General features: G+C 49.2%; 7 protein-coding genes, 1 non-coding gene and 1 pseudogene across 24 annotated transcripts; 5 read left to right on the forward strand and 4 right to left on the reverse strand.

The window, feature by feature from the left end:
- The first annotated feature begins 5,416 nt into the window (after positions 1-5,416).
- On the forward strand, positions 5,417-121,110 carry EFNA3 (ephrin A3). 6 transcript variants are annotated; one of them, XM_061606845.1, is made up of 7 exons: positions 5,417-5,532; positions 10,426-10,562; positions 17,092-17,159; positions 112,354-112,643; positions 116,580-116,645; positions 119,287-119,364; positions 119,733-121,102. In XM_061606845.1, exons 2-7 carry the CDS (start codon positions 10,512-10,514, stop codon positions 119,852-119,854), a joined length of 675 nt encoding a protein of 224 aa, XP_061462829.1. In that variant the 5' UTR covers positions 5,417-5,532; positions 10,426-10,511; the 3' UTR covers positions 119,855-121,102. The 6 variants fall into 6 exon arrangements, with proteins under 6 accessions (XP_061462829.1, XP_061462832.1, XP_061462833.1 ...); XM_061606848.1 differs by having other exon boundaries at positions 17,092-17,155; positions 119,733-121,101; XM_061606846.1 differs by lacking the exon at positions 5,417-5,532 and adding an exon at positions 5,534-5,621.
- DPM3 (dolichyl-phosphate mannosyltransferase subunit 3, regulatory) lies at positions 117,935-191,196 on the reverse strand. 10 transcript variants are annotated; one of them, XR_009760097.1, is made up of 9 exons: positions 191,008-191,192; positions 174,858-174,962; positions 172,907-172,997; positions 125,610-125,669; positions 124,551-124,735; positions 122,145-122,275; positions 119,805-119,929; positions 118,538-118,649; positions 117,935-118,417 (listed from the first exon to the last, which is right to left on the reverse strand). XR_009760097.1 is itself a non-coding variant. In XM_061606852.1 (7 exons), exons 3-7 carry the CDS (start codon positions 172,968-172,970, stop codon positions 119,851-119,853), a joined length of 420 nt encoding a protein of 139 aa, XP_061462836.1. In that variant the 5' UTR covers positions 172,971-172,997; positions 174,858-174,962; positions 191,008-191,196; the 3' UTR covers positions 119,760-119,850. The 10 variants fall into 10 exon arrangements, 2 of the variants coding, with proteins under 2 accessions (XP_061462836.1, XP_061462837.1); XR_009760099.1 differs by lacking the exons at positions 172,907-172,997; positions 174,858-174,962; positions 191,008-191,192 and adding an exon at positions 131,671-131,852 and having other exon boundaries at positions 117,938-118,417; XR_009760094.1 differs by lacking the exons at positions 172,907-172,997; positions 174,858-174,962; positions 191,008-191,192 and adding an exon at positions 133,460-133,644 and having other exon boundaries at positions 117,939-118,417.
- EFNA1 (ephrin A1) lies at positions 138,897-153,092 on the forward strand. Its single transcript, XM_061606323.1, has 5 exons — positions 138,897-139,236; positions 147,951-148,246; positions 148,481-148,546; positions 149,979-150,029; positions 151,905-153,092. The coding sequence occupies exons 1-5, from the start codon at positions 139,133-139,135 to the stop codon at positions 152,018-152,020; spliced, it is 633 nt and encodes a 210-aa protein (XP_061462307.1). The 5' UTR covers positions 138,897-139,132; the 3' UTR covers positions 152,021-153,092.
- On the forward strand, positions 170,340-184,956 carry SLC50A1 (solute carrier family 50 member 1). Its single transcript, XM_061606850.1, has 6 exons — positions 170,340-170,559; positions 171,873-171,950; positions 174,039-174,162; positions 177,261-177,422; positions 182,557-182,676; positions 183,824-184,956. The coding sequence occupies exons 1-6, from the start codon at positions 170,486-170,488 to the stop codon at positions 183,923-183,925; spliced, it is 660 nt and encodes a 219-aa protein (XP_061462834.1). The 5' UTR covers positions 170,340-170,485; the 3' UTR covers positions 183,926-184,956.
- An 11,205-nt stretch (positions 191,197-202,401) lies between the features above and the next one.
- On the forward strand, positions 202,402-202,519 carry LOC133375261 (5S ribosomal RNA; annotated as a pseudogene).
- A 5,031-nt stretch (positions 202,520-207,550) lies between these two features.
- KRTCAP2 (keratinocyte associated protein 2) lies at positions 207,551-216,294 on the reverse strand. 3 transcript variants are annotated; one of them, XM_061606459.1, is made up of 5 exons: positions 216,137-216,294; positions 213,036-213,190; positions 210,516-210,579; positions 210,266-210,332; positions 207,551-209,217 (listed from the first exon to the last, which is right to left on the reverse strand). In XM_061606459.1, exons 1-5 carry the CDS (start codon positions 216,285-216,287, stop codon positions 209,097-209,099), a joined length of 558 nt encoding a protein of 185 aa, XP_061462443.1. In that variant the 5' UTR covers positions 216,288-216,294; the 3' UTR covers positions 207,551-209,096. The 3 variants fall into 3 exon arrangements, with proteins under 3 accessions (XP_061462443.1, XP_061462441.1, XP_061462442.1); XM_061606457.1 differs by having other exon boundaries at positions 216,059-216,294; XM_061606458.1 differs by having other exon boundaries at positions 216,043-216,235.
- Positions 216,295-219,636: 3,342 nt separating this feature from the next.
- TRIM46 (tripartite motif containing 46) lies at positions 219,637-238,677 on the forward strand. The gene is made up of 10 exons (XM_061606455.1): positions 219,637-219,780; positions 222,954-223,209; positions 224,402-224,748; positions 225,250-225,393; positions 227,663-227,758; positions 229,838-230,091; positions 231,463-231,584; positions 234,155-234,454; positions 235,908-236,205; positions 237,148-238,677. The coding sequence occupies exons 1-10, from the start codon at positions 219,718-219,720 to the stop codon at positions 237,521-237,523; spliced, it is 2,256 nt and encodes a 751-aa protein (XP_061462439.1). The 5' UTR covers positions 219,637-219,717; the 3' UTR covers positions 237,524-238,677.
- Positions 238,678-252,295: 13,618 nt separating this feature from the next.
- MUC1 (mucin 1, cell surface associated) lies at positions 252,296-262,950 on the reverse strand. The gene is made up of 6 exons (XM_061605968.1): positions 262,724-262,950; positions 261,282-261,355; positions 259,667-259,812; positions 257,904-258,022; positions 256,140-256,286; positions 252,296-253,941 (listed from the first exon to the last, which is right to left on the reverse strand). The coding sequence occupies exons 1-6, from the start codon at positions 262,748-262,750 to the stop codon at positions 253,873-253,875; spliced, it is 582 nt and encodes a 193-aa protein (XP_061461952.1). The 5' UTR covers positions 262,751-262,950; the 3' UTR covers positions 252,296-253,872.
- Positions 262,951-280,706: 17,756 nt separating this feature from the next.
- On the reverse strand, positions 280,707-280,780 carry TRNAA-GGC (transfer RNA alanine (anticodon GGC)). Its single transcript has one exon. It is a non-coding gene; the product is annotated as a tRNA-Ala (tRNA).
- Between the last annotated feature and the right edge of the window lie 2,628 nt (positions 280,781-283,408).

Consider the following 283,408-nt stretch of genomic DNA (forward strand, 5'->3'; position numbering starts at 1 on the left):
TCCCCTTCTGCTTCCATTGCTGCCCCTTTCCTTCCTCCATGGCACCAGTGGGCAGAGCTTGGAAAAGTTACTTTTTTTGAACTACAACTCCCATCAGCCCCAGCCAGCATGGCCACTGGATTGGGCTGATGGGAGTTGTAGTTCAAAAAAGTAACTTTTCCAAGCTCTGCCAGTGGGTGAAATCAGTGCTCAGATCAACGGTAGCGGGGAGTTTAAGAGGGCTCTTAATGAAATTCACAAGCCTGAAATGCAGCCAGGTCGCTCTTCCCCCCCCAAAATCCTCCCCACTCCCACCCAGTAACCTTAAAAGATAAAAGTAATGAAGAGGGTTATCTGAAGGGGGCCAGGACCCTCTGTAGTCAGAGCATGGGGTGAGAAGGTGTGGCCATAGCTCAGTGGCAGAGGATCTGCTCTGCGTGCAAAAGTCCCCCGGTTCAATCCCTGGTGTCTCCAGATAGGGCTGGGAGAGACCCCCTGCCTGAAACTCTCAAGCTGCCGCCAGCCAGTGTGGATAATACTGAACTAGATGGACCAGGAGCCTGACTCTGAAAAAGGCAGCTTCCTCTGTTTCTATTTAGAATCAGCTCCTGGTTCAGAACCATGAGGATTAGGATCTTTATTTTTGGGGAAGGGTCATTGCTCAGGGATGGAACATTTGGGTTCAATCCCTGGCATCTCTAAAGGGCTGAGAATGACTCCCTGCTGGAAACTGAGCTGCTGCCAAGCAGTGTAAATACTGAGCTAGGTGGACCAATGGTCTGACTCGGTATAAGGCAGCTTCCTATGCTCCTAAGTGGCGATAGTGAGTGCAGATGGTGTGTGCAAAGGGCTACCTTTGTCCCATCAACCATTTCAGGGGGTCCTGCTCGAGCAAGGGTTCCCAAACTGCGGTGCATGGAACACCTGTGGTCTGCAAACTTCATTCAGCTGGTCTGCGGCAGCTGTGCATTGGATATTCATATTGATCTTTAATTGTAATTACATTGCTGCTTTTATTATATTGCATTTTGTGTTACAATATGAATAATATGGAAAGCAAGGAAGCAATAGAAATACAGTTAAAATGCATGCAGCACTGAGCACAGTCCCTTGCAACTTCTACAGCAGGCAGAGAAATCATTTCAGTGACCTGCCGAGACCCTCCACAGTTTTCAAGTGGTTCGTAGGGGAAAAAAAAAAAAGTTGGGAACCACTGTGCTAGAATATGTCTTCTTCCCCCAGCAAGTGCCAATGATGCAGGCTCCAGAGGTCAGGCCCGGAGCTCCATGCGGGGTAGAGAAGAGAAGGTAGATTATAGCTCTTTGCCGATTGTGTTTTGCTTCCCTTTTGTTCTCTCTCTTCCCACTTCCCCCTCAGCCAACACTCTGTACCATGACCTTCCAAGCGGGTAGGATTAATTGCAGTATTTGATATTGAGATGTCAGGAAATGTCACGATGGAAGTTTTAATTACGGATCGCCTGCCTGCAATTAGCATAGACACTGCAGCAGCAAGCCAGGCCTGGTGTGGGGATGCCGGTGGCGTGACAACGGCTGACCCACCCCAGCCATGCCAGCCCATGCACCACCTCGCAGGATGAGCAGTGCAGCTACAGCAAGATGACCCAGCTTCTTTTGGGTGTGGGGAAACCCGCTCTGTGGAAGTATGAACTCTGGACAAGGGCTCCCCACCTCAAGCGGCAGATTTTGAACCTAGCTGCAGAGTGGAAGGCAGACAGGTCTGACCCACGGGTCCCGATTAGTCAGGAACATCTGTGCAAATCCCATTTGATATGAACATGTGCTGAACTGTATGCTGGCACAAAGGCTGATACCAGGTTAGGAATTCTGCATCTTGAGAATTGTGTGTGTGTGTTTTAAAGAGAGCAAGTTACTAATCCTTAATGTTGTGAAGATTTGCTTATGGGCAAAACTCAGTTAAACCCTCGAAAGCTAGAGCTGAACAATATTTTAAACTGATCAGGGACACAGGGCCCTGTGTGGCTCAACTTGACGATGTTTGGTTTTCCAGAGGAAGGGTTGAACAAGATTTCAGATTGATCAGGGGCACCGGGCTCTGTGCAGCCCAAGGGGGTCCGGGGCTTCAGTGATCTGTGTAGTCCTATGCCTCCCCCCACAGCAAGCAAAACCAGTATGTATTAAGAGAGGTTGTGCTCGAACCTGCATAATTTATATACAGGTTGCATAATCCAACTTTTTCTCTCTGCACAGTTTTGCCCCCCAGAATGTTAATAATTTACTTAATCCCGTTAGCGTGTATCTTGGTACCAATATTCGTCTCGGCAACCTCTAACAAAGGTGATTCTACCACTTCCCAGATAGCACATTAATTCTATTGCTGATGAGCTCTCTTCAGGAAGTTTCTTGTAATATTTAACCGGGATCGATCTTCCAAGTGCTTTGTGTCTGCTGATCCTCAATTGGATTGCAGAGGTGTGTGTGTGTGTTGGAATTACTGTTTGCGCCCACGCTTAAAACAAAAGCGGCATGCCGCCAACCGCATTCGCCGACTCTCGCCGCAGACGACCGTGATCCCCCTCCCACATTTGTTGGATTTATCCCCACCCACCCCCAGCACCTTCGGTGCAGCGTGGTATAACTCTGCCTGACGTTAATGGCCCCAGCGCCATTGCTGCCCCTAAACGAGGCAATTAGACGCCCCCGCCGCAAATCAAGGCTGGAGAATTAGTGCCAGCCGTAAACCGTGGCAGGTGGCGCTCGTAGGAGCCCGGGCGACTGCCGGCAGAACCTTGCAAATCAACTGGGGGAGGGGAGCTGCATCATAGTAGTGAAAGTGTGTGGGGGGGTACAGATTTGTATGTGCAGGTGGTGGGTGGTTTTTTCTACATACCGCTGATCAGAGAATCTCCATAAACCTGCTTCTTAGGGAAAAGATCAAGGAATGACTAGAGACAGGTCCATGTTCATCCTCTAGGGGGCGGTAGGTGCTACAGTAATGCTTGCAACCCCGTTCAGTGTAGTGGGGTCCCTGTGCAAGCGAATGTACCCATGGATTGATTGCCCTGGGTTTCATGCGATGCCCTCACACGGCTACCATTTGTTCCGCCAGGACTTGCACCAAACAACATCCTGGTGGATTGTGGCCCATCTTAAATCCGCTGGCATGTATGTGGAGAGGGCAGTTCTGTTTGAATTTTCTGCCTCGCTTGCACAAGCATCTTGAGCTAGCAAGGTAGCTTTAAATGTTTTGCAGGCAACCCTCTGTCTTGACTCTGCCCCTGGATGTAGTTGCCGATGCTGCCTTGGCCCACTGGCCCTCTCTTCAACCCGATCGGTTGGGCCTGCAGTGGAGCGTGGCAGCCTAAGCATCTGATGCATGCTCCGGGGGGGGGGGCGCAGTAGCGGGGAGGGAGGAGAAGTCGGGCGTGCAGCTGTACAGCAGCCAAGGCCTGCCACGGCATGTTGATTTCACGGCCCTTTATGTACAAATGCAGCTTGATTTCCTCTGATCCCACTCCAAGCGTCTCGGAGGTGCTTGACTGCTGCGGCTAGTCATGCCTGTTCCCAGCTGCCCTTCTGCCTTAGGAAGATGCAACAGGTAACACCAGGCCAGGATCTTGCTTTGCCGCCCGTCTGTCCAGTGATATCCTGCCCATCAAAGAGGCACTTGCAGAATCCACTTCTCCAGCTGGGCTGCAGAGAGGATGGCACAAATGAGGAATCATAGAATCGTAGAGTTGGAAGGGGCCTATAAGGCCATCTAGTCCAACCCCCTGCTCAGTGCAGGAATCCAAATCAAAGCATCCCCCACAGATGGCTGCCCAGCTGCCTCTTGCAGGCCTCCAGTGTCAGAGAGCCAGCTACCAGAGGAAGGGCCATAGCTCGGTGGTAGAGCATCTGCCTTGGATGCAGAAGGCCCCACATCCAATCTCCAGGTAGGGCTGGGGAAGACCTCCTGCCTGAAACCTTGGAGAGGCGCTGCCAGGCAGTGTAGTCGATACTAAGCTCCATGAACCAATGCTCTGACTCTATACCTGTTCCATGTTCAAATGAGTTCATTGTGGTGGTGGGCAAGAGGTCAGAAAGGCATCCCTATGTTTTCCTCCTGGCTGGATAAGCCCGGATGTTCCTCCTGTGTGGCCCTATCTCTGCTTGCAATAGGCAAGCACTGGGAAACATGCACATCTTGCTGGGCTGCAACTTCCATCATCTCTATTCATTGGCCATGCCTGCTAGGGATGATGGGGATTGGAGTCCAGCAGCAGCAGTGGGAGGACCCCACAGGTGCACCATCCCTGCAGCAAGGGGGTAATATACTAGAGCATATGGGCGGGGCCTCTCCTGACCCCCCCCAAGTGGGCGGGGCCTCTCCCTTTCTCTCTCTGCTACCCCTTGGCCCAAACACCACAACAAGGCTTTTCTTTCAAATAACAGAAAGATTTATTCAGGAAAGCTCAATCCAGGTATAGCTGAAGGTTCGGCCGCATTGGGGTCGCAAATCAAGAGTGGGGACTGTATACTAAGCCAGCAGATTCAACCTGGGACCTTCTGCGTGGAAATTGGATGCTCTCCTACCAAGTCAAGGGCTTCCCCCTCTTCCTGTATCACCCAGCCAAGGGATACCTCTCCAGATCTTTCACATTTGATGCACCGTTTAAAATGAAAAATCCACACACACATTTGCACATTCCCATCCTAAAAGGTAAGCGTGATGTGTGGTCCAAATATTCTGCAACTCATTGTCCGCTATCAAATAGGTTACCAACCAAATGGTCCTTCCAAGCAGACCCCCCCCAACCCCAACCCCCCACCTTGCCTTTGTCCTAAGAGGCAACCTTATGTGCAGGGATTACGACTAGGTGAAGTTGTGTGTGGTTTGCAGAGATCCATTCCGTTCCTGCGCTTCAAATTGCTGCTAAAGGCACAGCCACAGAGGGCTGGCTTGAAAAAAGAAACAGCTGGCCACGCTGCGCTTCGGAGTTTCCCAAGGCCGGAACAGTTTGGTTTACAGCACTGAGCTGATTCTAGGAAAATCCTAGAATTGTGGAGTTGGAAGGGGCCTATAAGGCCATCGACTCCAGCCCTCCTGCTCAGTGCAGGAATCCAACTTGAAGCATACCCAAGGAAGACTTGGTATCAAACCCAAAGGAGGGGTTGAATGGGTAGCCCACCTCCAGAGCTTGGAAAAGTTACTTTTTTTGAACTACAACTCCCACAAGCCCCAGCCAGCATGGCCACCGGGTTGGGCTGATGGGAATTGTCGTTCAGAAAAAGTAACTTCCGAGCTCTGCAATTCAGCCACCAATTTCCAACTCCTTAGTGCCACCACTGGTCAGAAAAGGGAAGAGCAAGCAATTTAAGCCAGATGGCCCAGAGTTCTGTTCCTAGATGTCAGGTGACCAAGGATGGCCAATCCCATGACACCAGCTGCTATAAAGTTCCAGGGCTTGCAGCTGACCTCTAGTCTGAGCTGGTGGTCAAAGAAGGTTGCTAAGAAAGTGTCTAAGACTGGGCTTCTTCGAACTTCTGCCTGTCCTGTCCCAGCCTGCCGTATACTTTAGCAGCAGAAACGGTACCATTCCCTTCCCTTCTTGTCTGTGTTTTGGTCTTTCCTGAGATTCCTTGAAGCCTCTCCAGATGGTGCAACCTGGTTCTGCTCAGGTAGTGAGCCCCTACCAGTGTGTCTGGCCAAACTTGAGACTCCCTGGGGTTGGCCCTGATAGCAGGGGAGGAGCTTGTGGCAGGGGTGGAGCCTGCCAGACTTGGGGGTGGAGCTCACAGCGAAAGCTTTCAAGCCAAGCAACAGGCTTGGCTTGAAACATGCTGGGAAAAACAGAAGAGAGTAGAAAAAGAGGAAGGCCAAACAAGAGATGGGTTGATTCCATAAAGGAAGCCACAGGTCTGAACTTACAAGATCTGGACAGGGTGGTTTATAACACATGCTCTTGGAGGTCACTGATTCATTAAGTTGTAATTGACTTGAGGGCACATAACAACAACAAACAGGCTTGACATTCAGGCCAGGGAGGGGAAAATCTGTCAATGTCTGTTTCAGTATTTCCTGCTCTCAAATTCAGTTCTCCACATTTCTGTATCTATGCGTGTGAAAATTCATCCACATTTTAGTGTTCATTTCTCCCATTACTTGCAATTTTGTGTACAGTTTTACCTCATATGCTCATTTTTGCAAGCAATTTTCTCTAATAATGCACTTTTGTGTGCTCCCGTCACCTGTGCATACATTCTTTGTAAAGCACACTTTCCCCCAACATTTACTTTTCTGGCGATTGGTTTGTTTGTCTGGAGGACTGCCTTGCAAAATTTGGACCAGTGCAGATTTCAAAACCAGGGGTTTTGTTCACATCCTGTTTCAGGAAGTGTGAATTAGATTTACGTTAAAATGTGAACTAAATCGAATTTCTCCTCCGTCTCTAATTCTGGCCCCTGTTTGAGACAAAAAGCTTGACAGTCAATTTCTGAGAATTAACAGTCCATTCTGTTTTGAGGATGATGACTGGGTGGGCGTTGGTTTGGGAGGAAGCCTCTCTTACAAAACGATGGTGCGAGATTCAGAACAGACAAAAGGGCTCCTTCACACGGCACGTCGTTCTGCTGTGGAATCTGCTGCTGCAGACTGATGGCCACCAACTTGGGTGCCTTTAGAAGAGGGTTAGATAAATGCACGGAGGAGGAGAAGGCTATCAATGGCTGCTGGCCATGTCGGTCATGTTCACCTCCCTCTGTCGGAGGCGGGATGTCTCTGAATCCCATTTGCTGAGAATCACGAGTGGAGAAAGTTGCTGTTGCGCTCAGGTCCTGCTTGCCGGCTTCCCATTGAGGCATCTGGCTGGCCACTGTGAGAACAGGAGGCTAGCCTAAATGGGCCACTGGCCTGATCCAGCAGCCAGGCTCTTACAATCGTAGGTGATGTAGTCGTACAATCTGCAGCTGCAGAGTTTTGAGGCCATTCTGCCACTGCCCTTCCCTCGAAAAGAAGCAGGCGACTTGCAAACCTTTGCCCTTGACGGCTGAGATGAACAGTGCAAGCGGCTGACGGCTGCATCACTGGGGCAGTACACCTCCCTCCAGGCCTGCCCCCTGAGATCATTCCCGAGCAAGGCCGCCCGAGTCTGAAGCCAGGGCTGCCCCGGTGTGCTTTGCACGCTTGCGCATGACGCACCACAGCCTGGCAGTTGTGAACATCCTGTGGATAAACAGCAGCAGGCAGGTTGTGCGCCCTGCCCAGTGGTAGAGCACCCCTTTTGCATGCAGAAGGTCCTGGGTTCAAAAGATGTCCCTGCCCGAAACCCCTGGAGAGCTGCTACCAGTCAGTGCTGACAATACACAGTTGGATGGACAAGTAGTCTGACCCGGTACAAGGCAACTTCCAATGTTCCTATTTAAGTCGGCCCTTTATCCAAAAGCATGAGGACTGGAATCTTATTTTATTTTGAGGGGGCAGGCTGTAACTCAGTGGCAGAGCGTCTGCCTTGCCTGTGAAAGGCCCCCGGCTCGATCCCTGGCATCTCCAGGTAGGGCTGGGAGAGACATCCCTGCCTGAAAGCCTTGGGGAGCTGCTGCCAGTCAGTGTAGACAATATTGAGCTAGATGGACCAAGGGCCAGACTTGGCATGTGGCGGCTTCCTGTGCATGAACGCAAAAAAAAAAAAAGCCGCTTACACAATTTTCTCTCAAGCTGTTTCTCCGTATCCCAAGAGCTCCTAGCCACTGCTGCCTTCCACTGCAGCGAGCGAGTCACGTCCGAGGAGAGTTTTTATGGTTTTGCCTGCAAGCTGCGCAGCCGAGCTGACGTAGGCCCCAGCAGCAGCGCCTCCTCCCTCTTCCCCAGAGCCCCCTAAACCAGGTTGCTGGCTGGCTTGTTTCCTTTTTTGCCAGGTGAAATTCGCCAGCCTCCGCGGAAGAAAAAGAAGGATCCCTTGTCAGGAACTGGTGCAGGGTTTTTTAAGATGGGACGACGGAGAGGGAAAAAAATTCAACCCTGATTTATTTGTTTATTATTGTAGAATCGTAGACTAGTAGAGTTGGAAGGGGCCTATAAGGCCGTTCAGTCCGACCCCCTGTTTATTAATTAATTAAATTTTTAGCCCATCCTTTCTCCCAAAAGGAGCCCAGGGCAGCAAACAAACGACAGAACACTAAAAACATCTATGAAACATCTTCAAAACAAAACATCTTTTAAAAAAAGCCTTCAAAACATTTTTGAAAATTTTTTAAAAAGCAATTCCAGCACAGATGCAGACTGGGATAAGGTCTCTACTTAAAAGGCTTGTTGAAAGAGGAAGGTCTTCAGCCACTGCCGAAAAGACAACAGACGGCACCTTTTTGAAAAGTTTATTTTAAGGCTTTGAAAACACAAGCCATAGAGGTGGGGTGGAGAAGCATTTTTCAGCCCAAGGGCCGCACTCCCTTCTGGATGGCTGCCTGGGGGCCATGTGACAGTGGTGGGCGAGCCAAAGGTAAAAGTGGGCGGAGCAGCGATGGTCAATTTTACCTTTTTTATGTTAGGCTCCTTTACACACATCCCTCTCTATACTCCCATCTCGGCAAGCAAGAGGCATTGGAGATCAGGAACACATTTCAGCCAGGCAGAAGCAACGAGGGTGCAGAAAAGAGGCCAGTGAGGGGTTTGGCCTGGGGACCAGATAGGCATTTGGCCCCTAGGGCAAAGGTTCCCCACTGCTTTCATAGAGCAGGGCACAGTTTCTAAAATACGGCAAGCAGGGTCTTGAGTCTGCCTAGGAGTTGCATCCTGTTGGCTGAAAATTCCAGATGGGTAGCTCATTTGCAGTTGTCTCAAAGGCAAATAGAATAGCACTCTGCCCATGTTCAGGACGCCCTCCCAAGCTGGACCAATTGAAGCCAGGTCTGGGAGGCAATCTTATGCTTTGGACCTGAGCCTCGACATTGAAAAGTAGGGTTGGGGGCTTCACACAGGTCAGCCCTGTTTCCACAAGATTCAGCTTTGCAGGATCGTGTCCAACTATGTTCTACTCAAGAGTAGAAATGGGCGCACCTAAGTTAGTCGTGCCCATTCACTTCAGTGGGTCTACTGTGAGTAGGATGACTATGACCCATAGTACTTTTGCTTGTGATAAGATGGAGAGTTTTATTAGTTGGTGAAAGGGATGGGTGAGAATTGCGATTCAGTCCACATTTCAAGCAGAATTTATCAAATCCGCAATGTCTGAAACAATATGAGAACTGAAACACAGCTATCCTTCGAAATTAGCATTTATTAGAATTTTGGGATGCAGTTCGCCAACAACACTGACAAAAATGCACACATTAAGGGAAAGGGTGCATAAAAATGAATATATGAGTGAAAATGACATGCAAAAAGGCATGAACTGATGAGAAATGGCTTGCAGAAACGTGTACTTTTGTCAAATCTGCCTAAAAAATGTGTTTGGAGAAATTTGCACGAAAATGGTGGGGAATTGTCATGAGGATTTTTTTTTTAAACTAAATTTGCAGATCGCTGTAGAAATGTAGAGAACTGAATTTAACATTAGGAAAGTGAGAAACTGAGAGAACTGAAATGGACAGATCTCTCCATCCCTAGTTGGTGATCCTACCCGTTGCATCCTTTATGTTTAAGTGGTGAGGTTCACCTGTGGCATTCCTGCCTTGACATGCAGCTCTGAAAGCAGGCTCGCACACAGCTTTGGGGCCCGTGCAGCCAACCACGGCATGCCGGCCATGGATCATGCCTTTTCAGTGGCTGGGCAACCCCCCCCCCCGAGACTTGCTGTTACAAATAGCAAACTAGGAGAATTATGTTAGCACAAATGTGGCTCCTAAGTGATCTTTGTCTTGGGTGTGCCACAGCTGTGAGCCCCTGGCATTTAAAGGGCCTCCCCAGGCTGAAGTTCAACTGGTGCAACCTGTACCTGCAGAAATGAGGGTGTCCATCCCTGTTGAATCACTTTGTGTATCGTGCAGGGGTGGGGAACCATAGGCCAGGAGTGGCCCTCCAGGCAACTGTATCCGGCCCTTGGGAGCCTCCCCAGGCCGCATCCTTCCTTGGCCTTGCTTCACATTCTCCTTGAATGTTTTTGCCTGGCTGGAAGGCGCCCTTGAAGACTGATCATGCCTCTTGCTTGCTTGGATTGACATGAGTCAAAATCTCTGATTTTTGCATGGCTGAAATGTATCCTACTGAACAAAGGCAGAGTCACTGCCGTTGCCCCGCCCACTACTGTTGCCCCACCCATTTTGCCTCTGGCCCCGCCCACTGTTTGCATGCGGCCCCTGAAGGTTGTCCGAGGAAGAAATTTGGGCTAGGTGGGGGGTCAGTATCTCTCTCTACAATTAGGCGAGCTTCACCTGTTGAATCCCTGCCTGACATGCAACTGTTAAAAAGGGCTAGGAAGATAAAAAGGGAGCAAACCTTTCTCTCTCTCTCTCTTTCTCTCTCCACCTCCCCTCCTCTTCCTTCCCTCAGCGGCTGCAGATGAGAAATGGCCTCAATAAAAGCTAATTGACGGTGGCTCCTGGCAAATCGAATTCTTCGGCCCCTGAATCGGGAAGATGGCCGCTTGCCCCAGCAGCCTGCAGCCACCCAAATTGAATCTATTAAAGGTAAATTACGCCATGATGCTCCTTCCCCCCCCCAAGAAAAATCCCTCCCCTTCGTCTCTCCGCCTTTTCTGTGCCTCGGGGCTTCCTCTTAATGCTACCCTGGGGAGATGTCTGGCCCAGAATCTGTAAATGAGACAGCGAAAGGAAAGACAGTTCCTCTCTCTGGAAGGGGTGTACTTGCCCAGACAAAGAGCTGCCTGTGCTGAAGCAGCCAGCCAGATGCCTCTGGGCATGAAGGCAGCAGCTGGGTTGATTCCCTCGTCTCCTGCTGCTTGCACTTCAAGGGTAGACTGCTTCTCCATATGGAGGTTCCATTTAGCGATCGTGACTAAAGAGCCATGGAGAGAAAGGAAGGAGAACGTTGCTAAGCGGGGCACAAATGCAACATCCCCCCGGTGCTAGTACTTCAAGGATAGACTGCTTCTCCATATTGAGGTTCCAATTCCCAGTCGCAACTAAATAGCCTTTGGGGGGGAGAACATTCCTAAGCGGGATGCGAAAGCAACATCCCCTCATTGCTAGTACTTGAGGGTAGACTCCTTCTGTATCTGGAGGCTCTATTTAGTGATCGGAAATAAATCACCACTGAGAGAGAGGGATGTTCCTAAGCAGAACACAAAAACAACTTTGCCGTTCTTGCTGGCATCTGCCGTATAGAGGAACTGCTCCTATCCATGGAGGTTTAGCTTCCAAGCCTTTATAGCCGTCAGTGGATTTATTTATTTATTAATACTGTTTTGCTTTGTTTTTAATTTATGTATTTATTTGACTCCGTTTAAGAATTGCTTCCCCTGAAATATCTTGAAGCGATTTCACAGTAGAGACATCAACAACGAAAACAATTGCAAACATTTCTGTATATCAAAGCAATTCAAAACGGTGTTTGGCTGTAAAACTCTGGTTTCGTTTCCGGTGCAGATCTGGCCCTGCCATTTTGCGCAACAGTCGCTGGGCGGTGTATACGACAGAAGGAAAGAAAGGCAAAATTTAAGGCAATCTTTGAAACTGCTTTTGCACTAAAAACCTTCCTAAGTAACATGAGCACAGCATTTTAAGTTGAGACCTGTCCCAGTCTGCATCTGTGTCGGAATTGTTTAATATTTTTTTTAATAATGTATTTAACCCTTTTTTAAAGTTGTTTTTTTAAAAATGTTTTTAATGCTGTCTTGTTTTAACGTATTTTAAGATCTGTTTCTATGATGCTTTAAAGTGTTTTAGTGCTTTGTTTGCCACCCTGGGCTCTTGCTGGGAGGATGGGCGGGATGCTAATTAAATAAATAAATAAATAAATATCATTGAACTGTGGGATGTACTCCTGTGAGAGGCACTGGTGGCCACCGAGTTGGATGGCTTTAAAAAGAGGATTAGACAAATTCATGGAGAATTAAGCTGTCGATGGCTACTAGTCATGATGGCTATGTTCCCCCTCCACTGTTGGAAACAGTGCGCCTCTGAATACAAGTTGCTTGGAATCACAAGTGGGAGAGTTGCTGTTGCGTTCGGGCCCTGCTTTTAGACTTTCCTTTGGGGCATTTACCTGGCCGTTGTGAGAAAAGGATGCTGGATTAGATAGGCCTTGGGTGTCATGCGTAAAGCCGATGTCGCCTCTCACGCCTCTCCGCTTCTAAAAACTAGCTGAAAGAGATGCATTTCCCCTGTCGCAGGAATGGATACACTGTAGAGGCAAGGCACATCTCAGTGGGAAGATCATTCTGCAGCCATAGAGCCACCACCAAAGAGGCTCTTCCAAGGGCTCCTGCACTATGCACCTCATTCAGAGATACGGATGGGGAACAAATCCGATTCAGTTCACGTTGACAACTGAACCTGCCTCCACCACAATTTCTGAAACAAGACACAGCCATCCTTTGGGATTTGCATTCCTCTGAATTGTGCAGTGCTGTTCCTCAGCCAACATAGCCCCATGGAATTCAACAGGACCTATTTCTGGGTAGGCAGGGGACTGTACTCATAACAGACCCATTCAAATGAACAGGCCTAAGTTAGTTGCGCGTCCGTTAATTTCAGTGAATCCTCTCTGAGTTTGACTAACAGATACAGTGCAATCCATGGTTAGATTGGGCTGTTAGTCTCTGATTCTTTACATTTTTTATTTTTGGAGGGGGCCTCAAAGCTAGTAGCTGATTGCCACCAGATCTTGCAGCTGTAAGTTCCATAGGTTGATTAAGAGTTGTGTGAAAATACGATGTCTTTAACAGTTGTCTCCAGCAACCTGAATCAATCAGCATGAAAGGGGAGCATGTTAGCTACTGAGAAGAGTCTTCTAACAAGCTTCCTTGTCCTTCCCTGCTGATCAGAGCCAGTCAGAGTGAAACAGGTGTGTCAGCCACTGAGAAGACTCTTCTCAGTAGCTAACACTCTCCTGTTTTGTGCTTATTGGCTCCTAGGGATGTCTGTTGTTGTGGGAGAAGGTGTTAGCAAGGATCTCGTGCTCAAACTGGCGGCAAAATAAGGGGGGCATGGCTGTGACTAACAGGAAGGGACCCCGCACTTCTGAATTCGCCACAACATTATTGTCTCACCCACTGGGCCAAAAAGATTCCCTACCACTGCATCAGAACGTCTGACATGGGGCCCTGCCCTCTAGGCCCCTGTCAATCCCAGAGGACCAATGCCAGCGCAATACCCTCTGTGCACATTTATGTCAGCGTATCACCAGGCTCTCTTCATATCTGTGTCAGCAAACGCGCCCACCTCTTCTCCCCCACCCAGTTCCACCCAGCTCCTGACAGCTCCGTTAATCTCTCTCATTTTCTCTGGCCGCTGGGAGGCTCTGACATTTGTAAGGCATTAGGCCTGGCTGTGCATCTTCCTCGGCCCGGCTGCGCTGTGCTAACTTGCCCCATCTCCGCTCCCTCATTAGAGCGGCCCGCTGGGGCTAATCGCTACATCATGCTCAAATCAGTGGCACAGGGTGCACTGGCTGCGAAGGAGGAGAGGATTTGTGCACAAAATGGGCAGCGCATGAATTGTTTTATCCTTGCAAGCCCCTTTGCCTCTGGCATCGCCATTCCGCCAGGGTCCGTTGAAGATTTCTGTAGGCCTTTGGAAGGGCAGCACCCCTGTCACTGCAAGTTCTCGCTGCTCAGATAGACTGCTCCTGCCCAAAGCTGGTGAGCAAAAAATAAGATAAAATGCCAACTGGCTCTTATTGCATCTCTCCAATTCTTCCTTGCTCGCTTTCTCCTCAGTTCAGCACTACTCAAATGCACTTTGCTGTGTGGAGCCAGGAATTAGGTGCACCAGTCCCCACCCCTCCAATCAGTCAAGACCTACTGCTAGGAGTGGAGGAGAAACCTGATTCGGTTTGCCCTTGAAGCTGAATCTATCAAATGTATACTTTCCGAGACAATGTGAGAAGCGAAACATGGCTAGCCTTTGAAGTTCACACCTATCCGAATGCTGCAATGCAGTTCTCCAGCCAAACAACATTTGCAAAAATATATCAGGGCGAAATGTGCATCCAGATGAGTACGTTGGTGAAAATGACATGCAAAAGCGCATTCTGCTAGGAGAAAAGACTTGCAAAAGATTTTCATGAGGATAAAAAAAGATGGCGGCAGAAATGCGGAGAACTGCCTTTTGGATTGGACAAATGAGAGATTGAAACTGACATACCCTTCCGCACCTACCTACTGCCCTGACTAAGCCTCTGACTTCAGATGCCTGATGTTTGACGTCTGTCATCTTGACGTCATGCTTCACCATTTTGTGCTTCGGCAGATGGGAGGGGATGTTGCGCTCTGTGCCGAGGTGACGCTGGATGCAGCGCGAGATTCAGGCTGGATACCAAACGGAATGAGGCAAGAGAGGGTATTTATCAGGCCGAACGCAGTGCCTCCAGCTGTGCTCTGCAACCACAAAGCTCCTGTGTTGCTTCAGGGGAACAAAGCGGGCCTCAGCCCTGTAGAGTAGCAGCCCAGGCACCTCCTAATTTTGAGCCGTGCTTTGCTTAAGAGGGGCCCAGCCAGCGGAGGCTGATCTGTTAGGACACCTGACCTCAGGGGTTTATGTTCTGACTTGTTCCTTCCAGGGTTTACCCCTGAAACTTTTGTATTGCCATTGCTTGCTCTGAAATGCAAGGGAAGCAACCATACATCTCTGAGCATGCACAGAGTAGTTCTCCCCCCTCCTCCCCACTGATTATCACTGCCAATCCTCCTATACCTGGGATTAAGGGGAAGGATTCTGAAGCCAGAAGTATTTGGGGCAGATTGCACTATCCAAGTCTCTTGAGTTTCTTGTGTGCCAAATCTGGCATCCCAGACCCAGATTTTGAGGCTGGAATCCGATGTTTAACTAGGGATTCAAGGCATCCCTTTTCTCTTTTTCCTTCCAACCCCAGCGCAGCTTCAGATTCTGCAATTTCTACGCTGGATTGACAAGGGCTCTTTGCACCCTTTCCGGCTCTGCACTGGAAGAGGTTTTGGGCCTCCAGATCGATATTTTATTTATTCTCTGCTTTCCAGCCAAGATTGGTTCCCAAAGCAACTTAGAACCATTAAAATCCAATATTAGAGATTTCTGGTAAGGACCAGAAGGAACTCGATAGGGTGTGCGCGTGGGCTGATGGACGGTAAAGATGCTGATCCACAGTTAACGTTTCTTCCACTGATTTACGGAGTTTTCTGGCAGCTGCACATATAGCTGCTCAGGTTCCAGGCTGTTCCTTCAAAAGGAAGGAAGCAGAAGGCATTGCAGGGTGGGCTTTGAGAGCTGGCTTACAGGGGACAGCTTTAAATTTCGGGAGAGCCTGCCTGAGTTCTGCACATTTCACTATGCGGTGGGGGACGGAAGAAGGCGTCGTTTCCCATTCTGCCCTCTCTTCGTCGCCCGCAGCACCGTTTCAGTTCTGCCGCAGTTCGCCAAGGACTCCACAATTCGTCTCCCTTTCCACTGGGGCGAAATGATGCAACTTAGGTTGTTAATGACGTACGTTACATCACTTAGGTTGCCGTGACGTTATTCCAGCCCATCCATTTCAGTGCAAAGGAAATTCAATGCAGATGGCAGTGGGGGACGGAATGTAATTGATTATGTATTGTTTGCGGACTGAAAGCAACAACAGCAGTGAACGCCGATCATATTTGCTGGGTCGATTTCTGTTCCGTACATGGGGCAAATAAGCAAACATCTGCAATTTCTGTTCCCGTGTCTGTTTTTGTCGACATCCCTACTATGAAGCAGTCGGCCCATGAATTAAGAGCTCAGCAGGAGCCTAAATGATTCAGATCAGGGGCCCATCTAGTCCAGCATCCTGTTCTCACAGAGGCCAACCAGACAGTGGAGGCTGGTGATTCCCATGTCAGCGGGGCAGTGAATCCGCTCTGGGTTTTACTCTGGACTTTCAAAGAGCTGCAACCAGATGCCTATGGGAAGCCCACAAGCAGAACAGCAAGAGCGCTCTCCCCTCCTGCGCTTTCCAGTAACTAGTGTTTGGAAGAATACTACTTCGACTACGTATGTTGGTTATTTATTTATTAGATTTATATCCTGTCCTTCTTCCCAGTAGGAGCCCAGGGCGGCAAACAAAAGCAGTAAAAACACTCTAAAACATCACAAAAACAGACTTTAGCTATATATTCCAACAAAACGTACTTAAAAACGTATTAAAACAAAACATCTTTTAAAACGTTTTTTTTAAACTCTTTAAAAAGCTATTCCAACACAGATACAAACTGGGATAAGGTCTCTCCTTAAAAGGCTCAAGTGGCAGCCGTTGTGGCTAGTAGTCACTGATAGCCTTTTCCTCCATGCATTTGTCTAGTCCTCTTAAAGCGCTCTAAGGTGTCGGCCGTCACTGCCTCCTGTGGGAACGAATGCCATCTTTGAACTATGCGCTGCATGAAAAAGTCCTCCCTTTGGTCTGTCCTGACTCTTCCAACATTCAGCTTCACTGGAGGTCCCCACGCTCTAGTGTTACGAGAGAGGGAGAAAAGTTTTTCTCTATCCACATTCTCCATGCCATGCCTAATTTTGTACGCTTCTGTCATGTCAATTCCTAAAGGCAACTTGGCGTGATACGCTTCGTCGAGAAGCCTCTGGCTTCTGCAACTGTGCTTTTCCCAACCGCATGTCATTGCACTCTCAACCCCCATTGGCCCTAGCTAGCATGGCCAAAGGTCTGCAATCGATGGGAAAACATCTGGGGGCAGGTTGGAGAACTGGTGCATCACAAGGCAAATATTCTGAGCTACAAGCGAGGCGTTCTCTCTTTTGTGCTTGTCTGTGTTATTATCTCAGGAGATGGGCGATATTATCTCTCGGCCTCAGTCCTCCTATCTGCAGTATGGGGATAATCCTATTGACCAACTTTTGTATATCTCTTTGTATGTTTCTCATTTCTTTTTGCAAGAAAATAACAATACTGTCCTACCTTACAGGGTTCTTATCAGGATAACAACAAGGCAATGCACATGAAGCACTTTGAACGCTCAAAAGCCCAATAGTAATGTTTTGTTTTATGCCATTATTTAGCTCTGAGTGTCATGTTTGTGTTTTTCTTCAGGTATTGGTCGAAGCCTGCCCCCAACATCTGTCTGCTCACGACTTGCGATGGAGACACATAACAGGTAGGTAGGTGCACCTTACGGCTATGTTCTCCAGCTCTCCGACACTGGAGGCATTCAAGAGGCAGCTGGACATCCATCTGTCGGGAATGCTTTGATTTGGATTCCTGCATTGTGCAGGGGGTTGGACTCGATGGCCTTATAGGCCCCTTCCAACTCTACTATTCTATGATTCTATGTGGGTTGCTCCACCTAAGGTTGACCATTGTTTTCACTGGCTCCGCTCTTCTGCTTTTAAACCCAAATGCTAAAACCTACAATTGCTGCTGTTGTTTTTTATACCAGCTCAGCTCTTCTGCTTTTAAACCAGTCCTGTAAATAAGCCTAGAAAAGTTGCTAGTCCACAGTTTTCCTGTCTAGCCCCTAGAGATCTGATCCTTAGCTAGTCCAAGCCAGTCACACTGAGCTGCCCACACTGTTTATTAAATCTAAGCTGTACATTCTTTAATGTTGCAAGGCAGAGTTTTATTTTGAGGCGTTTTCTTGTTTCTTTTGCTGACTTTTATTGTTGGTTTTTAATTATTATTGCGTTTGGAATATATTGTTGTAACCTGCCCAGGGAATGCTTATTGATGGGTGGATACATAAATCTAAAATGACAATGCTAATGACCATAATCAGCTGAAGCTTCATCCTGCTGGGTATTTCCAAGCCAGGAGCAGCCTGGAGTAGAGAGGATGTTTATTATGATAATGGGTTGTATCCCATGTTAGTCCTATTCAGAGCAGACGCATTGAAATTCATCAGCATGACTAACTTAAGTCCTCTGATTTCAATGGGTCTTCTCTAAGTAGAGCTTAATGTATTTATGTACTTGTTTATTATTGCATTTATATCCTTCCTTTCCTCCAAGGAGCTCATGGTGGTGTAGGGGTGTTGATCCTCACAACAACCCTGCGAGGTCGGTTAGGCTGAGAGGCAGTGACTGGCCCCCAAGGTCACCCAGTGAGCTTCATGGCTGAGTGGAGATCTGAACCCTGGTCTCCCAGGTCCTAATCCGACGCTCTAACCGCCTTGCCACACTGGCAAAGGGTTCAGTGACGTGTGGGATGCCACATCATCATTTTCATCATCCAGTGAAGTGCCACCATGATATATTATTTCCAAGCCATCAAAAGCCTGGAAGTGGATATTTAAATAATGGTAATGGGTTGCATCCAATGTTAGTCCTAGTCAGAGGAGGCCCATTGAAATTCATCAACATGACTGACTTGGTTCCATTAGTTTCAGTGGGTCTCCTCTAAGTAGCGCTGAGTTGCATACCACCTAATGATGATGATAATAATCGATAAACAGCCAAAACTTGGGCGGCTGTAAAAGAAGGTGAGACAAATTCATGACGGATCACGGTATCAGAGGCTACTAGCCACAATGGCTAGTCGGAGGCAGCGTGCTTCCAAATACCAGTTGCTGGGAGTCGCAGGAGGGGAGAGTCGCTGTTGCGCTCTGGTCCTGTTTACGGGCTTCCCATTGGGGTGTCTGGTTGGCCACTATGAGGATGGGACGCTGGATTAGATGGGCCACTGGCCTGATCCAGCAGCCGGCCACTTCTTAGGTGCTGACGTTCTTAGCCTCACCCTGCTCTGTCTTTCCAAAGCCTGGCGTAGGTATTGAAAAGCTCAGATCTGCAAGGAGTGAATGTGCTGCAGTGTGCAAGCACAGCTTCGACTGTGCTATATTATACTGCCCTGTCCAAGGGTGCGTGGCCCCTGCCCTCGGCCGCTTGACCTTTAACCTTTGCCCCTCCCCTTGTTGCACCAAATGGCACCTGGCCCACCTCCACGCGCTTTGCCTTGACCTAGAAAGAGCAGGCCGCTTTGGTACATCATGATGCGACTGCCAGGGAGGGGTGCTGAGTCAGCCAGATCTTGCTCTGGCGGCGGCTTGAGTTCAGCTCGCTGCTCCCTGTGCGCTGGGGTGTGGGGGGGAAGGCAGAGAGAGAAAGAGGGATGAATTAAAGTCAGTGTTGTTGAAGTTCTGTGCTGGCATAACAGCAAAAGTACATGGATATAAGAAGAGGGTTCTTTTCTTTTACTGTTTTGGTTTTTTGTGACTGTAAGGATGACTGCTAGAGGCTTTAAAAGGGGGATTGCACAGATTTGTGGAGAAGGACGAGAGCTCTATGGGGGAGCCTCCACGTTCAGGTGCAGTCTACCGTCTGAAGAGCAGGTGGTGGGGTCCCGAAGCCTGTCTCCAGGGAAGGGCATTAGCTCAGTGGCAGAGCATCTGCTTTGCTCGAAGAAGGACAGCCATCTGTCGGGAATGCTTTGATTTGGATTCCTGCACTGAGCAGGGGGCTGGACTTCATGGCCTTGTAGGCCCCTTCCAACTCTATTATTCTATGATTCTAAGGTTGCCGGTTCAATCCCCAGTGGCATCTCCAGGTAGGGTTGGGAGAGATTGCCTGCCTGAAATCCTGGAGAGCCGCAGCCCATCTGTATATTGTTATTTATCATTATTATTTATTAAATTTATATCCCGCCTTTCCTCTTGAATGAGCTTATGGGGGCAAACAAAACGATTTCACGACGACAAAAAATGAATCCTAAAAACAATTCAAAACATTCTGAAAAAGCACTTGCAGATCAAACATTCTTCTGTCCACTGACATACGGTTTCAGGGCATTTTTAAAGGGATTGTTACTGGGCGTCCATTGTTTTATTCAGATGGCGGCACGCGGACGCCTCTGTACCTTGTACAAGCCCTGACATTTGGATTGAAGTGAAAAAGCGAGTGAATGCAGCCTTGCAAATGCGTTGACACAAGTTACCAGCCTAGCAAAAATCTCACCAGTCTGCCCACCCACCAGTAAATACATGAATTAAACAGCAGATTAAAATTAAAAACCGCTGCTTAAGATCCACACCCTTCTGCAGCTGCATTCGTTTACCAAAAAATGAACATACAGAAAACCAGACATCACAGTGTACAGGGAGAGAGATTCTGTTAAGTCTTTTTTCAGAAAGCCTGGTGGTTTGTAATGACCCTAAGAATGATTGTGTATGGTGCCCCTGGGTTCTACCGTTTCTGTTCAATTTCACTAAAATTCCGTACCTGTAGCCAGTGGCTTCCAATCTGAATTTGTGTTCAGCAAAAGAATTCTACATGTCTGTCCGTTTGTGTCCACTGGGTGTCCAAAAGGTAGGACTGGGTGGCTGTTTGGACACCCAGCTATTACTTACACAAATTATTTGTGGGTAGTCACGATCAGTCGCCTTCAGCCATCAGTCGCCTTCAGCCATCAGTCTCCTTCAGCCAAACTCTGAGCTGGTTGGGGCAACCGTTTGCCTCAGTGAGAGGCAGATTCCTGTGCTTCTCCTTTCTGCTTGGGGATTGCGCTTGGTATTAGAGCGGTACGACAATGGGACCAATGGCCTAGGGAGGTGGTGGGCTCTCCAGCGCTGGAGGCCTTCAAGAGGCAGCTGGACAGCCCCCTGTTGGGGATGCTTTGATTTGGATTCCTGCATTGAGCAGGGGGTTGGACTAGATGGCCTTACAGGCCCCTTCCAACCCTACGATTGTGTAGGTGAATTCATGGAGGCTACGTTTGTGTCCATCCCGTTTACTTTGCATCTTGTGTGCTGCCACTACAAGTTTGAGAAGTGATGTACACACGACGTTAGCTACAATCCATTTCTGTCCTGTTGTTTCTTGTGAAGTAGTATGTTTTGATGCTTTTTCCGCAAGCTGGCTTCAATCTGAATTGAGAAAAATAACAACATTATTATTAACTGAATTTGTTAGTTGCTTGTTACCGGAAGGTATCCAAGTGACTTGCAACACTGTTGCAAACAAAAGTAAATATACCATACCATGAAAGCAAAATAATAGAACAGCCACCACCATCCCCGTGCAGCCACAGAAAGCGTTGGCAGCAGACTAATACAAACCACATTAGTTTACCAAATGCCTGGAGAAAAAGATAAGTCTTTACCTGGTGCCAGAAAGGTGTCAATGGAGGCGCCAGGCGAACCTCACTGGGGAGCGCATTCGACAGATGGGAAGCCACAACTGAGAAGGCCCTTTTCCTTGTCACCCCCCCTCCCAGCCTCCCTCGGGGGGACGGACCTGGAGAAGGGCCTTGGAAGATCTAAACGTCCGGGTAAGTTCCTATTGGGAGAGGCCTTGCAGAAGATATTGTTGCGTTTTAAGCTGGTGGTGTGGACATAGCCTAACTTTGGCAATGGCTATAAGCCACAACAACTACTTGGAAACTCCACATACTGGGGGCAGTCTACCCCTGAATGCTACTATAAAATACGATGACTGCCACAGGTTTTAAATGGGGATTGCACAAATTTGTGGATAGGAGAAGAGCTCTATGGGAAGCTAGAGTTGACCTTCCATGTTCAGGTGCAATCTACCTTTCGGATAGCACGTGGGTGGGCGCCAAGAGGCTGCCTTCTCAGCGCTTAAAAAAAAGAGAGATAGAGACGATCGAAGACAGAATTGCGGGGGCTAGGTCTGGCAACGGCCGCAATCCACAGTAGCTGTTTGGAACCTCCATATGCAAGGCCACTCTACCTCTGACTGTCAGCGGCTGGCAACAGGCAGCAAGGGGGAAGGACTTATGGCCTTCATGTACCTCCTACATGGCACCTGGCTGGGCACTGGCAAAACAGGATGCTGAAATAGAGTTTTTTTGGTCTGATCCTAGCAAAACTGTCCTCCTAGGTCTGTGATACGGTTTCCGGACAATTGGTGACTGGTTTTGGTTCCTTCTCTTAAGCGCTGGGCATGCACAGGCTCACGAAACAATGGCTTTCTTTTCTAACGCACCGACATAATGACCAGCAGAAGTGATCTTTTGTCCCACAGATCCTTCCCATCTCACTGTCATCTGTCCCTGAGTCCACAAATGTCATTTTTTGACCCCCTTTCAACTCTTTTCTGGGACGGGAGGAAGGGGGACACAACCCACACCCTTTAGTGTTTGGCGCAAGGCCGGACATGGTTGTCGAGGCTCATTTTCCGCCAGCCCCCTGAGGCTCTTTGCCCACGGGCCCGGAACCAGCCTCACTGACAAATGCTTAATGCCGCGTGTCGGGGGGCTTTTTTTCCCACCAATACACCGCGAGACAAGAGCTGGCAGCCGAACAAGAGGCTGCCGGCTGCTCCGGAGCGACAGGGCGACCCTGACGGGCACGGGGCTTAGTCGCTCCAGGGGGTCTTGGCAGGAGCGGGCCCGCGGCCTCTTTGTAGGGAGGGCTGGGCGGGCTTCCTCAAAGGCTGGGCCTTCAATAGATGAAGAGGGGAGCTGGGGGCAGGCAAGGGGGGAGGACAGACGTGAGAACATATGAAGAGCCCCACTGGATCAGGCCAGAGGCCCCTCTCGTCTGGCACTTTATTCTCTCAGTGGCCAACCAGATGCCTTTGGGAAGCCGCACTCCGGGCCAGAACGCCATGGCAGTTCTCCCCACTTGTGGCTCCCGCCAACAGGCCTTCCGAGGAGTACAGCCTTTGACAGTGGAGGGAGAACGTAGACATCATGGCTAGCAAGTGTGTAGTCGTCCAAGGTTATGGGGGGGTCATAGACCCATTACTTTTTTGGGAGCCAGGTCCCTGAGTACGAGCCAATCCTCATTGAAGGGGAGCGTATTAGCCACTGAGAAGAGTCATCCTGTCGTTCTGATTGGAGCCAATCAGAGTGAAAGGAGGTGAGCCAGCCACTGAGAAGACTCTTCTCAGTAGCAGACTCACAGGCTCCCCTTTCCCACTGATTGTCTCCTAGGGATGTCTGTTGCAGTAGAGGGTGGACTCTGAGATGATAGGAGAGCAAGGGAGTCAGAAGTGGAAAGGGGGCATGGTGTGACTATTGTGACTATTGTGCACTTCTGAATTTGCCAACACACTACTGATGGCTAGTAGCCATTTATCGCCTTATCCATTTATTTGATGAAGGCACCTTCTCTGTTATCTTTTTGGCACCTACTGAAGACCTTCCTCTTTCAACAAGCCTTTTAAGTAGAGACCTTATCCCAGTCTGCATCTGTGCTGGAATGGCTTTTTAAGGTCTTTTAAAAACTTTTTTTTAAAAGATGCTTTTAAAATGTTGTGTTTTAATATGTTTTGAAAGATGTTTTGTTCGTTTTAATAGGTTTGAAAGCCTTTTGTTTTTAAGACATGTTAGAGCATGTTTAGTGTTTTTGTTTGTCCCCCCTGAGCAACTTTAGGGAGGAAGGGTGGGATATAAATGTAATAAATAAACAAACAAACAAATAAATACATATATACATACTGCCTCTGGTGGTGGAAGGAGAGCAGAGCATTGTGGCTAGTAGCCATTTATAGCCTTTTCCTCCATGGATTTAGGAAACGGACCTTTAGTGTGGTGGCACAGACCCTTTAGAATTCCCTCCCCTTCAATATTAGACAGGCACCGTCTCTGTTATCTTTTTGGTGCTTACTGAACACCTTCCTCTTTCAACAAGCCTTTTGAGTAGAGACCTTATCGCAGTATGTGCCTGTGTTGGAATCGCTTTTTGAGATGTTTTTAAAGCTTTTTTTTTTTAATTAAAGCTTTTTTTAAAAAAACATGTTTTTAAGGATGTTTTAAAGTGTTTTTAGCGCTTTCGTTTGCCGCCCTGGGCTCCTGCTGGGAGGAAGGGTGGGATATAATGAAATAAATAAATAGGCCCTTTCAAGCCTTCCAAGCTGGTGGCCATCGCTCCCTCTTGTGGGAGCAAACTCCATTGTTAGTCCTTTCTTTTTTGTGTCCTGAATCTTCCAATGTTTGGCTTCTCTGAGCAGCCCAGAATCTGAGATGATGTATGGAGAAAGAGGCCAGGGAAAGGTTTTCCTCATCTCTTGCTTAATACTAGAATTTGGGGCAGTCGCTTGATGAAAACTGATTTGGCAGTTGATTCCGGACAGAAACCCGCATAAAACCAGCTGGCTCTTTGCACGATGCGGAATAAACCTATGGAACCTGCCACCACAGGATGCAGGGACAGCCGCTGGACTGTCTTGAAAGGGGATTAGATAATTATGGAAGAGGAGGAAAGAAAGGTCTATGCATTAATGGAACCTTGGAGGGGGCATGCAGAGAAGGACCTCAGATGACAAACGCAAGGCCTGGGTTGGTTTAGGTGGATCTTGAGGCATTGTAGTCGTGAACCACATAAAGATTTATAGGTCAAAACCAGCACTTTGAATTTGGCCCGGGAACTAACTGGTAGCCAAGGCAGCCATGCCAAAATTGGTGTTCTGTGTTCTGATTGTCTTGGCCCGGCCAGTAATCTGGCAGCTGAATTCTGCAGCAGCTGCAGTTTTCGAACCATCTTCAAAGGCAGCCCCATGTATAACAAATTGCAGTAATCTAACTAAGAGGTTACCAGAGTGTAGACAATAAAAATGTGAGGCTATCCCTGTCCAGATAAGGACATATTCTATGTATGATTCCATTTGAAAGAGTCATGGCTTCCCACAAAGAATCCTGGGAAGGGTGGTTTGCGAGGGGTGCTGAGAGTTGTTAAGAGACTCCGATTTTCCTCACAGAGCTACCGTTCCCTGAGTGGTTTCACAGTTCAATCCCTCTTCCCAGAGAACTCTGGGAATTGTAGCTCTGTGAGAGGAATGGGAAGTCTCCTAACAATTCTCGGCGCCCTGAACAAACTTCCCAGGATGCTTCCCATGACTATTTAAGATGGGATCGTTGTGGAATAAATGTGTGGCGTGAATGTGTGTTGCCCTGATCGAACTGAGCCGGGAGGCGGGTGATGGGGTCAAAGTGAGTTGTCTCTGCCTGTCCGTGACTCTGGCTTCACTTACTGATCGGGATGCCTGCCTTCCGCTAAAATCCGGTACCGCTAATGTGGAAACAGGACCGAAAATGTGTTACCCGGAACGGATGGCCTGTTGGTGCACAAAATGCTCCCCTGTTTCCCCAGCACGTTTCTGTCTGGCCTCCCCCACCCTGCTTCCTGTCTCCGTGCGCTAAGCCTGATGGACGGTAATCCTGATGCTCTGCCTGGCCGGACGTGCCCGGCCGTCCACAGTGGCTGTAGCCGCATCCAGCCGCATCTTCTGCCACTCGCATGCTAAACCCTTTCATTGCTCCCAAGGGGAAGACAAAAATCTCTGTGGCGCTTTAGAGGCTGCCTGGTTTATTGCGGTGTGCTGCCTTCGTAGGCAAAAGGGTTTGTTGTTTTTTTGTTAGAGGCGTGAAATGGCCTGTATGAGGAAGGCGATTCAGCAGAAATTGGCCTCTCTCTCTCTCTCTCTCTCTCTCTCTCTCTCTCTCTCTCTCTCTCTCTCTCTCTCTCTCTCTCTCTCTCTCCAAAACCAACACTAGCTTTTCAATGTTTTGCCAGCCTGGTTTTCAAAGCGACCTCACCCCACCCTCCCTGCTGACAGCTCTCCCTGAAGTGAATTTTGGACGCTTACTTTCCTGAATTGTTGCAGCAGAGAGGATCCTAGCGAGAGGATGGGGAGACGGGTTCCTTGTAGGTTAATTCATTCGTGGTCGGTTCACTCGGGGGACTCGCTTCCGCAAGGTGTAGGGCAGAGCTTGGGAAAGTTACTTTTTTTGAACTACAACTCCCATCAGCCCAATCCAGTAGCCATGCTGGCTGGGACTGATGGGAGTTCTAGTTCAAAAAAGTAACTTTCCCGAGCTCTGGTGTAGGGTTGGTGATGAAAAGGCGGTTAGACGACTTTGCGGCGGAGAGTAGGTCTCCCAACGGCTATTGGCTACGATAGATCCATAGAACGGGGTGGGAGAACGTCAGGCCCCAAGGGCCAAATGCGGACCTCCAAGCCATCTGGCCCGTGGGACTCTCCCTGCACCACATCTCCCCAGCCACACCTTCACAGGCCACGCCCCTCACCAGCCTTGCTTCCCATCCCCGTGAGTGTTGATGCCTACCTGGTATATGTCCTTGAGTTCCAATGACGCCTCTTGCTTTCCTGCGTGGAGGGGTGTGTGTGTGTGGGGGGGGGCAAGTGCATATGTGCACGAGTGTAGAAACTAGCTTACGATACAAAGGTAAAATTCACATTCCTTGCCCCCACCCACTTTTACCTCTGGCCCCACCCACCAGTACCATGTGGCCCTCGGAAGATTGCGCAGGAGGGGGTGCGGCCCTTGGGCTGGAAAAAGTTCCCCTTCCCTGAAGTATGGGGTCTTTGTTCTCATAATCGCCTTATTGAATAAGCAACTGACTGCCCCCTCTCTCAGTTGTGAGCATAGATCAGGCTGGAAAGGTTTCTGGTAGCTGAGTGGAGCAATCCCAGAGGGGCCCCTTGCCTGTGTACAGTATGAACAGCATCCTTGTTCGCTTCTGCCTGCCCTGGATTTACTTGCAATTGATTTCCTTGGTGAACTCTCCTTACACCAACTTATTATCTAGTATTTTCAGAAAGGACGGACATTTCTCTCTCTATCCAGAAGATTCGTAATTTTTATAAAGCCTTGGGCATGCGCGTGCCATAGCTGTGCTTGTGTAGTGCGATCGATATGCATTGTGCTTTTGCAGAGCAGCAGATGTGGAGAAACAGGTTCCTGCCCCAAGGATCTTACAGTATAAAAAGTCAACCCTGAAAGCGAGGCAGAAGCTAGGGGCCGAAGATGGTGAGGATATACGGCAGGAACGGCAGACTTTTGTACCTTTCACCGGGGTGTGCTAGGGATGGAAAGATCTGTGAATCTTGGTTCTGTCAGTTTTCTAATCTTAAATTCGGTTCTCCACATTCCTGCAGCAATTTGATATATTTTTTAAAAATGCTCATGAAAATTCTCCAGCATTTTAGGGCGAGTTTCTCATAATAAATTCATTTTTATATGCAGTTTGACTAATGTGCACATTTTTACAAGCAATTTGTCCTAATATTATGTATTTTTGTATGTCATTTTCACCAGTCTATTCATTTTGTGCACACTTTCCCCTCATAGATGCATTTTTGTAAACATCGCTCAGTTGAGGAACTACATCGCAAAACTCAGATTAAGTGCGAATTTTGAAGGATTGGCTGTGTTTTGGATCTCATATTGTTTTGGAAAGTGCGCATCTGATAGATTCAGCTTGAAATGCAAAAGGAATCGCATTCCTTCCCCATCAGTTGAGGGCTAAATGAGCAAAACATTCAAAGCAGGGTTGGTGAAGGGCGTGGCCTGGAGAGAGGGGGTGTGGCCAAGGAAAATCTCGAGGGCCAGAGAGAGAAGGCCGGAGAGCCTCATGGGGGCCTGAGGTTCACCACCCCTGAGATATATGATCTTTTTAAATAGGGGCTTTGGATTAATTGGAACTCATCCCATTAGTGCAATCTTCTTGGCAGCTGGAGTCCCTGACTCACATTTTGAACGGCCGGCATCTTAGTTCTTTCCTTGCCCCCTTTCCAAATCGCACATGTTGACCAGCCCGCACATGTTGCAGAGCGGAAGCAAAGGGCAGACATGGCCTGGAGGAAGAAGCAGTCTTCAAAGGACTTCGCCCAGGGCTGCAGATGAGAAGTGGACAGCTACAGACCTGTGTGGGGTAAAGGGAATAGAAAGCAGGGGGGGAAGTTCTAGAAGAGTCCAAAGAGCCAGCGAGGGAGCAGCCTGCAAAGGGAGTGTGCAGGAGCCCAATTTTGCATCAAAAGACAAGGCCTCTGCCTTTTGCCTGGAGCCCCTGCTTTCAGAAACCATCCCACTTCACCCTTAAAAACTTGCCAACACATCGCAGGCGATTTCTCTGTCTGCCTTTCAAGTGAAGCGACTTGGGTTATTGTCAGAAGGCAAGGATAGCGGTGATAGTGGAACAGGAAAACGTTTGCCTTATTTTATTATAAAACATTTAGTTCACAACTCAAGACTTTTAGGGATGTTTCAGCAGAGGTTCCTGTTTCTGGGCCCTCGTAGAGGCTGACAGTGTATGTGGTTAAGGGGCTCAAGTTGCAGGAAGCCAGATTTCGACTGGACATCAGGAAAAACTTCCTGTTAGAGCCATACGACAATGGAACCAATGACCTAGAGAGGCAGTGGGCTCTCCGACGCTGGAGGCATTCAAGAGGCAGCTGGACAGGTATCTGTCGGGAATGCTTTGATGTGGATTCCTGCATTGAGCAGGGGGTTGGACTTGATGGCCTTATAGGCCCCTTCCAACTCTACTATTCTATGATTCCGTGGTCTGAGGATGGGCAAGAATTTCAATTCAGTTCACATTTCGAGCCAAATTTATCAAATGCAGACTTTCTGAAACAGTGTGAGAGAACTGAAACTCAACCGTCCTTTGAAAGGCACACGTATTTGAATTTTGCGATGCAGTTGGCCAACCAAGCCGCGTTTACAAAAATACATCTGTTAGGGGAACGTGTGCATCAACATAAACATAGGAGTGAAAATACTATGCAAAAGTGAATTATTATGATGAGAAGTGACTTGCAAAAACTGTATATGTGAGTCAAAACTCCCTCCAAAATGTGTTTATTTGGAGAAATTCACACTAAAATGTTGGAGAATTTTTGTGAGGATTTTTTTAAAAAATCACTAATTGTTGCAGAAATGTGGAGAACTGAAGACTGGAAAAATGAGAGACTGAGAAACCAGAAATGGACAAATCTTTCCATCCCTGGGCTCCATCTACATATTTAAAGCACTATTATACCATTTTAAACAGTCATGGCTTCCTTCCTTCCCAAAGTATCCTGGGAACTGTAGTTTGCGAAGGATGCTGTTGTTAGGAGGGGAAGAGGGATTTCCTAACACCTCTCAGCACCCTTAACAAGCTACAGTTCCCAGGATTCTTTGGGAGAAGCCATGACTGCTCAAGCAGTGTCAATGTCCTTTAAATGTATGGTGTGGATGTGACCTCTGTCTTGTTGAGCTGTTGGGGGGGAGGGTCAGCCCCCTTTTAGGATAATAGAGATAGTTTTGTAGTTCTACAAATCTCTAAACTTGCTGAAACCTCTCCCTCTTGTGGGTGGCTGGTGCCACAATTATAATTTATGTACCGCTGTTTCCCCGTAGACCTCAGGCCAGGTTTTGACACAAAATCCAATCAGCCAAACATTAAGATCAGATAAAAACCATCCATTAACTTGCACTATGGTGTAAGCAGTATTATGCATCAAATTCCTGATGAAACATGCTTATTTGCAGTTGCCACCTAAAACCTAAGGGAATTTGTTGCTAGCAACGGGCAAATATATCAGTTCTGGTTTCCCTCTGTTCGTTGTTTTTCCAGTCTTAAGTCCAGTCCTCCACATTTCCATGTCTGTTTGCGATTAAAACAACAATGAGAAAGTTCTCATGAATATTCATCAGCCTTTTAGTGGAAATTTTTGAATGCACATCTTTTTGCAAAGCAATTTCCCTCATAAAATGTGTTTGTGCTGTTTTCACTGATATATGAATTTTTATGCACACTTTTCTATAATATATGCATTTTTGTCAACATTACTTGGCACATTGCAAAATTTTGAAAAATGCGAATTTCAAAGGATAGCTGTGATTTGATTCTCATTGTTTCGGAAACTGTGAATTAGGTAAGTTTGCATTTGAATGTGACCTGAATCAATTATCTTCCCTATCCCTCATTGCTGCCAACTGGATTTTCCTAGGGGAATGCATACCATAAGCAGGCTGCAATAGTTGTCCAGATAATGCTTTAAATGGGGAGTGCAGTCCTTTTGTTTTAGTCCAAGGGCCACATTGCCAACCCTCTGGGGTCCGTATACAATAAAGCAGGTGGAACTAAAGCTATTTCACCAGGCTCCCACATTACCTTCGAACGTATATATTTAAAAACAAAACGAAATGATCATTCTGAAATTGAATTGGATCTGAAAGGCGTATTAATGCATGTGATTAACTCTGCCAAGCTCCATCTATGTTTGACAGAAGGTTTCAATGATATTTATATATCAGTGCTATCAGCCTATACCTACCTCGCAGGGTTGTTGTGAGGATCAACTGGGAGGGGGAGAACAATGTATGCCGCCTTGAGCTCCTTGGAGGAAAGGTGGGATATAAATGTGAGAAATAAATCGATCAAATATAAATGGTGTTTGACAGAGTAAACTAAGGGGCCCTGACCAGAAAAAAAATCCCGTCTAAAATTTCAGTGGTGTGGGGGGAAACAGAGAAAGGGAAAAGGAAGGGTAGCAGGTGATCAGTATAATAATTGTACCTGGCATTTATTAGGGGTTGCTGTGGATTCTGTTCTTTTAATCCTTACAATGACCATGTAAGGTAGGTCAGTGTTATCCCCCATATTAGCTTCCTATCGGTCTATCAAGATATCCAGTATTGTTCACACTGACTGGCAGCAGTTCCCTCCAGGCTTTCAGTGAGGGAGGCCTTTCCCATCCCTGCCTGGAGATGCCATGGGTTGGACTTGAGGTCTTCTGCATTCAGTGCAGATCCTCTACCACTGGACTACCATCCCTGGTCCAGCAGGGCCCTTCTTGTGTTTGTATGTTCTTTTCTGCAACCCTTTCCCCTCAATATAAAGTAAGATCCTAGTCCTCATGGTTTGGAATAAAGGGCTGGTTTAAAGAGAGATGGCGGGGATTGAACCCGGCACCTTTGGCATCAAAGTATGTGCCCAGCCTGGGACGGCACCTTGCCAGAGGGCCCCTAAAATCTGCCACCAACTTTGTGCTTGACCCCACTGATCTGCAGCCTGCTCACCGTTTTGAACAGCTGATTCAGAGAGAGAGAGAGAGAGTGTGGCTTGTCTGGAAATGGACTGCCTTCAAGTCGATCCCGACTTACGGCTACCCTATGAATAGGGATTTCATGGTGAGCGGAATCCAGAGAGGGTTTCCCATTGCCTCCCTCTGAGGCTAGTCCTCCCCTGCTGGCTAGGGCCTGCTCAGCTGCACAAGCCAGCCCCTTCCTCATCTGCAAGTGCCAGCTGGGGGGCAACCGGGCTCCTTGGGACTATGCAGCTTGCCCATGGCTGCACAGGTGGCAGGGCACGTGACCCCTGAGCCACTCACCGTGGGGTGATCTTTAGCTGGCCCTTGACACCCAGGAGACACGAGCGGGGATTTGAACTCACAGACTCTGGACTCCCAGCCAGGCTCTCCTCCCCACTGTGCTATACCAGCTTCCTGGCTTGTCTAAGAGCACCTAATAAATTTGGGTCAGCATCGAGATTCAGACTGGGGCCTTCCTGTTGTGAAGCTGAGCTACTTAGTTAATCCACTACTCCAGCCTTTAACAGGCCCAACTTCCTTTTCTTCCAAGGGACAAAAACTGGATAATTATATCAGGGGGAACAGAAAATGAGCCCATTCAGAAATGCTTTTAAAAGAAAAATCTGCTTGTGTAATTTAGCTGCGGGGAAAAAAGAGAAGCCAACTTTTTTTGTAATGTTTTTATTTCAGGCCCTCCACTCCCCGACCCCACGCCACAAGCCGTGGAAGGGGGAAGGAAGGAAGGGGTCTCCTGAGACTCTCGCCTTGCCCACCCACCCAACCTCCCCTCCCTGGGTTTAATTGGCTTTAATCACAGCCGTGTCACTGGGGTGAGTAATCGCAGGGTAATTACCCACTGGCAACAGGACAATCTGTGAATAAGCCCCTCAAAGCAGAGCCTGCCTCGCAGGGGATTAGGGAAATTAATTACTTGGATCCAAGGATAGCAGGGGGTTAACCCCTTCCCTGGCACAACTTCTGCCTGCCTCCCTAAGCCACCTGGTATGGTTCCTGTATACCTTTAAGCAGGAAGAAATCCAACAGGTGCTGCTCTGAGCGCAACTAGGGAAAAGCTGCCTAGGGTGGTTTTTATCCCTTAAGGGCATTCATTTCCAACTCGGTGCCCTCCAGACCTGGACTCCCAAGTCCTGTCAGTCGCAGCCAGCATGGCCAATGGCCAGCTATGATGGCTATTGGAGTTAGAGTCCAGCAATTTTTTTACCTTGAACAGGTAGGTCCAAACCTGGGGCGGGGAGGGGTTAGGAAACTGTTTTCAGCCCAAGGGCCAGATTCAAACCTGAACAACCTTCCAGGGTCTGCATTCCAATGTTTGGCTGCGTGGAAGTTGGCAGAGTATTTTCAAGTGCATTTTACCTATTTTGGGTGGTGTTTCAGTGTTACTCCTATTCTGTCTAAACAGACCACATTCACACTGTGCATTTATCCCACTGTTATTCCACTTGAAACAGTCATGACTTCCCCTAAAGAATGCAGAGAAGTGTAGTTTGTTCAGGGTGCAAAGAACTGTTTGGGGAGCCCTGCTCCCCTCATAGAGCTACAATCTCCAGAGCTTCCTGGGAAGAGGGATTGATTGTGAGCCACCCTGGGAACTGTTGCTTTGTGAAGAGAACCGGGGTCTCCTCACAACTCTCAGCGCCCTTCCCAAACCACCCTTCCCAGCATCCTTTGGGAGAAGCCATGACTCTTTCAATAAATGTGTGGTGCGAATGTGGTGAAGACTGCATGCTTTGCGTGGAAGTATGTTTTTAAGGACGTTTTGTTGTAATATATTTTAAAGTCTGTTTTAGAGTGTTTTTAGTGCATTTGACACCCTGGGCTTCTACTGGGAGGAAGGGCGGGATGTAAATCTAATAAATAAAACAAATAATGATAAAATAAATAAATGCCTGGCCCTTCTGCCGTGGAATGGATCCTGGATCGCTGCTGCCAGCCAGCGCTGACAATACTAGGTCACAGCATGAGGCTGCTTCCAATATGGGAAGTATGACAAGCTGACTTTCTGTTTTGAAGTTTCCGGGTGCTGGATGTAGCCTTTGGAGCTCCGTCAGCAGCTGCTTCCACTTTGCCCCCAACACAGGCCTGCCCGTCACTCAGGCGCCCCCCCCCCTTCGGGTCCTGCCACGTTCATTGATCTGAGCCCGTTTCATCACCTTGGCCAGAGGCAGCTGGTAAAGAGGTTGATTTTGTAGTGAGATGGGGCTTTGGCCATGGGTCATCCAACCTCTCTTCCTGGCTTGTGTGTGCCTGTGTGGGTGTATTTTGGCTGAGGATGCCCAAGTGAGGCGGGGAGGGCTTTGGCACTCAGGAGGCTGCCTTCTACCAGATCAGATTATTTTCTCTGTCTAGCTCAGGAGGAGGGAATGTTTTTTCTGCCTGAGGGCCGCATTCCCTCCTGGGCAGTCGTGCAGTGGCAAATTCAGAAGTGCAGGGTCCCTTCATGTTAGTCACAGCCAGGCCCCCTCCCTTCCCTTTTTGCTGCGGGGTTGAGCATGAGATCCTTATAAATGCATTTCCCACAACTGACGTCCCTAGGAGCCAGTAAGCAGGAAAGAGGAGAGTGTTAGCCACCGAGAAGAGTCTTCTCCGTGGCTGACTCACCTCCTTTCGCTCTGATTGCCTCCAATCATCAGGAAAGGACAAGGAAGCATGTTAGAAGACTCTTCTCAGTGGCTAACACACTCACTTTTCATGCTGGAGACGTTGGGACCCTGCTGGGACCCTGCTCCCAAAAAAGTAAAGGGTCTCAGACCCCCCAAGCCCCTGGATAACTACATCTCTGCTCCTCGGCAACTTTCCGAGGGCTGCATGCCAGTGGTGGGCAGGGCCAGTGGCAAAAATGTGAATTTAACTTTTGTACAGTAGGGTAGTTTCTGCACACAACCTCTGATCTTCCATCCAGATGAGTGAAAAACACTCCAGGAGGGTGTGAGGGGGAATGGGCTGGGGAGAGATCCAAGGGCAAGGTAAAGAGGGTGGAGGGCCATATTTGGCCCACAGACCTAAGGTCCCCCACCCTTGATCTACCCCGTTGTCCCCCATCAGTGGTGCTGACTCTCCAGGGCCTATATAGGAATGTAGCAAGCTGCCTTCTGTTGTTATGATTATTATTACATTTACATCCCACTTTTCTTCTAAGGGGCTCAAGGCGTACACGGTTCTCCCCCTCCTCATTTTATCCTCATGACAACCCTGTGAGGTAGGTTAGGCGAAGAGAGTGAGTGAGTGACTGGGCCACTGGCCCAAGGTCACCCACTGAGCTTCATGTCTGAGTGGGGATTTGACCCCTGGTCTCCTAGGGCCTAGTCCAAGACTCTAACCACTTCATCTAGCTCAGTATTGTCTACACTGACTGGCAGCAGCTCTGCGGAGTTTCAGACAAGAGGTTTCTCTCAGCCCTACCTGGAGGTGCCGGAACATTGAACCCGGGACCTTCTGCATGCAAGGCAGATGCTGTACCACTGAGCTATGGCCCTTCCCTATAATGGGGATGACCTGGGAGACCAGGGTTCGAATCCCCATGGAGCCACGAAGCACACTGGGTGACCTTGGGCCAGTCACTGCCTCTCAGCCTCAGAGGGAGGCAGTGGTAAACCCCCTCTGAATACCGCTTACCATGAAAACCCTATTCAGAGGGTCACTGTAAGTCGGGATCGACTTGAAGGCTGCCCATTTCCATTTTTTTCAATATCAGTGGGTCTACTCTGAGTTGTGATCTTTGACAACACCACACAATGCACACTCTCAGTCACTCCTCAGCCAGGTCCGGCAAGCGCAAGACCAGACGCTTTAACAGCAAGAAACAGGATCGATGGTGTGAATAATTTAGTGGGGGCTGTTGGGGAGTGGGGGGGCACAGGGATGGACATATCCCAGTGACAGATTCACAAGCCCCGAAGGGGCCGGGTCAGCAGCCCATTTATGGCGCTCATCCCCCACCCCACCCCAAGTATGCTGACATTGAAACGCAGACGGTTAGAATCACGGCTGGCCCACATCCTCTCTGTGTTTACCCCAAAGTAACGGCTGGCCCTCGTTTATTAAATTATTTATTTAGTGAATGAAATGGCTCTGACCTGCCCGTCCTTACCCCCCAAAAAGCGTAGGGCAGCAAATGACGAAAGAACTAAACAATACAATTAATTTTTTAAAAATCTAAAAAAGTGCATTAGTGGTGGATTGATGCTGGACCGTCCACGCACCATTCCTCTTTATTAGTTGGTCTGCGCGGCTTCCCCAGAGTGAATTGCATTATTTTCACGTGGGGAAGGGGCGCTCTTGCGTTGTAGCACTAGAAAAGTCGGGTGACGCCCCTTCCCCGAACGATGATGGTATTAAAAGTTACAAGCTTTCAGCCGAAAGTTATGGGATAAGCACAGTTAGAAACGATGGAGTCTGTCTGCCCCGGAACTTTTGCAGGCACAATCAGTACTGAAAGCATGCCTTGCTACCATCATGAGCATGCATTGTCACGAATGCGCAATGAAAAGGATGTCTGGAGTGGCCCAAACATGCCAGGAACAGTAGATTTCAACCATTCAAAGCTGTGGGTGAGCCACACCCAGCGGCGGAACCACCACCACCAGGGCCTAAAATGTAAAAGGTATCTTAAGTTGGTTAATCATAAATGCTTTGGGTCTGTTCAGTATAGGGTTGCCACAGTCAGAAGCATCCCAAATCCTGGGATTTCAGGGGTGGGCCCTAGTGATGTCATGGTGCGGGCTCTAGTGATATCACAGGGCAGGCCCTGGAACCGGATTCATCCCATGGGGGGGATGAGGGATGAGGTTCTTTCATCGAATGCAGCCGACTCTGAAGCCGGGGTGTGTTTCGAGGGGCCTAAATCTTTCCAGGGAAGGGAGATTGCAGCCCATTGTCGCCCCCCCCCCCGGCTGACCAGAAACCGGAGATTGGGGTGCCTCCCCTCAGAGATGATCCCTCCAAACTGGAGTCTCAACGGTAGTTAAGTAGCTGATTAAATGTGCGTCTGAAGGGGAGGGGAATAGCTTTTTTAAAAGAGAAAAAGCACGCTGGTTTCTTCATTTTAATAATGTTTTTAACCCTTTTTTAAAAGATGTTTTTAAAGCTTTTTTTAAAAAAATGTTTTTAACGTTTTGTTTTAATGTATTTTAAGGTCTGTTTTTATGATGTTTTAAAGTGTTTTTAGCGCTTCTGTTTGCCGTCCTGGGCTCCTGCTGGGAGGAAGGGTGGGATATAAATCAAATAATAAATAAATAAAAATTTAAGAACGTAAGAAGAGCCCAGCTGGATCAGGCCAGTGGCGCATCTAGTCCAATGTCCTATTCCCACGGCACAGAACCTTTCCAAGATCCCAGCAGGCATCCTCTCTGAAGAGGCTTTCTCTGTTGCATACGAGGGAATGATGCCTCTTTTAAGATGGTGCTTACCGGCTGGATTCCCCCCTCCCCCAAACAGTTGGATTCAAAATTAATTTAAGAAACAAACAAATCTGCCTGAGGAGTATCTTTTGGGCTGATACATATTGTTTTTGTTTTGAAAAAACTAACAAACCAAGCCTTGAGATCAGTGGGCCCTTCCACACTATCCCTGTTTGTGGGTGGGATTCAATCACATACCATCAAATTCAATTAACAGTTGATTTGGTGCTGTCGCGCAACAAGCCCGCTTCCCCCAAACCCAGATTTTTCGCGTAAAGGAAAATGGTGGAAAGTGTGGGATGATATTTGCTGAATGTCGCAGAAGCAATCAGAAGGCTGGACTCGCTGGCCTGATCCAGCAGGCTCTTATGGGCAAGGGAGGGCTCTTGCCCTTACGCCGTGCCTGTGAGCTTCCTGCAGGAATCTGATTGGCCACTGCGGAAACAGGATGCTGGAGTAGGTGGGCCATTGGCCTAATCCAGCTGTAGAGGTTAGAGGCACCTTCTGCTGCTGGCAGGGAAAGTGAACAGAGGCAGGAGCTCTTCTGGCTGTTTGCCTTGGATTTCGTGGCCCTCTGCGTCGGAGAAGAATTTGCATGGCAGAGGAGAAGAAAGGGAGGGTCATCAGTAGCAACACTGAAGGTTGGAAGAGCATGTCGCAGAGCCAAAGACGAGCCTAGCTGGGTCAGGCTGAAAGGCCTCTCTAGTCCAGCATCCTGTTCTCACAGTGGCCAGGCAGATTCCTCAAGGAAGCCCACAGGCAGGGCGTGAAGGCAAGAGCCCTCCCGCCCTCATAAGAATATAAAAGGAGCCATGCTGGATCAGGCCAGTGACCCATCTAGCCCAATATCCTGTTTCCCAGATGCCTCTTGGGAAGCCCACAAGCGGCGCACAACTGCGGCAGCCCCTCGCCTGCTTCTCTGCCCCTACAACTGGTACTCACTGGTAGACTGCCTCTGAACCTGTAGGTTCCATTCCATTCCCCTCCTCAGGGAAACGAAGCCGGCACCTCGTTTGCCTTCCCCCACCCCACCCCAAGGCCCCAACATTTCTCTTGAGAGGCCAAAATCTGCGGCTTCCCCACCCCCTACACCGTCCTCTGCCCCAGAACTCCAGCTTGCTACCATTTCAAACGTCGGGCATACACCTCAGTTTCCAGCGATGGAGGCTTTGCAAGCGCAGCCCAGAGCCCAGTGGAGCCATATTTCAACATTACCGTAGCACAGCGCCAGGCGCTCATCCGTTCCCATCCCCGATTATTTATTGCCTCATTTTCTCCTTGGCGCCGCCGGCTGCTGAGGGAGCGAAGCAGCCTCTCCCCGCCCCCCTGCCCGTCCCCCACTCTCTCTCCCCATGGCCCCTGAAATTGCTAGGTGGAAAGAACTGGAGGAAGCAGGGTGTGGGGAGGAGGCGGCAGCAGGGCAAAGGAGGTTGTCAAGGGGGCCTTGTTTTATTTTGGGGCAATGGCGATGCTGCATGAGGCTCTGGTTAAGGCAATTGGGCATGCGACCTGTCTCTGCCTGGCTGGGGAAGATCGTGATGGAGCTAGGGACGGGTGAGAATTTCGATTCAGTTTGCATTTCCAGTTCACATTTATCAAATTCGCAATTTCCACAACAATATGACAACCGAAATGCAGCCGTCCTTTGAAATTCTCATTTATTAGAATTTGGGGATGCAGTTGGCCTACTAAACGATGTTTACAAAAATGCATCCATTAGGAGAAAGATGAATACGTGAGTGAAGATACCATGCAAAAAGGCACGAGGTGATGAGCAACAGCTTGCAAAAATTGCACCTTTGTCAAAACTGCCTACAAAAATGTGTTTATTTGGAGAAACTCGCAGTAAAATGGTGGAGAATTGTCATGAGGATTTAAACAAAAAAATTCACAGATCGCTGTAGAAATGTAGAGAACTGAACATTGGGAAAGCTAGACGCAGAGAACCGAAACAGACGACTCTTCCCATCCCTAGATGTAGGGCTGGAACCTATCGAGGGCTAAGGATGAGCAGATATACGTAAGCTTCCTTTGGGTGAGCCCACATGTGCAGGGGATTGTCCCGCCTGCCTGCGCTTTCTGACGGGACTGGGGTTGCCAAATGACTGCGAAAAAACCGGTCTGGCCTGCTCCTGTGGCTTTCAACAACAGCTAGGTGAGCAGAACCAAGCAAGTGACAAAACCGGAACGCTGTCGCTTTTGAAGGTCTGCGGATTAACCTGGGGTTAAAGTCCTCCTCCCACGATGCCTCTGCAGCAGTGCACAGCAGTGGCCGGTCTGTAAGGGTGAATGGGGCACTGCCCCAACAACTTGGGTCTGCCCTCAGCCGGCCCCCACCTGCCCTGCCCTCTGACAGCACGGGCGATGGAGCCCAATGGCATCTGGAGGGCTGTAGGCTCTTCACCACTGAGTCCTGCTGAATCTGATTGGACTGGTAGATGACTCTTGTTTCAATCCTAGCAATGGGGCAATGTCCTCCATTTTGCCTGGGGAGTACCTTAGGAGGTGCCAAGGAAGCTAGCTCAGGGGATTCGGGGTGAGGGGAAGAGAAGGAGGGGTAAACTGCTCCCACCCCCTGGCATCCGCCTCCTCGGGCAGTTGCCTCCTTCTGCCTAATGGCAGGGCCAGCCCTGCAACCTCTGCACTGGGACAAGAGATTCCCAGGATTCTTTTGCGGGGATGTCACGTGCTTTAAAAGTGGTGTGTGTGTGTGTAATTTCATTCATGCAATATCTTGCCGAGAACGAGCATCTCTGGACACAGGCCATCACAAACAGTCGATGCACTTTGCCATGTTCTTTGCAACCTGGTGGCACTCTATGTTCTTTCCGTGCACACCCACGCCCTTCCCTCCCATAGGCATCACAGGTGCCAGAAGTGGAGGGCCCCAGAGCCAGCCAAGCTATTTGCTATCCAAGTGATTCCCAACCAGCAGGACCAACAGGTATCTGTGTCCCCTCCTCCCAATCTCTCTCCTGTCTGTTTACCTCCTGCTGCCGGCAGCTCTGTCTGGGATCAGAGCCCTCGGTGCTAATTAGTCTGTGATTAATTGTGGCGGGGCCAGGATATTGATGGTGCCTTTCATTCCCCAATCGGATCCGCGGCGCTTAACGGACTAAAGAAGGAGACTCGGCGACTGAAGGACGCCCCATCCGCAGACCCGTTAGGCTTCCTTTCCTTAATCTGTCGACCGCGCATTCTCCAAACAGGTGCTAAGCCGGCCTGGGATCAGCTCGGGTGACCACTTGCGCATCACCAAAGGAAGAAGGTGCCGATTTGCCTTTGCCAATTTTGTATATATGGATGCACATTCAGAAACAGCAGGTGACAGGATTATTTGCCTACACGAAGGATGTTGGAGCAATTCAATTCAGTTTGGACGTAAAGTGAAATTACACTTTCCGAAACAACGTGGGAAGCGAAACGAAGCCATCCTTCGAAATTTGCACTTTTCCACATTTTGCGATGCGGGTCTCCAACCAAGAAAACTTTACAAAAAATGAACCTAGTAGGGGAAAGTGTGCACAGAATGAATATATTGGTGGAAGACGACATACAAAGATGCATTGTATTAGGACAACTTGCTTGCAAACATTGTGTACGCTCGGTCACAACTATACAAAAAAATGTATTTATTAGGAGAAATTCACACTAAAATGCAGAAGAATTTTCATGAGGATTTTTTTTTTTTTTTTGGAAAATAGCAAACTGCTGCAGAAATGTAGAGAACCAAATTTAAGATTAGCATAATGAGAAAGAGGGAGAACCGGAACTGACAGGTCTTTCCATCCTTGGTCTACACTGACTGGCAACAGCTCTCTATTCTGTACATGGAAATGCTGGGGATTGAGCTGGGACCATCTTCATGGAAATCAGATGCTCTACCCACTGAGCTATGGGTCTTGCCGTCATCTGATCCAATATCCAGCTGAGCCACTCACACTTAAGTCCATTGGATTGTAGGCAACTAAGTCAGGGTAGACCCATTGAAATCACTGAGCCTTAGTCATACCTATGAACCTCAGCGGACCTGCACTGAGAAGGACTAGGGTTGAATGTGGGGGTGTTGTTGTTCAGGGCCTGGGTTTTTTTAGACCCCTTACTTTTTGCTGAGCAGGGTCCTTACACCTCCAGCATCCTACGAACCAATCAGCATGAAAGGGGAGTATGTAAACCACTGAGAAGAGTCTTCTAACATGCTTCCTTGCCCTTTCCTGCTGATTGGAGCCAATCAGAGTGAAAGGAGGTGAGTCAGCCACTGAGAAGACTCTTCTCAGTAGCGAACACTCTCCCCTTGCATGCTGATTGGCTCCTAGGGCTGTCTGTTGTTGTGGGAGAAGGCATTAACAATGTCCAATGAAGCTGAAATGTCAGAAGATTCAGGACGGGCAGAAAAAAGGGCTTCTTCACACAGTGCATAGATAAAACCATGGGATTGGCTCCTTCAAGAGGCAATGAGGGCCACCAACTTGGATGGCTTTAAAAGAGGGCAGAAGAGAGTCAAATTTATGGAAGATCGGGATGGGGTAGAATTTCAATCCAGTTCGCATTTCAAGCTAAATCTATCAACTCTGCACTTTCCGAAACAATATGAGAGCCGAAAGGCAGCCGTCCTTCGAAATTCGCACTCATTTGAATTTTGCGATCTGGTTCGCCAACCAATGTTTACAAAAATGCATATATCAGGGGAAAGTATGCCTAAAAATAAATGTACGCGTGAGAATAAAATTTCTCATCATATAATGGCTTACAAAAATGTGTACATGAGTCAAAACCCACTACAAAAAATGTGTTATTTATGATAAATTCACACTATAACGCTGGAGAATTTTCTTGAGGATCTTTTTGTTAAAAAAATTGCAAATTGCTGCAGAAATGTGGAGAACTGAATTTAAGACTGGAAAGTTGAGAACCTGAGAACCACAATGGACAGATCTTTCCATCCCTAACGGAAGGTAAGGCTATCGGTGGCTGCTAGCTGCGATGGCTAGGATCTACCTCCACTGTCAGAAGCAGTAACCCTCTGAATCCCAGTTGCTGGCAGTAGCAGTGGGGGGAGTTGCTCTTGCGCTCCGGTCCTGCTTGTGGGCTTCCCATTGGGGCTTCTGGTTGGCCACTGTGAGAACAGGAGGCTGGACTCGATGGTCCAGTAGACTCTTACGTTCTTCACACCAGGAAAAACGCTTCAGCAGGGGAAAAGCTCAGTGGTAGAGCATCTGTCCTGCATGCAGAAGCTCCGGGGTTCCATCCCTGGCATCTCCAGGTAGGGCTGGGAATGCCCCTCACCTGAAACCCTGGAGAGCCGCTGCCTGTCAGTGTAGACACTACTGAGCTAAACACACCAAGTCAAACCATTAGCCATAGATAGGTTCCTATCTATCCCAAAGATGTACACCCTTGCCTCAATTTCCCTTGCCTCCATCAGAAATGCCCCCCACCTGCAACCCTGGCGAGGTGCTACAAGACATTCTTCTTAGGCTTCTGTCGCGTTTGTCCCTCTGCCAAGAAATCTGCACCGTGTCAGTGTTGTCTCCCTGTTTTTACTTTTTCGTGGTTGTGCTGCCTTTAAGTTCCTTGATGGCTTCCTTGGCAATTTGGGAAACTGAAATGGAAGGGGAGGGTGTGTGCCGGGAAGGCAGGTGCAGATTTTTGGGGGGGGGGGGAAGGGGGAGGTTTAATGCACATGAAAGCTTCCTGGGAGCTCGGATTCGTTCTTTCCTTTCTGAACCTCCGAGTTGAGCAACCGGATGGTGCAACAGTGCCCTGAAGCTGCCCACTGACTCATTCCAGTGGCAACTGTTGTAATTTGGCCCTGAGGGGCTAAGGTTGGTTCATTCGTTTCAATGGGTCTGCTCTGGAATACAGTCTCTTGTATATATGTGTCTGTGCATTATTATTTTTGTAGTCCTGCCAAACCAAGGAAGCTAAACAAAACCAAGGCCATTGCGTGTCCCCATCAATCCCTGGATGTAAACAGTTGCATGCATGATGTGTTTATGTCGTGCTCCTCTCTCTTCCGTTGTTGTGGAAGGGCTGTCGCGTGAGGGCGGAGCGTCTGCTTGGCATGGCAGAAGCCCCAGGAAGGGCTGAGAGGAGACTCCCTGCTTGAAACCCGGAGCACCAGTGCCAGTCAGCGTAGACACGAGACTGAGCTAGGTGGGCCAAGGGGCTGACTCAGTAGAAGGCGGTGTCTCATGAGGACTAGCATCTTTGCGTTTAGGGGAAGGGCCATACGTCAAGCGGCAGAGCACTTGCTTTGCATGCAGCAGGCCCCAGGTTCAGTCCCTGATGGCATCTCCAGATAGGGCTGGGAGTGTCCCCTTCCTGAAACCCTGCAAAGACGCTGCCAGTCAGTGTGGACACTACCGCTTTAGATGGGCCAAGGACTTGACTCAGCAGGGGGCAGCTTCCTATGAAGCCAAGGAACGGATGTTGTTCCCAGACCAGACCCAGACCTGCTTACCTTTCTTTCTTTAAGCTTAGCTTAGCTTGATCAGTAAGGTGCAATGGTTAGAGCCTTGGACTAGGACCTGGGAGACCAGGGTTCAGATCCCCCACTCAGCCATGAAGCTTGCTGGGTGACCTTGGGCCAGTCGCAGCCTCTCAGTTTAACCTACCTCACAGGGTTGTTGTGAGGGTAAAATGGAGAGGGAGAAGAACCATGTGTGCCACCTAGAGCTCCTTGGAGGAAAGGTGGGATATAATAACAACAACGACAATCATAATAGCAGCTTTAGCAAGGCGGTGGCCTCCTGTGCCTTCAGACCATAACTTGGGACACAGCTCAAGAATTTAGCTGTCCTGGGGCTAAAAGCAGGGTTGCAGTCGTCCAGGGTCTTGGTGGGGTCTTAGACCCCTTACTTTTTTGGGAGCAGGGTCACTATGTCTCCAGCATTCTATAAGCCAATCAGGATGAAAAGGGCTTGTGTTAGCCATTGAGAAGAGTCTTCTAACATGCTTGTCCTTTCCTGCTGATTGGACCCAATCAGAGTGAAAGCAGGTGTGTCAGCTACTGAGAAGGCTCTCCTTTTTTGTGTGTGCTTATTGGCTCCTCAGGAGGTCTGTCCTTGTGGGAGAAGTCGGGAACAAGGATCTCATGCTCAACCCCACAGCAAAGAAAGGAGGAAGGGCTTGGCTGTGACTAACATGAAGGGACCCGGCACTTCGGAATTTGCCACGGTGCTGCTAGCTAGGAGATGAAGCTCAGGGCGGCTGGGCTGAACTCTACCAGCCCCTCCAGGTGGGGGCTGCCCAAGCACAACCTATGCAAAGCCCCTGCGGGGTTGCTCATCTTTTAGCGGGATGGGCAGCACTCGTCCTCATCAATGTGGTTTTGGGCAAATGTTTTGTCCACTGCTGCGTCTTGATCAGTGTTTCACATTTTCCGGTTTTAATTGTTTTATCTGGGGTCGTTTTATTTTGTTAAGTTGCTTTGAGGCTTTTTCTTTGGCTTAAAGCAACTAACAAATCCTAGTATTGTTGTTGTTGTTGTTATTGATAGCTGGTATAGCACAGTGGGGAGGAGAACCTGGTTGGGAGTCCAAAGGCTGTGAGTTCAAATCCCCGCTCGTGCCTCCTGGGCGCCAAGGGCCAGCTAAAGATCACCCCACGGTGAGTGGCTCAGGGGTGACGTGCCCTGCCACCTGTGCAGCCGTGGGCAACCTGCAGAGCCCCAAGGAGCCCAGTTGCCCCCCAGCTGGCAGTTGCGGACAAGGAAGGGGCAGGCTTGTGCAGTTGTGGCAAGCTGAGCCAGCTGGGGAGGACTAGCCTCAGAGGGGGGCCATGGGAAACCCCCTCTGAAGACCGCTTACCATGAACACCATAAGTCGGATCGACATTATTGTTATTATTATTATTATTATTACTATTCAGCCTCCCCAACTTTCCACATGCGGAAAACATCTCTGCTCCCCTTCTGACTGTATGGAAACTTGGCTTGTGCACCAGGCGAAGCAGGCCAGAGGTCAGCTCCCTTAGGCAGCCGGCAGGGAGGCTTGCCAGCCGGCTCTGTGCCGCCGCTGGCAGTCTCGCCGCTCCCTCCAGAGCCCCGCGGTTTCACCAGGGCTGCGTCTCCATCTCTCTTTACACCTTGCTTGGCATTTCCTTGGATCTCTTCCTCTTGTGCCGCCAGCTTGGCAGAGGCCAAGAGCAGCAAGGGGTTAAGGTGCACAGGAGGATGTGCCACGTCCCGGAGACAGGCAACTGGGGAGGGAGGTTTTTATCGCCTTCCTTCCCTGACTGTGGATTTTTCAGAGGCCGGGCAGGTTTGGCTGCAAGAATTCTAGGCTAGGTGGACCCATCAAGGATGACGGCAGGGCTGAGGAACATCTGTCAGCCCGAGGGCCGCATTCCCTTACGGACAAACCTTCTGGGTGCCACTTGCCAGTGATGGGCAGGGCTAGAGGCCAACAGTGGGCGGAGCAACAAATGCCAATTTTTCCTTTGTACAGTAGGCGAGTTTCTGCACACTCTCAACACACCCCTCTCTGACCTCCATCCAAGCAAGCAAGCGAGAGGCGTTATCTAGAAATCAAGGGCACATTCCAGGGGTGAGGGGTGTGGCTTGGCTATGCTCCGCTTCCATAGTCGGAGGTGGTATGCTTCCAAATACCAGTTGCTGCAAAGCGTAGGAGGGGAGAGTGCTCTTGCACTCAGGTCCTGCTTGCGGGTTTCCCCTAATGGGCCTCTGGTTGGCCACTGTGAGAACAGGAGGCGGGACTAGACAGGCTGCTGGCCTGATCCAGCAGGTTTTTCTGATGTTTCTATGTGCTCCTGTTCCAAGGGCCCACCATCCCTGGATTAGAACCAGCACTGGTGTAGCGGTTAGAGCAGCCTTTCCCAACCAGTGTGCCTCCAGATGATGTTGGACCACAACTCCCATCAGCCTCAGCCAGCATTGCCAGTGGCCAGGAAAGATGGGAATTGTGGTCCAACAACATCTGGAGGCACACTGGCTGGGAAAGGCTGGGTTAGAGTGTTGGACTAGGTAGGACCGGAGAGACCAGAGTTTGAACCCCCCACGCAGCCATGAATCTTGTTGGCCGACCCTGGGCCAGGCGCAGGCTCTCCGCCTCACTTAACCTCACAGGGTTGTGGTGAGGATCAAATGGAGAGGGAGGAGAACCCCATATGACACTTTGAGCTCCTTGCAGGAAAGGAAGGATGTAAATGTAATAACACGTAATGGAATTGCTTTTTGAGATTTTTAAAAGATCTTTTGTTTTAGTATGTTTTTAAAGATCTTTTGTTTTAATATATTTTAAACATATCTTTTAAAAGATGTTTTAGAGTGTTTTTAGTGTTTTTGTTTGCCGTCCTGGACTCCTGCTGGGAGAAAGGGCGGGATCTATCTATCTATCTATCTATCTATCTATCTATCTATCTATCTATCTATCTATCTATCTATCTATCTATCTATCTATCTATCTATCTATCTATCTATCTATCTATCTATCTATCTATCTATCTATCTATCAAATGTAAATAGACAAAGGTACAGTTATATGGCAGCCGTGTGGAACCTCCATGGAGACCTCTCTGAGTACCACATGCAAAGGACAAGCAATATGCACAATAATTATACCTGCTACCATTTAAAGACAGTCCTTCCTCTTACCCCACCACCACCACTAAGGACCCTGGTTTTGGAGTTGCGCCTGGAACGGGAAGGAGTCAGATCCCATTGAAATGCAGATTCTGGGGATTGCTTGGCTATTGAAATCCAGCCTTGGCCCCTAGGAGGGATGTTTAATCCACTGCCACCCGCTGCGTTCCTTAATCCCTTTTGAGATGCGGGTCTTCTAGGGACTCTGGAAGGAGAGGGGCAAAGCCGCTGCCCCCCCAGGACTCTCTGACTAATACAGAGTCTATATCCATGTTCCTCCCTCCCTCTGTTGAATTTCCATCAGCATCTGAATGGTATCAGAGGAGGATGGGGGGGGGAGAGAGAGGGAGCTCTTCCACATAGAGCGTAGGAAGGTGCCTCATCCTGAGTCAGACCACTGATTCATCTAGCTCAGCATATATTGTCAGCACTGACCGGCAGCAGCTGAAGAGGGTTTCATGCAGGGGCCCAGCTCTACCTGGAGATGCCAAGGATCAAAGCTGGGACCCGGCGCATGGAGTCGAAAAGAAAAAAGTCAAGGGTGCCCCAATACATTCAAACGATACGATGTGAAATCTCCAAATGTGGCTAAAAGGCTAAGATGAAAGTATTTGTTATGGAATAAAGACGTGAAACCCGATCATTCGAAAACATAACGTAAACACCCACAAATGGCAGAACATGAACTTAACACACGCGCATATATACATGATGGTATCTTTATGTATTACATTTGTTTAAACCAACGGGTTCCAGATCTTGATACTGATTACTGAAAATGGTTTTAGGTACCAGTCTCTTTTAGATAGCTGGGTAGTTTTATATGATCTTTACAAAACAGTTTCTGGAACAAACTGGGAGGAAGGGCAGGATAGAAATCTAATACATAAATAAATAAAACAAAACTGGTGACCTCAAGCAGAAAGGATTCTGAAATTAAGCAAAGCACCAGAGAAGGCTAAGAAGCCGAAATGCATTTGGCACGCATCTCTCCAGAAAACCCACCGAAGGACAACCCTACTTGGTCACGTCAGCCACGTAAATAACATCAACTCTTTGTTTGGCCGTGTGCACAAATATTAGAACTTTTTTGGTGCTATATGCAAGTCTTGTCCACATTTGATCCGTGCATGAATCAGTTCGTCATATGTTTAGAGTTTCTCCTGCTTTGTGTTACGTTATATACTATATCGCGTTTTGCCATTTGTGGATTTTTGTGTTATATGGATTTGAACGATGGGGTTTTACTTCTTTTCTCCATAACAATTATTCACATTGGAGCATTTTAGCCACATTTGCCGATTTCACCTAGTAGTTGTTATATGCCACCTGGATTTTTTGTATCTCTTTATATGTAATAAAGCCTTTAAGCGGTTTACAAAGCCGAGAAGGCATTCAAACGATCATTAAAAGACCATTAAAAACAGGCATTTAAACAATGGTTCAGAAGATCTTTAAAATCAACAGTCAGCTAAGAAAAACCACAAATGTGAACCATCTCTGTGCCTTGGTAGGCTTACCTTAACAAAAATGTTTTAGGCAGGCCCCTGAAAGAGTACAGCGGAGGCGTCTGCCTGATGTCAATAGGGAGGGAGTTCCAAAGTGTGGGTGGTGCCACATTAAAGAGGGACTTCTTATAAGTGTGGAATGAGTATTATGTGGCACCCCTAGCAGTGCCAGTTCCGCAGATCAAAGCAGTCGAGGGGGCACATATGAGTTAAGGTGTTCTTGCACTCTGGTCCTGCTTGCGGGCTTCCCCCAGGCACCTGGTTGGCCACTGTGAGAACAGGATGCTGGACTAGATGGGCCACTGGCCTGATCCAGCAGGCTCTTCTTATGTTCTTAATTAAACTGGTCCCAAACTGTTGAGGGCTTTGTATACCATCAGTAACACTTTGAACAGCCGGGTTATGAATCGGCAGCCGGTGCAGATCTCTGAGCGAAGGTTTCATATGCTGACAGGGCCTCAGCATTCGGCGCTGACTGCAGCTTCCAAAATTCTCTTGGCTCCGCCCATGACCCACAGAGATCCCGCTCTGGCTCTGCCACAGCCAATCATATTCCACCATGCTCGGCTCCTGAGTCTCCAAGCTGGACTCTCCCTGACTCTACCGGCCGAGGTTGCAGAGCAGGACGGGGCTGTGGTTGGTTTGTTGTTAAATCAAAAGGTGGCATTCCCTACCCGCAGGTTTCCATGAAACCCTTGTCACATCCTGGCCACAAGTCGCCCACGACGAACGCGCATGCAGCTCTCTTCGGAGTCCTCTGGTGCCCAGGTGTGCATGCTTCCAGAGGAAGCTGATCCATTGCTGCCCTGGGATCCAACTGCGAGGAAGGGCAGGATATAAATCTAATAAATAGATAGGTAAATAAAATAAATAAGGGCAAACGGAACATCACCCCACCAAGCCCAGTCTGCTCTCAGCCAACCTACCTCCTTACTCACAACCACCCTTGGGGGTGGCATTGCCTGTCGGCTTTTTCGTTTCAGCGCTGCCCTTGTAGAACTCAGCAGGGAGGAGGATGGGGACGGAACTAGAATGAGTTGGCTCCGCCTGTCTATTGGCTCTGGCTCCACCTACTGTTGGGCTCCCTGCCTTCCGCCCCACCAGTCCCGACAGACACCAGCCGCCACCATGTGTCCCCCCACCGGCCACACCTTTTACACACCCTTTCCGCCGGGCGACCACTGCAGACAGAGGCAGGATGCATTCAGGGAAGTGGGCTGGGGTTGGGGGGAAATGAGGTTCAGCCTGGCCTACCTAGTTGTTATGATCTTGCGGCTCTCAGTATTTAACCTTTTCTTTCTGTTTGGTTAAGAGGAAACGATAGAACGATTGGAAAAACTAAAATCATGATTTCATACACATTTCCACCACCACCACCCCCAAAAATCCTGGAAACTCTGGTTAGTGAAGGGTGCTGGGAATTGTAGCTCTTTGAACGGAAAACTACAGTTCCCAGGATTTTTTGCCGGTGGGGTTGGGTGGGATGCGCTTCAAATGTATGGTTATGTACGCAGCCTTTATTTTAACCAGAATGATAGGAGTATTTAGAAAATTTATTTTTAAAAAAATTCTTTTAAATGAAAAAGACATACATGCCACATTAAAGAGATGAGGAGAGGCTCCAGTTTCTTGCTTCTGTGACTCGCTTCCTTGTGGTCACGGTGCTTAACTCTGACTGATGGCTTGCAAGGAGCCGCAATTTGATGGAAAGGTGTCGGTGCCACATTTGGGGAGGGGCCGTAGTAGAATCATAGAATCATAGAATAGTAGAGTTGGAAGGGGCCTCTAAGGCCATCAAGTCCAACCCCCTTCTTAATGCAGGAATCCAAATCAAAGCATCCGGGTGTAGCATTTGCTTCGCCTGCAGACGACCCCAAGTTCAGTCTTTGGCATCTCCAGGTTGGAGCTGCCAAGGAGAGACAACCCCCCCCCTGAAACCCTAAGGAGCTGCTGCCAGTCAGTGTAGTCAGCACTGAGCTAGATGGGCCAATGGTCTGATTCAGTATCAAAGGCAGCTCCCTATGTCCCGATATCATCTGGGGCATGTGTTTTGCGTGGGTCTCCCTTCCTCCTTGAGTAGATTTCCACCATCAGGACCCAGAGGGCTGATGGTTTCATGCCAACCTCTTGCCAAGGCCTCTTTCCCCGCGACACTCCTGCCTGCTCCTCGCCAGCCCGCTCCGTGTTTATTTATTTAATGAATAATTTATCCCGCTCTCTGCTCAGCAATCTCCATTATCACGCCCCACTCCCCCCCCCTCTCTCTCTCTCCCCCCGTCACCCGCTCCAGCTGCAACGCGCCCCCCCCTTTGCTCCTGCCTGCACGGCCCTGTGCAATGATTTATTGAACACTGTCTATGCACTACGCTAAGAACTGTTCTGTCACAGGAAGGCGCGGTTAAATATTAACCAGGGCAGGAGGAGGCAATTCACACACATACACAAACACACCGGAGGCCTCCCTTCTATGCCCCTTGCAAATGAGCCCTCTGGAGGGTTCCCCGGCCCTGATGGAGTGGGTTCCAAATCCAGGATCTGGGGGCCACCTTGCAGGGGGAAAATCCAGCCCAGCCTTGGCACATTTTCACTCTCTTGGCTTGTGCGGACCTGAGAGATAGGGGCGGAGGGACAGAGGGCAGGTTTGTGTGTCAATGTGAGGGTTGCCGACTAGGTAGGCTTTTACTGGCCCTAGCCAGAATTTCATTGCCCTGGCTCTTGGCCATGGAGAGTTGAGTGTTTAGTCTTTCCCAATTTCTTCCTTGTATTTCTATCCCGCTGTTCATCCAAGGAGGCGGTCAGGACAGTGCGTGTGGGGGTAGTCTGAGTGAGAAAATAAGAGTGAGAGAGAGCGAGAGAGCACCAAGGTGCTTCACTAATATCCTATTTTACAGTTGAGGAACACTGAAATTCAGAGGCTGCATACACACCATACATTTAAAGCATGTTTAAAGCACACAACTTCCCCCAAAGAATCCCAGGAACCATAGTGTGTTAAGGGTGCTAGGAATTGTAGCTTCGAGAGGGGTTAACAACATATTCTTTAGGGGGAAGTCGCATGCTTTCAATGTGCTTTAAAGTCGTGCCATTTGTACGCAGCCTCGAGATAGGCTGGCTTGCGGGAGTTTTTAACCAGGGCAGGATTTGAACGCAGGCCCACCCTAATCTTTCCATCTCGTCTAGGGAGCCGGCCCTTCTCTTTTATTTTGGCAGAAGTGCCATATGCCCAGCTCCTCCTGCTGTAGTCTCCTGGTCCTCAGTGTGGTCTCTCTGCCTTCTGGCTCTCTGGGTGAACTCTCCTGAGGGCTGGCAGCTTGGCACCTAAAAATTTTGTTGTTGTTGTTGTTGTAGTAAACCTGGCGTTCTCCCAGAGCCGGCAAGTGGGAACGGAGCCTCCTCCTGCCGCCGGCCCGGGGAAATGAGTCAGAACCGCGAAAGCGACAAACAACCACCCCCTCGCGCTCAGCCGAGCCAAATCTGAGTGACGGTGCTCGCTCCCAGTGGGCCAGCAGAGGAGCAGGCATGGGTTGTTCCCCGCCCTCGGGCCTGGCAAGGAAGGGAAGGCATTTTGACTTGCTGGCATCGGGAATCTGCATGCGCCTCCCCTGCAATGCCGGCGCTAGGCACCCTGGACGGAATAGATGTGGGTCCCAAAGGCAGGGGAAATGGCACTGGTGTCCGTGCGTGCCTTGTGTGAGGGACACTGAGTCGTGAATAGCTCTTTGGTCGAGCCTTGCATGCAGAAGGTCCCAGGTTCAACCCGCAGGGGCGTCTCCAGGTAGCCACTGCCTTTCAGTGCAGACAATTCTGAACTAGACGGGCCCAGGATCTGGCTTCCTGGGTCCCTGTGTTCTGCCTTATACCCTGGGTCCATCTAGTGCAGCACTGTCTGCACTGACCGGCAGCAGCTCTCCAGGGTTTCAGACCGGGGGGGGACATTCCCAACTCTCCTTGGGGATGCACAGCATGCTTTCACGGATGGAAAACGCACAAACACACACACCCTCCGCTTGCCGCAGAGACGCACGCTCCGGCACCGCTACGCAGATGGGGAACGTGAGGCCCGGCATGGCGCCTGCGGGCCCAAAAATGTACTTCCCCCTGTGGAGATATTTGAACCTGGGACCTTACGCATGCAAGGCAGGTGCTTTGCCACTGCACCAGGGCCTTTCCCCACAAGTCAGGCCATTATACCAGCTGCTGGAAGCCACAGGAAGGGAGCGTTGCTGTGGCACTCGGGTCCTGCATGCGGGCTCCCCATTGGGGCGCCTGATTGGCCAATGTGGGCACAAGAGGCTGGACTAGATGGCCGCTGGCCTGATCCAGCAGCCGGGCTCTCCTTATGTTCTTATGGTCCACCTAGCTCAGTAATGTCTACACTGACAGGCAGCGGCTCTCCAAGGGTTTCGGGCGGCGCGTGTGTCTCTCCCAGTCCTGCCTGGGGATGCCGTTGGGGATTGAACCCAGGTCCTTTTGCATGGGAAACAGGTGCTCTGCTGTTAAGCTATGGCCCTTCCTTAGACATGTTCATGGGGTAGAGTGCATTTTGGGGCCTGCAGGCGCCTTGTCAGGCCTTGCGTTCCCCATCTGCACTGGAATGTGCGTCTCTACGGCAAGCGGAGGGAGGGTGTTTGTGTGTTTTCCATCCACAAAAGCACGCTGTGTAGGGGGAGTTATTTCCATACATCTGCGCATGAGGGGGGGGAAAAAGAGAGATTCCCACTCCTGCACAAGGGTGGCACAGAGTGGCAGAAGGTGGTGGCTGGCACAACATGGCAGACAGAAAGCCAACACATTTGCAGTTCCCTGCCACAAAGCATCAGCTGTGTAACCTGTTCCCCTCTCTCTCTCTCCCCCCTTCTCTCCCCGGCTGCCTGCAACGAACTCATCCACTGTCGTTGGCACTGCCCGTTCTTGCTGTCGGCACTGGTTGTGCCGTCAACCTGCCACGGTTCCTGACGGCTGCGCTGTGGGCGGGAGAGCAGGGGGGGGGGAGGTTCTGCAGGCAGCTTGCCTCAATCTTCTCTCTGGTGAGAAGCCAAAAGGAGCGATGCCAGCTTAGCCACTGTTGGAGCGCCCGTCAGTCACATTGCTCGGCTGCGCGGCGTCGGTAAACGATGTACCCTGGCGGGCACACTGAGCAAAAGAGAACGTTCTGTGTCCACCTGCAAGCGTGCCTTCCAGAGAAGGACAACCGGTGGTGCTGGTGGTGTGCATGTGTGTACAGTAGACATGGGGCCATTAGGGACAGCGAGAAATTCAACTCAGTTTGCGTTTAAAGCGGAATTGATCATATCCGCACTTTCCAAAACAATTTGAGAACCGAAACACAGCCATCCTTTGAAATTTGGGCTTATCCGAATTTTGCAATTCGGTTTGCCAACCCAGCATTGTTTACAAAAGTACATATATTAGGGGAAAGTGGGCCTAAAAAGGAATATATTGGCAAAATTAAGATACAAAAATGCATTATATTAGGAGAAACTACTTGCAAACAAATGTGTGCCTTAGTCAAAGCTGCACAGAATCATAGAACAGGAGAGTTGGAAGGGACCTGTAAGACCATCAAGTCCAACCCCTTGCTCAGTGCAGGAATCCAAATCCCAAAATACAAAAATGAATTTGTTAGGAGGAATGTGCACTGAAATGTTGAAGAATTTTCATGAGGATTTTTTTTAAAATACAAATTGCTACAGAAATGTGGAGAGCCGAATTTTAAGATTGGGAAAAAAAGAGAAGCGGACAGAGCCGAAATTGACAGATCTTTCCGTCCCTAGTGTACTGTCACACAGGAAGATGCATAAAGGGGGCTTGTTTTGTGCAAACATTGGTAATGCCCTTCTAGCTGCTACAGGACCATGTGCCCCCCTTTCTGGATCCAAAGCAAGGGAACCCTTCACTCCTCCATCCCAGTGTTCTGCTCTGTGGATACAGCCGTGGCTGGCTCCGTTCCACAATCCTGCCCTGCAAGGGCCAATGTCATGCCCTACATTTTTGACAGTTAGGTGTAAAAATGTCCCATTTCCTCAGTTTTCTAGTTAGTATTATTTATTAGATTTATTAGTCACTTGTTACCTAAAGGTCTCCAAGCGACTTACAACATAGTTAAAAACAAAAAGTAAATATACCATACTATAAAAACAACATAATAACACAACAACCGCCACGGGAAACTTTGGCAGCACATTAATACAGACAACATCAGCTCAGTCTATCAAATGCCTGGGGGGGGAAAGGTAAGTCTTTACCTGGCGCTGAAAAGGTGTCAATGAAGGCGCTGGGCGGGCCTTAATTGAGCCGCAACCAAAAAGGCCCTCTCCCTTGTCACCCCCCCTCCCAGCCTTCCTCGGGGGGGGGCTGGAGAAAGGCCTCAGAAGAAGATCTATGGGTCTGGGTAGATTCCTTTCGGGAGAGAAGTTGCAGAACATATTGGGGTCCTGAGTTGTAAAAGAGCCTTATAGGTCAAAACCAGCACTTTGAATTGAGCTCGGAAGTGTACACACACTGCTGTATGTGGGTCTGAAAGCAGAGAGTCTGAAAGCACTTTAACCACTTGGGGGTTACAGGTCTCTCCCCCCCCTCCATTTTTTAGGGAGAAACTTAACAAATGTGTCCCACTCCTAGCGATCAGGAGGTCTTGAAATGGATGTGTGCCAATTTGTAGCTTTGACATCCCTCAGCCGTTCCGTGTATGCCTGTTTTGGGGAAGATGCATATAAACAGCCTGTTTTCAGACTGTCCTGCCCTAATAGCTATAGTCTCGGACTATCTGTTTACCAAGATTCAGCTTTCTAGGTAATTTTGGAAGCTCTCTAATAATTGTGATGTTCCAAGGGTCTGTTTTTTCCTACTTCAGATCTATTACAGAAGAGAGTGCCTGACCTTCCAGTGTGGTATAGTGGCTAGAGTGCCAGGCTGACACTGGGAAGACCCAGGTTCGAATCCCCACTTTGCCATGTGAAGTTCCTCTTAGGCCAGTCACTGTCTCTCACCCTAATTTACCCCACAGGCCATGCTGCACAGATGAAACCATTCAGTGTGTGTTAAAAAAAATGGCACAGGTGTTGTTGGACTCCCAGCTCTCATCACCCTCAGCCAGCATGGCCAGCGGTCAGAGAACTAGGATCCAGCAACATCCGGAGGGCCACAGCTTCCCCACCCCTGTCCTAGATGCATGTCCTAACCTATCAGGGATCACATATTAAATGCACTCATGTAGGTGTAAAGCAGGGATGGGGAGCCCATTGCCCTGCCCACGTTTTGGCCATCAGGGCCAACGGTCAGGGATGATGGGAGCTGGAATCCAGAAACATCTGGAGGCCATCAGGTTTGCCATACCTTCTTTAAACGTCAGCACCTGATGGGTTAATGGCCAGCTTCCTCCATTGCACACACACACACAGCCTCTGGGACCTGCTCTTCTCTCCTTGCCCGCTCCCCCACACCTTTCAACCCCTCCTCTTCCTCCCCCACCCTGCCCACTTCAACCATCAGCCCAGTCGTTCAGAGCTTGTTTTTTCCATGTTGCATTTTCTACACTTCACTTCCTCAGATGAATAATTAATTGAAGCTTTTTTTGGTCTTTCGGCGTTTGTTTCACCAGCCTCCTCCCTTCCCATGACTCCCCCCCAATTCCCAGCTGGGGCTACTGACATGCATCTAAACAGCATCTCCACTCCTCCCCCCATTTTCAACCATGCACATTAGACGCACACTCTCTCTCACACACACACACATGCACACGTTACATCCACCTTCCTGCAGGCTGGCAGCAGAGGTGAGCAATCCTTCCCCAGATCAGTGGGTGGGTGGGTGCCCACGCATTTTGCCACACAGTAGCTGTAAGCCAGGCGTGGGGAACCTGTGACCCTCCAGATGTGGATGGACTCCCACTCCAATCAGCCCATCACACAGCACAGCCAGTGGTCGGGGATGATGGGAGCTGAAGTCGAGCAACTTCTGGAGGGACACAGGTTCCCCACCCCTGTCCTAGACACTGCATTTATTATGTGGTCCCTGATTGGCTGGGACATGTCTCTAGGACAGAGGTGGGGAAACCTGTGGCTCTCAAGATGTTGCTGGACTCCAGCTCTCATCAGCCTCAGCTGGAATGGCCACTGGGATGATGGAAGTTGCACACCAAGAGCCTCTGGAGGGCCACAGGTTCCTTACCCGTGTCCTAGACACATGTCCCAGCCAATTTGGGACCACATATTAAGTACACTTTCAGGGCTGTAAAGCAGAGATGGGGAGACCATGGCCCTCTATATGTTGCTGGCCTCCAACTCCCTTCAGCCCCAGCCAGTGTGGCCAGTGGTTAGGGATGAAGGGAGCTGGAGTCCAGCAATATCTGGAGTGCCACAGCCCTTGCTCTAATCCGAGGAGGGCATTTAAGGAGGGTGGAGGACTCTTGTGTGTTTCAGCATTCAGGCGATTATGCTTCTAGAGCACATTTATCGGTCCAGAGCGATGATTATCTTCAGAACAAAGAAGGCCTGCGAACCTTGGGATCCATCTGGAGCTGAATGCAGCCCCCCCCCTCACCCTCAGCCATGGATCGTGGCACTGCTGGGTGCTGGACAGCAACACCCTCCCATTTTTCAGGCCCACCTCCATATTTATAAATCCCCCCTCATCATATGCCTGAAAGTTATAAAGCCGACAGGGAGGGGTGGGAAGGCACTTGGATGGTAACTGTTTGGCAGGGAGCTTTGACAGTGAGGAGGGATGGAAAGACCTGTCTGGTCCGGTTCTCTCAGTTTATAATTTTTCCAGTTCTCCATATTTCTGCAGCAATTTGTGATTTTTTTAAAAAAAAATCCTCATGAAATTTCTCCAGCCTTTTAGGGTGAATTCATCAGGAGAAATTCACTCTAAAACGCTGGAGAAATTTCATGAGGATTAAAAAAAAAATAATCACAAAAAACACATGTTTGTAGGCAGTTTTGAATTTATTATTATTATTATTATTATTATTATTAATTAAGCTTATAAACCGCCTGACTAGCAATAGCTCTCTGGGCGGTGAACAAAGTACAGTAAAATCATAACACAATACCACAGGACATAAAAACAATCAAAAATCAATTACAACAATTTGTATAAATTTATGTTAAACTAAATTAAAATGCTTCGGTGAAAAGAAAGGTTTTCACTTGGCGCCGAAAAGAAAACAGCATCGGCACCAAGCGCACCTCCACGGGGAGACTGTTCCACAATTTGGGGGCCACCACCGAGAAGGCCCTAGATCTTGTCACCACCCTCCAGGCCTCCCTATGAGTCAGGGCCCGGAGGAGGGCCTTCGTTGTGGAACGTAGTGTACGGGCCAGTTCATATTGGGAGAGGCATTCCAACAGGTATCGTGGCCCTGCGCCGTATAAGGCTTTATAGGTTAATACCAACACTTTGAATCTAGCCCGGAAGCTTATTGGCAGCCAGTGCAAGCGAGCCAGAACAGGTGTTATGTGCTCGGACCGCTTGGTCCTGGTTAGCAGTCTGGCTGCCGCATTTTGCACTAGCTGTAGCTTCCGAACAGTCTTCAAAGGTAGCCCTACGTAGAGCGCATTGCAGTAGTCTAAGCGTGAGGTTACTAGAGCATGTACCACATTTTCTGCACGCAATTTCTCATCCTATAAAATGCATTTTTGAATGTTATTTTCAGTCGCATGTTCATGTTTATGCACACTTTTCGCTAATATGTGCATTCTTTGTAAACGTTGGTTGGTAAACTGCATCACAAAATTTGGATAAGGGTGAATATCAAAAGATGGCTGCGTTTCGGTTCTCATACTGTTTCGGAAAGTGCAAATTTGGTAGATTTGGCTTGAAATGCGAACGGAATGGAATTTCTCACAATGGTGGACAGAGGTGGTGGCGTGGAAATCAATCCCTGTGTGGTGGGAAAAGCAGCAGCTGCAGCAGGAAGCTGTTGGGTGGGCCGCAAAAAAGAGCAACGAGGGCCATATATGGCCTGCAGGTTACTCGCATGTGTTAGTGACCAGAGGTGGGGAACCATTGGCCCTCCAGATGTTCACACAAACTCCCAAGTGTCTAAAAGAGCGCCTTCCCCAGTATCAACCCTCTCAGACCCTACGATGAGTAGGCAAGGACTTGGTGGTGGTGGTGCCGTTGGGGTTGGCCCGGCTGGCGCTGACCCTTGACATGGCCTTTTCAGTGGTGGCTCCCCGTTTGTGGAATGCCCTCTGCAGTGGGGTGCTTCTGTCTCCATCACTATTGGCTTTCCAGAGAAAGTTGGAAACATTCCTGTTTACCCCAAGGCGTCTGGTGGCTGAAGGGGACTGTTCTGTTCCTGGCAACCTGGAGATCACTGGATGGAAGAATGCTTTCGAACTGAAACTGTTTTATTTATTTATTATTTGATTTATACCCCGCCCTTCCTCCCAGCAGGAGCCCAGGGCGGCAAACAGAAACACTAAAAACACTTTAAAACATCATAAAAACAGACCTTAAAATACATTAAAACAAAACAACGTTAAAAACATTTAAAAAAACATATTTTAAAAAAGGGTTAAAGATATTAAAAGTCATATTAAAAGCAATTCTAACACAGACACAGACTGGGATAGGTCTCAACTTAAGAGGCTTGTTATTAGACTGGTTTTAACTGGTTTTAGAATACTTTTCTGTTGTTGGCGCTGTTGTATTGTTTTGTTATGTTTACTGCCCTGGACTCCTTTGGGAGGAAAGGCAGGATAAAATTTTAATTAATAATAATAATAATAATAATAATAATAATAATCCCTAGCTACTGGCCATGCTTGCATGGAGGCTGATGGGAGTTGTAGTTCAGCAACATCTGGAGGGCCAAGGTTCCTTGTCCATGTTATAGACAATTAAACGGACCTATGCATGAAGCCTTTGGGTGGCTGTCTTGATCTGTGCAGAGAACATTGCCACAGGTGTTTCTGAGGCAGCTGGAAAAAGCAACCACAGTCACCTTCCCTTGCTGGCTTGCACGCCTGTTCTCTCACTGCTCAATACACATTAAAGCTCGATATACATTAATGGCACTACATATTACTAGCAGCCTCATACGCGGCATTGCTCAGGAATTCTAAGAAACCAAAATATCGGCGCCGTGTTTAATTCAGTGGTTAAAATCAGTGCCGCTTTCAAAGGTTCATTCCACCATCTTGATTCAAAATGGCATCCAGTTGTGTCCAAAAGTAGACCGAAACCTGCTCCTTCATCTCAGGAACCGTCATGCAAAATTTGGGGTGATACCTTTAACTGGTGTCCAGATGAATAGCAAGCAAAACAGAGCAAGGGGACATGGAGGCTTTGGAGTCAGCTTCAGAAAGAATATGCAATTATTTCTCTTACACATCCTTAGGGTTGGTTTCTTGTTGTAGGGCACAGGGTCTAGGGCAGTGGATGCCAACACGTTAGGCCTGTGGGCACATTTGGATTTTTGATTGAGTGCTGTGGGTGCCAGCCCCTCTGGTCGCTTCTCTCCCCCCTCCTCCCAGATCAGGCCCCCCAAGTCAGAAAGCGCACACATACACATATTTCCCTTCCTCAGAGGATCTTGGGAAAGGGTCAAATTCAGAGGATTGATCTGAGCTTTCAAAAGCACGTAGAGCTGAAAGAGGAACGCGCCACTCTTCGTCAGCTAGGAATGGAAAAATCTGTCAATTTATGTTCTCTCCATTCCTCATTATTCTAGCCTTAAATCCAGTTCTCCACAGTTCTGCAGCAATTTGCAGATTTTTTTTAAAATCCTCATGAAAATTCTTCAGCATTTTAGTGTGAATTTCTCCTAACAACATCATTTCTTTTGTAGGGAGTTTTGAGCCATGTACGCATTTTTGCAAGCCATCATCATATAATACATTTTTGCAAGTTGTATATTCATTTTTTAATGCACACTCTCCCCTAACACCTGCATTTTTGCAAACATGGTTTGGTCGGGGAACTGCATGGCGAAATTCAAATAAGTGTGAATTTCGAAGGATGGCTGTGTTTCACTTCTCATATCGTTTCGGGAAGTGTGAATTTGATAAATTCTGCTTGAAATGCAAACCGAATCGAAAGTTGCGCCTACCTTCAGCTCTTTGTGCTTTTCAAGGAAGAAAAAGGCAGCCACCACCTCACAACCAAGAGGGTAGCGAGGGTGGTGGTGGTTCAAAGGTTTTATGGGTGCCCGGAGAAGACTTCAAGGGCACCATTGTGCCCATGGACATCATGTTGGTGACCCCTCTGATACCTGATCCCCCCCCTTTTAAAAAAAACCCTGGAAATATTTAGGATTGACATGGTGAGCAAGAGTGCTGTGTCACAGCTATATCCCTCCCCTCCCCTGAGTCATATTCTGATGTGCTTTTTAAAAAAAGACAGAGCCGAGGATGAATTGATAATGTCCCAAGAAGTGGCAGGCAATAGTGGTCTGACAGAGACAGGGTCAGCGTCCCCACAGCTGAGGGTTCTCAAAGGCAGATCGCAGGTTCTTTCACTCAATGTAATAGCTCCCTAATACACCCCTCGACTTACTCCCATTTAAGTTAATGGCCATCATTCATTCACGGGGCTGTGGGGGTGGGATAAAGCACTACAGATCATGCATGGGGACCCTGTGGCCCTCTGGATGGCGCTGAACTACAACTCCCATCGTCCCTTGCCAGGGGCCACACTTGCTGGGGCTGATGGGAGTTGTAGTTCAGCCAAATCTGGAGCGCCAAAGGTTCCGCACTGTCTGGCAATGTTACTGGCTGGCCAGGGCTGGGGGGGGGGGAGAACCTGCCCTCCATCTCCTCCCCACTGAGTGACCACCTGATCCTTAACCGATAGGAGTTCTCAGGGCAAGGCAACCTTGGGTCCTTACGGTGTAAAAACACTTCCTTCCTCCTCCTCCTTTCACTCATACACACCTCACCCTTCTTAGCGAGATAAGGGCATGTGCGAGAGGCCGTGATCATTCCCGACAGAGAGGAAACTCATTCCAAGGTGGCTACTCATCCCAGCAAACCTGGCCTGGCGTCTTCCAACCAGGAAGGAGAGGATTTAATATTAAGGAAGTTGCCTGTATAAGCAAAGAAGCCAGGGGCACCTTTGGACCGGGATGGGGAACCTCAGGGACGTGGGCCAAAGGTGGCCCTCCCTCTCAGTTTGACACTCGGAACTCTCCCCTGACCACACCCTCCACTGGTGCCCTGCTGTGCACCCTGAGTGTTTCGTTTTTCGCTGGCTGGCATTTCAACTCTGATGATCCTGCCTCTTGCTTTGTAAGGATGTAGGATAGAGAAAGGCATGTGCGAGTGTTCATAGAAGCTAGCCTACGGTGCAAAGGTGACATTTACATTTGTTGCTCTGCCCACCACTGGCAGGTGGCCCTCGGAAGGTTGCCCAGAACAGAATGTGGCCCTTGCACCGCAAAAAGGTGCTCCCCCTTGTTTTAGACAAACTGCTATCAGAGGGTGAGTCTGGGGCTGTTTGGTGTGGACCTGGGTTGGGGGAAACCTGTGGGCCACCAGACTTCTGATTCCCAGCAACCAGCATGACCAATGGTCAGCAATGATGGGCAGTAGTGTAGTGGCAAAGTGCAGGGTCCTTTCACAATAGTCACAGCACGCCCCCCACTCCACAGCCACACCCTTGTACAATCATGCCCCCTTCTACGATTGTACAATGAGCTTTCAGTCTCTTACTTTGTTCAGAGTGCTTTCCCTTAATGATGCATTGCAACTATCAATGCAGTTGTCCATGTGTTGCCTTTTAGCAAGATCTACTATTTTCCGTTCATGTACATGGGCAAATGCATTAAGATGCTGTCAGGTCAGGAACTTCCTTTCCTGAGTTTCCCTTCTTGGTTGTCTTGCTAAGACTCAGAGTAACTGCATTTGGGCAGACCTTGTGAGTTTCAGGAGGAAACTTAAACATGGAAATTCCTGATCCTAACGTAAAAGTGTTGGCTGCGCAACACACACTCTTTGGAATATTCATATGTAGTTCACCTTACTGTGCATGACACATATAAAGAAAACAGCAAAAGCTGAAGTACTACGACTTCCACAGACTTTCTCCCCCTGCCTTTGAACATACTTTTTCTTTCTTTCTGTCCTCCTCCCCTACTATTCCTGGCTTTGAACTGGAACAAAAGCACACATCTTCCCCCTCCCTGCCTTTTTTGCTTCTGGGTTGAGAATTAGATGCTTGATAACACCTTCTCCCACAACAATAGATGTCCCTAGGAGCCAATCAGCATGAAAGAGGCGTGTGTTCGCTACTGAAAAGAGTCTTCTCAGTAGCTGACTCACCTCCTTTCACTCTGATTGGAAAAGACGTTGGAAACATAGGGACTGCTCCCAAAAAAGTAAGGGGTCTAAGACCCCCTCTGGGACCCTGGATGACTATGTCCCTGAGATGGGAATTGGAGTTCAGCAACTCCAGAAGGCCACAATATTTTCCCATCCCAGGTGTAGATTATTGATGGAGCTACAGTGAGGACAGGGTAAGTGGAAAGGACGAAGGGAGGTGAAATGACCTGGGAATTAAGAATGGGATGGGATTTAGGATACAGGATTCCTGTGTTCATTGTGTGAATGTTGGGAAGGTAGGAACAAGGACTCCCTAGTACCAAAACCAGTGTTTAAATCCACAGCAAGCAAAAATGATAAATGCTCAGGCTCCTGGCCTGCCTCTGATGTGAAGTCCTGAATCCTGACCGCCTGGGGTTACTCAGCAGGGAAAGAACCACTCCGTACATGCTCAGAGTTGTCACTGGGTTCTTAAGGAGACTTAAGAAAGCAGCATAGCTCAGGGGCAGAGCCTCTGCTTTGCATGTTACTCAGAGCCGCACCCCGTTTTTTGCTGCTGAGTTGAAAATGAGATCCTTGTTAATGCCTTCTCCCACAACAACAGACATCCCTAGGAGCCAATAGGTATGAAAGGGGAGAGCTACTGAGAAGAGACTTCTCGGTGGATGACTCACCTCCTTTCACTCTGATTGGCTCCAAACAGCAGGAAAAGGACAAGGAAGCATGGTAGAAGACTCTTCTCAGTGGCTAACACATTCCCTTTTCATGGTGATTGGCTCGTAGGATGCTAGAGACATAGGGACTCCACTGGGACCCTGCTCCCAAAAAAGTAAGGGGTCTAAGACCCCCCCGAGACCCTGGACAACTATACCCCTGGTCAACAGCAGGGTGTAGGGCGAGCTGGACTTTTGGCCTGGTCTGGCAGGGCTGTTCTGATATAAACCTGAGATGGCTGAGATTCAAATGGAGTGGGTTCCTCCTGAGTCTTTTCCATCACGACAAGGTGTGGTCCTCCAGATGGTGTTGGATTGCTAACTGCCAGCAGCCAGCATGGTCAATGCTGAGAGCTGATGGGAGCTCTAGTCCAACATCAAGAGGACAACAGGGTCTCCATCCCTGACTTACTGCCTGGAAAATACTCTAGGGCAGGGAAAGGGGCCCTCCAGATATTGCTGGACTACAACTTCAGTTACCCCCTAGACAGCACAGCCAGTGTCAGGGATGATGGGAAGTGTAGTCCGGCAACATCTGGAAGGCCACAGTTTCCCTCTCCCTGGCCTACACCAATCATGTCCCAACCTATCAGGAACCCTGTGTTAAATGCACTTACAGAGGTGTAAAGCAGGGAAGGGGAGCTCATGGCCCTCCAGATGTTTGTTGGGCTACAACTCCCATCAGCCTCTGCAGCCAGCATGGCCAATGGTGAGGGATGATGGGAGCTGTACTCCAGCAAACATCTAGAGGGCTACAGGTTTCCCCTACCACTGCTCAAGGAAGCGGCCAGGTCTCCAACACAAGGCAAGCCGTTTTCATGTCCCGGTTGTTTCCCAAACGGGAGGGAAGGGTGCTCTGTCTGTGGCACGGTTCCTTCTCTGTCCCTGGCCAGAATTCACACCTTGGCCTGGGGCCCTGGGCAACATTCCTGACGCACCTGAGCGCAGCCTCGGCCACATCCCGACATGTTCAGGCAAAGGCAGGGCCCCGCCAGCTGGTGCTCTCTCCCTTTTGGGTGGCAGGTGTTGCCTGCCTTCCTGCTTTACCGGCTCAGTACTTCTGGGATCTCAGGAGCCCAAGGGGTGGTGCAGCAAGGCCCAGACACACTCGCAGAGGGTCCCAGGTTCGGCCCTCAAGATGCCCATTCTGGGACACCTCTCGCTCTTTGGAAGCGGCACTTTCTGATCTTGGATGGGTGGATGCTTTCGGGAGGCTGGCTGTGGAAGGGTGAAAGACGCTCTGTGCAGCCTCAGAGGCACTCTTCTCCTTTTGCCTTCTTCCCTTCACAGGTTTCCCTCCAGTTGTTGAAACTGGTTCTGGGGGCTGAGTTTTTGCTCATGAAGGATGAAACCCACTCCCTAGATCTGATTAAGGGAAGGAGAGTGTGTGTATGGGGAGAGAGGAGATGAAAGACAACCTATATCTGTCTTCCAGATGTTTGCCATCTGGTAGTAATTATTTCCTAAACTGTATAGAGCTTGCCGGCCCGAGGGAGGCCTCCTCGATCTACCCTGGAGGCGGTTGCCCCGTAACCCGTCTTTCCTTCCACATCCCAGATGTTCGGCACCCAGCTGCAGTGGCTGAGCCTGATAAGGCCCTCTGCCCATGCTCAGGCAGGCCTGTGCTGCTTCCCGCATACTGCTCTGCAGCTCTGTGGCATTGAAAAGCAGGCTTTCCAGCCTCGAGGAGGCAAAGGCACTCTGCACGCCCTCAGGAGCCCTCTCCCTCCAGTCGTCGCCTTCCCGTGGTTCCGGGGAATTTAAAGCAGCCTGGGCACCAGTGAAAGTGGAGTTCTTAAACATCCTCACCGCCACCCCCTCTGGGCTGCCCAGGAGGAAGCCTCTACGATTGTCCTGAGGCATCCTGCGCTCTGCTCATGCTGGGGGGGGGGGCGCTGAGAGCCCCATCTTCCACAGGATTCAAAACAGCTGGGCACCAAACTCATCCTTTATACCTCAAGGGGAGGAGGACGGGAAGATAGGTGGGTGGGGGCTCTCCACCGACGGGAGAGATTTGGGGAGGGGGGGTCCTACACAGGGGCGGGGCGTAGTAGCCAGCCGCGGCCACGCCTCCCTCTCTTACCCCCCCCGTCTCTAATCAAGCAAAAGGGCGCACCCCAAGAATGGAGAGGCGCAGAGCGCGCAGCAGCGTGGGGAGCCCGTGGGAAATGGCGGGGACGCGCGTCGCGGGGAGCGCGCAAGGGGGCGGTCCCGGAGCCGGAGGCGCGCGAGGAGGAGGAGGAGGGCGGAGCCTCGGCGGCGCTGGGGGCTCCGGCGGCGAGGCGGAGGCGGAGGACAACGACGGCGGCTCCGCTCGCCTTTAGAGCTCGCTCGCCGCCTCTCGCGCTCTCGCTCTCCATTCTGGGCTCGGCGCCGCGCTCCTCCGGCCGGCGGGATGGCCGCGCTCCTGCCGCCGCCGCCGCCGCCGCGGCTCCTCCTCTGCCTGCCGCTCCTCTGCCTGCTCTGCCACGGCCCCGCCGGCAGCCTCGGCAACCGGCACGCGGTGCATTGGAACAGCTCCAACCCGCAGTGAGTACCGGCCCGGGCGGCAGAGAAGCGGGATCGTGGGGGAAGGGGGCAGCTCAAGGAGAAAAGCGACCGGGGGGGGGTTGTGCGCGCCGATGATCCGCGGATTTGGGAAGCGGGGGGGAGGGAGAGGGTCGGACGGGTGAGGAGGGAGAGGGGGCGCGCGCGTGCGTAGCGCCTTGTGGGGCTGTCTGGAAAGGAGGGGGAGGGGCGGGCGCGAGCCGGCGGATGGGGCGAGGGCACGTGCGGCGGCGGGGGATCGGGGCCCGCGGCTCGCACCTCACGACGGTGGAGTGGAATAAGATGCGAGGGGGGGTTGTCTGGTTTTTGTCTGTGCGTCTCGGGGGAGGGAACCTGCATACCACCGAGCTTCCTTTCCCCACCCTCCGTCCTTCCTGATCCCCCCTTCTCTTCCAGTCTGGCGGCTGTCTGGGACTGGGACCCCCGTCTCTTCCCCTTCCCCCCCCCAAACAAAGCCCCTCCCCGTCCCCGTCTCACCTAGTCCCTCGAGTTTCTGGGATTTCTGCCCTGCCCTGCTTCTTCACCCCCCATCCCCTAAATCCAGGCATCGTGGCCTCCATAGTGCCAGAGGTGCGCGTGTGTGGGGTTTTAAGGGGGGGAGGGCGCGGCGTCGCTGTCTGCGCTTTCCAGGCGAGTTTATGTGCTTTACGGGGCCAACTGAAGCGTTACCTTTGGCCGTCGATTTTTGTTTTTAAAGGACCATTCCGCCTTAGTTCAGATTTTTTGGTGAGGGGCGCGCGACCAGAAGACCCGTCCTGGAGGGCAACAGCTCTTCCCTTATGTGTGATGGACGCGGTGCCCTTTGCCATCCCGTGGGCACCGCTGCTGGGGTGGCACGCACTCTTCGCGGCAGGGGGGGGGAAACACACTCTCTCCCCTTCCCCGCAATTAGAGCTCGGCGTGCCAGCTGCCCTGGGACTCCCCATGCCCGGCCTGGATCTGGAGTGTGGCGTGACCTATATATTGGTGCCTAGGCGTGACTCTGGATGTCAGATCCTTGGCACGGTGGGGCGAGCTGCGAGACTGGCGCACACTCCACACGCGCGCTCCTCACCGTGGGTGCACCAGCGACGCGCTGCCCGCCTCCCATCCCCAGAGCACCCCGTGGCTCGTGCCCGGGCCTCCGGTGGGAACTGGGTGAGGCCCCCCTCCCCCCCTCCCCCTTCTGCCTTGCCTTGCCTTGCCTTGCCTTGCCTTCCATTAACTGGTTGCCACTTACCAAGAGGGAAGCGGGCTGTGGGGTGTTTATTGCAAAGCGAGCCGGCGAGGTGCCAAGGGAGAATCTGTCTTTCTTGAACACTCATGCAGGGACTTGGCGGGTGTGCGGAGGGGGGGGGGATGAACGAACGGAAGCTGTCTGATTGATGCCTGATCATTTATTTATTTATTTATTTATTTATTTCCTTTCCCTTTTTGCCCACCCTTGTGGTCCCAGGCTGCCTTTTCTTGCTTCTGGTCCCCGGGCTCAGTATTGTCAACACTGACCGGCAGCAGGTTCCAGGCAGGGAGTTTCTCCCCAGCCCTACCTAGAGACGCCAGGGGATTGAACTGGGGTGGGGGAGGGCCTTCTGCATGCAAGGCGGGTGCTCTTTGCCCCTGAGCTTGGGCCCCCCCTCCCGCCATTCACCTGCCACCTTTTTGCCCCAAAGGGACTGCCTCCCTTAGCTTTCCGGCTGGACCCTTCTTTTGTGCGTTCACTCGAAGGAAGACTTGGCTCTGTGCGTGTGAGAATGTGCATCGAAGAGGTCCGGGTGGTGGTGGTAACCTCGTGACTTCACCCCTTTTTGGGGAGAGGTGATGGCTGGCAGCTGTTCTATATCCACTTGCTTTGAAAGCTGGAGGGTTTATTTGGGGGTAGGGAGGAATAGCATGTCTGATTCTTAGTTTTGGGGGGAGGATTTGAAAGATATTTATCGGACCTCCTCTCTCAATTCTCTTTTGTTTTAGAAGTGCAGTTTACGGTAATATTTGGCCTGATTCCTTTGACCGCAGGGCTCCATGTAAACACGCTGACTATAAGGGGGGGGGGAGAGGAGGGAATTGTACAGATCCACCACCCACTGCTTGCTTAATATGAGTCAATCTCTCAGTTGGAGCTGCTTCCGTAAGCCTGGCTGTTTGTATTTTGGTGTGTGTGTGTTACAATTGGCCTATGCCTTTTTTTTTTTTTTTTAATCATTCATGTGTGGTCCCTTTGGATTCCTGGTGACCGACAACCTCTCTGGTTTGGCGGCTGGCTGATGAACGACAAAGCCGTCTGGCTTCTTTCTCCGTGCCTGGGGAGGCTGTGCCAGCGCTGCGTGGCAGCTTGTTGCGTGATGGGAATCTGTGGCATGGGATGTGGCTCTCTGCTGTGCAGGAAGCCGACCCACACACACCCCCTTTTTATTTGTATGGGTCCCAGGCTGCTGTGATGAGACTGTTGTCGCTCTGAGATCTGAGCCATGGTGCCGATTACCACACAGCCTGCGCCAAGGCTCCGTGGCGCATAGCACCGCGTGGCTTTAGCCTGTGCCACAGGGGGCTTGGTTGTATTAACTTCCCCCTTTGAAAATGTGTTTCGCCAGGTGGGATGGGACATGGCCTTGTTGCCTGTCTTGTTCCTCTGCATGATTCTCCCCAGCCTTTTTTTTTTAAATGAGTGGGGCTGAGCAGAGCCCCAGTGAGGCAGATCAATGGGGGCGTGGACAGTGCCCGTGTATTGCATCTCTAATGGTTCACCCGTGGCATGCAGGGAAGGAAGGGACAGGGTTACCAAGCCATCAGGGGGGGCAGGGTGCCCGTGGAAGAGCGTGGTGCTCAGGGTCCCAAGGGGTGGCGGTGATGTGGCTCGGGGACAGAGTGACCCCCGGGGGGGTGCTCCCTTGCTGTGGACCACTTGGGACAGTGCCTGCTTCCCGCTCTGTTGGCGCCACTCTGCGTTCACGGCTTCCATTTTCTCTGGGCCTTGGCCATTCACCAAAGGTGGGAGGGACAAATTGAGTGGGAATCCATGTGTGTGCTTGGCTGTCTGTAAATTTCTCCGCATCCCCCTCCCTGTGTCTGTCTGTCCGTCCGTCCTGGCGCGTCTGGGTCTCACGCCCTCCGTTCGTTCCCTCTCCTGTGCCTCTTTTCTGTGCGTCGAGGGAGAACTGCCTCCATTGAGAATGTCTTCTGAGGCGGAAGCTCAGGCCCCATAAATTGCGCCTCTGAATTGGGCGCTGGCGGGCGCCACACAATGGCAGAGCAGCAGAGGCTGGTCCCTTTGCTGTGGGACCACCCCGCTCAGCCACCCTTCCCCTGGCCAAAGATTTCTAACCTGGCCTGACTTTAGTGGCTGGTGCGTGTGTGTGTGGTACAGGGGTGGGAGTGGAAGCGAGGAGATGGTTGCTAAGGAGCTGCGTCAAGGGCTCAGGTAGAACTGCTCTGCAGAGCCTGACCCACAATGCATTGGGCTACCTTGGCGGTGGTGGACACAACCGGCCTAACTAACCTGGCCAAAGCCTGGCCGGGCTTATTTCTTGTGAAGGCTCTGTACCCAAGCACCCCGAATTGAACATTTTCCTCACTACCGTAGTTGCCTACCACCTCTTTTTTGGGGGGGAGGGGATCTACCTTCCTAGTGATTTGGCTGCTGTTTTTGTTGGGGCGCAGGGAGAGATTTCGGTGGGGCTCACCCTGCTTGGATCCTTCCTTCACCTCCTCCTCCTCCTCTTTCACCACCAGCACCACCAACCATGGCATAGGTGCTAGGCCCCCGTCTTTGTGGTGAGCCATAGCGTGTCTGGGGGTGGGTTGTCCCTGCCGCAGAGCCGGGTTGCCGGCGCGTCGGGGATATTTATGGCGAAGCAGTGCGGCAGTGTTGCCTTCACTGCAGCCGCGCGGCGTACCCTTGCGGGCTGGGGTTTTGGGGATAAATTATGGGCGGAATGGGTCTTTGTGGGCCCGGTCACCGGGTGTCAAGACAAGCTGTAAACAAGACTCGATGAGACACCTGTCCTCTTCCTCCTGAGGCGAGGCTGCTGTTGAGACATTTTGACCTGCTGGCGGTAAAAGATGCGGCTGAACCCCCTCGCCTTTGGGTGCCAGGCATCAGGAATGTGCCCCTTCCTGGGATGAAGATGAGATGCCCCCTGGCTCCCTCGTCTACCTCCCGAGAGCTGGTTGCTTCTCCTCTTCCCCTAGAGATATTTTAGGGAGCCTTTCTTCCCTTCTGCATGAATCTTATTTGTGTTTCTGACTGTCTAGTTTTCCTGTCTCTTGTTCAGGCTACTATGGGAGAAGGTTGCTTTCTGCTCAGGATCTGGGAGCAAATCAGCTTTTGGATCTCTGCCCTGTTTCTCCTCCTCCATGCAGCACCTTACGCCCATGCACGGAATGTGCCCCAGTGGTCTACCTCTACCTGCTTTGGCTTGTCTGTGTCACTCCTCACAACCACGGTTCCTGAAAACCTGCAACGGGATGGAGACTTTGGCTGTGTGCACACTGTATATACAAAGCACTGTCTTTCGGCCTGGGGTCGCCAGATGTTGTCAGACTACAACTCCCATCCTCCTCAGCCAGCTTGGCCAATTTGCAAGGGTTGATGGGAGTTGTAGTCAGATGACAGCTGGCGACCCCACATTGAAGAGCAGCGATTTAAAGCACGGTCCTCCCCTCCCTGCAAAAGAAGCCCTGGGGAGCTGTAGCTTACCCCTCGCTGAGCTACAATTCCCAGCACCCTTAACCAACCACAGTTCCCAGGATTCTTAGAGGAGGGGAGATGCTTTAAACGTAGCCTGTGTTGCCTCCATTGCCAGTTTGTTCTGCCGCCTGTCCCGTTGCCTTTTGGTAACTGGCACGGCTTCCGCATGTTTCCCATCAGCATTTCTGGGTGCTCGTGGCTCTTTAATTGGGTGGAGAGTCCAGAAAGAGCCACCGTGTTATGTTTTTTAGGTACTCGGGTAAACCGTGGCCTAGGATTTTCCAAGCTCTGACCCTCATCGTCCCTGCCCCCCTCCGATTCAGCCCCCCTCCAAATATTGCATCGGTGACAGGACTGATGCCCTCTGCACGCCTTTTTCTGGGTGTCCATCCGTACCACCCCTTATGCCTATTTCAAGATGGTGGTGGTGGTATGGTTGCTGTTGCCAATATTTGTGCAGCAGTTGTATCCTCCGCCATCTAAAATCTCTGTGGTCCATGTCCCTCTCTGCCTTTCTAAGCAGGTTCTTGTGTCACGCTGGTATGTGCGTGTTTTCTTTTTTCCGGACAAGGGCGGATGTGACTGGGGTACCGATGAGCACTCAAGCTGCTGATTGGTCCAGGATAGGGATGGAAGGATCTGTCCATTTTGGTTCTTTCTGTTCCTGTTTTTTTCTGGTCTTAAGTTCAGTTCTGCACACTTCTGCAGAAATTTGTGATTTTTTTTAAAAAAACCACAAAAAAGTGAGCATTTTGGTGCAAATTAATACATTTTTGCATGCAGTTTTCGCTAATGTACACATTTTTGTCCTGCAATGCATTTTTGTAGGTTATGTTCCCTAACATATTCCTTTTTAAGCACATTTCCTTGTAAGATATGCATTTTTGTAAATATGGCTTGGTTGGAGAACTGCATTGCAAAATTCAGATAAGTGCAGAGTTCGAAGGAGGGCCGTGTTTCGCTTCTGATGTTGTTTGGAAAATGTGAATTTGATGATGCGAGCTAAATCGAGTTTCTTCCTCATCCCTAGTGCAGGGTGGGTGGAAGAGAAGTTGGGAGGTGGTCTTTAGAGGGTCCTGCGTACAAAAGGTCCATACATTTCTCGGCCTTGTTTCTCGGTCTTGAGACACTTCTGACAAGGATGAAACACACATACACCTTTTAAATTGAAGGTTAATTGGGACAAAAGAGCTTGAACACTATCCTCTACTTTCAGAGCACTAGACTAGAAACCTTCAGATAAATAAATAAAATGTCAGTGTGTCTTTTTAAAAAAAAATAGCTAGTAGGAAGTTGAAGGGCTTCTTCCTACCATTTTTTAAAGAGACACTGACATTTTATTTATTTATTTGAAGGTTTTTTGTCCTCATGCTGTGAATGCAAAGGACAGTATTAAAAACATGAATAGTTGGGTGGGGGAAATCTCCACGATTTTAACAGAAGAGAGAAGAATACCGATTCTGTTACATTTTAGAGGGTATGACATGATCAGAAGTCAGCATACGTATTTTAGGGGTGGGAGGTGGGGAACACACTCAAACGCTTTTGGGGCCACTATGAAATATTTTGGTTTTTCAGCCCTGTAGAGAAGGGGTAGGGAATCTGGCCCTACAGATGCCTGTGGACTACAACTCCCATCATCTCTGACCACTGGCTGTGCTGGCCAGAGCTGCTGTGGTTTGGAAGGCTACTGGTTCCCTGACTCTGGTTTCCCATCCCTGGCGTAGAGGATTTTTTTTGGGGGGGGGGGAGAAATCCTGTATTCCTAGGACTGATTCACAGGATACCTTCCTACTGCGAAGAGATTTCTGTGCGCGTAACCTGCAAAAAGATTGTGGCACACGTTGTTCTCACGAGTGGGATTGCATGGCTTCTTAGCACGTGACTGTGTGGCGCAGGGCGTGCCATTTCGGACAAGGAAGGGCCACATAGCTCTGTGGGTAGAGCACCTGCCTTGCATGCAGAAGGCCCCGGGTTCAATCCCCAATGGCATCTCCATGGAGCCGCCACTGCCCTGGTATACGCCACACTGAGCTAGTCCAACCGGTGGCCTGACTCAGTCTCTAAGGCCATTTCCTGCGCTTCTCACAAAAGCGGATGGCTGTAGCATCTGCGTTGCACACAGGAAGCTGTCTTATATCGAATCACACCAATGGTCTGACCAGTTCAGCATTGCCTGCACTGGCTGGCCACGGCTCCCTAGAATCTTCTTTTAAAGCCATCGCTTGCTTCCAAAGGACAGCCCTGCTGGATTGGGGTGGGGGGGTCTTCTGCTCCATTCTGCTGACTGGGGCCTACTCTGACAGCATCACTGCTCAGCTTACCGGGAAACAGAAGGATGGACTCGGTGGACCTTTGGACCAACCCAGCGAGGCTCTCTTTGCTAAATGCTAAAGCGCATTTGCTCCAGGGCGCATCTTCTTTTGGAACCGGCGCACAGAGCAATATGGTAATATGTAATGCCAGCAACAGCCACTCTTAATCAGCTTGCAAGTCCCGTGGGAATGCACTTATTTATTTTCTGTAGATGATCTTTTTCCCTGTTGCTAAGGACACTTTTTTAAAAAAATGCCTAGTTGTCGTTGAGGTGACAAACCTGTGCCTTGCCTTGCTTCCAGACTGCAAGTGAGCATTCATGCGACTGGGTGCTCCTCTGTGCTGATGACGACAACAAAACAAAGCGTTCCTGGCACATAGAAAGCTAGAGTGTCAGGGAGACAAGTGCTAGCTTGGCTTTCCCCCCTGACACAAGGCCAGTGTCATACTGCATTGGCCATATTTGTCATAGAGGAGCATGGAATCTGGGGGCCTGTCCCTCTCACGCTTGCAAGCGTAAGGGGAGGGCTTCTTAAAGGGTCTGCAAGAGTAAAAATCTAGGGATGAGGAGTGTAGCGTGTGGAATGCTCATGTTATCATTGCGGAAGTGTTCGTAAAGCAGGAATGGAGACCCTGTGGCCCTCCAGACATTGCTGGACTCCAGCTCCCTTCATCCCTGACCATTGGTCATGCTGGCTGGGAGGCTGCTGAGAGTTGGAGTCCAGCAACATCTAGAGGGCCATGGGCTCCCCATCCCTGCTTTACACCCCTCTAAGTGCATTTAATAGGTGAACTCTGATAGGTTGGGACATGTGTCTAGGATGGGGTTGGGAACCCGTGGCCCTCCAGGTGTTGACACCCCCAACTCCCGTCATAGCTGCCTATTGGCCATCCTGGCTGGGGCCATGGGAGTTGGATTCCACAACATCTGGAGGGCCCAGGCTCCCCATGTTTGCTTTACACCTCTGTAAGTGCATTTAATAACCTGATAGGCTGGGACATGTCAAAGACACAGGGTCCAACCCCATCTGGAGGGCCGTAAGTTTATTTTTATTTTATTTATTACATTTATATCCCACTTTTCCTGCAAGGAGCTGACGGCGGCGTACATGGTTCCCCTCTCCATTTTATCCTCACAACGTCCCTGAGAGGTAGATTAGGCTGGGAATAGCGACTGGCCAATGGTCACCCCATCGCTCCATGACTGAGTGGGGATTTGAACCCGGGTCTCCCAGATTCTAGTCCGACGCTCTTAACTACTACACCACACCGGTTCCTCCATCTCTGGTGTAATGCAAAAGGTTATTTTTAAAGAAAAACATGTTCCCTGTGAATGTGATCTCCCAGTTTCGTAGCGATTCAGGAGATGAACTGATTCCAACATTTTTTGGGGGGGAATATGTGCTAGGCTAGAAGGCTTTTTCTATCTGATGTGTCAGGATATCGCAGGCCAGGATTTTGTTTGTTGGCAGCGGAGGAGATGTCAGGGAAGCTGTTTTTGCTGTGCCCTCTGAGACGCTCAGCACCCGGGAGGAGCTGCTGCCTTGGTTTCCCCCAGGATCACTCTTAGGGCCAGTTTAAACTTGATTGCCTCCTTGCAAGCACGGCTGAAAAGCTTTTGCCACATCAATGCTCCATGCGGTAGCAGGGATGTCGAATGTCAATGCTTGAATTATTGGTGGAGGTTGCTCAGAAAGGTGCCTTAATGAAACTAGGAAGCCGCCCTATCTTGCGTGATTGATCTCTCTAGCCTTGTATGGCGCGCTCTCATTGGCAGCTGCTGTCAGGATCCCAAGTAGCGAAGACGGTCTCCTAGCAAGAGCCACCTGATCCTTTTAACTCTGGTGTGGGGAACCTTTGGCCCTCCGGATGTTGCTGGACTATAGCTCCCGTCATCCCTTGCCGTTGGATCATGCTTGCTGGGGCTGATGGGGGCTATAGTTCAGCAACGTCTGGAGGGCTGCGGGAATGTGGGTTTTCAGTGGTGGCGTTGGGAGGTGAACCTCCGCCTGTTCTGCACGCCAAGCAGGTCCTGTGCCATTAGGCTGTTGGCCTTCCCCAGTCCACAGACTCCACCCAAATTTTAGCCAAACATGCCCCTCCCAGAGCCTTCTAAAACAGGAGCCTGTTCTGAAGGTAAGGGGACTGGGGTCCCTCAACCCCCCTAATATTTCATGCACTCCCCACATGCATCTATGCAAATTCAAGTAACAAAAGGGGGGGGGTCCACAGTTCAGCGGCAGAGCATACGCTTCACACTGCGGAAGGCACAGGTGTCTGGAGATAGTCACCGTTGGTGACCAGGGATTTTAATTCTGGCGACCAGCAAGGGAAAAACTTCTGGGACCTATGAAGGTAAGAGTCACATATATGGCTCTGCCCACTTTTGCATCTGGTCCTGCCCATCAGTGGCATGCAGCCCTCTGGGAGTTTGCCCCCAAGGGGGTGTGGCCGTCAGTTTAACCCTTATTTTAGATCTGCAGCCCCCCATCATCCCTGAGTATTGGCCATGCTGGCAGGGGCTGATGGGAGATGGAGTCCAGCAACATTTGGAGGGCCACACCCGATTTAGATTATGGCTACCACCCTACCAGGGAGCACCAGGTGAGGAAGCACTCAGTAGTGCTCCCCTGGGGTGGGTGGCATCATATTAAGAACAAGCAACTTTGTCTGCCCTGAACACAACTTTTTAAGAGCTGCAAATGTCCATCATGCAAAAGGAGAAGCCTCTGAATTGAGAGAGCCAGTGTGGCGAAGAGTGTCGGACTAGGACCTGGGATACCTGGGTTCGACCACGATGCTGACTGGATGGCCTTGGGCCAGTCGCTGCCTCTCAGCCTAACCTACCTCACAGGGTTGTTGTGAGGATAAAACGGAGAGGGGGAGAGCTATTTACGCCACCTTTGAGCTGCTTGCCGGAAAGGCGGGATATAAATGTAATAACAAACAAACTAACATGCATGCAGGCTAGGACAGATGGTGGTAACTTGAGGTATTTGAGGATTACAGTGCAAATCCAGGCAGAGGGGAATTTATTCCAAGGGGAATTGGTGGAGGCACAGCTTTTTTTGGTGATTATTATTATCATTATTTATTATATTTATATCCCACCCTTCTTCCCAGTTGAAGCAATGCAGGAAAGGATTCAGTGCATCTTTAAATTATAATGATCTGCTTTATTTAATGTTTTCAATGGACAAGGCTAACTTAGATCCATTCATTTCAACAGGTCTACTCTGAGTAGAACTAACATGGGATGTAACTTTAGATCTGTTATTTAGCCAAGTTATATGTGTGTTTGTGTATATGTAAATATATTTTTATACTCTGATTTGACAAAATCAGCTTAAAAGCCCTCCAAAGTGCTATAAAAGCAAAACTACATAAGAACAGTTGCAAAATGTGCAATGGATCGGCAGTGGAGCATAAGAACGTTGTTGGCAGCGATGTAAAACCGTCAAAAAGACAAATCGCCCTTTGCCAACTTCATTCGTAATGGGTGCCAGTCGCAGATGCAATGTTCGGCCAGGTTTCAAGTTTGCTAAACGCAAGTAAAATGACCGTGCTAAATTAGAACGCTCCCTAGGGTGGGGGGATGGGGACCCTGTGGCCCTCCAGAGGTTGCTGAACTACAATTCCCATCTGCCCCGGCCACTGGCTGAGCTTGCTGGTGCTGATGGGAGTTGTCATTCAGCAACCTCTCTACAATCACCGCAGGCTCCCCATTGGAGCCCTAGGGCATCAGCATTTTTTTCCCCCAATGCAAAACTGTAAGCGCTCCAATGAAAATTTATTTATTAATTTATTTATTCTTTGATTTACATGCCGCTCCCGGCAGGAGCCCAGGGCGGCAAACAAAAACACTAAACACTTTGAAACATCATAAAAACAAACTTTAAAAAAAACACATTAAACCTAAACATCTTTAAAAACGTTTCTTAAAAAAAGCTTTCAAAACATCTTCTAAGATTAAAAACGTTTTTAAAAGAAGGTTTTAAGAACTTATTGAAAAGCAATTCCAACAAAATGACCCTGTTTGAGTTAGCCTGGTTTGTCTAAGAAAACGTTCCAGAATTTTTTTCCTAATTCAAAAATCTAGGGCCACATCACTGTTGCAACTATCTTGCAGATATTCTCTCTCTCTCTCTCTCTCTCTCTCTCTCTCTCTCTCTCTCTCTCTCTGTTGGCACATCTGTGCTTTCACCATCCTACTTAACCGCTCCTGAGAGTCTTCTCTGGGTGCGCCTAGCTGTTCCTTTCACAAGAACAGGGAGCAGGGAAGAGGTGGCTGTGGGTGGCAGGTTGAGCTGGGCGTGTGCGGTTTTGCCAGTGGCTGCGTGGGTAACATTCCTGAATGGAGAGATGCCTCTTTTTTCCCCCTCCCCTCCCCCACCCCTGGTGTCATGGCAGACAATTACCGGAAGGGGACACTGAGGCCCTTCTGCCTGTCCTCTGCCATCACGACCCAATCGCCATTCAGAAAAGCCCTGGCTGCTGGATCAGGCTGAAGAAGGGGCCATCGAGTCCAGCATCCTGTTGGCCAATCAGATTCCTTCAGGAAGCCCATTGGCAGGGCACGAATGAAAGAGCCCTCCCTCGCTCATACGGACATAACAGCCCAGCTCCCGGTTCAGGCCAGGGGCCCATCTAGTCTGACCTTTTGTTCTCACAGTGACCAACCAGATGCCCCCAATGAGAAGCCCACAAGCAGGACCCGAGCGTGCCGCAGCAAGACTCCGCGCTTGGGATTCTCCAGCCACCGGGATTCAGAGGCATCCTGTCTCCAACAGTGGGCTAGTAGCCGCTGAAAGCCTTATTATCATCTATAAATTTGTCTTATCCTCTTTTAAAGCCCTCCGTTAGTGGCCATCACTGCATCTTATGGGAGTGAATTCTGTAGTTTAACCATGTGCTGTGTGGAAATTGACTGCTCCTAATCATCTCTTCAGTCTTGGCTCAGAGTCCTGCAGGTTAATAGAACATTGGTTCAGGCTGTTTCTCCATCCAGCCCAAGATGGTGTACTCGTGACCAGCAGTAACTCCCAGAGTCTCCAGCCAAGAAGGTTCTTTTGATCGCTTCGCTGCCCGATTCTTGTAACTGGAGATGTTGGGGGGTCGAACCTGGGACCTTCTGTGCACACGGGAAAGCTAGGAAGCTGCCTTACGCCAAGTCAAACAGTCTAGCTCACTATGGCCCACACTGACTGGCAGTGGCTGTCCAGGGTTTCGAGCGGGGGGACATTCCCAGCCCTGCCTCAGAGATGTCTGGGGCTGAACAGCCACACAGGTGTTGTCGTCTTGCGAACCTGTCAATAAAACCGTTTAACAACAACAAAAGCTGCATTCTAAAAATGGTTTCTGATAAAAACATCCACCCAGTGATCTCTGGGTTGCCAGGAACAGCGTCTTTCAGCCCTCAGATTCCCGGGTAAACAGGAATGTTTTTGGATTTTCTTGGACTCCCATCTCCCTGCAGGCCCTGTCATTTTTGAGGGTCCGTGGGGTGAGGAAAGTGAGGGGCGAAGTCACATTGCACAAACATCAACCCTTGCGCTGATGGGACGGTTACTCAGCACAGCCTTGGATAGAAGCCACACCTGTTGGTTGGTAACCTCCTTGGAACATGATGCCCGGAACTGGATACAGTATTCCAGATGCAACAGTCTCTGCCTACTCTGCTCTAATTCTGCCCTGATCCCCACCTCGCCCAATGTAGAGACAGTGCAGATTTGCCTGCCTGTTGTATCTCTGCAAGAGGCTCTGTTCTGGGCCAGCCTTCTTCCAGCAGGAGCGACAGGCAGCCTCGTCCTAGGGCATGTCATCCAACTTGTGACCTGATTTGCGCCCAAGGCAGCGCTGCAGCATGGTGGCATCTGGTTGGAAGGAAGCAGAAATGGTCCTCCGTGAACCGTACAGAGCGGCGGTTGGCACTTACTTTGTGGGTGGGTCCTTTAGAGCTCGCGGGAGCCTTTAAATAATTTTTTGGTGTGTTGATCGCATGGCACTAATGTGCCCCAAAAGCACACTTTGAAAATCATTGCTTCAGGGCTTTAGCAAAAGCAACCGACAAGAGGCTGTGGCATCTTAAAAGCTAAGCACATTTTGCTGTGGTGCGCGCTTTCATGGGCTGGTGTCCGTGCCGTGAGGTGGCTGCAGTGCTATTCTCCTTTTGTGCGGGTGTCTATTTTGCACGTATGTTTCCCCAAGAATGCCACATTCCAGCTCCGTTTTGTTACAGCAGTGTCACCGTCCGTGCTCAGTCTTAAATGCAGGCTTGTTCCTTTGCTTCGATTTGCCCAAAGGGGTTTCTGCTGTGGAACGCAAGCAAAACAACCAGTCACTTGGATGTTTTAGACTTGCCTGGCTTCCTCTCTGCTAAGGTGCTTGCCACGAATGCAGTTGAAAGCAGGGTGATGGGAATCTGTGCCCAGTCCCCGAGTATCAACTTGCTTTTTGTTTCAGTAACTCGCAAATGGCAGGCCAGGAGAACTCTTAGTGGCCTAAAGAGAAAGTAAGCCTGTCTGCTTTGTCTCTGCATGATGTACTGTTCTGGATTGCCTCTTTTCCTGTCCACCTCTGTTGGAGGTGGGAGTAGAGATGTGAAGGCCCAGAAAAAAACTGGAAGAATTCAGGAGGGAAAAACGTTTTTTTTGGAGGGGGGGATGGGAAACGGTGGAGGTTCTATTTTTTTCCCCAAAAAAATCAATTTCCCCCAGGCCTTCGCATCTCTAGGTGGGAGAGGCTACCATATCTCTGCACTGAACTGGATGTGGTAGGATCATCCTGTCCCTCTTTCTATGCCAGGGAGGGGGGAAGCTGCAGGCCATCCGGAAGTTGATGGACTCCCAATTCCCATGAGCCCTGGCCAGCATGGCCAATGGTCAGGGATGATGGGAGTTGTAGTTCAACAGTTGTTCTTTGACTCCAACTCCCATCAGCCCAAGTCATGGCCAAGGTTGGGGGTGATGGGAGCTGTAGTCCTAACAACGTCGGGAGGGCCAGAAGTTCCCCATTCCTTTATGCAGAGGTGCGACAGCCCCCAAGCGAGGGTGACTGTCATGTCTCTGCTAGAGTCACTGCTCTGGACTCACTTCCTTCCGTTCAGAACAATGACTTATGCAGGAGGCCGGGGGGGGGGCTTCTCCCAGTGGGGGCCATTTTTGCCTCTGCATGATCTAAAAATGATTTCTTAGACAAATTCCTGGAGGATCAGGCCATCAGTGACTACTTGCAATGATGGCTACGCTCTCCCTCCACCGTCGGAGGCAGTATACTTTGGAGTACCCATTGCTGGGAACCGCAGGAGGGGAGAGCTGCTGTTGCACTCAGATCCGGCTTGCAGGCTTCCCATAAGCACCTGGTTGGCCACTGTGAGAACATGGGCCAGATGTAGGAATTGATGGGCCTATAGCCTGATCCAGCAGCCGGGCTCTTTGTACGTTCTGATGCGTTCGAGTTCAGTTTGGAGAAAGGACCGTCCCTTCGCTTTGGGAAGTCAGAGTCAGTCAGCATGGGAAGCTACCTTATCCTGAGTCAGACCATTGGTCCATCCAGCTCAAGACTGTCTGCTCTGACTGGCAGCAGCTCTTTAGGGTTTTGGGGGGGGCTTCCCCGTCCGACCTGGAATGCCGGGAATTGAACCTGGGACCTTCCGCATGAGAAGCAGCTGCACTCCCACTGAGCTAATCGCCTTCCCCTCAAATGGTTGCTGACATCATTATATTGCTAATTTGTTTGTATGTTTATTCGTTGCTTGACACTCGAAGGTGCCTGAGCGACTTACACGATGTGAACACAAAAACGAATAAAGCTATAACAAGTTAAGACAGCTGATGGTAAGACGGCTGCGGCCGTTTCTGGACCGGGATAGCCCGACCACTGCTGTCCATGCACTGGCAACCTCCAGGCTGGATTACTGTAATGCGCTCTATGTGGGGCTGCCCTTGAGGTTGGTCCGGAAGCTGAAGCTGGTGTGGCGGCACGACTGCTCCCTGGAGCAAGGGTTTCGCCAACATGTCACCCCGCTGCTGAAAGAATTTGCACCGGCTGCCCAGTAGCTTCCAGGCCAGGCTCAAGGTTCTAGGTTTGGTGTACAAATTCCTATACAGCTTGGGACCAGGATACCTGAAAGATTGTCTTACCTCTTATATACCCAGTTGATCACTGCGCTCTGCAGGTGAGGGCCTCCTGCAGATACCATCTGATCAGGAGATCTGTTCAGCACAACATAGGAAGCGGGCCTTTAGTGTGGTGGCACCGACCCTCTGGAATTCCATCCCCTTCAATATTAGACAGGCGCCACCTCTGTTATATTTTCGGTGCCTCCTGAAGACCTTCCTCTTTCAAGAAGCCTTTTAAGTAGAGACCTTATCCCAGTCTGCGTCTGTGCTGGAACGGCTTTTTAAGATGCTCTTAAAGCTTTTTTAAAAAGATGTTTGTAAAGATGTCTTAATATATTTTAATCTCTGTTTTCATGATGTTTTAGTGTTTCAGTGTGCTTGTTTGCCGCCCTCAGCTCCTACTGGGAGGAAGGGCGGGATATAAATTTAACTAACTAATTAATTAACATTAACAACAACTATAAACAATGAAACAACAGCAGTCAGTTACTTCGCCATTGGTCTGTGAGCCTTCCCAAACAGGAACTAGGCCCATCTCAGTACTGTCTGTACTGACCGGCAGCACCTTCCAGGGGACATTCCCAGCCCTACCTGGCAGTGCCACTGGGGATCGAACCTGAGTCCTTCTGCATGCGAAGCAGATGTTCCGCTGCTGAGCTGCGGTCCTTCCGTAGGACGGTGTGACATGTTGGGGGTTCAAGTCGCGCGTTTGCTGCTGTGTGAACAGGGCCCTTCCACCCATTTGTACCTGTTTAAAGAGGGTTTAACACATCGTAAAATCCCCCATTTTAATACCAGTTCAGGGAGCCTGGCCCTTTTCACAACAAGGAGGGGTGGACGCCAAGGGCAGGAAGGGGGGGCTCCCATTTATTTTTTATTTTTTAGGTGGGAGGTGGCAGTGGCTGGCAGGAGATCACAGAGGTGCACTTTTAATACACAGAAGCTCCAGCAAGCAGCGAAGTGAACAGCACTCGATCTGGATCTGCAAGGGAATGGAGGGCAGCCTTAATCCAGATTAACCCCAGGATGGAGATTAAAGGGTTCCCCCCCCTTGCAGTCATCTTAATCCTGTTAAGCAAAGCCGCTCCCCCCCTTTTCTCCTCCTCCTCCTTTCTTTAAATTCATTTTTTCAGTCTCTCTCTCTCTCTGTTCAGCCGACCCAGCCGGGCTCTGGAATCTTGAGACGGGCTCTGAAAAAATCGTAAGATTTCTTAAGAAGAAAATTAATCAGTCGCAGGGACGGTGTGTGAGAGGCAGCATTGTTAAAAGTACCGTAGGGCTCTCTCCGTGCTGGCTGGGATCGATTGTAATCCACAAAGCCTGGAACTTTTTTATTTTTGTAAATTTTTTTTTGAGTAGGTTTAAAAAAAGAGAAGCAGGATCAGTGAACACACACCAACACCTGAAGAGTTTCGTTAGGACTGCTGCCCCAATCTACAATGTTTTCTGTGGTGAGGAGGGTGTAAAATGAAGGGATATTGTTGTGTGCGTTTCCTTTGTGAATTGCCCCTTTTAATGGATGCCACTGATCCTGCCTGATATTGACGGGGAGAGGACATTACTCCAAGATTAGAGTGCATGTTTTGCATGTAGAAGCTCCTGAGTTCAATTTCTGGGAGCAGAGAGAGGAGCTGTTATAGTGGGCCTGGAAAACAGACCTTGAGAGAGCTGCTGCCAGTCAGCGAAGACAGTATTGGGCTAAATGGACCAATAATCTGACTCGGTAGAAGCCAGCTTCTTATCTTCTCATACAATCCCGTATGTCGGGGTGGGGAACCTTTTTCAGCTCAGAGGCCACATGCCCTCATGTGCAACCTCCTGGGGGCCACGTGCCAGTAGTGGGTGGAGCCAGAGGGAAAAGATGCGGCTCCATCCCAGCAGTGCAAAACCCAGAGGTTTTTATAAACCCAGGGATGCAAGTGACGTGATCAAATGTGGAAGGGTGCATTCCAGCCAGGCAGAAGTACTGAAGGCAGTGGCGGGTAGTGGCTCCATGTCAGTGGGGCTTTGGAATCCACTCCGGGGTTTAGTCCAAACGGTCAAAGAGCTGTCCAAGGTGCTGAAAACACCACTGATGAGAAGAGCTCAGAACAGAGCCGGTGAAGGTTGGGTTGGGGGCTGAGAGAGAGGGCTAGAAGGCTGTATTTGGCCCGCTGGCTGGAGATGCCTAACTCTTCCTGTAATTTTGAGAACCTGATTTATGTTTTAAAGCAAATTTCTATATTTCTTACATTTACATCCCGCCTTTTCCACCAAGGAGCTCAAGGTGGTCTGTGCATGATTCTCCCCCTCCCCATTTTGTCCTCACAACATCCCTGTGAGGTAGGTGAATGAAATGAAAGGATTTTTAAAAACCCAAAAGAGCACCCTAGATTTTGTAAAGGGAACACAATGTGTTTGAAAAGCCTGCGTAGTGTTGACTTCCCCCCTCCCTTTAAAACAAAGATAATTGTTTTTCTCATGCATGATTGGCTCTTGTGGATTTTTTCTTTCTTACATTATTTTCTTTCCCTCCCTTTAGCGGATCGACACAGCTACCTCGGTTCGATCTGCCAAAGGGGAAGGGAAAAAGCCTCAGATCTTGATACATAACAGATGGATTTGTAAGAAGCTTGAAATAACAACCACCCTGCCTTGCAGTCTCTGTCGGGCGAACCAAATTGATTCAGGTCAATCTCTTTGGGTGTGTCCCAAATTGGTTTCCTCAGGTTGGAGCAAGGGGACTTTTGGCTCTCCAGATGTTGCTGGACGCCAGCTCCCATCAGCCCCAGCCAACATGGCCAATCGTCGGACATGGTGGGAGCAATGGTCTATCAACACATGGAGGGCCGCCAACTCCTCATCTCTGATCCAGATCTAACGCACCTCTTTGCCTTTCTGGACAGGGAGTGAGGAGTGAGGACTAGCAGCATAGCATGTATTTGACGGCGGCGGCGGTGGTGGGTAATTGCTGTGTATTTGGCCTAGAGTAACTCAAGAGCAAGGAGGTCTGTGTTCAAATTTCCACTAAGTCTTAAAGCAAGGTGAGAAGTTGCATCCTTCCAATCTCTGTCTTCTGCATAGATAGAGGTACAGAAGAGGAGCCCCAGCTTTGTTTATTTGTGACATTTATGTACTCTACCTTTTCTGTAAGGAGCTCAAGGCATCTGTACATCATTTTTCCCTCTCCCTGTTTTAACCCTCGCAACAACCCTGCGATGTAGGTTCAACTGAGACACGGGGGCTGGCCCAAGGTCCCCCAGTGAGCCTCTTGGTTCAAAGTCCCAAAGCCTTGGAACAATTCAAGGGACGTCTGGAGAGGGGTGGGAAGTTCCAAGACTTTAGGAGATTCCCCTCCCACACCAAGCCTGCGGTGGGTGGTGAAGTGTGTCCTTTTCAGTTCAGAGACCAAACCCGCTGTGCGCGTTGCCGGTGAAACAGCATCTGCTCCCTGCGGTCAGAGAGGACAGCGGCGTCATCTGCAAAAAAAAAGGGGGGAGCTTGCCTCTTTGCGTTTATGTCAGCAACGCTCAAATCTACCTTGTCAGACCGATTAAGCATCTTTGAAAGGAACTCTGGTCCCCATCCAGCAAAGGGAACTGCTTCTGGTGGTGGCAAAGGTGCGGCGTGACTGGGAAGTGGAGGATTCTGGGTGAATCTGTGGGGCTTGAGCCAAGGGTTATAAATGGAACAGGTTGGCATAGAAAGTCTTCCAAGTCAGGGTGGATGGATACATCTGCGAAGGACATTGTTGCGGTGTTCATAATTCCACTTGCGTTTGAGGAACTTTTATGCTCTGATGCCCCAGAACAGACAAACAGCAAGGATCTTTGGGAAAGGCAGTGGAATAAAAGAGATGTGTGCAAGCTTTTCTTTCTTTTTAAAGCCAGTTCTTTTTTGGGAGGATATTCGGTGGGTGGATTTTATTCATGCTCAGCCTGGTTGATGATGATGATGATCTAGTAATAATAATAATAATAATACTTTTGGGTAAAAAATGAGGCGTTGGTAGCGAGAAATTCAATTCAGTTCACACTTCAAGCCGAACCTATCAAATTTGCGCCTTCCAAAACAATACGAGAACTGAACCCACAGCCGATCCTTCCACATTCACACTTATTTGAATTTTGCGATGCAGTTTGCCGACCAACCAATGTTTGCAGAAATGCCCGTGTTTGGGGAAAGTGTGCATTAAAATGAATATATGCATGAAAATAACATGCAAAAAGGCACTATATGATGAGAAGTGGCTTGCAAAAAATGTGTGCAAGAGTCACACCTGCCTACAAAAATAAGTTTGTTAGGAGAAATTTGCACTAAAGTCCTGGAGAATTTTCATGAGGATTTAAAAAAAAAACCATCACAAATTGCTGCAGGAATCGGGAACTGAATTTAAGACAGGAAAAAGGAGAAACGGAGAGAATTGAAATGGATGAATCTTTCCATCCCTAGTGCTGTGAGTACCAGCACAAAATGGTTACCATGGGAAGCGCAGAAAGAGGTGCCCAGACTCAGTGCCGTTTAGTGTCATCACAAAACCCCCCCTCTGATTATTATTATTATTAATGATTAGTCACTTTTAAAAAAAGGTCTCAGCACAAGAAGATAAAATGCAGCATATAAAAACAATCAAAACGAGAACATTTAAAACAGGGTATAATACAAAATACTTAAAATGCTCTTCCAGTGATGTAATGAGAGGGACAAGTCCTACCCGTTTCATTTACAAATGAGCACCACCCTAGAGACCAGCTTAGTTACCACAGGCCTGAGTGAATGAAAACGTCTTCGCTTGGCGCTTAAAAGATGGATGATGATGCATCTCCCTGGGAAGAGCATTCTACAGGCGAGGGGGCCACCACTGACGAGGCCCATTCTCATGTGCCCACCTTGGGTGCAGAAGGGCCTCTGATGAAGACCACAACATCCGGACCGCTCCGTATGGGAATAGATGGTCCTCAATGGCAGAACAGTCGGAGGATAACAATGTGTATGTTACAACGGCTGTGAAGGCGGATGAAGGCTGCAGCAGATAAAGGACTTCCACTCGTCGTGGTACCCATGCCATTGGATCAAAGCCTTTTTCTGTCAACACTGTGTGTTGATCGTGGTGCGCCGATCTCCCCACATAAAACAAATTCACGCACAGGAATCTTCCATAACAAAAGTCCCATGGCGATCAGTGAATGACAACAGGGGCAGGACTGTGAAATCCAGAAGCCCCTAGTCATGAACTGGTACATCGGCGGTGGATACAGATTCAGAAGGATCCATTGTTAAAGACTTTAGAATCATAGAATCATAGAGACTTCCGGGAAGGGTGACTTCGCTTGTGCCTGCTTTTGAGATGGGCTCCCGCCTCAAAAGAAGCTTATTCAGATATAAATCAGTCAGAACATTTTTTTTTTTGACTGATGAAATTTCTCCCGGGCAGGGAGAAACATAGAGATCAACCTCAAAAGCCTGTTTTTGTTGGGAGGACTGGATTTCATTAATTTATGAGAAAAGGTCCAGCCAGCAATGCTGGATGGACTTCCGAACAAGCTCTATCTGATTAATGCGATACGTTTATCTTTTCTTCAAAGAGAAAACGGACTAACAGGCAAGCACCCTTCTTTCTATTATTTTTTTTACTTGGTTTAAATTTTTGCAGCAAAAAGAGATTTGTCAAATGAATCAGCTTTAAAGAACTTCTGGGTGAGCTATAACTCTTCTCTGTTATTCACGAAATTAACAGCTTATCTGTTTCTATTGCAAAAAGCTGTCCTGGAAGTGCATTCTAAAGATATAAACAGAAGAGGGATTTCTATTCTGAGGAACATTATATTGTCTGGGACTATTCTCTTTTTGGTCTATTTTATTTTGACGAATCTGCTTCTTCACGACGCCACTAACTGTTTTGATGCTGGGAACTAAATTTGTTTTGTATTCTTGAACATAGAGAGATAAGGCAGGCTGCTCTGTTTATACTGTGATGTCATCAAGCCTGGAATATTAACCCAATTGTTGCTGAAATAAGAAGTGGTTCTTCTTTATTTTTGTTTTGTTTTGTTTTCGTGGTTTTAAAAATGGCAATCAAGAAAGTGGCTGAGAATCTGGAAGTAATTATGTTTCAGAAAATAATGGATGAGATTGAGATAACGAAACAAACCCTGCGACAGGGCAGTAAGGAGCTGAAAATTGAACTGAGCAAAATGACGCAGGAGCTTAAAGAAATAGGGGATCCTGTGAGAGAGGAGAATGAGATCAGAGATGAGAAAAGAAAAAATAAAGGGAAGATACAAGCCCTGGAGATTGGAACAAATGTGGAATTGGAAAAAGATCTGGAGTTTATGGATATTAGAAATAAAATCTACTGTTTGGAATTTAACGTTATCTCTGAAGAAATTAATGAAGATATTAGAGATAAAGTTATCAATGGCTTGGATAATCTTCTGGACTGGAATGACGTGATGGAGCTTGATATAGAGAAAATCTATGGAATTAACTGCAGCCATGTGACAATGGAAAAACTCTCAAGAGATGAGCCAGTGCATTTTGTAAAAAAGAAGAACACAGATATGACTTTACAACAATATTTCAGCAACTTATTCAGAATTGATGGCAAGAAAATATTTGGGAGAGAGGAAATTCCCATCAGACTCTTATTATATGACTATGGCTATGACAGCAAGATTATTATGGAATACTGATAATGGAAGATTGGACACTGAAATTACTGGACTTAACAGGACTATGGAAGATGGAAGATGGAATTAATATGGATAATGGAATAATGGCTATTGAAATTATTGGACCTAACAGATTTTGATGAGATGGATTAATCGATATGTTTATTTGGACTATGGTTATGACAATAAGATTATTATTATTATTAACGAGATGGATTAATCGACATGTTTATTTGGAGAAAAATTGATAGATATATTTCTTAAAGAATTGAAACCTCTCTTTGACTTTTTGTGGAAAGAATAAAGTAATGTTTATGAGATTTGATGATTAATTAAGATAACTACTGGAGGAAAGTGATTTTATAATATAATTTAAGAGACAGGATTGTTATATATTGTAGACCTATAACTGATTTGATCTGTGACAAATGGGAAGTCAACATTTTATTTTTTTGTTTAATCATTTTTGTTTTGTTTTGTTTTTTGTCTTCGAATGTTTTATGATTTTGTTTTGTATGTTTTATGAAAATTTGAATAAAAATTATTGTAAAAAAAAAAAAAATCATAGAATCATAGAGTTGGAAGGGGCCTTGTAGGCCATCGAGTGCAACCCCCTGCTCACAGCAGGAAATCCACAGCTAGGGCATCTCCCGCAGATAGCTGTCAATTTTGGAAGACAATCTTACTCGGTCACGAGTGATCGCCAAGAAGAAGGGATGGTCCCTGAGATACTGAGCCATACAAGGCTTTATAAATCAAAACCAGCAGTTTGATTGGAGCCCAGAAACTAATCAGGAACCAGCCAGAATTGGTGTACTATGCTCAGACCCTTCCGGTCCAAATTGATAATTCAGCTACTAAATTCTGCCCAGCTAGTTTCCGAACTGTCTTCAAAGGCGGCCCTGTGTAGAATGTGTTGCAGTAATCGAATTCCCGGAGCATCAGCAACCATTTGTGTATATTTGGAATCGAGGAGGTAATGACAGGTGCCAAATTGGATGGCTTTAAAACAGGATGAGACAAATTTCTGGAGGAGAAGGCGCTCCGTGGCTGCTAGCTAGGATAGCTGTGAACACTCCCTCCACTTTCGGAATACCAGTTGCCAGGCGTCGCAAGCAGAGAGAGTTGCTGATGCACTCGGGTCCCGCTTGCTGGCTTCCCTTTGGGGTATCCGGTTGAGCGACGCAAGAACCGGATGCTGGACTAGAGCTCTTTTTGTGCCAACTAAAGAGAGCCTCCATGCTCAGAAGTAGTTTACCTCTGAATAATGCCAGGGGCAGGGGGAGGAGTTTGCCATGCCTGTTACTCCCAGTTACTGGGAATCACAAACGGGGACGGCATTGTTGTCCTCAAGTCCCGCATTCAGGCTTCCCAGAGACATCTGGTTGGCCATGGGGAGAGCAGGGGGTTGTATTTAGTGCTCACCCTACTAAGAGTAGACCCACTGAAGTTAATAGATACGACTCGTTTACAATCATAGAATCGTAGAGTTGGAAGGGGCCTATAAGGCCATGGAGTCCAACCCCTGCTCAATGCAGGAATCCAACTCAAAGCATCCCCGACCGGTGGCTGTCCAGCTGCCTCTTGAATGCCTCCAGTGTTGGAGAGCCCACCACCTTCCTAGGTCATGGGTCCCATTGTTGTACCGCTCTAACAGGAGGTTTTTCCTAATGTTCAGTGGAAAGATTCATTCAGTGGGCCTACTCTGAGTAGAACTTAGCTGAATACAACCCAGGATGCTGGGCTGTCAGATGGGCCTGAGCCAGCAGACCTGAAACAGCAGGGCTCTCATGTCATAAGAGACGGTGAGGGAGGGCTGCTGATTTCACGCCCCGCTTATAGGAATCTGGAGGAATCTGGTGCTTGCAAGAACTGGATTCTGGACTGTGATGGGCCTTTGGCCTGATCCAGCAGGCCTGTTATGATGTTCCCAGCAGTTGTTGCCACACCCTACCTTTCCAGCGCCTCTCCCACCCCACCTCTTCTCCCCAGGAGTGCCCTGCGTCAGAGTGGGAGAGCACGAGGCCTCCGCTCTGTTCCACCACAGCGCAGGGCGATTGGAGACCCAGCAGTGGCTGCTGCCCACCCGCTGCTGCTGCCACCTCCACGCCTCCCTGGTGTTTCCACTTCCAAGACGTCTCTTATCTGTTTGAGCTCCGCGACAGCATCTTCCGAGGCCGTGAGCTGTTGAGTTTGAGCACCCTTCAAAGCGGCAGCCTCTTTGCTCTGGCGGCTGCGTCCTCCTCTTTTGTGTGCCTGGAACAGCTGACTGGTTGCTGACTCGCTCTCTGGGCAGGCGAGAGCCGCGGCCCTGCAGCTTCCACTGACGCTGGGCAGGGAGGTCAGAAGCGCATGGGCTTCATCTGGGGCGGCGGAAACTGGAGCCTCTAGAATTCAGTCTGGGAAAGAGATAAAGCCTCGGCAGGCCCTTCAGGGCTGTGTCTAAGTGCTTGGCAGAGAAGGCTCCAGGTTCAATCCTCGGCATCTCCAGATAGGGCTGGGAAAGACGCCTGCCTGAAGTCCGACTGTCAGTCCGTGCAGGCATTACTGAGCTAGTTAGACCAATGCTTTCATTCAGTATAAACCAGCTTCCTACGTTCATATTTAAGATCAGCCATTTGTTCAGAACCATGAGGACTAGGACCCCTTATTTCTAGGGGGAAGGCCATAGCTCTGTGGTGCTGTTGCCTCATGGCTGAATAGCCGCTGCCAGCCTGTGCTGGCTAGTTAGGGGGAGCCTCGCTCCAAGCCAAGAAACAGCTTTTGCACTCCTCCCTCAGCACCGGCACCTGACCTCAGGACATGTGAAGCAGCAGTATATCAAAGGCCTCATCTGATCATGTGCAGAATGCTTTTCTTTTACCCCGGAGAAAAGTGCCACCAGTCTGTGCTGTGCAAAGAGGGAGGACAGGGCTCCCAGCTTTGAAGGTGTGGCCTCCCAGCATCCGCCTTGGGGAATCCTGAAACCTGATGACTAAGGAGAGTGCCTTCTGGGTCTGTGCAGAGTGTTTTTTGGTTTACTCATCTGTTCTTAACAAATCCCTGAGCGTGACCCTTTTCCTTCCTGAATTTTTACATCACAGAATGTGTCGCTTGTCCCTTTGGCTACCCTTTTGGGAGACACATGGTTGTGGTGGTGGACTGGGATGTAAGGTTGAATCCATGTCACAGCTTTTGAATCTGTGTTTTGCGACCACTGTTTAGCCCTGGTCATATGGAACAGTAAAGATGTAGCCCTGAGCATGTCCAAACTGCTTTCTCTTTCATACTAGAACAGGAACAATTTTATTTATTTCTTATTTTATTTATACCCCTTCCTTCCTTCCAGCAGGAGCCCAGAGCGGCCCTGAGCATGTGCAAAGTGCTTTTTCCTTTTGTACTGGAACAGTAACGGTGCAGTGTCAATCATGTGCAAAGCAAAGTTATTTTTTTCATACTGACACGGTAACTGTGTGGGCTTGACAGTGTGCAAAATGCTTCTTTTTTTGAACTGGAAAAGTAACAGTGTGGTCCCAAGCATGTGCTAAGTGGTTTCCCTTCATACTGGAACCGTAACTGTGTAACCCTGAGCATGTGCAGAGAGCTTCTTCTTTCGGCTTGGAAAAGTAACAGTGTGGCCTTGAGCATGTGCAGAGTCCTTTCCCTTCATACTCCCTGGCCCTTGAGCATCAGGGGAAGGTGGGGAGGTTTCAAATCAGAAGGATGTTAGCTTGGGCAGCGCTAATTCTCCGGCACTTTTCCTTCCTTCCTCCCTTCGAAACAAAATGCCTGTCGTCAGCAGAAGTGCCAACAAGTTGTCGCGCCCTGTTTTGTCTTTTTAAAAACAGGTAAAGGAGTAACTAGGTCCTGAGGACAAGGCAGTTCCCCAAAACTTGTCCGTGACTCATGGGCGTCAGCGGATCTTGGCTGCTTCCAGTTGGATATCTCTGCAGAGCAAGGTGGAAAAACTGTCGACGAAGGAAACTGGGAGGGGTGCATGTGTGCTTGCGCAAGCATCAACCGAGCCCCAGTGCCGGCATTTTGGCTCGGGAACAGTATCAAAGGAGGGTGGCTTCTGGGCATGGGCAGAGTGTTTGTGCGTGCGTGTCACCGGTACGCTCTGGAAGGCCGTTAGACAAATTGGAGGAGGGTGCAATCTCTCAGTGACGACAAGCTGTAAGGCCTGCATGGAGCCTCCTTGTGCAGGAGGTGTCTACCTCTGAACATCCAGCACTGCAGGGCGAGCAACAGAGGAGTGGGAGTGGGCCGGGCTGTTTCTTTTTATGCTCTGCTTGTGGGCTTCCCGGAGACACCTGGTTGGCCACTTTGAGAAACGGAAAGCCGGACGAGATTGGCCGTTCGGCGTGATCCAGCAGGGCTGCGCTTAGACTCGTGGCGATGGCTTGCCGGGTGGGCGGTACAGCACCGGATGCCTGTGATGTGCAGAGCATGAATTGCCATCCCTTCAAAAAGAGAAGGGGAGGAGAAGAGGGGGTGGCAGTGCTTAACCTGGGCAGGGGGAAGCCTGGCCCTGAGATCTTGAAGGGCCCCCCAATTGGCACCCAGGATAGGCATTCCCCGCCTCCGGCAGGCAGCACAAGAGCCACCAAGGGTGGGCCACGCTCTCCCTCGTGCTGCATGGACCCCTTAATTGAGTTGCCAGCTGCAGATTGATTGCTTAATTAAAACTCAATTAAAAATCCCATTGATCTTGTTAGCCAAAGCGGGCAGGCTTTAGATTTAGTGAGGATTTGCCCGTGTGGCCGTTGCAGGGCCGGGGGGGGGGGAGAGAGAAAATATAAGAAAATCGTTCTAATTGTTTTCTCTCTTTCCAGGCTGACGTGTTTTCCGTCTCCCTCTCCCCGCCCCCCCAAAAAGACCAGGGGCGTATATTTGGTTGGGAAGCAAAGTTGTTGCCCCAAACATCTCTGCGTTTGCTTCTGGCCCTTAAAATACTCTGCCCCTTTTGATAGTTACGGAGCGGCGGCTCCCTTTTATTGCTCCTTAGTTAATTTTAAGACGTTTTCCTCCAAAGGGTTTTGTTTTCTCACGACAAGCCTGCAAGGTGGGCTTGATGGATTCGCTGGCCCAATGCCAACGAGTGAGCTTTATGGCAAAGTGGGGATTTGAACCCAGGGTCACCCTGGTCTGACATGACTCACCAGACTACAACTCCCATCATCCCTGACCAGTGGCCATGCCGGCTGGGGCTGATGGGAGCTGTAGTCTATTGGCTATACAAGTATATTTGTAGCATACTTGAATTACTCCCTTGCCAAATATTGATGCTATCTCCACCTCCCCATTCCCCCCCCCCATCTAACAGCAAATTCCAAACTGGGGATGTTTTTTAAAAAAATCCCAACTTGGAGAATGGAAATGCACATTGCGCATAACGGCTTGTGGGCAGAGTAGAGCAAAGTTATGCATTCTGTTGGCGCAGTGCAACATCCCCCCCTCTCCTCCCCCTGCGTGCCCCCTACATTTGTTCTGGGGGGTCTCCCAACTGTCCACAGCAGATTTGGGGGTGTGTGTGCATGCAGGGTGAGGGAACGGGAGGGAAGTTCCTTTGCACAAGCGTAAATCGTTGCACTAACAGGCATTTGACACTGCCCAAAATAGCAACCCTGGAGAAGGTGGCGTTAGTCTGTTTTACAGACTTGGCATTCGCGTTGCGCCAGGAGAATTTACAGAGGCCTTTTTTCCCCCATAGCTGCCCATTTTGTCTGGGTGTCGGAAAAAAATCCTATTTTTTACCCTTCAGTTCTTCCATCTGTAAAGTGGGAACAATGTGATCCTGCCTTCATGGGGCTGCCCCGCTGGTTGGAAGCCTGCGTGGCCTCGGCGTTTGCCATCCGGCTTCTGCTTCTCGAGAGCCACGTGTCTAGCCTCGGTCAACCGGGAGGCTGATTCCTGCCCACCCAGCCACTCCTTCCTCCTAGAGACAGCTGTGGTGAAGGGCCGTGGCTCGGTGCCAGAGCACCTGCCTTGGGTGCAGAAGGCCCCAGGTTCAGTCCCCGGCATCTCCAGGTAGGGCTGCATAAGAACCCCCTGCTGGAAATCTGGAGAGCCGCTGCCAGCCAGTGTAAACAGCACTGAGCTAGATGGACCAGGGCAGCTTCCTGTGGGAGAGACGGAGACCTGAGCATACAAATGGGAGGTGGGATCCTCTTTCTCTCTCTCCCCCCCCCCGACCCTAGCTTTCTTTGCCGTTAAACAGAAATCAAGCAGATCAATTATTTAATAACAATGCATCCGACTTGGGCTTGTAAGTGGCTTGCTCCGTTGCCCGTTCGAATTGCCTCGAGGTGGGACAGGCAAGGAAGCTTTTTAAGCTTCCGCGGTAAATGGGTGAGGTGGGGGCAGGGGTGGGGAACCCTTGTCAGCCCGAGGGCCGCATTCCTGTCTGCGCAACCTTCCGGGGGCCGCATGCCAGCAGCAGGCAGGGCCAGAGAGGCAAATTCGGATGGAACAGCGGATGGACATTTCTCCTATGGACATGCACTCACGCACCCATATCCATCCTGGCAAGCAAAAGGCAGGATCAGAGTTTGTGGACGCATTCTAGCAAGGCAAAGACACTGGGCCGGTGAGGGGTGTGGCCTGGGCAGAGGGGGAGTGGCCTGGAGATAGTCCCAAGGGCCAGATAGTGAGGCCTAGAGGGCTGCATTTGGCCTGCAAGCTTTAGGTTTGCCATCCCCGGTTTAATGATTCCATTGGCTCACAAGTCCCCCTCTCTCGCTGATCCCATTTTCGACACAAGGAGAGAAGGAAGCCCTTCACCAATCCCCAACAGCCAGGGCCCTCTCTTTTTCTCTCCCCCCAGCCCACAAAGTCTGTGCTTATATGAATGCATTCGTGGAAAAGAAAGGGCAAAATCAATGAGCTGTGTTGCTCTCCGCCGATCAATATTCTCTCTCCGCTCCACCCCCATTCTCCGACGCACGAAAGCAAAGCCAGAAGGAAGGCCCGAGTGGCCGGCCACCCCATAGGGGCGGAGGTCTCTGCTGAGCCAGCACCGTATAGAGCAGGGTTGCGTCTCTGGCAGAGCCACTCATGGAATGGCTTTTTGTGATCCCGAGGCCAACGGAGGAGGGCTCATTCCTCCACCACCAACCCTTGCAAAGCTTGAGAGGCTGAAATGGTTGAGGCTGTGCATGTTTTTTCAGAAAGGGAGGATCCGGGAGGGATCTGCCTGTGAAGAGGTTTCAGATGCCTGGCTTGTTTATTGACTTGCAAGATCGTCATGCGATACTACCCAGAATGTAACATTTCTATCCTGTCAACGTTAAGGAATGTATACATATATATAACAGCAAATTTTATTGTAAAGTCACAGACGTGGTAAGAGGAAAAAAGGTATAATGGCAGCAAACAGCATGAAATAAACTATAGATTCACATTCATAAAACAAGTGCAAACTAATATTACATCAATAGGTCAGATCTGATACATCAAGAAAAGAAGAGCTCACTGATTCAGACCAGTGGCCCACCTAGTCTAGCATCCAGTTCTCCCAGTGGCCAGCCAAGATGCCTCTTTGCGGAAGCCCCTCACAAGCAGGCCCAGAGTGCAACAGACCCTTTCCTCTCCTGCAGTGTCCAGCAGCTGGCATTCGGAGGCATCCCGCTTCCGATAGTGGAGGGAGAACATAGCCATCGTGGCTAGTAGCCATTGGTAGCCTGGTCCCCCAGGAATTTGTCTAGCTGAATCACGTCTCAGGGAAAGCCTTGGGTCAACAGTGGACTCTGAAGCAGATGTCTAAATGCCAGTGCTGTGCCTGCCTGATTTTCCTTGGAAGCGCAATCCAAGGAGCAGGGGCTGTTACTCTAAAGGCCCTGCTCTTAGTGGGCTTAAGATGAACCACAGGAGCATACAGCACTTTTATCAGCGGGTATTGGCCGTGAGGACTAAATGGAACCTCCAGTTATAGAGGCAGTCTATACTAGCTGCTAGGGAGCAATAGCAGGAGAGGGCTATTGCCGTTTGCGCCCTACTTGGGCACTTCCTGGAGACATCAGGAAACTGAAACTCAATCCAGACAAGACTGAGACACTGTTGGTGAGCTCTTTCCCTGCTCAGATGGTGGATGTTTATCCTGTTCTAGATGGGGTTACACTCCCCTTGAAAGAACAGGTTCGTAGTTTGGGGGTCCTTTTTGACCCTTCCTTGTCGCTCGAGGCTCAAGTGGCCTCAGTGGCACGGAATGCGTTTTACCACCTTTGCTTAGTCGCCCAACTACGCCCCTATCTGGACAGTGATGATCTCGCCTCTGTTGTCCACGCTCTGGTAACTTCTAGATTGGATTACTGTAATGCGCTCTATGTAGGGCTGCCCTTGAAGACTGTTCGGAAACTTCAGCTAGTGCAAAATGCGGCAGCCAGGCTGTTGACAAGGACCAATCGGTCTGCGCATATAACACGTGTCCTGGCTCGCTTGCACTGGCTACCCATTTGTTTCCGAGCCAGATTCAAGGTGCTGGTGTTGACCTATAAAGCCTTACATGGTGTGGGACCGCAATACCTTGTGGAACGCCTCTCCCGCGATGAACCTACCTGCTCACTTCATTCAGTATCTAAGGCCCTCCTCCGGGTACCAACTCACCAGGCTGCCCGGAGGACTGTTACTAGAACTAGGGCCTTTTCTGTGGTGGCCCCCGAATTATGGAACAGCTTACCGGAGGAAATACGCCTGGCGCCTACGGTTCTTTCTTTTAGGCACCAGGTTAAGACCTGGCTGTACTCCCAGGCATTTTAATGTTCAATGTTTTATGTTTAATGTTTTAGTTTAATGTGTTCCTTTCTGTTACTGATTTTATTCTATATTGTATTTTAATCTCGTTTTGTACACCGCCCAGAGAGCTATTAGCTATGGGCGGTCTAGAAATGAAAATAGATAAATAAAATAAATAAATAATCAGATTGGCTGATCTAGCAAACACAATGCTGGGTTAGATAGGTCCTTTTGTTTGTTCCTGCAAGCCTTTCTTGTCCTAGGTATGGACTAGCCTAGGGCAGTGAGGCAGATGGGGACTTGAACTCAAGGCCTTCCAAGCCAATGTCCAGATTTCAAGTGTGTGAGCTACAGAGATTCTTTGATATAAAATTTTGAGTGGAGCAATCTTCTCCCCCCTCCTCAAAATCTCTCTCTCTCTCTCTCTCTCATTTAAAATAAAAAAAAAATCATCCCTGCTGTGCTTGGGCCCGTCAGCGGAACTGAGGGGACAGGTGGAATAGTGAGGCCCTTCTCCATGTGATGCATGCTTAACCTCTGCAACTCTTTGCCACTGGGTTGTGCTCAAAGTGGCTTACAGCGAGGTGAATAGAAGTACGGCTCAAAAACAACAATTGCAAAAACAATTTCCTAATAACAAAAAATATTCTAACAGTAAATATAACAGCAAACAAAAACAACTTTTCGGTATCATGAACACAGCAACATTGTATCTCTTGGCAGGCAACCTTACCCCGTCTGGCAATAGCAAAATTAAGAAGAGAATTTTGACAGTTTCAGTTGGCTCCTAGCAACCCACTAGAAATCCCACAATGTTGCTCAGAGTCCCAGTCTGGTAGCAACTTCTTATAAGGCTTTCAAAGGCAGGAGGCGGTGGAGAAGCTGGAAACATCCCTTCCATGGTCTGCTTTGAACCCCTGAAAGCACACTGGAAATGACAGGGCAGCGTTACTGGATGCTTGTCCTGTGGCCTGTTCTGAGAGCCCGGCTCCCCCACCCTAGCTGTAGGATTTGGGGCACGCAGCCGGTTGGCACTCTGCTCCCAAAGCCTTGCGGTCACTGTCCGTCCCTAGCTGCAGCGCACACCAGGCCGTCCCCGTGGCGCTGGCCTGGACCACGCCGGTCCCAGATTTAGTCCGGCAGATGTGCCATGAAATGCTGCTCCCCCTTTTTCCCCTCTCCCCTGCTACTTGCCAGCTGTTTGGGGCCACTCGGTTCCTGGGCCGCTGGGCGCCGTGCCAGGACTGTGCTTGTTGTCGGCTCTGCCAGGGGAAATCCATCTGCCCGGCTTTGGCAGGATGATGGAAGGTGCCACTGCCCTGAAAGTGCCTGTTCTAAAAAGGCAGCCGTGCAGAAGGGATTCTACTGTGGCACTTAACCCTCCGCCTGCCGGCCCGCAGTGAAGAGTTGAGGTGTGGAGGTGGCAGGGAGATCCCCAGATGGCCCCGTCTCCCTCCCCAGGAAGGGGGAAAAACAGCCACTGCTGCTGAGCAATGGGGTGCTGAGTGATCCAAATGGGGAGAGTGGTCTGTGTGCATTGGGGAGAAGCAGAAAGTGCAAGATCTGTCTGGCACAGCATCCTGTATTGTTTTTCGTTTTTTAAAAAAAGATCATTTGTTGCATTGATATCTTTCATTTCTTCCAAGGAGCTCGAGGTGGCACTCACAGTTCTCCTCCCCATTTTGTCCTCACAACAACCTTGTGAGGTAGGTTAGGCTGAGAGAGAGAGCATGACTGGCCCAACGTCATCTAGTCTTGCCCAGGTCCTAGTCTTGACTCTCAGGACGCCTCCCGCAAAGCTCACAGGTGGAGTGTGAAAGGAAAAGACCTTGCCTGCTCTTTTGCCTTCTGGTAGCTGGTGTTCCGGGGGTAGACTTCCTCTGACCATAGAGGGTTGATGCTTAACCATCACCTCTGAAATCTTGGCTGGTGTGAAATTTGAACGTGGTACCCCCAAGTGTACACTTTTAGCTAGGGATATCGAAGAATTCTTACCAAAACAGGTGCAGAAATTGCTGGTGTTTGCTTGTTCGAACGGAAATTGATCCAGCGGACGCTATCGTTGTTCACCGTTACAATTGCTTTCAGCCTGCAAATGATATATAATTGATTATGCCCCCACCCCACCTCCTTTGCATTGTGTTTTCTTCGCCTTGAAATGAGTGGGGTGGAATAACGTCATGACAACGTAATTTATGCAACGAATTGCGTAAGTTCCATCATTTCACCATGGCGGACAGCAAGATGAATAGCGTTGTTTCTGGCGGCAGATGAACTGCAGCAGAACGGAAACAATGCTGCATGCGACAGATTACAGGGCGGAATGGAAAAAGCTATGCCTGCTGGCAAACCTCCTCTTAGGCTGCATGCACATCATATATTTAAAGCACATTTCTCCCACCCCACCCCAAAGAATCCTGGGAACTGTAGTTTGTTAAGGGTGCTAGGAATTGTAGCTCTGTGAGGAGTAAACTGCAGTTCCCGGGATTCTTTGGTGGGGAGAGGGATGTGCTTTCGGTCCCATCTGCACTATCCATTTAAAACAGTATCATGCCACTTTAAACAGTCACGACTTCCCCCAAAGAATCCTGGGAAGTGTAGTTTGTGAAAGGTGCAGGGAGACGTTTGGTGACCCTCCCAGAGCTACAATTCCCAGCATGGTTTAACAGTCCCTCTTCCCGGGGGACTCTGGGAACTGTAGCTCTGTGAGGGGAATAGACAGGTCTCCTAAGAACTCTCAGCACCCTGAACAAACTACAGTTCCCAGGATTCGGGGGGGCTGTTTAAAGTGGAATAACGATGGAATAAGTGTCTGGTGTGAACGTGGTCTCTGGTTTTCCCCTCTATTTGGACAGATCTTTTCTCTTTCCCTAGCAATACTGCAGAGCTGGAGTTGGGTGCCAAGAGACGCAACAACTGAAGTGAGTTATAGCAGGGAGAGGCGTTCCTTCAGTCCAGCATCCAGGCTCGCCGGGCACAGCGGCACGTTGCGCTCGCCCAGGCAGGAGGTGGGGAGTTGCGAGTCCTGGGCGGGGACTTGTCCAGAAGGGGGGCGGTTGTGTGTGTTGGGGGCGGGAGGAAATTGGTCATTTACAGCCTCTCTCTTTGAGCCGTTGAGGTGTGAGTCCAGGATGCCAGAGGGTGTTTTTTTTAAAATGCGAGCGTTTCCATCGAAAGCCTAGGACTCTGCCGTATGCGCTCCCTGAGAAGCCTGGAACACTTGGGATGCACAGTCCCTTCCTAGGAAGCAGCCTTCTTATACCGCATCAGACCCTTGGTCCAGCTAGCTCAATATTTCCAGCCGCTGACTGGCAGCGGCTCTCCAGGATTTCAAGCTGGGGTCTCTCCCAGGCCTACCTTTAGGGCTGCCATTAGGGGTTAAACCGGGGACCTTCTGTGTGCAAAGTGGGCACTCTGCCTGCTGAGCTGCTGCCTTTCTCCTAAAAACCAAACAGGACCCCAGTCCTCATGATTCTGGATAAAGGGCTGTCTTGAACAGGAACATAGGAAGATGCCTTATACTGAGTCAGGCCTTTGGTCCGTGTAGTTCAGTATTGTCTACACTGACTGACAGCAGCTCCCCGGCTTTCAGACAGGAGGGGGTCTTTTCCAGCCCGGCCCGGAGAAGTTGAGGGTTGAACCCGGGTCCTTCTGCATGCAAAGCAGTGGGGATTTGAACCCTGGTCTTCCAGCTCAGCACTCTAACCGCTGCGCCGCACTCTAACCGCTGTGCCGCATTCTTGCTTGCACGGACGGAGGTGCATGCATGCGTGTGTGAAACCTCTGGCTCATGTGTGGCTGGCGTGTTGCCTACCGCACAAAGGAAAGAGGCACAGCTGTTGCTCCGCCCACTCTTGCTTCTTGCCACGCCCACCACCGGAATGTGGCCCTCGGAAAGCTGCCGATGAGGGAATGTGGCCTTCGGGCTGACAGAGGTTCTCTGTTCCAGTTCTGTGTACAAGGCAAGGGCTCTACCAGTGAGCCCCCGGCCTTCCCAATATAATATATCGAAACGAATGTAAAGAATCGGCCTATGTGGTCTACTCAGATTGGCAGCACCTCTTGAAGGTTATTCCCAGTATGGCTCCCTTAAATCCTTTTGAGAGATGCCGGGGGTTGAACCTGGAAGTGTTGGACCTGGAACCTGTTGGGTTTATATAAATGCCTGCATTCATATACAGCAACAAATAATCAAAGACTCACGTACAATGCTGGGGAAAATCTTGGCAGCGGACCTCTTCAATCTGCAGAACTGACACTGTTAACCGGTGCCACCTAATACTTGTAAGAAATTAGTCTTTTAGTGTGGCAGCACCTACCCTTTGGAACTCCCTGCCTATTGAAATCAGGCAGGCGCCTTCGCTGTCCTTTTTCCGGCGCCTGCTTTCAAACATTTTTGTTTAGGCAAGCCCATCCAAATGCATAGATGTCAAACACATTTTAATTCCTGCTTAGTCTACTGTTAATTTTAATTATCTTTTACGTGTTTATGATTACTTGTTTTTAACTGTTTTTATTGATAATTTTAATATTTCTTGTAAAACGCATCGAGGTTTTATTTGCCATCAAACGGTATATAAATTTTGTTAAATAAATCAACACACACAAGTGAAAAGGGATCTAGGTGACTTAGGCTGCAAGCTTGTACACACTTATATGGATATAAAGTCCCACTGAACTCACTGGGGCTTAACTCTGTGTAGGATTGCCTTGGCAGTGGATCACAAGCTAAACGTGAGCTTGTGTTTGGGAAGGGGGTGCCAAACCTGCATTCCCCATGCTCAGGGATAATTATACAGGGACTGCTGTCTGCTATCCCCCTGGGAGAGTTCCTGTGCCTTTTTATAGGGAATATGCAGGCAGATATCCAATAGATCAGGCTCAAATCACCACCTCCCTGCCATCCTTCCCCAGGAAGACTTTTTAATGCCTTTTTAAGCTGCAGGAAAAATTTAACAGGGGCAACAGCTTTCCCCCCCATCCTGGAAATGCAGTGGTGGAAAACATCCCCTGGTGAACATCTGCCTGCTGAGCAGCTCTTCAAAATTCCAGAGCCCTGCCAGAGTGGCACCTCCGACCCTGGTAAGCAACTGGGCCCAAACCAGCCATAAACTTCTACTTAGACACAAAACAACAGGCAGAGTCCCAACCCTCTTCTTTCACCATGGCTCTAGAGAACGAGAGCGAGTGAGCGAGCGCTGGGGGTGCAAGGCATACCTGGGGGAATATCTCCTGCACTGGGACCCATTAGAACCATCGGCAGCCTGGTAAACAGGCTCAGAAATAAACGATAGGGTTGGAGGAGATAAATAGTTTTCTCAATGCTGTTCAGAAAAGAAAATCGGAGGCTGAGCTGTCATTTGTTACTGCTAGGATGAGAGACCCTTCAGTCTTCCAGATGTGGCTGGACTCCAGCCCCTCTCAGCCCCAGCCAGCATGGCCGACGGTCAAGGATGATTGGAGTCCAGCAACATCTGGAGTGTCATACTTCATCCCCTTTCCAGAAACCAAAAGGAATCCAGGCAATGTTTCTTGCTGTCTTCTTTTTTGAATTCTCAGAATGTCAAGGGAGGGAAAAATGCAACTAGGGCAACTGAAGCAATTCACATCCATATGGACTAGAAGCTTCTTTTTTTTTAAGTGAAAGCTGGAATTCACAGCTTGCTGAATCCTGTCCCAAATTTTGCACTTCTTGTGGGGCAGCTGTCACCCAGCATGCTTTGTGGGGATTTGACCCCTGCTGTCCAAGGTCCTAGTCCAGCGCTCTAACCACTGCACCATACTGGCTCTCCAGTTGTTGCTGTCCATTCTCACCATGCAGTCTCCCTTAGTGGTGTCATCTGAGGCTCCTCTCTACCTCCCACCTCCGAGGAAGGTCTGCGGAGTGGTGAGGAGCGAACGGGGCCTTTTCTGTAGTCGCTCCCCATCTGTGGAATGCTCCTCCGAAGGACACCCGCTTGGGACCAGCTTTGTCATTGTTTTGGCGCCAGGCAAGGACGTTTTTTGTTTTCCAGGGCATTTTGGCAGCACCCAGTGATTGGTTATATCCTGAGTTTAATGTGCTTGTGCATAGTACGGGAAGGGCCGTAGCTCAGTGGCAGAGGGCCTGCTTAGCATGCAGAAAATCCCCAGTTCAATCCCCGGCATCTCCAGGGAGGGCTGGGAAAGACCCTGGAGAGCACTGTTGCCAGCCAGTGTAGACAATACTAAGCTCAATGAACCATTGGTATAGCTCTGCATGTGTCTGAAATGGTGCAGGGCATGGCCAGCGAGGGAGGACCAGACAGAGTGGCATTTGGCCCCCAGGCCCGAGGTTCCCTGCCCGCAACACGGAATCTCTCCTTTTAAAAGGATCTTTTGTCGCAGCTGGTCAAGGGAAAGGCCCTCGTCTCTGCCTGGGAACCCGGGACATCACCTACCAGCCAGGAGAAGACAAGGCTGGCCTTGACAGGCGAGCAGCCTGACCCAATCAAAGGCGGCTTTGTTTGTTTTTCTGACTAAACTCAGGCAGGTACGAACCCGTCGGGGACCGGAATGCTTTGGATGATTCCCAGGCGTGCGATCGGCGCAGGCCGGCGCAGAAACCCCAGCGAGCCTCCTTGCAGAAATTGGGCACTGCCCTTCTGAGTGGCTTGCTGGGATTTGGCTGGCCTGGGCGCGGCGGCGGTGGCTGGGAGGGGTGGGAATTGCTTGGCCTAATTGCGGCCTTCCCCTCCTCTGGCGCAACAAAGGGCAACCCCTCCCTTGCCATCACGGCCTCTTCCCTTTTAGTAGGTCGCTGCTTTCGCACCGCTTCAAAGGCAGCCGGCGATGGAAAGTTGAGAGGTTTCGCTTTGGGGCGGCTTGTTCCACCTTGATATTTCCTTTTATTTATTTTTTTCGGGGGTGGGGGCGTTGCCTGCTGGCTGGTGTTCGCCGTTCTTCTGCCGAGCTAAGCTGTCTTACCGGGGGGGGGGGCTGGTTGCCCAGGAAAGCCTGCCGCTGGCAGCCCCAGCTCAGGCCTAGTTTCTGACGAAGCGTTGACCGAGGATCGTGCCTCTGAACATTTGCAGAGTGCCTTTCCCGTGGGCCGTCCTGTGCCGCTTGGCCTGATTTCCGTGGGACCCCCTGGAAGCGTTCCAGCCTGTGTTAATGGAGGGGAGATAGGGGGTGTCACAGAGAGAGGGGGGTGACAGAGAGACAGCTACGGTCCTGCAAGGCTGCAAACTCCACCCACCATCAGATGGGCCTCCGGCTGAGTTTCCCCCATAGGTCACTCGCTGGCCCGTCATAAGAAAAATAATTGCCCCACTCCTGCTAGTGGCAGCCTGGGAGCAGGGGGAAGTGAGCCGGGGGCCCATCTGATGGTGAGCGGAGACTAACCTCATCGAGTGGGTTGCAGCAGCGCCAGAGGTACCACCGCACACACGCCCTCACAGGATAAACGGGCTGAAGAAGTGGGTCCCCAAAATGCACATTTGGGCTGGAGGCAAGCTCTGTCTCCGTTACAGTGTGAAGACTGACTGCCCTGAGCAGTCCCAGCTGGATCCCAATTACCGATACGTCCCAAGCAATCCCCGTGCAGGCAGACTCGCGAGGCTGGATTTGTTCCAGCCGCAAACCCTCTTCTGACTCCCTTTTCCCCCCCTCCGCCCCTCGCGTTTTTGGGGGTATGCTTTTATGGGTTTTTAAACGTCTGCAGAAGAGGCCATTGATTGCCAAAACCTCCTGTTGCCAGTTTTTAGAGGGAGCTGTACAGAGTTCGTTCTGTATTATTTGAGCAAATGTTTTATCACGTAAGCCCCGTTGCAGTCTCCTTGGGGGGGGGGGCTGGGAAAGGGGGAGATGCATATTGAATACCTATTCTGATGGGGATTCCTGCACTCTTAGCTTGGGGCACCCCAGCAATTTTGGGAAGAGAAACGTTTTAGTTGCTGTCTGTCTCTGGGGCCTGTCGGAAAGGGGCTGGAACTGTGAGCTTGGAACTCTATATATACAAGTCCCCCTTCTAATCTTGGTCTGAGACAGGGATGGGGGACTTGTGGCCCTCCCGTTGTTGCTGGACTCCAGCCCCCATCATCCCTGATCATTGGCCATGCTGGCTGGGGCTGATGGGAATTGGAGTCTAACAACATCTGGAGGGTCATGGGCTCCCCATCCCTGCCTTATACCTCTGTAAAGGCATTTAATGTATGATCCCTGATAGTTTGGGACTTGTGTCTGGGACAGGGCTGGGGAACTTGTGGCCCTCCAGGCATTGCTGGCCTGTGTTGGTGCCCATCATTCCTGAGCGTTGGCCACACTGGCTTCTGAGGCATGTGGGAGTTGTAGTCCCAACATCTGCCCTAGACACATATCCCAGCCTATTAGGGATCAGATATTAAATGCATGGCCAATGGTCAGAGGCTGCTATCAAGGTTGGTAGAGGACCATTGGAAGGGAGGACGTTAAAAGAAAGGCAGCTTATATTTGCTGCCCCCCTCCCAGGTGACTCCTAACTCCTGTTCCTCTGAACGGCGGAAGGCTCTCTTTCCATCCCACTCCAGGGCACTGCGGACTTGTTGGAGAGGCAACATACCACATCTGATCATGGCGCGTTCCTTGTGCCTAAAGGAAGATAAAGAATCGGAGGGAAGGAGGTTGTCTGTCACTCTTACCAAAATTTCAGATTCCAAAACGTGCACACAAGTCATTTTTGCTCGTTCAGTTGGAACATTGGAGGATATCACAGTGGTGAAGCGACAGGTCAGCGGGGGGTTGCCGCTGAAGGGTGCATGTGCACTGGTGTAACTTGCCCCTGGCTCCCTATCCACCTCCTAGGTGCCCAGCCGCCTCCTCGCGTTGGTCTGCAGCGCCTGGCCTTTAGAGGGGTGTCTGATTCTGCTGGGGACACACCCATTGGTCGCAGAAAGGGTTATGTCCCTCCGGTGCCGGTTGAGTGCGGTTGAGTTGTGTGATTTGCCGCTTCTCCCGTGGCGGCACGGAAACTGTTGCTAATTAATTGGCAGATTGGGGGTTGGGGGACACGAGACACGTTGTGTCAGTGTGCGGCGTGTCAGCCTGTCGGGATTATCAAAGCCGAGCTCCCAATCAGGCAGGATTAGGCAGTGCTGGGGCCTCCCGACTTGTGGCGCGGGATCAGCGTAATGGAGGCTCCCTGGGGGGCCTCTTTTAGAGCATTAATGGGTAACAGGATTAGTTGCCAGCAGTGGTGGAGAAAGTGGCGGGGGGGGGACGCAGGCATGCAGATTGCCTCTCCCTGTTGAGCATCCTTCTTGGCTTGCTTACTTCTGGCTGGAACGTGCCCTTACGTTCTGATCACACCTCTTGCTCGGCTGGATGGGAGATAGACAGTGGCGTGCAGAAACTAGACAACGGTCAGTTTTAACGGCATTCCTTCTGCTCACTTTTTACTCTGGCTCCGCCAACTCTTGGCGTGTGGCCCCCAGAAAATTGCCCAGAAGGGAATGCGGCCCTCCAGCTGGGAAAAAAAAAAGATCTTCACTGTTGCTCTGGAGAGTGTTGCTTTTCTGGCAAACAGGACTCCAGGACATAAGAAGACCCTTGCTGGATTGGACAAATGAAAAATGAAAAGAAAAGAAAGTCCATCCATTCCAGTGTCCTGTTTCCAACAGTGGTCAGCTATCTGCCTCTGGACATTTTAGCTGTCACGCAGCTACCAGCCGTCTATATTTCTTGTTCCTAAGGGTTTGGGGTGGTACTATCCCGGTTGATCCTTGACATGTGTGATGGAGCAAGGAGAGATGTAAAATAGTTTAATGCTTTGGGTAGTGGAGGCTGGACTAGATGACCTTTGGCTTTCTCCCAACTATATGGTTCTAACCCTTTCCAATTCCCTCCCCCCCAGCTGATCATCTTAAGTCAGGATGGGGAACTTGTAGCCCTCTAGAACAGATGTGAGGAACCTGTGGCCCTCCAGATGTTGCTTAACTACAACTCCCATCAGCCCCAGCCAGCATGGCCAACAGCCAGGAATGATGGGAGTTGTAGTTCAGAAATGTCTGGGGAGCCAAAGAGGCCACACTCTAGAATGTCGCTGGACTCCACCCCCCTTCAGCTGTAGCTAGCACGGCCAACCCCGCTGTCAGCCCCAAAGAGGCTAACTTAGCCACCAAAAGCCTGGGTGAATAAAAAACGCTCATTTTATTTATTTGAATCAAACACAAACAAGACTTCAGGGCATTCAGACAGATGAAGATCGGTTCTGAACTTGTAGGTCAGGGACCCATAATTAGGGATGTCAGAAGACATCATTTTCCGTTCTGCCCCTCTTCGTGACGTGCAACGCTGTTTCCGTTCCACTGCAGTTTTTCTTCTGCCAAAGACTACGTTATTTGCCTCCGCTGTCCTCTGTGGCGGAATTCCATACCTTAGGTGGTTTACTTGCATGAATTACTTACATTAAGTAGTCATTCCACCCCATGCATTTCCATGCAATGCAGACGTGGGGAGGGGAGACATAATCAGTTATGTATTGCTTTTGCGGACTGAAAGCAACAGCGAATACCGATTGTATTATGCTGGATTGTTTTCCATTCTGGAAATGGGCCGAATAAGGGAACGCCGATCATGTCTGCTGCCGTTACTCTTTTCATCAGAAGTCTCCAACATCCCTACCCGTAAGTCATTAGACGTTCAGCGTGTGCCTCTTTACACGTCAGAAGAGCAAGGCTGCGGATCAGGCCAGTAACCTGTTCTCCCAGCGACCAGTTAGATGCCCCCAGTGGGAAACCCGCAAGCAGGACCTCAGCCCAAGAGTTCCTCTTCCCACTTGCGGTTTCCAGTAGCCATTGATAGCCTCATCCTCCATTTAGTTGTCTAATTGTCTTTTAAAGCCATCCAAGTTGTGGCCGCCACTGCATCCTGCCAGAGCGAATTCCATAGCTTAGCTCTGCGCTGCGTGAAGAACTCCTTTTTCTCTGTCCTGAGTCTTCCAAACGTTCAGCTTCATTCACACACACACACACCCCTCAAACGGGAGGAAGAGGAGGTTTAGAGCAGAATTAATTCTTTTCCGCTGCGTTCCTTGCAGCAGCCCACTTCCATCACTGCCACTGCTGTACCCTGCTTTTGCTCATTAGCGAGGTTATCTTAATTGCTCGGTGGGATGCAATTAGTGTCTCTCGGAGCTGCGAGTGTTTTTTTTTTCACGCACTCACCCCCAGCTGGGTGGCAAACAGCAAGCCCTCTGGTGGGAGGCGTTGGCACCGTACAACCCCCTTGGGCTTTCTGTGGCGTTGGCCCAACGGCTGAAATCCCATCTGCCCTGTTAGAACCGGGCATCCCCAAGAGGAGCCACGGCGTTGGAGTGGAGTGTTCTCTGACACGATCTCCTGGGATTTATTTTATTTATTTATTTATTTGGTTGCATTTACATACCGCCCTTAGCAAATAGCTCTCAGGGCGGTAAACAGCATAGGGTAAAATACATATATGGCAATAATAAAATCACAAAAACATATATGACATAAAAACAAATACAGTTAAACAGAAAATAAAAATAAAGACTTAGCATACAAGATTAAAAAGCTAAAAAGATTAGAGTGATTAAAATGCCCAGCAGGAGGCTTTTGCAGGGGGGAGGAGGGCACTGACTGTCACTGTGCCGGCTCTGGCAAAACAAGCCATCGGGAATTTTTTTGGGGGGGGGGGGGAGGAGCGGATGGTGGGCCTCAGCTGGCATTCCGGGATCTTCCACTTGTCAACTGCTGGATTTGTACCAGGCTGGAAGGTGCAACTCCTGCCCCAGAACAAGCACAGGAGAGGACAGATTCCTGGTTCTCTTTAAAAAAAAACACACAACTAATGCAAGTGGGTTTATTTCCATGCCAGCCATGCCCTCCTCTGGGGCACTCCATTCCATCCTCACCTATCCGTTTTCTGTCCTTTTGCAACTGGGCCTGGACATTTAAAGCACATTTAACAGTGGCAGCTGGTGGCTGCATGTCAGTGGGGCAGTGGAATCCGCCCTTCTGGGTTTTTAGACTAAAACCCATAGCGGATACCACTGCCCCACTGACATGCAGCCACCAGCCGCCCCTACATTTAAAGTACCCCCACAAAGAATCCTGGGAATTATAGTGTACTCCTCACAGCTACATTTCCCGGCGCTCTTGACAAACCACGGTTTCCAGGATTCGTGTGTGTGTGTGTGTGTGTGATGTGCTTTAAACGTGCCTTAAATATATGGTGTGTACGCAGACCGGTAGTTAGCAGCCTATGGCTATTGGTTCTCATGAAGCTGTTTTTTAGGGGAGGATCACCCCATTAGATATTTTTCTTTTAAATGGTACTTCTGCAAAACCTGGGGTCTCCCCATAGCATGCTGAAACTTCCCCCCCCCAGCTCCCTTTTGACTCCAATCGTGTCGGCGTTTGCCACGTGAGCTCGCTATTAGAAGGATTCCGTCTGTCTATTTAAGCTTAATAGTGGTTTAGCAGAGGGACGGTCTTCAGGATATATATGCACCTCTTTCTGCACAAACCTGTCCAAGTATTAAGATCTTCCTGTAAGCCCTTCTGCAGGTCCCTGAGCCATCTTCAGAGAGAGAGAGTGTGTAAGCTGAGATATGATTTTTTTATTATGGCTGCCTACCTTTGGAACTCACTTCCCAAGGAGATTTACTGAGCCCTAATTCTGTCCTTGGTGCAGAGCAATGAATGCAGATTTCACCTTTGCATAGCACGCTAGTTTCTCCTTAAGCCCCTGTCCCAAGGGATCCTTCCGTCGTCACTGCTGTCTCCCTCTTGTGCTGCTTGAGATTGTAAGGTCACTGAGGGCAGGGATCTTTTTTGAATGTGTACGTGGCCTATGTAAGCCTGTAATGTTCCACTTAACACCACTAGAACTGAGGAGCTTCTCATTACAAAGATGTCTTCGGAGAGCTGGGCAGTGGCAAATGCCTTCTCGGCTTTTTGGCTGATCAGGCATGGCAAGCTGCTTATGGGACTTCCTTGTCTGCCACTGTGCCCACCCCCCTCCCCCTGGCATCAGCAGCCCTTTACACGTCCTTCCTAACTCGCTCTTTGGCACATTTTGCACGCCCGCTGGAATTCGGCAGAGAACATGTGGGCGTTTTTCTTTTATAAAAAAATTCTCGGGATTGCCTTCAAATTGCAAGACGCCTGCAGCACATTTTATGTAAATAATGAACCCACCCACCGGCACCTTCACACTGATTTCTACTTTGCAAGCCTTTGAGGCATCCTGCGCTTCAGCACTAAACAGTTCATGGTAAAACCCACATTTAAAAAAAAAAAATTAAAACCCCATCTTTAAAAACACATGCACACACGAGCTCATGCAATGCTGTAAACAGAACAGGGAACAGCATTTAAATAGCAAATGGGGATTGTATCGCCACTCTCCAAATCAGCACGAGGACATAAACAACGGCTTTAAGTTGGGTGGCAGTACAGAGGAGATGCCCAACGGATCTCTCTAGAGGGGAGGCAACAGAGTTGGGCGTCACCACCAAAAAGGCCCCCGTACTTGTAAATGCACTCAAATTTCTCCTTAGACCCATACCTCTGCCACCACCCCAGAACCTAATGTGAGTTATGTTTGCAAATTACAAAATCATAAATAAATTGCAGCGCATATCGCATAACATGCGCATCTGTGGCCAATCGCTGTTTGGTGCCCTCTCTCTGACACAAGCTAGAAAAAAGGGATACAGAGGGTTTGTCTAGCGTGGGTTAGTGAGTGGTTCCGCCTGAGCTGGAAAGGAGGATTGGAGGGGTCTGGGGGCACGGGGGGGGGGAGACAACCGTGTGGTTCAGAAAAGGGCCGGCAGGGTCTTTTGAGCCCCACATCAGCGGGTCGTGTCCGTTCCAGGTGTGCTGAAAATGACTGTTGCTGTCCAGAGCAATCTTGTGAGGTGTCAATCAACACGGCCCCAGGGCGTTAGACTAACTTAACTCCTGTCATTTATAGATGGGCAATCTACAGCATGAGGGCCGAGGGGATGAGGGTAGCGAGTTGGTGCTGGGTCAGGCTTCATTTTTTAAAAAAATTATTAGCATCAAACAAAATGACCATCACTGGTCCAAGCAAACTCCTAAAGTATAAACACAATGCCATCTTACTTACAAGGATTGTATTATTATTAATTATTATCATCATTATCATCATCATTAATAATCCCACTAAGTTCTACTTGGAAGAGACCCATTGAAATTAGTGAACCCAACGTAGCCATGCCTATTAACTTCAGTGGTCTACTCTGAGTAGGACTAAGCATCAAATACCTCCCATGGGCTGACACTGGATACATGCAGCTAAAGTTTTTTTTTTTTTTTTGTAATGACCAGTTATGGGGTGATGTTCACTGCCAATCCTACTCAGAGTAGGCCCTTTGAAACAAATGAAGTTAGCCTTGTCCATTCACTTCAGTGGGTCTCCCCTGGATAGGACTTGCGTTGGATGCCACTCAAGGTTTATAATCATTTTTTAAACATTATTGTAAGTTTTTGTTTTCGTCTTTTCAAACTTGTTCTGGCTCGATAGCACAGAAGGCAAGCAGGCGGGCCTGTCTGGACTGGAACTGAGGGAGAGAGAAGAGAGCTGTACCTTTTTTTGGTGATACGCTATGCCACCGCAGTCCGGTGAAGGCAAAATGTTTGGAGACCAGCCGTGAGGTGGCCCACTCAAGGGGGGGGGGGATTTAGAGATTAGATGTTGTGTGTCTGTGAGTACACTATGGTCACATCCACACCATCCATTTCAAGCGCATGGCTTCCACCAAAGAGTCCTGGGAACTGTCATTTGTGAAGGGTGCTAGGATTTGTCACTCTGGTCACATCCACACCATCCATTTCAAGCACATAGCTTCCTCTAAAGAATCCTGGGAACTGTGAGCTGGGAATGGTCAATCTGTGAATGGGTGAACTGCAGTTCTCAGGATTTGGGGGTGAGGGAGAGACCAAAAGCAATAATTTGGCGTGCAACTGATTGGATTTTTGCAGCTTGTTTGCCATCTCCTCTAGTGGTATATTAAGGATAAGGCATAAAACATCTTAAAAACAAACTGTATGCCGCCTTGGCTTCCATGATGGGAGAAAGGCAGGCTATGACTGTAAGGAGATTCAATAAGCAAAATTAAAATCTTTGGAACCTTAAGGTCTAGAAACATGGTGGGTTCTTAAAAATGAAACAGCCACCATCAAAATCTAATATCCTCCTCTGTATTCTATACATGCCAACATGGTCTTCTCTGCTCCCGCAAGATCTTGGGATAGGCACAGGCCTGATTTTGGGGGTGCCATTCATAAGGGGAGGCAGATGGGTATGGCCTTCAGAGCGCTCCTTGCACCCACCCCGTTGAAATGCATGGCAGACTCATTCAGAAGAGGCGGCATCAGTGCAAGAGTGGCAGAGGGGCCATTGTGATTGGTTATGTTCTGCGGCGTCTAGTGGCCATCTCTTGGCACTGCAGCCTACACGTGTGGCTTTGAACAAGTGGTGTTAGGGTTGTTGTTTTTATGTGCCTTCAAGTCGACCATGACTTATGGCGACCCTATGAATCAGAGACCTCCAAGAGCATCTGTCACAAACCACCCTGTTCAGATCTTGTAAGTTCAGACCTGTGGCTTCCTTTATGGAATCAACCCATCTCTTGTTTGGCCTTCCCCTTTTTCTACTCCCTTCTATTTTTCCCAGCATTATTGTCTTTTCTAGTGAATCATGTCTTCTCATGATGTGTCCAAAGTAGGATAACCTCCGTTTCATCATTTTAGCTTCTAGTGACAGTTCTGGTTTAATTTGTTCTAACACCCAATTATTTGTCTTTTTCGCAGTCCATAGTATCCACAAAGCTCTCCTCCAGCACCACATTTCAAATGAGTTGATTTTTCTCTTATCTGCTTTTTTCACTGTCCAACTTTTACATCTATACATAGAGATTGGGAATACCATGGTCTGAATGATCCTGACTTTAGTGTTCAGTGATACATCTTTGCTTTTGAGGCCCTTTTCTAGTTCTGTCACAGCTGCCCTCCCCAGTCCTAGCCTTCTTCTGATTTTTTGACGATTGTCTCCATTTTGGTTAATGACTGTGCCAAGGTATTGATAATTCCTTGAAAGTTCAATACCTTGGTAGCGCCCTCAATTCCTTGCTGTTGACGGGGAATGCTTGGGGAGGGAGGGGGCAGTCAGTGTGGAGAGAGCTGGCATATCTACCCATTTTCCTGCTTCACATACAGGGCTATTGAGGTGGGCTCTTGAAGACAAATTCTGATAATATTAATTAATATTTTCACCTTAAAGCCTTTTAATATTTATTTAAACGTCGGATGTGACTGTTCTTTAATGCCCCTAAAATTGCAGGTGGTTTGGGAGGGGCCCTATATTTTCTCACTTCCCCACCCCACCTATTAACCGCATACCAAATCAGATGTTCTTAATGATTTTTAAGAACATCATTAAGAGCCCTGCTGGATCAGGCCAGTAGTCCATCTAGTCCAGCATCCTGTTCGCACAAGTGGCCAGCCAGATATCCACGGGAAGCCCGCTTTTAATCATGTTTATGTGTTTTTATATATTCGTTTGTTTTCAATTGTGTTTATTTTACTGCTTTGAGAGGAAGAGTGGGATAAAGATTTAGTAGTAATAGTTATTAAGTTCAGTAATAAACATTTCCAGCGTCTGCTTAAAACATTGCTGTTTAGACAAGCTTATCCCAGACACATAGATGCTGATGTGTTTTAATAGTTTTTTTTAAAAAAAAGTCTACTGTTGTTTTTAATCGTTTTTAAACAAATGTTGTTGATTACTGGTTTTTAACTGTTTTTATTGATAATGTTTATAATGATTTTTGTAAATCTTTTAGAGGGTTTTCCTCCACAATCAAGAGGTATACAAACGTTGTTAAGCTAAATAAATAAACTTTTTGTTGCAAATTGAGAGGGATACCTGCAAAAAAAACCCAATCTACGATTGCCTGTGGAAAGCAACCTTCTCCTTTCAACCCCATTTATTTATTTAGAAAGTTGTTTGCTTGCTTGCTTGTTTGGGATCAATCCTGACCCACCCGTCTACCTTCCCTTTCTCGTTCCCAGCTTGCGCCGGGAGGGCTACACCGTCCAGGTGAACGTCAATGACTACCTAGACATCTACTGCCCGCACTACAATGCCTCAGTGCCCGAGGGGCGTATGGAGCAATACATCCTCTACATGGTGAACCATGAGGGCTACCGGACGTGCAACATCAGCCAGGGGTTCAAGCGCTGGGAGTGCAACCGGCCCCACGCCCCGCACAGCCCCATCAAGTTCTCGGAGAAGTTCCAGCGCTACAGCGCCTTCTCGCTGGGCTACGAGTTCCATGCCGGCCACGAGTATTACTACATCTGTGAGTCTGAGCCACAAATATTTCCCTTCGTCCTTAAGGTGGGGTGGGGGAGGGGCTGTCTGTGCAGCTTGGTGAATGCGCCGATTTGTTTTTCCTGAAGGAGTCGATTTCTGGCATCCCCAGTTTTGGTTTTTTAACACTGGGGTTCCGCAAACGGTGGTCCGTGAGCTTCATTCACGTGGTCTGTGAGCTTCATTCAGGTGGTCCACGGCGTATCTGTAAAATTCCGATGAAAAAAACCAGACCGCGTCTAGCCGGGCGCATTACAATTGCTGCAACAGGCAGACAACCTATTTAAGTGGTCCACCGAGAGCCATAGAAGTTTTCAGTTGGTTCGTGGGAAGAAAAACGTTTGGGAACCACCATTGGAAACAGCTCAGAAGGACATCTTTTTGCCCCAGAAGAGCTTGGGAGGGCCGCTCTGCCTGTCGGAATGGAACCAGATTTGCCGAAAAGCTGGCGTCCTCCGTATGTATTGGATGGCAGCTCCCGCTAGCACAAGCCAGCGCTGGCTGGGGCTGACGAGAGTTGTAGTCCAGAGTATCTGGAGGGCGCCAGTTTTTCAGCAAGGCTGGAGTCCACAGCCGTGAGCAAGATGCGCCAGTGATCCGATTCGGTATAAGGATACCTCTTGTGTGCATGAGTCACCTTAGGTGAAGGGTCGTAGCTCAGCGGTCAAGGTCCCCAGGTTCAATCTCTAGCATCTCCAGATAGGGCTAAGGGAAGATCCCTGCCTGAAACCCTGGACAGCTGCTGCCAGTCCGTGCAGACAATACAGAGCTAGATGGAATAAGAATCCGACTTGGTATAAAGCAATGTTCTTATTTATATCAGCTTGTTACTCAGAACTGTGAGGACTAGGATCTTGCTTGGTTTCTAGGGGAAGGGCCTGAGTGTGTAGCTCAGTGCTAGAATGCATGCCGTGTGTGCACAAGGTCCCTAGTTCAATCCCCAACAGCATCTCCAGGTAGGGCTGAGAACGTCCCTTGTCTGAAATCTTGGAGAGCCGCGGTGAGCCAGTGTAGTAAACAAGACTGATCTGTCTTATAGAAGACAGCTCCGCATTTAAGGCACCCCTTTGTTCAGAACCACAAGGCCTGAAATCTTTATTGTGCCACTTGAAACAGCTATGGCTTCCGTGCAAAGAATCCTGGGAAGTGTAGTTTGTTAAGGGTGCAGGGATCGGCTAGGAGACCCCTGTTCCCCTCACAGAGCTACAGTTCCCTGAGCGGTTGAACAACCTACTCCTCTTTCCCAGAGAACTCTGGGAATTGTAGTTCAATGAGGGGAATAGGGATCTCCTTGTGACTCTCAGCACCCTTGGCAAACTGTACTTCCCAGGATGCTTTGGGGGGGAGAAGCCATGTCTGTTTAAAGTGGTATAATCCTGCTTTCAGCGCCAGGTACAGATGTGGTCTGTATCTCTCAGTAATACTGCAGAATGGTCCAGATGACTATAGGCACCGATCTGCCCCACCCTGCTCATTTTTGAAGGAATTCTCCCTTTCAGCCTCATCCCACGCTCTGCTCTCGTGCCACCCTACTGCACCAAGTGGCTGCATGTACCTGTGGGGTCCACTAGGGGGCAGCCCTGGCTAACTTTGGCACAGCCTCCCTCAGGCCCAATCAGCACACAGAGAAGAATCACATGGTACGGTTCTCTGGATGGATCCAGGGTGGGCGGGCAGAGGGAAGAGCTGTTTGTATGTTTGTGATTGACAGGTGTGAGTCGCTTGTTAAGCTTGCCTTCCCAGGGACCCACAGCACAAATCGTGCAATACACTAAAATATCAAATGAGGGAAATCAACACCAGCAAAAAATTCAAGGGTATATGTGTGAGCGGTGAGGAATTTTTTTAAAGGCCAAGGGCCGCATTCCCTTCTAGGCAACCTTCCGAGGGCCACATGCAAAAGTGGCCAGAGCAACAGATGTAAATTTTACCTTTGTGCAGTATTTATTAATATATTATATTATATTATTATTATTATAATGAAGAGGCTAGCTTCCCCACACACTCGCGCACCCTCCATCCAGAGGCATGATCAGAGTTCAAGGGCACTTCCGGCCAGGTTAAAACACTCAAGGACGGTGCGAAACTCAACCAGTAGGGGGCGGGGACTGGGGAGAGTCCCGAGGGCCAGACAGAGACGTGTGGAGGGCCACATTTGGCCCCGAGCCTTTGATTCCCCTCCGTGGCGCATATAAATACACACTTTTCCGACCGCCAGGTTCCCCCATCCCATCCAACCGGTACCCCACACTGCCTTTAGCAGTCGGTTTGTAGCCAGTGTGCCAGTTAAAAAAACTGCATGGACCCAAATTGCCCATGAACTCTTTTCCCTGCTCTCCCGCTAGCAAATGTTGCTGAGCGCGTCGGAGTCGTCCTGTAATGAGTACAAGCAGATCCGATGGCGAGATTAAACGTTTTACTAAAGATTACGCTTCTTCTTCTTTGTTGTCGCCTTTTAAAGGAAAGAGGAAAGGAAAGGCGCGTTGATCAATTTGCTAATGCTTCCCGCTTCGGGAGGCAAGGCGGGCTCCCAAGCTCTCGCGAAGGAACTGGATCCAGGGGGAGGCCGAGGGGGGGTGAGGGGGGGAGCCTGAGGAAGGAGCAAATCAGGGAGGGGGGACAGGCTGGTTAGTTCAGGGTGAGAACAGCTACGACGAAGTAAACAAGGCTGACGGCCTTGATTCTCATCTGCAGAGGCTTGGCTGGAGGTGTGTTTCCTGGGCCGGCGCCAGGAGTCGGGATTGTCAGGCAACGGCAGAGGGCCCCACGGTCCAACAGGGGGCCCAGTGGGAATACAGGAAGCTGCGAACTTCTCCCAAGCCGAATTATCTAGCTCCATATTGTCTACGCAGACTGGCAATGGCTCGCCAGGATTTCAGACCGGGGGAGTGTCTCTCCCAGCCTTACCTAGAGATGCCGTTGGGGCTTGAACCTGGGGCCTTCTGCATGCAAAGCAGATATCCTACCGCTGGGCTGGGGCCCTCCCCCAGTGAGAGGCCCCCCTGACTGTGTGTCTCTGTGCAGTCACTGCCTGTTCGTACGCCCACCCCAAGCAGTGACTCCTGGAGGGCAAGGGGAAGGAAGATGGGGAACCTTCCCCCCCCCCATCAAGGGCTGTGTGCTGACATTGGGCGGAGTTAGAGGCAAAGGGGGTGGTGCCAGAGCGCAGAGCGGGCGGGGTTTGCAGTATTGCAAGATGATACTGCGCACTCGCTCTCTGTCTCTGGGCCGCTTGAAATTTGGGCAGCCGGAGGGCGTCAAGCAGTTTGAGAGCCGCAGAGTTCCTTCCTCTGATTACATACGTATTTTAAGTCTCTTGAGGGTCATAGCTGGAAAAGTCTTTAAAAAACCCTGGAGAGCTGCTGCCGATCAGTGCAGGCAGCACTAAGCTAGATGGACCCAGGTTCAGACTCATAACAAGTCCTGCGTCCTCTACCCACAAAGCAGCCTTAGCCAGACTGGTGGCCCACCAGCTCAGCATCGCCTACTCTGACCGGCATCCACTTTTATTTTATTTGTTGATTTGTCCTTAAATGCATATCCCTCCTTTCCTACCAGCAGCTGAAGGAGGGTTTTCCTCCCTCTCCAGTTGATCCTCACAACGGCCCTGCGAGGTGGGTTAGGCCGAGAGACTGTGACCAGCTCAAGCAGGCTGAGTGGGGGTTTGAACTCTGGTCTCCTAGTTCCTAGTCTGACACTGTAACTGCTATGCCACGCTGGCCTTCCAAGGAACAGGGCTGAGAGAGATCTTTCCTGAGATCCTCCAAACGGGAGATTCTTGGGGTTGAGCCTTGGAAACCCTTCAGCATGCAAGCGAGGTGCTCTGGTGCTGTGCCACGGAACCCCCTCTCCTCTCCGAATTCCTGCACGGGCACTTGGGTGCCTTTTCCGCAAATTCAGCTGTGCCTCCGTTCCTTTTTTTCAGCAACTCCGACGCATAACCACCGCCGGGCCTGCCTGCGGATGAAGGTTTTTGTCTGCTGCGCTTCCCGTGAGTGACCGTCTCTTTTTCCTTTTTTACACTCCCTGCCACCTCCTTGGGCAACCTCGTCCTGTTATCCAGTTCCGAGCCGGGGCCTTCCCAAACGTCTGAGTTTTGTCGGTCCCTTGATGAGCTTATAAAGTTGTCGGCAACCCCTGTCCCAAATTCTTAGGAACGGAAGGGAAATAAAGTCAGGAGCTATCAAGATATAATCAACGCTTGTTGATCAATAGTCACCATTACTAGGAATCACAACATGTCAAAAAATAAGGAACACTCTTGTATTGTGGAACTGTCTTATTAAATACAAGAGGTTCCTCCTTGGCTAGGGAGGTGTGCTCTGTGCGTTTCCATCAATAATAATACTAATACTAATAATAAATAATAATATGGCAATGCATGGAAATGCAGCTCCCTAACCAATGAGGAACTATTTTCTGCTGGCACTTTTATCACGAGTACTGGCACCTCATTTTATACCAAAAAAAAGCACTGTTTATGACTAAATGTATTCCCCGCCCTTCAACAGCAGGTCACAGGGCAGGTTACGGCTGTCTAAAATTCAATATTAAAAACAATTAAAAGCAAATTACGATCAGAGGAATGGAATGGGTCCTGAAAACATGCGTCTTGGGTGTCAAAAGGCCAGGAGAAACTAGGACCCTATTCCTAAGGCTCGTCATTCCCAATCACATTGGTCCCGCTCTCTCTTCTAAGCTTCCTTTCAACCCCCAGGCCCTTTTTGACCCTCCTCTGGCACAGTCCCGTCGAACCCGTGATTGGCCCCTTTGGGAAACCCTGTCCTAAGCACATTTGCTGCACCCCGCGTACACACGCCGGGTTGCAGCCAATCAGTTTTACCCGGCGTAGGCCTGTTGGAAATCATGGACTTGCATTAGTCAGGCTCATTAAAAGTAAATGGGTCTACTCTGAGTAGGACTAACAACCCACTTTTTCTTTACACTCTGGATGTCTGTGCCTGAGAAGCCCAGTTCTTCTCTGGCGTGTAAACACTTGCAGAGCCCCTAAAACAACTGGCTTTTATTTTGTGGCCCTGGCAGAGCTGTAGGAACCCAAAATCTTGAGTGTGTATTTTGTGTTTCGGCAGTCACACTGTGTGCTGAAAAATCTCCATTTTCATTGCTTTATTATTATTTTCCAGAGTAAGTTGCTGGTCCTTAGGGTCAGGGCAATGTTTGTCTGCCCTTTAGAAAATTTACCTCCTGCTTTTTTTTCCTTCAAAAAAGCAAGCTGCTAATCCTCATGGGCAGGGTGGTGTTTGTTTACATCGTAGAAATTTTACCTCCTTTTTTTTTTTTTCCCAAAAGCAAGCAGGATGCTAGTCCTCATGGACAGGGCAATCTTTATTCACAATTCTAGAAATTTTACTCCCCGCCCCCTTGCCCCCGGCCGCCTTCTTTTATACAACTGAAAGGAGTTCAAAGTATCGCCAATCCCTTGTTACAAAGTGTAAAAAAATTAATACACACCCATCCTGCATATATACAATAAAAGAGAAGTTTGTAGATGTAGCTGTATAGGATTTCTAAGAACCAGCCTGTCAGATAAGACCAATGACCCCTCTTGTCTAGGGTGCTGTTTCCCAACAGTCGACAGCCAAGTGCTTCTTAGGGCTTGCAAGGAAGGAGTGAAGGCCTCAAACATCTGGTGTTTAGATGTAGACTGCGTCTGTAGCTGGAAGGTCCATTTAGCTGCTATTTATTATTTATATAGAGATTTCTGTACCACCTTTCCCCAAAAACACCATCACAGGGTGGTTTCTAAAAATAAAATTAATATAAAAACGAAATAATTAAAATAAGTTTAACATCGTTTTAAAAAAAAAGCTTAACCCATCAGCTGCTTAAAAGCCCGATAAAAAAGCTGACCTTTTCACTTACCGTCTGTAGCAGGGGTGGGAAGCCTGTGGGCCTTCATGCAAGCACGGCCAACAGCCAGGGATGATGGGAGTTGTAGTTCAGCAACATCTGGAGGATGACAGGTTCCCCGCACCTGATCGAAAAGAAATGTAAGGATGGGGCAAGACGCACTTTGCCGGGAAGGCTATTCCACAGACACAGAGCCACCACCGAAAAGGCTGTCGGGGCGTGGTAGTTCCCTGGGACTGACGGTTAAACCACGCTGGGAACTGGGGGGGGGGATTGGGGTCTCCTAACAACTCTCAGCACTACAGTCCCCAAGAGTCTTTAAGGTGGAATGGTAATGCTGGAAATGGAGAGTGCAGTCCTGTCTGTTGTTTCCAATGGGCTTACTCTGAGGAGGACCCACATTGGACATAAGCTATAGATGTGTCTGCCGTCGTTGCCCAGAGTGTAAAAGGCTCCTATTTCTTTTTGCACCCCCACAGCCCTCCTCCCGCGAGCTCCACTTCCTCCCCTCCCCACAAGCTTAGGTTGAGGAGCGTGGGACCCAGTGCTCTTTTTCCTTGGCCATCTCCCCCCCCCCCCCGGGGCATCCGGACTGAGGGTGCGGGGAGGGCAGGAAAGGAAGCCAGCTTTCTTGGGCGGGGTGGTGGTGGACAGTGAACATGACAGCAGAGGGAGGCTTTGGAACGTGATCCCAGTCCTCTCTCTCTCCCCCCCCCCCCGGGCATAACCCTCTTCCCCCCCTCCCCCTCTCCTGCCCACAGCGTCGCACCCTAGAGAGAAAACGGTTCCGACCCTTCCGCAGTTCACTATAGGGCCAGAGATGAAGATCAAAGAGTTGGGTGAGTGACGCCCACAGTGCTCTCTCTCTCTCTGGGGGGGGGGGAGGGCAGAGGTTTTTTGGGGGAGCTGTCCCCAAGGCTCAGAAAAAGAACTCCCCCTTCCCTTTGGCTGTGCCCCCCCCTCCTGCTGGAAAGAGGCCAAGAGCTTCGCCAGAACTTCTTCAGGGTAATAAAAGCCACTTCTGCCATGGTGGAGTGGGCCATCTCCTTCTCCCAAGTTCCAGTACCCAGAATCCTTTGCTGTCCACCATCTTGAAGGCGCTTTGAGCAGGAGGCACTCGCCGGGGGCGGAGAGGGTGCCCAACACCTCCCTAGAGTCTGATCTCTCCCCCTGTTTCCCCCTCCCTCTCTGTTTCTCCCCCTTGCAGATGATTTTAACCCAGAGATGCCCAAGCTCGAAAAAAGCATCAGTGGGACGAGTCCAAAACGGGAACACTTACCCCTGGCCGTGGCCGCCACCTTGTTCCTCATGACCCTCTTGGCCTCCTAGCCGCGTGGGTCGCCGAGAGGGAGCCGACCCACACTCAGCCAGCCAGCCAGCACCAGCGGCCTCCCCAATTCATTTCTGAAAAGGACAAAAGTGGACATTTTTTTAATATATATATATATATATATATATATATATCTTTTTAAAAAATGTAATTCCAAAGGGAGGCGGCTTGAGGCGATGCGGGGAGGCGCAAAGGTGGGGCATGATGAACTTTCCTGGCTGTGCCACCACCTCCTCCGCAACAGCTAAGGGGGGAAGGTTTCCCGCCTGCCACCCGCTGGGGACGTTTGTGTGCGTGGGAAGGGAGGGAGATTTTTTGACGAGGGGCCTCCCTCCCGTGGCGGGCTACGTGGACTTTGGTGGGGGCTGGATCGAGCTTTCTTTCAGCGTCCCGGAATCCAGGGCCTCCATGCCCAGGCGGGCGATTGCATTTGAAGGGCCACGGGCCAGTGCCGCAGCAATAGGCAACCTGCCTGTCTCTTCCGATGGCCCCGGTGGTGGGCTGACGGCAGAACCTGAAGTGACGGACAGCCTTCAAGAACGTTGAGGTGGCTCGGGTCAGGACACGGGGGGGTCGTGGCCTGGCAAAACTTTTGCAAGGGAGAACCGTGCCCTGCTTTGAAGGGGGGGTGGCGCCTGTCCCAGAAATCCCCACGCCAGAGATTTTGGGTGGGGAGGTGTAACATAGTCTCCCCAGTGACTTTCGCGCTGAGGCGGGGGGCACGTGGTAGCCTGGTCCTAACCCTGAGGGGGGGTACCTGTACATATCTCTTACGTGTTCTGTACAGAGAGAGAGGCTCTATTATCCGTGTCGATAGATTATATAAAAACTGTTCATGTACTGGGGGTGGGCGCGGGGCAGGCACCGGCCTGCCTGTCAAAGCCAGAGTCTTTGGTTTGTTTTTTTTTTGGGGGGGGTGAGGGCGATTCGTCCCTTTGTCTTCTGTGAAGACCAAACCTATGCAAAATGCACGGACACTTTTTTTTCGTTCCCGGGTTGGGGTTGGGGAGGGCAGGGCTGGACAAAAACGAACAAATAAACCGCATTGACAAAAAAAAAAAAAGCAAAGGAACTTTGGGGTGGCAAGGTTTTCTGGGAGGGGGGTTGCCGTTTCTCCTTTTATTTTTTTTTCTGCCCTCCTCTCCCCCCCCCCTTCAAAAGCTTTGGCTGGTGATTTTTCATATACTTGCTCTTAGTCTATTAAAAAAAAATTAAATAAAAGGTGGAGAAAAAAAGTGGTCGTCTTTTTCACCCTCCCTTCCTCCTGCTGTGGATTTGGGGGATCTTATCATCCAAGGATGCTGATAATTTGGGGGGGGGAGCAGGGAGATGTGACCAGTGAGCAGGCTCCGTTTTATTTCATTTTGATGTCTTTTCATCCTGTTTTCCTCCGATATATATTTAAATCCAGGTAAGATTGGGACTTTAAGAATAAATAAATAATGATCAAAATTATTAGTCATCCTCAGATTTAATACAGAAAGAAAAGATGAAAACAGGGACACACAAATTAACAATAAATACAGTCACCTCACATTGAGAATGCCCTTGGTGCTGCCATCTAAAATTAAGCATTTAAGTCAATATAAGCCCTCCAGATGTCCAAATGGGCATACACACAAGATTGGCATTTATAAAAAAATATGTTCAAATGTAGAACAATCAGGACTAAAAAAAAATATTTATACATTATCGTTGTTCAATAAAATGGCAGCTAAAACCTAGATAAGACAATGCAGCAGGTAAAACATCCAACCAGCATTGATGAGTCGGTTGAAGCAAGGGACCATCCAGATGTTGGGCTCCCAGTTCCCATCAACCCCAGCAGCCAAGACGGCCAATGGTCAGGGATGATGGGAGTTGTAGTCCTGCAACGTCTGGAATACCAGAGGTTCCTCAGTCCAGCATTCTGTATTGTGTGTGTAAGAGGGAGGAATGACTCTACTTTGAAGCGGCTTCCCTTCCTGAGAGAGATGGGGGAAACTGCAACCCCCCAGATAATATTGGACTACAACTCCCATCAACCCCAGCCAGCATGGCCAACAGGGATGATGGGAGTCATAGTCCAACAGCAGCATCTGGAAGGCCACAGGTTCCCCACCACTGGGTTCAAGAGTACAGGCGCAAACAAGCTGATCAGTGGGCCAGATCTTAGCACCACAAATGAGGCTGTGAAGTGGTGGTCTGCAAACATGACAAGGAGGAAGCTGGCAGATCTCGCCTGGGAATGGTTCCATGTTTTAAGGGACACTACAGAAAAGGCTCGGGGGGGGTTGGGGGGGCACTCACCGTCTGTGAGGGGGAGCAGAGCAGGGCTTCTGAATCCAAGTGCAAGGCTTGGATGGGTTCCGTACGTCCAGGAGACGTTGCTGTAGATGGTGTTCCAGAAAGCAAATTTTCTTTGTATCAGAAGGGTGGCCCTTTTGGAAGCAAGGAAGGACATAAGAGCCCTGCTAGATCAGGCCAAAGCATCCTGTTCTCATAATGACTAATCAGATGCCCGTTATGAAAACCCCTGAGCAGAACCGGAGTGCAATGGTAACTCTGCCCACTTACAGTTCCCAGCAACTGGCATTCAGAGAGAGAGATTCTGCCTCCAACAATGGAGGGAGATCTTAGCCCTCGTGGCTAGTAAGCATGGGTAGCCTCCATGAATTTGCCTAACCCTCTCTTAAAGCCATCCATGTTGGTGGCCACAACTGCCTCTTGTGGGAGCAAATCGCATCGCTTTAACTGTGCGTGGTGTGACGAAGTCCTTCCATCTGTCTGGCCTGAACCTTCCAACATTGGGGAGCGAGAGAATTAAAAATCTGGCAGAACCCTCTGCTAACAAGAGCAGGAATCCAAGAGCTTTTTCAACAAAGGAGCAAATTTTTTGTTGTAGCTCTTTTTAAAAGGCTAAGATTTTGAGAGAACCAACTTTGCTGCATTACTTATTCATTCCAGTCATTTGCATGTCTTATAGAATCTGTCCCTAGTAGCTTATATTTGCAGATAGACTGTTTCTGACCATGGAGGTTACATTGACCTATTATGGCTTGTTGCTATCATTAGCGCCCTCCTCACATTTGTTTGAATCCCTTTTTCTACAAGGCACAAAGGTCTAGCTGCAATTCCCACAAATATGCCATTCTGTCTTGACAGCCCTAATCCCAAATTTGTGGATGTATCAGGACCTGCACCCAAGGCTGGTCCTAAACCCATGGGCTGTTGAGCAAGGGAGTCTGCCACCTGAACCACCCAGCCAAAATGTCCAAAGCAGCAGAAAACAAAACAAAAAACACCTCTGTTGAACTTTGGCAGCCAAAGGATCATCAACAAGAGGAGATTCTGACACAAAACTCTAAAAGGCCATTAAAAAAAAAAAGACACACACGGAGCATTTTCTGTTCATTCTGAAGTCTTAGACCAGTCACAGCAAAGGTGGGAAACATGTGGCCCTCTAATCCCCACCATCTCTGACCATTGGCCATGCTTGCTGGGGCTGATGGAGTTGGAGTCCAGCAACATTTGGAGGGCCACAGGGTTCCCCATCCCTGCTTTACACCTCTGTAAGTTCATTTAATAGGTGATCCCTGATTGGCTAGGACATGCATGTAGGATAGGGCTGGGGAACCCGTGACCCTCCCAGAGGTTGTTGGATTCCAGTTTCCATCATCCCTGGCAATCATCCATGCTGGCTGGGGCTGATGGAAGTTGGAAGTCCAACAACATCTGGAGGGCGCCAGGTTGGAGGACGTCTGCTCTACAGCCTTCATCTGCAAGCTCTGTTGCTTTTTTTAAATCCCTCTTCTCTAGAAAGGTATGCCCTTACACAACAAATATAACAGATAAGAAGGGGATCCTTGCAGCTCCTAATACGGGTAGGGAACCTGCACCCTTTCAGGTATTTTGGACTCCAGTTCCCATCACATCTAATTAGCAATGGGGGAGAAAAATAATTCCATTTCTATTTAAAGCCAAATTTATCAGATCCGCACTTTCTGAAACAATCTGGGAACTGAAACACGGCCTTCTTTCAAAATCCGCCCTTATCCGAACCTTGCGATGCAGTTTGCCAACCAACCAACCTTGACAAAAGTGAATATATTGGGAAAGTGCAGACAAAATGAACACAGGAGAGGAAATACCGTACAAAAATGCCTTGCATTGGGATAAACTGTTGGCAAAAAAATGTGTACACAAGCCAAAGCTGCTTGCAAAAATGTGTTTCTTAGGAGAAATTCAGCCCAAAACGCTGAAGAATTTTTATGAGGATTAAAAAAAAAAAACACCTTGCATATTGCTGCAGAAAGGTGGAGAATGAAATGACCCACGCCAAGAAGCAAAACGGACAGATTCTTCCATCCCTCCTCCTAACCTTTGGCCATGCTCACTGGGGCTAAAGGAGAGAGTGAGATGGGGCAGTGGCAAGACAGAGAGAGAGATGGGGTGGGATGGCCCAGAGAGAGAGAGGTGCACTCTACAATTGGACAACCCTGCAAACTCCATCAGCATTTTGTCCTTCCTCCTTTTCAAATTCAGAAGCAGACGACCCCTTCCTAATAGTCACAGGCGCGTCCCCTCACAGCCATGCCCCCTTCTAAGATTATGGAATAGTCTGGCCAGGCTTGAATGCGCCTTTCTGCTTCTCTGTCGCTGTCACCATTGGGCTGTCTTTTCTCGCTGTCGGAGACACTGCGTGACATTACTCACTTCACTGTCTACACGTTTATCTCCTGCTGCTACCAAATTGCTTGATGATGTCGATGGGGTGCTATTCTCAGGATTCACTGTCTCATCTGCAATGACAGAATTCTCAAACTCCACAACTTATCTTTTTGAAGCAGGAACCAGCAGGAACTCCTTTCACTCCGATTGGCTCCAGTCAGCAGGAAACACTGAGGAAACAAGTTAGAAGACTCTTCCCAGTGACTACCCTTTCATACTGACCGGCTCAGGGACCCTGCTGGGACCTGGCTCCCAAAAATGTAAGGGGTCTAAGACCCCCTGAGACTGTAGACGACTACACTCCTGGCCCTGCACGATAGCCTTCCTTAACAGCTATGTGGGACCCACAGCACCAGCCCCACACCTCTGCTCCCCACCCTTCCAGTATCTTCTGCCAGAGACGGGTGCCTGACTTCTCAGACCGCATCAAGCGTGTGCCAAATAGTTTGTGCGGGAAACTCTCTGCTCCTGGTACTGTCACATCCACATCGCACCTCTAAAACATATTTATAGCACTTTAACAGTAATGGCTTCCCTCTCTCCCCCCCCCAAGGAATCCTGGGAACTGTAGTTTTACCCCTCACAGAGGTGGAATTCCAGCATTCTTAAAAACGACAGTGCCCAGGATTCTTTGAGGGGAAGCCATGGCCTTTCTATGTATGGTGTGGATGTGCCCTAAGGGACCGGAGTGAGGGGCTTTCCTTCTGGAACTCTGTCAAGAGATGGGTTGCCAGAATATTGCGCATTGGAGGCTAGACAAAAGGCACGTTCACACCTAGGCTGCCCACCTTCCCTTGGGTGAATCACAGTCTGGAACTATTCTCTCTCTTCCCCCAGGCAGCCTGAAAGAACCTGGAAAGTCCTCAGGTGGCTATTTTGAATCATCTGGTTGGGCAACCCTTGCAGGGGATTGAGGTCGCTCTCCTCTGCCATCACAGGACCAATGCATCATTTCCCATTAGTGTAATCTGTGGTTCCCTCCCCGCCCACTCCCCCCCGGCCATTACAGTGCAATTTGGCTCCACTGTTCAGAGTCGCACGTACTTTTACGAACAACGGACCTGTGAGGTATCGTCAGCGTTGTTACTCCTCCACGTTTGGGGTCTGCAAGAAAATTGTTTGTTGCCATTAATTAGATTTCTTAGTCGCTTGCTACTCCAAGGTCTCCAAGCAGCTTGCAACGTTGTGAAAAACCCAAATAAATATATCATACGATAAGGGGGAAACAATGAAACAGCAACAATCACCCCCATACAGGGAGGGCAGCTGTGAGAGAACTAGAAAAGGTCCTCAAAGGCAAAGATGCATCACTGAACACCAAAGTCAGGATCATTCAGACCATGGTATTCCCGATCTCTATGTATGGATGTGAAAGTTGGACAGTGAAAAAAGCGGAGAAGAGAAATATCAACTCATTTGAAATGTGGTGTTGGAGGAGAGCTTTGCGCATACCATGGACTGCGAAAAAGACCAATAATTGGGTGTGAGAACAAATTAAACCAGAACTGTCACTAGAAGCTAAAATGATGAAACCGAGGTTATCATACTCTGGACACACATGATTCACTAGAAAAGACAATAATGCTGGGGAAAACAGAAGGGAGTAGAAAAAGAGGAAGGCCAAACAAGAGATGGATTGATTCTATAAAGGAAGCCACAGACCTGAACTTACAAGATCTGAACAGGGTGGTTCATGACAAATGCTACTGGAGGTCGCTGATTCATAGGGTCGCCATAAGTCATAGTTGGCATGAAGGCACATAACAACAAAGCCACAATGGCTATGTTCTCCCTCCGCTGTCTGAGGCAATATGTCTCTCAGCGCCAACTGATGAGGACTGCTAATGGGAAGAGTTGCTCTTGTGCACTTGGGCCCCGCTTTTGGCCTTCCCATTGGGGCATCTGGCTGGCCACTGTGAGAACAGGATGCTGGACTTGATGGGCCCCCTTGGGCCTGACCCAGCAGCCAGGCTCTTCCGCTGTTACATTCAGTTGTTTAGCCCACTTTTTTTACTCCTTGAGGTCACAGGAGAGTCAGGATTCAAATTGGGGACTCCCCCCCCCCCACATGCTCTCAGCTGCCACACTGTGCGCTCTCTCTTGGCTTCTCCGGTGGATCTACACTCACAGGCAGCTGCCAAGCCAAGGCCTGCAAAGCTGGCAAACTGGCTGGATGGGTCTTGTCTGGACGCAGGCAGGGTGTGTGTGAGCAAGTTCCTTCCTTCCCAAGAACCTGGCAACTGTGGGGGGGGGAGAGTTGCAGAGAGTTGGGGACAGCCCTAAATCTTTTCCTGGCCCCAAGAGAATTCCTTGCCCTGCAAAAGGTTGGGAGGGGGGGAAATCCCTATCGTTGGTACAGGGCAAAGTCTGTGCCAGCCACCTCTGCTGTGTCAGAGTCTGTGGGTGCAGCTTTTCTCATCCCATGCGCCTGGCAAGGGTGCATGTGAGAGGCTTCAAACAACCTTTCTAACTCGGCACGGTGCGCCAGCTACTAACAGTCACATTATTCAGGCCAGAGGGAAACACGAAGGGTGTCGGGTTAGGCAAGGCCTCTGCCCCAGAGAGTCTACAATCTGAGCTGGGTGGGCTTGACAGGGGGAACAGGAGCAAAGAGGCCAGGGATTGTGCAATGGATGGCAGGGAGAGATTCACGGGAGTTGCTAAGTGAGCGAGGGGAAGGGCCATAGCTTAGGGGGCAGAACATCTGCCCTGCATGCAGAAGGTCCCACGTTCACTCCCCGGCATCTGCAGGGAGGGCTGGGAGAGACCCCTGCCTCAAATTCTGGAGGGCTGCCGCCAATCAGGATGGGCAAAACCAAGTAAATGGGGCAATGCTCCGACTCTGTATAAGGCAGCCGCCTTTGGGTCATTCAGTGGGGCTTAGAGAACAGAGAGCTTGGGGGGAGGTGGCTCGCCAGTGTGGCTCAAAAGGGTACCTGCTGAGCCCAGCCCCTCCAGCCTGTGGGGAAAGGGGACAGGCTCTGCGCCCTCCAAGAGAAGGGCGTGACTCTCTGTACGTGCCCAGAGATACTCCACCAATGTTCCGTGCCCAAGAGTTACTCAAAACAGTTGCCGAGCGACCTGGCTTCCAGCCAATGCTCCCATGGGGGCGCTGTGCCCTTTGGCCAGCCGTCTGCCCGCACAACAACCCCTGTGCCAGCCACCTCACGCGGGCACTGCCCTTGCTCCAGATAAGCTCGTCACGAGATCCGTCTCCCTGCAACTATGAGCTCAACACAAACACACTTTTCACTACTACGTCGCTATTTATGTATTATTGGCTGTGTGTACGTGCGCGTACGCAGAAGGCTCACCTCTGCCCCGGTGACTGTGTTGACAACGCTCCGACAGAGGTTTCTGAGGGCACTTGCCTCATCCGGCATCACCGCTAAGCTGGCATGGCATCCCTGTTCTCTACAGCACACGTTGTGTTTCCCAGCCTGCTGTGGCCCTTCCATAGGGCGGGGGGAACCTCTGTGGCCCTCCAGACGTTGCTGGACTACAACTCCCAGCATCCCTGGCCATGGGCCACACTAGCTGAGACTGATGGGATCCCAACAACATCTGGAAGGCTGTGGACTCTGCTCCCTGCTTTACATCTCTGTAACTGCATATAATATGTGGTCCCTGATTGGTTTGGATGTGGTTGGCTTAGGCCAGCCTTTCCCGACTAGTGGGCCACCAGATGTTGTTGGACAACAACTCCCATCAGCCTCAGCCAGCATTGCCAATGGTCAGGAAAGATGGGAATTGTGGTCCAACAACATCTGGTGGCCCACTAGTTGGGAAAGGCTGGCCTAGGACAAGAGTGGGGATCCTGTGGCTTTCCAGATTTTGTTGGACTCCCAACAAAATCTGGAGAGCTCCACAGATTCCTAACCCCTGTCCTATCAGGAAGGCTACCACCACATGCAGCAAATATACAGCAATGGGTTGATCTATGGTGTCAAATGTGGCCTAGCTTTCAAGGTTGTTGTAAGCATTCCCCAAGTAGTATATCTGGATGCTACAAAAAGTGCTGCTTTATGCCAAATTTAAAGTCTTTGGCTTGAAAAAATGTCTTAATATTAATGCTAATGTACCTTAACATCAGACAACATACTGGTTAAAAAGGTTACAGCATCAAACTGTGATGGTTAACAGGAATAGCAAGATGATCTGTCAACATTTATCTACGGACTGAACCTGCAGGACCTGCAACAAAATGTTGCAGCACAGATGGTTCCTGTTCAGGTTACTGGTCAGCCACCCAGCAATGCACACCTTCAAGATACTCTATTTCATCTCCACCTCTCCCAGTTTTCTATCCCCCTTCCCTCAGTCAGCCAGCATTATGCCCACTGAGCAATCTCAGTCCTCACTATGGAGAGGATCCTTTCCCCCTCTATTTCCCCCCCTACTTCTGCAAATCTCAGGGTTTCTCATAGTCTGTCACTAATCATCACAGCACCCTCAGGTGCTGAATTTGCTATTAATATATATACACATACACATGATGAGGCCAATGGTAGACATAACAGGATGAGAAAATAACATGACCAGAGCTTATTTTCATCCATTGATCTTCCATCAACCTAATATTCTCAATAAATCATCATTCTCACTCCAATCCTATTATGCCGTTCCTAGTACTGGAATAATAATAATATTAAAAACCCTGTATTTATTTTTTAAGTGCTAAATGTTGCTTAGTTTCAAGTGCCATTCAGGGCTGTGGAAGGGGCAATGGAGAGAACAGACCCACGGGGCCCAATCCACCAGCAGGGTCTTTTCGCGCAAATTTGGTGGGGTAAACAAACGGAAGGTGTGAGGGCAAAGAGTGTGGACGGCAGCAAAGGAGTGAGGTGGAGAAGAGAGGCTGTCCCTGGCCTCGGAGACAAATAGGCGGGAATAGGGATGGATTTTGGTTCTCGGCGTTGCTCGTTTTTCCATTCTGACATTCAGTTCTCCACATTTCTACAGCAATTTGCAATTTGCTTAAAAAAAAAAATCCTTCTCCAGCATTTGAGTGCTAAGTTCTCCCGACACACACACGTTTGTAGACAGTTTTGACTCATGCACCCCTTGTTGCAAGCCATTTCTCGCCACCCTAGGGCCCTACTGGGTGGAAGGGAGGGATATAAATCAGACAGACAGATTAGATAGATAGATTAGATAGATAACACAGCGGTTCCCAAACTTCCCCCCCCCCACGGACCACTCGAAAGTTGCTGAGGGTCGTTTATTTTTCTGCCATTGTCATGTGCTGTGCGAGGTGCTGTGATTTTTAATTGTCTTTTACTGTTTGTGTGACAATTTGCGTTCCATATAGCTCAAATTATGAGAATATAAAAAAGAAGCAATAGAAAAGCCAATTAAAAATCAATATGAGTATTTAATGCGGACATGGTACCCAACCTACCTGTTGGATGACAGAGAAAGAAAATATAGATTATTTACAGTGACAAGGTTGTCCTTCTTGGACATATTCATATCAGAATAGCATGCATTTTCTTTGCAAGCCAGGCACACAGAAATCATATCCTTTTCCCCCCCTCAGAACATCATTTTTTTTAAATTGGTGAAGAAGCACTCTGTGCATGCTCTATTATTCCTTTGCCTGCTCCCTGACAGAGAGGCCTAGTGAGCCCTAGGCTCAACAAAGCCCTGGTATAGGGATTTGAACAGATCCAAAGAAAGAAAGACTGAAAGGGTTTCAAGTCCACAGCGTATTTTCAAAAGCTACATCCCTCCCTCAATGATTACGACCCGCCGATCAATTTATTTCTGTCCTGCCTCGCTCCGAAGGGGAAAACCAATCTGTCTTAATTTGGGGGACTTAGCTGCAGAGCAAAGTCATCCCCTCCCGTCTCACATGTTTTTCTCTTTCTACATGCGGGACGTGGCGAAAAAGCCTTGGGAGTCAAAACCCCAGCCATAAATCCTGTTATCACTTGCTTTTATAGAAGGTCACTGTGCAAGGAAGACTCAGGGAGGGAGAGTTCGCAGGGACGCCCAGGTCCTTTCGGCAGCCGAGGGAAGGGGGACACTGTTGGGGTCTAGTGAGGGAGGGTCTGGCCTCCTCGAATGCAGGTTGTTTCTCAAAGCTGGGGCTGCAATGCCTAGTGGTTGGGGCTCGTGCATTTTTGGAAGAAGGAAGTGAGCAAAGAAAAAAAAAGATCCCCACATGCTTGCTTTTTGCAAACTTTGGAAGAGGACAGTTTAGGCCCCAGAAGAGAGAAGGATGAGACAAATTGAGAGATTTAGACAAATTCATGGAGGAAAAGGCTATCAGTGGCTACTAGCTATGTTCTCCCTTCCCTGTCGGAGGCAGGATGCTTCTGAACGCCAGTTGCTGGGAATCGCAAGTGGGGAGAGTTGCTGTTGCGCCCAGGTCCTGCTTGCAGGCTTCCCGCTGAGGGCATCAGTTGGCCACCATGAGAACAGGACGCTGGGCTAGATGGGCCACAGGCCTGACCCTACAGGGCTCATCTAATCGTCTTCACACGGTGCATAGCTGAACCATGCAGCTTGCTCTCACAAGAGTCAATGACAGCTATCAACTTGGAGGGCTGTAAAAGAGGATTAGTCAGATTCATCCAGGCTGAAGCTATCAATGGCAACTAGCCAGGATGGCTATGCTGTCCCTTCACTGTCGGAGGCAGTAATGTGCCTCCGAACACCAGTTGTGGTGAGTCACAAGTGGGGGAAGAGTTGCTGTTGCACCCAGGTCCTGCTCGTGGGCCTCCTATTGGGGGCATCTGGTTGGCTACTGCGAGAACAGGAGGCCAGACTAGATGGGCCACTGGCCTGATCCACCAGCAGGGCTCTTCTCACCATGTAGGCAAAGGCCCTGCCAAAGAACACTTTGCCAGGAGGGTCCTCAAACCTGGGATCTGCCCCGGCTTTCCAGTCCCGCCACCTGAGAAGCCAGGAACCAAACCTGGGACCGTCTGCACATAAAACATGTGCTCTGCCTGTCTCTCTGTCTCTCTCTCTCTCTCTCACACACACACACACACACAGGGCAGTTTGAGATTTGCAAGGGTGTGTGTGTGTGTGTGAGAGAGAGAGATTTGCCAAGGTAGCTGCTCTCCAGTGTGTCGCCAAGGGGGAATCGGCTTACCAAGGCCTGCTGTCTGGCATGTCAGGAGTGCCGCCAGCTTGCTCCCTTTCGCTGTCTCTCTCGCCCGCTGCCGTGTCGGGCATGCAACATTACTCGCAATCAATGCATCATTATGCGATAAACAAGAGGAAAGTTGTTTTGCAGACACGGCAAGGAGTTATCGCTTGCTCTCCCTCTCTCTCTCTCCAGCAGCTGTTTAAACGAGAATGGATCGGTGTTCGGGACAGACAGGCCGCCGTGCTGGTAAGGAGAGCTTGACGGACGGCCATGTTTTGCCGCTCTGGGGAATCTGCCGGAGACTGTTTTTATCGGTCCAACTGATGCGGGCCGCAGAACGAGGTGGATGGATTGTCCTGCTTTGAATAGCTTAGAGGGCATCCCTATGTTTTGTTTTGTAAAACAAAACAAATGCAGCTCCCCTCAAGTAGAAAGCTAGCACAGCAGGCTGTGATAGACTAGATGTCTACTTCCAGGGAGTTGTGTGGTTTTTGTTTTTATTTATTTATTATTTGATTTCTACCCCGCCCTTCCTCCCAGCAGGAGCCCAGGGCGGCAAACAAAACCAGAGGTGTGCGCAGAGCTTGGAAGATTACTTTTAAAAAGTAATAAATTACAGTTACAATTACATGGCCCCAAAAAGTAGTAATTACCGTTGCAATTGCAATTGCTCTGAAAGTAACTGATTACTTTGCTTTTGGTCAAAAGTAATCACTACAATTACATTTCAGTTTTTTAAAAAAAAACGCCTACAAGGTGCTGGCCTTGGCTGCTGCACATCTAAGTGGCCTAAAACAACATTAAAAATAAACACACACATACAGAGGTAGTAGAATAATTCTCTTTATCCATAAGATAGCAATGGTGGTCTCTCCGCTGGTAAGGGAGGTGGGGAAGGAGGCAGAGGCCACTACTCAGATCTTTGCACGTCAAACCAAGTGCAACCCCCCACTCAGCCAGCCAGCATAATCTCTCTCCCTTAACCACCTCCCGGAACCTGCCCTGCCACCAACTAAGGGACACTCACCCAAGCAAACATTTCCCCAAGATGCAAAAAAGTTAAAATACTGCAAATGCAGCACAGTAGCCAGAGAGGGTGGTGGGGGCCACTTTGTGTGCCAAGTGCAAACACAGTATTCACACACACACACACACACACACACACACACACACACAAACGTTGTCATCTTTCACCTCCACAGTTCTTCATCTCCATTCTGCTGCTGCCTCCTCCTCCTCCTTTATCCATGTTCTTGCCCTCCGGCTCCTTTCTCCCTCCACTCCATTCTTCTCCACCACCATCCATTTTTTTAAACAATTGTTTTCTCCACTCCACCCCGTCTCGCTCTCCACCTCCTCCCTCGTCGCCCCCACCCACAGAGCACAAGGGAAGAGCGACGCTGCACAGAAGCCCAATTTGAGGCACATGATTTTCATCCACAAATCAGAGGAGCAGAAGACTTCCCCTCTTCCCCCCCCCAGTAAGTAATGCCCAAAAGTAACACTGGAACCATTACAATTACTCCACAAAAGTAATAAAACGACTCCTAGTTCTATTATAATCAAAATGTAAAGGGATTACCCACTCACTCCTCAAAAAAGTAATGAATTACAAGTAATTTGTTACTTGTAACTAATTCCTTCCAAACTCTGGGTGTGTGTGGCTCACAATCCTAAGGACCCAGGCCCTGAGAGGTTGGGAAACTATCTTTGCTCTGTTGGCTTTATCTTGCTGCGTGCTATTTGCGCAGGCTGGGGACAGAGAGCACAAGCAAGAACAACCCCACCTTACCTTGCCACCTTCCAGAAGCAGTTTCTTTCTGCCTGAGCGTTTCCTCCCCCCCTCCTTCCCTGGGTGTTTTGGGGGCTTGGGAGCCATCAGGCTCAGCGTGGAGGTTTGCAGCATCTTTGCATACAGTTTAGCAGACACCTTACTCAGCTGCACCCTATCCTGGCTGATTGCTGGTAGGGCTACTAAAAGGAGCCACAACCAGTTTAACTGCTTCTCCCTACAACACACACACATATATATATTCACAGCCCCACACCAGGCGTTGCTCGAGAATTCTAAGAAATGCAGCGTTGAAATCGACGGCTCAAATCAATGCCATTTTGAAAGGTTCTGTCCCTTCCAAAGGGCGTCCAGTTGTATCCCGACAAAAGTGAAAACCTTCTCTTTGCTCTCAGGAACCGTCACGCCAAATTTGGCGAAGATCAGGGCAGTCTGGAAAGGTTTCGTCCGCCATCCGGGTTCAAAATGGCATCCAATCGTAGCCAAATGTAGACGAAAACCTGCTCTCAGTCAGGACCCATCGGCAAAATTGGGAACATCTTAAGAGGTGTCCAAATGCACAGCGAACGGACAAACAACTTTCCAAAATATATAGTAAATATTATATTCATAAACATGCCCACACACCCATATCCAAACGTGTGTGTCTATCTGTATATGTGTGAATATGAATTCTTGTTTTGATATGTCTTTATCCTACTATTTTACTGGTTTTATATTACATTTTTGTGTTGATGATATTGTTTCCTATTTTTAAGGCGGACACTGCTTAGAATTTTTTTAATATTAAGTTGTTTATACATGCAGACACACACAGGCTTTGAACAGGGAGAAATCTGGCTTTCTGGCTTTCTGGCTTTTTTTAATAAAGCAGTGCCATTCAGGAGCCACACAGTTTGCTCAGCAGGCCTGATGCTCTAGTGAGGGCCGGGTGGTTTATTGTCCAGCGGCTCTGATTAGTTACCGGCTCTCCATACGTTAGGACCAAGGTCCCTACCCTTGCAACATTCACATGGGCTATTTGTTCTCAGATTAAGGGTAGGGAGATGAAAGGAAAAGGGGTGGGAATGAGCGCCAGAATGCAACATTCCCGTTCAAAATTGGGACAGAAGTGTCGGGATTTTGACTCTAGGTTTCAAGGATTTTCACATTTTAGTAGGGGGAGTCAGCGTGGATGAAAACATGCAGGCCTTTTATCAGTTTCAAGGCAACCATCTTCAGCCCATCTGCACCAAATATAATAATTTTATTTGGCTTAGAAGTAGCCAACGTGGTGCCCTGCAGTTGTTGAACTATAACTCCCATCGTCTATAGCAATAGGCTACACTGGCTAACAAGAGTTGGAGTCTAGCAATATCTGGAGAGAGCCATGGGCGCCCCATCCCTGCTTTACACCTCTGTAAGTGCATTTAATATGTGATCCCTGATGGGTTGGGACATGCATCTAGGACAGGGCTTGGGAACTTGTGGCCCTCCAGATATTGCTGGCCTGCATCAGCTCCCATCATTCTTAAGCATTGGGCCGTGCTAGCTGGATCTGATGGAAGCGGGCATCCGACAACATCTGTGGAGGGCCCAGGTTCCCCCAATCCCTATTCCCAATATTGACAGATTCCAAATCCCATCAGTCTTAGCCAGCATGCCCAATAGCCAGGGATGATGGGAGTTGTAGTTTTAACAATGTTCCCAGACTCCAACTCCCATCAGCCTCACCCAGCACGCCCAACGGCCAGGGATGATGGGAGTTGTAATTCAGCAACATCTACTAGGGTCCCCTGCCCAAAAACCTTCTAGCCATAGAAGCTCCAATCTAATCCCCACTTTTAAGCTAAAAAGGCCAGGGCTGTGGGGCATCCCCACAAGCAGTGGGATTATTCTATGGGTGTGCCTCTCTCTTCCATCCCTGCCTCCAGTATCCAGCTGTTCTGGATAAAATAATAAAACAAGGCCTGCCTTGTTGTGCTGTTGTTGCCTTGTCATGTTTTCTGGTGTGACGGCTCGAATCGACCCTTGTGCAAGAAGTTCTTGTTGCACATGTGAAGCTGTGTGTAGGCTCTATACAAGCCTGTGCATGCCCGCTCGCCTTCTGCGGCCGTTCCCTGCGAGCGCATGACTGTCCCCTGTGTATGAGCCTCTCTGCGCGCAAGGAGGCTGGTGCCAGGCCTGCGGTGCGTCTCCCTGCCCCCGCTTCTGGAGTGACACCGATGTGCTGCTTTCCACAGCCTCCTGCATGTGTGGACATGGCCCTCACTGATTACCCTTTTCGTTCATTTTTGGAGATTTTCATCTGCAGGGCGGTCGCTGGTGTGTGGAACCTAGGAGGCTGCCTTCGACCGAGTCAGACCATTGGTCCATTGAGCTCAGTATTGTCGACACTGACTGGCAGCAGCCTTCCAGGTTTCAGGCACCCAGCCTTACCTGGAGATTGAGCCAGGGATCTTCTGCGTGCAAAGCAGATGCTCTGCCAGCAGTGTAGTGGCAAATTCAGACGTGCAGGATTCCTTCATGATGGTCACGCCACACCCCCTCGCAGCCACGCCCGCTTTCCCACACCCCCTTGTCTCCCTTGCTCTCTGTGTCACCTCTGAGTCCACACCCCACTACATCAGATTGTCCCTAGAACCAATCAGCATGAAAGGGGAGGCTGTGTGTTAGCTACTAAGAAGAGTCTTCTCGGTGGTTAACTCGCCCCCTTTCACGCCGATTGGCTCCAATCAGAACAAACGGACGAGAACCCTTCTCAGTGGCGTACACGCTCCCCTGTCATGATGATTGGCTCATACACACGGCCCTGGCTGAGGACTCTGCTTCCAAAAAAGTAAGGGGTCTACGACCCCTCGCAACCCCGGATGACTACACCCCTGTACTCTACCGCTGAGCTACGGCCCTTCCCCTAGGGCAGGGACGGGGGACTGTGTGACTGTATGTCCCAGTCGACTCCACACCATACATTTAAAGCACACTTAATGCACAGGGCTTCCCCCCCCAAAGGATCTTGGGCACTGTCGTTTGTTAAGGGTGCTGGGAATTGTAGCTGTGTGAGGGGTGAACTACAGCTCCCTGGACTCTTGGCAGGGGGAATGTGCTTTAAAGGTATGGCGTGAGTTGGATGGAGAATCTCTTAGCTTCAGTCCCCAGCAGAATCATTCACAAACGTTAAAAGATCCACAGGAGATAAATAAGTGGTTGAGGGTGCAAGTCTGAAATGACCTTACTGGAGCATGCCGAGATGTTTCCAACCCCAACGCCTATCAGCTATACTGGGCATCATTTTCTATTCCTCTGTTACATCTCACTCTTACTCGCCTTTAAAAAAATAACATATTTAAAAGCCCTAAATGTTGTAACCTTTCCTCCTATGGGAGTCCCTCCATCGTTCTGGTTGCCATTTGCATCTCAGCAACATCCTTAACAAGATTCCAGTCCTCATGCCTTGGAATGCAGGGCTGATTGGAGCAAGCTAGGAAGCTGCCTTCTCCTGAGTCAGACCATTAGTCCATCCAGCTCCTTGTTGTCTACGCCGACTGGCAGAGGCTCTCCAGGGTTTCCAGCAGGAGTCTCTCCTGGCCCTATCTGGAGATGCCGGGATTTGAACCTGGGACCATTGGCATGCACTTCCCCAGGCGTGGGGACCTGCTGGCCTCCAGGCGGTTGCTGCCCTGCCGCTCCCATCAGCCCCAGCCAGCTGTGATGGCAGCTTGAGCCCAGCAACATCTAGAGGCTCTCCATCCTTCCGATAGGAGCCTAGAAAGCCCCCTTGTCCGAAATCCGGACCTTGATCCCACCTAGCTCAAGGGTGGAGTGCCTTTTTGCCGTCTGAGGGCCACCTTCCCTCCTGAGTCACTTTCCGGGGGCCACATGCCAGTGGAAGGCGGGGGCGGGAGCAAAAGTGGGCAGAGCAACCAATGTCGAATTTACCTTTGGACAATAGGCAAGTTTCTACATGCTCGCACCTCCCCTCTCCCCATGCAAGCAAGCAAGAGGCAGGATCAGAGTTCAGGGCCGCATTTCAGTCAGGCAAAAACACTCCAGGTGGGCAGGAGGCAGGGTCAGTGAGGGGGTGTGGCCTGGAGAGAAGGGGCATGGCCTAGACAGAGCCCCGAGGGCCAGATTTGGCCTCTGGACCTAAGGCTTCCCACCCCTGACCTAGCTCAATATTGTCCACACACGGGCTGGCAGCAGCTCTCTGGAGTTTCAGAAGGCAGCCTGTCTCCTCAGCCTTCTTGGAGATGAGGGGGTTAAACCCAAGACCTTCTGTGCCCAATCCACACCATGTCGTTAAAGTGCATTCAAAGCACATTTACAACCCCCTGAGATACTGGGAACCATAGTTTACCCTTTGCAGAGGTGCAAGTCCCAGCACATGTCGCAAACTACAGTCCCCACGACTCTTTGCTGGGATGGAGGGGGGGAAACAGGCCTCAAATGTGCTTTAAAAGTATATTGCGTATGCAAATTGTGCGCTCTACCCTCAAGGCTGCGTACATCTCATGCCATTCAAAGCACATGATTTCCCCCTGCAAAATTCTGGGAATCGTAGGTGGTGTGTTGTTTTATTTAAAAAAGGGTACAGGAAAGTGTAGCGCTGTGAGAGGTAAACTACAGTTTCCAAGATTCTTGGGGAAAGCACATGCACTTCACATGGGCTTTAAATGTATGGTGTGCTGCTCTGGCCTGGGTGGTTGACTCTAGTTTGATCTGTAAATAATAATAATAACAACAACAATAGTTGTTTTGTTGTTGTTATGTGCCTTCAAGTCAATTACGACTTATAGCGACCCTATGAATCAGGGACCTCCAAGAGCATCCGTCATGAACCACCCTGTTCAGATCTTGTAAGGTCAGGTCTGTGGCTTCCTTTATGGAATCAATCCATCTCTTGTTTGGCCTTCCTCTTTATCTACTTCCTTCTGTTTTTCCAGCATTATTGTCTTTTCTAGTGAATCATGCCTTCTCATGATGTGTCCAAAGTAGGATAACCCCAGTTCTATCATTTTAGCTTCTAGTGACAGTTCTGGTTTAATTTGTTCTAACACCCAATTCTTGGTCTTTTTCGCAGCCCATGGTATGCACAAAGCTCTCACCAGCAGCTCCCAAGGCGGGTTACAACAGTCTAAAATTCAATGTAAAAGCCATTCAAACAAATTCCAATCGCAGGACTAGGGTGGGTCCTGCAAAGGTACATTTATTTCAAGTCGCAAAGGCCAGGGGAAAGCGGTGCGTCTTCAGCAGTCCCCGAAAACTGTCCAGGAAAGGTGCCAGGAAAAAAGCAAGAGTTGGCAGCTGCGCTTTTGCTTTCTGACCCACATGCAAGGGCCAAGGGCAGGGCGGTGGCTGTTGTTGTCAGCGGTGTAGTGTCCGCGCCGGGCCCCGCTCTTTCCCCGCGCGTAAAAAGTCTCCAGGGCGAGTGTTGTTCTCGCCTTGCCCCGCCCTTTCTTCTCGTCACCAGCAGCCCAGCCTCCCGTCCTGCCCGGAATATAAAATTCCGCTTCGGGCACTCCGCCCAGTTTCAGAGATACCGAAGGAGGCAGAGAGCGACAGGAGCGAAGGCGGAGCGTGGCCGGAGAGAGCGCTTGTACGCGCCGTCGAGCAGGCGCCGCTGAACCGAGGCTGCGTTGAGCAAAAACAAACAAAACAAGCCAAACAGCTTTTTTCCTTTGAGGCATTGTGCAAATGGAGGTCCTGCTGCTGTGGGCCCCGCTGGTGGGTCTCTGGTGCGGGCTGTGCGTGGCCTCCGGAGAGCGGCACACCGTCTTTTGGAACAGCACCAACCCCAAGTGAGTTTGAGGAACAGGGGAGAAGCACCCTGCGCGCCCGCCTCGTCGAGGCTGCAGCGGGGGAATGGAAGTCCCTATCGTCCCCAAGCCCAGCCAAGACCCTTCTTGGGGTGGGGGTAGCGGCCAAATCCCCTGTTCTTTGGGGGCGCTCCTGCCCCACCCTGTGAGGAGGAGGAGGAGGAGGGGGGAGTTTGGAGAGCCCGGTCTCCAACCAGGTACCTTCACAAGGTAGTCCGGGTTAGGGATCTCTTGGAGAGGCGCCCTGCACCCGCGACGTGCGCTCAGCCTTGCCCAGTAATGTCACCGTGTTTTGTTAAAAGAGAGTAATGGAAGATCTGTCCCACGCTTAAATGGATGTGCTTCCCCCCTACTTTTTTTTTTTTTTGCAACTGGGCGGGCAGAGACTTCCTGGGGTGAAGGTATTTGGGGGGGAATGGACACAGGGTGGATTTCACCTCGAATTTCCTTCAGTCAGCAGCCACCCAGCCACGGAGGGCTGGTTTTTGCTAGAGTGCAGCTGGAAAGATCCTTTCCCCTTCCAGGTGGTGGATTGGGGGGGTTGTTGGCTGCAGTGGGGGGGGAATGGAAATAGAGCTCTGTCTCCCTATGAAGGAGACCGCCTTTGACACGCCGCCCTGGTCACAACCCTGATTAATGGGAAAGGGACTGTTAGCCCTTTAAATCTGAATTTCAAAGCTGCTGGGCATAGAAGGGTTCCATTACTTTTTGTCCCCTCCCACCACCCTTAGTTTAGTCCCTTGTGCCTGGATTTTGGGGGAAAGTCCACACAGGGCTGCCCACCCCTGGGCTGGCTACCTTGGCACGGATCTCCCTTGCAAGCTCAGACCCGCATGCCTCAAAAGTAGGGTCTAATTCTAAAGCAGCGAGGTTTGCTTAGGATGATGGGATTTCTTTTTGAAAGGGGAGGAGATCCTGGAGAGGAGGAGGAGGAGGTTGTTAGAGTTAAAAGCTGGAATTTGTAAACATTCACACGTAGGCCTTAGATTGGCACGCAGCCCACACCTGGGCAACATGACAAGAGGATGAATCGGGAAAAGGAGGCAGAGACGTCTTGCTATCAAAGTTGGGCGGTGCCAGCAGAAAGGACCCTTTCCTTACCCCCCCTCCATTTGAGATGGCAAGAGGAACGTTCCCTCTCCGTCTGTTGGGGACATGTGAATCCTGTTTGTAGCTTGTTGGGAGTGGATGGCGTGGCTTGAATGAGTTATGTAACACCAACTACAATTGTTGTGTGCGTATAAATGCACGCCGTGCAAAAAAGGAAAAAAGACACTCTCTGCCCCAAAGAGCTTACCTATCTGCATTTTTTAAAAAAAAATCTTTACTTACAGTGGCACAAACAATTCATTGCTATATACAAAATGTCAGAGAGAGCATACCCAAGACATTTAATAACGTATTTAAAGTCAGTGACAAGTTGGAACAGCATCACAGTTTGTGGGGAAAATGGGAGGTTTATTAGTTATTGGAACAATAAAGTGCAAGAATCAATCGATCCATATGTATTATTAGGGGATATGGGATATATATTTAAATAATAGATCACTTGGGCAAACTTAAGGCAAATTATTAACTTTAATTGAAAGAAGGGAAAAGATGAATACTGATGTATTTGTGCATATATTCTTATATTTACTTTCAGCATCATCCCTGGCCTTTGGCTGTGCTGGCTGGGGGGCTGATGGGAGCTGTACAGTCCAGCACCACCTGGAGGGCACAAGGTTCTTCCATCCCTGCTCTGTAGCTAAAGAGGCGCTAAGCTCTAGAACGGGGATTGCCACCTCTGTGCTAGACAAATGTCCTAGCCAATCAGGGATCACATATATATAATGCAATTGCAGTGGTGTAAAGGAGAGGTGGTGGACCTATGGCTCTTCAGATGTTTGAACTCCAAGCATCAAGCATAACCAATGGTCAGTGGTGATGGGTGCTGGAGTCCAGCAACAACTGGAGGGCTGCAGGTTCTCCACTCTTATCCTAGATACATGTCCCAACCTATCGGGGATCGCATATTAAATGCAGTTACAGTGGTGTAAAGCAGGGGCGGGGAGCCTCTTCAGAGGTTTGTTGAACTCCCATCAGCCCTAGCAGTCACTGCGACCAATGGTCTGGGTGCTGGAATCCAGCAACATCTGGAGGGCTGCAGGTTCCCCGCACCTGCTATAGAGAACCTCACGAGATGGATTGGGGAGGGACAAATTGCTCCTCCCAAATTTCCAAGCTGACCCAGGGAGACCCTGCTGCTTGGGGGGGGTCCCAACTTCAGTAGCGTTTTCCTTTGTGTGTGTTTTTAAGCTGTGGAGGTCAGGCTGAAATCCAACAGTGGCTTCCTGGCATCTTGGGCCTGCCTGTTGAATATCAGCCTGCCATCATCCCTTTGTTTCAAGGCCCTTGGCAATTCCAGCTGGAGCTTGGACATGGCCTCGGTTCCTGGGGAGAGAAGAGTTAATCTCATGAGAAGGTTGTTTTCCAGCTGAAAGGCAAGGTGTGTGGCGAGGAGAGGGAGGGGGGGAGAGATTGCTTGTGCCTTTGTTCATTCACTTGTGTAAGAAACAGCGCAGACATCTGTGTCCTGTTGTGGAGATCTCAAGGCCGGCCTTTCCAGGTGGCCTTCCTCTCCCTCCCCCTCCGCCCCGCTTGCCGACTCCAGCTTGTGTGTGGTGCCCATCCCCCTGGCCTCTGGTCTGCTCTGTGTTTGGAACCAGCTTGGGTGGGTGTGATACTGCTTGAATCGGAGTTTTTGTAAGCGGTGGGGAAGACATAAACACCAGTGCCGTTGGGTAAGTGGGGCCCCCATGCCTAGAGGCAGTCTACTTTGGAATATCAGAGAGAGAGAGAGAGCAATTGCTTGAGGCGGTGAGCCAGCAATGAGGGAGGGCTGTTGCCCTGACGCCCTGCTTGTGGACATCCCAGAAGTGTCTTAATTGGCTATTGCCAAAAGTGGGATAGTGGATGAGTTGGGCCTTAAGAGAGAATTTATGAAGGATAAGGCTACCAGTGGCTACAAGCCACAATGGTGATGTGCTTCCTTCACTGTCGGAGACAGTATCTTTCTGAAATATCAGCTGCTGAGGAGCAAGAGTAGGCAGAGTTGCTGTTGCGTTCAGGTCCTGCCTGCTGGCTTCCCATCAGGGCATCTCATTGGCCACTATGAGAACAGGTGGCTGGACTAGATGGCCACTGGCCTTGTCCAGGAGGACTCTCTGTTTACCCTTATTGATAATGTATAGTGGATTCTCCACAGGTGCGTAGTGGTGAGGGAACTGCACTCTGCATGTGCGCAGAGGCACCCTTGTTTATTCATAATCCCGTGTTCCTAGCTGAGCCTTGGCACTGAAAACAGATGCTCTTTAGCCCCGGGGAAGAGGAGCATATCTGGGGTGAGGTCCTTGGGATTTAGAAAATACATTTTATGTATTATTTAATTAATTTATATCCCGCCTTTCCTCCCAGAAGGAGCAGAGGGCGGCAAACAAAAACATTAAAAGAGCCCAAAAACATCTTAAAAACAAAAGGCTTTAAACTGTATTAAAACGAAACATCTTAAACAACATTTAAAAAAAAACACCAAACTTTAAAAACATCTGTACAAGCATGTCTGTGTGGTGCTACGGTGAAGGGCCGTGGCTCAGTGGTAGACCATCTTCCTTGTGCTCAGAAGGACCCGGGTTCGACCCCCTGCATCTCTAAGGTAGGGCTGGAAAAGTCCCCTGCCTTGAAATCCTAGAGAGCTGCTGCCAATCAGTGTAGACAATATTGAGCTAGGTGGACCCTGGGGGGCTGACTTGGTAGAAATTTGCCATTCTGGCTGACGGGGACTGGAGTCTTGTGACATCTGGAAGACGCCATGCTGGGCAAGGCTGCTTTAGCGGGATGGGGTGGTCTGCAGAGTTGCCTTTTTATTTTATTTGGGGTGGGGGTATGAAATGGCACACTCTCCCCCCCCCCAGCAGATACCATCAGCCTCTTTCTCCCTTGGTCAGTGTCCAAAATCTGCCAGGTGGAGCGGAACAGCAGGTTGGAGCTGCCAAGGGGGCAAAGTTTGCAAGTGGCGCGGGTGTTGGCTGTTGGCAAGGCCTCTGCACGGCTGTGTCAGCTGGAGAAAGCTGGCGGGAGGGCAAAGCCACAGCTAGCCAGCCAGCCCTTCCTTTCCCAGGGTCAGTCCCTTCCCCGTGTGCCCCCCTTACTGGCCTTGAGGCTCCTTCCTTCCCGCCAGGCGCTGGCGAGCAGCCAGGGGAAGGCGCCAAGGGCACAGGGGGCAGGAAATCTTCCTCTCTCTTTTTTAAAACCAACATGTTGTTGATATATATATATATATATATATATATATATATATATATATATATGTAAAAAGTGTTTTTTTTCCACTAAGGATGCAGTGATTGGAGGTTTAGCTTGGAGGTGACTAAAGGCCAGTGAATCAGAGATGGGGAAGTCTGATACCCTCTTTGCCGGGACCTTTGGGGACGGGGCTCAGCGGCGGAGGGTGTTTTTTAGGTGCCGCTCTTGCCCCAGTGGTGAAGCGGCGGTTGCTGTGGTCGCAGTGAGAGTTCAGACAGGAGATTGCGAGGCCAGATGTGGCCACCTCTGGAGAAGACCCCCAAGCAGCTGGGTCTGAACGGTTTCCTTCCTAAGGGAGGGAGCCTTAGAATCATAGGATAGTAGAGTTTGAAGGGGCCTATAAGGCCATCTAGTCCAACCCCCTGCTCAATGCACGGATCCAAATCAAAGCATTCCCGACAGATGGCTGTCCTGCTGCCTCTTGAATGCCTTAATCTCTTTCTGTTGGCCGGGGGTCAGGAAGTCATGTCCACACCCTCCAATTTAAAGCACATAGCTTTAGAATCCTGGGAACTGTAGTTTTGCCCGTCACAGAGCTACAATTCCCAGCGCCTTCAACAAACAACCATTCCCGGGATTCTTTGGGGGAAGCCATGGGCTTTAAATGGTAGGGTGTGGATGTGTCCGGTGTCTGTTGCAGAGGTGAGGAGCCTGTGGCCCTTTAGATGCTGCTGGGCTTCAGCTTGCGTCATCTTTGACCTTTGCCATCTTTGCTGGGGCTGCTGGGAGTTGGAGGTTCCCCAATCCTGGTCTACTGGCAATTTAAAGAACTATCCGATTTATCATGGCATCGCCTTTCACGGACTAGCATCCGCTTTGTCACCCTCTTGAATTGTCTTCACCAGCCTGTGCCAGCTAGCGATGATGGGAGTTGTAGTTCGACACATCTGGAGGTTCACTAGGTTGGTGAAGGCTGGTCTATAGGAAGGATGGGGAGCCTCTGGGTGTTGTCCATCTCCCGTCAGGCTCAGCCACCAGCGTGGCCAGTGGTCACGGTCGATGGGAGTTGCAGTCCGGCAACATCCAGAGGGGCACAGGTTCCCCACCGTTGCTTTAGACACCCATCGTATCAGGGAACGTATTAAGAACACTTGCAGCAGTGTAAAGCATCCCAGCCCATCAGGGATCACATGTTAAGAGCACTTACAGCAGGGATGGGGAGCCCCTGGCCCTCCAGATGTAGTTAGGCCCACAACTCCCATCAGCCCTGGCAGCCAGCATGGCCGATGGTCAGGGCTGAAGAGGTTTGCTGCCTGGCGACATCTGGAGGATCACAGGTTCCCTGCCCCTAATCTCGTTCCCATCACTTTAGCTAGCCCTCCAGAACTTTACTCAGTGAGGATTAAATGCCTGGCCTTTGCAGGTCCCCCACATAGCCCTCCACAAAAAGCTTTGAAACCCACCCCAACAGGACCTTGTGTCTTTGGACACTGTTTCTTTCTAAGGGCTCCCTGCCTTGCCATCCCTCCAATGGTGAGCCGGGCCCTTGTGAAACTCTGCAGCTGAGAGATTGCGTCACTTTTCAACCAGCAAGCCAGCTGCTTGCAGATCTCTCGCCGGCCCTGGGCAACCTTTGATGGCGGGGCCAGGATTCCTGTGTGGGTCCCCCCCCCCCGGGGCGAGGAGACAGGCCTGAGGGGAGGCAGGCAGGGGGGCGCCTACCACCCGGCCCGCTGCTATCTCTGCCCTGAAGTCCGCAGTAAGGTGGTTTTTTTAAATTGTTGGCTCTTGCCATGGAGCCTGCCACCCTCCTCGGGGTGGCCAAACCGGTTTGTGGGCGAGTTCTCTGAAGGAGCACTTCATTCCCAGAGCTTTTATGGCTCGGGGAGGAGTCCCTTTTCCCAGCTGGCTTGCTAAAAGCTTTAATCACCACCCTGGCCCCGCACGCTGGCAAGCTGAGCCTGCCCAGCAAACCTCCAGGGCCTGCCCTGGAGGTGAGACACAGCTGCCCCCAAAACTGTGTGTGTGTCTGGAACTGTGGAAAGCCACTCCCAATCAGTTCGGACAACACTCGGCTAAATGGACTCTGCATAAGGCAGCCTCCTCTGTTCCTGTTTAAATCAGCCCTTTGTTTAGAACCTTGAGGACTGGAAACTTGCTTTGTTTGGGTGGGGGGAAGAGCTGCAGCTCGGTGCAGAGCATCTGCTTTGCATGCAAAAAGCCCCTGGTTCAATTCCTTTCATATCTGGGGTAGGGCTGGGAATATCCGCGGTTGGAAAACCCTAGAGAAGCTGCTACCGGTTGGTGTAGACGATACTGAGCTAAATGGACGGACGTTCTGGCTAGATGTAAAGCAGGTTCCTACGTTCCTGTTTAAGTTAGCCTTTTATCCAGAACCATGAGGACTGGAACCTTACTTTTATAGCTCAAGTGGTCTAGCGTCTGCCTTGCGTGCAGAAAATCCCAGGTTCAGTCCGCAGCATCTCCAGGCAGAGCTGGGAGAGGCTCCCTGCTTGAAAACCTAGAGAGCTGCTGCCAGTTAGTGGCAGACAGTACTGAGCTCGATGGTCTAGCTCGGTATAAGACAGCTTTCTGTGTTCCTGTACATTTAAGTTGAGACCTATCCCAGCCTGCGTCTGTGTTGGAATTGTTTTTAATATGTATTTGTTTAAACAATATGTTTTTTAATGCTTTTTTTAAATATGTTTTAAAAACTTTTTTAAAAAATGTTTTTAAAGTTGTTTTGTTTTAATGTATTTCAAGGTCTGTTCTTATGATGTTTTAAAGTGTTTTTAGCGCTTTTGTTTGCCGCCCTGGGCTCCTGCTGGGAGGAAGGGTGGGATATAAATCAAATAATAAATAAATAAATAAAATACATGTACCCCAAAGCCTAGCAAATCTGAAGTAAGCCCCACTATAATCAATGGAGGTTTCACCCTCGGAAGTGAGTCCAGTGGGGCTTACTCTCCAATAAGCACATACTGGATTGTGACCTGAGCTGCGAATTCAAAAGTCACAAGTTCGAATGTCTCGTTTGCTCTGGGCTCACTTGATGGCCGTAGACCTCAGTCTTCCTCCCCCCCACCTGCAGTATGGGTATAATAGTTATTGTAAATCGCCCAGAGAGCTTCGGCTATGGAGCGGTATATAAATACAACAAATAAATAAATAATACTGGCCTACCGTACAGAGCTCTTGTAAGGATATCGACAGAATAATGTATGTAGCGTGGTTTGAAGACTTGAAAGCTCTGTTAACAGTGCTGAATGTTTAGCAAATGGCCAGGCTGAAGTTTGTTCTTTCATTTTTGAGATGGAGCAGCCCCCTAAATACAAGACTGGATTGTATATAGGCTTGTTTAAATGCAATTTAAAAACCCAGATATTAGATAAGAGTCCTTAATTAAGAACCAGGCCAAATCATTGTTGGGGAGGAGAGAAGCGTGGGAGGGGAGGCTGTGCAGCTGTACCACTGGAAGCAATTTGTTTAAATGTGTTTTTTGTTAATTCCATTATGTTGTGACTATCAAATTCATTTCAAAGATATACAGGTAGAGCTTAGCAAAAGCTCCTATTTAGCAGCATATGAAAATAAGTGCATGGAATTTGTGGGAAAGCATGCCTTATTTTGCCAATAATCAAATCAATCATTTTCATTTTTTTTAAAAAAATCTGTCTTCTCCCCTCTTTCCTTCGAATAGGCTGCAGTCCATGTCTATTCAGAAGTAAGTTCCATTGGGTTCAATGGGGCTTAATTCCAGGTAAATGTGTATTGGACTGCAGCCTCACTTAATTTTTTGACATAGCAGTATATTCATATTTTCCCCCCACTCTGTGATGGTGCTGTACAAATTGGGGGGGGGGATTTCTGAAGGGTTGTGCAAAGGGGTTCTTACCTTACAGGGTTGTTTGTAAGGGTTTCTTAGAGATTTCTTGCACTTTTATTTTATTTGGGGCAGGGGGATGGAATAGCATCGATTTCAACATGGTGTCCAATTTTCCTGTCCCTCCCCCTCCTGCAAACCTTGTACGAAAGGGTTCCTGCCTTACAGGGTTGTTTGTAAGGATTTCGACACGACAGCACAACTTGGATGGCTTTAAAAGAGGGTTGGACAAATTCACGGAGGATCAGGCTACTGCCCGTGATGGCTGTGCTCTGCTTCCACAGTCGGAAGGGGCGCTCTTCTGAATACCAGTTGCGGGAAGCCGCAGGAGGGGAGGGGAGCTCTTGCGCTCTGATCCTGCTTGTGGACTTCCTACTGGGGCATCTGAGGTTGGATGCTGGCCTAGATGGGCCCCCTCTGGCCCTATCCAGCCACTGGGCCCTTCTGGTGTCCTTATGAACATGAAGGTGTTTGATTGCTCTAACGGGCTGCCTGACCGCTAACGTTGTCCTTCCTCCGTTGGACACAGGTTTCAGTGGGATGACTACGCTGTGGCAGTGCACCTGAACGACTACCTGGACATCATCTGCCCACACTACGAGGACAGCAGCGTCCCCCCGCATGCCATGGAGCGCTACACGTTATACCTGGTAGAGCAGGAGGAATACGAGACCTGCAAGCCGCGTTCGAAAGACCAGATCCGGTGGGAGTGCAACAAGCCGGATGCCTTGCATGGCCCTGAACGCTTCTCGGAGAAATTCCAGCGATTCACGCCCTTCACGCTGGGCAAAGAATTCCTGGAGGGTCACGAGTACTATTATATCTGTGAGTGCCCCTTGCGCAGAACTCCTTGCTATCGTTGAGATTTTCCCTCGTGTTATTTGGGAGAAGGTGGAAGGTCACTATTTAAGCCCATTTTACAGATGGAGGGGGAAGAAGCCCGAGGCTGCAAATACACTAGACCTTTAAAGCACATTCTCTCTTCCCCCTCCCCAAAGATATTGCCCGCTGTCTCTTTCATTCGTTCTAACCAAATCTTTCTTGATTCCTTATCGTTAGCAAAACCTATCCATCGCCACGGAGACACCTGCCTCAAATTAAAAGTTATGGTGGCCGGGAAAAGCGGTGAGTATACTAGTGGCTGACTGTCTGCCCACCTGCTTAAGGAATCCCCTGTTTGGGGGCTCATGGAAAAGGGAAGAGTCTTTAACGATCACGTGCGGAGATGTACTTATGCGAGGTGTGGAACAGAGGAGCCTGCTGCCGCCTTGGGTCCTTCTTGCAGGCTTCCCCAAAAGGCATCGGGTTGGCCACTGTGAGAACAGGATGCCAGGCTAGACAGGCCGATCCAGCAGGCTCTTCTCTCTGAATGTTCCCACAGGAGGGCACAGAGGCTGGGGGCAGAGGGATTTAACTGTTGAGATCTCTCTCTTTCTCTCACCTCAAGGACCCCCCTCCCAAAGGGCATATCGGACCTGTGCTTGGATCTCCCAAACCCTGCATTGAAAGCTTAGAATCGTAGAGTTGGAAGGGGCCTATAAGGCCATCGAGTCCAACCCCCACTCAATGCAGGAATCCAAGTTCAAGCATCCCGAGCAGGTGGCTGTCCAGCTGCCTCTTGAAGGCCTCCAGTGTTGGAGAGCCCACGACCTTCCTAGGTCATGGGTCCCATTGTCGTACCGCTCTAACAGGAAGTTTTTTCTGGTGCTCAGCCAAAATCTGGTGTCCTGCAACTTGAGCCCGATTCCGTGTCCTGCACCCTGGGACGATCGAGAAGAATTCCTGGCCCTCCTCTGTGTGGCAACCTTTCAAGGACTTGAAAAGTGCTATCATATCTCAGGCTATCTGAGTGAGGCGGATCAGAGCAGCAGGACTGGGGGAGGAGGGGGTTAACCCTTTCCCCCTCATTGCCATTCCCCCAATCAAACTTCCCCCCCTCCTGAATCTGCCATTAGCCAAGCTCTGCAACCTGGTGCCCTCCATGCGGTGTTGGCCTTCAGCTCCCATCAGCCCGGCCAATCAGCCCGGCCAATAGGCAGTGATATTTTTGTTGGGGTGCCTGCATATATGTGGGAGAAAGAGAGAGGGGTACAGTTATATTCACTTCCCCCAGGGCTGCTGCTCTGTTTTAATCTGCCCCCTCCCCATTGCTGCTTTCAAACTAATAAATACGTTCGGCCCACGTCGCTATTCAGAACGCTTTGCTTATATTCTCCCAGCGATCTTTGCAACATCCCTGTTTAAGGAGGCCGGTAGCATTACCCCCACAATGCTGACAAACATGGGGGGGATCTGTGCCTTGGGTTAAGACCTCCCGATATTGCTGAACGACAACCCCCGCCAGCCGTAGCACGCACGGCCAACGGCCAAGGATGATGGGCATTGTCATTCAGCAACGTTGGGAGGGCCAAAGGTTCCCCACACCCGGGTTAGGAGAACAGGGCCTGCAGGCTGCGATTTTAAACTGGGTTTGAGGGCTGCGTGCCCAAGATTGGGGACTGACTTGCAGAGAGTTCTGAGGGTCTGGCCTTCACTGTTCATTTCTGTTCACTTTTAGCTCGAGTACCACCTGGCCGCAGCCCCACCCAGAAGGGGAGACTTCAGTCAGGTAGGTTCATTAGAGTGTTTTAGGAGGGAGGCGCTGCAAGCAGGATTGGCATAATTGGGCATCTGCAAAGAGCCCACACCCCGGCGACGGGCCCATAAGCGAGAGCTTCTCTGGAGCTCCTACTCCTCCGTCCTCACTGTTGTGACCTCCTTGTTCACCCACTTCTCACTCTGGTGCAGACCACAGGGGTGGTGGGGATGCGGAACAATCAGTGCCAGTGTCTGCTTGCTAGTTGGCATGCTCTGCCTGGCAGGCTAGTGGCAAGGGTGATGGGGAAGAGGAGCAGGGGGTGATAATGGAGGCGAGGAAGTAGACTCGCTCAGGATAGGGGGGATCATGGACAGGGTCTTGTCCAAGGGCCCTCCAAATCCCGGAGCTGACGCTGGCCCCAAGGATTCAGGAAGGAAGGAATTCAGTGGGATAAATTTGGTGTGCCTCAAATATGGACAGGGGAGAAATTTGTATCAGTTTGCATTTAAAGGCAAACCTACCTAATTCACACTTCCCGACACATGAGAACTGAAAGGCAGCCACCCTTTGGAATCCACACGCATTTTGTAATGCCGTTCTCAAGCCAAGTGATGTATACAAAAATGCACAGATTAGGGTAAAGTGTGCATGAAAATGCATGTGTTAGTGAACATAACATACAGTAATGCATTATATTAGGGGCTATTCCTTGCAAAAAAGGAGTTTAGGCAAAATTGCGTCGAAAACGGTGTATATTACACCAATGGTGCAGTTATTGGTGGTGATTTTAATGTATTAATGTCTTTATGTCTATTGTTCATTGTAATTTTATACTTCTGATTGTACGTCGCCCAGAGTGGTTGGATATCCTCCCAGGTGGGCGACTAATAAATCCAATAAATAAAATATTAGGAAAAAAATTGTGCTAGAATGCTGATGAATTTTCATGAAGACTTGTTCAAAAAAAATTCTCCGCATTTTGCAATGCAGTTCTTCAGCCGAGTAATATGTACAAAAAATGCATAGTATTATGGTCAGGCATGCATAAAAATGCATAGATGCATACAAAATACGTGATATTAAGGGAGACTGCCTTGCAGAATGGGTTGGCTAGGAGAAAATGCATAGAAAAAGGTGTGCGCTAAATGTGCACTGAAATGCAGATAAATTTGCCTGAGGAGGACAAGTTTCTAAAAAATTCGCTGTCTGGTGGAGAAATGAATTTAAGGTTGGAAAAATGAGAAATGGAGAGAAACTATAAAAGGTTTGCCCATCCTCACTCTCAAATGATTGCAGTGGGTTTGGGCCACAGCCTTCTACACAAGGCTGTGGAGTCGGAGTCGGAAGCAATTTTGGGTGGAGTCTGAGTCGGTAGAAATGTTCTGACTAAATTTTGATTGACAAATTTTTTAAAATATAAATTCAACATGTCAAAGAAGCTTCCCATGAAGTCAGCTGTAGTTGAGCATTTCACCATAACTCAGGATGGAAAACATTTTGTGTGTCAGTGCATGACACAGGACCCAGATGAAGACAAATGCTGTGATGCCAAGATCAGCGCATATTCAGGCAGCGATAAAAATGCTCCTATGAGAGCTTCCAATTTAAAAAGACATTTACAGCGCTTTCCAGGGCTGTGGAGTCGGAAGCAATTTTGGGTGGAGTCGGAGTCGGACAGTAGAAAAATAGAGGAGTCGGAGTCGAAGGTTTGGCGTACCGACTCCACAGCCCTGCTTCTACATGCGGGAGGTCCCAAGTTCGATTCCCATCACCTCTGGGTAGGGCTGGGAGAGACACCTGCCAGTCCATGTAGACAGTATTGAGCTTGATGGATCAATGGTCTGACTCGGTATCCCCATTGGTAATGAGACCCTTTTCTATTGTCTCTGTCTTTTTCCTTTCCAGATGACCCAGATGTCACGATGTTGCGCAGCGTGGGGCAGAATTCGGCCCCCCGTCCCTGCAGCCCCTTCACCTTTGTCAGCCTCCTCCTGCTGTTACTGACACCCCGGGGACCGTGACAGAGCCCGATTCCCCCAGCTTGAGCTGTGAGCGAGCTTGTCGTGCCCCGCCATCGCTGTGGTGCAAGGCAGGCGAGCCACTGTGCCCTCACGACTCCTCCGCAAGGAGCGGTGTACCTGTCAGTATTAGTCAGCTGAGTGTCCAGATCAAATTGTTGGTAGCTGTTTGCACTGCAAGGGACGTGGCACGGGGACTGGTGAGAGGCTGTACCCTTTGAGGTAATGCGAACGGTGGTCCCCGTGGGCAGGTAATCCCCCCAGTGGACTAGATGGGGGCTCTGCCTGGCTTTCTGGGGAAGAACGGGGCTCGCTGGATGGATCCATCCTGGCCGCGAGGGTTGTGGCACTGAGTATCCTGCGGGCAGAGACGCTTGGATAGAACGGGCCCCGTTGGTGGAACTTTTGGACTCTGCGATGGTGCTGTGCTCAGCAAAATACTGGACCCACCCAGCTACCTTGGGACTCTGTACAGTGTGGATAATTTATAGGACAGGCAGGCCCTGGATTTTATTTTTTTTGCGGGGGCAAATCCCCTAGCTTGTGTACCCTTTTATGATGACTCCTCTTGCCCTGAACTTTAGCCAAAGGGGGAGGATATCTGCCTTGAACCTCCAAAAGAGCAAACTGGAAGCCCGTCCATTTCAAACGGGCCCTTGAAGGCATGTAACCCCATTGGATCAAAGCAAGGGCCATCTAGTTCGACATTGTGCTTCCAGCTGTGGTGAATGGTTGTGTGAAGGCACTACCACTCCAACTTTTGTTGTTTATTTCCCCCCCCCCCCAGCTTCTGGTATACTGCCTCTACCCGAGGAAGTTCCATTTAGCTGCAGAGAGCTAAAAAGTATCCTTAATCCTTCAGCGGTCTTCCCGAGATGAGTCTGGAGCCTTCCAAGTTGCTCTCTGCTCATCAGCTTGGTCTCATCCAGGTTTCCCTTCCGGTGCTGGGTGTGTGTATGTGCAACCACTTAACCTGTCCCTTCCAAGCATGGCAGGATCTTACGTGTGTGAGATAAGACAATCAGTTGAGGACAAGGCAATGCACAGTTTGGCCCGTAATGAAAATGCATTGCAAGGACAGAGAATGAACGGACAGCACAGACATTTTAAAAATTGGGGGGGAGGGCGGGGGGAAGAGGAGATAGTTTGTAAAGCTTTTTACGGCTGGAATATTTTTTTATACCGAATAAATAACTCAAAATGAACCTCGCTGTGTTTGCCTCTGTGCTTTGCTGCAGGAACTGATGTGCTGCCTGTGAAGTTGCACTTTGGATGTAGGGTGGGAGTGTGTGAAGTGAGGTGACTGATATATCGAGAGGCAGGGCCTGGGAGGTGGAGTGGTCCCTAGTGCCACTTGAGGTGCTTTCTGGGATGGGCAAGAAACAGCCTGATGAGCGGAGCCCCAACTTAGACTTCGAATATCTAAAAAAACCCACCTCAAAGATCCTCTTGATAGATCCACCACCCCCAGAAGTTCAGAGGGTGGCAGCCCGAGAGTGGGCATTTTCTGCCTGAAACCATGGAGAGCTGCTGCCGGTCAGTGTAGACAGTACTGAGCTAGACGGACCAACGGTTTGCTTCACTAGAAGGCAGCCTCCTATGTTCCTGGGAAGGACAATCGCAGCCATTCTCTGCCACAGACTTTTCAGGGAAACCTCCAGAAATGTGCAAAATGTAATTGGTTTGTCGAGGTCAGGGTTTTTGAGGCAGCAGCAGGAGAGCTTTATCGGATGGGCCCGAGTCATGGCCACAATTTGTCTGGTGGTTGCCGGCTTGTCTGTTTTGCTGTTGTGGTGCATTGGGAGTCAGGGAAAGTGGCCCAGCCCAGACAGGTTGCGTTACTCAGCAGAACCACAATGGCTCCTACTGTAGTCTGTGTCAAAAGCTGGGTTTGTGGTTGTGTGTGTGTGTGCAGGGGGGGGGTCACTGTTTTCTTGTGTGTTTTGTTTTGTCTTGTGAGCTGGAATCAAATTCCTTTCCTGTATCTCCATAGCATCAGGGAGCGGCTTATTTCACGGGTCGAGACGGGGCTGAGATGGATGATTTGTAACCTGAACTTGTGACTCCTGTTTTTAACGTTTGTTTGTGCTTTTAAAGCACGCTAGAAGAGGGAGCGCGGATTTTTTTTTATTAAAGCGGTAGTGCTTGGGGGGGGTTGAATCGGCATGGTGGAAAGGATTTGTACCCCCTCAACATTAACCCCCCAAATATGTCAGCTTTCAAGTAGATAAAAGTTTAAAAGCAGGTTGATCTGATAGGACCTGATCCGGCAAGGCCGAGTGTAAGTACTGAAGCCTGTTAGTAGTAAGCTATATCGAGGAGGGTGAGGGGTGTAGCCTGGCAAGGGGCAGAGCTTGGAAAAGTTACTTTTTTGAACTACAACTCCCATCGGCCCCAGCCAGCATGGCCACTGGATTGGGCTGATGGGAGTTGTAGTTCAAAAAAAGTAACTTTTCCAAGCTCTGGCGAGGGGTGTGGGCTGGCAAGGGTCCAGAGGGCCAGACAGAGGCTTGGAGGGCCACATTTGGCCCATGTGCCTCAGATTCGCCGCTCCTGTCCTTGTCTGTAGGATACACGTGGCATCATTTTTTAAAAAGAGGCATTTCCCCCTCAAAATAAAAATAAAGATGGTAAACAGGGGCGGCTGGAACTTTTAAAAAGTGGAATATTTTGCCTGGCTGCCGCAACTGCACCCTATATTACTCTCTAGCTGCCCTGTAACATTGCCACCGCCTTCCCCGTGATGAGGCCCTGCGAGGTTGAGCTGTTGACCTTTGCTGCCCTGCCCAGGGTTTTTTTTTTTCATTAGCTAATTAATTAAGTGTCACTGCAAAGGGAGGAAAATTGCAGGGAGGGGTAGGAGGGGGAACTAGCGAAAAGGGCAATGGGGTGAAGGAGAGTAGATTCTGTATATTGACATGCCTCTAGGCTTGCTTTCTCCAGAAAAGAGAATGTATTAAAGAGGCTAAAGGCCTCAGTCTGCTTCCTAATTTTGACTTAAAATCCTAAAGAGTTCAAACTCAGAATCTTGCCAGATCACAGCACCCCATATGTTTTGGGTACCTTGACGGTTGTTTTATTTATTATTACATTTACACCCCACCTTTCCTCCAAAGAGCTCAAGGTGATGTACATGGTTTTCCGCCTCCCTGGTTTACCCTCACAACAGCCCTGCGAGGTAGGCTGAGAGACTGTGACTGGCCCCCAAAGTCCCCCAGTGAGTTTCATGGCCGAGTGGGGATTTAAACCCTATTCTTCAAGGTCCTAGTCCAATAACTTCAGCTCAATATCACATATGTTTACGTTGCCTACTAGTGGGATTACGCTTAAAAAATTGTCTTTGTTTTTTCAGGACTTTCAAACCTGTAAGGGTTTCTGTACATTTTACACATGTAACCTGCTTAGAAACCATCTTTATGGTTAAGCAGTATATCTATCAATAAACTTTCCAAGGTGGCTTGTGACATTTTTTAAAATTGGAATTGCTTTTTAAGATGGCTTTAAAAAGGATGTTTTAAGATTTTTAAAAGATGCTTTGTTTTAATATATTAAGTCTGTTTTTATGATGCTTTGGAGTGTTTTGGTTTGCTGCCCTGAGCTCCTACTAGGAGGAAGGGTGGGATATAAATGAATAAATTAATTAAATAAATAAAAACCTAAAAGTCAACCAACCTATTAAAACCACCTGCTATAAAACCAACAACAGTTGTGATAACATCAGCAGTTAAACCAGCACAAATATGTGAAAAACAGCAGCCAATTATAAAAAATAAAAACACTAAAACTGCGGCAGCTGGATCAATTATTTTTAAAGTTTAACATCCATTATAGATGACATTTTAATAGATATGACTCTCTGTCACTGGATGGATATCCTGCTGTGAAGCTATAGTATTAGGGATGTTCAAACGTTGCATCCAATCTGTGTACACGTCATTTTATTTTATTTATTTATTTGCAGGTAGAGTTTGATGAGTGTGTAATCTGTGTCTACGCAGTACTTGAGCCCTGCACATCAACAAGCATATACTTTTTTACACAAACATTTGTACAGGTGCAGACCCACTGAAATCAACTGACCTAAGTTCGTCAAGCCTGTTGATTTCAATAGCCTGATTTTGTTTGCTGTAGCCCAATGTTTGCCAGTCACCCCCGTGATCTCCCAGTCAACCCTGATCTACTTCCTGTTGAGTTTGGTTTCTGTAAGCCAAACTTGGCAGTCTGAGTCTGTGTCTTAGGCTGGTCGTTTCCAGACAGTTGCTGTTTTCGGCTGAGATTCAATTGTATACTGGCAAATGTGGGTTGCGCAATTAAGACTTGAGTTGGCAGCCTTGCCAACAAACCCTGACTGTTTTGATAAGGAAAGTGGTGGGGAAATTCACGGGAGAGGATCGGAGTGCTTGATGAAATGTTGCGCAACCTCCTTGCAAACAATCGAAACGAATGCTCAATAAACAGCTGAAAGTTGTCTAATCTCTCCGTAAACTTCGTGCAAACAAATCACAATGAATGCTCAATAAACAAACAGTGTGGCAGTAAGGGCAGGCAAATCTGTCAGTTTCCGTTTTTCATTCTTAAATTCAATTTTCCACATCACTTAGTGATTTTTTTAAAAAAACTTCTCATGCAAATTTGTTAGCATTGTGGTGTGAATTTCTCCTAATATGCACCTTTTTACATGCAATTTTGCCTAACACACATTTTTGCAAGGCAATCTTCCGTAATATAATAACTATTATTGCATTTTTTTATTAGCTGCCCTTCAGCAGCAGGTCCCAGGGTGGGTTTCAACAATTCAAAATTCAATAGTAAAAATACTTAGAACATCCAAATGCATTTTTGTATGTTTGTACTAATATCTGCATTTATATGCACAGTTTACTTTATATATATATTTGTACACATTGCTTGGCGGAAGAACTGCATTGCAAAATCTGAGCGAATTTCAAAGGATGGCTGTGTTTTGGTCTGCGTATAGTTCCAGAAAGTGTGAATTAGGTAAGCTTGCCTTTAAATGCCAACCGAATCTAATTTCCCCCCTCCCTGTCCATATCTGGAACTGAGTTTTCTGGCTCCCACCCAAAATCAAGCTGCAGCCTCTCTCCCTTTGTTATTTTCACAGACACCTAAATTGCATCATCCTTAGCTTGGGTGGAGAGGTATTTCTCAGCTATTCAGAAGGGACGGCTCTTGAATGCAATCAGCCCAGTTCCCTAACCAGCAAAAATGAAATGTGCTTGGCAACTTTGCTGGGACAATTAAGGCATTCCCCAGCAATACTCCTGGCTCCGTTAAACCCTCTCCTGCCCATAGTTCCAATCTGAAAACAAGATCTCCTGTGCACTCTTCGTTATCACGCTTCATTACATCCCTTTCTTTTGGTTTGGTGACATATTGAACAGTCCAGATAGGTGGGATCCAGGCAATGTTGAGCTTTGCAGCGGAAAATAAATCAAACTCTTGACTCAAGACTCTCTGGAAATGAATAGTTCTCCGTTAAAGCTAGAATTGTGGCGTACAATTTCCATACATGCCTGCAATTGGAAAGGACCAACGCTCAGTGGGCTTACAGCATCTGTTTTTGCATGGCGACAGTCCCAGGTCCAGAGCTGGGAAGGTCCCCTGTCTGAAACCCTGGACTGTCCCTGCTAGTCAGCGGAGACAGTACTTAGCTAAGATGTAGCAATGGTCTGATTTGGCGTGAGGCAGCTTCCGATGTTCCTATTTAAAACCAGCCCTTTGTTCAGAACCATGAGGACTAGCATCTTTATTTCTAGGGGAAGGGACATATCTCAGTGGCAGCACACATGCTGCACATGCAGGAGGTCCCAGGTCCAATCCCTGGCATCTCCGGATAGAGCTGGGAAAGACTCCTTGCCGGAAACCTTGGCGATCTGCTGCCAGTTGGTGTTGACTCTATTGAGCTTAATGGACCAATGGCCTGCCACGCTATAAGGCAGCTTTCGATGTTCTTATAACCGGTACGGGTCACAATAAAATAAGATACTGCTAGGTAACATGCCACTCTCTCACACTGAAAGATCCTCTCTTTCCACTGTCATAGTTCCGTAGCTGCCCTGATGTGTCTTATTTTCCAGCCCTCGGGCAACTGTTGCCTGTGTGTTGCAAGCGGCTGTGTGAAAGCATGGTTGAGCAACTGCAGGCTGGCCTTTCTTGTGTACCAAGATGGCCGCTCTTCCGTCAACATCCTCCCTTGATGAAGCGGGGCAGTGTTGGGTGCTTTGCAAGATGATCCAGCCCACGTTGCTGGAGTCTGCTAGAAAAGGGAAATTTGATGGGGATCCCAGTATGTTTGGCACTGGCCATAATAAATTTTAAAAATCAGTTTTAAGGTCACAAGAGGTGCCTTGTTGGATGACACACCAAACATGCTGAACAGCTCACGAAGTCCACGTTTTTAACTGGAACTGTGTTTTAGAATGTTCTGAACTGTTTTTAGAATGCAATTTCAGCTGTTTTTGTTGAGCTCTTTGCTGCCCTGGGCTCCTACAGGAGGAAGGGTGGGATATAAATTCAATGAATAATGAATAATAACAGATCACCCTGAGAGATCCTACAAGTGGGTCATAAAGGTAGGGACCCTCTCTACAGAGATGATATTATAAATCTCTGTGATGTTCCTCCTCAGCTGTCATCTGCCACTACCACACACGCACACAAAAATAAGAGCCAAAAGATTTTTGAGTTTTTCTTTCTGAAAAAAATGTTGCCGTAGCTGTTTCTCCAGCTTGTAGACCTTTTGGCTCCCACAGTATGCTGGCTCTGAGCCAGTTCAGTCCCAGCCCTGGCCTAACCAGCAAGCTGATGATAATAACGTGGCCTGTCCTCAGCATAAATATCATCTAGCTGAGAGGGGCAGACGCGGCGGCGTGTGTGGGGGTTTGGCTGATGCCCAGATTTGGGTTACCAGGCACTTCCTTGCTCCATCCCCCTGATGGTGGTGGTTATTATTATTTACTGAATTTATATTCCCGCCCTTTCTCTCAAAGGAGCGCAGGGTGGCAAATGTAAAGAAGAAAAAACCAGTTTCAAACATTCCAAAAACACAACTACAATTAAAAACATTCTAAAACGCAGCTTAAAATATAACAAAACGCAGCTAAAAATATTCTAAAACACAGCTTAAAAACATATAAGTGTTTTTAGACTGTCTTCTAACAGATCCGGCATAGCCTGTACTGTAGTGGCAAATTCAGAAGTACAGAGTCCCTTCATGATAATCACAGCCACGCCCCTCCTTTTCCTTTTGCTTGGTTGAGAATGAGATCCTTGTTAATGCCTTCCCCCACAACAACAGACGTCCCTAGAAGCCAATCAGCATGAAAGGGAAGATTCTTAGCTACTGAGAAGAGTCTTCTTAGTGGCTGACTCACCTCCCTTCACGCTGCTTGGCTCCAATCAGCAGGAAAGGACAAGGAAGCATGTTAGAAGACTCTGCTCAATGGCTAACGCACTCCCTTTTCATGCTGATTGGCTCATAGGGTGCTGGAGACATAGGGTTACCAAACGCTACCAAAAAAGTAAGGGGTCTAAGACCCCTTCAGATCCCAGACAACTGCACCTCTGAGCATAGCTAACTGCAGTTTTTCCTCCCATGTTGTGTTTTTTTGGTGAATAAAAAGTAGATATACACATCCTTTGGTGGTGGGGAGAGGCTGGAGCTGGAATAGCATCCCCCAAGAATTTTTTAAAAATATGTGCTTCAAATTCATTCGTTTTTTTGACACTTCAGAATGCACTCCCCCCCCCCCCCCATGATCCATGTTATTGTGACTTTTATGCGTTTTTTATCCGTTTCTGACGCCTTGGCCCAGCCATTTGCAAATGCTAAATTATTCAGACCTTGAAAATTCATTAGCAGAATGGCAAGGCTGTGAGAGTCTATTCTCAAGTCAGGGAGATGCTGGTTGTTGGAGAGGCAGGGGAATAGATGAGATTGGGACTTTATCATAGCGGCTTATAAAATTATGCAAGATTGCAGGGCTGCGGGGGTAAGAGGGTGTTTTCCCCCCTCTGATGATAATTTCCAAGAAAAGGGGAACGAAAATGATCAAGGAGCTGGAACAATTCCTCTATGAAGGAAGGTTATAATTAGAAATGGAGGAGAGATCCAACTCGGTTCACGTTTAAAGGCAAGCCTACCTCATTCGCACTTTTCAAAACAATATGTGAACCGAAACGCAGCCATCCTTTGAAATTTTGCACTTCCCCGCATTTTGCAATGCACTTCTCCAGGCAGGTAATGTGTACGAATGCACGTACTGGGGTAAAGTTCTATAGCTAAAATAACATTCAAAAAGCACATTATAAGGGGAAACTGCTTGCAAAAATGAGGCAAAACTGCACATATTAGGAAAATTTGCACTAAAATGAGGATGAATGCGGAAATGTGTAGAACATACCACTGGAAAAGTGAGAGACAGATTTGCCCATCCTTACTTACAACATTTGGGATTCTTTAAGGTGGACCCCAAGCTGCTGTTATTCTCCAGGAGGAATTCAAGCACACACTGAGCATGGAGGTTTGCACTATTAAAATGGATTCATGCATTTTGCCACCCTAGTGCGAGAAATCTACTGTAAAAAAAAAAAGCAAAACATAGTCTTTTTTCAGGTAGGAAAACAACGGGGCGGGGGAATGCGCCAAAAAGTGTGGGATGAACGAATGATGAATGGGAAGATGTATAAACATCCCGCAAGCATGGAGCTACCTTCCCAGAGTTCCCTGGGTAGAGGAACTGATTGTTAAACCACTCTGGGAATGGGAAATCTGTGAGGAGAACAGGGGTCTCCTAACACCACTCAGCCCTCTTAACATGCTACAGGTTCCCAGGATTCTTTGGGGGAAGCCATGACTGTTTAAAGTGGCAAGACATTGCTTTAAATGCAGCGGTGCAGTCTGAGGTCTCGGGAGGTCCTAGACCCCTTACTTTTTTGGGAACAAGGTCCCAGCAGGGTCCCTATGCCGCCAACATCCGATGGGCCAATCAGCATAAAAAGGGAGTGTGTTAGCCACTGGGAGGAGTCTTCTAACATGCTTCCTTGGCCTTTCTGGCCAATTGGAGCCAATCAGAGAGAAAGGAGGTGAGTCAACTACTGAGAAGACTCTTTTCAGTAGCTAACACTTTCTCCTTTCATGCTTATTGGCTCCTAGGAATGTCTGTTGTTATGGGAGAAGGCATGAACAAGGATCTCATTCTCAACCCAGCAGCAAAAAAAAGGGGGTGGTGGCTGTGACTATCATGAAGGTACGTCTGAATTTGCCACTACACTATTGTTTTAAATGTATAGTGCAGACAGGGCCCAAATCAAGATGAATGCTCCATAAAAAAAAGTGTAAGCGTAGAAACACACTCACTGCTCTGCCAGTTCCAGTGCATTTCCACCTCTCTCTTCTGAAAACAGGGGCACACGATGCCAGTCAAACCCCACCCTTTTTATTGTAAAACTTGGTGGAGGCAACTTGAGTGCGCTTTTTTAAAAAAATCCAGCGTCAAAGAGATTTTGCAACTGATCGGCAGATCAAACTGTTCCCCCTCCAGGTGCAGCTAATGGAAACGCTTTGATCTGGCGACCAGCGTGTTCACACCTTAAGCTTTGTGCAAGGAAATCATGATGAACCCTGAATAAACAGGTCTTTGGGAGGAGCTGTTAGCTTAGGGAAAAGGCAAACGAGGACGCATTATGCGTGAGGTGCAGCTGAATGGCGGGCAGTTGCAATGCCAAGGTACGGACGTGGTACAGGCCGTGTGCATTTACTGAAGGCGAAAGGGGCTGTGTACCTATGAAACAGGCACAGGTGGGAGGCAAAGGGATGCCCTTTGATGATCCCGCTTATGAGCCCAGAGGCCTTTTGTGTTCCTTCTCATAAATTCACTCTTAATTTCAGGGGTGGCTGGAGCCCAGTTGTGAATGGTGGGGCGGAGCCAGAGTGAATGAGAGGCGGAGCCAGAGTGAATGAGAGGCGGAGCCAGAGCCAATGACAGGCAGAGGCGACTCGTTCTAGGATAGGCCCCACCCTCCTCCTTCCTTGCTGAGTTCTGCAAGGGCAACAGGGCTGAGACTGAGGAGGAGGAGGAAGCCGACAGCCAGGGCCACCCCCTTGGGCCAGTCATAAGTAAGAAGGCAAGCAGGTGGGGATTGGCTGAGGTTGCCCCATTTGCCCAAATGGAGCAGCCTCCGCTGCATAACTTCCCACCCCTGCGATCACTGCAAGAGATTGTTTTCCTGTTGCATGCAAGGCGGAACTGCCACTATGAGGCCTACACAGCAAGTATGTTGTTAGATCTTTAAAAGAATTGGGGCAGCGGACCAGGACACAAACTTTGCAAATTTGCAGGTGCTGAGTTGTATGTAATTTATATGTTTATGGGTTGTATCCAATGCTAGTCCTAAGACTCACTTAGATTCATTAATTTCAGTGGGTCTACTGTAAGCAAGACTTAATTGGTGACAACTCTCTCTCTCTCTCTAATTTATATTTTCATCCCAGTCGATATCTGAATTTATTGGATTTTTTTTTTAAAAAAAAGGTGATTGTTTTAAACTATTTTGATACATATAATTGTTTTGTATATAATTTTTATTGTGTTATATAAAAGGGTGCTTCATGGGAAATAATACATACATGAAATAATACGTACAAATGCAAAGTTAGGTTGACTTCCAGAAGGGACGCTGCCCTGCACCCCCAGTAATAAATAAATAAATGTGCATTTTTAAAAGGGACAGGGGGAGGGATCTGGGTGCTGTGCAAAAGACACAAGCAATTCCCCTAACGCCATCCCTGTGAGGAAGGGAGGAAGAGCCCTGCTAAGTCAGAACAAAGGCCTGTCTAGCCCAGCCTTCTCTTTCTCACAGGGGCCAACCAGATGCCTCTGGGGAAGCCCCACAAGGAGGATACCAAGACAGCAACAGTTCCCTCCTGTTGTTTGCCCCTAGCACCTGGTATTCGGAGGTAGACTGCCTCTGGGCATAGAGGTTCCACTAAGCTAGCCCAACAGCTGTGCAGCACAGCGGCAATAAAGCGCTGATGCGGATACGCCCGCGATGATAGTATTAATGTATGCCAAGGAGGTGAATCGTGGAGAATGTAAGTAGGAGTACTTCCCATACCTCATCGTACAAGAATGGGGAACACCCATTCCAAAGGAAAGCCTGTAGATTTCAAATCGCATCACAGAAACGGGGACCAAGACTTCCTCAATGGAGCAGATCCATTCACTTTATAGTAAACTTGGCTCATTTAGGTCCATTGTTTTGAGTAAGCCTACTCTGAGTAGGGCTGGAAAGATCTGTCAGTTTTGCTCCTCTCTGTTTTCTCATTTCTTCAATCCACTTCTCCACATTTCTGAAGCAATTTGTGGATCTGTTTAAAATCCTCATTCTCCAGCATTTTAGGGCAAACTTCTCTGTTGTGACTCGTGTGCACATTCCGCGCCACCTGTCCCAGTGGACACCAGCCACCGCTGACTGGGACGAGAGCGGGGAAGCTCAAGGCCCGGTGTGTGTGATTCGCCTGGAAACTAAAGCCCTAGTGCTACGCTCTGCTTTTGAAACAGAGCAAAAACAAATGTGGAAAGTGAAGAGGAAAGCATGCACAAATATATTGACAAAGACGTGTGTACTAAGGAGGGCTGTACCCGTCTAAAACATACCCCAGGAAGTTACGCTTTTGCCAAATATATAATTAGCTTGCGGCACGCTGGGCCGTGGGGGTTATTCAGAGGGTAAAAGCATAAGTACTATGTTTATGTTTTTAAGTGGAGAGGGAAGAGTGTGGGGGGGGGATGAAAGACAGCGAGGAGCAGATGGATGGAAGAGTCTGGCAGGGTTATTTAGGGCCACAAGCTTTGACGGATAGATTAATCAACTGAAGCTTTCTAGCTGATTTTGAACTGGGACCATTTTTCGCCTGTTTGAGCCATGTAGGCTTTTTCAGCTCAAGGGCCACATTCACTTCTGGACAGCCTTCACAGGGCCATGTGCCAGTGGTGGGCGGGGCCCAGAGGCAAAAGTGGGTGGAGCAACACATGTAAATTTTTCCTTTGTGCAGTAGGCTCGATTCTACACACCCCTCTTTAGCCTTCATCCAGGAAAGCAAGACACGTTATCAGAATTCAGGGACACATTCTGGCCCGGCAAAAACATTCAGGGTGTGTCTATGAAGCAGGACCAGTGAGGGGAGAGTTCCAAGGGCCAGGCAGAGAGTCCTGGAGGGCCACATGAGATCCCTTGGCTGGAGGCTTCTCACTCCTGCTTGAGGCCATGATCAATTTTTTGAGCTTCTAGTTACTCCAGTTCCCGATGGAGAACTCCCTAGTGGGGCTGATCCAGTAGGGCTCGCTGTTGGTGCCCATCAGCTGATAGCAAGCCCTGCTTGCAAAGGAACAATGGGGAGCTCTTTAACCTCCTGACTGTTCCTTTGTAGTCATGTTCTTACCTGTTCCATCATATTGTATATGATGCCAGGTGTAAGGAAGGAGGGCGTACTTTGGGGGGAAATGGCCACGTGGGCCAGAATTGGGACTCACAAAGGGCCTAATTCGGCCCGTGGGCCACAGGCTCCCAGTCTCTGTCCTAGTCTGTTAGAGCAGCCACAACAAATGATCTCTCTCCAAGGAGAGCCCTGTATGAAAAGGGCTTTAGGCTGCAATCCAATGCGCACCAGTGAGCATCGTTCAATCACATGGGCCTTACTTCTGAGTAAACATGCATACGTTGGCTCTTTTCATCCAGGAATGCTGATGCCTTGGATAAAGCTGTTTGTCTTTAAGGCACCACAGGACTCTTGAACATCAGTGTTGAGGTTTTGGTTACGTCTATAATTCCCTGTCTTCCTGATGTTTACGCTGTGAGTGCAGTTTGTTATGTAGGCGAAATGGCACTGCCCAGGGAGTCAGAACAGCGCCACCCATGCGACCTGGAAAGAACATGAAGGCCTACAAGAAGTACAATGCTTTTTTTAAAAAAGGAGGGAGGAAAGGTGGATGGAATGGAGTATCGTAGAGAAGGGTATGGCTGACACCTTGAATGGGAGCACTCCCACGCTGCAAAGTTTTGTTGCGGGCCCCACTTGTGTTCACGGAAGCAGAACTGCTGAATGAATGGATCCATCTGTCCAGAAGTGAACGATAAAACAACAAACATAAAAGGAGCCTGGCTGCTGGATCAGGCCAGTGGCCCATCTAGCCCAGTATCCTGTTCTCATAGTGGCCACCCAGATGCCTCAATGGGAAGCCCGTGAGTGGCACCAGAGCGCAACAGCAGCTCTCCCACCTGCAATGCCCAGCAACTGATATTCAGAGGCACCCTGCCTCCGACAGGGGAGGGAGAACATTCATTCATTTTCATTGGCGATCACTCGTGGCCGAGTAAGATTGTCTTCCAAGATTATTTGCTTGGAAGACGCCTGTGTGTGAAGTTTTTTTATGCGGGGAGATTGGTGCACGATGATCAACACACAATCTGGACAGAAAAAGGCTTTGAGCCAATGGCATGGATACCACGATGATTGGAAGTCCTTTATCTGCTGCAGCCTTCATCCGCCTTCACAGCCCTTGTAACGTACACATTGTTATCCTCCGCCTGTTCTGCCGTTGAGGACTTTCTTGGATCGTTCTGTGTCTGGTTCCTCTCCCTTGACCTGACCGCCATGGGTGACCCTGCTGGGAGTACATGACTCCCCACGGCATCGCTCACAGGGCTCATTGGAACACGCAAGCCCACTCACCACTACGAGGTGACGGTCCATCGAGGGAGAGCATAGCCATTGTGGCTAGTAGCCACTGACAGCTTTATTATCCTCCAGGACTTTGTCTAAGCCTCTTTTCAAGCCACTCAGTGGGTCGACAGATACAAGACATGTCCTCCCATCGAATTGAAGCCACTTCTACATGACTGCCGCAAACTGGGAGTGAGCGACGCTTCCCCTGCCTGCTAACAGTTGCCCCAATTCCTGATTACTTCTCTGGCAAGCATCTTGTAATGAGCACTTTTGAAAGACAGGATGCCAGACTGGAATGACCAGCGAACAAGCCCAGCCTGGAAGTGACTCGACAGTGTGGCTATGCTGTTGTGCGGCTCTAACGCATCATGTGTCAGACGCAACCCAATAGTTTGAAACTAAGGTGAGTAACTTTCCCTCTCTCTGCCTCGGTTTCTCACCTGCCGAATGGGAATAATCGCACACCTGAGCTGCTTGCTTTTATCCAAGGGTTGGGTGGCTGGGTTGGACTGTACCCACAGTGTCCTTTGACAGCCATCTATCGGGTATGCTTGAACTTGGATTCCTGCCCTGAGCAGCGAGTTGGACTGGATGGCCTTGCAGGCCTGTTCCAACTCTATGACAGCAATATGAACGCGTGTGTGTCAATTTCATATAGGTTGCTCACAGGCTGGATTGCAGACACCTCATTTTACATAGGCCTTGTATCAGGTCACAGGCTATTTCTGGAGGAGAAGGCTACCAATGGCTACTAGCCATGATGGCTATTTATTATTTATTTGTTTTATCACATTGTTATCCCACCTTTCCTCCAAGGAGCTCAAAGTGGCATATGAGGCTGTCCCCGCCACCATTTCATCCTCACAACAACCCTGTGAGGTAGGTTAGGCTGAGAGACGATGACTGGCCCATTGTCACCCAGTGAGCTTCATGGCTGAGTGGGCATTCGAACCTGGGTCATAGTCCAACATTTTAACCACTACACCCTTTATACACCCAGTCAATCACTACGCTCTGCAGATACCATCTCTGTCAGGAGGTCCGTTCCACACAACATAGGAAGCGGACCTTTAGCGTGGTGGCACCGACACTTTGGTATCCCCTCCTCTGAAATATTAGACAGCTGCCATCTCTGTTATCTTTTTGGCACCTCCTTAAGACCTTCCTCTTTCAACAAGCCTTTTAAGTAGAGACCATATCCCAGTCTGCGCCTGTGTTGGAATGGCTTTTCAGGATGTTTTTAGAGTTGCTTTTTAAAGATGTTTTAAAGTGCTTTTAGTGTTCTTGTGTGCCACCCAGGGCTCCTTCTGGGAGAAAGGGTGGGATATAAATTCAATCAATTGATCAATCCACACATACCACGCTGGCTCTCTATGTACTCCCTCCACTGTTGGAGGCAGTATGCTCTGAATCCCAGTTGCTGGAAACCGCAGGAGAGGAGAGTTGCTCTTGCGCTCAGGTCCTGCTTGTGGGCTTCCTATGGGGACATCTGGTTGGCCACTGGGAGAACAGGAGGCGGGACTAGATGGACTACCAGCCTGATCCAGCAGCCAGGCTCTCTTTATGTTCTTAAGTTCAACTGGTCCCCGCATTGTCTTACTGTGGCTAGTAATGGCTTCCACCTGACCCTCTTAAACCAGATACACCAGGGATCAAACCTGATCCTTTCTACATGCAAGGCACCAAACGATGGCTCTTCTCCCACTTCTAAGGCCTCAGAGACTCTATTGTGCTCCAGGCAAGGATGGCAAGCTTTCCTAGTGACATCAGAGCAGGTAAACCAATCGCAGCACCATAATGTATCGGAATGGTCAGACCCTTGTGACATCACAGTAAGAGGGAAGCGGAGCCGGCAAAGGCTTGCATGTGATTATTTGGCTACAAAGCCCTTTGGGCAGGCCTATAGCTAGCAGGGCAATTTGTTGGGAAAGTGATGGAAATGTTGTTCATCCTTGTGCCGAAGCACTTTCTTGACCATTGTGAGAAAAAAATGGGAGTTTTGCTGCTGGCCTCTGAGCATGCATAAAGAGGTTTCCCCATCCTAAATAGCCCATCCTCACACACCATAACAGTTTTTCCCCAAGATGAGATCCTGTTTCAAGCGTGAGGCCCTGGCCCGTATCATCAGTAGTGGTAATAAGAAAATAACGGGCATTGTACCTTTTCGTATTGTTAATTGCCCGGTAATCAGATGATGAAGAATTATGGTATATAATATATATTCATAATGCATTTTATTTTTACAACAATTAAAATGTGACAATGTTTGCAGAATGACTACATTACAAGGAATCCCAGTTACATAATAATGTGCAATACAGTAAACTACGCCTGCAATGTAAGTCATCTTTGAAAATGTTTGGGTCATATTTTAATGGGTTCTTGATGATTATTTGGCACATGTTTCAAACAATGTAATAGAAATATTGATGGGTCTAAATATAATTTTAGCCCAGGGAGTACTACTTTATGCCCAAATAATCTGGACATTATTGTTAGATGGTAGGTTCCTTGAGGGCAGGGGCCTGTGGTCTTGGCGTCACCATGCACACTGAATGCATCTTAGTGTCATTGTTGTTATTATATTATTATTATTATCCCGCTGTTCCTCCCAAACAGAGCTCTATTATATAAATAACAGACAATCAAATAATGAGCAAAAGAGCAAAATACAATTCCAAACATCAACATTGACAGGCCTACCAAGATTTTGTCTCTGGCACCATGATCATTCTCTCGCTCAAAAGTAAAATCCACTGGCCTCAGACCATGTGCAGAGTGCATTTTTCAGCCCACTCCCAACCAACTGGAAATGAAAGCAGAGGCTGCATACACACTGTACATTTAACGCACATGACTTCCCCCAAAGAATCGTGGGAACTGTAATTTAGACCCTCACAACTACAATGCCCAGCACCTTTAACAAACTGCAGTTCCCACGATTCTTTGGGGGAAGTTGTGTGCTTTAAATGTGGGTATGCAGCCACAGTCTTCTAGTTTAACAGCCCATCTGTCTCTTTCCTGGATCTGCAGTTAACTTACTTTTTAGGGGCTGTCTGTTTGCCCTGCTCAGAGGAGACCCCTTGAAAGAAATTTGAACCCTGGTCTCCCAGATCTCAATCTGACACTCTAACCGCTACACCGCCACTGGCTCATTTCAGTGGGTCTACTCTGAGTATTAACTTACCTGGATGCAACCCAACATACGTGACTCCCCGCAAACGCTGCACAAATTATGCGGCTGCTTCTCATAATGTCTAGAGCAGGGTCTCCCTGGAAGTGTTATATTTACCTCCCTCTCACACACCCTTCCCACACAATCCAGCAGTGTTTATCATTTGTTTGGGTGCATCTGTTGATGAATAATGAGTGGGAAAGATTTAACAATTAACGTTGGTTCTTTCTTTCTCAGTTGTTGCACTTCTGTTTTGTTGCTTGATGGCTCTATCTTATATTTTGTATAGATCTGTTGTCTCAGGCTGGCGATGTTTTGTTCAAACCAATTGTTTGTTGCCTCCTCAAACTATACGGCAGTAGTGTTTGTGTGGGTGGGTGTGCAAGGAGGGGCAGGAGAAAATAAAAGCCAGGAATGAGCCTGAGGACAAGTCCTGCGACCAATTAAATCCTCCTGAGGCCCCAGCACATATTTTTAAAACCTGGGGGGGTGGGGGGTAAAATAGATTTCAAGGCCAAGCCATGGAACCACTGCTGTCTTTTACTTGCCCTACTTCCCCCCCCCTTAGGATAAAAAAAAGGTTCTGGGGCTAAGCCCTAGAATCTACAGTTTGAGCCCCAGCACCTCTTCCCCCTTTTAATCCCTTAGGGAAAAAGAGATACTGAGGCTAACTCCTGGACCCTGTTATGTCCTTTTCTGAGCCCCAGAACCTCTTACTGCCGTTTTTCACCCTGTAGGCAACAGGAAAATAGGTGCTGGGGCTGAGGCCTGAAACCCAAGCCCCATCACCTCTCCCCACTCCTTTTTTTTTTTACCCAATAGGAAAAAGGTGCATGGGCTGAACCCTGGAAACCACTCCCCCTTTATCTGAGCCCCGGCATCTCTTCCTGCCCTGTTTTGTTACCTTTAGCTAGGGCTAAGCCCCAGCACCTCTCTCATCCCCCCTTTTAATACCTGATAAAAAAGTAAGTCCTGGGGCTGAGCCTGTTGTCTGAACCCCATCAGTTCTCCCCACCCCCTTTCCTTAATCCAACAGGAAAAAGGAAATAGGTGCAGGGGCTGAGCCCGGAAACTCATTACCCTGGTTCTTGAGCCCCGGGGGGGGCGGGGAGAAAAAGGTGCAGGGGCTGAGGCCGGTAATCTATAATCCCCATGTTCGAGCCCCTGGACCTCTCCCCCCATTTTTAAGAGAAAATAGGTGCAGGGGCTGAGCGCTGGCACCCGTCCAGGCTGCCCTTGTTGCTTGAGCCCCGGCACCTCTCCCGCCCCCTCGGAGAGGAAAAAGCTGAGCTCCCGCTAGGAAACGAGGCGTCCAGCACCCCGCTCGCGCGGTCCGCCCCGTCGCAGGCGGAGCTGCAGCGCGACAGCTGAGGCCGCTGCGGCCGGCCGCGTCTCTCGCTGTGCCCAAAGGTCCCGCGGGGCGGAGCGAGAGGCGGCGCCCCGGCAGAGGAGGCGGATCCGGGATCCGATCCGGGGGCGCTCCCTCGGGCGGGAGGGCCGGATCGCCTCCCTGCTGCGGGGATCGAGCCCGGACGGAGCATCCGTGATGGGTCCGGCGGGGCTGGAGCTGCTGTCGGGGGCCTGCCTGGTTTTCACCCTGGGCATGTTCGGGACTGGCCTGTGAGCACGTTTGGGGGGGGGAGATTTGTCGTGGGGAGGGGGCGAACCGCGCCAGGGCTTTGGGGAGGGGTTGGCTCAGAGATGTGGGGAGAGGGAGCAAGGAGGCTCTGCTGACCCCCTCCCTCCCCCCACAGCTCTCAGTCTCCGCCCCCAGCAAGAGATCACACATTAGAGGGGAGGGCGGTTTGCCCCACTTCACACAGCCCCCGTCGCGTGTGCACGTGTGAATGCGTTGTGGCTTGGAGGATCTCGTATATGGCTGGGAGGGGGCGGCAGCGGACCATTGACGAGACCACAGTTATAGGGGGCAGACCTATTGTTATTATTAAGAGGAAGCAGGTTGCTGTGGGCCAGGGCAAGAGTCAAGGTTGGGGGACGAGGTATATTGATAAGAAACTCATACCATACATTTAAAGCACATCTCCCCCCGCCCCCACACACACACCCTGAATCCTGGGAACTGTACTTTACTTCTCGCACAGCTGGGATTCCTAGCACCCATAACAAACTACAGTTCCCAGGATTCTTGGCTGGAGGGATGCTTTAAATGTGTGGGGTGTACACAGCTTCCGCTATGTGGCTTCTCTCCTCCCCCCCCTCTTCCTGGCTCAGCCCACACAGGAAGACACACCATGTGTGGGATGTAGTGTGGGGCACAGAAACAAGAGCTGTGTGTGTGTGTGTGTTTGTTTATTAGATTTATATCCCGCCCTTCCTCCCAGTAGGAAAACACTGAAAACGCTTTAAAACATCATAAAAGCAGACTTTAAAATATATTAAAACGTCTTTAAAAACATTTTTAAAAAAGCTTTGAAAACATCTTTTTTTAAAAAAACCCAACAGGTTTAAAAACATATTAAAAAGCAACTCCAACACAGATGCAGACAGTTATGGGGCACGTGGGAGCATACAGCGATGGGGGCAAGGCTAAGGCGTGAGAAGACCGCACACAGAGAGAGGGCCGGACGAGAGTTGAAGTATACTGTGGGGCAGAGCCTGGTCGGGGTGCAGTTTGTGGTCACGTCTGCGCCACGCATTTAAAGCAAGGGTTCCCAAACTGTGGCCCGTAGGCCACCAGTGGCCTGCGAGCTGCATTCAGGGGTCCATGCCATCTCTGCATTAAATATTCGTACTGATTTTTAACTGTAGTTTTGCTGCTTCTGTAATTCTTATATTGTGTTTTCTTGTATTACCGTACATTAAAACGCAACATAACAAACAAGGAGCTGGTTGTAAACAAATGTGGAGCTACAGGGTAGGGTCACTTTGTCGGCCCCAGTGACCAGAAGGTGTCCTGTGTGTCTTTTCTCCAGGTCTGACGTGAAACAGATGTTTAGGACCCAAAGTGTGGAAAACATCCAGTTCCTGCCCTTTCTCACCATGGATGTCAAGTATGTTCTCTGACTTGTTGCAGGGAGATCTGCTAGCGGGGCTAGTGTACGTCGGGGTTGAGGAACCAGTGGCCCTCCACTTCTTGCTGAACTGCAACTCCCATAATCCCCGATTGGCCATGCTAGTTGAGGCTGATGAGAGCCCCCAAACATTATTAAACCACAGCTCTCATAATCTCTGATTGGCCATGCTAGCTGGCTCTGATGTTAGTTGAAGCCAAGAACATTGCTAAACCACAACTCCCATAATCCTTGATTGGGCATGCTGGTTGAGGCTGGTGAGAGCTAGAGTCCAAGAACATTGTTAAACCACAGCTCCCATAATCCCTGATTGGCCATGCTGGCTGGGGTTGATGAGAATCTAAGAACATTGCTAAACCACAACTCCCATAATCCCTGATTGCACATGCTGGTGAGAGCTAGCGTCCAAGAACATTGTTAAACCACAACTCCCATAATCCCTGATTGGCCATGCTGGCTTGGGGCTGATGAGAGCCCAAGAACAGTGTTAAACCACAGCTCCCATCATGCCAGAACTTTGGGCCATGCTGGCTGGGGCTGATGACATTTGGAGTCCAGCAACAACTTAGAGTGCCACAGCTTCCTCAGTCCTGGCATACACAGATCTAATTGCACATAGTGGGCAGGACTGCATGAGTGCAAAGTTGTACCCTTGGGATGGGAGCTGTTGACCAGGGAGACAGAAGTTAGGTTACATAGTGGGCAAGCTGAATAGTCCCAAGGAGCCCAGTTGCCCCCCAGCTGGCAGTTGCGGACAAGGAAGGGGCTGGCTTGTGCAGCTGTGGCAAGCTGAGCCAGCTGGGGAGGACTAGCCTCAGAGGGAGGCAATGATAAATCCCCTCTGAATACAGCTTATTTATTTATTTATTATTTGATTTATATCCCGCCCTTCCTCCCAGCAGGAGAAACTCTAAAAACACTTTAAAACCGCTTACCATGAACACGCTGTTCATAGGGCAGCCATAAGTCAGGATCGACTTGAAGGCAGTCCATTTCCATTTTCAATTATGTGCCAGATTCTGCAGCCTGAAAATAAAGTAGGCAACAAGAATGTGAATTTTGCTATGGCTACATAATTTATTCTTGTCTTCTTTTTAAATGAATGCGTACTTTGTTGTGCTTTGCTACTCATGCAAGGCATTAAATCGCCCAGAGATACTCGTTATGATTATGATCATTTTCATTTGTTGCCTTCAGATTAAAACGGTAACAAGCACTACAGATCATAATAGGCTGCAATCCTAACCCCACTTACCTGTGAGTAAGCCCCATTGAATTCAAAAGGATTTACTTCTGAGTAGGCATGGCTTAGATTGCTCTGTGATTCTAAAAGTTACAGACAGCAACCCCACCTCCTTCCAACCAATTACACATGGTAATAGGAGGGGTGTTGCCCATACTTTTTCAAGCATACCTTTGTAGCCATAAGGGCTAGAATCTTGATGTTTTAAAAATGCAAGTGAGATTCTTGAGATTCTGGGATCTTGCACCTGGCAACTTGGGCCCCTACTCTTTGTACCACAAAGAAAGAGGGAAAATTCCCGAAATGCTGAAAGGAAATTTATTTCTTAGGGAAACCTAATGCGTTTCAGCCTCTAATAATATTGGGCCCTCGTCAAGGGATGAACTAGTCTGTAGAGATCTCTGATAGCAAAAATGCTTAAATCAATATTTTTTTTGTTTCCATACTCTTTGTAGTGATAAGTACTAGAGATCTGGCATTTTAAAAATGCAAGGCGAGGTTCTCAGGACACTGAGATCTTGCGCCCAGTAACTTGGGTCCATAGTCTTTCAAGCATACCTTTGTAAGGGCTAGAGACTTGATGTTTTAAAAAAGCAAGCTGAGATTCTCGGGATGTTGAGATCTTAGGCTGTGATTCTGCAGCCGGCTGAGCCCCGGATGTGCATGATTGTGACACGGCGGTTAGTGGAGTTCCAGTTCTTTTGGCATTCAATCACCTCTGGGGTACGTTCTGTGCTTGTTATGCTGTCTGATTTGGAATGGCAGGAAGAACTGTCCTCATTCAGGCACACGCACTATAACTTTCCCTTCTCTTTCCCCATCAGCAATTTGAGCTGGCTGAGTTATGGATTTCTGAAGGGGGACTGGACGCTCATCCTCATCAACGCTGTGGGCGCAACGCTTCAGACGCTCTACATTCTGGTGTACTTCTACTTCAGTCCGGAGAAGGTGGGTGGGGGACATGGCCTAAATCTCATGAATTAAGACCATAAGGAGAGCCCTGCTAGATCAGGCCAAAGGCTCACTTAGGCCAGCATCCTGTTTCCTGCAGCAGCCAATCAGATTCCTCCAGGATGCCCACAGGTAGGGCGCGAAGGCAAGAGCCCTCCTTAACTGTTACCTACATAACATGCATAAGATGAGCCTGGCTGCTGGATCAGGCCAGTGGCCATCTAGTCTAGCACCCTTTTCTCACAGTGGCCAACCCGATGCTTCTTCTGGGAAGCCCGCAAGCAGGACCTGAGCGCAAGAGCAACTCTCCCTGCTTGTGATTCTCAGCAATTGGGATTGAGAGGCACACTGCCGGCAACAGTGGAAGGAGAACATAGCCATTGTGGTAGTAGCCATTGATCGCCTTGTCCTCTAAAACCCCTTTTAAAACCATCCAGATTTTTATTTATTAAATAAATTAAATTAATAATAATAGTATTTAAAATGCATTAAATAAATAAATTAAACAAATAAATAAATTTTATTTATTAAATTAAATTGTGACATGTCTTTTTTATTAAATTAAGTAAAATTTCTCCCAAAGGGAGCCCAGAGCAGCGAACAGACGACAAAGAACTAAAAACGCCTTAAAAATGAAACATCACAATAACATCTTTAAAAACAATTCCAGTAAGTTGGTGACCATCACTTACTCTTCTGGGAGTAGATTTCATCGGTTATTGCTCTATGTGAAGAAATCCTTTCTTTTGCCTGTCCTGAATCTGCCATCATTTAGCTCAGTTGGATGACACCACAGTCTACAATTATGAGAGAGGGGGAAAATGTATGTATTTACAGGAATACCCCGCTATACGGACCTTCACTTAACGTACACTCACTTTTACGGACATACTCCATACTCCACCATGCCCCTGTTTATGTACGCTTGCTTCACACTTACAGACACTTAACGGTGCGTGGGGGTGGAAATAGACGCGATTGCGCCTCCGCTAATCAGCTGGGAGGCGCGATCAGCTGGGAGGCGCGGCAGCGCAGCAGCAGAGGCTTTAGCGCAGGGCTTTGAGGCTCCGCATGAAGGAGAGGTAAAAAAAGTTTTAAAAGGTAGCGCTTCACTTTAAGGACATTTTCGGTTTATGTATTCGCTCTGGTCCCATTGAGTATGTTAATGCGAGGTATTCCTGTATTTATTTATTAAATTTATATCCCATCCTTCCTCCCAGGAGGAGCCCAGAAGGGGCAAACAAAACTCTAAAAACACTCTCAAACATCTTAAAGACAAACTTTAAAATACATTGAAACAAAACATCTTTTTAAAAAAGCTTTTAAAAAAGCTTTAAAAACATCTTAAAAAGTAGTTCCAGCACAGACTCAGACTGGGATAAGGTCTCTACTTAAAAGGCTTCTTGAAAGAGGAAGGTCTTCAGTAGGCACCAAAAAGATAACAGAGACGGCACCTGTCTAATATTGAAGGGGAGGGAATTCCAGAGGGTCGGTGCCACCACACTAAAGGTCCATTTCCTATGTTGTGCAGAATGGACCTCCTGATCAGATGGTATCTGCAGGAGGCCCCCACCTGCACAGTGCAGTGATCGACTGGGCATATAAAGGATAAGACGATCTTTCAGGTATCCTGGTCCTAAGGTGCATAGGGCTTTGTACACCAAAACCAGCACCTTGAACTTGGCCCGGTAGCTAATGGGCAGCTTTTAGCCCCCCAAAGTATTCCTCTCAGGGCTGTTGCTTGGGCTCCTTGATCCTTTTGGGATCTGCATTTTCCAGCTCTGTGGTCTCCTTTTAGAGGAGTTGGGCCAATCGGAACTGTACGCCGCATTTAAATGTGGCTACACCATAGATCTACAGAAAACAGAGATGGAGAACTTGAGGCTCCCCTGATGTTGTGAGACTACAACTCCCATCATTCCTGACCATTGGCCATTCTGGCTGGGCCACATGTCCTGACAACATCTGGAGATGTTCCTTACTTCTACTCTAAAGGATGTCAGCCTTTACCCCTTTCTTGGAGCCCTGAGCCTTTTCTCCCTGACCTGCTAGCTTTTTACACATGGGAGGAGTTTTCTGCAATGCAATCCTTTCTCCTCCCCCCACCCCACCCCCGCCACTACCTTCTCAAGTGGTACAGTCCTAGGAAACCTGTGCCATGTGCCCTTTTAATGAGCATTTGAAGTTGCTGGCACACTCGGGATAACGACTACGCAGAGGCTGTTGACTCAAGAGGGTTGGTATCTTGAATCAACAACAGCCCATGTTTCAATGAGCGATAAATTTTCCAGGGTGTTCCAGCCCCACCTCTTGACTTACTATCTGTGGGTCATTTGCAGGGCACCGTGGAGAGACTTGGGGGGAGGCTTTGAATTTTACACACACACTCACACAAGGAACTCAGCAGTTAACAGTCTAGTGCCTTGCATGATGCTTATATTGAAAACTTGTGCATAGATATATATCCAGGCTAGATCAGAGCTTGGAAAAGTTACTTTTTTGAACTACAACTCCCATCAGCCCCAGCCAGCATGGCCACTGGATTGGACTGATGGGAGTTGTAGTTCAAAAAATTAACTTTTCCAAGCTCTGGGCTAGATATAATCCTCTTTGGGCCCACTGCCAGTCAGTTCTTTTTCCTGAGATGAAAGTGAAAAGCTTCTGCAAGATACCAGGCTGGGCATCTGAAGAGTGAGCTGTCCCTTCTTCGTCAGCCCACTGGATGGTAGAAACAGAGGCAGGAGAGAGAATGAGGAAACAAAGAGTGGCCCTGCCCATTTTGCCTTTGACTCAACCCTCTGCTGGCATGCGGCCCCCAGAGGGCAGAGAATGTGGCCCTCAACAGAACATAGATTCCCAATCTTACATATAAATCAGGGATGGGGAGCCTGTGGCCCTCCAGATGCTGTGGCCCTCCAGATGTTGTTGGGACTCCAGCTCCCATCATTACCAGTTGGCATGGCCAAAGCTGGGGGATGATCAGAACCGTAGTCCACCAACACCTGGACGGCCACAGATCTCCCACCTCTAGTATAAATAATAATGAGCGCCATCGATTCCAAATAACTGGATTCCATTTCTTTCTCCTCGCCTAGCATGCCGTGTTGTGGAGGACCATGGCTTTATTGGTGGTGCTGCTCCTTGGGTACGGCTACTTCAACCTTCTGGTCCCGGATTTTTCCACGCGCCTGAACCGTCTGGGACTCTTCTGCAGCCTCTTTACCATCACCATGTACCTCTCGCCGTTGGCTGACCTGGTATGTTGTATAAGAAGAGCCTGTGGCTGCTGGATCAGACTGGTTCAGCCCCTCTGGTTCAGCATCTTGTTCTCAGGGTGGCCAGCCAGACGTCCCAATGGGAAGCCCACAGGCAGGGCATGAACAAAAGCGCCCTCCCTCATACGGGACTCGTAAGAGCCTGGCTGCTGGATCAGGACAAAGGCCAATCAAGTTCAGTATCCTGTTCTCAGAGTGGTCAATCAGATTCCTCTTGGAAGCCTAGAGGCAGGGCACACGTGCAAGAGCCCTCCTTCCTCGTGGCTCATAAGACCATAACAAGAGCCCTCTTGCATCAGGCCAAAAGGCCACCTAGTCCAGGGCTGTGTCCTCACAGTGGCCAACTGGATGCCTCTTCTGGGAAGCCCGAGAGCAAGTGCAACAACATCTGTCCCCGTTTGTGATGCTCCTGGCTCCTTGCTTTTCAGGCTGAATCAGTTTTAATCGAGGCAATTTGAATCCCGCCGTTTAAAATCCCCGAGGGAGGGGAAAAGGGGCTGATTGAAAAATCGCTAATGGAAGTCAAGTTGCCCATCGGCATGTATTCCGCATACGTACATTTTCATTTCTGTTTTCCTTGGCAAGGTTCTGAGAGCTGTTTTTTGACCTTGGCCGCATTCATTTCACTGTTAATTCCACTTTAAACAGTCATGGCTTCCCCCAAAGGATCCTGGGAAGGGTAGCTGGGTAGCTGGGTGCTGAGAGGAGACTCCCTAATCCCCTCACAGAGCTACTGTTCCCTGAGTGGTTTAACAGTCCGTCCCTCTTCCCATTGGCTGCAAGGCCAATCGTTGGGTGATGAAAGCAGTTTCAGGGTAGCTCCAGGTACGTCCATCCAGACAAGCAAGAGGCATTATCAGAGTTCAGGGACATATTCTGGCCAGGCAAAAACACTAAAGGGGCATGCAAAGCAGGGCCAGGGAGGGGTGTGGCCTAGGAAGAGTCCCCGGGGCCAGGTAGAGAGAGTAGGAGGGCCGCATTTGGCTCCCCCCATCTGAGCTGACCACAAAAATATTTCCAGCCATACTGGAATGTTTTATTTGGAAGAGGTGGGATATCAAACTTTTTATATCTCCTAACTATCACCGAGCACTCAGGGAGAGCTACCCATTGCTAGCAAACTCTGAACATCTTGCTAGAGCCATCAGCAAGCCTCCTGTTGTAGCATTTGGCCAGCCTCCTAATTTACGCAGACTGCTAGTGAGCTGTACTGAAGCCACCTATCACCAATCCTGGGTCTCGTCACTCCAAACGCTGCACCACCTGTGTGTACCTCAGGGAGACAGCTCCTTGCAAAAGCACTAAGACGGGCAGCAGATATTACATCAAACAGAACATTGCCTGCAGGTCCTGCAATATAATTTATGTCATTGAATGCAAAAGACCTGGATGTCATACCCAATATGTAGGAAAAACTACAACTGACCTCTGCACATGCTTCAGAAACCACAAATCAGCAATCTTGACACAAAAAAAGTGGAGCAACCAGTTGCAAAGCATTTCAGTACTGAGGGCCACAGTCTGTTGGACTTTTCTGTAACAGCTATAGAGATGCCAACAGATCCAGCGGCACTGACTGAGAGGGAGAACTTTTGGGTATACTCTCTGGACACATTGGCACCACATGGCCTGAACCTGAAGGACAGAACCACCACTACTTAGCTTCTGCAAATGAAACCCCTCTGAGAATTCAATCCTCAAAGCTCTATAACTGCCACCTTGGTAACAGCATTTGTATGTTAGTAGTAATTTCAGCTTCCACCTTCATCAGCTGCTATCCATTATTAATGGAATCTGTGGTGCAGTGGTTAGACTATGACCTGGGAGACCAGGGTTCGAATCCCCACACAGCTATGAAGCTCACCGGGTGACCTTGGGCCAGTCACTGCCCCTCAGCCTTGGAGGAAGGCCATGGTAAACCCCCTCTGAATACCGCTTACCATGAAAACCCTATTCATAGGGTTGCCATAAGTCGGAATCGACTTGAAGGCCGTCCATTTCCATTTTTTATAAGGATCCGGAGCAAGCTTGGGTGAAGTTCCATTTGTTGCTTTTAAAACTCTCTCGATCTCTATTTACTAATTAAATTTATATCCTGCCCTTCCTTCCAAAGAGAGCCCAGGGCGGCAAACGACATTGATCAAACGCTAAAAACATCTTTAAAAAAACCCTTAAAAACAAAACATCTTAGAAACAATTACGATACGGATACTGGTGGGGATAAAGTATTGTCGCGCCAACTCCACTCTCAGAGCGATGCAAAACTTCTAGAGGTTCCTGTGCTGACCCAGGGTTCAGTTTCCTTGGAATGAAGGTCAGCGGGGACCGTTGGTGTCTTTAGGATATATGGTTTTATTTACGCATATGTACAACCTGAGCGTAAGATGGAAGGGATCTCAGCATTAACAGTCCAACAGATCTTGCTTCCCCTTTAGGTTTCATGGGGAGTCCCCAAAGCCGTAGCCTGGGGCTCAGCACAGAGAGCAGGCAAGCCTCTCTGTCTTTCCGGCTTCCAACTTCTCCCCTAGACTAACCCAAAATCTACCTCCTGCCCCAGCCAGCTTATTCCTATGGTGACACATTGCTCTCCTGGCCAGATCTTTTCACATGTTTATAGGGGTACTTGACAGACCCCTTAACCAAAGAAAGAAAGAACCTGGCCTGGTCGTTATACTGTAGAAGGTTTCTTCTACTGTAAATCCCAGCTTCTAGGGACTAGATTGAAGGCTGGGAGGGGACTCAGTTATCATCCAGACCAACTCCGCAATCCTACAACGGCATCTCCTTAAAGAGACAGTGCCTGTCTAACATTTAAGGGGAGGGAACTCCAAAGGGTTAGAAATAATTCTAAAAAATGAATAAAAGGCAAATTTATAACCAAACAAGCAGTTGCACTCAGAGCGTGTCATCCAGCTAGCCTGTCATTTCTGCTTCCCCTCCTGCCTTGCGTAACTCTCCGGTTTGGCCCCAATCCCAGCCTCGCCCTGCAAAACACCCAAGTAGGTTGCGATCCAAATCTTTTGCTCACTGCCTCTCATGTGCCGAAAGACACCTGTGTCTTTTCCAGCTGAGAGAGAGAGAGAGAGAGAGAGACAACTGATGGACCGGAATTTTCCGGAAGCAAGGCTTGCCAGCTGGCAGAGCACTTTCTATATGATTTTTTAAGATGAAAAGGAAACATCCTTGTTTGCGGAACAGAAGGAACATTTGCAATTCTGAGAAGTGGATAAAAAGTGTAGGTTGTGAAAAGCACACGCTGGACCAAATTTGCATGTAATGGTATAAACCAGAATTTGACGCGGGGGGGGGAAGGCTGATGGCCCCCGGGCCGAATGCGGCCCTCCAGGCTTCTCTGTCTGGCCCACAGGACTCTCCCCAGGCTACTGCTTTGTGACCTCCTTGAGAGCGTTTGCCTGGCTGGGATGTGTCGTTAAATGCCTCTTGCCTGCCAGAATGGAGGACGGAGAGGACAGTGAGTTTGTGTGTATGGATTTTGTGGGTCAGGAAAGTACCCTGTTGTACAAGGGTAAGAGTCACGCCTGTTACACAGGAAGCTGTGTTAGACTGAGTCAGACTCCACCCACCTCAGTCTGATCTGCTCTGATTAGGGATGGGATCCATTGGCTGGTGCCGGTTCGAAAGCATTCCATCGACCTAAGAGGCCGATGTCAATTCACGTTCGTTGTCTGCTATCCGCTGCTTTTTTCTGAACCGTTTTTTCCGCTCCCCCAAAACTACTGATATTAACATCAATGATTTTGAAAGGAAATATTGACAAAATGATTGTTCCTAATATATATGTATATTTCAGCAGTGGTTTTTTTAAAATTTGTTTTCGAAAAGAGCTGTGGAAAATCGCGACATAAAAATCCGATCCACAACTATAGTGAATCAGCGAGTTAGTGGGAAATTCAGTACCAAAAATCCGATCTGCAGCTATAGCGAATCAGCGAGTTAGTGGGAAATTTAGTACCAAAAATCTGATCCGCAACTATAGTGAATCAGCGAGTTAGTGGGAAATTTAGTACCAAAAGTCCGATCTGCAACTATAGCGAATCAGCGAGTTAGTGGGAAATTCAGTACCGAAAATCCGATCTGCAACTTTAGCGAATCAGCGAGTTAGTGGGAAATTCAGTACCAAAAATCTGATCCGCAACTTTAGCGAATCAGCGAGTTAGTGGGAAATTCAGTACCAAAAATCCGATCCGCAGCTATAGTGAATCAGCGAGTTAGTGGGAAATTTAGTACCAAAAATCCGATCCGCAACTATAGCGAATCAGCGAGTTAGTGGGAAATTTAGTACCAAAAATCCAATCTGCAACTATAGCGAATCAGAGAGTTAGTGGGAAATTTAGTACCAAAAATCCGATCTGCAACTATAGCGAATCAGCGAGTTAGTGGGAAATTTAGTACCAAAAATCCGATCTGCAACTATAGTGAATCAGCGAGTTAGTGGGAAATTCAGTACCAAAAATCCGATCTGCAACTATAGTGAATCAGCGAGTTAGTGGGAAATTCAGTACCAAAAATCCAATCTGCAGCTATAGCGAATCAGCGAGTTAGTGGGAAATTCAGTACCAAAAATCCGATCCGCAGCTATAGTGAATCAGCGAGTTAGTGGGAAATTTAGTACCAAATCTGAACTGGGTGGAGTTCAAGCACATCTGTAACTCCGACTGCCAGGGTTTTAGGCTGAGGTCTTTTCTCAGCTGTACCTGCAGGATCAGGCTATCCATGATGGATATGCCCTCCCTCCACTAGTCGGAGGCAGTATGTGCCTCTGAATGCTGGTTGCTGGAAACCCGCAGGAGGGGAGAGTTGCTGTTGCGCTCGGCTCCTGCTAGTGGGATTCCCGTTGGGGCATCTGGCTGGCCACTGTGAGAACAGGATACTAGACTAGATCAGTGGCGACTAGCCACAATGGCTATGCTCTCCCTCCACTGTCGGAAGCAGTATGCTTCTGAATACCAGTTGGGGATCACAGGTGTCCTGATGCGGCAGGCTTTTCCTGTGTTCGAACTGTCAGTTCTGATGTTGTGGCGCTTTAGGGAGAGTCACCGTTCCTTTTTAACACACACATCAAGCTCTGACCAGACAACTCTTTGCATCTTTGCAGGCCAAGATTGTGAAGAGCCAGTCAATGCAATGCCTCTCCTTCCCTCTCACTGTCACGACCTTCCTGGCTTCAGCGTCCTGGACCTTGTACGGGCTCCTCCTTCAGGATCTTTACATTGCGGTGAGCATCACTCCAGGCCAGCGCATGTGCATGTGTCCGAGTGTGTGTGTGTGTGGGGGGGCGTGCTTGTGGATGCAGACACACGAGTGCTTGATGGGCGATTGAGGCCCTGTCTCTGCCCTCCGATAAATCGTGCGCCATTGATTTTAATTAATTAAACCGAGAGGCCAGTACACCACCCTGGCTGGGTGGGCAGAGAACAGGTCATGCAGTTGGCGTTGGATTTACTGATAGGTTGTTCTCGCTGTTGCTTTCCCCGCTTCGCTGGCAGTCTCCTCTTTGCCCTTCACCCCACTCCGCCTCATGCCGTCCCCTCCTCCCTCCTTAGGAATTTTTTTTATTTTATTTAATATTTGATTTATATCCTGCCCTTCCTGCCAGCAGGAGCCCAGAGGGGGGGAAATTGGAAACTGGCTTATCCTCGGATCGTCTGCATGCAAAGCAGATGCTTTGCCACTGAGCTACAGGACACGGGAACTTGCCTTCTACCGAGCCAGACTGCTGGTCCATCTTATATAGTCTACACTGACTGGCAGCTGCTCTCCAGGGTTTCAGGCAGAGGGCATTCCCTGCCCTACCGGGAAATGCACCAGAAACCTTCCGTGTTCCTAAGGCAGGGGCTCTACCACTGAGCTATGGACTCCCCCTAGAAATAAAGTAAGATTCCAGTCCACATTGTTCAAAATACAGGGCTGGCTGAAACAGGAACATAGGAAGCTATGTGTACATAGCATGCATTCACCACTTAGATGTGCAGGTGATTAGGCGGTATGTAAATGCCTTCAATAAATTAATGAAGAAAATGAAAATACAATCGAAGCACATGGCTTCCCCCAAAGAATCCTGGGAACTGTAGTTTGTTATGGGTGCTGGGAACTGTAGCTCTGTCGGGAGTAAACTACAGTCCCTTGGATTCTTTTGGGGGAAGCCGTGTGTGTTAAATGTGCTTTAAGTGTATGGCGAGTACACAGCCCTTATACTGAGTGAGACCTTGTTCCATCTAGCTCAGTAGTGTCTACACTGACCGGCAGCGGTTCTCCAGGTTTTTCATGCAGGGAGTCTCTCCCAGCCCTACCTGCAGATGCCATTGGGGATTGAACTCAGGACCTTCTGCCTGCAAAGCTGACCGACATTCCTCTTCTCCCAGGTCCCCAATGTGCCGGGCATTGCCTCCAGCATCGTTCGTTTCTGGCTATTTTGGCGCTACCCTCCAGACCACGACAGAGCCTACAAACTGCTGCAGGCCTGAGGCCCAGGGGATGGGCTTAAGACTGCCTTGAGCAAGGGGAAAGCGTGCCAAGGCTTTGTGTGGATGCCGCGTCCGTGCGCATGATGCGCCTGCAAGAGCCCGGGGCCCAGCTGTTGGGATTGCGCAACTTGCCTCTGCAGTGGGAACAATCCGTCATTCATCTTGGGCGAATGGTACATTTGAAAACCACGGAGCCAGAGAGCCCCAACCCAACGCTCCCCCAAGGCAGGAAGACGACAAAAGGACCAACCCATGCTTTCTGCATTCTTTCCAAATGCTTAGGGTAAAACAGGGTTGGGGGAACCTGAGGCCCTCCAACTCTCATTAACCCCGACTATTGGCTGTGCTGGCTAGGGCTGATAGGAGTTCGAGTCTCAGAACATGTGGAGGGCCACAGATCCTCCGTCCCTGCTCTAGGCAAAGAAACGCGCCTTGGACTGGAGCGTTGCATAATGTCTACAGCAGGCGTGGGGAACCCGTGGCCCTCCAGATATTGCCGGACTGCACCACCCGTCATCCCTGACCATTGGCCATGCTGGCTGGGGCTGATGGGAGTTGGAGTCTAGCAACATCTGGAGGGCCACGGGCTCCCCATCCCTGCTTTACACCTCTGTAAGTGTATTTAATATGTGATCCCTGATAGGTTGGGACATGCATCTAGGACGGGTGGGGAACCTGCGGCCCTCTAGATATTGCTGGACTACACCTTCCATCATCCCTGACCATGGGCCATGCTGGCTGGGGCTGATGGGAGTTGGGAGTCCAGCAGCAGCTCGAGGATCCCTACAGGTTCTTCACCCTTGGGTAGAAGATGTAAGCGCAGAAATGCCTCCCCAAAAATGGAGTGACTGGGGAAATCTCCCAGACTTTTCTACTGTGAGAGGGGTGGTGATTGCCCCCTTTCTGTCTCTCCCCTCCAGTAGTGCCTTTTGACCAAGTTCTGTCTGTCTCCCAACCCACCCCACGGACCTCCTGCATTTTTCATATGATTATTCTAAGTGCCTTGCAATAAAGAGGACTGCTTTCCGGGACGAGAGCCTCCTTTTTTCTATATACAGGAACAGATGAAGCTGACGTGTACCGAGTCAGATCCTTGGCCCACCTAGCTCAGTGCTGTCAACACTGACTGGCAGCCGCTCTCCAGGGCTTCAGGCAGGGGGTCTCTCCCAGTCCTACTTGAAGACTCTGGGGGTTGGGCTGGGACCTTCTGCATGCAGAGCAGGTGCTCTGCCGCTGAGCTGCAGCCCTTCCTGAAACGCAGGTGTGATCCCTGGGGCTCACATACCTCTTCCCACAAGGCCTGAGGTTACAGGAAAGCGGCTGGCTTGGAGTGCGGAAATCGGGGACTTCCAAGAGCTCAAGTGGGACCTGCAACACAACGTTGCAGTGTGGGAATGCCCCTGATCAAGGCTACCAGCCATGCTCTTTTTAAGTGTACCCCATTCCATCCCCTGCAACAATCGATCACTGAGCATGCTCAGACCTCCGTGGGCTGTTTTGGTTACTGCCCACCCCCCATTCTTTCAGCACTCGAGGTTTTTTTGAGTGTCAACAAAGCTGGGGATTGTTCGGAGCTGTCTTACGCCTCCCTTTTGCGCGTGGGTGGCAGTGGAGGCGGGTGGCTTCGATACCAGTGGGGCAGTGAATCCGCTCCGGGTTTTAGTCCAGACTTTCAAGGCGTTAAGACATCACTGCTGGGGCAATGATGATGAGAGTTGCAGTCCAACAATATCTGGAGGGCACCAGCTCGAGGAAAGCTGCTTCACAGTGATCTCTGTCCGCGTCTTCTGGTATTGAGAGGTATACTGCCCTTGCACATGGAGGCTCTATTTAGCCAGGGGGAAATAGCTGTTAAAGTTAATCCCCACTGGTAGAGCTTGCTTCCGCAATTAGACCTGCCCTTTTCTGCACATTTTATCTAATCCTCTTTAAAAAATAAAAAAGTCCTAGCTTGCGGCCATCAACCTAATCTCTTACCAATAAAGTCCATTAAGTTACTTGTGCCTTTGAAAGGAAAAAAAAAATCACTCGTTTGTTTTTGCCAGCACTGAACCTTCCACTGATCACTGGGTGACCTCGAGTCGTTGCACGATAAGAGGAGGGATTCTGTCAGCTCTCTCTCTTCCGAGGACTCCGATTTTATTTTTTAAAAAACAAAACTGGTGTGGTGGAAGTGGGGAAGGGCGAGAATTTTGATTCAGTACACGTTTAAAGCCGAATTTATCACATTTGCATTTTCCAAAACAATACAAGAGCCCATCTGGAATCCCAGAACTGGGCCTTGTGGGTGCACAAAGTCCCAATTGTGCAGTGCCTCTGGTCACATGCAGAGTGCACTTGCCCCGCCACGGGATTAAGGAGCCAAGATTTCGAGGCCAGGCCTTGAGCCCGGCCTCCTAAAAATAAATTGAGCGCTGTACTGTAGGGAAATGGCGCCGCACCCTCCTGTCCTCGAAGCCACTGATATCTCCGGAAACCGGTCATTAGTTTGCTCCTGCTAATTATCCAGCTCCTCGCCTTGCCACGCCAGCTGCACAGGTGCTAATTAAAAAATCTAGAAAATCCTGGCTTTGGAACGAGGAGAGATCTGGCACGCCCAGGAGGACGGGGAGGTCCCAGTTCAGGGCAGAGGCTTGTCTGACACACAGGGCAGGCTGCTCTGGGCGATCGCAGCCTGAGGGATTGTGTTTGGGTGCCATGAAACAAGAAATGCAACCATGGAGAGCAGATAACCTTTAAGCAGAAAAATTGGATCCACTAGCATTTCCAGCTTTTGAGTCACACAGGATTCTTTTGCAGACTGGACTCCAAGAAAGAAAGAGGGTTGCATCCAGCATTCGTCAGACTCAGAGTAAACGCATTGAACTGAATGGGCATGACTTACTTAGCTTCCCTTGACGTCTGCCTGTCCTTAATGGTTTGAATTTGGTGGTATACTGCATCTGATCCTGGAGGTTCTATCACTATGATTTATAATAGTATTTCTAAACTGACAACTCATATATATATATAAATATATCTCACGGTGGTGTACAATAAAAGCATTATTTATGTGTTGAATTTATACCCCAACCTTCCTCCTGCAGGAGCCCAGGGTGGCAAACGTAAACAAAACAATTTAACAAGAAAAAGAAATGCTTATTAAAAACATTCTAAAACAGAGTTAAAATATAGTAAAACAGACTTTAAAATTTTCTAAGAGACAGCTTAAAAACATTCTTTCACCAGTGATACTCAGGTTGCCAGGAACAATCTTCTTCAGCCATCAAATGCCTGGGTAAACAGGAATGGAATTCCTCCAGAAAGTCAATAGTGAAGAAAACGGATTCACCTCGCTGGGGAGGGCATTCTACAAACAGGGGGCCACCACAGGAAAGGCCCTGTCACAAGTCAATGCCAACTGGGCAGGGTTCGGTGGCGGCACAAGGCCTTAAACCATTCACAGAATTACAAAACCATAAAATTGTGAAGACTGCCCATGGCCCCAGAACTCTGGTTCACCTCCATGGACTGGGGCCTGGCATAAGCCATGATGCATCCTGGGAAATATCTTCTTGGACTCCCCCCCCCCTTGCACTGACCTTCCTGTCTTGATTAAACGCTACGTGACATGAACATGTATGTCCCGGCTTAATTGCCGCAGAACAACCAGGCGATAACACGGACAAATGTCAAACATGGGTCCCTTCTGGTAGGCCTTGAGAAGTTGGCAAGAGTTCTTCGGTAGGCTAGAAGTGATTTCCCGCAATTATACGTTATTTATGGCAAGGGTTAGAGAATACATCAAGGGGTGTTTATCTGGAAGGCGTTCAGGCAGGCAGCGTTTGACTCCACATGTGTCTGGGAGCAGGGGACACGAGTCATAAAAACCGACCCATGACCCTCACCCTTTCCTGGGAAATTAAGGAGAACATTCTCCCCAGAGATCGGTCACCTTTCATCTGATGTCACCGAAGCCCCCTCCTTTGCCTACACAAGGCGGTGAGAGGTAAAAAGTGTACTTAAGGAGTTGGTTTTGAAACATGAAGAAGCCATCGTGACCCCCAAAATGCCTCTGCCTAGCTCAGATCGCAAAGGCAGGCTTGGAACCACATCAGGCATAAAGCACTCCACTTCTGCTTCTGGTCAAGAGCTCTTCCACGCTCCTGTATCCATCCAGCGGCAAGGAGTTGCTCAAATCCTGAACCAGGGGAGATACACTGTACAACCTCTCCGTTACCTTCTGTTCTTTCCTTTTCCTAGTGTAGGGACCGTTACGAATAAAAACATCAGAAGAGCCTGCTGGATCAGGCCACTGTCCCATCTAATCCAGCAACCTGTTATCACAGTGGCCAATCAGATACCTCCAGGAAGCCAACAGGCAGGGTGTGAAATCGATAGCCCTCCTTCACCCCTAAGTATCTAAGAAGAGCCTTGCAGTTGGATATTTCTTAACATTTCTAAATATTTGAATATTAGAAATATTTCTAAAGGCCCATGTAGTCCAGCAACCTGTTCTCACAGTGGCCAACCAATGGGAAGCCCGCAAGCAGGACCTGAGCGCATCAGCACTCTCCCCTCCTGTGGTTTCCTGCAACTGGTATTCGGAAGCAAACCGCTTCCAACTGTGGAGGCAGAGCATAGCTATTGGGGCTAGTAGCCATGGATATCCCCCATATATGTGTCTAATCCTCTTCTAAAGCTATCCAAGCTGGTAGCCGTCAGCTGCCACTGATCTGATTATTTTTTTTAAAAAAAGCCACCACCAGCCTCAATAGCTCTGTCATATTCTCCGAAATCTATTTATTGGTCCAGAGGGGGTGTCTTTCCACCAGCCAAGTCCGGTCGCACAGAGGGTCAGAACCTCAGTCCGCGGCGGGCGAGGTCGTCCCGGGCCTCTCGGATTTGCGCCTGCAGTTCCCGCGCTGCCTCCTCGCAGTCGTTGAAGGTGGCCAGGCGATACCCGACGGCGCCCAGCGAGTAGCAGCCAAACGCCACCAGCAGGTAGGTCGGCAGCGGCCACAGCACTTGGTACCAGGCCAGGGGCAGGAGATCAAGCCCTAAGAGGTCCAGAGTGAGAACTGCCCAGGCGGTGCCCAGGAAGGCCAGAGTCCAGAGCCACTGCAGGAGCTTGGTCATAGTGGTGCAGCTAGCTAAGCCTATGGAAGAAAACGGTCAGCGCTGTAAAGGAGGAGGTGGGGAACTTCACGCCCACGGGCCAAAGGTGGCCTTCCAGGGCTCTCTGCTGTCTGGCCCAGGCCACACACAGACTTTCTAGCCACATCCCCTGTCCCCAGGTCACACATCTCCCAAGTCTGGTTTTGCTCCCATCTAGAGTTTTTTTGGGCTGGCTGGAATGAGGCCTTGAACGTTAATCATACCTCTTGCTTGTCTGGATGGAGGATTAGGAAGGATTAGGATTAGGACCGGAAGCAAGTGTGGGTGCAAAATTAGCCAACAGTACATCAATAAAAAAATTATATTCATTGCTCCGCCCACTTTTGCCTCTGGCTGCGCCCAGCCAGCCAGCCAGCACTGGTGTGCGGCCCCCAGAATATTGCCTAGAAGAGAATGTGGCCCTCGGGCTGAAAATGTTTCCTTCTCTCTGCTTAAATGGAGCATAGGAAGTTGCTCCCATCAGCCCCAGTCAGCACTGGCCAATGGTCAGAGATTACGGGAGTTGGAGTCCGGCAACATCTGAAGGGCCACAAAGCCACCATCGCTGGTGCTGATGAAGCAGACTGACGCTGCACATCAGTACTGATGCAGGCTGTGGCACAGACAGGCCATATTAGATGCTGGGCTTAATGGTGCTACAGGAGCAGGGTGGGGCAGATCTTTAGATCAGTGCTGGGGAACATCTGTGTCACTCCAGATCTCGCTGGACTCCAGCTCCCAGCAGCCAGCATAGCCAATGGACAGAGATGATGATGGGAGTTGCAATCCATCGACGTTGGGGGCTACATGGCTCAGCAATACTATGTGCAAGAAGGATCTTGGAATTGTTGTTGATCACAAGCTGAATATCAGCCAACAGTACCATGTGGCTGCAAAAAAGGCAAATACTATTTTAGGCTACATTAATAGGACTGTAGCTTCCAAATTGCGTGAAGTACTAGTTCCCCTCTATTTGGCCCTGGTTAGGCCTCATCTTGAGTACTGTGTCTAGTTCTGGACACCACACTTTAAGAAGGATGCAGACAAACTAGAACAGGTTCAGAGGAGGGCAATGAGGATGATTAGTGGACTGGAAACAAAGCCCTATGAGGAGAGACTGAAAGAACCAGGCATTTTAGCCTTGAGAAGACTAAGGGGAGATATGATAGCACTCTTCAAGTACTTGAAAGTTTGCCACACAGAGGAGGGTGAGGATCTCTTCTCGATCGTCCCAGAGCACAGGACACAAAACAATGGGTTCAAGTTGCAGGAAGCCAGATTTTGACTGAACATCAGGAAAAACTTCCTAACTGTTAGAGTGGTATGACAACAGAACCAATGACCTAGGGAAGTGGTGGGCTCTCCAACACTGGAGAGTGTTCAAGAGGCAGCTTGGATTCCTGCACTGAGCAGGGGGTTGGGCTTTATGGCATTACAGGCCGCTTCCAACTCTACTCATCTTTGATTCTATGAACATGTGGAGGACCACAGATCCACCATCCCTGGGTTAGACAGTACATAGTCAGGGGTGCATTTGGGCAATTTAAGACTCCGGACTTAATGGTGTTACGGGGGGGACAGAGAGAGAGAGAGCGAGACCCCCAGTGCTGGGGAACATCTCTGGCCCTCCAGATGTTGCTGGACTCCCAACTCTCATTCTTCTCAGCAGTCAGCACGGCCAATGGTTAGGGGTGATGATGGGATGGTTGGAATTCAACATCTAGAGGGCGGCAGGTTCCCCAATCCCTGTGTTAAAGGCACAGGAGTCCTGCAAGAGAGGGCCGTTGGCAACCATGCTTTCCAGGGCACTTTAATAAAATGAATTGCAATAGCATCATTCCCCCCAATGCAATTCTCCCAGATTTCTGCCAGAACTGCCCATTCCCCCAGCCCCTGCCGCCCCCCTCTCCACCACTGTCAACGTCCTCCCCTAACCAGCCACCTACCTGGAATTTCCTGCCTGGTCCGCGGCTATGCTTAATTCCTGCTGTCCTTTTGCAGGCCTCCGAGTGTCGCGCGCGGATTACGTCACTGCGCCTCCCACCCAATCACCTTTGAACCCTACGTTACAGGCTGCGCGCCGCAGTGCACGCTGGGAGTGGTAGTTTATTTACCCTCGTTCCTGCTTCTAGTTGTTAATTCCCCTCCGACCCTGCAAAACTTCACAAACCCGCTGGGGCTTTATAGGCCCCTTCCCCCGGAGTGTCTTTTTTTCAGCTCTGGGGTGCCTGAAGGCAAATACTGAAGCGTGCCCCTGAGCATATGCAGAGTACTAACCAGTAGCGTAGTGGCAAATTCAGAAGTGCAGGGTCCCTTCATGATAGTCACAACCACAGGCTCTTTTAAAATCAAGCTATTTAAGATTATGAAATAATCTGGTCAGGCTTGAATGCGGCTTTTTGCTTATCTGTCACTGTCACTACTTGTCTGCCCTTTCTCACTGTCAGAGGTATTGCTTGAAATTACTGGATTCAGAGCCTGCACGTGTATCTCCTGCTGCTAACCAAACTGGCTGCCCATTTGCTACCGGGCCAAGTTCAAGGTTCTAGTTTTCGTGTACAAAGCCCTATATAGCTCGGGACCAGGATACCTGAAAGACTGTCTTACCCCTTATATACCCAGTCGATCGCTGCGCTCTGCAGGTGAGGGCCTCCTGCAGATACCATCTTATCAGGAGGTTTGTTCTGCACAATATAGGAAACAGACCTTTAGCGTGGCAGCGCCAACCCTGTGGAATTCCCTCCCTTTGAATAGTAGGCAGGCGCCATCTCTGCTATCTTTTCGGCGCCGTTTGAAGACTTTCCTCTTTCAACAAGCCTTTTAGGTTGACACCTATCCCAGTCTGCGTCCGTGTTAGAATTGCTTAATATGTTTTTTAATAATGTTTTTAACCCTTTTTTAAAGTTGTATTTTTAAAAAATGTTTTTAAAGCTGTTTTATTTTAATATATTTTAAGCGCTGTTTTAAAGTGTTTTTAGCGCTTGTTTGCTGCCCTGGGCTCCTGTTGGGAGGAAGGGCAAGATACAAATTAAATAATAAATAAATAAATAAATGTCAATGGAATGCTATCTTCAGGATTCACTGTCTCTTCTCCTGCAAAATGGTCACCCTCCAAAAGTTGGCTTTTTGAAGTAGGAACTAATAGGAACTCCTTTCAAGCTGATTGGCTCCAATCCAAATGACAAGGAAACAAGTTAAAAGACTCTTCTCAATGGCTAACACACTTCCCTTCCATGCTGGTCGGCTCATAGGACACTGGAAACACAAGGACCCTGGTGGGACCCTGCTCCCACAAAAGTAAGAAGTCTAAGACCCTCTGAGACCCTGGACAATTACACCACTGGTACTAACCTGTTGCAACCAGCTGGCACCGTTTTTGGACAGGAAGAATATCCCCTTGAAGGAAGGCTCAGGTAACTGTGTGTGCATTCTTGCTCATGTTAGAAATTAAAGACTGGCTCTGATGTGACCCTCTCCCCCCTTCAGAGCTTCACTTCATTAGATGTGAGTTGGCAGCACCTGATCATCTCACCCAAGGAAGGATGTTGTAGAATTGGGAGAAGATCCGAAAAAGGCAACCCAATGATCAAGGTGATGAAGAGATGCCCCCATGAGGAAAGGTTGCAGCATTTGGGGCTTTTTAGTTTAGAGAAAAAGCGAGTGAAAGGTGACATGGTAGAAGCATATAAAATGATGCATGGCATGGAGAAAGTGGACAGAGAAAAACGTGTCTCCCTCTCCCATAATACTTGAACTCGTGGGCATCCAATGAAGCAGAGATTCAGGACAGGGAAAAGAAAAGTAACTTCTTCATGCAACACATAGCTAAACTACGGTATTCGCTCCCACAAGAGGCTGTGACAGCCACCAACTTGGAGGGCTTTGAAAGAGGATTAAATGCATGGAGGATCGGGCTATCAGTGGCTACTAGCCACAATGGCTACACTCTCCCTTCGCTGTCAGAGCCTCTGAATACCCGTTGCTGGGACTTGCAGGTAGGGAGAATTACCATCATCATACTAAATAAATAAATAATAAATAAATAAATTCTCTGAGTGGTTTAATCATCAACTCCTCTTCCCCGGGAACTCTGGAAATTGTAGCTTTTTGGGGGGCAGAGGGGGCCTCCTAATACCACTCAGCAGCGCCCTTAACAAACTACCATTCCCAGGATTCTTTAGGGGAAGCCGCAACTGTTTAATGTGGTATGAACCTCTTTCAAATGTGTAGGGCAGATGGATCCCTTGATGGACTCCAGTTCCCATCAGTCAGCATGACCAAAGGTCAGGGAATAATAACCAAACAAAATAACATAAAGCCAGTAAAAAAAAACAGGACGAAAGCCTAGAAAAACAAAGAAGAGAACCAGGGATTTCAGGGGATTCAAAGAAACAAAAAAACAGAGCAGGGCATCTGAATGCTTGTGCCTTGGATGGTGTGGTGCGGATCTGTACCTGGTTGGGCATAAACTCAGAACTTTCCTGCCTGCTGATGTTGGAAAGGGGACCCTAGTCGAGAGCACGGGCCACTTTGCTGGCTGGGAGACCAGTGGGAACATTGCAGGGGCTGGTTCCCAGCGCAAGCTGCTAGTTTGCACTTCACAAAGGAAGGTGGAGGGCGGGCGATGGGAAATGACTTGGAATCGGTGCCAGGCTGCTGGTGTGCAGCCAGGAGCGGGGCAGCCCCCTCCCTGTATCAGCACAGCCTTGGGCCTGCAATCCTTGGCACCTGGGAGGCAGAGCTTGGAAGATTACTTTTAAAAAGTAATAAATTACAGTTACATGGCCCAAAAAAGTAGTAATTACCGTTACAATTACAATTGCTCTGAAAGTAACTGATTACTTTACTTTTCCTCCAAAGTAATCACGACAATTACATTTCAGTTACTTTAAAAAAACCGCTTACAAGGTGCTGGCCTTGGCTGCTGCACATCTAAGTAGCCTAAAACAACATTAAAAATAAACACACACATACAGAGGTAGTAGAATAATTCTCTTTATCCATAAGATAGCAATGACGATCTCTCTGCTGGTAAGGGTGGTGGGGAGGGAGGCTGAGGCCACTACTCAGATGTTTGCACGTCAAACCAAGTGCAACACCCCCCCTCAGCCAGCAAGCATAATCTCTCTCACTTAACCACCTCCCAGACTCTGCTCTGCCACCAACTAAGGGACACTCACTCAAGCAAACATTTTCCCCTGAGATGCAAAAAAGTCAAAATACTGCAAATGCAGCACAGTAGCCAGAAAGGGTGGTGGAGTCCACTTTGTGTGCCAAGTGCAAACACAGTATTCTCTCTCTCTCTCTCTCTCTCTCTCTCTCTCACACACACACACACACACACACATTGCCATCTTTCACCTCCACAGTTCTTTATCTCCATTCTGCTGCTGCCTCCTTCTCCTCCTTTATCCATGTTCTTGACCTCCGGATCCTTTTTCCCTCCACTCCATTCTTCACCACCACTATCCATTTTTTAAAATAATTGTTTTCTCCACTCCACCCTGTCTCACTCTCCTCCTCCTCCCCATCCACAGAGCATGAGGAAAGAGCGACACTGCACAGAAGCCCCATTTGAGGCACATGATTTTCATCCACAAATCAGAGGAGCAGAAGACTTCCCCTGCTCCCCCCAAAGTAATGCCCAAAAGTAATTCTGGAAATGTTAAAATTACTCCACAAAAGTAGTAAAATTACTCCTAGTTCTATTACAATCGAAAAGTAAAGGAATTACCCACTCGTTACTCAAAAAAGTAATGAAATACAAGTAATTTGTTACTTGTAACTAGTTAGTTCCAAGCTCTGCTGGGAGGTGCATGGAGGCACTCTTATACACGGCATTGGAAGATAGGAAGCTGCCGTATGCTGAGTTGGACCATCTAGCTTGGCATTGTCTACAGCCAGTGCGGTGTAGTGGTTACAGTGCCGGACTGGGGCCTGGGAGACCAGGGTTCAAATCCCCACTCGGCCGCGAAGCTCACGGGGGGACCCTGGGCTAGTCACGGTCTCTCAGCCTAACCTACCTTGCAGGGTTGTTGTGGGGACACCACCTTGAGCTCCTCGGAGGTAAGGCGGGATATAAATCTAATAAAATAATACGTAAATAAATGCGTCAGGGGCGTCTTTGTTTCCCTCACAGGGCTACAGTTCCCAGAGTTCCCTGGGGAGAGGGATTGGTTGTTAAATGGGAATTGTAGCTCTGCGAGGGCAATGGTCTTTCCTAAAACCTCTCAGCACCCTGAACAAGCTATGGTTCCCAGGATTCTGTTTTTTGGGGGTGGGGAAGCCGTGACTGTTTAAAGTGGTATCATGGTGTTTTACGTGTATGGGCCAGATGTGTCCTGCACCTCAGGCAGCTGGTTTGGGGTGTTATGAAAGGGCAACAAATTGTTAGCTGTATGGTGCAGATGAGGCAATTTACGTTTCAAGCAGAATCGTACCACTTTAAACAGTCATGGCTTCCCCCTCAAAGAATCCTGGGAGCTTTAGTTTGTTAAGGGCGCTGAGAATCGTTTGGAGACCCCCTATTCCTCTCATACAGAGCTATAATCCCCAAACCACTCGGGACTGTAGCTCTGTGAGGGGAGAACAGGGTGTGTGTGTCTCCTCACAAAGCACCCTTCACAAACTACAGCTCCCAGGATTCTTTGGGAGAAGCCATACCTGTTTAAAGTGGTATGGTTCTGCTTTAAATTGTGTTTAAATTTTTAAATTGTGTTTTAAATTGTTTTTTAAAAAGATGTATTTTAAACTGTATTTGTTTTTAGTTACTGTAAACCGCCCAGAGAGCTTCGGCTATGGGGCGGTATACAAGTATACTAAATAAATAAATAAATGTATAGTGCAGATGGTCCCTTCGGAGAAGGCCCATTGAAATCAATGGACTTATGTTACTGGTCATTGATGTCAGGGAGTCTACTCTGAGTAAGCTGGGGAAAAACTAGTATTTCTACACACACACACACCCCTTCACTTCTACAATCTCTGCCTGATTCCAGGAATCAACCAGAGAGGAAACAGCGATTTGTATTATTTTCCTCTTTGTGGCTCTTTGGAAGAATGGAGGCACACTCAGGAGGAAGCATCTGGTTTCCTTTGTGTCCGGCCGGGGCTGGGATTCCGACAACAGCTGAAGGAGATCTTGGCGAGGTGTGGGATTCAGGATGGGGATCATGGGAGGCCAGAGAATTGAGTGGGAACAAACCTGTTGGCAGCGCCACCTCTGCGAGTACAGTCATGGCTGCCGGGTGTGTATTGGCTTTTGTGAAAACAAATGAGTGAGATGAGCTGCAACAAAATGTTGCAGCATGGAGTGTTCCTGTCCAGGGTTCCAGCCTGCTCTCTTCCAGGACTGTAGCTCAGTGGCAGAGTGTCTGCTTTGCATGCAGAAGGTTCCCAGGTTTGATCCTTGGCATCTCCAGTTGAAAGGTTCTCGGGGAGAAGGGCTGGAAAAAATCAGTACTGGAGAAGATTGGCGCATCAGAAGAGCCTGGCTGCTGGATCAGGCCAGTGGGCCATCTAGTCCAGCTTCCTGTTCTCACAGTGGCCAGCTCTCTCCACTTGTGGTTCCACAAGCAAGGGGTATTCAGAGCCACAGCACCTCCGACAGTGGAGGCAGAATGTAGCCATTGTGGCTGGTGGCCATCCATCACCTAATTTCCCAGGAATTTGCCTAACCCTCTTTTAAAGCCATCCAAGTTGGTGGCCATCACTGCCTCTGGTGGCAGCAGATTCTGAACTATGAGGATGAGGCAGCTTCTGGTTTGCCCCTGAGCATGCACAGCAGGCCTTTCCCTTGCTACCCGGTCAGCTAAGCACTCCATATGCCTTTGCCTTTCCCCTTTGCAAAGTTTCTGGATGCCCTCCTAGCCCTGTTTTGAAGCAGACAGCTGCAATCTGCCTTGCGCTCCCTTAGGGCGTCTGTCCAGGAATGCGCTCTCATTAGATGGGGGGGGCAAGGAGTTTATCAAACCGCTGAAGCCAGCAAGCCTGGCGGGGCCTCCCAGCTAGAGGTGCCGTCTCCTCCTTCAGCAAGGCACCGTCTGCCTGCTAAAGAGGGCGGATCCAGCACCCTCAGGGCAACTGCTGTCTCCTCTTGTCAGTTTCAATCCCGTGGGCCCCTTCGGGGCACCAGGGCCAAGTTTGGCTAGCTGTGGGTCAGCGGGTGGAAGGACACTGCCTCGTGGCAGCCACTAAGGCCAAGAATCAGAAGAGACCTCAGAGGTCATCTACTTCAGCCCCCTAAAGAACATCAGAAGAGTCTGGCTGCCGGGGCAGGCCAGTGGCCCGTCTAGCCCAGGATCCTGTTCTCACAGTGGCCAACCAGATGCCCCAAGTGGGAAGCCCATGAGCAGGACCTGAGTGCGAGAGCCACTCTCCCCACTTGAGATCTCCTGCAACTGGGATTCAGAGGCACATCGACTCAGACAGCGGAGGTAGCGCACAGCATAGCCAACGTGGTTAGTACCTTTGATAAGCCATTTCATCCAGGAACTTGTCTAATCCTCTTTAAAAGCCTTATATCCTCCATGACTTTGCTTCATCCCCTTTTAAAATCATCCAAGTGGGCGACCGTTGCTGCCTTGCATGGAGTGAATTCTAAATGGAGCCTCCATATTCAAAGGCAGTGTGCCTCATCATGCTCAGTGCAGTGATCTTGCAATGCCAGCACTGCCGAGATGGCCCTCCTTCCTCTGCTTAAATACTAGCAGTGAAAGAGAGCCCACCCCCTCCTGAGTTAGAGTGCTCCATCGCTGAACAAATGCTACTGTCCAAAAGCTTTTCTTGATGTTTTGTCGAAATCTGCCTACCCGTTTGTTCCTGTCCTGTCTTCTGGGACAAGAGTGTCCTTCAAATACTTTTTTTTGGGGGGGGGATGTGTCACTCTGGGGCGCTCTATTCAGCCCTCTGGATTGCAGACCTGGGATGGACTAGATGACCTCACTGGCTCCTTCCAATGCTCTCGCTCTATTAAAGGCCGGGGTGTCCCCCTCCAGCCTGGGTCGGTTTCACCTCACTGTGCTGGTCGGAGCAGGCTGTAGCCGTTTTGCCTCTAGAACATGCATCATTGATCAACAACAACCTCCTCTCCTTCCCCAGCCCACCTCAAGCGTGCCCTGGCCTGTGTTTTATGGGTCGCTCTCTGGCTCAAGCTGTTCCACTCCAGCATGGGCAAAGGTCAGGATGTGCGCAAGGCTGTCGGGAGAAGTGACGTTCTGAAAGCCGAGAGTGGGAAAGAGTGACTGGAACATCACCACCCCCAGGCCAGGGATGGGGGGGTCTCAGGGCAATCCATCACCCTTGAGCAAGATCTGAAATGGCCCCACTCACTCACACCCCGAGGTACCCCCCGATTCCCCTCGTACGCCCATCTTAAAAAATAACAAACCCTTCCACTTAACCACCAGCCACAACAAAAACACGCCTGATTCATTGGGCTGGATTTCCTTCTGCTTGAACACATAGGAACCTGCTTTAGTGAGTCAGAGTTCAATCCTGCTTTCTTTCTTTTTAAGTTTTCATTTTCAAATAATACAAAAAAGAGCGATAACATATCCCCCACCCCCGACGACCCCATTTCATTCTATAAGAGAGCTATTAAAACGTTTAAGTGAAATATGAAAGTTCATCAGGCCAACCACAGTCTGGTAAAGGGTTTGGGTGCTTTAATTTCAATAAAAGGGATCCATTGGTCTCTGAAAGTGTCTTTCTTCTTAGTGCCGGTTGCTGGTTTCAGGTTTTGCGTCAGTTTCTCCAACAAGGCAAATTCTCATAATTTTCTATACCATCGGTCCAATGATAGTCCATCTACATTTTTCCAGCACCGAGCAATCAAATGAGAGGCAGCTATCAACATAAATCCTATTAGTTTTTTATGCTGTAAATCTGAGTTTTTGTTAATAAAAAGATTTAATAAAGCAAGTTCTGGTGTGAGTTGTACTGTTTGTCAACTTATTTCCCTTTGCACACACACCCAAATTTTTTTTCTGAACATTCTCATAATCCCACCACCTATGGCTGTAAGAGCAGAGCGCCACAACCTCTCCAACACAATCTAGGTGATGATCCTGAAATTTGTGCTGATTTGATTGAGGTCATCGACCATCTATGTATAATTTTTAGTGCCATTTCCCTTATTGGACACTGTTGAATATGGACACTTATCCCATATGGTATCCCGGCATTCTTCATCTATTTGTACTTTCAAATCGTCCTGCTTTCTGCAAGGAATCAGGTGCGCAACAAGCTCATTCAGCCACGCCTCTACCTGACCCACCCCTGATGTCACATATGACCCCTGAGATCCTTGAAGACATGCCAAGGAGGATAGCAAGGCTCCTGCCCCATTTAAGAGTGGGCCAGGAGTGCAAATTTCAGTCAGTATGCTTTTCTCTCCCTTGCGTGAAAAGCTGCATTGACCAAACTTCCCTCTTCAATGTGGTCTTCCTTTGTGCCTCCGGCTCACTCCAGATCTCGCACAATTTTCAAACAAGCAACCTTTTCAAAGAACCTTACAAACGACGCAGTGGGAGTTTCCAACACTGGGATCATAAGGACTAGCGATGTACGTTTCATTTTTGATTTATTAAAAAAAACCAAGGGAGCATCACAGCGGATTCACCAAAGAGCAGGACAGACCTCCAAGCAGTAGAGTGTGGGTGTGCTCGCGGCAGCTCGGAGACAGACATTCACATCGGGGATGCTGCTGAATGTGCATTGTGCCCACACAATACAAACGCACACATATGAATATGTGTGCATGCACAAGAGTTAATATCCCAGCGCCTTAGGCCTGGGCGAGGCTCTTCCACCTGCCCCATCAGTCAGCAAGGCGGCCGGAGCCAGGAGTGATGCCAGCTGCGGCAGGCTCAGCGGGCGCCCTTTGTTCTTCTGCCAAAAGAACCCCGTGGGCATGCTTCATCTCTTGTAGGTAGCTGAGAACAGGAGACGGTAAGAAACAAGAGACAAAGGCACCCCCTGTCCCGAGCCTTGGGAGGGCCCATAATTTGGGGAGTGAGAGCACGCGTTGCACATAGAAGATATCAGGTTCATTCCCTGCCACCTCCATTTAAAAGGATCTTCGGTAACCAGGTGCTGGGAACTGGCGATCCTTGGAAGCTGCCCGATATGGAATGGGATGGAAAGACCGGCCCATTTCAGTTTGCTCCATTTTTTGTTTTTCCAGTCTGAAATTCAGTTCTGCACATTTCTGCAGCCATCTGTGAATTTTTTTTTAAAAAAAATAAGTTTCTCACCATTCTCAAAATCATGTGTCTGGTCACCTGGAGCTGAGTCTTAACTCACCCTGGGCGAGTAGGGCAAGTGCTGAAAATTCATCAGCATTTTAGTGTGATTTTCTCCTAATAAACAGTTTTGTATGTAGTGTTGACGAAGGTACATGTTTTTGCAAGCAATTCTCCTAACAGAATGCAGTTTTTGTATGTATGTGTATATATACATATACATTCCCCTGTGCATTTTTGTTGGAGAACAAAAGTTGTTTGAGAACAGCATCACAAAATTTGGGTAAGTGCGGAGGGATGCATTTCGGTTCTCATATTCTTTCAGAAGGTACACATTTGATAGATTCAGCTTTAAATGCAATCTGAACTGGATTCCCCCCCATTGCTAATATTGAATCAGAGTCAGACCGTCAATCCATCTAGCTTAGTACTGTCTCCACTGACTGGCAGAAGCTGTCCAAGGTTTCAGACCTGGAGATGCAGGGGACTGAATCTTGGACCTTCTGCATACAAGGCAGATGCTGTCCCACTGAGGTATGGTCCTTCTTTTATGTCGAGGGTAGATCGACTGGCGATAGAGACATCTCCTCTGTTCTGCAGGGAAAGGCTCCTGCAGCTCACAGCTCACTCAATGCAAGTTACTGGCCCTGAACACTCTTTGCTCTCCTGGCATGCCCATACACGCTAGCATAAGTCACTTGTGACATAGAATTATAGAATTGGCAGGGGCCTGTAAGGCCATGAAGTCCAACCCCCTGCTCAATGCAGAAATCCAAGCTTAGGCATTCCTGACAGATGGCTGTCCAGCTGCCTCTCGAAGGCCTCCAGTGTTGGAGAGCCCACCACTTCCCTAGGTCATAGGCTCCGTTGCCATACCGCTCTAACAGGAAGTTTTTCCTGATGTTCAGTTGAAATCTGACTTCCTGCAACTTGAGCCCATTATTCCGTGTCCTGCACTCTGGGAAGATCGAGAAGAGATCCTTGCCCTCCTCTGTGTGGCAACCTTTCAAGTACTTGAAGAGTGCTATCATATCTCCACTGAGTCTTCTCTTCTCAAGGCTACATACCCACCAACAGCCTGAAAGTGAAACAAGAATCGCTGCTTTTCCAATTTGCAAAAGTAAATGTAACTGTAATTTGTAAAAGTAAATGTGCCTGGTCACCTGGAACCAAGTCTTAACCCACCCTGGGCGAGTAGGGCAAGTGATTTTTGTTACAGCCCTGTCTCCAATCCCTTTGGAGGAAAACAAGAGAGAATATCTGGCCTTGTTTTAAGTGCCAAGTAAATGGATTCTTAAATCTTGGGCCTGCTCCTACCTGCCCGGTTTTCCTAAGATATTCCTGGCTGTTCATGCAGGTCTCAACATACATGCTTGGAGAGAGGGAGTGGTGCAACTGGTTTTCTGTGGAATGCCGTAGCTGATCCCCAATAGTGCGAGTCAGGTGGCACTTTTAGATCATTTAAATTGGGAGTGGGTAACTTGTGGCCTTCCCAATGCTGCTGAATGACAACTCCCATAATCTTTGACCACTGGCCATGCAGGCCTCTGGGGGGGATGCGAACTGGGAATCCAGCAACATCTCAAGGGCCCCAGAATCCCCACCTTGGATGTTAATGTTTTGCCAGTCTGTTGTCTGGGTGGTAGGGAAGCATACTTTTCTGAAGCAAAGATTACAGTTCCATCAAATGTCCTAAGCTTGGACGTGCCACAAATCTCCAGTGCAAAAAAGAGTGTGCCTCTTTTTCTCTGAAGCATAGTTTCCGGGGTTTTTTAAAACATAAGAACTGAACAGCACCGTAACTGGAACAGGCCAAAGGCCTTTCTGATAACCTGTTCTTCTCACCGTGACCAGCCAGATGCCCCAATCGGAAGCCCGCAAGCAGGACCTGAACGCAACAGCAACTCTCCCCAAATTGTGATTCCCAGCAACTGGGATTCAGAGGCATTCAGCAGAGGCAGAACATAGCCATTGTGGCTAGTAGCCATAGATAGCCTGGTCCTGCATGGCTTTGTGGAATCCCCTTTTAAAGCAGTCTAAGTTGGCGGCCGCTGCAACATCTTGTGGAAGCAAATTCCATATCTAAACTGTATGGAACCCTACAGCCATACTACCCTGAACACGCCTGATCTCGTCTGATCTTGAAGCTAAGCAGGGTCAGGCCTGGTTAGTCCTTGGATGGGAGACCACCTGGGAATACCAGGTGCTGTAGGCTTAGATGAAGGCGATGGGAAACTACCTCTGAATGCCTCTTACCATGAAAACCCTATGAATATATATGTAAAAAAAGATTCATAGGGTCCCCGTAAGTCGTAATCGACTTGAAGGCATATAACAACAACAACTACATGAAATTTATATTTCTGTACCCTGATCCTAGCCTATGTATGTATTCTCAGCAGGAAATCCCACTGAGTGCAATTGGGCTTATTCCCAAGTCAGCGTGCACATTGGATTGCAGCCTGCAATTTTTTTCCTAATTGCCCCCCCCCTGCTTAAAACCTGCAGGCTGCAGCGGCGTAGCTTGTCTCTCTCCCCCCCTCCTGAGCCCCGCAATGAGACCGCGTGATCAGTATTTTAAACTCTGGCCAGCCCCTACAACCCCTGAGGCAGGCAGATAACTCATTGGCGGTGTCTTCTACAGCAGCCAGACATATGCTGACTTATTAAAAAAACCCAACATACAGCACGCAGCTGTGTTTTGAGTCAGCGGTGGAGTCTGAAACTTGAGAAAAGGGGATCCCAGGGCAAAGGCGGTGTGAAGAAAAAAGAAGAAGGATCTGTGTGCATCTGTGTGGTCCAGGCTCAATCTCTCTAAAATCCTTCCCTACTTAATGGTTCTAGACCATGAACATTTAAGGCTGTTATTCCTGACTACAAGAGGGAAGGGCATTTTGCATTCCAAGGGCCACATTCCCTTCTGGGTAACCTTCCGAGGGCCACATGGCAGGGGTGGATGGGGCCAGAGGCAAAAGAGGCAGGGCAACATACGACCATAGGAGCCTGCTGGATCAGGCCAGTGGCCCATCTAATGCAGCCTCCTGTTCTCCCAGTAGCCAGAGGCCCCAATGGGAAGCCCGCAAGTTAAGACCTGAGCAGCAATGGCAACTCTCCCCTCCTGCAGTTTCCAGTGACAGGCACTCAGAGGCGTACCGGCTCCGACAGCAGAGACAGAACACAGTCACCGGGGCTAGTAGCCACTGATCGCCGTATTATCTTAATCTGTCAAATCACCTTCTAAAGCATAGCCATCCGGGCTAGTAGCCATGATGCCAATTTTAGCTCTGTGCAGTAGGATGAGTTTATTTATTTATTTATTGTTTCATTTGTATCCCGCCCTTCCTCCCAGCAGGAGCCCAGGGCGGCAAACAAAGCACTAAAACACTTTAAAACATCATAAAAACAGATCTTGAAATACATTAAAACAAAACGACGTTAAAAACATTTTTAAGACAACACTTTAAAAAAGGGTTAAAAACATGATTACGTTGCTACACGTACTTGCACATGCCCCTCTCAGTCCCGCATCCAAGCAAGCAAGGGGCACGATCAGAGTTCAAGGAGACCATTCCAGCGAGGCAAAAACCTTCAGGCCCTCAAAACTCTTTCCAGGCCTGCGTTACACCCTCCTTGAGCGCCACTGCCTGGTTGGGATGTGTGCTTGTGCTCTGATTTGCCCAGATGGACGACAGAGAGAGGGGTGTGCAAGTGTGTGGGGGAAACCAGCCACAAAGGTAAAATTCACATCCATTGCCCCGCCCACTTTTGCCTCTGGCCCCGCCTGCCCCTGGCATGTGGCCCTCAGAAGGTTACACGTGAGAGAAGGCGGCCCTCTGGCTGAAAACAGCTCCCCACCTCGCAGGCCCGAAATGAAAAAAGTCATCATATGATCTCCTGTTTTTTGCACCCTTGACCTAAGTTACAACAAGGGGGCGGGGGAAGGATACCCCTGCAGAGCCTCCCTAGGCAGGCTTCTTGTTTGCAAGAAAAGGCCCCGGCCCCCAGTGAGGAGGGCGAGGGAAAGAGGATCAGTTTTCAGCTCTGGCAGAAAGCAATGTGCAGAAAGACGGGATCAGACAGGCAATTGCGGTGAGGTTTCAGTTACAAAACAAACAAGGGGCCTGAACGCCTTCCCTCTGGAATGCAGCTCAGTAGAGGAGGGGGGCTAAGCACCCCCGCCCCACTCATTGCTAAACCCTCTCTTCCCCTCGACTGGTCATCTCAAGCTGGCAACTGTTTTCCTTCCCTGCGGGCTGGGGCAGAGGCCAGAGGTGAAGGCCTTGTGCTGGAGGGCCAGGTTGACAGGCTGAGGGCCAGGAGGGGTGCGGGGAGATTGGCAATGCTGTCTTCATCCAGGCATGAATTGCTCCCCAGGCTGAAATTCAAGAGGGGGACAATCCAGACCTCTGCAGAGGGCCGTGGTTGCATTATTATTTTTTGACTGACAGAATGGGGGCTGCCCAACATCTGTAGGCAGGTTGGCGCGACAGGGAGACTATGCACGTCTACTCAGGAGTAGGGGTAGAGGAGAAATTAGATGCTGTTCACCCTCAAAGGCCAGCCTACCTAACCTGCACTTTCTGGAAGGATATGAGGAGCGAAACACAGCCGGCTTTCGAAATCCGCTCTTCTCTGAATTTGGTGATGCAGTTTATCCGTTGGATCATATTTACAAGAACGCATCTATTGGGGATGAGGGGGGAAGAATGTATGCAAAAAGGAATATATTCACAAAAATAACATGCAAAAGGTATTATATTAGGGGCAGGTCCTTGCGAAAATCTGTCCATTAGTAAAAATGTACCAAACTGGGCAGCAAAATGTGTTCGTTTGGAGGAATTTGCACTAAGTGCTGATTTACTTGTGTGAGGATATTTATACTTCCATAAAATGTGGAGAACTTAATTTAAGGCTGGAAAAAGGAAAAAATAGAGGGAACCCAAAGTGACAGATCTGTTCATCCTTACTTGGGTGTAAAGCCCCTTCGCTTCAGTGTGTGGAAGACTGGAATCCTATACATATCTACTCAGAAGTAAGCCTCCTTGTTTTTCAATGGAGTTTACTCCCAGGTAAGCATCAACAGGATGGCCGGCCAAATATGTATATAGGAGAGCCCATGTGATGTAGTGGTTATCCTTACAACCCCCCTGCAATGTAGGTTAGGCTGAGAAATAATGACTGGCCCAACGTAAGCTTCATGACTGAGCAGTAATTTGCACCCTGCAAATTTTATCTCTGACATCGGTTAATTAGCCAGCCTGGATGGCAAGACTCTTTCAGCCCCCCTCTCCCTCAAATCTACAACAGAGAATTATCCTGACCTACCTTACTGGCCTGTTGTACGGCTTTCTGAGAAAAAGTGACCTAGAATTAGGAGTGAGCAGTGAAGTGACCAAGTTTGCTGATGACACTAAATTGTTCAGGGTTGTTAAAACAAAAAGGGATTGCGAAGAGCTCCAAAAAGACCTCTCCAAACTGAGTGAATGGGCAGAAAAATGGCAAATGCAATTCAATATAAACAAGTGTAAAATTATGCATATTGGAGCAAAAAATCTGAATTTCACATATACGCTCATGGGGTCTGAACTGGCGGTGACCGACCAGGAGAGAGACCTCGGGGTTGTAGTGGACAGCACGATGAAAATGTCGACCCAGTGTGCGGCAGCTGTGAAAAAGGCAAATTCCATGCTAGCAATAATTAGGAAAGGTATTGAAAATAAAACAGCCGATATCATAATGCCGTTGTATAAATCTATGGTGCAGCCGCATTTGGAATACTGTGTACAGTTCTGGTCGCCTCATCTCAAAAAGGATATTATAGAGTTGGAAAAGGTTCAGAAGAGGGCAACCAGAATGATCAAGGGGATGGAGCGACTCCCTTACGAGGAAAGGTTGCAGCATTTGGGGCTTTTTAGTTTAGAGAAAAGGCGGGTCAGAGGAGACATGATAGAAGTGTATAAAATTATGCATGGCATTGAGAAAGTGGATAGAGAAAAGTTCTTCTCCCTCTCTCATAATACTAGAACTCGTGGACATTCAAAGAAGCTGAATGTTGGAAGATTCAGGACAGACAAAAGGAAGTACTTCTTTACTCAGCGCATAGTTAAACTATGGAATTTGCTCCCACAAGATGCAGTAATGGCCACCAGCTTGGATGGCTTTAAAAGAAGATTAGACAAATTCATGGAGGACAGGGCTATCAATGGCTACTAGCCGTGATGGCTGTGCTCTGCCACCCTAGTCAGAGGCAGCATGCTTCTGAAAACCAGTTGCCGGAAGCCTCAGGAGGGGAGAGTGTTCTTGCACTCGGGTCCTGCTTGCGGGCTTCCCCCAGGCACCTGGTTGGCCACTGTGAGAACAGGATGCTGGACTAGATGGGCCACTGGCCTGATCCAGCAGGCTCTTCTTATGTTCTTATGTTTAGTGGGTTTTCCAAGACCTTATGGCCGCTAAGAGATTTAAGATTTCGATCCTGGAAAGATAAAACATCCACCGTCTATCACGCAATGGTCTGAAGACCTCACTGCCTTGGCAACATTTGAACATATTTCATAAGTTTGGTCCCAGGCTGTGGTCTGAAGGCACATGTGGCCACCACCTTGCTGAAGCTAAGCAGGTCTGGGTCTGGACAGTGCCTGGATGGGAGACCGCCTGGGAACCACAGGTCTGTCGCTTTGGGTTCCAGGATGAAAAGAAAGGCAGGGTATAAATGTAGCCAATTAATAAATAATAAATATAGACATCCACTATTCAGATATCTGGAGGGCTTATATTAATGTATGTTTAACTTAAGATGGATGTACTGATGGTTACTCTACCCATAATGTGAACAGATGGTGATTATTAATATATTTATTATAAATATATTTAATATTAGACAGGTGTCATCTCTGTTATATTTTCAGCAACTTCTGAAGGCCTTCCTCTTTCAACAAGTCTTTTTAGTAGAGGCCTAATCCCAGTCTGCATCTGTGCTGGAATGGCTTTTTAAGGTTTCTAAAGTTGTTCTTTAAAAGATTTTTTAAAGATGCTTTGTTTTAATGTTTTTAAAGTTGTTTTAATATATTTTACAGACTTCTGTTTGAAATATGTTTTAAAGTGCTTTTAGTGTTTTTGTTTGCTGCCCTTGGCTCCTTCTGGGAGGAAGGGCAGGATATAAATGTAATAATTAATAACAAATTACCTTTTATTTTTTCTTCTTTGTTAAATTCGCAAATAAAAATTTCATATAAAATTTTAAAAAGAATTTCTAAAGCGAATGATTGTTTATTGTTGTGAAATTGACAGCGGGTATACAAATAACACTTATTGCATCACTTGTGCAACAATTGCAGCGATTTAAAACCACAGAATTGCGGTTTTCCTTTCTCAATCCCAGGGCCTGAAAACAAGCTAGATCTCTGCAAGTCCTGTGGCACCTTCTGCTGGACGTTGCCTGACATCACAATGGCAATAAGAGAGACCCAGGGCTGACAATGAGCACATTACGGGCAATTCTCTTCCCCAAACGCCTTTTTTTAAACTGAACAAGGCCACTGTTTAGAAACAGGAGGTGATGAAGGAAAGTGCCAGAAATGGCCTAGCTGCAGAGGCTGGCATGCTGTAGTTTGCAAGAGTGACTCTGGAAACGCAGAGTTGGAATCTTACCCAAAGTCTCTGCCACGCATCTGCCAACAGGGGAAAGGTTATGAATCCTGTTCTAACCTTGGGTTTGGGAGCCTTAAAAAGAGTAGCTCACCCCAGTATCAACTATTTCAGGCTCTGCGATTGGTAGCGGAGGCCCTCTTGGGGGTGCTGTTGCTGGGGTCGGTCTGGTCAGTGCCGACGGCGACAGGGCCTTCTCGATGATGGCTCTCCATTTAAGAAATGTCCTCCCTGGTAAAGTGTGCCTGTCTCCCTTGTTATTAACATGCAGGAGGAATTTCAGAGACATCCCTGTCTGTTTGGGCACTTCATGACCGAAAGATACTGTTCCTAGCAACCTTGAAACATTTAGCTGTGAGGGAACGTGGGGGAACACCTACTTTGCGTGCAGCCGGTCCCAGAACTGATCCCCTGCATCCCCAGGTAAGGCTGAGGGAAAAGATCCCCTGCCCAAGACCTGGGAGAGCCCTGTCTTTTTAAAGATTTAATACGATGCTGTATACTAACCTGGCATCTTGTGAGAGGGTGGTTTATAAAAAAATAAAATGGCCAATGCCCTCTAATTTCCTCTGCAAACAAATCAGGAGGATTGCTCGATAAACTGGTCATCTGGAAGCACCCAGAGAGATGCCAGCTGGTGAAGCCACAGTAGCGGGGGTTGGCTTGAAGGTCAAGAACCTAAGAAAAGCTGGACGGCAGGATCAGGCCCATAGACCGCAGAGGCATTAACTGTAAATCATGGAACATTTCCCCCCCACTTTACTTCCTTCCTTCTTCCAGAGTGACATCATCGTGGCGAACCTGTGGTCCCCCTAAATGTCGCTGAACTACGATGCCCATCAGTCCCCAGCCAGCACAGCCAACAGTCAGGGATGATGGGAGTTGTAGTTCAGCGATGTCTGGAGGGCCATGGGTTCCTCACACCAGTCCTAGAAGAGTGTAAGCCCCTTGGGGGGAGACTTGTGTTTGGTCAAAATAACGTCTCCTAAAGACTCAGAAGATGCCAAGGACTTGCTTGTGTGTTTTTTTTTAAAAAGGCTTTATTGGATGTCTGGATTGTGCTGAGCAGGGCACTCCCTCTTTGATTTCTCTCTCCCCTGCCCCTCCTACCCCCCAATCTAATGGGGAAGGGTGTGTGTGCCTGGGCATCAATTCCTCTTCCTGCTTTTGCTGACGGCCTTGGCAGGCACGGGCACCGGCGCGGTCGACTGGTACAGGGAGGAGGAGATCTTGTTGATGTAGTAGAGGGCGACCATGGAGAAGATGAAACTGGGAAGAGATGGCAGAGGGGCAACTGTCGTTTAATCTGGGGGCAACCAAGACATATTACAAAACAAGGTTTGCTCCTGCACAAGGCTTTCGTGGGCTCCATAGAATCATAGAGTTGGAAGGGGCCTACAAGGCCATCGAGTCCAACCCCCTGCTCAATGCAGGAATCCAAATCAAAGCATTCTCGACAGATGGCTGTCCAGCTGCCTCTTGAATGTCTCCAGTGTCACAGAGACCACTACCTCTCTAGGTAATTGGTTCCATTATCATATGGAAAAACTTAGGAAGTTTTTCCTGATGTCCAGTCGAAATCTGGCTTCCTGCAACTTGAGCCCATTATTCCGTGTCCTGCACTCTGGGACGATCAAGAAGAGATCCTGGCACTCCTCTATATGACAGCCTTTCATGTACTTGAAGAGTGCTATCATATCTCCCCTCAGTCTTCTCTTCTCCAGGCTAAACATGCCCAGTTCTTTCAGTCTCTCCTCATAGGGCTTTGTTTCCAGTCCTCTGATCATCTTTGTTGCCCTCCTCTGAACTCATTCCAGTTTGTCTGCATCCTTCTTGAAGTGCGGAGACCAGAACTGGATGCAGTATTCAAGATGAGGCCTAACCAGTGCTGAATAGAGGGGAACTAATATTTCATGCGATTTGGAAACTATACTTCTGTTAATGCAGCCTAATATAGCATTTGCCTTTTTTGCAGCCACATCCAGCCCGCTTTGTCACAAGGAACGGCTGTAGCTCCGCGGCAGAGTGTCTGCCGTGCCTGCAAAAGGCCCCACGTTTGAACCCTGGCAATGTCTGGTGGGTCAGAAGTTCACTGACCCTGACCTAACTTACACGTTGCCAGTCCCATTAGGCTGGAGAGCCCTCCTGTTGAGTGAGGCCCTGGACGTCTGCCCCAAAGTCCGCCCTGGATGGCACCTTCAGAGGTGCTGGAATCTGAACCTCTTTAGTCCTAATTTACCTTGAGGTGTGTGCATGTTTTGGGACATAGTTGCCTGTCTCTTCCCCCCCCCCCAAAGTCTGAGTTGCCTTTTCTTACCAGGTGGTGACACAGACGCGATGAATCAACCCTGACGCAAACAGAGCCAGCAACAGGCAGGTGATAACTGCAGAAGAAAAGGAGGTGGGTTTGGAGAGGGTAAAAAAAATGATCAGAAATTATCCTTTTGGCATCTCCACTCCCCCCCCAACCCCCCCCCCCCCGATCCACCCACTGGCTGTCCCACCCAAGGCAGCCAACTCCCTCCCTCCAAAAAAGAAAAGAATCGCCCTGTATCCATTTAACTCACTTTCAGGGAAGATCTTGGCTTGGAATCCCTTGCCGAAAATCAAATTTTCAAGGTTGTTGAAAGCCTGGAAGGGTTTTGGGGTTAAGGAAACCATCCCTGTAACACCAGGAAAGTGATAAGCCCTCCCCCACCTCAGAGACCTTCATTTACTTTCACCTCCATCGCTGAAGTTCTGCACCCCTCCTCCAGTAATCTAACCCTCATTCCAGCTGCCCCAGTGCCACATTTGCCTTTATTGGGGCCAACTAAATCATAGGTTATTGGGACTCCCAACTCCCATCAGCCCCAGCCAGCACAGCCTCCAGATGGAGGGCCAGAGATTTGCCACCCCTGAACTAAACAGTAACAAAACAGGCCCTGCTAACTTTCCAGCTTGACTACTGCAATGCAGTCTGCTTAGGGCTACCCTTGAAGATGGTTCGGGGACGGCAGCTGTCACGGAATGCAACTGCATAGGTGCCAACAAGTTTGGCAGCTCGGAACACAGGATAATTTTGAGGTATCTGTGTGGGTTGCCTATACATCACCGGGGCCCAATTTGAGTGTTGAGCTTGACTTACAAAGTTCTGAATGACTTGAGACCATAGATGTGAAGACCCAGCAAGAAACCACAGCAAAATTCAAGGGGGGGGGGATGTGCCCCCTCCCCCCATTTTTGGGAAAAACAACGGAAAAACTCAGAAAAAAACTCCGTTTCTGGGCCTTCACATCTCTACTTGAGACCAACTACCTGAAAAAGGGCCTCCGTCAATATTGCTCTGCGTCTGTGTCGAGGCCCTGTTGGTACTGACTCTTAATGGAGATCTTACTGACTGGAGCAGGGCCTTCTCTGGTGGTGTCACCCCACCTCTGGAACACTCTCCCACTTGAGATCAGAAAGGCACCAGTGCTGGGTGGGTTCCGATGCCAAGAAATTTCTCTTTCATTGGGCCTTCGGATAAAGAGACTTGTTAGCTCGTGATTTGTAACTGGATTTAAAAAAAACACTGCACAGCGATCAGCATTGTCTTCTCTTGTTTGGTTTTACGGGGACGCCCTCCGAGACCACATGGCAAAAGGTAGGATAAAAATTCTCTAAAATGGATGTAAAAACAACAACAAATCAGTCTTTCCAGTTTCCCAGAACACTTCTTCAGGCTCAGTCACCAGTTCTGGGGAATCTGAAAGCCGCTCACACGTTTCTGAAATTTTAATCCATCCCTTCTATTTCCAATGATAAGGCAGTGATGATCCTCACCTAATCAAAGTCGGACCACCCACGGACAAGAGGGAGGTATCAGCAAGATTGGGTGGGGGGTGGAATTACATGCCACAATTTTGTTTTCCAAAATCCGGAACTGTGTGCTTTTCAAGACAGGGGAATACTCTATAAGTTTAAAGCCATAAGGCTGCTCCATGCGGGCAAGTGGGGCGCTACCCCTCCAAGCCCAGTCTACTCTCAGCCAGCTCCCACTTGTCTACCTCCTTACTTGCAGCCAGCCTAGATGGTCTCATTCCCTGTCAACTTTCTCCTCCATCTCAGTGCTGCCCTTGCAGAACACATCAGGGAGAATTAGGGGTGGGGAACCACAAGCCCTGGGGCCAAATGTGGCCCACTAGCCCTCTCTGTCTGGCCCTTGGGACTCTCTTCAGGCCACGCTCTCTTCCCCCACCCCCAACTGGCCATGCATTGCACTGAGTATTTCTGCCTGGCCTGAATGCGTGTTTGAACATTGATAATGCTTCTTGCCTAGATAGAGGAGGTCATATGAGCATCAGAAAAGCCTGCCGGATCAGACCAGTGGCCCATCTAGTCCAGCTTCCTGTTCTCATAGTGGCCAACCAGACGCCCGAATGGGAAACCCGTAAGCAGGACCTGAGTGCAACAGCAACTCTCCCCTCCTGCAACTGTTATTTAGAAGCATACTGTCTCCGACTGTGGAAGCACAGAACACAGCCATCCCAGCTCTTGAGAGCCTTGTCCTCCTTGGATTTGCCGAATCCTCTTTTTAAAGCCATGCAAGGAGAAGGGTGCGCACGTTTGTGTAAAAACCAGCCCACTGCCCAGAAGCGAAATCTGCATGCTTTGTTCCACCCAGTTTTGTTGCAGGCCCCACCCACCATGGTGTTAAAATTGCTTTTAATATGTTTTCTTTAATATGCTTTTAACCCTTTTTTTAAAAAAAGATCTTTTTAAAGCTTTTTCTTCAAAAAAATGTTTTTAACGTTGTTTTGTTTTAATGTATTTTAAGGTCTTTTTACGATGTTTTAAAGTGTTTTTAGCATTTCTGTTTGCCGTCCTGGGCTCCTGCTGGGAGGAAGGGCAGGATATAAAATAAATAAATAAATAAATAAATGGCCCCGGGAGGTTACCTACAAGGAAAAGTGGCCCGCAGGATGGCAAAGATGCTTTCTTAAATGTGACGTCGCTTCACGCCCGACATCTCTGCTGGATCAGCCGATGCCCAAAAAGGTGCCCACCTCCGGCCTCCTCCCATCCCGACAGCCCCAGCTCCTCTGAACAGGCAGCATTTAGGATACCGTAAGGGAGAAAATGAAGAGGGCAGAGCCCAGCAGCCCTCCCTGGATGGTCAGCCACTCACTGGAGGCAAGCTGGCGGCTGTACATCTGCATGCCGGTGAAAAGCAGGAGAGAGAGTAGCGATGAAAGCACCAAGGACGTGCCCGTGCCAACAGCTGAGGAGAGAAAGAGAGACGCAGGTCAGCATTTGGCAGGAGGCTGGCAAAGCACTAAAAAACACTAACAATGTAAGGAGAGCTCTGCTAGGTCAGGTCAAAGGCCCAGAGTCCAGCATCCCAGTTCTGGCAATTGGCCAATCAGGCGCCTCCAGGAAGCCCACAAGTGGGGCATGACAACAACCGCCCTCTCCGCTCTGCCTTGTTGATTCCTGCATTTCCAAGGCCTTGCACTGAAATGACCTAAGAAGAGCACTCCAGGATGAGGCCAGTGGCCTGTCTAGTCCAGCATCCTGTTCCCATGGTGGCCACCCAGATGCCCCAACAGGAAGCCCGCAAGCAGGACCTGAGCACAACAGCAACTCTCCCCACCTGCCATCCCCAGCAACTGGCATTCAGAGGCATCCCGCCTCCGACAGTGGAGGGAAAAATTAGCCATTGTGGCTAGTAACTACTGACAGCCAAATCCTCCCCGAATCTGGCTAATCCTCTTCAAAAGCCATCCAAGTTGGTAGCCACTGCTACATCTTGTAAATGGATGGGCGTGGGAGCATGAGACTGATTGGCAGAGAGCATCATGGGTGTCGTGTATCAGCCTCAGAGCTGCTTTAAGTCACAGGAGTGCAGATTTTGGCAGAATGTTCGAGGAAACGTATTGGCAAAAACAGCATGTCAAACGCAGGGGTAGCGATGTTGGCCGTGTTGCCTGCAGCAGATGGGAGTTTGTTAGAGTCCAACAACATCTAGAAGTTCCTCATTCCTGCTGTACACCTCTGTGAGTGCATTTAGTATAGGATCGTTGATAGCTTGAGATGTGTCTGTGACTGGAACAGGGAACCTGTGGCCTTCTAGATGTTGCTGGACTCCAACTCCCATCATCCCTGAACCACTGCCCATGCCGACTGCGGCTGATGGGAGTTGCAGGGAGTCCCCAACCCTGAATTACCTATAGGGGTGGGTGGGTTTTCCAAGCAGAGGCTGGACGGCTCTGCTGGGAGCACATTCAAGAGTGACAATCTTGGCACGGATGGCAGCACCCAGCCAGCGGATGTGTGTGAGAGAGGATTGGTAAGAGGCACCCGAGACCTGCTACAATGTCCTTCTTCCAATGCTGCATTACCCACAATATACCTTGAGCAGAATAGCTAAAGCCTGGCACAGAAGCCAGCACCAAGCTGATCAGCATAGCCGCAAAGGACTGGCAAGCCCCACCTTGCCCATGGTATGATAAGCCCTCTGCATTTCCTCCTTTGAATGTTGCGGTATTATTATTATTATTATTACATTTGTATACCGCCCCATAGCCAAAGCTCTCTGGGCGGTTTACAACAATTTAAAACATTAAAAACAAATATACAAATTTAAAAACACCTTTTAAGAGTTTTTAAAAAAATTTAAAAACAATTTAAACAATTTAAAAACAATTTAAACAATTTAAAAACAATTTAAATTGCAATACCCATAATACACCCTGGACATGCAATAGGCAGAGCAAGCAGCAAAGTCCTCGGCCCAGCCAGCAACGCTCAGCATCCTGGCCAGACTCGCCTCAGCCATAGAACAGCATCCTCGCCCCATTTCCTCCCAACGGCACACCACACCGCTTCGTATCAGTTCCCATGCTATGGTCTGAAGGCACATGAGGCCAGCTCCGTACTGAAGCTAAGCGGGGTGAGGTCTGGTCAGTGCCTGGATGGGAGACCGCCAGGGAACCATATGGAAGCCGCCCTGGGTTTCTATCATGAAAAGCAAGACAGGGTATAAATGTAATAAATAATAATAATAATAGTTCCCAAGCGAAGGGCTGCAGCTCAGCAGCAGAGCATCTGCTCCGCTCACAAAAGATTACCGGTTCAATCCCAGGCATCTCCAGACAGACCCCAGCTTTACCTTGAACCTAGTCAGACCATTCACCCCTCTAGCTAAGGATTGTTGACACTGACTAGCAACAGCTCTCTGGGATTTCAGGCAGGGGTCTCTCCTGGGGACTGATACCGCTGATGGCAACAGCCCTTCCTTCAGAAATAAAGACTCTAGTCCTTATTGTTCTAAACAGTGGGCTGCTTGAAATAGGAACGCAGGAAGCTCCGCTTGCATTGGCTGCCTGTATGTTTCCAAGCCCGATTCAAGGTACTGGTTTTAACTTAAAAAGCCTTACACGGCTTGGGACCACAACACCTGATGGACCGCCTCTCCCGACATGAACTCATCCGTACACTATGCTCAACATCAAAGGTCCTCCTCTGGGTGCCTACTCCAAGGGAAGCTGGGAGGATGGCAACAAGGGAGAGGGCCTTCTCAGTGGTGGCCCCCAAATGATGTTATTGACGAGGTGCGCCTGGCGCCAAAGCTGTTTTCTTTTCAGCGCCAGGTCAAGACGTTCCTCTTCTCCCAGGCATTTTGGCATGCGTTTTTAAATTGCTTTTTAAAAATGTGTTTTTAAATTTGTATATTTGTTTTTAATTGTTGTAAACCGCCCAGAGAGCTTCGGCTATGGGGTGGTATACAAATGCAATAAATAATAAATAAATGTATATCAGATCAGACCATTGTTCCATCTAGCTCAGGACTGTTGACACTGACCGGCAGCAGCTCTCCAGCGTTTTAGAGCAGGATCTTTTCCTAGCCTTACCCAGAGATGCCAAGGATTGAACCTGGAACCTTCTGCGTGCAAACCATCTGCTCCGCCACTAAGCTGCGACCCTTCCCCATACCCAAGATGCTTAATTACCCACAATGCACCCTGAGCATGCAACTGGGCACAGGCTGGCAGCATCACCCTTAGTACAGGAAGCAGTAGCCATCCCTCTCATGGCCAGAAACCTGTAGCTTGCCCACCAGCCCTGCCTTACCCCCACAGCATATTACCCATAATGCACAACTCTGCGCCACCGGATCCGTCCGTTCCCCGTTTGAAGGAAAGTTCCTTCGTTCCTTTCTCCCCACCTGCGCATGCGCCGCTCTCATGCCTCCTCCCCTGGGCAGAAAGCAGGCTCCATCGCGCGCAAGCGCAGAGCTGCCCACCATTCGGAGAGGAGACGTGTAAATTGTGCCCCGCGCGCACGCGCAGAAGTGCGAGTGAAGGCGTTTGACGCATGCGCAACAGAGCGTCCCGCCTGGCGGCCGCGAGCAAGCCTTACAGGCAGTCCGCGTTTAATTTCCTCCGGCTCGCCGCCAGATGGAGCATGCGCATATCGTTTTCTTTTCTCGCCTCCCCCACCCGGGAGGAGGCATTGAACAAAGGACCGAAGCTGGCGCAACTGGGAAGTTGCGGGTTCGAGTCCCGCCTCCTCTATTTGGTTGAGTGATTGTTGAGTTTATTATTGTTATTAATAACAATAATCAGGAGCATAACTACTGAAAAGCCGCACCCTCTGATTTAGAAGCTTTAAGGCTAATGCACCAAGAGAAATGCACTCCGCATAGGTTCAGAGGCACCATTTTTAACCAGCTGCTAACAATTCAAGGCTGATATCGTAAAAACAGGTTCCGGGTTGATATAATTCGGAAACTACAGCTAGTGCAAAACGCACAGCCAGACTGCTGACGAGGACCAGACAGTCCGCACATATAACACCTGTTCTGGCGCGTTTGCACTGGGCTGGCTACCTATTTGTTTCCGGGCCAGATTCAAAGTGATAGTTTTGACTTATAAAGCCTTACACGGTGCGGGACCACAATACCTTGCGGAACGCCTCTCCCGCTATGAACCTACCCGCTCACTACGTTCAACATCTAAGGCCCTCCTCCGAGTCCCGTCCCATAGGGAAGCTCGGAGGGCTGTTACTAGATCCAGGGCCTTTTCAGTAGTGGCCCCCGAATTATGGAACAGTCTCCCTGATGAGGTGCGCCTGGCGCCTTCTCTTCTATCTTTTCGGCGCCAGGTTAAAACCTTTTTATTCTCCCAGGCATTTTAATTGCTTAATGTTAAGTTAATTTTGTATCAAGTTGTTAAATGCTTAGCTGTCCGTTTTTAGGGATTTTATCTGATTGCTATTTTACTGTATTGTATTTTATTCCTTGCTGTGAACCGCCCAGAGAGCCATTGTCTAGGGGCGGTATAGAAATGAAATAAACAAATAAATAAATAAATAATAATAACAATAATAAAATTTTATTTATGAGTCGCCTATCTGGCCGAATTAACAGCCACTCTAGGCGACGTACATTACACAATAAAATACAATATAAAACCACAATCAATGAATAATCTAAAAAAAACCCTTCCAGTTAATAACAGCATAAAAATTAATCCACTCCAGAGATCCTGTAGGCCTGCCTGAATAGCCAGGTCTTCAAGGCCCGGCGGAACCCCATCAGGGAGGCGGCATGGCGAAGGTCATAATTCCAGAGGGTGGGGGCCACAATTGAAAATGCTCTCTCTCTGGTCCGCACCAGTCTTAACTGGCGGGACTGAGAGAAGGTCTTGTGTGGTTGATCTTGTCAGGCGGCATAACTGATGATGCTGGAGGTGCTCCTTCAGACAAACTGGGCCGAAACCGTATAGGGCATTAAAGGTCAACACCAACACCTTGAATTGGGCTCAGTAAGCAACTGGTAGCCAGTGTAGATCTACTAACACTGGAGTGATATGATCACGACAACGGCTGTTCTTAATCAGACGTGCCGCCGCATTGTGTATCAGCTGTAATTTCCGGACCGTTTTCAAGGGTAGCCCCACATAGAGCGCATTACAGTAGTCTAAGCGGGAGGAGACCAGGGCATGTATCACCCATGGGAGTAGATGGACAGGAAGGTAGGGTCGCAGCCTCCGTATCAGATGTAGTTGATACCAAGCTGCCTGGCTCACTGCTGAAACCTGAGCCTCCATGGACAGCTGGGAGTCAAGAATGACCCCGAGGCTGCGGACCTGTTCCTTCAGGGGCAACCTCACCCCATTAAGCACCAGGTCTATATTTCCCAACCTCCTCTTATCTCCCACGAGCAACACCTCGGTCTTATCGGGATTTATTTATTTATTTATATTTATTTCATTAAACTTATAGACCGCCCCATAGCCAAAGCTCTCTGGGCGGTTCACAAGACAAGAAACATCAAAAATACAATAAACGTATAACAATATAAACACATTAAAAGTTTAAAATGTTAAAAAAATTAAAACAATATCAGCGCATACAAACATGTTAAAAAGCCTGGGTGAAGAGAAAAGTTTTAACCTGGTGCCGGAAAGATAGTAACGTTGGCGCCAGGCCTATCTCCTCTGGGAGATCGTTCCACAGTTCGGGGGCCATTCAGCTTCAGCCTATTCCCCTCCATCCGTCCACTTACTGATTCCAGGCACTTGGACATGGTGTCCACAGCCAACTCTGGTGAGGACTTAAACGAGAGATAGAGCTGAGTGTCATCTGCATATTGGTGACACTGCAGCCCAAATCTCCTGATGAGAGCCCCCAGCGGCTTTATATAGATGTTGAATAGCATGGGGGAGAGGATAGAACCCTGCGGCACTCCACAGTTGAGGGTCCAAGGGTCTGACATCTCATCCCCCAATGCCACCCGTTGATGCCTGTCTGAGAGATAGGAACGGAACCACCGTAAAACAGTGCCCCCTATTCCTAATCCCTCCAGGCGATCTAAAAGGATACCGTGGTCGACGGTATCAAAAGCCGCTGAGAGATCCAGGAGGACGAGGAAGGTATATTCTCCCCTATCTAACGCCCTCCTCTTATCATCCACCAGGGCGACCAAGGCTGTTTCAGTTCCATGTCCAGTCCTGAAACCAGATTGGAATGGATCTAGATAATCTGCTTCATCCAAGTGTGTCTGTAACTGTTTGGCCACCACTCGCTCAATCACCTTGCCCAAGAATGGTAAGTTAGAGACTGGGCGGAAGTTATTCAACTCTTGGGGATCCAAGGAGGACTTTTTCAAGATAGGCTTTATTACTGCCTCCTTGAGGGCTGATGGCATTACACCCTCTTCCAAGGATGCATTTACCACCGCCTTGATCCCTTCGCTCAGCCTCTCTTTGCAGCTCATAATGAGCCACGAGGGGCAAGGATCAAACAGACAGGTGGTTGGCTTCACAGTAGAGAGCACCTTGTCCACTTCCTCAGAGGGGAGGGGCCGAAACCGATCCCACTGGACCGGACTGCAACTGGCCAACTGGTTCAGCAAATGACCGCGCCCTGGCGTTGCATGCCACCCTTAGAATTGCAAACTCCTGCGGGGCAGGGACCTGCATCCTTCTCCATTCCCCCCCCCCGGCTTTTGTTTCTCCGTAAAACGCCGTGTATGTGGATTCCGTTGCATAAGTAATAACAATAAGAATAATTAACAATCCAACATGGGGGGGGCATCAGCGGGGGGGGGGGAAGAAGAAGGAAGGGCGCGTTGAGTCGCGCCTCCCCTGATGAGCATGCGCCGTGCTTGCTTCTCCTCCCCCCCCCCCCGACGGCACGCCTTGGCTCTCGGCCGCAATAGACCGCGGCGTTTTGCTACCGCTGCCGGGGCAGCGCGGGGGTGCAAAGGCCGGAAATCCCCTGTCCCCCACCCCGCCAGGAGTCATGGCCGAGGGCGAGGATCTCCACTCCTTCACGTCGATCATGGATGCCCTCGTCCGGATAAGCGTGAGAGCCGGGGCGGGGTGGGCGTGCAACGCGTTGCAATCCGTGGCACAGAAAACCGGGGGGGGGGTTTGAAAATAAAATATGTGCAGTCTAATGTGCGATATATGTATATGTATGTATATATAATATCCCATGCCATAATAGGAGGCAGAGGCTGGAAGGATGCTTTTCTTGGGGGGGGGGGTCAGAAAGAAGGATAGAGTCCAGTCTGGACTCCCCATTGTTTTAGTAATGCGTCGGCATGATTAGGGATCCGTGTTGCTACTGCTGGAATGAAAAAGCCTGAGCAACCCCCCCCCCAAACTGGACTCCCCTGCTCTATATAACCCCTTCCCATAAACTGGGTGTTGCCCTTCCACTGTTGACAACTAGCCTAGGCCTTCATATCCCCCCCCCGCCCCCCGTTTCCCCTAGACTCTCTTCTCCCTTCGGGGCTGAGCGGAGGATGCTGCGAGCATCCAAGCACATCCCTCCGTCGCCATGGCAACCTCCTCCTCCTCCCAAGGCTGGCTCCCAGGGCCTGGTCCAGCGTCTGCCTCTGTGCTGTGGCTCCCTCTTTCTCCCTCCCCTCCCTTCCTCCCTCCCCCTGTGCTTTGTGTGTATGTGAGAGAGATCCTTTTTGCTTGCCAAGAATTGGCGCCCTGGGAGATGGCATCCAGGCGGGCACTGGGCAAGGTGAGTGCCCGTCCCCTGGGGATGGGGGAGGGAAAATACTCAGGGGCTGTGGCGGATCTCTGGGTGGGGAAGCCTTGGCTGCGAAACTGCCAGCGAGCGAGCGAGAGATGGATGGTGCTTTGGCAAAAAAAAAAAAAAAATCAGATCAAATCCCCCCCCTCATTTTTGTGGGGGTGCTGTCTTTCCCCTTGCTTCACACGCCGGGTGCCTGCCGACTGCGTGCTGTGGTGGGCAGGGGAACAGCGGAAAAAGGAACGCAACTTTGGGGGGCGGGGACACCGCCAGGGCAGTATGAAGGCACTCGCCCTCCCTCCGCCCCCCCCAAGGACAAGCGTGCCCTTGAATGGGGCGCGGCAGAGACCAGGCATGCTGCCAAAATGCCTGTAACCGGATGGCGTGGCCTCTCTGCTTGCCCGGCAGTGGGAAAAAAATATTGGCCGCCCTCTCTGGATCTGGTGCTCTGATTTCTTGTTCCTAGACAGCCTTGCCAGAGGGCATCTCCAGACAGGCCTTACATCTTTGCTGGGAAAAACAGCCACAAATAGGCTGCCGGGGTGAGGGTGGCGGAAAAGTGTAGTTTATAGATCTTTTGGAAATCTTTCTCTCCTCTCCCCCCCCCGAAAGCAGGAAGGTTTATCTCCTTAATCAGTTGGTGTCTTATAAGAACATAAAGAGATTCCTGATGGATCTATCCTTTCCCAACCTTTGGGGTCCCCAGATGTTGTTAGACTACAAATCCCATCATCCCAGGCCATTGGCCATGCTTGCTGGGACTGATGGGAATTGTAGTCTAACAGCATCTGCGGACCCAAAGGGTGGATTAGAGCAAGGGTGGGGAACCTTTGGCCCTTCAGATGTTGCTGAATGACAACTCCCGTCAGGAACTCCCAGGAAGCATGGCCAATGGCCTGGGATGATGCGACTGGCTGTTCAACGACATCTAGAGGGCAATGTTTCTCCAGACACCTGGATTCAGCAAAAAAGGGTCTAGGAGTTATAGAGTCAACAGCTGAGCATGCGTTTTGCATGCAGAAGGTCCCCAGGTTCTAATCCCTGGCATCTCCAGGTGGGAATATATTGTGTGTCTATTTTCTGAAGAATAGTTTTTTTTAAAAAAAGTCACACTGCTGTTATTGATAACATGCCTCTCTTAAAACGTGGCACCAAATCCCCGCTCTTCGAAATGACTTCACTATGTGCGTGGCCTGGAGTTCTTTGGAGGAAAGGCATGGGATAAATGTGGTAAATTATATATATATATATAATTTGAAGAATCCCACTAAGCTTCCATCCCGCTAAGCTTCCAGTGTTCCCCAAAAAGCCAATAAAAAATTTAAAAAGGGGGGAGGAGAGAACGTGTTCCCCGCCAGCTTCCAAAAGCTTTCTCCCTTGGTCACCTGGGAGATGACTGCTACTTGCCCTAGGTGACTGGGCAAGTGGTTGTTTACAAGCTTGGTGTTCTGAATTTGTATTCCAAAACCAGCCTTATCAATAAGTCCTCAGAATCTACTAGCCTGCAAAGGTTTTTACTAGCTTGCTGTGACGCTAGCGTCCTGCGTTTCTGTGCTGGCCTTGTGGGAGAAGGAGCGCTTTTTTCCACAGCAGACAATGGATATGCAGACTGCTGTCCTCTTAGGAACTTCGGTTTTACAAAATGCTTTCTACCAAGAGGCGGAGGGAAGGAGTTGAGGGATGCACTTCCCTTCCTTTGTGGGCAGCACAGCAACCCATCAGACTGGTGGCGGAGTCTTGCTTATTCACCTGCCTAGAAATCCTAGTCACCTCTGGCTACCAGGTGAGCTGTTCAATCCAAGGCGGCTTCAAGACACAGTCTGGAAATGACTGCTGCTGTTGGCGACTCGGGTTCAAAGGCCTAGCTGATGAAATGGACCCCAAGGTTACACTAGCAGGGGGTGGAAAACCTGTGGTCCTCCAGATGTTGCTGGGGTCTTAATCTACATCATCCCCCAAGAGCCAGTAGTGATGCAGCCGTTAGACTGAGACCTGGGAGAGACCAGGTTTCAAATCCCCACTTAGCCATGAATGTCACTGGGTGCCCTTGGGCCAGTCACTGTCTCTCTGCCTGACCTACCCCACAGGGTTGTTGTAAACCAGGTCGGGGAGAACCATGCTTGTATGCCACCTTAAGCTCCTAGAAGGAAAGGCTGCATATAACTGTAATTCTAAGATAATATATATAAGTCCCTGACCACTGGCAGTGCTAGTCAGGGCTGGTGGAAGTCTCACAGTATCTGGAGGGTCACAGGCTCGCCTTCCCTGGTTTAAGGGAGGGTGTAGGAGAGAAAGAGAAATGGTATAATGCTGGTGTTATGGCAGACAGTACCAGCAGGTATGTAGAACAAGTCGCTATCAGTGCCAGAACAAGGCGCTATCAGTGCCAGAACAAGGCGCTATCAGTGCCAGAATAAGATGCTATCAACGGGGATTTCTTTTTTAAGAAATCCTCTTTCTTTCCCCCTCCTTTCCTGTCTTTCTAGACCAGCATGAAGAACATGGAGAGGGAGTTGTTGTGTCCAGTGTGCAAGGAGATGTACAAGCAGCCTCTGGTGCTTCCCTGCATGCACAACGTGTGCCACATCTGCGCCACTGAGGTCCTGCTACAGCAGGGCTACGTCTGCCCAGACCCCACTTCTGAGCCCACCTCACCGGCCTCCACACCAGCCACGCGAAGCCCCCGCCTGGGGCGGCGGGTCGTGCCCAAGCCAGAGCGCCTGGACCGGCTTCTCAAGTCAGGTGGGCAGGATCGGAGGACATTGGTGCCCTCTCCTGGTAGGATGTGGTGTGGCAGTGTTGTAAGAACTTTTTTAAAAATTTGGGTTGCTTATAGCACCCCAGACAGCTGGTATAGCACAGTGGGGAGGACAGCCTGGCTGGGAGTCCAAAGTCTGTGAGTTCAAATCTCTGCTCGTGTCTCCTGGGCATCAAGGGCCAGCTAAAGATCACCCCACAGGGAGTGGCTCAGGGGTGACGTGCCCTGCCACCTGTGCAGCCGTGGGCAAGCTGCAGAGTCCCAAGGAGCCCAGTTGCCCCCCAGCTGGCAGCTGCAGACAAGGCAGGGGCTGGCTTGTGCAGCTGTGGCAAGCTGAGCAGGCCCTCGCCAGCCGGGGAGGACTAGCCTCAGAGGGAGGCAATGGTAAACCCTCTCTGAACACTGCTTACCATGAACACCCTAGTCATTGGGTCGCCATAAGTTGGCATCGACTTGAAGGCAGTCCATTTCATTTTTTTTATACACATACACAAGAGGCAGTGTGGCATAGTGGTTAGTGTGTTGGACTATGACCTGGGAGACCCGGGTTCGAATCCCCACACAGCAACGAAGCTCACTGGGTGACCTTGGGCCAGTCACGGCCTCTCAGCCTCAGAGGGAGGCAATGGGAAACCCCCTTTGAATACCGCTTACCATGAAAACCCTATTCAGAGGGTCGCCATAAGTCGGGGTCGACTTGAAGGCAGTCCATTTCCATAGCACCCCATTTGTGTGCCTGCTGCTTTACAGAGGCAACTGGATAGACCCCTGCCCTGAGGATGTTGCAGTCTTAACTTTGACACACAGGAAACCAGATGGGGAAGCCACATGCCCTTCTTTCTGCTACATGTGATTAGTCTTGGTTATGAACTTTGAACCATAGAGTTGGAGGGGGACATGTAGGCCAGGGGTCACCATTGTAGTGCCTGTGGGCGCAATGGGGCCCTTGAAGTCTTCCCCAGGTGCCTACAAAACCTCTGATCCCCTGCTCCACAAACCCTTGGTTCTTGGAGTCCCAGAACATTGTTGAACTCCAACTCATATCATCTCTGGCCACTGGCCATCCTAGCTGGAGCTGTTGGAGTCCAAAAACATTCTGAAGGGCACCAGCTCAGGGGAGACCTCTGCATACACCACCTTAACTCGCCTTGTGTCTGGCATCTCTTCCACTCCCAGGTTTCGGCACGTACCCGGGGCGCAAGCGAGGTGGCCTCGTGCACCCGCAGAGTGTGCTCTTCCCATGCCCATTGTGCCAGCGGGATGTGGACCTGAGTGAGCGCGGCTTAGGCAGCCTCTTCCGCAACCTGACACTGGAGCGGGTTGTGGAACGCTACCGCCACACCATCAATGTCAGCGCGGCCATCACGTGCCAGTTCTGCAAGCCGCCGCAGCTGGAGGCCACCAAAGGTTGCACCGAATGCAAGTCCAGCTTCTGCAACGAGTGCTTTAAGCTCTACCATCCTTGGGGCACCCAGAAAGCCCAGCATGAGCCTACCCCGCCAACACTCACCTTCCGGCCCAAGGTAAAGGTCCCTCTAGTCCCTCCGTGGGCTGGGTAACTTGGCAACCCCTTTCTAGGGATACGAGGAGGCTAGTGGTTAAGGTGTTGGACTACGACCTGGGAGACCAGGGTTCAAATCCCCACATAGCCATGCAGCTCACTGGGTGACCTTGGGCCAGTCACTGCCTCTCAGCCTCGTGAAAACCCTATTCATAGGGTCGTCATAAGTCGGAATCGACTTGAAGGCAGTACACGTTTCCCATTCCGCTCTGCATTAGTTGCATGCAGCACTGTTTCCGTTCTGCTGCAGTTTGTCTTATGCCAAAAACAATGTTAAAAGAACAGAAAAGCCAGGAGGAGCCCTGTCCTCAGAAAAATGAGCGAGCTTAGTTTTATGTCTGTGAATGCCAGAAAAGTAAATAAATAATTAAAATCCCCAATGATACCCACATATCCTTGGAAAGCTTAGCAGCACTGGCTGCCAGCCATTGCTTCAACCTGCTGTCATTTCCGTCCCATGCAGGGTCTGACGTGCCCGGAGCACAGAGAGGAAGTGACGCACTACTGCAAGAGCTGCCAGCGCCTGGTCTGCCAGTTGTGCCGCGTTCGCCGCACGCACACGGGCCACAAGATCACGCCCGTGCTCAGCGCCTACCAAGCCCTCAAGGTGAGGTCTTTTCTAGGATTTTAGCAACTTCCTTCTTCGTCTTCCCAGCTGAAAATCCCTCTCGAGTAGTGGGGATGGCTGGCAATGGGGTAGTGCATTCAGTTGAAGCTGTGCCGCTGCTGCAGGGCCGGTGGGGAGGGGGAGAGAGTGAAAAACAGTGAGAGAGGGAATGGAATGGAGTCTCCCAGGAAGGGGCATGGTTGCCTGGGACCCTGAACAGGAGGTTGTTTCACATTGCAACATTTTATTATATATCCCAACTGAATATTATTAGTAGTAAAAAATTAATGTTGTTGTTATTGTTACTGTTACGGATATTGTTATTATTGCTGCTACTACTACTACTGCTACAATTATTGTCCCATACATTTTGTGGGTGGGTGTCCTTTTTATGCTCACAGTGACCCTGCTGGGTAGGCAAATCTGAAAGAAAATGGCTGGCTGGCTCAAAGCTTTGAGGTTCAGTGGGGATTTGAACCCAGGTCTCCCCCAATTTTAAGTTTTGACACTCTGACCACTGGTCTGTGCTAGCAGGGCCTCAGTCATCCTTACCATCACCTTTTAAACTGGGTGACTGTTAATATCCCCATTTTGCAGATGGGGCTAAAGTTGGGTCGAGGCACAGAGAGGTGCTTCAGGGAGCTTGCGGGAGTAGAGAGGAGACCTGGGAAGGTTTCACAGTTCAGTGTCTCTTAGCCATTGGGTTGTAGTGTTTATCCTTGTAGAAGGAGGTCCCTGAGCATGTGCAGAGGGCCAATTTCCCTCTTGAGGCACCACAACATGACTGCACGCATCTAGGATAGGGGTGGTGGTGGTGGCAGAAAGAGTATCAGCCAGGCAGCATTCTCCTCCCCCTTCATCTGGAGTCCGGCATTTGGAAGCTGCCTTATCAGGCCGTTGGACCATCTAATGCGGTATTGTCTACACTGACTGGCAGCAGCTGTCCAGGATTTCAGATGGGGGACATTCTCAGCCCTACTTGGAGATGCTGGGGGAATTAAATCTGGGACCTTCTGCCTGCAAGAAGATGCTCTGCCACTGGGCTGTGCTCCCTCCCGCTTCAAATTGTGGGATCTAGGAACAGCCCGGGTTGGGATTGGCTGATGGAATCCAGAACTGTCTGCGCTAGCACTTGTTTCATATGGAGCCTGAATTAATGTAGCATCCCACGTTCTCTTTGCTTTCCCCTATTCTGCGTTTCAGTGTTCCCACCGTAATAAATATCCAGGCAACAAAATGGCGGTTTGGTAACCAAGATGGATTCCGCTGAGTTATGTGGCGAGTCTAGCTGGCTTTGGACTCCCTTCAGAAACAGGCCTTGCGGAAGCTCAGAAGTTAACTGGCCCTACCTAGCATAGCGTTGGGAGGAGGCTATAGCTTCCAGTTTCTACTTTTGATGAATGATGGGTCTTTATATTCTGGGCTGGGCCAATCCTCCTATTTAGTAAAGGCTGCTGATTTGGGGCATCATGAATGGGCAGCAAATAGTTTCTTTCTAAAAATTATTATTATTAAATAATGTTATTATTTTCATTTATCTACTCTGTATTCTTGTCAGCACGTTCATCAAACAGTTCCAGGTTGGGTTAAAAAAATTACTTTTACTTATTTACTATCTACTTATTACATTTATACCCCACGTTTCCTCCAGGGAGTCCAAGGCAGCAGACATGGTTCCCGCCCCCCCCTTTGTAATCCTCACAACCACCCTGTGAGGTAGGTTAGTCTGAGAGATGCGGTCACTGGCCCAAGATCACCCAGTGAGCATTATGGCTGAGGAGAAGAATTTGAACCCTGGTCTTGTAGGGCCTAGTCTAGCATTCTAACTTCTACACCACATTGACTCCATTGGTGGGGCAGAGCTCTGTGTGCCCAAATGGACCAGCCTGCACTGCACCTGAAACAGCAATTTACAGCAGAACCTTTTATAACATGAGGTGGGGTCAAAGGATGTACTTGCATTATAGGAGTTCCGTGTTACCGTGAAAAATGTGGTACTGTACACAGTATTGTACTCGGGGACTTTGATACCCGCGGTATATCCGAATCCGCGGTACAGCAAGATGTGTAATAGCGAGGTTCTACTGTGTCATGGGGCTGGCCCCATTCAGGAGTAGCAGTGGGGGAGAGAAACAGAGGAAGAAGCAGGCAACTTGGATCTTGTTGACAGATTCAGGAATCCCTGGAGCTCAGGGTCGAATGTGGACCGTACCACCTTGCTGATCACGTCACCCCTTCCTTTCTCCCCTTTTTTTCTTCCATGATCTAGGAGAAACTGATGAAAAGCCTGGCATACATTCTGAGCAATCAGGATACAGTTCAGGCCCAAATTAGTGAGCTGGAAGAAACCCTTAGGCTCACCGAGGTATGAATGTGTCTTCCTTTCATTGTTACCGTTTCAGTGTCGTTCCAAGTGTTGAAGCCTGACCCAAATGGCTGAAATGTTTGTGTATACGAGTGTTTTTACAACCGCCTTTCCCCACTGCACCAAGGCCCCCCTACTCCACTTTTGACGTGGGGGTGGGCAGTGGCGGCTGACGCCCATTGGGACTGGAGGGGTGGAAGGCAGGGAGACCAACAGTAGCTGAAGCCAGAGCCAATGGCAGGTGGAGCCAACCAGACTGAGATTGGTGGGGCAGTACCCCAGTTGTCCTAATGTGCGAACCACCACTGGCGGTGGGAAGGGGGTTGGTTTCTTTTGGTGGAGACCAAACTCTGAAGGCCAGCAGTGTCTTTGTAAGACTTTGTTTACAAATGTACACATTGAGTAGGTATTCATGGGGTGCAAGAGCAAGCGCATTGGCAGGGTGAGTTCTACGTTGACCTCCTGAAATCCAAAGCAGCGCGAATGGGTGGGATTTAAAATACCCACAGGATGCTGGCGCTGGTTATGCCCCTGAACATAGGGATAATTCTTTTTTTTCCTTTTTTCTATTTTTGAGAAAGGGAGAATTTCTTAAAAGGTTCATAGCAAGAACTTGCACTTGTCCACTGCAGGCATGGTGGACAATGGCAAACGTGGCCCTTCAGTTGTTGCTGGACTCCAGCTCCCATCAGCCTCAGCCAGCCTGGCCAACGGTGAGGGATAATGGTAGTTGTAGTCCAGCACTATTTGGAAGGCCACAGATTCCCCTGGGTGGGTTTCTTTCTCTTTTTATGTTAAGAATGCCCTGTAACTCTTCCCCCCCCGCCTCCCTGAATGCCTTAGATGCAGCTTTGTTCCGGGGCTCCCCCAAATAATGACAACCCTTGATTATGTCTGTTTCTTCTGGAAACCACCATTTCTCTTCAGAACACCCTGGAACAGCACTGCATCTGGAGTGATGGTGGCTGGATCCCATGTACACATCATCAAAGGGATAGCAAATTGGAAGAGGGTGATAGTCAGCTGGACACTATCCCTCGTGGGCCCCGTGGAGAGTTCTTGGTGGAGTGATCAGGAGGAGGACCAGGGTTCTGGGAAGGGCGGCAGCAGGACGGGGTTGAAACAGGAGACGGCTTCAGTGGTTTAGATAGTGACAGCTCCGTGTTCTTAGTTCTAGTTATGGCGGAAGAAGCACTATCCAAAAATGAGCAGGTCCTGCCTCTCAGCCCTGTCTTGTCACTTGAGCTGCCACTTGTGCCTCCTCTCGAGGAGGAGGAATTGGGGGTGATGCCAGAGGTGGATCAGGCCGAAGTGTCTCCCCCCCCCAAGCCAAGGACGCACTGGCAGATGTGCAGGCACAAGCGTATAGCACCAACTTTTCAACCTGTTCATAAGAGTACCTGCTTTCTGATGCAGTTCTGGTCAGAGAAACCTTCCCCACGCAAATAGAGAGCCCGTCCCGAGCCTATTTAAAGGGTCTCGAGGGGCGTGGCTAATTGCTGCGGTAGCGTCTGAGCTTGAGTGTCATGCCTGGTTATGCTGTGTAGGGACACAGAGTCATAGAATAGTAGAGTTGGAAGGGGCCTATAAGGCCATCAAGTCCAACCCCCTGCGCAATGCAGGAATCCAAATCAAAACATTCCCGACAGATGGCTGTCCAGCTGCCTCTTGAATGCCTCCAGTGTCGGAGAGCCCACTACCTCTCTAGGTGATTGGTTCCATTGTCATATGGCTCTAAGTTTTTCCTGATGTCCAGTTGAAATCTGGCTTCCTGCAACTTGAGCCCATTATTCCGTGTCCTGCACTCTGGGATGATCAAGAAGAGATCCCGGCCCTCCTCTGTGTGACAACCTTTCATGTACTGTATAATCTGTAAGCCGATCTATGAAACGCTTGAAGCCGAGGTTCCCTATTAAACGTAAGAGAGAGAAACACCCCAGTGAGTCCCAAGTCTGAATCCAACAGGATTGGCTAGGGCACTATCTGTAGCTGAGCGGGGATCAGAGAAGCATGGGTGTTCCTCCGCAAAAGTCAAGTGCTGCGCTGCAGATTTCTGCTGCCGCCTTCCGTCCTTTGCAGGCGAATGGCGCACAGGCCAAGGAGGAGGTGACGCGGCTGATACGCGGCTTGAGCGCCCTACTGGAAGAGAAGCAGTTGTCCTTGCTCAATGCCATTGAGGAATGCCGGCAAGATCGCGTCTCTAACCTGCGCGCACAGTTGCACGAGCACAGGGCCATGATGGAGAACTCTGGCATGGTGGGTTACACTCAGGAAGTGCTCAAGGAGACGGACCAGCCGTGCTTTGTGCAGGCCGCCAAGCAGCTACACAACAGGTGTTTATTTCAAATTCTCTTAGCCCATCTTGTATGGTCCGTACATTTAAAATCATGTAGCTAGCCAAGGAATCGTAAAATGATAGCATCCAGTAGAAAAGCAGTAGGGGCGGAAATGTAAAAAATAATCCATTGGCATATTAGATAGAAATAAGGAGCAGTTTAAAAAATTCATTCCTTTAGTATGAGATTTATAATGAATACTCGTTTTTTTATGTGGTGCTTGCGTAGCTGATGGATTTTTGATCGCTGGTGGTTGCTAGCCATCCGATCCAAAAACTGAGTGGTGGGCGCCATCTCCGAAAAGGCATTCCATCTGTGTGAGAGAAGGGAGAAAGCCTGAAAACAGAGGTGGGCAACCTATGGCCTTCAAGCTATTGCTGGACTACAACTCCCATCACCCCTGTCCATTAACTATGGTTGCAGTGGCTGATGGGAGTTGGACTCCAGCAACATCTGGAGGGCCACAGATTCTCTGTCCCTGCATAAAAAATAAAAGTAGGAGGCAAAGCACACCTTTATTTTCAAAGTATTGCATTATATTTTTAACTATCTAACAAAGGCCCTCTCTTTGTGGGGCACAGTATTCTTAAATTCTCTGTTAATGTATATAAGCTAAGCTGCTTACATGGAAGAGAGGAAAATAATCCGGAATAACAAAAGGTTTGTTTGGGTTCATGAGTAAAATAATTCCTTCTCAAAATTGCCACCTACCACTCACAGTTTCCGTGATAGCCTACTAGTAGCCACCAGCCACCAAAGGCCGTTGAGCAAGTACATGAGCGTACTCTGGCCACTTGTCCCCAAGAAACCATAACGGAGAACCATATTGTATTGCGATACAAGTGTGTATCCCTGTAGTGGTTTAGGGTCACTTAGCTTTCCCTAACCCTGTATCCTCCCACTGCTGCTGGGTTACAGTTCCTATCAGACCTTCCTCTTTCAACAAGCCTTTTATGTAGAGACCTTACCCCTGTCGGCGTCTGTGCTGGAGTTGCTTTTAAGTGGTTTTTAAAGTTTTTAAAAGATGCTTTGTTTTAATATATTTTTTAAGTTGATTTGTTTTAATGTTTTAAAGTATTTTGATTTTAGGATGTTATAAAGTGCTTTTAGTGTTTTTTATTTGCTGCCCAGGGCTCCTTCTGGGAGGAAGGGCGGGATATAAATTTAATAAATAAGTAATAAATCTGCCCCAGCCTGCGTGGCCAATTGTCAGGGTTGATGGGAATTGTGGTCCAAAACATCTGGAGGAGACCAGGTTGAGGACGTCTGGGGCGGATCACAGGCCTTGGATCTATGATTGGAAGCCATTCTTTTTTGCCTGATCCTGTTTTTTCCTTCCGCATCCCCGCCGTCTCTTTTTGCCGGCAGGATCATCAGGGCAACCGACTCGCTCCAGGTGTTCCATCCAGCAGCCAGTGCAACATTCAGCCACTTCCAGGTGGATGTCAGCCGGGAGCTGAAACTACTCACAGACCTTACCTTTATCAAAGGTATGTACGGACTTCATGGTGGCCGAGGGGATCTTGGTGTGGTAGGCAGGGCCCCCAAAAGGATGGAACTAGGTGCCAAAGTGACTTGCCCTTGCTCTCTGTGCCAGTTGCACAGCTGCAGTTTCTGGAGAAGGTGTTTCAGAATCTCCATTCTTCCTGCTGTGCACAATCAGGTTTGTCAAGGAACCGTTACCCTTGCTTGAAAAACAGCCGGAGCAGAGCCAGCGCTCAATGGCACTCTGGGGATTGACTTTTAATTGTATCAGGGCAAGTGAATTCGTCTCTGCGCAGGGCTGTGGGGAGGGGATGACTCCTCCCATAGATCTGCAAGCCTTGGAGCACCCTAGTAATGGGAGCTACAGTGTAGGCTTGGCTTGTGCTGCGATCCTTCGAGAGAATGTAGTTTGTGCTATATGTTGCCGAGCTGATGGAACGCAGCTCTTGGATGACAGGTGTGGTTGGTGAGTATGACTTGGCTAGGTTGGGGCTGTTTTTATTCATTCCCTTTCACCCCACTCACACATAACCCTCCCTACAGCTCCAAGGTTGGGGTGGGTGGGTTGGAGGGTGGTTTTGTTTCTGTTTTTCACATCACCTAATCTTTTGACTGCAGCCTGGGATTCTTTGCCCTGGTCAACGACAACTTCCCCCATCACTGCAGACTTTGCATCCCATGATCCGTAGCCCACCTGATACTCCAGGCGCAGTGCCTGCCTCCCTGCCCCTCAGCAGCCCACATCCGCTCCATGCCTGGCTGTTGACCCATCTCAGACCTGCTTTACCTCTCTTTGTTTATAGGCTTTGGCTGCTGCTGAGTCATCATCGAAGTAAAATGAGGCAAGTCATCTCCCACCTGGCCGATCCCTCCACCTAATCCTTTCCAAGCCGCCCAACACTCTCTCACCCTCTCGATCTCTTTCTCTGTCCCCATTGCCCATCCTTGTGTCTCCATCCTGCATCCTTCACCCGCACCCGCCCTCTGCCCATCCTCTGTGTGGTTTAGATTTGGTTTGGGTTCTCCAGATGCTGTGGCCAGGCCATGTATCCGAGAGCATGCGCGGAGTGCTCTGGCGGGGGCTCTTCTCAATCGCTTTGAGACATGCCGCATCCCGATACAGAGTTTGCTGTTTCCAGTGTTCAAATAAGTTTTCTAGTCCTCATGGAATGGGTTTTCAGTGTCTTTCGAAGGGCTTGATGCATGGGGGATTTGCAGGCCTTGGGGACACAGCTCCAGAGGCTCCCTTGCGCTTTGGTGCCCCTCCCTTGTCTCCTCCCCACTTCTTCTCCTACCCTTTTTAAAGCCCAGGCTCTCTCTGGAATCCCATGAATCTCTCAATTGTTTAATTCAGGGGTGCAGCCAAGACGTTGCCCTCCAGATGTTGAGGGATTCAAAGTCCCATCAAGCCCCCTGCCCCAACGTGCTCCCAGGCATTTTAATATGTTTATTTTTATATTTCTGTGGTTTCTGTTTGTGTTTATTATTGTTCGGCTGTTTTTATTATGATATTTTGTATTTTAATCCTTTTGTACACCGCCCAGAGAGCTATTCGCTATGGGCGGTTTAAAAATGAAACAAACAAACAAATAAATAAATAAACGTGGCCCATCATCAGAGGCAATAGATAATTTTTGTTTAATTAATGAAGTAAGATGTAACCAAATACAAAAAAGAAAAAAATACCATTAATGTCCTTTATATACGTGTGGACAATAATTCACACATTACGAAATGAATATTCCTGAGTTAAAAGCATTACAGATGAGCCAGAAAGATTCTGTGCGGTCAGAGTATTGTTGAAAGTATACCTTCGTCATTGCACCTGGGCATTCGGAGGTCTTCTGAAGGAACAAATTTTACCATCCGAATTGTACTGGGAGGCAGGTGGTTACAAGTCCCAGAAGTTGGCGTCTTGTGCTGGGATCATGCAGACATTGCGTTCAGTGTTTGCGTGAAAAGTAAAGTCTTGCAAATAGTAAAAAAAAGTGTCTCTCTCTTTCCACCGGGGTAGGTAACCTCCAGCCTTGGGGCCACTCTTGGCCCACCAGAGGGTCCAACTTGGCCTACAAGGCCTCTGAATCCACCTTCCAGCTCTTTCCCAAGGCCACCGTATGGCTTCATACCATTTTCCCGGTCACCCTTCTTGTTGTCTGTGTTCATCCCCAGTTCCTGTGCCGTTTCCATGGTCTGTCTCCTCCATCTCTCCTCTGCCTCTCTTTCCACAACTGCCTCCTCTCCCTTATTCTTCTTCTCTCTTCTCTCTTGTCTCTTCCCTTGTTCCCTTCCCAACCCACTCCCCGACTCTTGCACTCAGCCTCTCTCTGCTCCCTGGAGCCTCTCAGCAGCTTGCCCCGTCTTCCCAATACTCTCCTCCTTGTCCCTTCCGCCGCTGCTTCTGGTGCCCATGCACCATTTTCCCTTCCACCTTTTGGAAACCCCTAGCCTGTAGCTGGTTGTCTGTCGGTCAGTCCAGAGTGCCCAGCACCTCTGTGCGGCCGCAGTCTGACATCACCCGTCTTTCCCCCCTTCCTCCTCTTTCTCTGTCTCTCTCTCCTTCCCACCCCCATCGCAGCGCCGGAAGCACCCGTGATCGACACGCAGCGCACCTATGCCTACGACCAGATCTTCTTGTGCTGGCGCCTGCCGCAGCACTCGCCGCCAGCCTGGCATTACACGGTGGAGTTCCGAAGGGCCGAGCCAAAGGGCAAGGCGCTCAAGCTGTGGCAGCGCCGGGAAGAGGTGCGCGGTACCAGCGCCGTTGTGGAGTACCTGGACACTGACTGCGTTTATGTGCTGCGGGTCAAAGGCTATAACAAGGCCGGGTTTGGAGACTACAGCGAGGACATTTACCTGCATACGCCACCCGCACCCGGTAAGACCCTCCTTAAAAAATGCAGCCTGCCTTTGTCTTTCTCAAACACAATCGTCGAAAAGATGCACTGTTATGAAAATATACTCGTAATGTACTCCCCCCTAAAAAAAAAAAAGACATAAAAAGGACAATAAGCGATAACACAAAAAGGACAACGAATAATAACACTGCAGAACAACTGGTTATAGTTCCATTTCAACCATTAATGATTTGGACACGCTACCCACAAGAAAGACTGTTTGGAAAACCATTCCCGAGGACTTAGGACTAATTGGGGCATGTTTGGAAAAGATGTCGTGGTCGAAAGGGATCTACGACTGGCTGTTCCGCAGGATTGTCGCCCATCGTCATCTTTCCGTTACTGTTTGTTGTCCTTTTTGTATCGTTTTCGGGGTATGTCACAATTGTATTTTCAAATTGGTGGGTCTTTCTTGCTGATTATGTTTGATACCTCGGGACCCTTACCCAGAGCTTGCTTGGTAGAAATGAGGTGCCGATACGGGTACCTTAACAAAACCGCCGTGGCTGCCACGGCCGCAAACAGGGAGGTGCTCGTGTTCCATTCCGGTGAGCACAAGCTGTGCCCTTATGACGTCTTGTACTGCTGTCAATCAGTGCAATCCTGGTCACGTTTACTTGGAGATAACTTCCGCGGTTCTTCAGCATGGCTTCCTCTGCAGTGGTGAGCCTCGGGCCTGCGGGAGTGACAGCTAGTGGCTCCACATCAGCTGGGGCAGTGGAATCTGCTCCGGGGTTTAGTCCAAACATTAAAGGAGCTGTCTAAGGTGCTGAAGCTCCTTGAAACTAAAACCTGGAGTGGGTTCCACTGCCCCACTAACATGCACAGCTCCTTGGAAGTTTAGACTAAAACCCGGAGCGGGTTCTGCTGCCCCACTGACATGGAGCCAAACACAGCCTTCCAAGCCTGTCCATCTGGTACTCACCCCAGGCCATGCCCCTCACTGGCCTTGCTTTGCAACTATCCTTGAGTGTTCTTGCCTGTCTGGAACGTTGACCCTGCCTCTTGGCTTGTCTGGAGGGAGGGCAGAGAGGGATGCACGAGTGCGTGTGGAAACTAGCCTGTGGCACGAAGGTAAAATCCAGCTCCGTTGCTTTGCTTACTTCTGCCTCTGGCCCCTGCCCATCACTGTCGTGTGCCCCCTGGAAGGCTGCTCAGAAAGAAATACAGCCCTCGGGCTAAAGTGCCTCCCACAGCCGTGCTGTACGGAAAGTGTGATTTCAAATCTGCATGGCCGCAGAAATGTGAAGAACTGAGTTTAAGAATGGAACAACGAGAGAGCTGGTGTTGACATCTCCTTTCACCCCTGCTGAGAGTGGCCCCTTGGAAATGAGTTAACGCGACTCCCTTAGGTCCGTTCGTTTCAGTGGATCTCCTCTGAGCAGATCTTAGTTGTGGATACCAGCCCTGGATTCTTCCTCTTCCTTCCTCAAGTGCTGAATTTCTTTCTGGACAACCGTTGGGGCTTCAACCGAGAGCGCTTGGCGATCAGCAAGGACCAGCGGGCAGTCCGCAGCATCCCGGGGCTCCCCATGCTCTTTGCCGCCGAGCGCTTGATGACGAGCTGTCACCTGTCGATCGACCTGGTGATCGGGGACGTGGCCGTCACCCAGGGGCGCAGTTACTGGGCCTGCTGCGTGGACCCCAGCTCTTACCTGGTCAAGGTGGGCGTTGGGCTGGAGAGCAAGCTGCAGGAGTGGTTCCAGGTGCCCCAGGACGTGGTGAGCCCCAGGTGAGTGGCTCTTTTGGTGAAGGGTGGGTTGTTGGGTTTTTTTGGAGGGGAAAAACAGTGGGACTACAATACCAACACTCTCTGGCCATTCTTGCTCCCCATCCCTGTATGTGGTGTTTTCAGGTAGACTGCCTCTGGATATGGACTGTCTACTTTGGAACATCACAAATGGATAGCTACTGAGAAAATTAGTCCACCATAAATCATTCTGTGTATGCCGCAGATGGGAAACGTGTAGCCCTCGGGATGCAGTTGGACTCCAGCTGCCATCATCCCTGACCATTAGCCGTGCTGACTGGGGCAGATTGGAGCTGGAGACCAACCATATCTGGAGGGTCACAGATTTTCCTCAGCACTGATCTTAAGATCTACCCTGCTACTGTAACACCATTAAGTCCTAAGTCTAAAATTACCTAATTCCACCATTGTCTATGTCAATAATGTGTATCCCAGGGATGGGGGAATCTGTGGCCTCCCAGATATTTCTGGACTCCCAGCTCCCATCATCCCTGACCATTGGCATGCGGGCTGCTGGGGCTGCTGGGAATTGGAGTCCAACAACATCTGGAGGGCCATGGGCTCCCTATCCCTGGTTTACAACTCTTTAAGTGCATTTAATATGGGATCCCTGATAGGCTGGGACATATTTCTAGGATAGGGATGGGGAATCTGTGGCCCTGCAGATGTTGCTGGACTACAGTTTCCTGACCACTGGCCATGCTGGCTTGGACTGATGGGAGTTGGAGTCCAGAACATTGTTGAATGACAGCTCCCATCCTCCCTTCTCCACCATCTGGAGGACCCTCTCAGCCCTGCAGGACTGGGTTAGGTGGATCAATGGTCTGACGATGGTGTAAGCCAGCTTCGTACATTCATGTTCCATATTTGTTAGACTGAGGCCTAATTCCTTCTCCCTCCATCCCTCGTCTTCCGTGGCTGAAGGTATGACCCCGACAGCGGCCACGACAGCGGCGCCGAGGACACCACCTTGGACACGGCACCGCCTTTCGCCTTCCTGACCATTGGCATGGGCAAGATCCTCCTCTCCCATGGTGTGGCACTGACCTCCCGAGACCCCGGCAACTGTACTGTCCCGCTGCCTCCCCGCGTGGGCATCTGCCTGGACTATGAGCGCGGCAAGGTGATGTTTTTTGATGCCGTCTCCTTCCGCAGCCTCTGGGAGTGCGGGATCGACTGCTCGGGGCCTGTCTGCCCCGCCTTCTGCTTCATCGGCGGCGGCGCCCTGCACCTCCAGGAGCTGGTGGCCAACCGCCAGGAGCGGAAAGTCACCATTGGCGGCTTCTCCAAGCTGGATTGAGAGACTGTTGGCGTCTCGCAGGCGTGAGACGGAAGCAGAGCCGAGGCAGCCCTTCCGGGGGCCTCCTGCGGGGCACGAGAACAGCTTTCCTCCCGCATTCAAAACACGGCTCCAAAGGCATGTTGAGAAGGGATTTGGGGTGGGGTTGAGGGATGGAAATAAGCGGCGGAGACTGCCCAGGGCGTCTGAAACGGACACTCATCACACCAGGCTGTATTGAGAGAGCTGCCCTCCAATGGCCCTTCCAGCGGATAGAGACTCTGCCTTTTGAACAAGGGGCCTACAGCTGTGATCCTGTCTAGATCCTCTCCCCCCCCCCCCAGAAAGAAGCTTGCCACTGAGATATGGGGGGGAGGGACTGAGAGGAGTGTTGCTCCCACAAGCCGCACTGTGTGTGTGTGCACGGAGCTGGGTGGGAATTGTCTTTCTGTGTCGTGTCCTTATTTCTCTCTCTCTTGTCTCAGCATCTCCCCATTCCCTCCCCTGTCCTTGTGCCTTGCAGGGGGAGAAGGGCACTCCCGACTTCCTCTCCCTCCCCTTCCACTGCTCAACTGGGATGTTCTACCCCAAAAACTCTTGAGGGGAATCTAATTTCCTGTCCCCCTGTGGGGCAGGGATTTTGATCTATGACGGAGAGAAGGACATTTTGTCTTGGTGCATGGGTGAATTAGGGATGTTTTTAACGGCTTAATCACATGCTCATTCCCTTTTTTAACTCTGATTCATCGCTGCTGCCCCCCCCAAAAAAACTTCATCAACCCCCCTGGTGGGGTGATTGGCACCTGTCGTATCCCTCTCTCCTACATGAGTCCAACTTTGAACTGAAATTTTTTTAAGCCCCCCTCCCCGCGACTCTCTCAATGCCTCACAGGTGTCCGCCTCTTTTTGGACTCAACCCCATAACTTGTCTACATGATGTTGAAGTCTGTTTTCTAGTCTGTCTTGAGTTTCCTGAACTGTGGATTTCTGGAATTTGGGGGAACGGAATTAAAGGGCTACGAATGGATTAAATAACCCCTGGGGAAAAAAATGACGGTCCTCGGGGAGAAGAGGGTGGTGGGAGGGATAGGCCATGGCAATCAAAACTGTTTTTGAGCAGGTTTAGATTTTATAGCATAGATCAGCCTGCTTGCTTCCAGGTTGTTGTGATATAAAAGCCATTAAATGGAATGGGTGAATCGCATTCGTCTCTTTCCTGCTGGGCGGTTAGAAAAATGCCCGTTTATTTTCAGGGTGTAGTTCCCCCCACCTCATGAAACAGACCCTTTATGCTCTGGGGACATCTTCAGTCTTCCCTTAAAGAAGCTTCATTTTGCATCCAGAACTTCATTTTTACTTTACACTGAGGTCTCCACTGTTTATTCTTTTTTTAAAAAAAGAGTTGGAAGAATGATTCTCTTTTTTAAAAGAAGATCCCCCCCCCCATGTTATCCCTCGGTTGCATCTGTCTCTCATTATAACATTCAGAAAGTAAGAATTAAGAGGGGAGGTTGCCAGCTGTTTCTCTTTTCCTCCCTTCATGCAGCTCATGTGCTTTTATTAACAGATTCCTGACAGGCAGAAGTTTGACCGGCAAAGCTTTTCCTCCTTTTTCTTTGTTTCCTTTTTGTTTCCTCAATCTCTCCACTATGGATAGAGAGAGAGATTTTTTTGCCTTCTCTGTAATACTAAAACGCCTCATCATGCTCACCATCATAATGTTTTGCATGAGTCTGTGGGTAAAATGACTATGTGAGTTGGGGTCAGGGGGACCTCAGGCCAAGGGTGAGTCACATGTGGCCCTCCGAGCCTCTCTGTTTGGCTCTTGGCACTCTTCCTCAGCCTAGACCATCCCGCTTGTCCCTCAGGCCATGTCCCCTGGTGGCCCCACTTCGCATCCCAGATGTTTTTGCCTGGCCAGAAGGTGACCTTGAAACTCTGATCATGCCTCGTGCTGGCCTGGACGGAGGATATGGAGAGGGTGTGCAAGCTGTGTGTAGAAACTCGCCTATTGTGCAAAGGTTGTTAAAAAAAGCATCCATTGCTTTGCTTGCTTTTGCATGTGGGCCCTGGAAGGGTTGCCCAGGAGGTAATGCAGCCCTCAGAGCAAAAAAGTTTCCCCATCTCTGATGTAAGCAGGTCAGAGCATCCTTACTGGGTCGGACAAAACATCCATCCTGTCTGCCATTTCAAATCCTGTTTCAAACTGTGGCCCACAAGCCAAGCTTCTGCTTTGCACACCAGAGGCCCCAAGTTCAATCTCCAGGGAGGGCTGGGAATGTCCCCCGTCTGAAGCCCGGGGGAGCCACTGCCTGCCAGTGCAAGCAGTACTGAGCTAGATGCACAAATAAGTTTGCTTCCCGTCTCCGTTTCAGCATACTCATGTTTGTATGAAAATAGTTTTTTTAAAAAAAACAGTTCATTAAGATCAGCTCTGTCCCCCCGTTCAATAAATCAAAAGGTTTTTAGTTTATAAAGTTGCTCCACTTCGCAGTCCAATGCACCTTTCAGCAGATGTGTGTGTCCAGCAACACTACAGCCAAAGAGAGGGAGATCAAGGTGCCAAACCAGCAGAGAGCTGAGGATGTAATTTTTATTGCAGCCCAATGTGTTTTTGGTGTTGGCACAACCCTTTGTCAAGAGCAACCTTGTGCATATAACAAACCAGCTTCTCATCGACATAACAAACTAAATTCTTAAAAACAGCTGGCTCTGAGAAGAGAGAGAAAGAGCTGTCCCAGCACGCAGCCAGCAGAGGGCAGTGTAAGATCATCGTTGATCACGGTCTTCCACGAAGACAAATGTCCTTATTCAAGTGTGTCCTGTTTCATCCAGTTTGTCTTGAAGACGTTTCTAGGGGGGAACCCTTTTACAGGCTCGTCCTTGCAAACTGAAGAGTCTAGAGGCGTGGTGGCATTTTTGCAGTATTATCTGTTTACAAGTGCAACAACAACAAAAGTCTTACAACGGCATCTCAAGACTAGTACATTTTAGTACGGCTACTAGCTGCCAGCTGTCAAAGGCCATTGACCAAGAACTAGCAGCCACCAGCCATCAAAGACCATTGAGCAAGCGTGTTCATGCCATTGCTATCAACTGTTGTGCTCTTCATGCAATAAACAGCTAGAGAAGTGATTTCCTCACCTGGGGCCTGTAACCCTACAACCTTAGCTGTGGGAGTGAGGCCTTGGGTGGAGGGGGAGCAGCCGGTGGCTGATGCCCCAGAAAAGGAGCAGTGCCCTTTGGCCCCGGGTCTCTCCTGTGTAGATTCTTGGAATGGATCTGGTGCTTGTACCACATGCCTTCCTCCGTCCGTGTCCCAAAGCAAATGTTTATGTCTATACAAATGTGCTTCCTCCATAACAAATGTGGAACATGGGCAATAATTATGCTCCTGTGTGCAAACATCCTTCAAGAAAAGCAGATCCAAGTGAGAGGAAATGATAAATGGGGGAAATCGTAGAAGGCCCCAGCACTGGCTTTGACTACGACGAAAAGCATGGAGGTGGGCTGCTTCAGGCCTGGCAGTTGAATGTGGCCCTCCAGGCCTCTCTCTGGCCTTGGCCAAACCCCTTCTTTCCAGACCATAGCTCTCCTGGGCCTTGCTTGACACCAGAGCTTGGAAATGTTACTTTTTTGAACTACAACTCCCATCAGCCCCAGCCAGCATGGCCACTGGATTGGGCTGATGGGAGTTGTAGTTCAAAAAATGTAACATTTCCAAGCTCTGCTTGACACCCTTGGGTGTGTTTGCTTGGCTGAAATGAGCTCTTGAACTCTGATCATGTGTCTTGCTTGTCTGGATGTAGAATAGAAAGGGGTGTGTGTACAGAAACGAGGGTACTGTACAACAGAAAAAATGACATTCCTGTTGCGTAGGGACCAACAGATGTACAACAGAAGTGGACCTTGCAAGCCCTTAGGGTGGCGAAGAGACGCTGCAAAGCGAAATGGATCCTCAGACTCGGTCTGAAGGCATCACTGCCCTGTCTGCATTGGAACATATAGCTTACCATCGTCTTATCTTGTTTGGATACCTGTGTGGACATACGGACTCCCGGAGCCTATATGGGCCCCGCTTGCGGCAGCTGTGAAAAAGGCAAATTCCATGATAGGGAAAGATACTGAAAATAATATTGCCGATATGGCCGCGTTTGGGATGCTGTGCACAGTTCTGGTTGCCTCCCCTCAAAAACAATCTTGTAGAGTTGGAAAAGGTTCAGAAAAGGGTCAGTTGAACGACCAAGGGGATGGTGCGACTCCCCTATGAGGAAAGGTTGCAGCATTTGGGGCTCTTCAGTTTAGAGGTGACATGATAAAAGGTAAAGGTGTCCCCGCACTTATAGTGCGAGTCGTTTCCGACTCTTAGGGTGACGTCTTGCACCGTTTACTAGGCAGCCCATATATATATGGGGTGGGATTGCCAGTTCCTTCCCCGGCCTTTCTTTACCCCCCAGCGTATGCCGGGTACTCATTTTACCGACCACAGATGGATGGAAGGCTGAGTGGACCTTGACCCCTTTTACCGGAGCTTCGACTGCCTCCTTTCTTTGGAATCGAACTCCGGCCGTGAGCAGAGCTTTGGCTGCGTTACTGCCGCTTACCACGCTGCGCCATGGAGGTGACATGATAGAAGGGTATAAAATGATGCATGGCGTGGAGAAAGTGGAAAGAGGAAAGTTTTTCTCTCTCTCTCATAATGCTTGAACTCCTGGACATCCCATGAAGCTGAATGTCGGAAGATTCAGGACAGTGAAAAGAAAAGGACTTCTCCACAGCGTGCATAGTCAGACTACGGAATTTGATGCTGCAAAAGGCAGTGATTGCCACCAGCATGGAGGGCTTTAAGAGAGGATTAGACAAATCCATGGATAAGGTTATCAATGGCTACTAGCCAGGATGACTCTGCTCCACCTACGTGGTGGAAAACGGTATACTTCTGAATACCAGTTGCTGGAAACCGCAGGAGGGGAGAGTGCTCTTTGCACTTAGGCCCTGTGGGCAACTGGTTGGCCACTGTGAGAACAGGGTTGCTGGACTAGAGCAGCCACTGGCTGGCCTGCTCCAGCAGGTTGTTCTTATGCTCTTAACTTAAATCCTATGTGGCTTCATTTAGCTACCGGAAGTTAGCTACAATGGTTAAAGCTACAGGAGTTTATGTTTGGGTTTCATTTTACATTAGAGGGTGATTTAATTTTAGTTGGAGAATTTTAGGACTGGGGCCAGATATGGAGAGTTAAGGACGTTAAAAAGGCAGCTAGCCTCCTACAGAAGTCTCTCCTTCCAACAGGAGCAGCCTGTCCCAGCATGGCTTATTTATAGCTGTATGTTTCCAGTGTGTTTGGTCGCAGCACCACGGGGCATTCACACGGAACAGCTGCCAGAGTCCTGTTTGTTCAACATTTAACCTCTCCCCTCCCGTTAGGCTCTCTGTGCTGCCACACGTTACAAGTGCCACTGCTCCTCTGTCTTGATCTGCAATCTGACCCACAGGAGCATAGCAGTAGCCAAAGCACTTTCCTCCTCCATTCCCCACTAGCCCCAGGGAAAACTTCCCCCGTGACCTTTCTGCATCTCCGTGCACATGACAGTGTGGATTGGAGAAAGGCATAGGCCGGTGCAAAAAAGGTGGCAACCCAGCCTTTCCAGAAGGACTGATCTGAGAGGTTATTCTTTTTCTCAAGCCCAAAGGATGGATTTGGAGGCTGCAAAAAAGGGGGACAAAATTACAATGAGTAAGAATTCCTTGCTACACATTCTATTGTCCATTTTGTAGAAATGAAGACTGAGATAAAACATTGGTGCCTGGTATATATGTGACTCAGTGTGGTGTGTAGGGGTTAGGGTCTCAGGCTGGGACCTGGGAGACCAGGCTTTAAATCCCCACTTCGCCAAGAAGTCCACTGGGTGACCTTGGGCCAATCACAGTCTCTCAGCTAGGGATGGAAGGATCTGCCCATTTCAAACCTTTGAGTTACTCATTTTTCTACTCTTAAATTCAATCCTCCACATTTCTGCAGCAATTTGCAATTTTTTTTAAAAATCCTCATGAGAATTCTCCACCATTTCAGTGAGAATTTCTCCTAATAAGCACACTTTTGTAGCCGTTTTGACTTTTTGGCGCCTACCAAACACCTTCCTCTTTCAACAAGCCTTTTATGTAGAGACCTTATCCCAGTCTGTGTCTGTGTTGGAATTGCTTTTTAAGGTTGTTTTAAAGCTTTTTAAAAAGAAATACGTTTTTAAAGATCTTTTGTTTTATATATGTGTGTGTGTAGATAGATAGATAGATGTTTTAGAGTGTTTTTAGAGCTTTTGTTTGCTGCCCTGGGCTCCTACAGGGAGGAAGGGCATGATATAAATTTAATTAATAAATAATAAAATAAATCTTAAGCCCCGAGGAGAAAAAGATGGACGAGAAATGTAAAAAATAAATATATGTGGGCTTCTCAGAGGCTCTCTGGCTGACCATTGTCAGAAACACAACGCTGGGGTGAATGGACCTTTGACTCTGATCCATCAAGGGCTGCTGCTGCTGTCATGAGCCTATAGTGACCCAGTGAGTTGAGCATGAAGTCTGGATGGGGAAAACATTCTCTTGGTTTGTCTTTTAATGTGAGCCTACCTAATTTGCACTTTCCAAACCAATCCTTGCACCAAAACACAGCTCTTCTCTGAAATCTGCACTTCCCCAAATTTTATGCAGCAGTTCTCCAGCCGAACACAAAAATTAACATTAGGGGAAAATGTGTACAAAAATGTATTAGCGAATATGGCTTGCAAAAATAGTAATAAATCCATGCATTAGGCAAAACTTGCAGGCACTAATGCCTCGGAGAAATGAGTGGGGGGAAATGCAGGTGAAAAATTTCCTTTAAAAATAAAAAGTCAGAAGCTGATGTGCCAATGGGGAAAAGGGCATGAAAGTTTCCAGGAAAGGAGCAAGCGAGAGAAATTAGAAATGGACAGAGCCGTCCGTTCCGTGTTTAAAGTGAAAATTGCAGTTGTTGGCACCCAAGCTTGGCACCGGTACAGGCAGAGGGATTCCGTTGGCTGGCTCTCCCTTGGCAATGTCACCTCCTGGAAGGGGAGACTTTGGAACACGGATCCCATTAGACTCCCTGGCGTGTTACGATTAAGAGCCTTGGGTTGACTTTCATTTTCTCTGACTTTGCCCTAATCGATGATAGCATGACTTCTGGCTCTTTTGCACCAAAGAACCTGAGGATTCAGCTGCTCACTTTGGTATTGACCTGAATCGACCGCCAGCCGATTAAAAGCATCATTGCTCTGCCAAAGAACAAGGAAGAACGCTGGAAAGTCTATTGTTTACTTTATAAATATATATACAAACTCTTTCCTACTGCCAAACAGTCAGTTCCCTCCCAATGCTTCAAAAAAAAAAGGGGGGGATATTTGTTTTCAATGTTGCCTTGGGAAACAACGGAACGAAAACAAATCAGTCCTGGATCTCCCCCCCCCCATCATGAGCCTTTTTCATTCCCGTTTCTTGTCCAAATTGGCTACTATATTTTCTTACAGCTGAAGACGGCTTAACAACAAAACTGCTTAACCAAAAAAAATAGCACAAATTTAGGAACTCTCGATGGGCTATTAGCCACAGAACCTCCGGCAACAGAGGCCATCTACCTCGGATGGGGAGTCACTGAGAGTGGGTGGGGGACAGAATATGGATAAAAAGCAAGGGAGGAGTGTGGCCTACATGCCTTGCTTTTGGGAGCAGCCTGGTAGCCCTTGGCTGTCCCCCGTTGGAAGCAGGGCACTGGCTTGAGGTTGCTCTGCTCTGCTCCAGGAAGTCCCATCATCCCTTGCTGAGTCGCCATGCTGGATAGGACAGCTGGGAGTTGGAGTCCAATAACGTCTGAAGGGCCACAAGTCCCCTCATTCCCCCTAATGAGCTATTTTATTTATTTATTTATTACATTTATATACCGCCCCGGAATTGCCATGTGCGGAGGGCTGAAGGACTCAAATGTGTGGGTTGGCAATGCAAACAACTTTCTTTTGGAAGGGCATCCAGAGCCTCTCCCCCCACCTGAAAGGCAAAATAAGGATCAGGATTGGCTTTAGGCCCAGCTGAGAGAAAGCCAGGCTCAAAATGGCTAGCTGAAGAGTGGACAAGGATGGTTGGCTGACCTTACAGGGGAAGGGCCGTAGCCCAGCGGCAGAGCATCTGCTTTGCACGCAGAAGGTCCCCGGTTCAATCCCCGGCACCTCCAAGTAGTGCTAGGAATGTCCCTTGCCTGAAATCCTGGAGAAGTGCTGCCAGTCAGTGTAGGCAATACAGAGCTTGATGGATCAATGATCTGACTTGGTGTACGGATGTTGTCCTATGCTCCTGTGACACTTCATCCGTGGGCAAGGATGGATTAGGAGAGGAGCTCCTGATAGCTGGGGGTTCCCTCTCTGTCTTTTTGAACGCAATACCCGCCAGGGTTTGGGAAAAGTAAGAGACCGGGCACAGTAAGGGGAGCAGGAGGGATCTAAAGAGTCCCATCACCCCTCAGCCAGCATTGGCCAGTGGCCAGGAACGACGGGTGTTGGAGTCCATCCCATGTTGAAGGCTGCGCAGGCTCCCCACCTCTGCTCTGGGGGATTCTCAGCCTTGGAGGAGTGTCTGTTTGCTTCTGCTTCTGCAGCAAACATTGTAGAGCCTTTGCAAGTCGGTGCTCTTGCCGCAAAAGGAAGCTTTCAACAGACAGCATCACCCAGTCCTGGGATTCGATGACGTTGGAGGACATTTGGGACTCCAGGGTTGGAGCCTCTGGGCGTGACTTTCCCAGAAAGGTGCTCGCATCCTTGCTCGCCTGCCCTACTCAACCTTGATTCCTGGCAGTGTCTTCTGCATCACGGACCCAACCCTTTGTGCTCCTTTGCCCGCTCAGCCTATGTTTGCTACTGTGTATTTAACAGCCTCCTTGCCCGTCTCACCCAGTTATCCATGAGCTGGATTTGGCTGTGCCACCCATCTCGACGTTTCCTGCTTCCGGCTCTTTGCCTTTGATTCCAGCAGGCAGTGGCAGGTGACCCCTTAAATCAGGGGTGGGGAATCTGTGGCTTGTGAGCTAATCTGGGTCCACAAGGGTGTGCAGGCTGGTCCACAAGGGCGTTGTCCCCAAAGCATGTCCACCTGCCCATTGTCTAGGGATGGAAAGATTGCTTTGTTTCGCGTCTCTCCGCTTCTCATTCTTCCAACCTGAAATCCAGCTCTCCACCTTTCTGCAGCAATTTGTGATTTATTTTTTTTTTATTTTTAAATCCTCATGAGACTTTCCCAGCATTTTAGTGCAAATCTCTCCTAACAAAGGAGAATACATTTTTGTAGGGAGTTTTGACTAGTGTACACATTTTTGCAAGCCGTTTCCCCTCATGGGATGCCTTTTTTTTGGCATGTTATCTTCACTCATATATTCATTTTGATGCACACTTTCACCTAATGTATGGATTTTTGTAATATATGCATTTGTGGCTGGTAAACTGCATTGCAAAATTCAAACAAGTGTAAAATTCAAAGGATGGCTGTCCTTCATTTCTCATATTGTTTCGGAAGTTGTGGATTTGATCGATTTGGCTTGAAATGCTTGAAATGATTATTGTGATAAGGATCCAGATCCTGATAAGGACCTGGCCCTTGGAGCCAAAAAAAGTTCCCCACCACTATTTAAATCTTCTCCAGGAGAAACATGCGTGTGGAGAAAGATGTCTGTGACAAGCTGACCTGTAGTTTGTCATCTATCCCACCGCAAATGCAGTCCATGCAAAGCGGCGGCCTGAGCACTGCACGGCACCTTAAGGTATGAGCATGCGCATTTATACGCACATGTGCTGAACACAAACTCCATTCATTCCTTCATTCATCAGTTCTCCACTTGGGGATTTGGCTTTGAGGCCCAACAGAGGAAACAGAGCCAGGGATGTTACTAAGTACTGAAAAAGACTCAAAGTTCAGGCCTCTGCCACAAATATGCATACGATTTGCATTTGCTGATTTTCCGTGTGTCAATGCAAACTGAGGTCTCTGAGCAAATTAAAATGGCAGAAGGCTGGAGTCTCGCTAGTGCTGTGGTTTGCTTGTTCAAGACCCTGTAGGATCAGCGAATACAGTAATAGCTAACGAAGGACATGCGTTCCTGTATGTTCCTTCTTTAACAGAAACTTTGGTACCAGAGGTAGGAATAACATGGAAAGAAGAGGGATAGGTTTCCTATACCACAAACAAGAAGAACAGTTCACCATATTTAAAAATATGCATGTCTGAAATGAAACAACCAGGTCAGGAAAGCCTTGCATACAGACTGCTTGAAGTCTTCTTCCAAAATGCATCCAGGGATGCCTGCCTTGCCTTTTTTTCTTTTATCACGTAGCGTCTTACTATACTAATCTAAAGCTATGAGCACAATTCTCCTCTCCATACACTCAAGCAGGCAGGCAAGGGGCAGTCACCACTACCACCCTGTGCTTGGGCTCTCCCTCTCTCTGCCACCCTCCCCTGCACTCGAGCAGATGCGTCTGCAGTAAACAGTGCTTCCAGGGGATCCGAAGCACTGTTTACTGCAGAGGTGTCAGCTCTACCTGGCAAGGAAAGCCATTCCAACCACATCTCAGAGAGCTGCTTGCAGCACCCGCAATCCAGGAGACAAGGAGCCACATTCTGACTATATCAGAGTATGCGCCCACCCCATGCACCCAAGAAGACTTTGTTAAAAGGAGCTTCTTTCCTGGAAGATTTGTTCACTGAGGTATTACTGTATGTCAGTTGTGGTTGCTCATCTTTCCAATTTTAGAGCCTGTTCTCAGCATCTCTACATCAGTTTATGAATTGTTATTTTTAAAAGCCCTCATGAAAATTCACCAGTATTTTCATGCAAATTTCTCTGAATATACACATTTTGTAGGCAATTTCCCCTTAGACACAGGCCCAGCACTAGAGGGTGGCCAGGTTGGGCCCTGGCCGAGGGCCCTTGTAGTCTAGAGGGGCCCCTGAAGGGACCTCCCAGGCACCCCCCCATACAGGCAGCGTGGGCTTCAATAAGCCCACCTACGTGCCCCACATCCCTCTCCCATCAGTGTGCATGCCTGCCATCACCCAATATGGCAGTGGGGGCTTTCCTAAGGGGTTGATGCTCCCACCACCATCTTGGTTGATGGCAGGCGTGCGTGCTACTCGTGCACGTCATGCACACTGATGGGAGAGGGTGCGCAGGCGGGCTTATCAGATCTGTGTTGCCTGTATCAGGAGGGGATGTTAGGCTACATTCTATGGGTCTGGGGCAGGCTGTGCGCATGCCTAATCATTCCTGGTGCCAGCCCTGGAGAGACACATTTTTGCAAAGAGATTGCCCCTGACATAATGCATTTTTGTGTACTTGCACTCCCTCACTCAAGCCCTGAACCCCAGAGCAGATTTGGGGGGATGAGGAAATTGAGGTGGGGATGGGTGGGAACTGGAGACTGTGATGTCCTTATATGTTAAAAACTGTAAATATGGTGAGTGCGGGTTTATATAGGGATATATGGTAAGTGAATTGAGTAAGAGGGGGGAGTACATGGGCTAGAATGCGGGAGAATGTTGGGTGATGATTGGCTGAGTGTTTTGAATGGCTGAAGGTATAAATGAGAGGTTGTTGGGGCAAGTTGAGAGGAGAATGATTGGAAAGGAGTTGAAGTGGGAGGCAGTTGGGATTGAGTTGACAGAGTTCTGAGGGTGGTTTGGATTCTATTAGGCTGCTATTTAGACAGTATATATATGACCGGAAACATAAGAGTGACACTATATGAAACCATACGCTTGTTAAACATTCCTAAAGTAATCTTGTTATTTCCTGGTGTTATCAAATAAATACTTTTATTGGTTTACCAAAAGCCTGATCCTTGGCTGGGAATACACAGACCAGAAGGGATGGCAGGGTAATTACCAAGGCTGGAGGGAAACTGTATCTAATGGTGGCAGCAGTGAAGGGAGATATTGTAACATCGTCAAGTATCCAGATCAACCCAGGATTGCATGCTTTATAGACAAAGATACAGGGGGGTTGTGAACAGCAAGGGCACCCAGACACAAAGTAACAAGCCATAGGGAGACTAAGGCAAAGTCTCTAGCAGTATTGTTTACAGGGAGTGGCTGGTGGTGCTGCCTAGCAATGGGATCTTGTGAGATCTGTGCTAGAGCAGAGTGAGAAAAAAAATAAAAACAACGATCCTGACTGGTGGTGTCCTGAGGTGGTGCCTAGTGAAAGGCAGTATCCACATGCAGGTGGGAACCTGACAGGTGGAGCCAAAGGTGGGATCGTCACAGAGACTCATCACCACCACCTCCTTTCTCTGACACCTCACCAGCTCTCTCTGGAGACGCAAACCCTGCACCCTTTCCAGAAAAAAATGAGAAAGGCATCCATCGCTTTCGTAGTCACACATCGAATAATTCAGTTTCGTTTCCTCATTTTTCTCAATGCATTGTTTGTCCAGCAGATTCCGGAGGAGTCTGCCTTGGAACGGTTGGCTGGGGAGGAGAGAGCCGCTCACCAGGTTGCAAGAGGCCAAGGATGGGCGAGAAAGTTGGTTCAGTTCACACTTCAAGCCAAATCTGTTTGCACTTTCCGACAGAATACGATAACAGAAACACTGCCAATCCGTCGAAATGCGTGCCGCTTTGAATTTTGCAATGCAGCTCACCAACCAACCAAGGCTTACAAAAATGTGTATGTTAAAGGAACGTGTGCCTGAAAATGAATAAATGAGGGGAAATAGCTTACAGCAATGCATTTATATGACGAGAAATGGCTTGCACACAAAAAAAGGTGACCATTAGTCAAAACGGCATACAAAAGTGTGTTTAGTAGGAGAAATATGCACTAGAATGCTGAAGAGATTTCATGAGAAATTTTTCTTTAGAAGGCAAATTGCTGCAGAAATGTGGAGAGCAGAATTTAAGGTTGGACAAATGAGAAAGTGAGAGAACTGGAACTGACAAATCTTTCCACCCCTACAAGGGACAAACTAGAGGCACCCCCCACCCACCTGCAGCGCATTGCTATTTCACAGATGAACTCTGGAGCCCAGGAGGTGGCCGTACGCAGAGCCAGACCATTGCTCCATCCAGCTCAAGACTGTCGACGCTAGGGATGGACTGATCTGTCGTTTTGGCTCTCTCCACATTTCTAATCTTAAATTTAGTTCTCCACATTTCAGCAGAAGTTTGAGATTTAAAAAAAAACTTCATGAAAATTCTTCAGCGTTTTACGGTGCATTTCTCCTAATAAACTCATTTTTGTATGCAGTTCTGACGGATGTACACATTTTTGCAAGCCATTTGTCCGAACATAACAGGGTTTTGTATATTATTTTCACCAGTGTATTCATTTTGTGCACACTTTCCCCTCATAGATGCACTTTTGTGAACGTTGGTTGGTTGGTTGGAGAACTGCATTGCAAAATTCAGAAAACGGAGAATTTCAAAGGATGGCTGTGTTCAGTTCTCATGTTGTCTTGGAAAGTGCAGCTCTGATAGATTCGGCTTTAAATGCGAATTGAATCAAATTTCTCACCCAGCCTCATGCCAGGCCATTGGGAATTTGTGGTCTTTCAAATGTCATGGGACATTGAGGTGGGCCAGTCGCGTTGTCCAGATAAGGGGGAGAGTTCTGTAAATCAGCTGTAAGAAGTCTCTTGAGCCATGATTACATTTCACAGGGTGTTTTTTTTCATAGACTCAGTACAATCTTATCACTTTATGGTCTTCTTATCTGCAATTTGCCACATCATTCCGTTTAGATGGCAATGATGCAACAGGCTGCTGCTGCTGTATCTCTGCTACCGTGAAAGAAGTCCGCCTTTTTATTATTTATTTATTTATTGTCACTGATTTCCCATCTTTCCTCCAAGGAGCTCAAGGTGGCGAACGTGATTTTCTCCCTCTCCCCATTTTACTTCCACAGCAACCCTGCGGGGTAGGTTGGGCCGAGAGGCCGTGACTGGCCTGAGATCACCCAGGGAGCTTCATGGGGCTGAGTGGGGATCTGAACCCTGGTCTCCCAAGATCCTATCCCAGCCCTTGAATCGCTACAACCACCCCTGGCTCTTTCTAGCTGATGTCCAACCATGATGCATCATGGGAGCTCAAGGCAATCTGAGCGCACTGCCCAGCAGCTTTCTGGGTAAAGCTAAGGAACCAATCGGGCAGCTTTGGAGGGACGCTGGGAGCCCCACTGTTTGGGCAAGATTGTAGCTTGGCCTGCAACAAAACAGTGGAAGCTGGCCTATTTGAGCAAATGGAGCCCTGCCCGCTATTGGCTGTGCCTCTGTCTCTCATTGGCCCTGGCTCCACCTCCTCTCAATCTCCCCGCCTTCCGCCCTGCCAGCCACGACTGGCAACCAGACATTGCAGGGCGGAGTGCTCCCGTTTAGGGTTCCAGCCGGCCATACTCTTTCCCGCAAGACTCCATTCCATTCCCTCTGCAACAGAGACTCGATGTTCTGCGGCACTGAAGGTGCCGCACCCATTAAGGGCCCCACACCCAAGGACCCAAAGAAAATGTGAGTGGTTGTGATGCACCCACTTTGGATTCTGTACGTCAGCCAAGCCAGTAAAAAACTTTGCCGCCTCAGTCAGTGATGAGAGCAGCCCACTCTTCTGGAGTGGCAGTCCTAGCCTCGAACATTTCGCTCTCCACCCCCAAAGTAAAGACAACACTCCCTTAATGCTGACAGTAGTTCCTTTTATTGTGAAATGCTATAAATATGTAATTTATCATGGATTCAACAGCACTTCCTCCTCTTTGCCTCTCCCTGCTCGCTTCCCCCCTTCACTCCCTTTCCTGGTTCAAAACCCTTTGCCCAAGGATTGTGAGGTTTCCTGCATACAAAACTGTCCCCTGGGAACCCCTCCCCTCTCCAAAGCATCAAGGTGGGCAGATAGTTCTCTGGAAAAAAGTTTTCCCAACTTTGGTTTTCCAAAATACTCCCCCCAGGACATTTGCCAGTAAAATGCTGGTAGGTTGGAATCCTGTCAAGTTGAAAGGGACCCTGATGGTCATCTGGTCCAACCCCCTGTGTTCAGTGCTGATTTAGAGCTACAGCATCCCTATGGAATCATAGCATGTCCTCTGTATGTAGGAAACCTTGTGAATGTTTTGGGGACTAAGGGTCTGAATGGGCAAAAAGGGTGTGCTGTCTTCCACCCCACCTTAAAATTTGAGTTTATTCTGTTCCTTCATGTATCCCTGTTAGGCTGCTCTGGAACTCTTGCTTGTTGAGGTGGGGATGAGTGGGAGGAAGTGGGAGGGGGCTGCAATCCAGACACACCTCCTCCCTCTGCATTCTGGATTCAGGAAAAAATGTCATAACTTAAGAACATAAGACAAGCCTGCTGGATCAGGCCAGTGCCCATCTAGTCCAGCCTCCTGTACCCACAGTGGCCAATCGGATGCCCCAATGGGAAGCCTGCAAGCAGGACCTGAGTGCAAAAGCAGGTCTCCCCATTTACGATTCCCACCAACTGGGATTCAGAGGCCCCCTGCCTCCGACTGTAGAGGGAGAACGCTGGGAGACAGATTGCAGGAACAACTGGAGCAAAGATGGCTCTATGTGGGCAGAAAGGATTGGGGCACTGCAGTTTTTATTATTGCACTCTGCCCTCTCCCAGATTTCAGGTCTTTTGAGATCTCATATCCCCAACATGACAAGTCTCACCCCAAAAGGCAATCTATATACATGCTGATATCTTATATTGCAACATGAATTAAAAAATCACAAATAGAATATCAATAATAATAATGATCAAATAACAGACGTTCATCAGGAAAGTTTTTTTTTCGTACTGGTGATGGAGGAAATCATCTGGAAAGTCAGATTGAACAGTTCTGCATCTTCCCGGTTAATTTGTCCAGCACTGGAAAGTCTCCTGTTGATCTTTTGAGCCCTGGCGAGATCCTTGTGACAGTGAGTTCCGTCGACTTGTAACATAATATTCTGGGCTTGAGGATATTCTGGGCTTGAGCTAGCTTTGCAAATCAATCTCTAATTGTCCTCCTCGCTTTGGAGCGGGTGGCTTGCTCACAACATGTCGAAGGGTTATTTCTGGCCCATCCATGGACCTTTCCTCCAATAGCATGGACTCTTCCATTTGCCAAAAATGCTGTGCCTGCTCACCTGCCGGCAATTCAAAACTCATCATAGGTGAGAAGGCGAGTGGCTATTTCCAAGCCTGGATATAGTTGTTTCCATAATGGATCCTATCTACATTCCCACAGGAGCCCAATAACATCCCCATCAATGTCTTTTCTGAATTAACCTGGCCCAGCCAGGTTCCGCCTACCCTGCCTTGCCAAGTCCACGTGTAAGATATGCTCCCCCTATAGGTTTTCGTTGGCCATCACAGGATTGGTGTAAGAGTAGGGGTTGGTGCCGTTGTTAGGTAGGGTCTGTGGGTGGAAAAACACAAGATTCAGTTAAAGCAATCGACTAAATGTAGGTAGCTGTTCTTTGATAGAAAGTATCCTCTGTTGAGCCACTAACCATATTCCATTGATCCAACCAGCTCAGTATAGTCTCTACACTGACAGAGAGAAGCAAAGAGCCCAGAAACATTTCTGCATTTCCCCTCGGAACAATGAGGCCTAGCACCTTGCTGTTCCCCTTTTGGGAAGACAAAGTCGAGGAAAGCTGTGCATCTGTGCTCGCCAGGTGGACCGGGCAAACCCCACGCAACCGTTCCTTTCCCCAGAGGGGTTAAAAACGCTGGGAGCAGCCCAGCTGCCGCGGAGAGAGACCTGGACAGCGGCCAGACATATCACAAGCAGGCAGCTCAATGTCATGTGTAAACATTGCCTGCTCACGAGGCTGCGGAGAGCGGCTGGGCCAGCTGAGGTGTTGTCCCCCGCTCAGGCAACCACGCCAAGGGCAAAAGGGCTCACCGCTGGTCTGGGACACCTCTAGCCTAACCAATGATGCCTGCTTTATTTCTTTGGGGCAAAGGGGTCCAGGAGGGAGGTGGGTGAAGCCACTGGGGGGGGCCTGCGGTGCCAGGCTTGACCCTCTTCCTCCCTCCCTCCTCCCCCTCTCTCCTCCTAGATTCCCAGGCCCCGCTGGTGCTATTTGCACAACCACCTCGTGTTTGCTCAGCAGAGACTTGCACGGAATGGGACAGATTCAGCCAGCTCGGAACCAGCAGGGCACAGCCCAGGGTTGGAGCAGGCGGGGTGGCGCAAGGAGGCCTCGCCCTGCCCCACCATGCCACCCCCCCTTCCCGAACAGCACCGAACATGGAAGAGGCCCCCGGCTGGGGGGCTGGTTGGTGCAGGTTGCCCGGGCAACCGGCCCACCTGGGCGTGACGGTCACGTTGACCCCTCTCAAGGGTCACCGGAAGGAAAGGGGGGGGTGAAGCTGGGTCAGTTCCCCACACTGTGGGGGTGAGGGCAAGCAACGATTTCCATGCCAACGGGTTGAAGGCCGCCTCAGGTGACCGGAGGGGCAAGGTCGGGCTGCTAGGCTGAAGCCTTGGCTTGAGTAGGCGTTGTCTGCCGGCACCGTGGCGAGAGATGGACAGGAAGGAGGAGGGCAGGGAGACCCATCCCGGGCTTGAGAGCAGTGGGTGACCGGGTGACAAAGCCGTTGGTTTTTGTTGCACGAGAGGCTTGGGGTCCCCTCCATCAGCGAGGGCCTCTCAGCTGGCAGAGATTTCACCCCGCCAAATACAGGCTTTAGACTGTAAGCTTCCCGGGGACAGAGACCCTGCTCGATGCACGAAATCAAGGGATTTCCCTGTGGAGAGCATCCAAATGGAACCCCAGAACAAACGAGATTGTATCTCAAGACGCTGGAAAAACAAAGGAGGACTTTATTTTCAAAACAGCCCAGTGCCTTTCGGCCAATTATCAGTTACCGGCCTTCCATGAGGGCTACAAATACAAAGACAATGCTGTTTTTCAGTTTGAGGAAGCATGCACAGGCTTGTATGCAGTTCGTGTATAATCAATGTTGTTTGTTTTTAAATGGTAAGTGGTCACGTGATGCATTGTCTTGCTCCCCATAGACCCCGATGATGGCCTTTAAACAATCATTGAAGTTGCTGGACAACAACTCCCATCATCCCCCAGTGCTGGCCATTGGGTGGGGCGGATGGGAGGTAGAGTCCAGGAACACCTGGAGGGCACCACGTCGCCTACCTCTGGTGTACCATTTTACAGCTCAGGCTACACACTGAAATAGTCCTAAATACAACTTAGAATGAAAGTTTCCAGGAAGAGATGTAGCTCATTGATTAAGTAACTGCTTTGCGTGGAGAAGGTCCTAAGTTCAGTCTTTAAATCAGCCCTTTATTTAGAGCCATGAGGACTGGAAACTTGCCTCTCTTTTTTTAGGGGCAGGGCTGTAGCTCCACAATAGAGCATCAGTTTTGCATGCACAAGGTCCCCAGGTTCAATCCCTGATAGCATCTCCAGGTAGGGTTGAGAGAAAGTCCTTTCTGAAATCCTGGAGAGTTGCTGTCAGTCAGTGTAGACAATATTGAGCTTGATGGACCAGTGGTCTCTGGCTCAGAATAAGGGTGCTTCCTGTACTCCTAGGTACTTTCTCCTGGTTCTATAAAGAGGGTGTGTGGTGGCTGTGACTTTTGCTTACCTCACTGTACGGATTCGGCTTGTTGTTGGGGGCGATGTATCGTCCGTGCGTGTGGTAGGTCGGGTATTCACTCATGGGGTGATAGGAGTTGCGGTCGCTGAGCAGGTCAATGTTGCCCCGGTGATTCCGTCGACACCTGTAGATGATCTGGGAGGGAGCAAAGAAGAGGATAAGTGAGGATATTGAAAGTAAAGCACCAACGCATGTTACAAATCACCTGAACGGGGGTGGGGTGATAGACAGAACAGCAATCTATTCTTCCCTCTGCTGATTCCTCCTCTCAAGTATTTGTTGCTTTTGCAGGCTTTGCTCCTCTCCTTTCAGCCAGGCAAAAACACTCAGGGTCTGAAGCAAAGCCAGTGAGGGATGTGGCCTGGGGGAGAGGGTCTAACCAGGGGAGAGTTCCATGGGCCAAATAGAGAGGCCTGGAGAGCCGGATTTGGGCCCTGGGCCCAAAGTTCCCCACACCTGATGTCTGATATTGCATTGTTAGCCAATGTATACAGAACCTAGATGTATCTACCTGTTATGTAGAAATGGCATATAAATATATCCTAAAACAATATTCTGAGGGTCTCCAGTGTAAAATCTCAGGGCAAGGGCCAAAGTCATGCTGCTCTGGGCTCCTACTGGGATAAAGGATTGGATATACATCTAAATAATAACAATAAAGGGGGAGGGGGGAAGGAAGAGAAATTGTTTTCGGATTGGTTTATTTGGCTGTTAGCGTTGCCCCATGTCCAAAAGGCCCCAGCCCCAATACACAAGGTGCAACTTGACTTGTTGTTAACCCTGGTCTTACAGAGTTTTCTAAAATTATGCACAATGTGGAAAAAGTGGGTAGAGAGAGTTGTGTGTTTTGTTTAAAAGCAACCCTTTCTAATTATACTAGAACACCTTGGACTCAGCCAGAGACATTCATAGATTCAGTGCAGACAGAAGGACGTATGCTTTGACACCGATGGATGCTCACACTTTGTGGAATTCACACAGCCACAAGGTTGCAACGATGGCCACTGGTTCAGACGGCTTAGGCAAATTCATGGAAGGGCAGAGGACTATAGTGCTATAGTGGCTAAATGGAACCTGCAGCTTCAGAGACACTCTACCTCTGAATACCAGTTGCCGCGGAGCAACAGCAGAGGAGGGCTGTTGTTTTTCTCGTCCTGTTTGTGGGTTTCTCAGAGGCAACTGGTTTGGCCGCTATGGGTTGCTGGGAATGAATGGGTCTTTGTGGCTTGATCCAGCAGGGCTCTTCTTAAAGTTCTTCAGACATAATAGCAAAATAGAACCTCTTAGTTGTATCCAACTAAATTAGAGTAGACCCATTGAAATTATTGGACCTAAGTTAGTCACGTTGATTAACTTCGATGGGTCTGCTCTGAGTCGGGCTAGCAATGGAGACAACCCTCCGTGTTCAAAGGCAGTATACCTCCAAACGACGGGTGCTGGGGCCACAAGGGACATGGCAGGGCTCTTGCTTTGATGCCCTGCTTTGGGGTTCCCCAGAGGCATCCGACTGGCCACTGTGGGGAAGCTAGACTAGGTGGGCTGGCCTTGTGTTCCCCACGGGTAGGTGCCAATTGGCTCCGCCCATGCCCATGTCTGGCAGGGCCCACCCCTTGGCAGCCAGGCTCCGCCCCTTGCACCTCATGTTCGGAGCCTCTGCATAACTGGCTGCCTGAGTTGTCATTGGCTGCCTGAGTTGTCAGTCACCTGGCAGGTCGCCGGCTCGATCTTGAGGAAGATAGATGAGGTACTCACCAGCAGCAGGAAGGCAATAAGCGCTAGGAGCAGGAGGACGCAGACTAAGACAAGGAGAGCGATGCCCCAGCCTGGGACAGTCTCGGGAGGGCCAGGAATAGGAAGTGCGGTGGTGCTCACTGCAAAAGGGAAAAGCAGGTGTCAGTAGCCCAGGTGGGCAAGTGTGGCTACTGGGCTTGGGATGGAGAGAGAGCAGTCATGCAGTGGCAAATTCAGAAGTGCAGGGTCCCTTCATGTTAGTCACAGCCAAGCCCCCTCCCCCTCCTTTTTTGCTGCTGGGTTGAGAAAGAGATCCTTGTTAGCGCCTTCTCCCACAACAACAGAACCCCCTAGGAGCCCATAAGCATGAAAAAGGAGAGTGATAGCTACTCAGAAGAGCCTTCTCAGTAGCTGACATACGTCCTTTCGCTCTGTTTGGCTCCAATCAGCAGGAAAGGGCAAGGAAGCATGTTAGAAGACTCTTCTCAGCAGCTCACACACTCCCTTTTCATGCTGATTGGCTTATAGAATGCTGGAGACATAAGGACCCTGCTGGGACCTTGCTTCCAAAGTGTTTAGGGGTCTAAGACACCCCCCAAGACCCTGGACGACTACACCCCGAGAGAGAGAGAGAGAGAGAGAGAGATTTACAGGAGGAGCATTTCAAAGCAAATCACTCCTGGGAACTTTTAGTGGTCACCAAGCACCAAACCCCCATTGCTCAAAGTGCAAAGGGCATAGCAGTGACATCATGCCTGGCAGGAAATCCACCACCAAGGGCCAGGGTGAAAGGCATTATGGGTAGGAACCCAAGGGCCTGTCAATTTCGCTTCCCTCAGCTTCTCATTTTTTCCAATCTGCAATTCAGCTCTCCACACTTCTGCAGCAAATCTCATGAAAATTCACCAGCATTTTTTGTGCAAATGTCTCTTACTAAACACCTTTCACTATGCATTTTGACTAGGACCCACATTTTTGCAAGCAATTTCCCCTAATCTAATGCATTCTTTGTGTGTTGTTTTCAACACATGCATTCATTTTTACTCACAGTGCCCCCCTAATATATGCATGGGTCTGGTCAGAGAACCCTGTTACAAAATTCGGATAAGTGTGAATTCCAAAGGATAGTTGTATTTGGGCTTGCGTACTGTTTCAGGAAGTGTGAATATGGTAGATTCACTTTTTAATGTGAATTTCATCCAATTTCTCCACCATCCCAAATAATGGGCAGAGAACTTGGAAACAGAGGTGGAAATGATTAGTTCCATGGAGAAGCTGCCTCTTTTGAATTCCCAGGATATTTTTATTAAGAATTATTATTCTGCACCTCAGCCACCCATATTCTACAACATCATAAGCTGGATTCTGCAACCTGATTGCTTCAGACTAAATATCATGCCGTTCTGTTGCACAATGCATTCGGTGGTGTGCGTGCTATTTCACATCATTCATTCTGGGTTTGCCAGCCATGGGGGGTGATGGTGGCAGGGGTGGGAGGCTATGCAGGCCACCACAGTCCCTCCCTTGAAATCCTACTCAGCTGCCACCTAGCTGCTGAGTTTTCAGCTGACCTGGCCCGCACCCTTTGAAGCACATATCTGTGGCAATGAGGGCTAGAAACCTGCTCTTTTAAAAAATAAAATAAAAGTGCAACCTGAGATTTTCAGAAACTGAATTCTCTGCCTAGTACTGCATATTGTGCTCTGGATCTCGTGGCACCTACACAGCCCCAGGGATGCCTTACTGCGAGACTCGGCGTCCACCACCCATAATTAACCCCTCACCTCTAACTTCAGTCAGCACCAGCCCCTGCCGTTGAGAGTCAGATGCTTCTATCAGAAGTGTGACAAGTAGCTTCTGGAAGTCTTCCTTGGTTGTGTTAGTGCTTGCCGTGTAGAGTAACATTGTATATGCCACTACTGAGCCAGGCCTATATATAAGAAACAGAAAAGGGAAGCCCTGAAGGATCTGGAAACGCAGCCCACCCACGCGTTCCCATCTCTTAGCGGCAGAGCACAGGCTTTGCATGTGGAAGCCCCCCCGGTTTAACCTCTAGGGTCTCTGGGAAAGGTGGCTGGGAGAACAACTGCTTTCTCCCCTAGACCATGGAGAGCACGTAATAGCATGCAATGGTTTGTAAGAACACAGGAACACAGGAAGCAGCCTCAGAATGAGTCAGATCAGTGGTCCATTTAGCTCAGTATTGGCTGCACTGACTGGCAGCAGCTCTCCAGGGTTTCAGGCAGGGTTCTCTCCCAGCCCTACCTGGGGATGCTGGGAGCTTCTGCCTGCAAAGCAGATGTCCTGATGCTGAGGCAGTCCAGGAGTGTAGTCATGAACTGCGCTGAACAAGCTGGCATTTTCAACAACTGCTTATGGAGTTACAGATCTGGCCAGAAACCAACCTGAGATGCCGGCAAGGCTAAAGGGCTGGCCTTAGGGTGCGAGCAGTTTGAAAATGGAACATGCTGCCTCAGAAGGTGCTTTATTCTTGCTTGTTAGAGGCTTTTTAAGTAGAGGGCCACCTATCAGGGATGTTGTAGCAGGGGATTTTCCTGCACATTGCCAGAGGTTGGACTAGATGACCTCTGAAGTAACTTCCAACTGTATGATTCAAAATGTTAAATGGAGGAGAATTCATATTCAAAATGCAAATATTGAATTTGAAATTTCACAGTCCTAATGTGAGTGGCAAAAGAGAGGAAATGGTGTAAGGGTTAGGGTGTTGGACTATGACCTGGGAGACCAGGGTTTAGATCCCCATTCAGCCATGAAGCTCACTGGGTAACCTTGGGCCAGACACTGTCTCTCAGCCTAACATACCTCACAGGGTCGTTGTGAGGATAAAATTGGGAAGGAGAGAACCACGCATGCCAGCTTGAGCTCCTTGGAGGAAAGGTGCGATATAAACTTAATAAATAAATATGTTTCAGACCTGTGTGTATATATATGCAGAGTCTGATTAGATCTAGGAGGCAGAAGTGCTCGCTCCAGTTAAACTATCCTGATCTTGCTTCTCCTCACTTCAGCTCTGCATCTCACAGCCCATGTGCTATTGGCATTAAGACCCCAGGTGCCGCTCTTGCACCCCAGTGATAGACCTGGTCTCGGCAGCAGGCTTCCATGGTCAGGCTTTTGGTCACGAAGTGCTTTAGAAGTAATTGGACAGCACTAGAAGGCATTGAAGAACAACGATGCAGCTGTTTCTTAGGCTTTTCAGCCAAAGGAGCTGCACTTGGCTGCGCTACGGGAAAGGGAAAAGCCGCTCTGACTGTCAGAGACCCTTGCAAACGGAATGGGAGGGGGAGGGGGCACAGTTAAACTGCCCTGGTTTTGGTGGGAACCAGAAAACTGCAGATGGCCTTTTTCATCAGCCGTTATTTAATCCTCATCCCATACCTGAATGCATCGAGGTTGTAGCCCTCATAGTACACATGATTAGGGCATGTCGGACAGGCGTAAACTTCTTGATACTGTGGACAGAAAAAGGGGGCAGGATTAATGCGGTAAGAGGATCAAAGCTCATTTTCTGGGGGCCAAGGTATGGGTCGAATGGAGTCATGCCTTCTCCCTTTATAATCCGGCCAGAGGTATTAGAAGATTTTAAAAAGAAAAGAAACACATCTTCGCCCACACACATTACAAAATAATAATACCCACACAGTGTCCAGATTTCTGCAAGCTGATGCTGCATTATGCATGAGACATGGGGGGGGGAAATGTGCCAGATTTCTCTTATTTTACATTATCTTCCATAAATTTACCCATTTGAAAAAGGGTGAAGAGTTATATAGGGCACTGAGGTCTCTCCCCCCCACCCCACTACAAACATTCTTGCCCCCTCCCCCCCACACCATTTCTGGGAGTTTACCTAACCCCATACCCCACTTGCAACTTTTTGCTGTTGTTGCATCAATAAAGGCTAGAAACTATGCTCTTGATTTGAAATGAAAGCTGACGTTCTCAGGAAGCCCACTTTTGTGTCAGTTATTGCCAGTAGCGTAGTGGCAAATTCAGACATGCAGGGTCCCCATAATAGTCACAGCCACAAACCCTTTTAAAATCATACAATTTAAGATTATAGCATAATCTGGACAGGCGTGAATGCGGCTTTCTGCTTCTCTGTCACTGTCACCATTTGACTGTCCTTTCTCACTGCCAGAGATATTGCTTGAAATTACTGTATCCAGTGCCTGCATGTTTATTTCCTGCTGCTACCAAACTGCTTGATGTTGTCGATGGGATGCTATCCTCAGGATTCACTGTCTCTTCTACAGCAGTTACAGAATTCTCCATCTGCGCAACTTGGCTTTTTGAATTAGGAACTAATAGGAGCTCCTTTCACTCTCACTGGGTCCAATCAGCAGGAAATGACAAGGAAGCAAGTTAGAAGACTCTTCTCAGTGGCTAACACACTCCCCTTTCATGCTGATTGGCTCATAGGACACTGGAGATGTAAGGACCCTGCTGGGACCTGGCTCCCAAAAGCGTAAGGAATTTAAGACATCCCTCCCAAGTCCCTGGATGACTACACCTCTGGTTATTACGTGTCTTTAGCTCATGCAAAAGGTGACAGCTTTACATACAGGCATCATCTGGAGTTCTAGGACAGAGAAAGCTCTAACAGTGCAGCCAGTTGATAGCATAAATGTGTGTGTGTGTGTGTAAGGGTCATAACTACATGGTAGAGGAGAGCTATCTGCCTTAATCTTTGCAGATCGGCAGCCTCCAGTACAGGATCTCACTGTTAAGGCTGGGGGCCAGCATTCTCCACACCCCCATCACACACATCACCTCCAACACCAACCCCACCCCAGTGGTAGAAAAGTAGTAGAACTTACCATCTTCGCAATTTTGCTATTCAACATCTGGTAAGAAGGGGTAGACACAGTCAACAAGTCATTGTTAAAATCCACATTTTGGATATGATAACTGATGTAGAAGCTCTTGCGTGTTGCAGGGGGGTTAACTGAGGTCTTCGTTGGGCTGGTGGTAGGTGGGGAAGATGATATGGAAGTTTCTGTGGTTCCTGTCCTGGGGGAATCTGTAGAGGCGCTCTGGGTGGTTCCTGTGGTTTCCGTGGTTCCTGTCCTGGGGGAATCTGTAGAGGCGCTCTGGGTGGTTCCTGTGGTTTCCGTGGTTCCTGTCCTGGGGGAATCTGTAGAGGCGCTCTGGGTGGTTTCTGTGGTTTCCGTGGTTCCTGTCCTGGGGGAATCTGTAGAGGCGCTCTGGGTGGCTCCTGTGGTTTCCGTGGTTCCTGTCCTGGGGGAATCTGTAGAGGCGCTCTGGGTGGTTCCTGTGGTTTCCGTGGTTCCTGTCCTGGGGGAATCTGTAGAGGCGCTCTGGGTGGTTCCTGTGGTTTCCGTGGTTCCTGTCCTGGGGGAATCTGTAGAGGCGCTCTGGGTGGTTCCTGTGGTTTCCGTGGTTCCTGTCCTGGGGGAATCTGTAGAGGCGCTCTGGGTGGTTCCTGTGGTTTCCGTGGTTCCTGTCCTGGGGGAATCTGTAGAGGCGCTCTGGGTGGTTTCTGTGGTTTCCATGGTTCCTGTCCTGGGGGAATCTGTAGAGGCGCTCTGGGTGGTTCCTGTGGTTTCTGTGGTTCCTGTCCTGGGGGAATCTGTAGAGGCGCTCTGGGTGGTTCCTGTGGTTTCCGTGGTTCCTGTCCTGGGGGAATCTGTAGAGGCGCTCTGGGTGGTTCCTGTGGTTTCCGTGGTTCCTGTCCTGGGGGAATCTGTAGAGGCGCTCTGGGTGGTTCCTGTGGTTTCCGTGGTTCCTGTCCTGGGGGAATCTGTAGAGGCGCTCTGGGTGGTTCCTGTGGTTTCCGTGGTTCCTGTCCTGGGGGAATCTGTAGAGGCGCTCTGGGTGGTTCCTGTGGTTTCCGTGGTTCCTGTCCTGGGGGAATCTGTAGAGGCGCTCTGGGTGGTTCCTGTGGTTTCCGTGGTTCCTGTCCTGGGGGAATCTGTAGAGGCGCTCTGGGTGGTTTCTGTGGTTTCCATGGTTCCTGTCCTGGGGGAATCTGTAGAGGCGCTCTGGGTGGTTCCTGTGGTTTCTGTGGTTCCTGTCCTGGGGGAATCTGTAGAGGCGCTCTGGGTGGTTCCTGTGGTTTCCGTGGTTCCTGTCCTGGGGGAATCTGTAGAGGCGCTCTGGGTGGTTCCTGTGGTTTCCGTGGTTCCTGTCCTGGGGGAATCTGTAGAGGCGCTCTGGGTGGTTCCTGTGGTTTCCGTGGTTCCTGTCCTGGGGGAATCTGTAGAGGCGCTCTGGGTGGTTCCTGTGGTTTCCGTGGTTCCTGTCCTGGGGGAATCTGTAGAGGCGCTCTGGGTGGTTCCTGTGGTTTCCGTGGTTCCTGTCCTGGGGGAATCTGTAGAGGCGCTCTGGGTGGTTTCTGTGGTTTCCATGGTTCCTGTCCTGGGGGAATCTGTAGAGGCGCTCTGGGTGGTTCCTGTGGTTTCTGTGGTTCCTGTCCTGGGGGAATCTGTAGAGGCGCTCTGGGTGGCTCCTGTGGTTTCCGTGGTTCCTGTCCTGGGGGAATCTGTAGAGGCGCTCTGGGTGGTTCCTGTGGTTTCCGTGGTTCCTGTCGTGGAGAAATCAGTAGCAAATAATTTCATTAATAACCCACCTTGGCGGAAGACCTGACAGATATGTGTTTGAGGAAGAAAAAGTGAATCTGTTCTCTTTAGATATTGTTTCTAGGGGTGTGCAAGATTTTCTTTTATTTTTAATTTCTGGATTCCATTCATCTTTGTTGTTGAAAGACCCATTTGTTCCACTTGTTCATATCTAAGCTGTTTTGTGTTTCATTCATCATCATTTCATATATACCAGTTCAGCAGGAAGCAGGACAGTGGGACAAGAGGTGCCCCCCTCCGGAAGCAGGGGCAGCATCTGAAGGGAGCCACTGAAGCTGTTGCAGCTGGGGAATTTAAGCCAGTGGCTGCTGGTGGCTCCATGCCAGTGGGGCAGTGGAATCCACTCCAGGTTTTAGTCGGAACATTCAAGGAGCTGTCCAAGGTGATGCCGGGAAGTCTTTAGCTTTATTATCACATGATACTTTTTAAGCCTTTGATTGCTTAGAGTAGGAAAGGGAGAGAATTAAATTGCATGTCTTCCCCCAAAGAATCCTAGGGAACTGTGGTTTATCGCCCACAAGGCTACAAATTCCCAACCTGGAGGGTCACACAAGGGCCTTAACAAACAGCATATCCCATGATTCTTTGGGGGACGTCATGTGCTTTAAATGTGCCTTGGCGGATGTCCTGTCAATGTGTGGTGTGGGTGGCTTCCCGATGCCCTGAGAAAATCCCAGTTGTGTAGAATGACAAGGCCAGCTACCTTTTTCGTAGTCGCAAGGGAATTTAAGATACTAGCCAATGAGTTGGCATGTACACCAATGCCCTCTCAAGGCAGTTCAAGGGCAGGGAGATATGGGGGAGGGAGAGAGGGTGGCATGTAGGTTTATCTGTCATGCCCTGTGCCTTTTGCAGGAGAAGACTGGCAGATGGCCAGAGAGTGGGGCAAGGTGGTGCGTGGAAAAGTTGGCGCGCATGGTCTGCTTCCCTGCTCCTGTGCAGTTAGGGTCGTATTGAGCCACTGACGTTAATGGGCCAAAGTTAGTCACATCCATTCATTTCAATGGGTCTACTCTAGCTATGGAAAGATCTCTCAGTTTCGGTTCCCTGGATTTCTCATTTTTCTAACCCTTAAATTCAGTCCTCCACGATTCTGAAGAAATTTGTGGATTTCTCTTTTCAAAAGCCCTCTTGAAAAGTCTCCAGCTTTTTAATGTGAATTTCTCCTAATAAACACATTTTTGTAGGCACCTTTGATGAATGTATACATTTTTGCAAGCAATTTCTCATCATATAATGCATGTTTGTATGTTACATTCATTTTCATGCACACTTTCCCCAACAGATGCATTTTAGTAAACACTGGTTGGTTGGTGAACTGGGTCGCAACATTCAGATAAGTGCGAATTTTGGAAGACGGCCTTGTTTTGGTTCCCAGATTGCTTTGGAAAGTGCAAATTTGATGGAATCGGCTTTAAATGCAAACCAAATCAAACGTCTCCCCCAACCCTTGTCTACTCTGAGTAGGAGTAGCACTGGATACATACAAGCCAGTGTCTGGAAGTTGGTCTAAAAAGCCTTCAACCCATGGATTTTGCTTCAAAATCCATCTGCTTTTTCCATCGCTGGCCTTAAGAACATCAGAAGAGCCTGGCTGGTGGATCAGGCCAGTGGCCCATCTAGTCCAGCATCCTGTTCTCACAGTGCCCAACCAGATGCCTCTTGGGAACCCTGCAAGCAGGACTGGAAGGTGCCAGGAAATCTCCCCCTTGTAATTTACCAGCAACTGGTATTCAGAAGCATACTGCCTCCGACAGTGGAGGTACAGCATGGTCATCGTGGCTTGGAGTAATTTTATCATGGCTAGTGCTGTAGTTGTTAGAGTGTCGGACTAGGATCTGGGAAACGTGGGTTCAAATCCCACTCTCAGCTATGAAGCTTACTGGGGCGATGTTGGGCCTGTCACTGTCTCTTAGACTAACCTACCTAACAGGGTTGTTGTGAGGGTAAAATGGGAAGGGGAAAGGAACATATGTGTCACCTTGATCTCCTTGGAGGAAAAGGTGGGCTATAAATACCACTGATAAATAATAAAGTAAAACAAAATAGTAGCCATTGCATGACCTTGAGGTAGCACAAATCTTCAGAGTAGCCCCAGTACCCATGTATTAAGCTCTACTGTGTCCCTTGTGGGTTTATTTATTTAATAAATACACTTATCGAAGTAGGAGCTGAAACAAAAGGTTGCCATGTAAACTGCTTCCTGTTCAATGTTCCAGCCAGCAGTGCCCTCTTCCAGGCTACTCTGTTCTGGTGATGGGCCCTCCAAATGTTGTTGGATTCCCCCTCACATTGGACCCAGGCAGAATATCCACTGAACGGGGATGATGGCAGGGGATGTTTGACCCAGCCCTACCTGGAAATGCCAGGGATTGAACCTGGCATCTTTTGTACTACAGAGCTGCAGCCCATCCCCAGTAGAGGCTAGGGCAATCATCCATTAGGGATGCAGTCATTGCAAGATTCGTGCCTTGAGCAGGGGGTTGGGATAGATGATCTCTGAGGTTCCCTTCAAACTCTACATTCTGCTTGGAGTAGACCCCTTGAAATGAATGGGCCCAAATTAGTCATGCAGTTCTGGACTTTTTTTGCCCCAACAACAGGGGTTCAGAGTCCTTCAACATCTGGAAGGCCACAGCTTCCTCACTCGTGGTCTAATGCAGAGGTAGCCAAGGCGGTGCCCTCTAGAAGATGTGGGAGTCCAGCTTCCGTCCTCCATGACCATTCGCCATCTGGAGCCGATGGGAGTTGGAGTCCAAACAACTTCTAGAGGATGCCACATGTTGGCTTCCCCTGATAGAATGCTTCAATGATGAATCAACTAGGATTTCTGTGATTGGAGGATGGCTGTGGGAATCACAGCTAGGCAGGGAACGACCTGTCAGTCTTGGTTCTCTCCGTTTCTCATTGTTCCAATCTGAAATTCAGTTTTCCACCTTTCCACAGCAAATTGTAATTTTTTTTTTTTGAATCTCATGAAAATTCTTCAGTGTTTTAGTGTGAATTTATCCTAACAAACCCATTTTTGTAGGCAGGCTTGAGCAACGTACACCCCTTTGCAAACAATTACCCCCTAATATCATGCATGTTTGTATCTTTTCACCAATATATTCATTTTAATGCCCACTTTCCCCTAATTGACGCATTTCTGCAAACATTGTTTGGCTGGACAACTACGTCACAAGACTGGGATACGTGCAAATTTCGATGGAGGGCTGTGTTTCGGTTCCCATATTGTTTCGGACAGTGCAGATTTGATAGATCTGGCTTTAAAGGTGAACTGAATCGGATTTATCCCCCGTCCTTAATTGTTCCTAACCCTTCTTGATGGATTTGACTTCCATGCATTTCCCCCCTGCATCTCTCCCATATGAACCACCTGCAGTTTCGGTTTGCTGGCCCACCCCAGAGCCCACGCCCTCAGACCAGTCAAGAGCCGCTACCCTAGTTCCTTTGGCAGACGGCTGGGCACATAGCGATAAAGATCCCACGATTGTGCAGTTTCCTTTCCAGATCTCTTCCTCCACTGCATGCGCAGCTGTTCGCAACACTCATGTAAGCCCGGGGCAGGCCAAATCTCAAATGGCTCCAAGGCGGTGCCGTGTGCCAAAAATAGTTCCTGGCCTCACCCCTTTCCTCTTGACAAGGGGCACATTTGCCAGCAATGTTGCTGCGCACATACCATACATTTAAAGCACCCCCTCTGAATCCTGGGAACTGTAGTTTACCTTTCAGCTTCCAGCGCCCTTAACAAACTCTTTTTAAATGTTTTAATATGTTTTTAATATGTCGTATTATAATCTAAAGTCTGTTTTTATGATGTTTTAGAGTGTTTTGAGTGCTTTCATTTGCTGCCCTGGGCTCCTGCTGGGAGGAAGGACGGGATACAAATGAAATAATAAATAATGAATAAATAAACTACCATTCCCAGGATTCTAGGAGGTAGGGGGCATGGGCTTGGAATGTGCTTTAAATCTATAGTGTGTACAGAGCCATTGTTGGGGAGGGAAAGTCCAGAATTGCACAATGGTTGCCTGGAAGGGAACCTGACGTGCCCATCTGCACCATCAGGGCAGGAAATGTCCAGAATCAGTTTATCGAGGGTTGGGAAGGGTCGTAGCTCAGTGGTGGAGCACCTACCTTCAATGCAAAAACATCAAAGTTCAGTCCTTGGCATCTCTCGGTGAGACGGGGAAGGCCCCGTCTGAAACCAGCAAGAGCTGCTGCCACTCAGTGTAGATATTAATACTGAGCTACAGGGACTACTTGGTCTGGCTCCGTGTTAGACACCTAGACTTCCATCCTTCCCCTTGAAGAGGTCAGGATTGCGTGTGTTTTCAGAATCTGACAGAGAGGAAAATGGTCACAGTCTGGACCAGGGGCGGCTTTCATCTCTGTCTCACTGGTTGTCGCCGTGGGTGCAGGAACACAGATGAAAGGGCGAAACAAAGCCAGATCTGTGCCTGGGAAGTGGGCAGAGAGCTTTTCTTAATATGGATTCTATTCCAGGACAATGGCTCCTACAATACATCTGTTGGCCTTTAAGGTGTTGCAACTACATTTGCTGTTGCTTAGGCAGTTGAAACTCCAATATAGACAAGGATGGTGAGTGTCTGTTGTGGTTGTTGTTATGTGCCTTTAAGTTGATTACGACTTATGGCGACCCTATGAATCACTGACCTCCGATAGCATCTGATAAACCACCCTGCTCAGATCTTGTAAGTTCAGGCCTGTGGCTTCCTTTATGGAATCAATCCATCTCTTGCTTGGCCTTCCTCTTCTTCTACCCTTTCTGTTTTTCCCAGCATTATTGTCTTTTCTAGTGAATCACGTCTTCTCATGATGTGTCCAAAGTATGATAACCTCAGTTTCATCATTTTAGCTTCTAGTGCCAGGTGGGCGTCTAGGGGATGCTTAAGCAATTTCATATTAAGAAAGAGTAAAACTGCATTATACTGAGTCAGACCACTGGTCCATGTAGCTCAGTACTATCTACACTGACTGGCAGCAGCTCTTCAGGGTTTCAGGAAGGGGACCTTCTGCCAGCCCTACTGGAGATGCCAGTGGGAATTGAACCCGGGACCTTCTGCCCGTAAGGCCGATGCTCTACTGCTGAGCTATGGCCTGTCGCCAATTCCGATGCCCTTTTCCAACAAACAAGGATTGGAACAAAGAGATCAGTCGGGTTATGCACGTCTCCGAATGTGGCCGTGCAGTTATTGGCTCGAGAAAGAAAAAGTTGTTTAAAAACACAGATTCCGATAGAAAATATATTTTAAAACGTTGAGATAAAGGGTTGTATCTGCTGTTACTCTTACTCAGAGAAGACTCATTGAAATTAATCACCATGACTAACTTGGGTCTCTTATCTTCAAACAGACCTACTCGGAGTAGAACGCAATTGGATACAACCCAATATATGTTTAGGATGGCCTATTTTAAAATAAAATGTTCAAAAAGATTATTTAAAAGTGATTTTTCATCTTCTTTTTTAAGTTGCAGATTAACGCAGAAGCACAACGAAATGGATGTCTGAGTGGACGCATGCCAAGGAGACAAGGGCTGGAAATAACACTGATCTGGCCATCCCAAGGGCGAACAGATTTTTCTGCTGCATAGAAACAATTCAGGAGGGCTTTTGCAAAGGAGAACAGCCCACCCTTTAGAGAAAAAGCAACCACTTCCAACATTCACCCTATCTGAGACTGTGATAAGACAGTTAATGGCGAGCCTTGTTGACAAAACAGCTTTCCTATGTTTCTCCTACAGTATCTTGATTTCAAATATATACTGCTCTTGAATGTGGAAGCTCTACCAGCTGGCTATCTACTAGAGCTGCAATGTTTAGATTCAAGTACAGACTAAAGAAAAGGCAACAGCTGTTTGCAGGGAGGCTGTTGAAAGGTTTTCCCTCCCCAGTGTTTCCTCAGACCCTCCCCAGGGTCTCCAGACGTCATTTTTAAAGTTTATACATGATTATAACCTTTGAGACAGTTATGCACAATCCTACTATCAATATTGCAATATTTCGCCTGCAAAAGTTTTGGGACAAACATCCTGCTTTGTTTCCAATCACGGCATTTCCCGTAACCCTGCTGAAATCCTGTAACCTTTCATACCACAAATGTCCCGGTTTATTTATTTTCTTGCGCTATAGGGCAAGAGCGCCCTTCCAGAGGGCAATAAAGCGGTTACATCATGGAAGCCTTGCAGCACATCTCGTAAGGTGGAATGATGTGTGGACGGTCCAGTATCAATCCACCACGAATGCACCGTCATTGCGTGAATGCAAAAGACACTTGCAAAAAACAGTCGTGGCTCTGGAGAGGGTCCCAGGCTTAGCTTCTAGACTCCAGGCACCATCTAACCCATATTCATCTGGGGAGAATGCATACCTCTACCACAGAGGGAATCTCTTCCCTAAGAAGCCACACCCATCTGCAATTCCCACTTCGTCACAGCTGTGAAAGGCTTCCTCTGGGATCAACACACCCTGGCAAAGTCCAGGATAATCAGGGAGATTTGCCACAGATTTTTCATCTGCCCACATTGCTCTGATTTCCACAAGGCTGATCTCCCACCCCTGCCAAACAGCGCCCACTCACCCGCGGCTTCCCTGCCTATGGACAGTGCCAGGAGAATCAGTGCCAGTCTGGCCATCTGCAAGATCTTCAGTGCCATATTCCAAGGGCCTGGGGTGGCCTGGTGCCTGAGACTCGCTTCGCCGTAGCCTTTAATCTCCCAAGGCAGGTACACTGAGCTCTACAGATGGGGGATTGGCAGTGCCTGCCTCTAGGTAAGGGTTTATAACTGAGGCACCTGAGCCCAGGTAAGGGGAGGGGAAGGGAGGCCACCTCCCACGGGGCTGGCCAGGGCAGATCAGCCAGGAGAAGGAAATGCAGGACCTAAGGAGCTGTTTCCTCAAAGAGAGCAAAACCGGCTCCCTTCCTGGCCCCGCTGTTTCTGCACAAGGGACCGAGGCATTGCTTTCGATTTGGGGATGCCTTGTGGGGGTATCACAGAGAGACTGAACACAGGAGAGAGCCAGAGGGAAGTTCACTGGGAGTTAAAAAAAAAAAAAAGGCCCAGGGGATGGAAGAATCTGTGAATTGTGGTGCTCTCCATTTTTCCAATCTGAAATTCAGTCCCCTGCATTTCTGCGGCAATCAGCAATTCATTAATAAAGAGAGCCAGTGTGGAGTGGTGGTGAAGGTGCTGGACTACGACCTGGGAGACTGGGGTTCGAATCCCCACCCAGCCGTGAAGCTCACTGGGTGATCTTGGGCCAGTCACTGCCTCTCAGCCTCAGAGGGAGGCAATGGAAAATCCCCTCTGAATACCACTTACCATGAACACCCTATTCAGAGGGTCACCCGAAGTCGGGATCGACTTGAAGGCAGTCCAATTCCATTTTTCAATTTAAAAAAAAAATCCTCTCAGAAACTTTTCCATATTTTACTGTGCATGTCTCCCGCTAAACACATTCTTGAATGCAATTTTGACTAATGTACACATCTTTGCAAGCACTTTCACCTAACCAGGGGTGTAATGGTCCACGGTCTCAGGGGGCGGGTCTTAGACCCTTTACTTTTTTGGGAGCAGGGTCCCTGTGTCTCCAGCATGCTATGAGCCAATCAGCATGAAAGGGGAGTGTGTTAGCCACTGAGAAGAATCATCTTACATGGTTCCTTGTCCTTTCCTGCTGATTGGAGCCAATCGGAGCAAAAGGAGGTGAGCCAGCCACTGAGAAGACTCTTCTCAGTAGCAACACACTTCTCTTTCATGCTGATTGGCTCCTATGGGCATCTATTGTTCTGGAAGAAGGGGCATGTGGGAAGGACTGAGGAGTGTGAAGATGACGATGGAGAGCAAGCAAGTGAATGAGGGGACGTGGCTATGAGGGGGTGTGGTGGGACTATCACGAAGGGACCCTGCGCTTCTGAATTTGATGCTACACGACTGCACCTAATACAATGCATTTGTCTGTTATTGTCACTCGTGTGTTCATCTTCATGCACTTTCCCGTAACAGACGCAATTTTGTAAGCCTTGGTTGGTTGGCGAACCGCATCACAACGTGCAGAGAAGTCTGCATTGTGAAAGATGGATGTCCCGTTCTGGAAAAGGCAGATTCGACAGATTCCGCTTTAAATGCAAACTGCATCGAATTTGTCCCCCGTCCTACCCAGGGGTGAGAAAGGTCAATGGGAAGGCCAAACAACCTTGGAGAGCATTAGCGGTACAACCCCGCTTCGTAATGCCAGAACAGGGAGGGCCGTAGCTGGGTCACAGAGCATCAGGTTGAATCCTGTGCATCTCCAGCTGGGAATGTCTCCTGCCTGAAACCTTGGAGAGCCGCTGCCGGTCAATGAGGCGATACTGAGCTATCGATCAACGGTCTCTCTTGGTATGAGGCAGCTTGTTATGTCCCTCTTCAAATCAGCCCTTTATTCAGAACCATGAGGACTAGAGTCTTATTCCTTATATTTAAGGGGAAGAACCACAGCTGCTGTCTGAAACTCTCAAGACCCACTGCCAGTCAGTGCAGGCAATACTGAGCCAGATGGACCAATGGTCTCCCTTGGAGAAGCCAGCTTCCTATCTAGACATATAAGCAAGCATACTCAAACCAGTGTCTTTTTGTCTTTGTTTTGGTGTTGGGCAAGGGAACAGACATGATTGGCCCTTAGTTGGCTGATAGACAGTGACTCTCCCGTTTTATTTTCAGGCCTGTCAGTCAGCGTGGGGTGTCTCTCTTGATCATCATCTCTCTCCATCAGATCGCCACTCGTGTTTGCTGAGAGGGAGAGTGGCAGAGAGCGGGTGGAGTGTGACATCATGGCTTCCACTGAGGGCGTATCCAGGGAAGGGATGCAGTTGCCGGGGCCCTCTGCAGGAGCACCCAAGCAATGAAAGCAAAGAGGTGCCTCAGGGTCTGCGGAACATCGTTAGCGAACAGGGAATCAAACCGGTTCAGTTTTAAAGCGTGCCCACTGGTCTTGCAAACCCGCCTGCGGATGGGAACTGAATGAAGGGGGGACTGAATTCGTGGCTGGCTTCCGTGCGAAACCGATGACAACAGCAGTCTAGTGGCAATTTCAGAAGGGCGAGGTCCCTTCATGATAGTCAGAGCCATGCCCTCTTCTAAGATTATACGACCTTCTAAAATTAAAGAGTGGCCAGGCTTGACGGTAGCTTTCTGCTGTCGCTGTCACCATTGGACTGTCCTTTCTCACTGTGAGATATATTGCTTGAATGACTGGATTCAGCGTCTACACGTTTCTCTTCTGCTGCTCCTGAACTGCTTGATGATGTCGATGGGGTGCTATCCTCAGGATTCAGGAATATATTAGCAGAAATAACACTGAACACTGGAATTAGAGGGAACAAGAGATACTCCTTCTCCCCCATTGATTTGTCTAGTCCCCCTTTAAGGCAACCATTTAAGCTAGTGGCCGTTGCCCACATATTCCCTGCTTGTGGGTTTCCCCAAAGGCCTCAGCCCGGCCAAATCAGGATGTTTGAAACTCAAGGGGGGAAAGGTCCTTGCCATCCTTCTGGAAGATTATTAACCTCCACCGGGTTGGAAATTGCACTGTGGTCCCACTTTAGTTTATCACTCTGAGCCCAAAGAGAAGTGTGTGTGTGTGTGGCTGACCCCCGACCGTGGGGGTTAAGCTGAAGGGATCTCAGAATCGAGGACGTGAGATGCCGAGGGGGCCTCTCCGTACACTGATAAGCCCGAGTCCGGCAGCAGCGCCGATTGCTTGCAAGCTAGGAAGGGTCGCTGTGTTTTTGTTCCAGCTTCCGAGAGACTCTTTCCCTGTTGCCTCGTCAGTCGAGGAGAATTGCTGGGCGTGTCGCAATGTGGTAGCCTTCGACCTTCTTGCAGCCAGGACATCGCTGTAATCCCAAATTGCAACAGGGGCCCCACATGAGGGCCAAATGTCCCAACGGGACATGTAATGCAGCAGCACCTCCACGTGTCCTCCAAATGTCCAGTTTCATAGAATCATAGAATAGTAGACTTGGAAGGGGCCTATAAGGCCATCAAGTCCAACCCCCTGCTCCGTGCAGGAATCCAAGGGACAAGGGACAAGAACATAAGGAGAGCCAGCTGGATCAGGCCAGGTTCTCACAGCGGCCGACCAGATGCCCCCAATGGGAAGCCTGCGAGCAGGACCGGAGCGCGACAGCAACTCTCCTGACTTGAGAGTCCCAGCAACTGAGATTTGGAGGCAAAAGGGAGAACATAGCCGTCGGGGCTAGTAGCCACTGATAGCCTTCTCCTCCATGAATTCATCAAATCCTCTTGTACAGCCATCCTGACACTTTCAGTCATGGAGACTCAAGATGGTGCTGACAGCGTTGTGACTACGCTCCTTCCCTGATAAGTACATTTTATTCCCCCAGAATCATTATAATCCTTTTTAGTCTTTTTAATTAGCAACTGTCTTTGTGTCTCAAGCGGCTGTATCTACAGTCATTTGTTTTATGAACTCTCCCAGGTGAACAAGGAGACAAAACTGCAAAGTGGAGGGCAGAACGCAGATAAGGGCAGTACACAGCTAAGGATATTGGATAAGAAAGGGAAACAAGAGACAAGAGATAAGACAGTTTTCGGTACTTCAAGAGAAGCTAATTGCGGCCTCTCTAACTCGGCTTAAATAATTACTTGTACAGCCATCCAAGTTGGTTGCCATTACTGCTTCCTGCGGGAGCAAATTCAATAGTTTAACAATGCGCTGCACGAAGCGCAGGGACCTTCCTCGTTTTCTCTCCCTGGAGAATTATCAGCCTGTTTTCCCTTCTGAGAATGTGTTAAAATGGGGTTCGTGTGACCCGCTCATGTTGCCAACTTTCAGAGTTTGGCTGTTTCAGAGTTCGGCTCTTTCTTAGCTCACATCCATGTAAATCAACAGCAGGTCGAATGCGGCCCTCCAGGCCTTTCCACCTGGCCCTCAAGACTCTTCCAAGACCATGCTGTTCATCAGCCCTGTTCCACCGCACTCTTCTCGAGTACTTTTGCCTGGCTAGAATCATGCGCCCTGAAACTGTGATCACGCTTCCTGCTTGCCTGCATAGAGAGAGTGGTGGTGTGTGTGCAAAGGCAGAAACCTCTCTGGCTTTTGCACAGCTGGAATGTAGATGATGATGATGAGTTGAATTTATATCCCACTCTTCCTCCTGAAGGAGCCCGGGGTGGGAAATATAAACAAAATAAAATTAACCAGAAAAAGAAAAAAATACTAAAAACAGTTTAAAAACATTCTGAATATTCTGAAATGCAGCTTAAAAACAGTCATCTTCAGGTTAGTCAGGGACGGTCTCCTTCAGCCATTAAATGTCTGGGTAAACAGGAATATTTTCAAAGCCCTCCCGAAAGTTAACAGTGATGGAGACAGACACACTTCACCAAAGAGGGATTCCTACAAACGGGGAGCCACCACTCAAAGCGCCCTGCGGTGGGCTAGCACCGAGCAGGCTCTTGCCTACTGTACAAATGGAAAAGTCACACCAGTGGCTCTGCCCACTTTTGCTTCTGGCCCGCCCACTCTCCCCTCTGACCCCGCCCGCCACGGCCATGTGCAGTTCCCACTTGCTCAAATGTACAACCCACACCTTGCCCTTGGCTTCAGCAGAGCTCGCAACCATGTTCTTAAAAGCCAGCTTAACAAACGTTTAAGAATGCTCCATGGAATCGAGGCACGATGCACATGCCTGCCGCCATCTTGGAAATGTTTCCCATAGGAGGACAACATTGACCATGTGGAGTTGAAGGTACACTGACAACCTCTACCTGATGGGGAAGGGCCATAGCTCGGTGGCGGAGCATCCGCCTTGCATGCAGAAGGTCCCAGGTTCAGCCCCCAACATCTCCAGGTAGGGCCAGGAAAGACTCCCTGCTTGAAACCCTGGTGAGTGGCTTCCAGTCAGTGTAGACAATACTGAGCTAAATGGACCAGAAGCCTGACTCAGTTTAAGGGCGCTTCCTTGGTTCCAATGGGGAGTATTTAACTCAAGCAAAAAGCACTATCTCAAGAATTCGCACAAGGAGATTCCCTTTCTCTCTCCTGCCCGCACGGGGTCTGCACCATCCCCAAATCTGCTCCAAAGAGTCTGGGGTACTCCCAGAACACATTGGGGGGGGCACAGAGGGAGAAGATGGGGAAGACATTACACTGAGCAAGAAGAAACCTTTGCGCCAATGGATCCTTCCCCTTAGCGCTACGTGTAACACAGCCCGACGTCCGCAGGTAGCGTTGTTCCAAAACTGTCCCCGTAAACAGCACCCCAGATTTCCCACCTCAGGCAAGGGGTTCTCTCTGCCTCCTCTCGTGGCTGGGCTGCCCCTGTTTGCTCATGTCCTCCAAGCGCCAACCTTTGTAACATGCAAAAAGGCACATTTGGTGGTTTTGTTTGTAATGAGATTGTAAAGTCTCATTGCGCAGCGAGGAGGAACAAGAGGCATAAAAAAGTCTGTCTTGGGGCCTGGTGGCTGGCACGCCCCGCAAAAGAATTTTGGTTCACTTCTGAACTTCCTTGTCACCTAGATTCTTCTGTATCATTGCCACCACACTTTGAGATAATTTTTCAAGGTGCCCCACCAATGCCCCTTTCCCTGGAGAGTCTAGCATCCAGAAGTTCAAAACTCAGCTCTTTCATAGGTAAGTCATTCGATCCATCACCAAAACAGAAAGCCCTTCGTCTTACCCCAGAGAGGTGGGGAACAATTTTCAGTCCCAGGGCCACATTCCCATCCGGGCAATATCCCGAGGGCCGCATGATAGTGGTGGGTGAGGACAGAGGCAAAAGTGGGCGGAGCAAATGAATGTAAATTCTACGTCTTGTACAGTTGGCTTGCTCCTACCCCCCACCCTCTGTCTCACACAGCGCTCTCTATACTCCATCCAGAAAAGCAAAAGGCATGATCAGGGTGTAAGGGTGCACTCCAGCCAGGTGAAAACACTCGAAGAGGTGCAACCCGGGGCTGGTGAGGGGTGTGGCAAGATAGAGAGGCCTGGAGGCCAAACTTTACCTGGAGGGTCTCCCCTCCTACACCAACTTTACGATGACCTGTAGGGGGCATGCTTTCTATACCTCTTAAAGAAAAGCAAACCTGTGATGATGGAATGTTCCATCTTCCGAGGCGTGTTCAAATGTTTGTCTGAACACATATGCGCCAAATTGCGTTGGGGCACATGCAGACTCTGCCCCCAACATCATCATGTGTGATGATGTTGGGGGCGTGGCTTGGTTGTGCGCCCTCACCCCGCCCACCACCCCATTCACAGTTTGGCCCTTGCATTTTCAGGTGAATTCCTGAACCGTCTCCACCGTAAGGATCCTAGTATTCTCGCTATTGTACAGGTGGGCAGTCTTTGCCGCTGAAGCTGCACACAGCCCAGTTTTACGGAGCACAGAGCCTCAGTTCTAGAACCTTCTGCAAGCGATCAGCTTCGATCTGTGGCAAGAACGATTTGCCCACTGTCTGGAAGTGAGGTGCTGGGGATGGCAGGTGGGGAGAGTTGCTGCTGCGCTCGGTCCTGTTCAAAGTCTTCCCAGAAGAGGCCTCTGGTTGACCGCTGTGAGAACGGGATGCTGGACTAGATGGGCCTTTTAGCTGAATCCAACAGCTGGGCTCTTCTTAGATTCTTAGGGGTGACCGTGAACGAGGGCTGCTGATTTCACTCCCTGCCTATGGGCTTCCTGGAGGAATCTGATTGGCCACCGTGAGAACAGCAGTCTGGACTAGATGGGCCTTTTGAAATATTTCTAATATTCAAATATTTAGAAATATTTCTAATATTCAAATATTTAGAAATATTAGAAATATCCAACTGCACAACTCTTGCTACATTCTTAGGGGTGAAGGAGGGCTGCTGATTTCACGCCCTGCTTGTTGGCTTCCTGGTGGAATCTGATTGGCCACTCTGAGAACAGGATGTTGGCCTTGATGGGCCATCGGACTGATGCAGCAGCCAGGCTCTTCTGATGGTCTTATGTCCCTCTCTCGTCAGTTTTTTTTTGGGGGGGGGAAGAAGGAGGGTGAGAGAGAGAGAGTAAAGAGGGTTCCAACAAGAAAGAGAAAATGAGTGACCACACCCATTTTTTGCTCTGGCCTTGCCCATAGATGGCATGTGGCCCCTAACAGATCATCCCAGAAGGCCCTCTGCAGAGGGGGGGAGGATCTGTCAATCTTGCCCTCTCTGTTTCTCGTTTTGCCAATCTGAAATTCAGTTTCCACATTTCTGCATCAATTTGCGACTTTCTAAATCCTCATGAAAATTCTTCAGCGTTTCAGCGTGAATTTCTCCGAAGAAACTCCTCTTTGCATGCCATTTTGACTCAAATAGGCAGTTTTAAAAGCAATGTCTCTTAATAGAATGCATTTGCGTCTGTTATTTTCTCCAAAAATATTCATTTTTATGCATTCTTTCCTCTATTATAAGCATTTTTATTTGGTTGGTGAGCTCATCACAAAATTCAGAGAAGTGTGACCTTTGAAGGATGGTGGTGTTTTGGTACTCGGCTGTTTTCGGAAAGTGCGTATGTGACAGATATGCCTCTAAATGCGAATGGAATCAAATTTCTCTTTCATCTCTACAACCATCGCCATCATCTTTCAAAGAGTTTTCTCAGTTGATTAGGGAAGTCCCACAACCGAGCTCGTCGTGTTCAAGCCCAAATCGAAGAACAGCAGAAATTACCAAAAAAACAACAACCCTAAATACTCAGTTTACAAGTAATTGACTAGAGACAGAGTGTAATCTTATCAGATAATTGCATCAGGAATTTCATGCATATTTGAGAGAACACTGTGGGCCCCGGTGGATAACGTTTGCTCTCTGAATGAACTTCTCACACATGGAGGAAAGAGGAATGCAAAGAGAGGTTTAATTTACATAATTGAGGTTTTTTTTTAAAGTAAAAATGGAAATGGACTGCCTTCACATCGATCCCGACTTATGGCAAGCCTATGAATAGGGTGTTCCTGGTAAGTGGTCTTCAGAGGTGGTTTCCCATGGCCTCCCTCTGGGGCTAGTCCTCCCCAGCTGTCTAAGGCCTCTTCAGCTTGCCACAGCGGCACAAGCCAGCCCCTTCCTCATCCACAAGTGCCAGCTGGGGGGCAACTGGGCTGCTTGGGACTATGCAGCTTGCCCACAGCTGCACAGGTGGCAGGGCACGTAACCCCTGAGCCACTCACTGTGGGGGTGACCTTTAGCTGGCCCTTGACACCCAGGAGACACGAGAAAGTCTTTTTGGTAGTTAATGTTTCTATAGTTTCCTTCTGTGCCTTTTTTGTAGCCTTGGAGGAAGCCATTCCTAGATGAAGTGCGGATTTCGGCGAGGGGACGGATAGGCACTCTTCACGTGCTTAGAAAGGCTCTCGTTTGTAACATTGCTTTGCGTCTTCCCAGGGCTGGCAATTGAAAATAGATGCCAGGATTCATCCTTGGCTGCCGCACCTTGATATTGTAGAGCTGCGAGAAGATTCGGAAAATGGGAACCAATGATCAGGGGACTGGAGAAGCTCCTCTATGAGGAAAGATTGCAAAGTTTGGGGTAGTTTGGTTTAGAAGAAAATTGAGCAGGGGTGCATATAGAGAGGTCTGTATAGAGGACTTTCCGCCCCGTTTCACCATACGTCTGTTAAAGCACATTTCATTCCCACAAAGAATTCTGGGAACTGTAGTTGATCCCCAACGGAGCTGCGGTTCCCAGCACCCTTCCCAAACTACAGTTCCCAAGATTCTTTGGGAAGGGAAGTCATGTGCTTTAAATGTACGATGTGGATGTGACCACAGTGGTAAAGTTAAGCTCTTTGAATGGCTTTGTTGCATTTCCAACAAGAGTTGTGCCGGAGGACTTAGGGACGTAGGAAGGTGCCTTATCAGACCGTTGTTCCATCTAGGGTGGTATTGTTGACACTGACTGGCAGCGGCTGTCCAGGGTTTCAGGCAGGGAGTCTCTCCCACTCCTAAGTGGGGATGCCAGGGATTGAAACTGGGACCTTCTGTACGCAAAGCAGATGCTCGGCCACTAAGCTACTCTCTCTTTTTTTAAAGGTTCTAGTCCTCATGGTTCTGAAAAAAAGGGCTGATTTAAAAAGGAACCTAGGAAGCTGCCTCAACTCTAGCTCAGTAACGTCCACACTGACCGGCAGCATGATTTCAGGCAGGGACATTCCCGGCCCTACCTGGGGATGCCAGGGATTGAACCTGGGTCTTTCTGCATGCCAAGCGGATGCTCTGCCACTGAGCTACACTGCCCCCTTCCCCTCCTTCCTCCCAGATTGAGTCCCATGTGAAAGAATGGGAGATGTGCGCGTCTGCACGGGGGTGCCTTGTCTTCTGTTGCAGGACTTCCTGCACAAACGTTGCTGCCCCCCAGCCTGGGGGGAAGGAGAGCTGTGTTGCTCTTTCCATGGGAGTTGCCTTTCCTGGCGTTTCCGCTTTCTCCCCTCGTGCATTAAGTGTGATGGAGTGGGCACGCGGACGGCGCTTGGCCGCCCGGTTAGATTTCGCACAGCAGGCCAAACTTTGGTCAAAGCCTTTGGCGGGAAGGGAAAGCGGGAACACTTTGCGGAGTCCCCGAGGCACAGGCGGTGTGGTTACAAAGGGGAGGGGCCTAGAAGCATGAGGGCGGAGCTTATCAGTAAAGGGAGCGGAGCCCAAAGGCACTTGGTGATTTTTACGACGACGGATCTCAAACCTGTCGGCCCTGCTTCGGACCCTCCTTGAGTCCTTTTGCCTGGTTGGGAAGTGCCCCTGAACTCTGATCCTGCCTCTCGCTTGCCTGGGTGGACGATAGGAAGGGGTGTGTATTTGGATTCCTGCGTTGAGCTGGGGGTTGGACTTGGTGGCCTTATAGACCCCTTCCAACTCTACGATTCTATGATGCTAGGAGTGTGTGTAGAACCTGGCCTATTGTATATAAAGGTACAAATTGCATTAGTTGCTCCACCCACTTTTGCTTCTGGCCCAGCCCACCACTGGCAAGTAGCCCCTGGATGGTTGCCCAGGAGGGAACATGGGCCTCTGTCTGTATGCCCTACTAACTGTAAAACCAAAAATAACCGCCATGGCCATATATGTCATCGAGACTGCCTCTAAATTCCAGAAATAGATTCAGAATTTCCCCCCACATTGCGCAGCCATGTTCAGATGCTCAACCATGTTCAACCATGTTCAGAAATCCTCGAGGCCTAGCTGTTGGAGAGGTTTGTGACATGACTTCATTTATCGAGAGAATGTCACTCTGTCTGTTTCCGGGCCCTGTGCTCCCTGTGGTCTCTCTGCGTTGACAGGGCCTGGCATGATGTTGTTGCTCTCTCCGTGACCGCCCCACCCTTCATTGTTCTTTGCCATGTGTGTATCTTTACTGGCCGATGGGTGAAAGAATGGCATTTTTAACCAGCTGCCTGCTCGTTCAGACAGGGAAGCAGGTTGTGTTGTTTTGGATCAGTGCCGTATTGCACCAATGAGCCATGGGCCTCAGAATGCAAGAACGCAGAGCCAGCCAATGGAGGTGAATGTTGGGAGATTCGGGACTTCTTTGCACAGTGTATAGTAACAACTGGGATTTGCTCCCACAAGGTGCAGCGATGGCCACCATCTTGGATGGAATTCAAATTAAATTTGAATTCTCCAAATTCCTGGAGAAAGCGATCCATGGCTACTAGCCACGAAGGCTACGTTCTCCCTCCACTGTGGAAGGCAGTGTGCCTGCGGATGCCAGTCGCTGGGAATCACAAGCGGAGATTGCTGTGCTCGGGTCCTGCTTGCAGGCTTCCCGGTGAGGATGCTGGATTAGATGAGCCTTTGGCCTGACCCAGCGGGGCTCGCCTGATGTTCTGCATGCTTTGCTTGCTGAAGGTCCCAGGTTCAGTCCCCAGCGTCTCCCGGCACGGCAGGGAACATCCCCTTTGTGAAACCCTGGAAAGTTCCTGCCTGTCAGTGTAGACAAAACTGAGCTCCATGGACTAAGGGTCTGACCCAGCGTAGAAGGCGGCTCCTGTGTTCCGACGAGGCTATGAACGGTTTAAGCATAACAAATAGCAAGGTGTCTTTCTAACAACCCCTTTCTCTTTCTTTTTGATGCCTCCCCCCCTCCGTGTGTGTGTGTGTGTGTGTCTCTCACACACACATTCTTCCTAATACTCCCGTTTCTCTCTTCCAGACACCCCTTTCTCTTGCTGTCTCTCTTTCTGACACCTCCTGTCTCTCTCACATTTTTCTAGCACCCCTTCTCTCTCTCTCTCTCTCTCATTCTTCCTAACACCCTCTTTTCTCTCTCTTCCTGACACCCTTTTCTTTCTTTCTTTCTTTCTTTCTTTCTTTCTTTCTTTCTTTCTCATTCTTTGTGATGCCTCCTTTTCTCTCTTTCTGACATCTCTCTCTCTCTCTTCCATACACCCCTTTATCTTTCTCTCTGTCTTCCAGACACCCCCTTTCTCTAATTTTTAATGCCTCCTTTTCTCTCCCTCCCTGACACCCCTTCTCTTTCGCTCTCATTTTTCCTAACACCCCCCCCTCTCTCTCTTTTCCTGACACCCCCTCTTTCTTCCTCTCTGCGCCGAAGGCTTCCAGGAGAGGGACAGATGCCTTTTTTGCTAGAGGCCTGAACCAATCTCTTTTGAAACTAGGCCGGGGGCCACATGAGATTATTCTGAGGGCTCACCCCTTTCCTCTACCATGAAACTACAGTGTGCACTTTTAATTCTGGAGCATGTCTGCGGTGCATTTCAAGCATTCGAAACGCATTGTTCATTTTGCTACGGGAGCTTAAGGGCTGAGAAGGATATCTATAGCAGGAAATATTGGTAGGCAGGCATGGAGTGGGGCAAGTTTCCTTCTGGATGCGTGAAGACTGGCGGCTGCGGCGGCTGTTTCCTTTCTGT

Source organism: Rhineura floridana, chromosome 22 (genome assembly GCF_030035675.1).
Source record: "Rhineura floridana isolate rRhiFlo1 chromosome 22, rRhiFlo1.hap2, whole genome shotgun sequence".
Taxonomy (NCBI): Eukaryota; Metazoa; Chordata; class Lepidosauria; order Squamata; family Rhineuridae; genus Rhineura; species Rhineura floridana.

Coding starts and splice junctions, on each gene's coding strand:
- DPM3 (XM_061606852.1), bottom strand. CDS start 172,970: ATGGAAATGGACTGCCTTCAAGTCGATCCTGACTTATGGCTGCCCTAT. Junction 125,670..172,906: donor CTATGAACAGCGTGTTCATG/GTAAGCGGTTTT, acceptor ATTTTCTTGCAG/ACCCCAAACGTGGAGGAGTA. Junction 122,276..124,550: donor ATAAACGTGTAGACAGTGAA/GTGAGTAATGTC, acceptor TGCTTCCAAAAG/GGCCACCCTTCTGATACAAA.
- MUC1 (XM_061605968.1), bottom strand. CDS start 262,750: ATGTTGAATAGCAAAATTGCGAAGATG. Junction 261,356..262,723: donor ATAGCAAAATTGCGAAGATG/GTAAGTTCTACT, acceptor TTCTGTCCACAG/TATCAAGAAGTTTACGCCTG. Junction 258,023..259,666: donor GGTGCTGACTGAAGTTAGAG/GTGAGGGGTTAA, acceptor TCCCTTTTGCAG/TGAGCACCACCGCACTTCCT.
- SLC50A1 (XM_061606850.1), top strand. CDS start 170,486: ATGGGTCCGGCGGGGCTGGAGCTGCTGTCGGGGGCCTGCCTGGTTTTC. Junction 174,163..177,260: donor TCTACTTCAGTCCGGAGAAG/GTGGGTGGGGGA, acceptor CTCCTCGCCTAG/CATGCCGTGTTGTGGAGGAC. Junction 177,423..182,556: donor TCTCGCCGTTGGCTGACCTG/GTATGTTGTATA, acceptor GCATCTTTGCAG/GCCAAGATTGTGAAGAGCCA.
- KRTCAP2 (XM_061606457.1), bottom strand. CDS start 216,287: ATGCGTCAAACGCCTTCACTCGCACTTCTGCGCGTGCGCGCGGGGCAC. Junction 210,580..213,035: donor TCTTCATTTTCTCCCTTACG/GTATCCTAAATG, acceptor AAACCCTTCCAG/GCTTTCAACAACCTTGAAAA. Junction 209,218..210,265: donor CGCGTCTGTGTCACCACCTG/GTAAGAAAAGGC, acceptor ATCTCTTCCCAG/TTTCATCTTCTCCATGGTCG.
- EFNA3 (XM_061606844.1), top strand. CDS start 64,684: ATGGCCGCGCTCCTGCCGCCGCCGCCGCCGCCGCGGCTCCTCCTCTGC. Junction 64,818..112,353: donor TGGAACAGCTCCAACCCGCA/GTGAGTACCGGC, acceptor TCTCGTTCCCAG/CTTGCGCCGGGAGGGCTACA. Junction 116,646..119,286: donor TTTTGTCTGCTGCGCTTCCC/GTGAGTGACCGT, acceptor TCCTGCCCACAG/CGTCGCACCCTAGAGAGAAA.
- TRIM46 (XM_061606455.1), top strand. CDS start 219,718: ATGGCCGAGGGCGAGGATCTCCACTCCTTCACGTCGATCATGGATGCC. Junction 227,759..229,837: donor AAACCCTTAGGCTCACCGAG/GTATGAATGTGT, acceptor CGTCCTTTGCAG/GCGAATGGCGCACAGGCCAA. Junction 231,585..234,154: donor AGACCTTACCTTTATCAAAG/GTATGTACGGAC, acceptor CCCCCATCGCAG/CGCCGGAAGCACCCGTGATC.
- EFNA1 (XM_061606323.1), top strand. CDS start 139,133: ATGGAGGTCCTGCTGCTGTGGGCCCCGCTGGTGGGTCTCTGGTGCGGG. Junction 148,247..148,480: donor TCACGAGTACTATTATATCT/GTGAGTGCCCCT, acceptor CCTTATCGTTAG/CAAAACCTATCCATCGCCAC. Junction 150,030..151,904: donor GAAGGGGAGACTTCAGTCAG/GTAGGTTCATTA, acceptor TTTCCTTTCCAG/ATGACCCAGATGTCACGATG.